The following is a 254376-nucleotide window of genomic DNA, read 5'->3' on the forward strand; positions in this document are numbered from 1 at the left end:
TAATGACATCCTCCCACTCCTTCCTCTTTAATGAAATTGTCCTCAACAACCAGCTCCATCTCTTCAAATTGGTTGGAGATGTAAGATTTCTCCTCCCTCACCCACTGAACCTGTCTTGGCGATAGGCTCAGCCTCATAGTCCTTGTAATGTTCTCTTATAGAATAGCAAAGTTTTCACCTGGCTTGCAACTCAACTGCCGAGCAACAGGCAGTTCAAACACACGCTGTGGAAAAGTGGCCATAGATCCACGTGCTGCTGAATGAACCTCCCAGATGGCCTTAGGGAACTGCAGATGCTTTCAGTCACCCAGCTCAGAAATGATGCAGCCAAGGTGCCACCTTCCCAGATCTAAAGACGACTTATTTATATATTATTTTATACTCTTTTAATTTCTTTTTGCAAATGAAACCACTGTATTCCTTCCTGTATGAGTCTATTTTCCTCATAGGGAACAGAAGTTAGCTAGAGTAACTGAGAGGTAAAGAGGAAAACAGCCTATGCCTATAAATAATTTTCCATTTGTTCCTTTGTTCCCCAAAGGCCATAGTCTGACTGTGGGTTAGGAAGAAATACAGCAATTTGGGATTATGCATGGATAAAACAGAGTTATCCTCATGAGCTGATGATATGTCATCATATATTACAATCCTGTGGCTGTGAATTTGGATTGGGATTTTGGAGGCAAAGTTCAGAGTATATGGCAAATAATTTACAGTGTAAAACGATCGCCTTTATTGAAGAATGTCACCACGTAGACAGGGGAATTAGGGCAAATAAACCTTGGTGATTTATAGGTTACCACAGCAGGAAGCTTGGAAGGAGGAGTGAGTGTACTGGGTTTTATCTGCTTCCCAGATACTGGGATATTTCATTGCATGGTATGATTTACAGGATTATTTTTAATGTGCTGGTACTGCTTTCCTTCTAAGTGACCCCACCCTGGTGTAATTAACTGGATGGTTAGCAACGTTGTCTGTACACAAGGATGTCTTGGCTGTGCTGAGCTGCCAGGGGCATGCTTTGTGGTGGCTGGCTGTAATGCATCCACTGGCAAGGGCTGCTGCCATCGCAGGAGAGCAGCACACCTTCAATAAACCATCTCATGGGGAACCACCGGCACTGCAGGCACAAAAAGCACAGCTGGGATTGCCTCCCTGCTGCCTTTGCCATGCATGGTGTACTTCACCACAACACAAACTTTAGGTTTTAGGTAAGAGCTTTGGGTAAGAGCTCTTCATCTTGCTTTGCAACTCTCTGCTCTTTTAAGAAAGAAGAAACTGCCCGGGCTGCTGGAAAGCAGGGGCTGATCAGTGCTATGTTATGTTAGTGTATGCTGCACCGCAGGGAAACTTTTTGTTTTCCTAGAGAAACAAACTGTCCTTGGGCTCCATGGATTTACGAAACCAAAATAAGCTACAGACATGATGCTCCATAAATTACTTTTAAAAATCTTTTTAATGAAGAAATAATTCCATTCCAAAATATAGACACACAATTAAATAGTTTAATCACTTCAAAATATAACATGTCCCCAGTAGGTTCCAACACACACACACAAAACAATACTTAACAGCAATACAAAAAACCCATACAATAGCAGTTCTGTTACAATACCAATGAATATTGTGACATCTTTAGTGTCTCTGTATCTGTCTCAAGTGGTGTCAAGTACAGTAGTTTTAAAAATGTCTTATAGTTAGTAGCCTCAAGATGTAACTCTTCATACATTTTTTTTTTTTTGGTTCAAAGGTAAAAATGCCCTTTGCCTTCAGGACACAGTGGAGTGCTCGTTGTTCACAGCTCCGTCTGCTGAATTGAACCAATGTGATTACAGCAACCTGAGGTTGCAATATTTACAAAGTCTATCTACAGTAATTGCCAAGAACCAATAAAGATGGGAGAAGATGACTGAAAGTAAAGGCAGACACACGTGATAAATTATGATGCAACAATTTGGCTCATGCATATAAGAAAATACATATTATATCACAACAAAGGCCACACACCTTTTTATGCAGTTTAGTTAACATTACTACTTACAGACAACCCATTCTCCACCTTTGCTTTGGACATTCGAGGACCATATACATCTTCACATCCCTGTCTCCTGAATCCAAACCACTGGTTTCCCTCCAGTGACAGTAAAACCACCCAGAGATTTGACTGCTGTGGTGGGCCATTGGTAGTTAAGAAAAGGCCCATGCCAAGGACCTCTTCTGTAACTCTGTTTGTTTTAATGACCGCAAACCACAATCAAAATAATATTCAACAAGCAGACAAAGACCAGCTGGGTGAAAATGTAGCCAGCTTGACAGTTGGAAAATGCTTAAAATAGATATTTGGAGAGCCGAATAAGAGGTGCTTCATCTCAGAGCTCCAGGGCATGAGGGACCTACAGCCCTGCTGGGGACCACCTTGCTGAGAGAAAGGTGCTTGATGCATCGACTTTCTTCATTACCCCTAGTCCGGAAGCCCTTGCAATGGATTTATTCTATTGCATCTATTTTAAGCGTAGTGATAATGGTCACACAGACATGAGGGTGATGGGAGGGAGCTATTACTCTGGGTACAGTTAAACATGACATGGGTTGAATTAGTCAGCCATTGCACATAGCTGCGTTCTAGCTTGTTTTATCACTGTTCAGGAAATGCTTGACTGGAATCCTGAGCTGACAGCAACATCTCCAGCTTCATTGGATTAGCTTTAAATGTGGAGTGCTAGGCACTAGTGGAGGCTCACCCATTCCTGAGAGGAGGTTGGAGGAGGGGGCATCAGAGGATATGGTGCCTGCCTTGCCAGGTCGGCGCATATCCCAGGAGCAAAGACCAGTGACTGCAGAAATGAAAAGCTTACATGAAGATGTCTGGATGCCTTAGTATCCATTTGGATGTCTGAGACCAAGCCCAGATATGCAAGGAGATGTGGACAAGAGTTCTGCATAAGCAATAATACGATATGAAAGTGAAAAATGGCAGCAGCTCTTTCATACAGATACTCATTCCCTAACACATAGTGCCCAGGGAAACAGCCACGAGCCTAGAGAGTGCGTGCAAGCAGCAAGTGAACTTACTGGGCTGAGCTACACAGCAATCTCACATAAATACAGCAGCACACATCCACATAATCATGAAAGAGAGGACAGACAAACCATGTTAACCTGCTTCAGATCGGTATCTGATCACTTGCTGTAGGCAAACTGTGCTGGTGTGAAATATCTGTATGAAACGTTACTGTTTTCAGGGCTGCTAGGCAATGTCACTTCAGGTCAGCCAGGTACTGGAAGCAGCGATGTTGCATTAGTGCAGTACAATGATGTTAGCCCAGAGGCTGTCCCAGGCTAACACGCTGAGCTTCTCTGCTGGGTTATATGGCCAGCACGTAGTGTTGCACTGATGTTCCTGCCCTGCTTCTGGTCTGGCTGGTCCTGGACTGGCTCCAAGTTCTCCGTGTGGGCTATTATTGGCTATGTATTATGCCATACATGCATAATTTTTATTTCCAAGCAATACACTGCATGGGGGATATTCCAGCTATTTTGTGTCTGTCCCTACTCAGAACTGCCTATAGGCTTGTAGTAACAGCTGAGCAAACACGTTTTAGCTAGCAGTTTCGCTTCCTAATCCCAAATGGCCAGATAGGTCCCCTTTCTCCTGAAATGCCTTTATTCTTGAGAGCTAGGAAAATGGACAAAACTCCAATCCTGTAACCGTATGCCCATCCTTTCAAAAAAATCCTCTGCTTTTCTTGTGCTTTTCACTGATAGCTAATTCTCCATCCAGCTCTGAAAGAGTCTCACTACACATTTCCAAGAGTGCATGCAGAACATCTGGTGGCTGGCTAAGGCAATACACATTCGGAAATAAAAAGAAAACAGTTGCAAGCGCACTTTAAGCCTGTACATTTAAAGCTGAAGGCCTCAAAAATAACGTCATGGAGTGGGTGAGTTGGAGGGGCAGAGAAATGGAAAGAGACGATTTGTTGAACACATGCTTACTAAAGCTAAAACATCAATGAAACGATACCATGGAAGATTATACATAACATCAGTCAGTTCAGGGATCTTATGGCACCTGTGGTTTATAAACAGCTTTAGCAACGAGTATTTCAAAACATAGTTCACAGTTTTAAGAAGATCTGTGCTGATTTAAAAACTAGATTCTATATCATTTGAATGTCACCTTTTGTATATGATAGCTATTTGGAAAAAAAATATTTACACTAACTTCTATGGCTGATTTGTTAGATTATTTTGAAAGAAACATTCCTAAGTTACACATTAGCCCTAGATTAGAGATTTTTTAGTTATTATTAATAATTATATTATTATTTTAGTACATTTTGTATAAGTCAATTTAAAGACTTGCAAACAAATTGCAAATGTAGTCTGGTACTTCAATTTTTGGGCTACTAGATATATACACTCAGGAGTATAATCATTCAGTGTTAAATGCATAATTGCAGCTTTTTATTTCTTCCGTGGAAAAAATGTACAGTGTATAGTAAACTGATCTACTAAAATCTCAAAGTATTCAGAAATCAAATTTCTATCTATAAACAGTATTGTCATTGTAAACTGAACAGGTTCAATATCATGTGCAAAGGGTTTATGTGAGTTATTAATACTGCCATCCTTTGTAACAGCAGTACGTACTTCAGTCTGTATTCTTCACTGGTAATGAGCCATGTTACAGAAGATGTAGCTAATATAAGTTAGCTTTAAACAAAAGTCTTTTTGTCAAAACACACATCTACAAACTACAACTCTTAGAACAAAAGTACTGTGCTACAGTCCTCAGAACTTAGTTATGTGAATTTTTTGTCAAGATACGCTGCACCTCTTGGTTCCACTCTTCTGTGAAGTTTGCAGCTAAGCTTTCCTCATCGTCTGTCCGAAAGCAGCTCTCCTCATCATCTGTTCTTACATAGCTCTCGTTGTCTGTCTGACTGCAGCTTGCCTGTTGAGAAATGTTTTGGGAAACTTTTATTTATAAAGTGCCAGTTGAAGATGCTGCATGTGTGTGCACATACCCACACAGGCACACCCACGAGCATAGCAAGAGCATGATGCTTTACAGAGAGAAAAAAAGGAGGACCTGGCCAATTCCTGTGCCTATACCTGAAAAAAAAATCCCCCCAAAAGTGAAAAACCCTTTCTACATAGATGAGCCATAGGTAGCTGAGCTATAAACAAAAACTTACAGGGCACTTGCTAAGGAGAAAACTTCTTACCATGCTGTTCTTACCAGACTGTTTTCTGCTCTTCATGTAAGACACTGGAATAACTGGGTCTGCATTAGCACAGATTTGCAGGTTTTTCCATTTTTCTTCCATTTTATGCTTACAGGTTGCTGTCTAAATAGATTATTGGTAGCCAAACCATGGATTATTGCCCTTGTGCACAGCCACCCAGTTAACAGTCACTCGCCATCTCCTGTTGTGAGTTGCCCCTCACGTGAAAATGTCTTACCCTTCATTTACAGGCTTGGATATGTTTTGTTATGTCTATGAAGAAATGCAGTTACTTAAAAGGATGACTCAGAATGCTCATAAACAGCCTAGTTTGCTGGTGTACTTTTGTACTTTTTTTTTTTTTTTTTTTTTGGTGTTTGTGTGTGTGTGTGTGTAGCTTGAAGAATTAATATCTTAATATTGGAGGCATCAAAGTTTTAGCTGGTAATGGAAAATGCTTAATAGATGACCTCTGCTCTCTCAGAACTCTGTCAGGACCTGTGAACTTTTTCTTTTGGTGTATTTATCCTAAAGGCACTGTTTTTTCATACTGTTTACAGCCTTTCAAAGATGAGGAGCCCATCCTTTTTCTTTTCAACTACCTCAGACAGAGATCTGATAGTAACAGCATGAAAGACCAAACCCTATCAACATGAATTCTTTCCTACTCATTTCATTTCTCATCTACAAGATGAGAGAGGAAATGCAAATGGCTTTAGCAAAGAAGAATTAAATGAAATCTGATGAATCAAGAAAGGTCAGGTAGATTATCTTGCTTCTTCTCCTTCCTGACACCATTTGATTGTATTAATTATTCAAGCACAAATGCTTCCATCTGATTCCTTAATACCTAAGCATGTCAACTGGTAAGATGATCTTAATTTAGTATCTCCTTGTGTCAGGCAGTTACAAAAGACCTAACATTAACATTTTGTTGATGAATGAAAAGGAAACCTGCATTACAGGTATAATGAGAGGTTTGCAAAAAATTCCCAAAGTGAATTTTAAGGAAGTATTTTTTAAAAAATCAGGCATGCATTTATGCCACTTAAGCGTGCAACCTAATTTGGTAATTTTATAAAGGAACATTTTGTTCTTCACAGTTGAGCCAAAAAAAGAAAATTAAAGGCACGGCACAGGTCAGTTCTCAGCTGTGTGAGACTAATTTTTATTGAATCAGTTTAAGGGTAAATACAGGTACATCTCATATTTCTTGATGGCATCATTATAAACCACAAGAGCAAAGCCAGAGTGGCTTGTGAAATGCCAGATGCATTAGGATGCATCGACAGTACTGATAAGTATTTGGTTTTGTTTCTAATTTTCTGGATAAATTACTTATCTTTGGTTGAGTGGGGAGATGGCTATTCTAAATTCTCTCAAGGCTTCTCTGTTTCATGTCCAGCATTGGGACAGAGGTTTCCATACAAGTAAGGAACACTAATGAACCTCAGGACTCTACATTCATTGAGGCATTTTAGAAATGCCAGAACTAATTCCAAGTTAAGCCTCATGGCTTGTCATATAATGAAACTGCTTCTCAGCCTTTGTTGTAACTTAATCCAAAAATTCTTTTCTGATACTTATCATTCAGTGATTTTCAAAAAGTACCCTTATCACTCGTGTGATTTTAAATTATTATTTTTTTTATAAAAAAAGGAAGCTGCTTCTTCACAGTTAACTTGGTCACAGTTCTCTTACAGCTTTTTTACACCTACGTGCTCAGAAGAGAAAGGCTTAAGGAGAAAAATAAAGAGGAAAAACAAAAAATAGCTTACAAAGTAGCACACATTTTTAAAAATTGCTGTGCTGCCAGCCTTCTGCTATATTCAGTTGGAATGGTCCACATAATGCTGTTTTTTATGTTCAGAATGAAAAAAAAATGAATTAGATGAGACCAACTACAATGATGCTGTGGCAGCACTAAGAAAGCATTGCTTTAGAAAAATCTAGGGAATTGTAAAGCTTGTGGGCGCATGTCCACTGCTCAAGCTGACAACTCTTAATTGAAAGTGACAACTTCTTAACTGCTTTCAGAGGTGGAGGCTTTCTGTTCCCACTGGCCATCCTTGGCAAGAAATGCAAGTGCTATCAGGGGGATAAAGGCAAAATAATGTTGAAGTTGTGTGTTCACGTGTTCAAATAATTTTGAGATCTGCCTAGTGCTTGCTGAAAACAACCTCAAATTCACTCTGTTACTTTATTAAGAATAAATCAAGTGGTATAGAGGTACGTTTAACATGTAAACTCAAAACATGATTAAATTATATTATATGTATTACTTGAACCACTTGGTCTCTTGGGAACTTGTTATACCAGATGTTGTTTCAAATCAATTCTAGAGAATTGAACATAGCACTTTAAAACAAGCAAATTCAAATAGAATACAGAAAACCTTAATCAAATGACATCAACATTGGTTATCCATGACTGATAAATGAGGAAGTGAACAAAACTCTGTGGCTGGCCATCAGTACATATCAGTCATATGACGCTATAATAAATTGATATGATTCAAAAACAGCCAGGAGATGAGATAGTAACTCAGTATCAGATCTCTGCTAATTTGAGCCAGGGTACATATTTTCAAGAAAGCTGAATGTACAGAAGTATGTATTTTCCTACATCTCTGTATTAGTATTGCTTTTTCACAAAAACTGAAACCTTAAAAAGGATTGCCTGGGCTTTCAATGAATAGGATTTTCTTTATTTATTGCATTTTATTGTATTTTGTTTTTTTTGGCTTAATACTGCAAATGATTTGCCTGAATGTTGCTGTCCTTTAAAATCAGTTACTCATAGTTGCAATTAAAAACAGCTAGACATAGTAGTACCACTATATACATCATTACATACATTATTATCTTCCTTTTCATGTGACCTGATCTGCAACTGTCAAGCGCAATAAAATTAAAGATGAAAATTTGCTTTTCTGGCTGTCTATGTTTAGGAAACTCTACATAGCTCATGTTTTTAACAGGGCTACTGATAAAATGGCTGTAACCTGAGGGGCAACGTTAGGAGAATTTTTACGAGCAGCTATTTGGTGTTTATAGTACTCTGGGTATTGCTGTTTGCTTTTCACATCCATTTATTCTTCTTTAGCAGGCACTGAGACAGATGCTTCAGAAATACCTAAACAGATTTTAACACTCAAGACGGGCAGCTCCTTTCCCAAGGCCCACACTTTAACACTCAAATCCTTGTATCATCAGAACTTGTAAAATTTTTCAATTAGGGTTGAATTTTGCTCTCAAAACTGCCATATAAATTAGGAGGGTTTCAGCCTTTCCCAAAATGCTGGCACCTCTAGCATGAAGTGCAGCATACAAAACCTAGCAGCATGAATCCCTGCTACAGTTGGCACAGCTTGACCCACTGGTTTTGCTTGTCTGAGCGTGACCCTGCTCCCAGCTCTGAGCGCCCATTGATAGTGGGCCTTCAGTTGCCTTTATTTCTGGCTTTGAGGAATAGACTCAGTTTGCAGACTGGAGTCAGACCCCTCCTTTGATTTCTCCCCCCTTCCTGGCCCTGTTAGCCCAGGGTTCAGTGTCACGGTAGGATGGATGGCATCCTCTCACTGCCGGCTCCACAGCAGGGCACCACGCTCTCCTCACAAGTCAGAAATGCGAAGTCCACAGCAAGAAGGAAGCCTGTGGTTTCCCATTCCCTGGGCAAATGTTTGGAATAACAGGCTACTTTGTAAAAATAGCTTTTGCCTGCATTTCTGAATAAAAATACAACTGTTGAACTTGGCATTAAACTCAGTGCTGCAACTGTGCGGTTGGCACACGTAAAGAATGTGACCTGAACACGGATCAGCAGGGAATTTACAGACTTTCTTGCTTTATCTCTGAATTGCCAGACCCTAGGTGTTAAGCAATTGGGTACCTTTCACTTTGGATTGGGGCATTTTAAACTTCTGCAACACACTGGAGGACAGCTCTACAATTAAGCAGCTGGCAGATTGCTTTCTTTTGAAGTTTTGGTCCCACCAGAAATGATTTATTTCAGTTATCCTAGGAAGACCCAACCATTCCATGGAACTGAACTCAGGTCTGCTGAAGTGTAATCCGTTTTCTTATCTACTGAATATGCTTCCTCTGTACTGGCTAATATACTTGTCATCATCCTCAGGGGCAGAAGTCCCACATTCTCACCCTCATGGGTAACAAATGAAGAAGATGAAAAGGGTGGTGGCTTAACAGGAATCCTAAGGGCCAGGACCACTTTTCAAATGGGTTATTAGCAATTATTTAGGCATATGCATTCCTAGGCATACTGATACAAGTTAAAAGAAGAAAGAAACAGCATCATCACATACACTCAGACAGTAGTACATGGTGCATTACAACCGAAACACACATTTTGAGGATTCACCCTAAATACTCTTCTAAATTATAGTGGTACTTACTTGAGAGGAGAGAGAGAAGGATATTGCACTCAACTTTGCAAACTGACCTGTAGATAAACAGAGGATAGAAAACAAGAACATGACAAATTAAGCCAGTGAGCAGCCAGTGTATTATTCTGAAGAAAGCCATGCACAAGCCTAGAAATAAAGACAGCAATTAAAAACCCAGAAAATAAACCCAGTGAAAAGTGTCTTACACAACACATCCAGCAAAAGGCTGTAACAAGAACACAACTGATAGGAGATGTGGGAGGAGAAGCACTGTTAGCATTTACACTTGTGTACCAAATGTGGTTGTTTATTTATTTATTTTTTTCTGGTACGAATACTTGTTATTTACAACATGCTTCATAAAAAGAGAGAGAAATAAGTCTCCTTTGAGGTTTCCTGCCCCAGATTCCCTTGTGCATCCTGAGTGTTTTGCTCATACTTTACTAATTTAGAGTTTTGCTTGAAAGTCTTGCTTGGAGACAAGGTGACACAAAATAACAAGAGTGGGTTTTGACCAACAGTCTTCCATGCTACACTACATCTACACATTTTTAAAAATGTGCTGCTTTTACACAAAGTGAGATATTAAATAACATAAAAACGGTTACCATATTGTTACTGAGGGTACCATTCTGTAACCCCAGTAGGAGTTCTTCCTCGCAGATTATTTCAGCTGCAAATAGCATTACGACAGCTATGGTCACCATTTTTATTTTTTATTTTTGATATCTGTATGAATGCAGTGTACACATGGGTACAAATAGAAAAACAGCCTGTAATAAATTCCAATGGTTGGATGCAAAGTGAGAATATTTCACCTGGCTACTGTTCAATAGGATACCCAAAATAGTAATTTCCCAGTTTTCTATCATTTTTGCAAGTGGAAAGCAAGCCATGACTTTATCTTTAGAAACTATCAGTGACATTAGTAGAAAAAGGCATGGAATAACAAAAATCACAAATTAACTGCAAAGTGGAGAGAACGAGCCAAAGCTGAAGCATGTGTGTCTTAAAAGCAATATATAATACTATCCGATCAAATACTAATCATCCTAGTGGTGCCTTCTAGCTTAGTTCCTAGCTCTGCTTGCTTTAAACCTGTTCCCTAAAAAAAAGGATATCAGCCAAACTAGGAAGGACTTCTCATACATGTTGCATTCTTTGGGTCTGAGGTTATCAACAAAAAGTAGCTTCTACTTTTAGGTCACTGCTATCAAATTATTGCCTGATAGGAGCTGACAATCTGATGGACAGTGAAGTACATCATGAAATCTCTTTTGGAAAAATTGTACTAAATGGAAATTGTACAGAACGAGGAGTTTCGACTGCCTCAGTGAACACATTTTTGTTCACCTGAGTGTAGTCTTGGCTGACCTAAATTTAACAGGAGTTTTATTCTGACACCAACAAGAGATATTTCCTCCCCTTCTCCTGTTGGAATGCTGTTGGAAGACAGTGGAAAAGCTCTATTTTTGACCCAAACGAGAGTAACACCCAGTTCTGTTTAACAACATTTGCAATTTCGACTACACAAGGAGTACCCTTATTTTGCAGTGCGCACGTGTACTCAGGTATGTGCACGTACAAAACCCTTTTGTGACTTGTGAAACTCATGTAACACTGTTACTGTATATTGCATTTCCATCCTGAAATCAAAGTACAATCAAATTGGCCTATCATTCCTTCCAGAAAAAATGAAATTTCTACCAGCAATAATAACATTTATTATTTGATGCACGATAGCTGTCACTGTTGAGGTACTCCTTAGCAAATGACAGTTATTTTCTATTACATCAGCAGTGGCAGCTTATCTTATTCATAGTTTAAAGGCTGTCATTTTTGTCATTTCCTAGCTTGGATTAAAAAAAAAAAAAGTGACAAAAAAAACATATCACCCACTGTTGCTTTAGTATATATTACACAACAGTGCTGCTGCTGCTGTCATCGTGTCCAGTTCATACAATGAAATGAGGTCTGGCAGGCTACCCATGAGCCTGTAGCAGACTTAGATAAACAGAACCAAAGAAAAGATTCTTCAAAACTACCTGCAATTTTGATGAGTTTCAATGAACTTTTCCAAGACTAATCCGTCCTAGCAGCTTTACAGAAGATAGTCACAAGAGCTGCCATTTTTTATTAGATCAAGTGCCTGTCAGTCCCAGAATCTTGTCTCCAAAGTGACCAGCAATGGATACTACAGAAAAACTACCATCAACATTCCTGCTCACAAGGTGCTTTCAATCTGATTTCTGTATACCTGATCTCTCAGTGTCTACTGAATCCTTTTTTTAGCTTATTTATACCTTTGGTCTCTGTTACACTCGGTGTTGGTGAGATTCAAATTTTAATTGATCACCACATGGGAAAATACTTATTTTTGCTTGCTTTAAGCCTGTTCCCTAGTAACTGAATTGGGTATGCCCTACTACTGACACTGCTACCAACATTATAGGAAGATATGAATTTTATATTAGGATGTTCCCAGTCAGAATAACTTAAAAACTGGTGATAGTTCATTACACCAGGCAGAAGCAGAGACTGCTGTGCAGACAGGACAGGATATCTACAGAATTCCAACCCCTTCTGGCAAATTAGCTTTTCTTGGACTCTCAAACAAATGCCCTTTGAAAACTTCCTCAGGGGGTGCTTAATGACAAATCCCCAGGCTCCACTATACTAGATGCTTGTTGAATACTCACTCCTCTAGGATATAATTCTTTCCAGACCCTCTCCTCCCCTTACAGATTCTGACAATGACAATGACACACAGACTCTATTTGAGCTTCAGTTCACAGTGATGAACCATTATGAATGTTTTCCATTACTGGAGGAAAACAAAATCTAAATATAGCAAGCTCTCAGCTTAACATCATGAACAAGCCTACGTGGTATGGAGCGCTGAGGTCTAAGTGACCTGGTGGGAGCTGGCAGAGAACAAGCTCAGGGGCAATTCTGGCCCACCTGATGGCCCTGGTAATGTTAAGGACTACTGTCATGTGCCTCAGGCAGTGTGGTCTTCCTGGACATGCACAAAAGCCAGATGCATGCATGGCTGTGGAAGAAAACAGAAACAGTTTTTGGAATGTGTCTGCTTTAGTAATCAAGAAGAGATCACACCCCAGAGCCCAGGAGGGATAAGAAGGGCTCTGGACAGCTCCAGCACCTAACTGTTTCACATTTATGGATATGTATGGGCAGCTCCTTTTCCCACCTGGTATGCCTCATCCTGCAGCTTCTGCTTCAGGTACTCCTCCATCTTCAGTTCATTCTCCAGTTGGCGGACAGAATCATTCTCATAATTTTCATCATCTGCTCTGACAAAGGGGTCTCCATCTTCTGTAACCCTAAAGACAATTATTCATAAATAGCCTCCTGAGATGAATGACATTCAGAATGAATAAAAATTCCTCTTATTGCAAGGTCTGAGGAGAGCAAGATACTTTTACTCCAGCCACATGCATCACCAGTTAATAATTTCCTGGCAGTGGAAAACACTTCTGCTGTTTCCCTTCTCCAGTGGTCTAGTATTGATGAAGTAGACCAAAGGGCATGTCCTGCTGAAGGCATTTTTGGTGTACAACATTATGGAAATGAGTAACGAAAGTCCTCAATAACTGCTTTGAGAGTAAAACAAAGAGTAAGAGGTTGAACCAAAAATAACTGGAAAGATGTCTATTGTCTTAGATAAGATTCAGATTCTAAAAATACACTGGTTTGTTGATCAGTTGAGTTGGTCAACAAAAAGCATTCCGTCTTTGCCAAAAACAACTGCACTTTTTTCAGTGTGTTCCAATAGGCCCCTCACTCTGGATAAGCAGGGATTGGGACTGCAGAATACATTAAGGAGCACAGCTGTCCCATAAAGTCTGCACACCAGGTTGGGTGTGAGACAGCTGAGTCCTGAAGGCATCCTAAGTTCTGTCCTTTTGAGTTTACAGCGCTCACAGCTATCTCATGTTCATAAAGCTCTCCTCACTTGAATTTAGACTTTGAGTGTGGTATTCGAATAGGAGAGAAAATATTGCAGGCTGCTTGTTGCCCTCAGCAGAAATACAAGCGAGATTAGGAAGGCGAGCCGAGCAGTTACCCACATGTCACTGCGCATGGATCCCGTGGCAGCAGCACTGTGGATGTAGCCTGGCTTGCGGGCATGGATCTGAGCGAGGAAAGCCTTCTCGGACGTTGGGGACGGAACGAGGTCATCAAAATGGGTCCGTCCAAATTCAGAATCCACGTTGCTTTCTGTCTCGCTGCCCACCTCTGTGAAGCAAAAGGTGACAGGCGTTTGCATTTAACTTCCACAAGAATAAATATACTCGTCTGTTTCTTTAAGCCTTTCTCTGTCTTCCCTGCTTATGATGATCACCTCCTCACAGCGAGTGCAGTACAATATAGTAAAATGTATTTCTACATAGACCTACAGACCTAATGGTCTCCTTCTCGGGGAGGGACAGAATACTGAAGCTGTTGCTTATTTGGCTTATTAGGTAGGATATTTTTATGAGTACACTACACATTGCATTTTACAACAGATCCTATATATTCCATGTTGAATAAAATTTGTGAAGACAGAAATCTCTCCTCCCTGCCATTTCAACCATCTCTTTAAATGGGAGCTTCTTTTTATGGAACAGGGTGCGATTAGGGTGCTTTGACAGCAACCAACCAACCTCTCTCTCAGGTACCACCATTCCCTGGAAAGGCCATTTCCATATGAAAACAGGAACAAACTTCTCAAGGAGTTTTCATTGTATACAACTGCATGCTTACATCCATGGCTTTCAAATCTCCTCTATTCTGAAGCCATTATTTGGGAATTTTGTTTCTACAAGCATAAAAAAGCTTTGAAACTACATTACACTGCTTTCCTTGTTGGTCTATATACTCCTAACTCCCGTTTTTCTAAACATCTATGAAATGTCCATGTGTTGACCATCCACCTTCAGCCTCACTCACCAGAATTTAGTTCTTTTACCAAAGAAGACATGGTGTTGGTGATTGAATCTGCTGCCACCAGCAAATCATTTCTCAAGTTCCGTCTTGCACCTGAAGCAAGAGACAGACAAAACAGTGTCAGCACTCTTCACAAGACATATGCTTTCCTGTTCAAAGCAGTTTTAACCCTGCTGAAAGCTGCCATTGTGATGATTCAGGGTATCAAAGTCCTTACGAGGGACACGTGCGGAAGAGTTCTCTGCAGAATGTCCTCATTTACTTATGCTCTATGCAAGAGCAGAAGCCTGCCCTCATGCTTCATTTAATCACAATGCCAGATATGTGCAGATTATTCATTGCCATCAAGCTTGCATTTGTGTAGTGACACCAGCAGACCAGGCCTGGAAGATTAAATCCAGCATGAACTCATTTAAAATGTCTGTGGGGGAGGAGGGAAGAAATGAAGTGTTTTCTCTAAATTCTCACTGTTCTGTTTAATGACACCATTATTGCTACATATTTGCCAGCTAATTATGGCAAATGTTGGAGAAACATACTTGACCTCATCAAGACTGATAAGGATTTTCTTCTCTACTCCCTCTCAGCCTCTCCTATAGCTGAAGGATTTTCTTGTATATTTCATAATTTACCCTTTTTTCTTTTTTTAATAAAGGGAGCACTATTGCCTTTCTTAACAGCCCCAGGCTCCTGTTAAACTCTTTCTAATAATGGATCCAGAAGTGCCTCCCTGCTGAACCTGGCAATATTCCCTTAACCATCAATCATGAAAGATTCTTGTGAGCTGCATGAAATACTCCTTCCCTAGGAGGCTGTGGGTAATGCATGCTTCACTCCCTCAGATCCCAAACATAGCTCCTATTGTGGCTGAATAATCAATATATCCCACAGAATCTCTAATCTTCCAGACTGGATTATTCACAAGAACTGGCAGGATTCAAATGCTGTAGATCCTTTAACACAGGCTGAATGCAAAACAATGCATTAAAAAAATTTCCCAAACACTACAGTGTGTTTTTAAATTTTTAATATACCACTTTTAGCAAACGATTCCTGGAATGCAAATCAAAGTAGTTAATCTCTTTCTTACACACACACAGACACTCAGACAGCCACTCCCTCTATAAAGTCTTCTCAGATTTTTATCTCTGAACTATTGCAAACTCTATGGAGGAAAAAAAAAAAAACCACACACAAACACAAGAGAAACAGTGCTTTAACCATGGCTTGTCTGCCTTATGTATACAGAGACAGGTCTCTGCTGGTGCAGTGCAGAACGGAGCATCATACGTCAAGATGTGACAGAATGGCTGGTTTCAAGTTCTTTGGTTCTGACCTCCCCATATCTAGGGAATATGGTAAATAATGACATAAAGCTAGATATTCATCAAATTCTGCAGTTTTGAAATGTGATCACTTACCTTTTTATATTGCTTTTTCTCTTGAACAAAACACATTTATATATTTAAAAGCATTTGCCTGAGGCAGCCTTAGTATTATTTATGGAAATTTTATTGTAGCCACTGTCTTATTTCTCTCAGTCTTAGCTCTGGAAGAAACTGTTCTACAGTATCACAGAGGTTAGTGGTCCACATTTTTTGCCTCTCATTTTTTTCACAGCAGAAAGAAGCAAATTATTTCTTGACTGTTTCTTTTCTCACAGAAAATGAGGTGTCCAGCAGCCTGGTATGTTGGGATTAGGAATTACACCCTAGTAAAACATGCTCAGTACATGAATTGACTAGCACTTTTGTAGAAAGTTCTTGATTGCATTATAGATTCGACCTTGTTGTAAGATAGAGACACACAGTGCCCAGGGAAGTGTAGGGGCAGGCTGCATGAGAGGGCTGAACTGGGTTCTTAGGAACAAATACACATCCACTCTAGCAGGGGTACTTCAGAGCTCCACTTAAATTTGATTTTGTACTACTGAAACAGGACAAAAAATATCCAAGTAAAAGATCTGCAGTGAGGTATGTATTTTAGAAGAAATCAGATTAGAAAAAGAAGGAATATTTCATTCGGGTCACATGGGCTATCTGTTTTCTTTAGCATTCAACATAATAATTTAACCTGTGGCCTTAGAAGTTCAAAACTGTTCAAAATCTATTGCTACTTGACAAGACAGTGGAAAGAGAAATGAGAAACGTGGTGCAGCCTACATCAGCTTTCTAAAAAAGCAAAGGGCTCACTTAGACTTGCAGAACTCAATTCTTGCCTAGTCTAGCCTAGTCTAGATGGTTCTTAGAGACCCAAAGGAAAACAACAAGGGACAACAGCCACAAGCTGCATCAAGAGACATTCAGATGTAAGGACAAAAAAATCACATAACAGCCACGGTCAAACACTGGAGCAGAGTCTGTGGAAGATGCACACTGGGAGCCATCCACAACTCAGGTGGCTGAAGTCCTGAATGATCGAATCTCACTTTGAAGCTGGCTTTCTTGGGGCAGGAGGACATGGTAGCTTACAGAGCTCTTCCTACCTGAACTAATTCTGTGGTTTTATCATCTAGTCTTCATTAAAAAACAAATGCAGTGACAATGCTTTCCTGAGGTCAATAAAAACTCTTCTTATTCTGGTTAACAGGGTACTGATAATGGGCTGACCATCTTCGTTAAAATTCCCTCTAACTGCAAAATCCACTAGTTGGCATCACTGTCCAGGTTGTGCTTACCTGCCTGTCCTGAGAGCAATGTCTGGCAGCTGACAAAGCTGATGTACCATAGTGAGACACGGCTACTCTGGATTTTTTTCTTTTGTTTCATTGCATGCAACTCAGAAACTCAAGCTCATTTAGTCATTAACCACATGAAAAAACAATTCTTAAAATAGTTTCCGAGTACCTCACACAAGCTAATAATGAGACTTACTTTGTGCAAAGGCTTCCTGCACATCTCCTCCCACCCCGGTCAGAGAGTCCTGAGGTGTGTGGGTTGGGGTGGAGCAGGCGGAGGCAGACCTGATGGGCATCGGGATCGGTCGACTGATGGTGTGGCTGGGTGAGGAACGAGGGGACCCTGCCCCTTGGGTCTACAAAACAATCAAACAGTTAAACAGGTCTTTGCGAGAGCCCTCACCCTCAGCTTACAGGCATCATGCTGTTTGTAGATCAGTTGTGCAATGCCAATTCTGCTAAAAGGAATGTACTGAAGTCAGTTGTTTGTTAGCAGACAGCAATGCTCCAGTATAGAAAAATAGTAAGTAGGAAAGCACGAGTCAAAATCTGGCTTCCTCGAAGCATGGGAAAATGTCAGGCAGCTAAATTAGAAAAAAACAATCCAAGTTAATAAACACCAAAGTATAGGCTTGCTCTCTGCCCTCTTCCCTCTCTCACTCCCCAGTTCGCATGCATGTTTGGTAAAACACAACTCATTCGGACTGTGAGAAGGGGAAAGATGCTGGCACTAAAACATCTTCCAGCCTGGGCAAGGACCTGAAGCAGTGCCATTAAGCAAAACTCTGCCGTGCCAGTAGGTCACATCTGTGCCCTCCACCTCCTCGCAGGGGACGTGCATGGCACATGCAACCTCGCGGTCACATCAAGGCTGACACACTCAGTAAGCAATACAGCTTTGTGCGTTTTATTAGGATCTAGAGGACCGTTTTAAGCCACTACTAAACCATACGCTATTAAATTGTTTGCACTACAGGACATACTCAGGCACTCCCAAACCACTGTGGGGACAGGGCAACTTTAAATCTTGTGATGGGTTCAGCTGCTGGAAACTGAAATATTTTAACACCAGTCATATAAAATGTCATGCTGTTAGCACCTCACGGTTAGTGTCATTTAGTTGAAATCCAAGCAGGCTTTACAAACTAATGATAAGTTTTACAAATGCAGCTGGGTGAGCAATACCGAGAGATTCACTTGTGCACGTTTCCCTGACTGCTCCAAAGCCTCCAGGGATGCAGGTCCACGTAAGGAAAAACAAATGCCCAAGCCCACGCCAAGCTACAGACGACTTTTCGTGACTGAAAACCCATCCTCAGTGGAGGACAAGGATGGAGGTGGCTCGAGTGCTTTTAAGCAGCAGCTACAGCATGTGCGCCTGTTTGTTCACAGTGAAAAAGTAACATAAGGGCTGTGTTTCCCTCAGCCCATATCTATTTTGAGAATTTAGAAGGATTTCTTAACTCTTTGATGCCATTTCTTTTGACTTCTGCAGTGGCTGCCACTGCAGCCCAGATAGGGTTTGGCAAATGTATTCTAAAAAAGCCAACAGCAGCCCATAATGGAAGGACTGCAGCACTGCCCTTGAGATTTTTATAAATTCCTGCCCCTATCCATAAATAATGTATCAGAATACTAAGCTATTTGTTCATTTCTACCACCCCTTTCTAAGAGACATTATCACCAGAGAGACATCAAGGGCAAATTAGTTTTATGAGGAATAAGCACATTACTGGTGGGAGAATGGGGGATTTAATACTTAAAATTTCTCTAATGACCAGCTTTAGAACATTTAAATGATGGATAAAAGGGAAGTTGAATATATAAGGGCCAGATGCTCCCCTGTTTCTGGAATCGTCTGTACCCACAGCAGCAGAAATGCAGATCCCTGGTCCACCAGAGGCTGAGCACAAAGCAACCTCGAGATCCTCCACGGTCCTTAGAGGTCGCACTCCCGGCACATCAGGCAGGGGATCTGGGAGCTACAACTTTTTCCTTTCCTTTCATGCCTCAATGCTTCTATGAAACAGATATGCTAAAGAATTTCTTGTTCCCAGCTCCCTCCTTCACTTGCCCTTTTTCCTCAGCTCCCCTTTGCCTTTGATCAGTTCTGGGGAACGCCAACAACAGTGGGAACATTCAGAGAATACGAGAAAAAAGGGACAAATTTTGTTTCCTATAACCAAGTCACATTTCAGGAATGAACTTTATAATAGGCATTTTATTTACTAAAAATAACAGATGCTTGCCAGCACTACTTCACTGGAATTTTCCCACAAGAGAAATGTAAAAGCTGCACACCAGTACTTGGTGTTGTGTTTGCTTTACAGCTAGGGCTGATATCTTATGTGTTTATGACAAACACATTGAGTGTTTACGATAAACAGCACTCTCTTATCTGTAGCACTCAGTTTTTGAACAACTTATTTGGGAAACACTGAGAAATGAAGCACTTTGATTTCCCTGTCCAGCTAAAAACGCCTAACTTTTTGTATTACTTGGGCAACACTGGGCAGAACTGAGGAAGTTGAAATATGAGGATATTAGGGAATTCCTGATTTAAAATAAGCGAATGCTTTAATTATATTTTGCTTAGTTCCAGCTCAGCCCAAGTTTGTGGGATGGGTGTGTTACTAGGACCGGATTTCTGCTTCATGGCTACCAGGAGAAACATGTTTTCCACTGGTGCTAAGTGCCTGCAGCCCGCGGATACGATTAGCAGTGACTTGGTTATCTCAGCAGAGAAATGCAGCACCAAATTGCACCCAAACAAGTCAGCCCCACCAGCTGGAGGGCTAGGGCTTGCTGAGAAAGAAGCTAGCTAGAGCAGCTAGCACCAAAATGTGGATGACTTCAGGTTTTATGCTGCAATTGGTTGCAGCTGTCAGTGCTCTGGTGCTTTCTAGGAAAACCTGTATTTTATTTAATTCGCCATTCCTAGTTAACATACTAAGGATTTTAACATTAACCCTTGCTAGACAGGAGGTTTCCCGTTATTAAGCATCATGCCTGCTTAGGAGAAAAGGCTTGGAGTGCAAACGGGAGCTTTAGTGCATTGCTCCCTCTGCCGGGGCTGAGGAGGGATCACAAACCCGAAAGCTTGTCCCACAGCCTCTTCAGATAGAGAGGAAGCTACGCAGACGTGAAGAACTCATTATCCTTTCTCAAGGAAGGGCAGTAGACAAATAGAAAGTTCATAAGCATTAGGTGATTTGCCAGATGGTTTATTCCAATTGAATTCCTCCAGAAACTAATTGAATCCTGTTTCTCTCAACAGATCATGAAATGGCAGAGTGTAATGGGGATCACTGCATGGAAACTGTGAGTAATTCCAGGGCGTCATCACCTGGTATTCAGCAAGGCTATCACTCTGTGAAGAAAAAATCGTATCTCGTAATAGCCTGAAAATGAGCTCTCCTTCTGCTGTCCGGTGAACATTTCACATGATAGGGAAACTGTTCACGTCGGGAAGTTCTCTTTTCTGAATGGAAGATCTTAGATCTTTTTATACTGATACATGGAATGAAAAAAGATGGCTCTTACACGGAAATGCTATTTGGTCAGATTTTATTTTTTATTTTTGGTGCAACAGACTGATGCTCTACAAAAATCAGCCAAAATGCTAGCTTTATGAAGTTAAGCATTACCTACAAACACTGCATGTTCTTCCATAGACAGAATACTTCAGACTTCTAACAGTATTTCTGCTGATGAGACCAGGAAGAAATGTGTTTTGTTAAAATGCAACATTTTTATTGGAATCAGAAATCAGCTTACTGTCTGAAGAGGCCTTTTTTTTTCCTTTTCTTTTTTTTTTTTTTTTTTTTTTTAGCCTAATATATTTCCAAGATCCATTTCAGCAATAAAAAGCTCCAAACCAACTAAATCTTCTAAAATTTAACATTAATAATACAAATACTTGCTCTTTTTAAATTTAAGTTACAGGAGTCATTTAGCAACTACAATACTGTCCTGAAAACTGGCAGGACTGTTACTATCAGTGGTGGCCATAAAAGATGTGCACACAATGCCCCGACTTTTTTGGATAAAGTGGGATTTAAAAATCAATGTCCTGCTCTAATTTTAAGTCAGTCATATATTTCTTAGAGATCCAAAATTTTCATTACATTTTTAAAATGTTAATTATAGTGGAAGTGTTCTTTAATTCACATTCTAGGTTGGTTTCATTACATATGCTTTGATTTTGTATCTTAAATGTCTGTATATAGAAGGGTGAGAAAAAGATCATGACCCCTTGTAGCCATGGTTCCATGTCTAAGGGGATAAGATGGTTAATTATGAAAGTTACTCCAAGATACTTGAAAATAATGTGTGAAAGAAGTGCAAGATATTAATTTTATTCAAAAGAATATGCACACATTTCAAGCAAAGGAAGTAAAATAAATCACAGGAACATAACCATGTTTAGGAGTTAGTGAGGCCTTCAATAAGTAGGCAACTTATACCTGTTTCAATTCTTCTTCCTAAAGAAAGAGAGGATCAGCAGATTAGATTAGACAGGATGTAAGCAAAGAATAGAAGAAGAAATCTGGAGTAAAGGGTTAAAGCTAAAACTGAGATAGTTGAAAATACGTGTCCAGGTTATGGTCCCGTTTCTGATGACTTTGAAACACCAGAAGAGTGCCAAGTGTGCAGAACACTACTATAACCTCCTGTCTTAAATTCTCTTTGCCCAGGCTGTGCAATGACAGCAAGCTGCCCAGACTGTTAGCTGTAGCTGTGCAGTATTTCATGGATAGAGGGAAAAGTATCTTGTCTACTCTTAGCTCCTAGCAGAGTCGGTTGTTTCTGCTGCTCAGGTGCCACCAAGTCCTGCCCTGTGGCTGCGGAAGACTGTGTCTGAGGAGATGCAAATGACTTAAGGGGTCCAAAATCATTTGATGCAAATACATGTTGCTTGATGGATTTCTGCTAAATTCCCTCTGCTTTTGTCAGTCATGTTTGACCCAAGCTGCATTGAATTTCCATGCACTCACTTTATCTGGCATGGCTGAAAAGAAAACAGGTTCTCATGCCGTTCAGAGTTCCTTCTTCCAATGTGAATTTCTTTCATTGTCTATCCTGAGGCACATCAGGTAAGATGGAGCTGGACTCTAATAAAGAGACATTTTCCATATTACCCTAGCCTTTCCTAAAAGTGCATGTGTGTTTCGATATCTCAGTTTTTAAGTGAGGCCCTTTCTTGAGGCATGATTCATCTTTTTAGCATGGGCTTATTTCTGTGTTTATGAAAATGATCAGGTGTTTTTGGGGAAGCATCTCTAAAATCAAATAATTAATTGTGGTTGTCAAACAGCATGTCTGACTGAACTAGCCATGGAATGGGCAAATTAAAGGAACCTGTAAAAACAATTCCCTACTGTCAGCTGCAGTAAGTAGTAGTGTACAGTGCTGAGCTGTTTTTCTCATGGATATTAGTTATCTCATTTTATATGTCATTATGTTTCTTTTCTGGTTCATTTCTTTCTATGTTTGATGTCCTCAACAGAGAAAATGGTGAAGACACCTGAAACCAGGCCACAAAATATTTTGTGTTCAGACATTACTGAATGGCCAATGCAGACTGATAGCCTAAAGTCCAGAGATGCTGTCAAATCCTTCTGCAAATGAGCAAAACAGGACTGCATTTCATCATGCTGCAATATTATGCAAAGGACTGTATTATTTACTCCACAGTACGGAGTCTGTCTCGACTGTTCCATCCACTTAGCAGTAGATGACAATGACAATGTGGTGTTATTGCAAGAACAACATCATCTAAACATCATTTGAAAGCCCTGAATTTAAAGACCAAAGAAAAAAAATATAGATAGGGAAGATCACAAGGCCAAGTTTTATGGGTGGAAATAGTCAAATTCTGCAGAATTCTGCACTCATCTCTCCTCCCTCTCCTCTCTTGCTTTGCTCTGCCCTTCCTCCTTGGTAGTACCAAGTGTAGCTCCTTACCTTCAGCAGTTTCATGAGGCCTTCTAACTGAGCCATCAGCTCCCTTCGGCTTTCCTGGAGAGCAGACATCCTTTGTTCCAGCTCGTCTTTCCGCTGTCTGAGAAACAAGCAGATACGATCAGAGCTTATCCTTCAGCCTCAGCAGCTTTTAACTGCCTCATTTCCCCAGCACGACCATGAGATATAAGTCTGTCTATGGACTGCAGGAAAGCAAACATGCTGTAAGAGTTCAGTGCCTAGAAAGCAGGGCTACGTGGAAGCTATGGAGTTCCCTTATACTGAGAGTATTCATGGGACTGAGTACAGTGATTAGGAAACAGACAGACACTGACACAGACCCTTCTCCAAAGAGCAAATGAGGTTCACATTTGTATATATTTTCCCTTGTGGGAATGCCTGGCAGTGATTTCATCTTTTGTCCTTGAATCTCTCTAGTCAATAACCTCACTAACTGTCAGGAGAAATTAAAGCCATGCCCTGAAGGACAGGAAATTGCAGCAGGGGCACTGCATAGGGTAAGATACAAGAGAATCTAAGAGAGTTCAGAAATTCATCTAGAAAACACAGTGAACTGTGTTTATTTCTGTTTTTTTTCCCCACAAAGCAAGCATAAAACTATCACATAATGAAGCTATAATTGCTTGAAAATAGCTCTTTAGTCTTTAAGTCCAGTGCTAGTCCCTTGACAGTGTGAACACTGAGCCACCCCCTGTGTGACAGCCAGCCTGTGTCCTCTTCACTGGCAACAGCTTTGATTCTGCACAGCCCCAGTGCACCAGAGGGATGTGCAGCTCTTGCACATGTTCCAACATTTCCACATTGTGTGAGAGGTCCCCAAATGAATACAGAATGGAATTGTTGCTCCCTGGAAGCCGTGCTGGAATTAAAAATACCACATTTTTATGAAAAAATGTATATTGGGTGTGTTTTATGCCCTACTGTGTTGCAAATAAAATAAACCACTATGTCATTAACCTTGTACTACCTGTGAAACGTGTTCTTTTTCTGAAAGGCCTCACCTTGAATATTCTGTGCTGTTCTGCTCTCCACAATATAAAAAGGATGTTAAGGTCCTTGAAAGTGTCCAGATGAGGGCAACAAAGCTGGTTAAAAGAGCTGGGACATGTCCTGTGAGGAGAGGCTGAGGGTGCTTGGATTGTCCAGTTTGGAGAAGAGGAGGCTGAGAGGTGACCCCACTGCTCTCCGCAGCTCCCTGCTCTGCTCTGCTCTGCTCTACTCTACTCTACACGAAAGAGGACCAGAATCCACAACACTAAATATGTTTACTATATTTAAGGAAATATGAAACCCGGATTTTGAGCCTTCTATGCACATTGTGTGAGCAGTTGCTGATATAAACACTACAGATACATACCGCTCATGTGCGCTATCGCTCACCTATATATTAGGATCAGATAGTAACACTGCTAGGCTGTATTACTCTTCTGGAGGATTATTTTCTGCTACAAATTGTCTGTCTTGGACCTTCTTTTCCAAGCATGCAATGGTTGGAAATGCTGTGAATTGTACAAAAGCAACTGAGTTTAAGAAACTGCTAATCAAAATAAAATACTGATGTAATTCAAGGTGGCATGTCCTAACACATACCTTTGTTGGGTTTAGATTCATTCTATATGGAGAGAGGACCTAAGCAGTGTACAATGTACAGGCCACTCCTCTGACAGCAAGTATTGATTCAAGCCCCCAGATCTGTGGGTTAACAGATGTAGATCAATGCTGCTCTTCTGAGTCCTGCTGTTTTACATATGAGCAGCCTTATCCCATGTTAAGTGTATAGGAATTTGAGTTTTTGCCAAAATTCAACTGAACATCAAAAGCCAATCATTTACCTTTCAACTGGTGAACGTGTTGGAAGATACGCAAAGAAGCACAGACCCATTAAAAGTTATTTGCTGACTCTGACACCGCATATTAAATCAGAAATGATACCATAATTGGGGAACTCAGCATCACTGCCCTAGGGACATCCCATGTCAGGAAATTTAAATAAGGTTATTATGGTTTTAATATGTGTAGCAAAATTGAAAAGATGTAAAATTAAGCAATCTGCTAACACTGCACAATCATTTGATGTTTCTTTTTTTAAGTATAATGAATTTTATTTGTCAACTACATAGAAAGTTGATCTTCTAAACCTGCTTAAAATAGACTTCAAGCTTGATGCACAGAAGGAACTACATTATTAGTATATTTTGTGCAGTGCATGCATCTTCATCACATTCAGTTTTCTATCTTAAACTCTCACAGAGTGTCACTTACCTGTAGATATCTAGGAGCAATTATTTACATACTAAAATCACACATAGAAATTAAGAAACCAATTTGGTTTTAGATTGGAAAGCAAATGTAATTATTTGTGAAACAGAAAAATATTTTAGCGTGGAAAACAGTAATAAAACTATACAGTATTTCTAAATAAAGAATTTGGCATAATTTCTTACAGTTACTTTCTTCGGTTATGAATTAGGCCACAAAAATATCACTAGCATGAGGAGGAAGAAACTAAGTGGCCAGAAATTTTCTCTAGTCTTCTCATAAGAGAACTGCTGTTTGGGAAGGAGGGGATAAAATTTATCTAGTATTGTGCCACTGGAAAGAAATTATTTACACTCTGTTCTCCATATACATGAAGTGATCTGAATAGCTCTTACTTGACTCTCAGCCTGGCTCTCACAACATGAATCAGGACTTAGAGGCAGCCTACAGATCTGTGCCAATGACAACTGTTCTTCAATGTGATATATATGGCAATCAGAATACCCATGTAGAGAATCCCAATTAACATGCAGATACATCTGTATCAATGTTTTTAGCTTGGTGGGGTAATGGGAGGAATGGTTCTCTAAATCTTCAGCTGCTGCAGATGATGTTATTCCTCCCTCCTCACATGGCACAGACCATAATGCTGCAGCCTGGTTGTGTACCGTGAAGAGAACTGACCTCTCCTTTGAGTTCAATGCATGGGGGAATTTTCCAAAAATTAACGTCTAATTCTGGCTGTATTCTCATGTAACTCTGTATTTACTTCAGCATAAATGAGAAGTCTTTGTAGAAGCATTTGTTCTGACAGAAGAACATTTTTCCCCATATGATTAATGGCATTTGGACAAGGCTGTGGGGACCTATTCCAAACGACCTAAGGGCCTAACTCTGCAAACACTAATGCACAGGCTTAATTTAATGTAGATGAGTAATATGTGAGATTCCTCATGCATGCTGCTTAAAGCATAAGCTTAATTACTTTTAGGACTACAGCCTGCACTGAAATGGGAGAAAAAACACACAATGTGCTATTTACTTAAGAAAGCTCCCAGAAGTGTAAGCAAGGTTTATCTCGTATTTCTTCCCTTTTTGTTGTAAGCCTGGCCTCAGGAATGGCCTCAGGAACTGCTGTGCACTTACCTCAGGAGCCGGAGCTCTGCCAGGAGAGTAGGATTTTGTTGTGCCTTCTCCGGTGTGGGCTGAGATGCTTGCTCGTGCTCAAGTCGCAGCCTCTGGATCTCCTGTAGGATTTCTCTTGGGGATGGGAACAAGGAGAATACTGCAAGTCAGTCACTGACCACAAGACCTGCTCACTACACATCACTAGAGGAGAAAAAGTATGACTGTATGTACCTCTTCACCAACACGGATTCAGTGACTGAGCTCTAACCAACAGAAGAAGCCCTCAGCACTGGGATATTTTTTCAATAAACTTTTAGGGTTTCACCACAAAAGGGAAGTATTTCTTCCAGACCCCCAAACCTAGAGGTAGATATGAAATAGCTATATGCTTAATTAAATTGCTCCCTTCTATTTCTTCCCAGGAACATCTCAAGCATCCCATGAACTTAGTAAAAACTAAATTAATATCCGTCAAAATATTTCACACTTAAAAAATACTTGTGAAGTAAGTACAGATCTGAGAGCGGTCATCAGTGCACGGAGAAGCACTTTAATAGGACTTGTTACTACTGGCACACCAGCCCTGGAAGACTGTCAAAATGATAACACAAAGCTTCACAGCAGAAGGTTGAAACCTTTGTGATTTTTTTCTCTCCTTCGCAGCGTGCTGGGTACCAGACGGTCAGGAGGCGGACTCAAACTATGAAAGACAAATCAAGGCTGGAGCCGGTGGCTCATTACACTGTGACAGAAGGCAGTGCAGGGTTTGCAATAGGAAACCATCTGGTTTGGGCTGTCCTCTCTTTTACAGTCCAGCAGTAAAAGCAGAGCTGTGCTGTCATACATTTCATGACATCAGGCAGCCTGATACCTCGGGCCAGATCCTCTGCTGATAACACAGGGGTGTCACTCCTTTTTTTGGGGCTGCTAGACCATTTCTCCTGGGGACTCTCCCTCAGTCTCAGTTACATCTGTAGCGAGTGACCTATTCCATCAGCACCCTCACGTGCTGCTAACCTTTCTGCAGACCTTTCTCAGGCAGTCTGTGTTCTGGGGAGCTTTAATCATCTTCTTCACAAATAAAAGCAGGGGAGCATATCATTACCAGGATGACTGATCCTTTTATCATTTCATGTTATAGTTCTACAGAGGATCCAACTCAAAATTAATCTGGTTTAGAAAAAGGACAGGCTTTTTTTATTAAAAAAAAAAAAAACACTCTTCTAAACAACAGCTGCAAACAATAAAGTATCAATGATTACATCATGTCATTTAACACTACATTCATGAAAACTCAGGGTGGCTGGGGATCTCAAAGCCTTTGTCGTGTTCTGTGGAGCTTTCTGTGCCCTGTGCTTTTTTGGGGGGGATGTGTGTGTGTGTTTAAGTACATTGCACAGAATTAGGTGATAATAAATGGCAGGGAGCAAACAGACATACACGATATATGGGACTGAACAAAACCAGGCACTTTGTGGATGCTTACCGGTTTTTATTCTCCAGCTCGGCAATCAGCTGCCTCTGCTGCTTGTTCGCATCAATGGTGAAGGAGATGTCTGCTGCCCCTCTCTGCTGCCCCTGCTGCTGCTGCTGAAAAAGAGAGGCTGTGCTGAGGAGGGAATGGCCAGCACGCACCCACACGCCCAGTGCAGGGCCAGGCTGTGAGACCTGCTCACAGGACATGCAGCACCAGCCTTACCTATGTGGCAAGGAGAGCAGCCACGTTTTGGCTCACACCAGCGCGGCTCTAATCCTAGTAAAAGCAGCGTAAGCACTACCATAAATAAGACTCGGTGTTTACCATCCTGTCATTCATCACATCTTCTAGGAGCTTTCTTTGAGACAGTTGTAAAAATGCTTAATCCCACCCATCTGAAAACCGAGGGAAGAGCACTGGTGCAGGCACTGCCATTAACACAGCTCTTCTCTTTGATACTGCAGACTAGAGGAGGGCACTGAAGGAAAATCACCTTCCTTCTCCAGAAAAAAGAGGTTATGTTTTCCATTTCAGTGATGCTTCCTTCCCTCAGAAGCAGGGTTTTTCTTTCTATTTGAAAGATTTATACCCTGGTTTCAGTCTGGCTATTTGGCCCATTTGGCCAAGTCTTCCCATATGTTCTGGTGATACTTCCAAAAAGCTCATCCTCCAGTTCTGCAGATACAACAGAACCTTTTCTATTTTTTTCCCTAATAAAATTAAGTGGGAATCAAATTATTTCTTGCCAAACTAGGCAGTGCTCACTCTGGCTTTATTGCACTATGCTCTTTTTTCAATATTTTCAGCAATAGCCAAATACTGGTTTCTTTGCTCACACCAGTTTTTCAGCATTGGATCAATGACAACGAAGAGCAAGAATTAACAAAGCCATATAAAGTTTTGTAACTTTCAAAGATGTCCAGTTATTTCTGACTCTGATGTGAAAGACTCAGACACTGAAGATTACTCTGCTGAGCTACTGCTGCCATCTGAGTGTTTCCTGCTGTAACAGGCCTGTGCGGTGGAAGTCCAGAGCCCAACTCTATGTGATGCCAGGCACCTCCTGCAGCAATGGACCCTCAAAAAGGGTGAGGAAACACCTCAGTACTAACCTTTGTTAGCACTACCTGTGGGGAAACAATGCGTGGCTGTAACTGCTTAGCATTTTTTCTTCTGTGCATACATTTTCCCATTAATGTTCCAACCACCAAGGGGGGCAGTGCATAAAGAACTGATATGTGCTGATGGATGTGAGAAATCGTGCGTGACAGACGGCTGCACGGGGCCATGGGTTCAGCTTCGCTGCCTTCACTTGGGCTGGCTGGGACTCAGCGCTTTCACGTGACGAGTGCTGCCTGATTTCACCCTTTCAATTGACCCTGCAGTGTAAATCTCGGTGTGAAAGTATGCTTCCTGACATCTTGGACCGGCTGCCTTTCACTTAACTATCATTTATGGTTCCTTGTTCTACCAAATGTGCTGAGATGGAAAAAAGTAACTAAGGCTGACCTTATTTATGCCATTTAAGATTTTATATACTTCGATTGGGTTCCTGCTTTCCTCTCTCTTATTCCTGAACATGGTTAGCGAGGTTTTAGCCTGTCATCACCTTCTGTCTTGAGATACATAGAGCAGAATAATCATTGCTCTGAAATGAAAATGGGAGCTGGGGCTAATGCAGTGGGTCATTACAGTCATCCTGCTGAAGATCACTCTTAAAAATCCTCAGCACTTAGGGCCCCAGTGGCTGTGATATTTGAACTAAAGAGCAAAATGGATTCATCACCCTGTTTTTCCACTGCAGTAAATCATTAACCTTTAGCCCAGGCTTGTCCAGACAGTATTTTCCAGTCTTGCTTGAGTTCAAGATGTCAGATTCTCTTTGCTGTAGTTGTTTAAATACCGGTACATTATTATATAGATTATACACATTAGTACGTGGATTCTTTGGTTTAAATGGCCTGCATAAAAGTGTTATTCCAGAAGTGTAACAACATGCGATGCAAAGGATAGGGAAAAATAATCCATTAATCACTGAGATTGTCAGATGTAATTTCCCTGATCTTGCCAAGCCCCAGGAACATGACATAAGGAAAGCACCTTCCTTTAATTAAAACACTTACTGATGAAGAAGTTTCTGCTGCCAGCCTTGCTGCATACCTGGCGATCAGCTTATGCTCTTCATCCAGGCGACTTGCGCTGTCGAGCACGCTGCTCGGGGTGTGGAGGGGAGGGAGGGAACACACGTTAATGCACACTACACAAGGCAATCTCTCTGTCACGCTGTCCACTCACACACCCTCGTTACAGAATTTAGAAACAAAGCATCACCAACATGTTTAAAACAGCAGGTGTTAATTGAGCCAGGGGGGGAAGTGGGAGGGTAAATGCCCTGGGGGGTCAGCTCTAGGGGCCAGGCAGCACCTTCCTTTTGGGAGAAACAGCATGGTCTGCATGGCCAGGGCCAAGGGCCATGCAAGGTATATCTCCCAGACTACTGTGCCCACAGAGGGGTGGAAGGTGGTCCAAAACACCAGTCAGTGTCTGGTTTTACTTCTCAGCAATGTCTCACCTAGAAGAGGGATTGCTTTTTGGAGAACAGATTAGTGGGAACCTCAGTGTTTCCTGTGGACAACTTCAGAAGCTTTGCCAAGTTGACAACAGAAAACACTACCTAGAGCAGTTTTGCATGGCACTTACCAAGGTCTCACAGACCACTTTAGAATCCAGGAACTTATAATCTGACTCTTTTATTCTCATATTCTTGATATTTAGGAGTAAGACCTCAGAGAATCACATAAGGGTGCACTGCAGATCCCTTAAATGTGGATGACTTAAATGCAGAAGCCTACTCATGCTGCCGAGATGCAAGAGTTTACCAGCACACACTGCAAAGACACTGCTTTGGTCACACGTAGAATCACCATAAAATTGCTAATGAAGTCTAAGAACTTACAGCAAGTATGCTGAATTCCTTTAAAATATTGCATCTTACTACAATTTGTTTTCTAACAATATCAAAGGCAAGTACCCCTCACAGGTTAATCCCTTGCCAGCTGTCCTTAATTTAAATGGAGTTTATTATTAAGTCAGAAGAGCAGGAAAAAGATAATGCAGTGAGAACCTTTGCCATTTCTAAATATTTAGAAGTTTGCAGAGAACCACCAAAATGAATAAAAAGGACAAAAACAAAAGCATGAGGAGGGCTTAGCTGCTCCCAGACAATCCTGGGATTTAGAATCCTACATTGCATGATGCCTACTATATACATGTACAAGAGAAAAAACGAAGCCCACAACAAAGCCCAAACGAAGGGGAAAAGAATGTTTTTGCTGTGTGGAATATGTGACAGCCCAGCAGATGATCCCAGACAGAGGCAAGCCTGCCCTCTCTTCTTATGGCTTGGAAATTTTGTGATGTTTCAGTTGAAGGGAGACAGGCACATGCCTCCCCACCCATGTGCCAATTAGGGCATGCAGCTGGTTGCTTGAGAACAAGCTTCACATCTCAAAGGAGTGCACAAAACAAGGGTTAGTTTGGGTATGTTCCTCTTCTTCTTCTATTTATTTTTTTTATCTAAATGTTATACTTTGAACCTGAAAAGCCTGACAGATGAAAATAGCACAGAGATATTTTTCAGCAAAAAGTTCTGCTTCTGAAGAATCAGCATCTATAAAAGAAAAAGGAAGTATTTCTCCAAAAATACTCAGTGAGTTCATATCCCCAGCTACCTCAGAGGAATACAGCGTGCATCTTTCGGTTGGCTTGATTAAGTCCACTGGGATTTAGAAGTTATGTTTGAAAGATGAGTAGTGGTTGATATTCATTGATCATTAAACTAAAGCTGGGAGTTGTGTGGATTTGTTATGATTTGCTGAGGTAAGGGGAAAGAGACAAACATCATTCTTCTCTTATTCTGACAATAACCTGTGAGACTACAAACATGAAGCTTCAAAAAACAGTAAAGCTATGAAAAGTCAGATACAGAGATGTTCTGTGTAACCAAAGCTGGTGCAACAGACTGCACAGAAGACTTTTGGTGATAGACAAACACAGCCTTTTTGGCTGTTTAACTTATTTTATTACATAAATAGCTTAATTCTATTCTTACTCAAAGTCTTGTAGGATGACAATGTACAACTGATTTACTTTCTGAAAAGACCCAAGCTAAAGATGTTTTTCTAAACTTTCTAAATCTATCACAGCCATGCTTCTTACATACTCATGCCTGCTGTAGTGATCTGTCATCCAGGGAAAGACAGGGGGAAGCAGCTCTTACAGACACACAAAATCATGCAAACCAGGTAATTAGGATTAATTTCATCACAATACAATTCATTTTTAATTTTTCCATAATGATGAGAGCTGTCCTAACAGATGGCTGTGAAAACAGCAAGCACTGAGCATCAATTCTTTTTACAGCTATGTGCAACTGTATTACCCACCCTGGAAAAATAATGGATTATGGTTCCTCTTGCTGGCGTAACATAATCTACAACGTAGTCCTGGGATGTGAGCTAACCCCTGAAACAATGACTTTACTGAAAGAATCAAGCCTCTGCAGCTCTTTTATTTTTACTTGCTATTATGTCTTTGATATACATTTATGTGTAGGTGGATGTCATAAAATAGATGTAGCAGTGCATAAAATTTGGTTTATGAATGCCAGAAATCACTGGCCCCAAAGCTTTGTAAATTAAATCTCTATGTCTGAGATAAATTTAATTCTGAAATGTACCTATTCTGTGTGATCATTAAGCAGAGAGGTATGTACAGCAGCATTAGCCTCAGATGCCAAGCCTTTTATGTCTCTGATTTCTGGTTTGCCATAATTCACTTTTGTTTTACTTCAGCAACTTCATGGACAATGATACAGTGAAATACACACAAGCTTTAAAATATGAATACGTGTGTAGAATTTGGGATGCTGCAGAGAACCTTTCAGGCATACTTTTGAAATAAATTAATCTTTTTACACAAAAATAATCTGCCAATGATCTTTCTTTTCTAAAAAAAAAAGTTAAACAATGTTTTAACACTGCTTCTCCATTAGTTACCATTTCTTTAAAGACCTTATAATTATTAGCAATATTGGTCTGGTGGAATTATTAGCATTCAAATGTTGGATATCCAATATTTGCTTTACAATAGGTGTTCTTTTTTAGGCTTTTGTTGATTTGTATAATATATTACAGCCTAAAGGAGGTCCATGAAAAAGGATCTTAAAACTCCAAGTAAAGGATCAATAAAATGATAGTGTGTGAAAAGAGGAGTGACACCCAAGGACCTTAGCTATTTCTCATGCTTCAGATGCGTCATATTAGCCAGTTCTGCAGTACAAGCCCAGCACTAGGTGATATGGATGGTCTCTGGCAAAATATGTCATCACTGGTTTGAGAAGTCTCAGAAATGCCACTCTCTCATTAAAGTTTTGCAGTAGGGCAATCAGCATGGGCTGCATGGTGTGCTCTTATTCTACTGAATTTAAACTTTCACTGAGTAAATAAATAAACGAATAATTCGTTATGAAAAGTACTGCAAAAATAAAGGGTAGGTTTCTAAACATCTGGGCTACAAGAACAATGTCATAATAACAACCCAGTAAATGTATTTACCTGTGACGTGTCCAAAATTGTTCTGCTTTTAAGGCATTTTAAGCTGCGACATATCATCTGAGCTCTCTACTATTGTTAAATTGCAATTTCCTTTAGAACCACCTAGATTTTACCATTGAAATGTTGGTATCACTCAGGTATGCAGATATAACCAGAGAAATTAATTCCACTCAAGAGAGCCCACTGTCTATACATTTCCTCTGTAATCAGCATCTCTGATTTTTTTCCTCTTTCAATGGAAGACTTAGTATAAATCCAGCTCAAGTATTTTGAAGCACACGAAGCTCTGAGCTGCCCCGTAGATTTGCTTTACGTCCTCCACAGCTATCTCAAAGAGAGAGACCTGCCTTCCTAGCTAGCTAGCTGTTTTGCACACTCGTGTAAAAAACGTCTTTGAAAACAACATGGAATACCACGGCGCTTTTATAGTACAGAAGTATGACTCACCATACTACTACAGAGTATAACAAAAAAGTATTTTATCTTTATCTGCAACTGAAAAGAAAGACTGAAATACGTGAAATTAATATTCAAGACTAAGTAGAATCTCTTACTTGTGTGAACAAAAAGGAAAACAATTTGCAGTTAAAAGATTTTCCCCTCCTCCCCCCAAAATTAGTCCCTAAAAATGAACTAAATTAAATATCAGGTATTGGTTTTGCACTTTAAGATTAAAACAAGCAAAACATCTGCTTAAGGGGTGCTATTTTTACCTATACAGTTACTATAAATACTAAGTTAGTCCTTCTCTTGCTTCTTAATTTGCCCTGGAGTACCGGATTCTAAAAAACCCTGATGAAGCTTATTAGCCTGTGAAGGATGGAAAGGAAAACTTGTACTTCTAATTCCAGTATTAACTAACTGCAGATGAAAGACAAAGATAAGCACTGAAAATTAATTTAAAAGATCAAATATGAATACTAGATACACTTTAAAAAAAGGCACACGCACACAACAATAATACTAACTGGGGTATAGTGGATTGAGCATTAGCCTGACTCAGTATCTAAAAAACCAATTTGTTCTGTTTTGAAATATGACTTTATAATTGTCAGGATACTTGTGTTCTTTATGCTCACAAAGTGTATTTGTATTTTGCTTGAAGATGGAGGCCCATCTACAGTCATTCCTCTTTTCATCTTCAGATGCCAGTAGCACTTGAAAATATACCATGGCATGTATGGGTTTGTACACATGGTATTTTGCAGGGAGACACAAAAGCTGAGCTTGCTAGCTGCTGCGTCCCCTGAAATCAGGAGCTACCCAGTTATGGTCAGCTACATGCTTTACTCTAGTGATCATATCTTGAGCTGCAGGGCAAATGAGCTTGAACTCAGCACTGTCCTAACACAGCTGTGTGTGTTTTGAGCAAACTGCATCCCGCCATGTCAGGGCATGGGCAGGAGGAATGCACGTTTTCCCAAAGATGCTGCCCCAGTTGACAAGATGCAGCAGCTGAGACCTCACCTACCCCTCCTGGAAACCAGCTTCACAAAGTTGCTCCAGAATGACAACATTTTGTTTCTTCTTCCTGTCCTTACCAAAACATAACCATTCCTTTTACTAGTCTCACTGCAGCTGAGCAGAAAGTGACAATGCAATATGGTTTGATGCACGACTAAGACTGCTGTCCATCTCAGTTATGCTTCTGTCAACATCTAATTGGTATCTCATATAAATGATTGAGATTGTTTCTAGTTGAGGAAGCTGTGGCTGCAGTGATTTAAAGTCAGTAATCAGATGTTATGTACCATACTTTGCGTCAGTTATTTAAACAATTAAGGCCATTATCAATCACTCTCCATTCATCCCTCAAAAACATGACACTTGAAGGATGTTACGGCACATAAGTTTTATGTACAGATTTGAATACAAACGTCCTGTGACTTGGTGAGGTTGGCCCAACTGCTTGAAGGAACATGGAATATATTGGATAAAATTCAGAGGACGGAGATGGTAAAGATGAGTCTTAGCATTCACAAAGGGGTCTAACTGGTGGTCCTCACTGAGGCTAAACCAGTCACAGCTATAGCATTAGTAGCCCACCACCAAAAATGACTAAACCAGGTCCAGTCTACGCTGGCCTCATGAATGCCCATATTGAGTAGGTCACTCATGGTTGGCAGGGCCACATTTTATTCTTCCTGTCAACTAGGCCTAATGGTACTGTCCTCCTGTCCTCTTCAATCATGACTGGGCAAGGCCTGGTCTAAACACATGCCCCCAGTAGCTTGTTTTCACAGGCACTCTGTAAATATCATTAAAGCCTGCTTTCCAGAAGCACTGCTCCAAAAATGAAATTCCCCTTCAAAATGCTTTTGTTTTGGAGAAGTGGTTTTAGCTTTTCTCTTTAAGAACCAGTTTGCCTTTTCCCCCCACTGGCAAATTCCAGTGGGCTGCAGAGTAGAGAAGCAGATCGAGAACAACAAAAGCAGAATCTTTTCTCCACTGCGCATTGCTACATGGCAAATTACCATCATTTCCAACTGCAGCTACACACAGAAGTGAGTTTTGTAAGACTGCAGAGAACCACTGCATTCACCCTCCCTAAAGACACTGTCTTGTTGCCTTCTCTACGTATAAGAGTATATGCAGAGTTTCTCCTAATCCGGGAAATACTCTGCAGTAGCAGTAGGAGAAACTGAAGGGCTCATTATGAGTAAAAAAACCCTGCATGAGCATAGTTTCATCAGAAACATCCTGCATTTTTCTCTTCAGTGCCATATCTTCTGCACTGCTCACCATCTCTCTGGTACAGGGATGCCAGGACTAGAGTTTTCTTGCACTCGGAGAGGCAAGCCAGCACATCCTCCATGGATGGCCTGCTGTGATACCGTCTTCCACCAGTGTCAGGACAGCACATAGGTTTAGTAGACAAAGCTCCATTCTCCCTCCAGCAGAAATAATGAACTATGCTCAAATATGCTTAAAACCTGTCATACCTGAATTTGAATGAAAGATAAGGGCAAATACGTATACAAGATGTAAGCAATGCAGAAGTCAGGTAGATGTAAAAACAGTGCCTGACATAAGTAAAAACTGAAATGAACTCCTTCCTTCACTAGGCTAGTAAGCAAATTCCTATTATTATCATTATTTACATATTATTATCATTTCTTACTTTCAAGGTACGACGAAGCTACAAATCATATACCACCTCAGCAATTATTTCCTTGAAAATACAGACTTGTCAGTCATCACTGCGTGAACATCTCCGTGCTGCTGACAAGACCTGCGCTGACTGGTGTGTGGCATCCCAAACCAATTTGTATAGCCACTCTTTAACTAAGTGCTTCTTTGCAATACCTTGCTATTTAGCATCACTAGAGGGAATAAGAGCGATTGCCAGCTCTGGGAAGACATACCCCACATGCATACTCATTCCCTTTAGGTTAGTGCTTATAGAAAGCTGCGTGATGTGCAGCCATGAGGAAGCAAGGAGAGCTCTTGGCCGACCAACATCCCTTTCCTGGGTTCCCCAAAGGTGCCAAACCTGCACTAACCGTGCGGGGTTGCTCTGCAGCATGTTGACATACAACCCGATGAGTACATGTTCATCGGCCAGCCTGTCTGCAACATCGAGGCTGTACTGTAACCTGGAACGGGGTCGGGGGGAGAGAGGGTGCGGTCCGGACAGACAGAGGGAAATAAACAGAGAAAGCAGGAGCAAGTGAGATTATGAAATGGGAATTTAGGAATGAATAATTAAATGCTCTTAGAAAAAAAAAAAGTGCAGAAATTATTTTGTTATTGTTGTCACATATTAAGGATTTAATGGCTTAGGATGGTTGAATACAACTCAGTTACAGAGCCAGCCACGGAAACCAGTGAGCTGCCAGATCAGGCCAGGGACTGGGGCTATACAGTACCATTTATTTTAAAATAAAGCAGATTGTGAGGTCAGCTCTAATTGCTATATACTATGTATAGTTCATATACATAAAATATATCTATGTTACACACAATTAACATAGTGAAATCACAAGCTGGATTGCTTGGAAGTATCTGATCAAGACCTCACATCCAGGTGTACATGAATATATTTAAACATGCCCTACTTAGCTCACAGGGTTAATTGGTTATTAGAATTTTCTGAGGAAAGATATTTAAGTAATACATTAAAAGCAGAGGAAATAGAGGAAAAGTTTTGTTTTAGCTGTGTTAGTGCAAGCTATGAACATACTCTCTATTTAACTTACCCTTTGCCTTTCAAGAAAGCTGGAGCAGCCCTAGCCAGCAGTTTGCTCTGCTCTACTTCAGTATTCTTGTAAGGAGAGCTAGTTAATAAGACAGGAAAACTAAGAAGAGGGTAAACACTTATGTCTGAAATTCATTACAGAACAGAGTTTGGAGAAACTCATTAATGAGGTCTGGGCTTAAAAACCATTCATAATAGAACCTTTACAGAAATGTTAGAAAACTTTGGAAATGTGATGCCAAGAATTAGTTTTCCCTCCTGTTCTCCAAAATAAAATTATAAAGCCTTCACTATAGAAAAGACAAATAAAATGAGCTTCTCTCACAAATGGAGAGCTGAAGGCTTGTATCACTTCCAGGCAAAGTCTGATGCAAACATCACCTGAAATGCAGCCTTCAACTTCCCCATAACAGCTAAATTGCTTTTCTCTGAATCTACCATAAAGTAGTTTCAAAAAATTAGGTAAGTCTTCTTATTTACATTCAGTGATAGGCTACATCAATTTTGTTTTCTGAAGTACTGTTCTTCTGTTGATTTAAAAAAATTGTAGTTCATCAAATCCCATTTGTCCAATTGCATAATGCCACTTTTTTTTTTCCTAACTACAGTATTTAGTGGATTGCAGTAACTGCATCTTTCCCAATAGAAAAACGTCCATGTTGATAATTTCTTAAGATAATACTGGCTAAAGACAGAGAAATTTAAATGTTAGCATTTCTTTCTTGGTGAAGAGTTTCTGGTAAAAAAAAAAAAAAAAAAACAACAAAGCAAAACAGAAATACATTTAACTTTCTTGCTTTTTAAAATTATTTATTTTTTAGTTTGGCTACTGATACTGTAAATACCTTTGATGAAAAGACCTGTGTGTGAGCATGCATGCACCTGTGCATCCAGATGTGTGTGTGTGTAGGCAGATGATGCTGTATAAATGTGATGCATGATAAATCTGAGCAGATGTTGCTCTGATGGACTGAAGAGCAAAACCTTTTATATTAAGACACCCAAAGAATTCACTATGATTGGGTGTGTGCCATTCTCTCCCTGCTTTGGGAGGTTCAATAAGGTTTGAGGGTTCAATAAGGTTATCAGCCTTATTGAGGGTTCAATAAGGTTGAGGCTATCAACCTTGTTGAGATTGTCAACCTTACTGAGGGTTCTGAAAAGGATGGCACCAAAAGGTGTTCAAAGAACCCAAGCCCTATTGCTTTATAATAAATCTGAAAGAAAGCTCAATGAAATGCAATACAACACAGAAAAAAAAAAAAAAAGCTTGCTTCACATTTCTATGTTCATCAGCATGCTATTTACATGTGCCGTGCTTCTACAGAAGCAACATCCATGCAGATAAGCATGCCCCAAGCCATCTAGAAGGATATGTCTCTCACTATGTTTTCTTCCCAGTTACAGAAAGAAAATGCACTAAAGGGATACAAGATGTGCCATGTGCCGTACCAGCCAAAAAAAAAAAAATGCAGCATTCCGTTCTTAAGTAAAGATAAATTAGTTTCCATAATTGGAGACTGAGGACCACATGGTAGATTTCATGTTTTGCTTTCTAACAGTGCAGTGCAGTGTCCCCACCAGGTGTAAGCTCCCCTTACCAGGTATAAGCTCCCCTTACCAGGTATAAGCTCTCCTATGCTCCAGAAGCAACATAATAGGGTGGAGGGACCCTCAAGCAAACTTCACAATTGGTATTGTTTCTCACCTCCGTTTCCTTCTTAGTAGATTAAACATACTAGCATCTTTCAACCTTTTCTTTTGAGTCATGTTTTCTTAGATTTTTTGAAATTTAAGTGTCTCTTCTAGACTCTGCCAAGCTGACTAGCATATTTGTTCCAATACCATGCCCTACACTGGGTGTAAACCTCCAGGCAGATGCCTTCTCCTCTGGGTAATGAGTTTTAATGGATTTCCACATGGTGTCCCAGAGTCAGACGCACTCTAACAGTCATATTGCTGACTCCAATTAGTTTGTGGTTCACTGCAACTGCTTGGTCCTCTGTTAAAATATTTCTGTCCATCCAATTATGCTCCATCTTTTATTTGATTATTTGCTTCCTTGCTATAGCACTTATAATTAGTGTGTTTCCTCTAACTGATTTCAGATCATTTGGACATCAATTACTACCATTGCAATTGAGCTCATTTTTTAATTTAGAAACTGCTCTCCAAGCACTCCTTCCCATAACTGTTTCACCTTTGTGCCATCTACAAATTGCATACACTCACTCTACTGCTCCGACGAGGTCATTACAAGAAATAATGCTTATTGTCTGACTTAGGATAGACTTCAAGAATCCCAGCTGATATGTCCTTCTAGAATGACAGCAAACTTTTGAAAATTTAATTACTGATTTTCAACCGCTTGTGCATTGACCTTATACTAATTTTCTCTAGCCCTTATTTCCTTCGGGTACTTCTGTGTCATCTGGGACTATGTCAAAAGCCTTTTTAAGGTCAAGCTGTATATCTATCGCATCTTTTCTACCCACCGGACCAGTTATCCATCAAAGAAGTAGATTAGTTTGGTTTGACATAATTTGTTCTTGACAAATCCATGACGGCTATTTCTCATCTGTTTATTATCCTCCAGGTGCCTACCAATTCTTTCATAATTTTAGTATCTTTGGATACCAAGTTTAAACTGTCACTTGCATAATTCCTGCAATCTTTGTCCCTGTTTCCACCTTCAATGTTACTTCCTTTGTAAGATCCAATATTAGTCTCCATAATTTGTTGTCCATAAATTCCCCAAAATACGGAGATTGTTCTTGCCACAGTGAACTTCTCTGGATCCTACAAACTGGAACGTATCTTTTTAACTCACATTCCTGTTAAAGTGAGCTGCTGAAGAGTGCTTTCCCTAAGAGTTAAAACCTCCACCTTGGAGCAGATGTCTACAAAGATGCAGATCCAACAGCTTTGGTGCAAATGTTACACCCTCTTTTGGAGCCTACCTGACTACTAAAACAATGAGACATTAACTCTTCCTTTTACAAGCAGAATACTGGTCAGTAAAATCCAAGGAGGATTCTAATCTTTTTGTGAAAACAACATGCAAAGACAACACACAGTTCAATTCTACAGCACTCCTTAGCTGAAGAAACATGGACAGCAGCAGCAACCAGAACATTTTCCTCCAAAGTTAGTTATTGTCCAGAAATTTGGCCTAATTGCTCAGCGCTGTATGCCCAGGCAGAATATCCAAATCTTTTTAGGTTTTATTTGGAATTCAAAGAAGGCACCATCTACTCTGACTCATCGTTAAGACTCGATTTCTCATTGGTTATGGGCATTTGATAACATCATGTATTTTTTATACCTACTACAGAATTACCGAGTTATTTCGGGTTCATCAGAATGTGCTGTATCACTCCACTTATTCTAGTTGATTACACCTTTAGAAGAACTAAACATTCTGCTGTGAGGGGGCACTGAAAAAATGCAAGAAAAGCCATTCTGTTTCATCTTATCCCACCTTAAAACCTGTAATTCAATAGTTTAAAGGAGACAGTTATTAAGAGAGAGAAAGAGATTGTATCCTTTACTGCGGTAGTGATAGACTGTAGCTGGGGAACAAAAGAATCCAAATAAGGAAGAAAATGTTAATTTAGCTGGGTGTAGAGTTATTCTTCTCGACTAGACAGAAGTTTCTATAATGCTAAATTAACTTGTTTTGGCATAACACATCCAGTTCATTGGGTTTACAAGGGCAATGCCTACTCTACAGCAATGTTCCCTTGTTCTGCTGCCCTCTAGGTAATCAGGGATCAGAAAAATAAATGTGAGATTAAAAACTGAATATTAGCTCCAGTAAAAACAAATCAGGACTTGTGGTTTTAATTGCATATTAGCTGCCATCACAACAAATTACTGTGATTTGGTATTTGGGAGAAGAACAGTGATTTTTTGTTTCTTCTTTTCTAATATGAGTACTTTTAATTTATTCTTGAGCTGTACAGAGAGGAATAAAGGAGCCAGCTGAGCACAGTATATTGTTGATATCAATTTGCACACTATGTATATTTAAAAGAAAGGTATTTGTAATTGTTATGCCAAACCTTTCATTAAAGCTTATTTATGGACATGATGGCTCAAACTAGGTAAGCATTAATTTTAAAGGGATTGTGATTCTGAAGTGGCCTGAGGAAACTAAGAAGCATCTTGAGGAAAGCCTAAATCTGACTTCCTTCGAGCTTTGTAATAATTGCATATCCACCCAAAATTGGTGCTTCAGACTCAATTAAACTGCAAACGACATATCATGTTCAATCTCCTTTCAGCTGTTCCCCACAACTCATTATATTTACTAGTTATCAGAGATCTTTTTCTTAATAAGATTCTTCCTCTTCCTAGTTCATTTCCCTGTTTCACCCATGAATCCAGAAATGAAGACAGTGTGTTGCTGTACTTATGACACCATGTTCATTTCCAGCAGCAGGATGACTTGATGTGCTGAATTCAGCATTTCCTGATACAGGAAGAAACTGGTTGTGAATGGTAAGGCCCCTATGTGAACAAAATAAGTACCATGGGAACGCTACAAATGACAGTCTGTGCCAATTCTCTTCTGCATAAACATTCTAATTACATAAAAACTTTCTGTAAAATTATCTGAAACCTCTGAACTAGATTGCAACACACATTAAAGTAACCTTTAATAAGTTGTCTGCAGTGAAAACACAGCCAGCAGAGCTTTTACTCTTGATTACATTCAGCTAGAAATTTTACCCTGAGTTTATACGATTCTCAGCATAATATGAATCACCGAGCATTTAATATAAAACCAGCAGAATTGCAAACAAGGCTGTCAAAGTCTGTTTCTCTGATGTATGAGAGGATAGGCTTCCCCTAATGAGGCCTGATTTTCCCATGGCAATAATAATAGTAAAACCTACAAAAATGAATGAAGATATTGTTATTAGTCTAACACAGATTGAAGAACTTGGCATTTAGGAGAAAAGTACCTTGGTCTCAGTACTTTCTTACTGAATTATAGCTAATGCTCACAGACTAATCAAAGAAGAAAAAAAGAAAGGTCATTACACTCCACGGTAAAAAAAAAAAAAAAGAAAAGAAAAAGGAGAAAAAAGTGGAACTGCTCTTATCCAGCAGTGTATATTTTATGCAGAATGAGTTTGCCTCCTCCTGCAGGTCACTAAGATGAAAGAGAGTGCTGGGAGAAGAGTGCATCAGCCGGAGGCACTGGTCACATCTGGAGCTCTCTAAGTAAATGCTAGGTCTTCGCTAGCTACGGGAGGGCTTAGATCTGCCTTTTCTGTGGCCATTTTGAGAAGCAAAGCAAAGTGGTTTCGGGAAGGTTATTGGCAAGTGACGCTAACTGCAGACTGGCAACCACCAGCAGCAAGAGCTGTGGAAAAGGGAGGGCAGGCTGGCCGTGAGACTGGGAATCGTTTCCAGACTCTTGTGCGAGCCTCTTTCATGCCTCTGTCAAGAACGCAACCGGGAAGCCATGCGCTGAAGATGACAACATAGAGATGCCATTTTTTGGTTTTCAAAAACAATGTTTCCAACTTCCTCCAGATGCATAATATTAATCCTGTGTGAAAAGGTAAAATGGAAGATTTGTGCTGTGCACAAGCAAGAGAAGTTGGCAAAGCCCACAGCCAGCAGGAAGTCTAATCAAAAGACTAATTAGAGCCACAGAAATCCTCTAGCCCGCCAGAGCTTTCCTTAAAGAGTATCTTTAGTAATTTAGCAGAATTGCTAATGATTTAGTGCTTGAGCTACAGAACTACGGCAATTAGTGGGTTAGTGCTCTCATACTGACCGTGAGTTGTTGTGAAGCTGATTTACATACAGCTTTATAAGAGAATGCTCATCAGCCACAGGACTGGCTACATTTATACCCCCAAGTAACCTGAATGATTCAAACAACGAAACCTTGTTAATACCCCAAAAAGTATGCACAGAGAGTATCATGTTCATTGTGGATTCATTACAATAAATGCGATTTACAACCACTTAGAAAGAACAGTGACTTTTTGGCTTATAGGTTGAGTTTTTTTGTTGTTGTTGTTTTGTTTTTAATAACAAGATGCAATTTAAATTTATAAGAATTGAAAATAAACATGAAAATAAGCTGTAAAGCTCTTAAAATCCTGTTAATGCCATGAAACAAAAGTTACAATAGCTTTTATTATACAGAATTGTTTTATATGTTGGGGTACTGTTAGCTCTAAAAGAGCCAGAACTAACCACTGCATCACGGAAACTTTTGTTGTATATGAAAAATTCATAGTATGCACTTAATCTGTGTACCTATGGTTGTGGAGTTATGTCTCCTGCTTTCAGAGGATTCGCCATCAGTCAGTTTGCCCTCTAGGAGGACAGGAATTCTAATGTCCCAGGAATTATCTACATTTAATCCTCACATTTAGACAGCTGAATTACCACAGAGGACAGAAGTAAAATTATCAGGAATTATTCATACTCCAAAAAAATACAAGTAGCACAGTAAATAGGGCTGCAATCATTCCTGCAGGTCCCTAACCTACGTGGCAAAGCACACTGTTGTTGAATGAGCACAGGGACTCCTTAGGCACAATGGGAAGCAACAGCTATACTCTAAAAGATCATTGTTCTTAAAGACCTGTCTTGGAGAGGCCACAAATAGATTGTTACTCCTTGTCCCAGCACATAAAATCCCAAATACTCCAACTGTAGATATTTTATATCTCAGATATTTTATATAACTGTAGAATTTGCGTTTGCAGTTTCACTGTCTGTACAGGCAGCAGATCTTGTCTTGGGGGCTGCCCTGGGGCTGGCTCTCAGAAAACATTTCAGACATACCCAGCAGCACTTGCACTAAGATAACAATGGGAGTTTACAGTTTATAGCTCCCCGTACCAAAGTTCATAAATCAAAGCAGTAGCAGAACATCTTTACTCTGACATTTCAGTGTTGTACATTGAGGATTTGTTTTCAGTGTTAAAAAAGGTAGCCATGCATACCCAGAGATTGTGTTTGGTTATTGGGGAACACTGAAGCACTGACAAATACAGCAAGGACCAAGCAATAAAATGCATCCGAGGAAGCCATGTCACTCTTCCCCAGTATAGCAAGAAGTTATTTTCCTGCCGCCTTCTCATCTATGTACATTGGTGGGCTTACATAGATCAGGTGAAACAGCCAGAAAGTGTTACACACATATTTTGGCCATGTGAGCCAAAATACTGAGCCAAAATGTACATGCTCAACTGCAAGCACCTTTTCTTTGGTATTAATGCTTCTGACCACTCTTTTCTGTTTTGTTTGTTGAAGGGTCACCATATTCCAAGACTTGTAACCTTCAAAGAAAATCTGAATGGCTTAACAGTAGGAAGGATGCCTTGCTACTTTGTGAGTATGAACACATTTTCCCTTTGTTCATATTACACCTTGCAATACGAAGCAGGCATTCCCTACTGGCAATGGCATGTCCCAGTTTCTATTCCCACAGTGCTGCAACATCAACAAAATGTTTATATAGCTCATTTTCAGCCCCTATCAGTGGATGCCTAGGTAGCATGTGAGCACAGTTAGTGGACTTAGGAGTACAAATAAGAACTGAAGCTCTGTGCTCTGTTTTGAAGAGTTTGGGGTGCCCTTAATCAACTTTCCATCTGGATAGCAGGGTATCAGTCCAAAGTAATCAAGGCATTTCTTTTATTTTTTTTCTGGGAGGGGGAGTTAAGATCTCTAAAAATCTCTACCGCCCTCATACAGTCATTTAGCATAAATTAGGATAACAACTCACCTTCTGTTTGCAAAAGGACTTCCTGAGGGAACAGAGTGGGAGAAGAGTGTGTCATTCATGCTGGTTACAGGTCGGGGGGGCCTAGAAGAAGGCAAAATATCCAGCTGTATTAATGTGGTACAAAAAACAAAACAAAGCAAAATAAAAACAGCAACAAAACAGGAAAACAAACAAAACAAAAAACAATACACCACCCATCAGTAACAGTATTTGCAGAGAATTAGGTAATTTTTTTGTTTAAATTGACATTACTGCTGGCATCTTCAGCTTTAAGTAGCAATGGCTCCAAATGAAACATGCTGTGTTTTTAATCAGAAATTGATAAAAATATACTGTTGCCTAGTTCTGAAAGGAAATAATGCTTATGTGTGCTCTGAGGTGAATTTTAAGGAACTCACTTGATTTTTTTCCTGCTTTTGCAAAATAATTACTCTGCAATTTTTTTTTCTTTCCAGAGGCAAGTAGTCTGTGGTACAGTTGCTGTGTTCAACCCACTAGGTTGAGCACTGGTAGCAGGTTAGCTGTGGCAGCACGGAGATCTACATTGCCAATAAACTGCACAACTTTTCACAAATTTATCCCTGGTGCTGAGCTCCATGCTACCATATCCAAGCAGTGACCACAGTGTCCCCATGCCCCTCAGTGTCCTATAAAATTCATGCAGTACAAAACTGCTTTAACTGCAAAGCTTTTCAATTGGGATATCGCCCCCCAAATCAAAATTTAAAGTAAGTATCTAGTTTAAAAGGACCCATTAATGATGATGGTTTTATTATTACATTTTTTATTTCCTGCTCTGGCTAAAAATGAAATGAGAAGGAATATATCCTCTCATTTCTTTTATTGTCTAGTCTTAAAAAACATTTTGTGCATAATATTTGCTTCCGTATCCATCAAAGTGAAAGTTTCCCTTCTTAATGGTCTTCTTATGCAACATTGGGCAAAAGATATGGACACTTCAGAAAAAAATGAAACATATGATACTAAAATCACAGGGTTTTTAGATCTGAGCAGAACCTGAAGCCACATATAATACAGACTGCAAACTCCCTAGATATCAAGGTGTTTAAAGTCCCCTTTAAGCTCTGTGGAAGATCTGTCTTGTCTTCTCAATTTTGCAAATGTGCAAATCAAAATATAGTAGCCATCTGCAAAAAATTCACTGTGCTGTCATTGTGCAAGACAATTGGTCACTCAAACTCTTTGTAAGAAATGTGGAAAGCCAGTTCAGCACAGAAGTGACTGATTAGTATATGTTTTCTTTCTTATTCTGTTACTGTTAGAAAACAAGCATAAATGCCTTCTTTGGCAAGTTCAAGTGGATTTCTCAGCATGAAACCACCACACTGATTGTAAAGAAGTTAAAATCAGGGTATAGAAAGATGCAGGATTTTCCATATTTATATGAAAACACACTTTTAGACTGTGTCTGCAGACCCACATGAAAAACTGCAGATCTGGTCAGTCATGAATTTAAGAAACATCCCTTTGTGCTCTATTTACTTATTGCTGGATGGAAAAGTGCTTAATATTATTTTTCATGGACTGCTTCATCAAAGCTAGAAAGAGCTGGGATGAGGCCATAATTGGAGCCAAACCAGTTTTACGATAATGGAAAGGTCATTGCAGTATGGGTCTTGAAATAGAGATTTGAAAATAAACTTTGAGAGAATACTTGGAAGCTAATCTTATTTAATGAGTAAGCAATCGGTGATTTGTTGGCTGGTAATTATTTAGGAGCAACAGCTCATACCAACCACATGTGACTACTGATGTGCTGCTTTTTTCTCTTCACAGTGCAACCACTGTCCAGTGAACACCTTCTAACACTACCTGGGCAGAGGCCAGGATTTCTGAAGATGAGTCCAACCCTAGGCTATGCAGTCCTAGACACCAAAGGAGAAGGGAGGAGAGCTGGTTCCTGAAGTTCTCCCAAGGAAGGAGACAGGGAGAGTGTCCTCTTGGTAGAGCTTGGGCTCTGCTTTGCCCAGTGGGTATGCTGCACCTATGAATTTCAGCAAATCACCACTTATGTACTTCAGGTTCATGTCTTTTCTAAGTTCAATATGAAAAGCTGAGTGGAAGGGAAAGTTTCTAACACCCCCAAAGAGCTCTTTCCTTTTAGTATGTCTCTGCATACACATTATTGGTTTGGCTGCTGATAAAAAGTTAGGGATTGGTAGTGATGAGATTATAGACATTTTTCAAACTATTTTCCTCCAACAAGTGTACTAAAGAAGAAAAATACTCACCAAGTATCTCTTTTGCAGCCAAAATGAAATGGAAAAGACATAATTAATTAAATTGTCAGTTTACAACGTATGTGGTCTGAATACAGCATTGGACAAACTCTACTCTTATGACCCTGATTCTGCAAAAATTGTGAGTCTCTACACATAATAGAGAGTCTCTACACATAAGTCACTGATGCTGTTTACATATGCAGAGTTACTCTTGTGTACAAATGCCTACAAACTTCAATGGTTTGCTAAAGCTTTGTGATTAGCATTTTTTTGTCAATTCTTGTATTAAGAAAACTACAATTTAAACTAATCTGAACTTTCCCAAGCAAGTTTTGTTGTTGTTGTTGTTGTTGTTGTTTGTGTTTTTTAAGGTTGCTGCCCACTGTCTGCCCACTGTCACATTCCTCAGGTTCAACCTGAATATTAAATGGATGTTCAAATGCACCTATACAGTTGTATGATATGATAAAACAAGAAAAGCAGACTTTATGGTAAAGCAAAGCAAACTCTCATCTATTGACTATAAACGTCTATCTTTCAGAGGTTATTTCTAAACTTCTGAAAGTGAGTCATTAAGCTTTATGATAAACATGAACTGCTGATACCCAATCAACTGTCCTCAAGGAGGAAGAAAACCCTTAAAACCTAATATGCTGTGTAATAAATGCATGCTATAGCATAACACATACCCACGGTAATAAATCAAATTAAATAACAGGAATTTTCTGAAGTGTTCCATGCTGGCCTAAAATCTTCATGCCAGTATCAAAAAGCAATGCTCCCACTGATGTAGATGGAAATGAAGTCAGGCCAGAGCAGAACGCCTTTGAAAATCCCTCTCTGATGTGCTGGCCATGCCATGTCTCTGCAGCCTGGTGTGTCTTTGTTGTTGCCAGTCTTATGCACAGAAAGGCAAAATGACCCCTCAGAAGTTCCTCTGTGTAATTAACTACACATTGATGACTACTTCTCTAGATAAGCCTTAAATGTGTTTTTAATTTAATTGAAGATTTTGTGTGGCACCGGTAAAAGAAAAATCCTCCAATCTTTCTGTCTGGTACCACTCAAAAGTGTAAGAACAATGAAAAGCAAAGGCAGTATAGTAATGCAGAGAGTATTTGTCCTCATTTAAGGAAGAAACTACTAAAAAAAGGATATGGTTTTGTTGCCAGAATTCTTCCATTAAATGCATGTATAAAAAACTTTTTGCCTGGATTCTCGCCCAGAGCTGTTTCTCTCAACTTCCATTATGTTTAAAAATAAAAGTCACATTGGCAAGAAGATAGAAGGTACAACGAGGCACTGTGGCATCTCTCTCCCCTCGGTTAATTTATGTGAATTATTCCGTAGATCATGCTGCCTCCACATCTTACAGGTTTTTCACTCACGTCCCATTATGGCCAATATAGTTATATTGCCAATCTACGGATAAAGAGAAACCCTATCATAAAACAAAATGGATGGTGGCTCATTCTCAGATCCAATCACTCTAAATTATGCCTATAGAGCTAGGAAGAAGGAAGGCGTTAATTTCACAGCAAAGATTTGGAATGGATCCTACTCAGTTACGGTACCTTCTCTTTTTCCTGCCTTGCCTAAATGCATTCAGTCCCCTCACGGTAGCCCAACTTTTACCTCCTGCTCACTTCTGACATAGCCCGAGGCCTCGGAGGACCTCCAGCCACCAGGGAGCAGAGGCTTCTGTTTCAGTTCCACGTCCCTGTCCTTCCATTTCCCTTAAGCGTGGCCAAAATCCACCCTGTGAAATTACCACTGACTCACCAGCGGAGCTGTTTTACACCACGCAGGGCAGCGTGGTAGCAAATCAGCAAATCCACCACCCCTGGCTGATGCACTCCCAAGAACAAGCTCCTCTGCAAGGAGGTGCACAGGTTTTAAGCGACAGCTGAATGCAACAGCAGCTTGGCACAACATATCCGCCAGGGGAGCCTCCAGTCTGGAAAGCAGAGTGTGCTTTTACGCCTTGGAAAACTGCTATAACCACTCGAGGAAGGCCATCAGCATGATTTATCCTCCGAATGTCAGGTAGGTTAGATGAACTTTCAGCGTGCCACACAGCCCACAGCGGCCAGCACGCGCTTACCCTTACAGATCCTACATAAAAAGCGGTCGGTAGTGACTAATGTAAATGCATGTAATAATTACAGATTGGAATGGTTTCAGTAGCCATCAACACAGATATGCAGCGTGCAAATACGCTCATAAGGGCTGCTGCCTGAAGTGCTTCACTCGGGGCTGCTAGGAAGGTGGTTAAGAGAGGTCTTTTCTTAAGAAATACAGCAGAACATTCTCAAGAGAAACATCTTAAAGAATTTTTGGAATAATTTTTCCAAGTTAATTCCTTGTGGCTTTCTTAGCTTTCTTCTAATCAATGTCTTGATTTCCTGAATTATTATTTTTTTTAGGACCCAAGAAGCAAAGGTAAAACAAAGTCATGAATGAGAAAATCTGAGCAATGGCCAATATGGACAGTGGAAACCTTTGAGAAAAAAAAGTCCAAAGTAATGACTTCCCACCCTGCACAAATAAATTTTCTCTCTGCTTTGAGTTTCTTGATTCCTGAGGAGAAAAAGTAATGACACAAACTACTATAACAAAAATACTTTCTCAATGTACAAAAAGGTAAAGATAATAGGTCCCTTTCAAGTGACTGGGCAATTAAAGAAACAATTTATGCAGACTCATACAGCTACCCTTTGGGATCAGGTGAAGTCACAGCTCCCCTGAGGTCAGTGACAAGTCTGACACTGATTTCAAAATTGGTCAGACTCTACTTTTCTCTAGTGCCTCATGTCAATACCTGTGACACGCTGATGTCTGGTGTCTGTAGATGACAAAACTAATGTTCTAAGCATAAACACATCCCAAAGTGCTGAAACTATATGAAATTGCACGTAATCCTACCTCCCTACTTGTGCAGTCACACCAGAAGCACATTTTTATACTAAATATCTCTATCAGCAGATGCACTGGTGATGCACTGAATTTGGTAATGCCACAGCTGCCTCCTGTTTTGTTCAGAGCTATAGCATCTACGCTAGGTGTATGCAACTCCCACAACAAAGCTTACTTTCTCTACAGCACACAGATACTTACACAATATGAGCCAGGTTTAGAGGTTTTTCAGGCTGGTCAGGGAACATTGGGTGCAAAGGTTCACGGCTGGAAGCACAGCTTAAAGACTTGCTAAGTGCATTAGTTAGCTTCTTAGCAGGTGATTTCTGGGAGGAACAAGGAAGGTAGAGGTAATGTGGACGAGTAAGGTGCATACTGTTTCTGCTGTAGGATGCACAAAACAACAGGAAGCTCTACTGCTTACATTGGTATGGCTGACATCCCCCCCATCCCTTCCCACCCCGAGAGTATGGCAAGCCAGAGACCGTTCAGATCGGAGGAAAGATTGCTCTTACCTTCAGCTGCCTTTAGAGTAGGCTTTTTGGGGGTATATCTATACAGACAGGTGCAACCACCACGGGTTCCTGCAGTGCTGTGCTCAGGTAATGCTGAAGGTAGGACAATACAAAGGAGGGTGCCCCTGGCTGGAGCTGGCTTGTGCCTCACCAGCTGGGGGTGCGAGCAGGACAAATCTGTTTATGCCCGTCCATATAGATATACTCTACAAGACACCGTTCACCTCCTAGCTGGGGGCCAGATGCAGAGCTGCTTGGTTCTTTCTCTAGGGCCTGGGAAATTTCAGACACAGACTTGGCCAGAATTGCACCCCCACGGCAACACCGTGTGAGAAGCAGCTGACGTACTGTCGCTGTCACTGAAACACCGAGGGGCTTTACAGGAAAAGCATGCTTTTCTGCCCCAAATCCCACCAGTCTTCAAACAGCACAAGTCTAAAGAACTCATCTTCTGCTTTCCAGTTTTGCTTGGGCACTCTGTGCAGTTGAACACTTTTCTAAGGATGGGCTTGGAGGTCTAAAATCTGTTTTAGGCTTGGTGAGAGATTCTCAGGGAATCCAGTTTGCATGCCTGTGCTTTAGCTTCTCTGCCATCCAGACCAGGGGCTGATGACCCTTGCACTGTCTCCTCCCCCCAAAATACAGCTCTGTATGCCGAAATTTAAAAATGCTTTTAGAACTTAGCAGGAGAGGTATTGTACGTGTTCACACACATCCCACATAAAGTTATTACTGTAATCAAGATAATAATGATATATTTGAATTACAGAATTCCCACCTAAATAGGTAAAGTTCAGGCTTTTTCTCTTGTATTATAAACGCAATTTCACACTAAATTCAGATCATTTGAACTCCACTGTGTATAGGAACACCTTTAATCTGCATGTGGAGCTCAGTATAGATGCATTATGGATAATGCTAACCTGTTTTGAATGAATGCTAATGAACGCTATAGAAAGGCAATTTCAAACTTGAAGGAAAACATTTGTTTCTGACAACGAGACATTGGAAGCCACAAGGCACGTAGTCATGTTTTGTCTTCAGCTGAGCAGAAATCTTAAGTTTTAAAATGATTTCCTGCCTATAATTACAGCTCCCTTGCTACAGCCAAGAATGATTTTATAGCACAGATTGCTATTAGTGGAGTCAGAGCTAGGTAGCAGGCACTCTCCTATTCAGAGACTAAGCTCAAGTCATTGTGTCTATGCAACAAGCAGCAATGAGGTCCCACAAAACATTTACAGACCCAGATCTGCTCTGAGGGAGTGCAGGGCCATGTGACTGGCATACAGAGCAAATCACATCAGTTTAACCCTTGCCTGCTCCACCAGCAGAAAGACTGAACAGAAAGATTTTAAAAGTGTCAAGTTTCAGAGCTTTGTTAAAAAAAACATACAGGAAGCACTGTATGTATGTGAGTTGCTGCTGCTACAAAAATATTTTTCTTTTTTATAACAATTATAACAAGACCTTTTTTTTTTTTTATTTTTAATTTGAGATCAGTTAGGATTTCTCTGCTGGTCTCTGGATTTGTACCCTGAAGGATGCTCAGTGACCAAGGGCTTCTCTTAAGACTTTGCTCCAGCCATGGAGAGCACAGCCCCTGGACCTGATACCCTTTTGAGAACATTAATGTAGTTGCTGATACTTCTATGCCAGCTTAGTAAAAGTGCAGAATTATTTTGTTTAGCAATGAAAAGGTTGAAGTGTGTTTTTCTCCACAGTAAGCAAGCACTACCAAGGATCTAAGTCTGCGACCACACTCAAATCTTCTGTGCCAGGACCATCCCAAATGCTACGCATATGCTGCAGCCACTTGACTGAAAATATTGATGAATGCGCGTTAAGTACTCATCACTTACAGGCAGCCAACAGCATGTCAAACAGAAACAGCCAAGGACGAGTCCCTTGGGGAGGGGGAGACTTACTGTGCGGCTGGTGCTCTGCTCCGAGCCCTCTGGCGCTGCGCTGCCCCACAGCACGGACCGTCACGGGCACCCCAAATCCACGCTCCGAAAAGACCATTCCCACCTCCGCGCTCTCCCACCAGCTCCCAAGGGTGCAGCTTCCCAGACAGGGTGGCTGATCCCCGCCGGCAGCCCGGCTGGTGGCCACCCCTTGCCGGGAGCTCCCACCGGAGGGGCAAAGCTGCCCGCGGCGAGGCGCGAGCCTCCCCTTACCCATGACGTGTACTCTTTCATTTGGTGCTGGTTGCTGTGGGAACCGCTGGCATGGCCTCTCCAGAAGCAGTCCTGACAGAGCTGGTAATTGTGACACTGCTGGCAGCGGTAGCGAAACCCCATCATGCTCTCGCTGTGGCAGTAGGAACACTCGACGGGGTGGAAGACTGCGCAGGAGAGAGATGCCGAGCTTTAACCCGAAGCAGAGGAACCCCAAGGAAAAGCTGATGGACAGAGCCCTGAACAGAAGGGCAAATCCTCTCTTTGTTTGCAGCTACCTGCAGTGTAAGATGCTGTCTGTAGCTCTGACCCATGGAGAGCTACCCACAGAAACTTGTGTAGCCCTCCACGAATCTGTCCTGAGCCACAGACAACACCTGACAAATCAAGCCCCAAACCCATGATCACTTCTGGACAGATGCATGCACCTCCTGCTCACAGCAGCAGAAAATGCATTCAAATGACATCTAAGAGAATAAATACTCCATAGAGGAAATGTGAGAAAATGAGAAAATCCCCTGCATCCTTAAGCTGTATTGCTGGGGGAAGCCAATAGTTTTGCTGCGCTGTTAGGAGCTAAAGCAACGTGCCCCAGAGAAAAAGTCAGGCTTGCTGACTGGTTACACAAAGCACAAAAACGTCCTTGGGCATAGAGCTGTCCTTAACTACCTCTGTCTCATCTGTACAGCTGATGACTTTTAGGTACCTACATAGGGAGTTATAAATTTGGCATGGGATGCCCTGGTTTGGAAATCTGGCCATTGAAGGGACCAGCTGGGTCCCTTTCCCTGTTCTCTGTTCCTCTCAGAAGCAGGCAGCGATGAGGATTCAAGTCACTGAACACGCTAAGGCACCAGCCATGACATTTCGAACCTCCTTCCTCGCACTGCTGCTATCTCTGCTCCTCTCCCCTTACTGTACCATGTGTCGCATTTACCACAGGGTACTGCACATCGCCTTCTTCCCAGACACCTTCTGCTCTTCTCTCGTTAGGTTCAGTCTGGGAGGATTTGGATCAGTCTGAGTGCGTCGGGATTTTTATTCCTTGCCAGAATTTCACAGCCGCGAGGCTTTGTGCTCTAGGCTGGGAAACAGTGCAAATCTGGTGAGGATCAGGGATGGATGGCAAGGGCTTGTGGAAAACGGTGGTGACAAAAGCTGGAGGAAGGTGGGGTGGACAGCTGGCTCTGTAGCCAAGGAGGACTTGGGGATGTCATATCACCCCCCCTTGTGCCTTTAAGTGGAATGGGGATTTAGTATAAAACACATACAACATCCTTTTTCTCCTGTTAACATAAAAAATGGCTAGACACCCCCACTTCCTCCAGACTCATCTACATGTAGGAAATATGTTATAAATATGTGAGTATATATGACATGTTCTGCCTCCTGCGCCCCACTTCTTTTTCCCTGCATTGTGCCAAAGCTTCAGTTATGTTGGAATAAACCTTCAAAGAAGCAACAACACAGGAATATTCAACAAGCCCCGTACACAGCAGCCCCAGAGGCAAAATACTGGGCTGGAAAATTATTTTTAAAAATCTATTTATAGTCAAAAATCAATATTTTATTTTATTTTATTTTACTTTATTTTTTCATTTCATTTCATTTTGTATAACCTTCCTCTGCTTCTAAATCTTCCTTGTTTTAGATTTACAGTACTGGAATAATGCTTGTCAGCATCATTGCCTCCTGATGATCATGATCAAGAAATGTCACATTAAGAACAAGTACAACTAAGCAAGACAGGCATTTCTTGTCTTGACTTTTTTTTTGGTTTGTTTCTAATTAATATTGGCAGTGTTGGTCTTTCTGAACAGCAGAAGCAGGCTGTTCTGAAGCTGAGACACTCTCCAGAAGTACATGAGATCTGTACAGAGTTTGTGGGGTGCAATTTGCTCACACACTGAAATGAGATGTACAGGTTTTCTAGTTCTGCCCTTGTACTTTCAGTGTGACAACATTCTGTGTCCTACATAACTCATATGTATGAAGGGTTTGGTTGGAGGACTTCATAACTGTGAGTCTGTGAACTTTTCCCAAGGTGGTCGAGGAGTTGCAAGTCTGAAAAATGTTACTATCCAGAGACATACTAAGTGCACCAGACAATAATCAAATTAGTTGATCTTCATGGTCCCTTCCTGTTTTAATGTCTGCAACCTACTCATTTTGGAGAAAGAAAACCCTTGAGAAGAGATACCTCATAGTTAAATCCTCACACTCCACACAAGCAAAAGCTAAGTATGAATTTGGATCATCCTCGCTCCTTTTCAGAGTATATTGTCCAACTGTGTAGGCTCGGGAGGAGCTCCTTCAACCCTTTGGTTGGTGTTTTCTACTGCACTGGCCTTCTCCTGCCAAGAATATTGCATGAACGGAAACTGCCAAGCTGTTCCTTTGCTACTGCCATATGTTGTAGCTATTAAAAGCCATGGTCTTGGAGTATGTGAATGGATCAAGTCCTGTCACTCTTTGCTTATCCAGAGCACAGGAGGAGCGGACATGATCAAGATAATTTCCCAAGCATAGCAAAAATTATGCCACGTTCCTGGCTGAAAGACCATCAGGATTCTTTAAATATTTTACCAGTGACTGTAAAAATAGCACATGGAATCGATGAACCCAGTGCAGTAGCTCCTACAAAACCACCCATAGAGTAAGAGAATCATCACACACAAGGTTACTCCTGTAACATTTTTTTTTTTTTGGTGGCAACACCTCTTACTTACCATTTTCAACATTTGCCAGCCGATGAAGAAGTGGTAACCACACTAGACACTGTGGCGGGGGATCAGACATGAGAGTATCCAAGAAAGTGTTTAATGTGACTTTTTTCTGCTCAAATAAGAAAACAAACATGCACAAAGAATCAGTAATCAGAGATATCAAAATGAATTTTATCTTGTACTTACAGAAACACTTGGGGACAGGCTTCAAACACTGTTTACTTGTAGCCTTGGTTTACTAAAAAGAGCATTTGATACTAGCAAAGAACTTATGGGCTATTTCTAGAGGTTACAATATATATACCGTATATAATTATAGTATTGATTACTAGCTGTCCCTTTCATGAGGCTGGGTTCCTGGTCACTTGCAAACTTTCTTCTAAAGTCATTACCTGAAGATCCTTTGTGAATAAAGTTCACATTTTTGTCCTCGTGTTTTGAGTACCCCCGAACAGGTACCAGTGCATGTAGCATATCAGTGTGCATTACTAATATTCAACTGAAAACCAACTGCAAAGAACGACTGATGATGAAATCAATGAAAATGGAGTATAACTTCAAAAAACCCTTGCTCTTTCCTATGTAGTATACTGGCTACATAATGTGCGCTAAAGAATACAGCTACTAGTTAGTCAAGGACAGAGAGTCCTTAAGAAATCAGAAAATGAGACTTCCTTCAAAGTAAAATTAAGACACGAAAATATTAAGCCTGGTTGAGAATGTGTGTAGGTATAATTTAGACATACATATTTAAGTGGCATCCCCATATCCAAAGAGATTGGTAAGTTTTCGTATCTGATTGCATAAGGTGCTGCTTTAGCTTGCTGAAGAACTGTGTTTACCCCATGAGAAAGGGAAACAGCAGCTATGCAGTGACATGTATCATCTCCATGTGTTGTGGAGTGCTTCTCAGAGCTGAGATTTCCAGATGGAATGTCTGAGCCGCATTTATATACAATTGCTGCCAGATGTAAAGAAAATCAATATTTCTCTTATACACTGAGTGATCAGTGGGAAACATCTCACTCTGTAACAGTTTTAGGGTTGATATATTACAAGATATTGGGAAATGTATAAAGGCTTCTGTTCCTGAGACAAGAGAATGTACTTCAGGCTGTTTGTGAAAACGAGCTTGATTCTTTAAAGGCCATAAATAGCTGGAATATGAGCTTTAAATCTCATTGAAAAACTGACTTTTCCCACAATACCTGCAGTATGAAAGTCCTAACATACAGTCTTGTAAGAGTAATCAAAGCTGTGCCAGTCCTGCAGATCAGCTTGTGTCCGTGTGCTATCAGAAGAGCTACCACCTGCTTGTTGTATGGATGACCTTCCCACCTGTGCAGAGTGGATAACCAAACCTAGGGGAAAAAGGGTCCTCCAGTGCCCCAGCTTCAGAGCCAAGTAGCCCTAAGTCTCCTCTCTGCTCTTGAAGGGAGGTATGTTGGCAGTGCACCCACAAGTGGTCTAAACAAGCAAATATATGGGGAGACAAGACCAGCTCTTCCACAATGGAATAAGCTCCTAAAAGCAGCTGTAATTCAAAATGGGACTTGCACCAAATAAAGCAACTTAGCTTCACTGACAGCTTTATGGCTGAACTCCTCTGGTGGTCACTGATTTTATGGATTAGAGAGAATGATGTCGCTTAAAAAGGCACCAGCAGAGCAATTTCCATACATTTTAAAAGACATATTTTCCTTTTGCAGTTTCTATCAGTTGCTGGGAAAGTTGAAACTGAAAGCTGTTTTCTAAATATATGCTACATGCAGATGGAGTCTGGGTTTGTGGAATAACACTTAGCCAAGTGATAAGAAAATGAAGTTAGTATCTATGTATTTTTTTTTTTATTATTTTGGGATAAAAACGTGAAATAAAAAGTGTGCATTTTTAAGCATAATAGCACTTTTTAATATGAATACAATATCATATCACATTAATTCTACCCATGGGGGAAAGTGGCAGCTATAAAATTCCTTTTTGAGCCACAGATCTATATTCTGAAACTTTAAATCACTTGCGCTGTCTGGCATTTCTGTTCCATAAATTTGCTTATGAGGAAATGTTGCTTCTATTTTGAACAGCCATTTCCTCTAGCAGTGGTTCACAGACAGAGGAGAATACATGGTTTAATCAAATGAATGAGTGCATCAGGGAAGAATCAAACATTTCTGCAATAGGAAAATTCCTTTTACTTGCAAACTGAAGCAGATTTGGTGCCATGAGCAGAAGATCATTCCCAGAATTTTTTCTTCCCATGAAACTGCGAAATCTGTATATTGTGGGGCTGAGCACTTTTGGTAAGCAAAAGTGATCCCCACCAAGAGCAAAAAGGGCATAAATGAGCAACCCAGTCACTTCCCTTAGCACTCCAGGGTGGGTACTGGCTAGATCTAAACAGACACAAAATGCATTTGAAGTACTGAGGAAAAAAGATGACTCATGTGCATGTGTGAGGGGGCTCTTCTACAGCGCAATACGTGCACTGAGCCAGAAACAAGCCTGAATGTTCTGTCCCAGGGAAGGCAAGGTCTAGGCTGAGAAGCAGATGTGTGTTTCCATAGAAAAGCACAGTACCGATTATTTTTCACACAAAAGAGCTCAAAGGTGGCCATAATGCTACCAAAGTAATTTCCTAGCTGTGGATAAAAAGTATGCATCCATATTGCTCAGAATCTGACATCTCAGCTTTTTAGACAGTAGGACATGATGGAGGACTGATTTTTTTTTTTTTTGGTCTTCTAGGTAGTGCAATGAAAAACTTCCAAACTTTTTTGGAAAGCACTTAAAAATAGGAGTGTTGTTACTCCAATAACACACTAGCAATTTTATTTCAAATTGATCAACCTATTCATGTTTTTTAGATACTGTGCTACAGCGAAATGATCGTGTTTGTCCAGGAAAGTGATATTTTGAGACATACAACTCTGAGGAAATGCAAAAAAATAAATAGAACAAAAATGTATTAGAATATCAGGATGAACATGTTAATACTTAGATCTTTTTGGATGTACAGCCTAATGGGAACTGAAACAACCCTCCTGCCCCCCGCTGGAAACTTTAAAAACAGGACTGCAGAAATAATATGGTACTAATATGTAAAAACTCCTGTGCTCAGAAATACATGGTAATTGTTTCTACTTTATATAACCAATTAACTCCAGTGGAAGAAATATTTGAAGTTCATGAATGCTTAAAACAACAGGGTGAGTGCCAAACTTATCCCAAGGTATACTAAGTGCAATATGAGCGAGTGAAAGAATGCCCTTTGGGGTGACTAGGACTGTGGGTATCATGTATCAGAACGTCATGCATCAGATTGTCAATAAACTGTTTAGAGTCTCATATCTAGACTCTGGTTCATTCCTAATGAGTATTTAATGAGAATTACATAAGTAAATTTAAGTGAATTATTAGACCAGATTTACAGGAACACTTGGCTGCCCACAAATGCAAACCAGCAGCTTTGTAAATTCACTGTGTACCTACATAAGTCGGAGACCTAACTCTCAGTAGCTTTAAACAGAGATACAGAATTAAATCATCTAATGGCTGTTTGGAGACTGTTTCTTTCTTAAGGTAGCTTAACATATCTGGTCCACTCTTGGATGCGGTGTCAATGAAAGCACCATTTCTGATGACTGCTTAGATAGAAAACGAGTCCTGAACAACATTAAAAAAAAAAAAAAGAAAGAAAAAAAAGAAATTGCATTTTGATTTTGACAGTATCATGTCCAATGTTCAAAGCCTGAATGCTCTGTTGCCATGCAGGAGGACTTTTTATTATCTCAACACAAAATTACCAAAAGTCACTTCACTATGTAAATTCTTCAACATAATATGAAATGCTATTTTAAATCCCCCACTGTGAAACAAGACTATTTTCACACATGCAAGCATCACCATTTAAAATCACTTGGGAGATGATTTAACAAATGAATTTCAACAATGCCTTTCAGTTGACTGGAGTGACTGTTGATTAGTGATGAAACTGAAGGAAAATAAGAAATAAGACTATTTTGCATGAAAATGACGCTATTCCTGCTCCATTTGTTCAACACCATTCAGTTATATTTTGGTAATGAATGTAAGGCTAAAGAGAAGGAAAATATCACTTTATTTCTAACATTTTCCCAGTTTCAGCATCTTCCCTTGTATTTATGCAGTGTGCTGCATGGCAAGAGCCAGAGGATCTCTTTCCTTCCACTGCATTGGACAAGTGGATAATCAGACCCAATTATGGGACCTTAAGGAGTGCTAGATCTTAGCTGCAGCCAAACTGCCATAATCAGTGTGCTTACACAGCCTGGTGAATTGTGGAAAATCTAGTTTTTTCTTCCCAGTAATTTCATTGTTTTCCTGACTCTGTCTCATTGACAGTATCTGTATGGGACTAGGGATTTTTTAATACCTACTGACTCCCATTTTCAATAAAGGTTTAAGACATAATTTTCTACTCACTTGTAAACTTCTCATGTGTGTACAGCATCACTTGAAAAAACGTGTAGTTTGATTTTTTGGTGAGAGTTGGGCTTTGTATGGTGAAGTTAAAGTCTCCTATGTGCTTGCAGCAACAACAAACTGCAGTGGACTGCATGTCTTGGGGCATTTACATAACCTAAAAGTAAACATCTAACTTCAGTGTTTAAATTAGGAAGTTATTCTCCCCAGGCTCCCTGATTTAGAAACATGTAAGTTAGGATCCTGCTCTGAATCACTTTTTGTCTAAGACTCTCCCTCTTCTTCTCCCTAAGATTCTCCCTCTTCTGTCTAAGACTCTCCTTCTTCTATAGGGGACCTATAGAGACTAGCTCCTTACCATAGGTACCTAAACTGCATGCCAGAAGTTAGCAAAGTGAACCTGCACCCAGCCACGTGTTCCCTGGGTGAATATGCACATATGTGTAAGAAAGTAAAGGAAGTCTCTGAGGTGTACTCTGAGGTGTGGTTGAAAACCCGTGTCTTCATTTACCTGTTGAGAGAAACAGGATTTTGCTGATTGCTCAGTATAACCAAATGAAGGCCCTTCAAAAACAGCCGTGGGCAGCTTGAGAACCTCCCGCAGAAACATGTCATATCTGCCATAAACCATCACTCCACTGGAGTCTGAAATCATTGAGAAAATATCTGAAGGGAGAAAAGACAAGAAAAAGACACAGTAACTTCAGTGAGCTACAGATTTGCTCTTAATTCAGTATCATCTGATCTGAACCAGAAGTGCTAAACAACATGTTCTGCTTATGGAAACAGCCACTATTACTGCATTTTAATTATAACCATACTCAATAAAATACACAGGGAATGATTTACATATAAAAAGGAGCTGATTTTGATATGAAAATATTCCTGCTTTTTTCATTCTGTGGGGTCATTTTTTAAGTGAAGTCTGATGCATGACACGAGGCAGCAATTTAATCAGATAAGAAGAATTTAATTTGACAAGATACACAACATCAGCTTTTTGCCTACTGCCAGCTTACCCTGTCAAATCTAAATCTTCACAATGAGCTCATTAAGTTTGTTATTACTGTTTTGGACACACAAAGCACTGAAGCTCTTTCAAGTACATTACTTTTTATCCTTCTCCCTGTTTGTTTGTGTTTTTTTTTTCTTTTTTTTTCTTTTTTTTTTTTTTTTCCATGTACAATAATATCACAAAGTTTTATAACTCCTGGATGTTTCTCCTTTGTCAGTCTATACTTTTCCCCCTGTCTAAAAGGATCCTAAGCTTATCAGGGGGTCACAGACTAAGAAACATGCATCATTTTTCAGGCTGTGATGTCAACTGCTTCGTTTCTAGGAAGCTGGAGTAGAAATTCTATTGACAGGAAGTATTCCGGGGACTGCTATGGGAAAATTCAGCATCATTCTCCAGCCTTCCACTGGATGGACCCTGTTCCTTATTCTTAAAGTAGCTTAGGGAGCAGTGTTCCCTAATTTACAGTCAGTGTTCCCAATTTACAGTCAGTTTGTATTTGTATCTCTACATAGAAATAATGTATTAAAAAAATGGCACCGAATCTGGAAGACTAAATTCACATCTGTGATGTCTACTTGCCTATTCTAATCAACAAAAATTTGTAAATTTAATTTTCTATGGCTGTGGTAGAAGGCTTAGGGGAAACCGAAGGTTGATATTAATCCTTTGGTCAAAAAGTCTGGAAAATGGTGTTCTGGACCTGGGCTTCAAAAATCATAGCACTCAGTAGGAAGTCTTTCATTGCTGCTGCAAGTAAACTATGCCTTAGCTGTTTGGGAACTGGGAATAAATCCTGTGAAATGAGAAGCCATTCTGCAAAATAGATGGCATTAATATGTGCCCTATGGGAAGAAATATAAATAGTTCATAAATATATCGTACTTCTAAGTGGGAAATGAGAGGGATGTTATTAAAAAAAAGCCCAAGAAATTGCTAAATGATGCCTCATGATGTTGAATGTTTGAAGCACTCACCAACCAGAGGCTGAATACATGCAATTTATCTTCAAAAAAAAGAATTTTGATGTGACATTCCATCAACCTTTTAGTGGGTTTTACTTGCAGATGTACACAGTGCAAATCCTATACCCAGGCATGAAACTATAGCTTATCGTAATTCCATCTTCTCTTACCTGTACTTTTGCATCTCCAAGTACAACAATGATTAACAGACAAAGAATATCATCCCAAATACTTACATCTTAATTTGTCCATGATCTTTCCTCCACAAAGAGTCGCCAAGGCCATTTTGACTGCAAAAACTGAAATTTTGCCATGTCCTTCCCTGTTCAAAAGTAGAAAGTAGACATATTTTGTAATATGGACCTTTCAATTTCATATATTTATCATTGAGATGACACATTGTAATGCACACTATTATGTGGATTCATGTAAAAAGAAGACAGACCTTTAAAATCAAAAGTTTGTTTTGCAGGAGCACACATCTATACATTGTTCTGTAAAGATCTCAGAAGTGATTTATTACGTATATGAACATGTATATGCATCTCAATATTAAAGTGTTTATCTCATTATGCATTAAGATAATGATTCTTACTGCTGTTTGTGCCACAGCAGCACCGAAGGACATCTATCACACTCGAGGTCTCCCTACCTGAAGTGCCCTGTGTGTTTTCTATCACCAAACGACTGCAAATGAATGCAAAAATTAACACTCTGGGAGCAAAAGTGAAAAAAATGAGAAAAGGATCACAGGATTACAAAAGCTGGGTATTGTACCCATTAATGCACCCTAGAAACCTAAAAATTTAAATGATACACCTGATCCCCATGAACTTATAAGGACTTTGCTGAAAAATGTTGAAAGAACATGCATCCAGAATGGGCAAAGGACATTTGCGGTGGTATGTAGAAGACTCTTGTCTCTGATTAGTTCAGGTTGAGGCTACACCTGGCTCTCTACTTTCACCTTAAAATGAATAATACTATTAAAGTCCAAATATGCATAAGAATGTGCCATATAGGCAAAGAGACATTTTTTTCCTGTAAATTTAGTTGAGTTCAGGTAGGAAAAAAAAGATTCCTTTTCCTTCTTTGAACATATACAGTACTCTCAAGATGTTTACCTTTCACACATTGCTACCTCTTCATTTAACTGTCCTCAAGCATTCAATGGCTTAACTTCATTGCTCCTCTTGCTATATTCTCTTATTCTCCCCCCATAGTCCTGATGGCACCCAATGGTTATCTACCATTATAGAAACCTTGGTATATTCCAGTTGTCCGAGTAATATATTAGTTGACACACTGCAAGGCACTCAGCTCCTAAAAGTACTATCCCTTAAGTTTAGGCAAAACTAAATGTTCACAGGAACTGCAGAAAAAAAATGTTATAATGCTCAGTCCCTGAGATGAGAATAATCAGACTCTTTTAAGCTCATCTGCTTTTTAAAATTCATTTTTTTTTTCCTCTTTGCCATTCAAATGTTGAAATGTGAGTTTTTTCCTTGAATCCTCGGAGTCTTATTATAAGGCAGCCCAAGTCCACATCTCACTGGCACATTTATCTATTATCCAAACTCCTCAGCATTACTTAGTAGCTTTGCATATATCTTTTTAATAACATCAGCAAAAAGACATTGCCATCATGTTAAAAAAAAAAAAAAGAAAAAAAAAGAGACATTCTCAGCCACTATCTGTGAGCTTAACAAAATGACACCTATGTTCCCTTCCAAACTCTACTGATAGGGCTAATGACGGGGAGAGATAATACAGTTAGTTTTGTGTCATTTTGAAGTGGAGGTTCTGTAATATTCAGTGTTTACCAGGGAGCATTATGTTTATAAGGTATTTCCCGTTAATATATATATTTATCTCTTAAATAAGATTAACTGCACTGGCAATAGCAATACATTGAAATTTAGCTCTCCATCAATGTTTATGAAATTACTCCGTTGATTGTCGCTCATAATTTTAATGAATAAACTTATGTCTGATCAGAGATAAAATATTAACTGATTCTGGAGAGACAAAGGGACTGTGATGGTGTATCCCTCTGCTAACCCCAAAGCAGACTAATACAGTAATATACGCATATGTTGCAGACATGCATGGCATGCTCATTTTAGTACATTAAAGCATGCTACATGCTTCATGGCTATCTTCATTCTTAAGTCACTCTGACTTTACAAAATGAGCCAGTTTCCTAAGCTTGGCTAGCTAATCTGTAGGGTTCAGTGAATTAGGTTTGGGTTTAGTACAATGTAATACATAATTTTAAATATTAATTCTAAATATTCTTTACACATTTACAACTCTGCTTTTTGTCAGAAAATCACCTAGAGATGCAGACAAAATGAAATAAATTCACCACTTCAGTATTTAAGATATAAATCTTTACTACATTCTATAAAGCTGGCTTTGGTGCACATTTACTTTTTCATTACATTGTGTTCTCTTTGACTGGCTTCATAAGATTAAAATCCCAGTACAGGAATTTAAGAATTTATTCCAGCCTTCTGCATTTCCTTCCTTTGTTGGTCAGGCTCTAATCTGTGCAAACAAATTGTAAGCATGGCTAAGAATTTGGTCATTTGGCATTCTTTTGGGGCATGTTACCCTTTAGACCTCTGGGAGTCTTTCTGCACTGTTTTATCATGAGGTTTTTACCTGACTTTAAAAGAAATGTTACACTAAAGAAAAATAAATGCTAAGCGGAAGCAATAGCATTATTAAGAAGCAGTGGAAGAACTTGAGGAAAAAATAAATCCCATGTGGAAGTGCTTCAGATTTAGATATCTTTCCCAGTAGGTTTAGTTACATTTACTAACAGGATTATATTCTTGAGTGGCAGGCTCATCAACTCGCCTTCAGCTTTCCACCCCAGAGCCACTGGCATTTCCTGTACTCAAACAGTTATGGAACAGAGGAAAAGGAAAAAAAAAAGATTTCATTTATCTCTTCAATCTCTCAGTTTGAGTTGATTAGTTTTGACATTGTATTTTGTATCGGTCATTTGTATTCATAAAAGCATCACTAGAGCCTGTACAAATTCAATTTGCCCTCCAAATATGTATGTGTGTGTGCATACATACACAAATATGCATGCATAAATATATGCGACTGATGAACAGACAAGATAATAGGGCCTAGGACTTTCCAGTATTGCTTGGATCTAGGAGTGCCCTAAGCTGTTGCTGAGCACTAGATGCCCTTGACTGGCAGCAGTGGGGCATCGCACTGTTTGTGGCACAAAAACAAATGCCAAAGAAGCGGCTCACAGCAGCATGAAGTCCTCTACTCAAGTCGGCACTCCCTGAATGAAGCTTTAGGCTGGCTAATGCAAAGAGAGATAAATTCTACTAGTGGAAATTGGAGAGGACAGAAAATATTTTGATTTATAAAGCACCCCTCTTCCAGCAGTTACTCGTCAGTTCCCTACAGAAAAGCACTAGAAGTGTTAATGATGGCCCAGGCAACTGTTGGAGCTGATGTGCACTTAGCTGCAGCACAGGATAGAGTACTTAGAGAAGGGAATGATGGCCAGGGCACAAAGGTTACCTCCTGCTGCTTGGGGGAAAAAGGGCAAAAAATAATACATGCTTTTAGACACCAGAGCAGAGCAGAAGGTTTCTTCTCTAAATGTGTGACTGCAGAGAGAGATGGATTCTCTCCAGAGCAAGGAACCCCCCCCCCAGACTGCTTGATAAACTTTCCCCTGGTGCTCTCCATCACCTCTTTGTGTTACCTTTTCCAAAAGTTGGAAAATTTCTTCAGTTATATGTGGACCTCCTTGTACCCACATTAATTAGGGCAATGACAGCTGTAATGTCAGAGGCTGTAATTACAAATTCCCATTTTCACAAATAGGTTTCAGGGATGAAATTATTGGAATCAAGCTAAATTCTTTCATTTTGGAAAGCAAAATTTGTAACAGCCAAATCTCTTAAATACACTGTTTTGCAGGACTTCATTCCTAAAAACCAGCCAGACTGTATCACTTCCAAAGATTAGCAAAGGTGGAGAAGACAGGCAATTAAACACTTCACAGCTCCAAATGGATGGCCAAGCAAGACGTTATATTTCCAAAACAGATTCTGAACATCTTTACGTGTTGAACTCAGCATGGCTCTAATGTACATTTGATTAAAAAGGGCATATATTTCCTCTTTTCTCTGCAGAAGCCTAGCCCCTACAACTAGATTTAGTTTGTTTCATTGCCCAGAGCTCACAGCTCCAATCATTAGACAAACGTGTCAAGGAACAGAAAAATCTGCTATGATCTTGTCAGTCAAACTTTGCAGCAAGAACAGCTGTATTGCAATACTGAGTAAGTGCTGAAGATGACCTAGCACAGAATATCTTACAGTCTGTATAATAAGAGTCTTTTTAGGAACTGCTTTATTGAATGAGGCTGACAATCCACCTAGCTGGCTGTCCAGGCTTTGACATGTCTTGGGATGATTTTTTCTGAGAGGTTTGAACTTGTCATCCTGTTACATAGTACTTTTGTGCCAGTAAAGGAAGTATGCTATTACTACATACAGCCAGTTTATCACCTGAGGCCTCAAAGCAAAAGCTATTGCCCAATTTTCATGTGCAGTTAAAACTGCAGATCAGGCACATTTTTGTCCAGAATCTTTAAAGTCAGACGTGTTCACTGTTTTTTGTCTATCAGGGTCCTCTATGACATGATAATGAATTTCATACACTGGGGCAAACTAATTGGAATGGCACTTGTGTCTATGAACTTTGATTTTGTTGACTTGCAGTTTTATGAGGTTGCATTTTGATTTTGGCTTAGCATGATGGAGCACTACTGTCAGTGTAACATGAAATCTCACACACTGTAATTTTTCCTCACTTTTTCCTTCCTTTGGGATCAAGCAGTACAGAGATATAATTATCTGCAGGCCTAAGGAATCCCCAGAGACATGAAAAAATCTGTGTTTCATAGAATTGGGATGAATTCTCAGTACTGGCAGTAGGCAAGCTTGCCAACATGCCATGGCATTGCACAACAGTTCCTCTGAGGCTTGCTGGCCAGACTCTAGCTCCTGAGAAGAAAACAGTATTGCAGACCTAGAAAAATGCCCCCTGCCAGAGGGCAGAGAAACCTGCCAGGTTTTCAGTGGGCTATAAATGAAGGAAGAAGCTCTGTTTAAAGCTCAGAGGATCTTCAGCCTGTTGCTGAAAGATTCCCAGCCTAGTACACATGGGGCAGCACACATTGACTAGAGCAGAATAAATGAGAGAGTGGTTAGGCATGTTGGATTTCAAATCACATATTCACTTGTCCCTTGTTGTCCTTTCATACATGCTAAGTGACAGACTACACTTCTCCACTCCCTTTCTTTGCATTTCACATGGGACACGAGGAACCGAACAATCTCTTCTGGAACTGCCCAGAGCACAGCAGGAACAGCTTTTGCTCTGCATAGCCACAGACACCAAAAAAGTCTGTGATAGCTTTGAACAGCATTCACATTTATACTGAAGAACTATTATGCTGTTTTGGTCTTAGAAAGCTGTTCTGCTTTTTCTATGGTTTGTTTTTTGTTGTTGTTGCTGTTGTCTGTGTTCATAAAATCAAATGTGATCTTATTAACATTCATTAAAGAGAAGGAATAATTCCTCACAATCTGGAATTTTGGATGGCATTTGAGAAAGGCCGCCCATTTCCTGAAAACACAAGGCTAAAAAACTAAGGAGTAAACCCAGGTCAAAGCCAACAGGACTATTTCAGGGGTGACTACTGGGATTTCAGCATGACTCATGCACCTAATAAAACCCTTGTTCCCATCCAAGAAGGCTCTAGGGTAATTTAGTTTAACTGCCTGGTTTCTTTAGATGAGGGAAGGACATGGAGAGAAAGAACCCAGCCTCACAGCCCCACGCCTGTTTCTTCCTATATCCAACGTATGGCTTCTGTGTGAGCATGGGACCACCAGAAAAGGCCTTGCTCCTCCTTCTCCTAACTACTAAGTCAGATGAACCAAACAACAGATATTTGGAGCATTTCAACCAAGGTCATATGCAGCCAGTACCCTTCCTGGACCCCAAAGCAGAGTGTGTTTTCCTCAGGGCCCTCCAGCTGTCGCTGCCCTCCTGGGAAATGCATCCTGTGCGCCCTGCCTGGAGGCAGCTGCGTGAGGAGGACTGCCTCAGGGTTACAGCCTCCTCACCTGCAGGTCCTGATGGGAGCCCCAAACAGGTCACAACACACAGAATGTGTGATGTTGTGCTCAGGGAAAGCAAAACCGTGCCCTTCAGATTTTCTGTTTCCCTACAGAGGAGTAAAACCCTTCCCTCCATTTTGCTGCGAGCAGCCTTGACATCGAGCTGACATCTTTACCCCCGCTGCAGAGAGCTACAGAACAAGCACGTTACCGCAGCTCTTGCTTCCACGGCCCTGGGCCTTGTGTTTATCAGCCGGGAAGCATTTTGCTTGCAGCATGCACCGATGCACGTGTCCGGCCATTTCCATTGTCCTTTAGTGCTCTTGTCACAGCTGCAACGGCATAAATTAAAGTGCCTGCTCCCTGTTTTACTGCCCTTGAGAGGGGAAAAATATTCCTGAAGGCTCCGGTTTCACAACTGATTGACTTCTTGTTTTTCCCTCGGAGCGGCCGGAGGGGAGGCTGGGTGCAGCCCTGTCATGTGGAACAAGTACTTTTTCTCCCCGTTGCCATGGCGACTGAGCCGCCCGGCTGATCTGGCTCCAAAAGGTGCAAGCCAGCACCAGGCCGTCAAGCCAGAGGATGGAAAGGGGAGGGGAGGGGAAGAGAGGGGCAGCATCTTTATTTTAGGGTGTCACGACAGCATTTTCAGCTGGTGAATTTTCAAAATATAAGCCATAAAGAGATAAATTGCAGATATAACCACTGTTCTCCAATAATTTGTTTCTGAGGATTTTGAACACGGCAATGTGGGTTGATGTCTACATATCCACTAACTATAATATGTATACATGGTACACTTGTTAAGGTAAGTGGCTCGCTCTATCTTGAACTTTTCCTTTCTGTAATACAGGTCCCATGCAGTAATAAACAACATGAATTTCAATTTCACCTCCTGGTCTTTATCCTATTTCTGTCATGGTCTCAAAATCATGCTGCACTGGCATGAGCCAGAAAAAAAAAAAAATTGCTTACAGCTGCAAGAACTTGCAGGAAAATGAGCTCTTTCCAAATAATGAGCTATTAACCCCTGTCACTGCTGCAGAGTCATTGCAGTGGTGTCAGCCACTGCTATGTCAATAAATAACTACGCAAATTAGAAGTGGATGTAAATTCGTTTCTGTAGATAATTCCTCTTTGATATAAACTGGAACAAATCTGAGTAACTGGATGAAAACACAGTTGTGCTGAATTTGGCTCAGCAGAAAGGAAAGTAGAGGTCCTTAATTTTAGGTTCTCTCCCTAGTTAGCACTATTCACATGCTCATTATTTGGGTCAGAATATAGCTCATTGAATTGTTTTCCAGAGATATTTCCGGAGCTAGCAAAATCCTTTTGCCAGTCAGGAAAGGAGGGAAGCCCGTGTGGGTACTGAAGGCAGACTTACGGATCAAAGGCCGCCAGCAAGAAGTTCAGCAGTAAGCTGATGGATTGCTCCACATTGATCTGGTGGGTCGTCGGCATCCGTTTGTTAAGCTGGTAGAAAATCGTCGAAATCACAGCTTCGAGGCGAGCCACGTTCAGTTCGATGTTGGGGTCCAGGTTGTTGAGGGCATTTTCTCGCAGTGCTTCTATCACGTTCCAGATGTCCACCAGGTGCACTAGGGGACAGCACACAGACAGTCAGGGGGACACACTCCTGAGCACACCACACCGTGGGGATAACACCATCATGCAGGACATGATCTTTGAATAATGAAATGAATGAATGCGTTTTCCATCATTGAGAATTAAACTTGGCAAAGGGAAGAGCAAATAAAAATCAAATCCGTTAATATGCAAACAATATATTGATATAATTAGCTGCAATAAGTACAACTTCAGCTCAGGAAATCACTTCTCATTGTATAAAGTGTTCAAGTAAAAATCTATATTTTACTGAAATCACTGGAAGGTAAACATATGCTAATTGTTTTTCTGAACCATGCCTCTATGAATACCCATTCAGAAATTACTCTTAGATATTAATTTGCATAGCAGATGGGCTTTTCGGAAGATCCTACGAATACTAAGTGCTTAACACACACTGACATTTTGAAAATTCTTTTCAGCAATTTGTACTGAAGGCAAAATATTTTACAGAAACAGAATTGCAATTGAGTCAGGGTAGACAAGCCACATTTAAATAAACTACACATAAGGAGCGATCCCAAAGTCATATTTTGGTCTTCTAAATATATTTGCCAAATGATTTGTTAAATCTCTCTCTTTGATAAAGTCCTGGTCTAAGCTGAATTTCACGGGGGCTGGTTTTGCCTGCAAGGACAGCTTAAAGGACAATCTCTGCTCAACCCTCACATTGTATCTGAACAAAAATCTTGTTTGCGTAGCACTGTTATTGTGACAGTATGATCAGCTTGCTGCAAATTGGCATTTCTTGAAATGGTGGACCATGCCAAAAATTAAAAAAACCCACACTCATTTGAAATCTGGATTTAGTTCAAACTCGAACTCAAAGAACCATCTCTCTCTTTCTCTCTCTCTCTCTCAGTCTTAAGTATTACCTTCTTTCCTACTAAATTTTCAATGGAAAACAAACCATGAGGCTCAGGGTGCAAATTCTCTCTTTTTACTAGATAAAGTACTGCACAGTTCCTATTACTTAGCATGGTGATATGTCTTCATTTCAAGAGCCACCCATATCTGGAATCCACCATTTTATTGTGGATAGAGAAATTTAATTCTAATCCTCATCATTATATTTTTACTTGCGTGGTTTGAAGGCAGTGTCTCAGACTGCAATGTGACATGATAGTCTGGTGGCAGAGAAATGTAAACTGTCACTAGCTAGATAAATGAAATCAGATATACTGTCTTTTTACTTAGTCTAGATTTTTTCCCAGTGATTGGGTTTCTTTCCTTCTACCTTAGGGGGAAAAAAAAATCTGCTACTGCCGTGTAAGCTGCAACACCCAAGGAGGAAAACAGAGCACACAGGTGAGTGACAATAGCAGCAGCAACTACTTCAGGCATTATACAAAGCACTTTTCCACTTGATTGGGAAAAACTGCAAGATGTTACACTTAATTGTTTATTCGGCCTTTGTACTAGAAACTTCTACGGCTGACCTTGTATGCTGTCAGGAGATTGTCTTCAGAGACACATCCTGAATTAAGCCAGGCAGGGGATCACACTTCTCTTTGGATCCTTTTAATACAGCCATGCCCATTCCCATTCAACCAGTTTTTACTGTCAAGTTGCCACTAAAATAATCCGGGTAAATGGGAGATGAACAATCCCAAGGAAGACAGCTGGCACGTATTACCTGCCCCTTTTTGGGAAGCTTCTCCACATGGCTCAGGGGATGGAAGAAGTCACCAGAAAGCAGGCCATTGTATGGTACAGAAGAGTTTTGTATGGAGAGAAGAGTTAATGAGAGTTTCCTACTCTGGGCCACCAGTATAAGGCAGCCAAGGAAGAAATACAGAGCGATATGCTGAAAGATTAGCTAATAGCCAAACCATGGGCCTGTATTTTGTGGCCTTATTAAGAAAGGAAAGGTAAGCAGAAAGCAGAAGGCTAAGTGTGATATTTCTCCCAAGGTCTATCTGCCGCTGTCTATGAGGATGGTCCCTGGTAGTTCAGATGAGTAGATGAAGGAGAAGGTCCTTACACCAGCAGTGTCACCAGGAGGGTTTCTGGGTGCTGGGGTATGCATGCAACCTGTCAAACCTGGGTTGTAGCTACACTGGAAAGGTGGCAATGAGAGAAATTACAAGTCATAAGAAACAGCAGAAAGGGAGACATACATATGCAGATGGCTAACCTTAACTTGAGGCTCCACTAACAAGAGAGCAACTCCAGAAAGAGCATAAACAGGGTTACTAGATGAGCAGCACTGCTGACAGAGGCAGAAATTACTAGGGCAACCCTATCATAAATACTGAGTAAGGATGTAAAATCAGCACCATTGTGGCCAGTGGGAAAGGAATAAACAGGGACAGGCTGTTTATTTGGGAGTGGATGAGAATGGTAAATGAAAAAAAAAAGAAAAAAAAAAAAGAAAGAAAGAAAATAAAACATGGCAGTGGAAAAAGAGAACATAAAGGGTAATAAATCATGTCATCAGGGCTGCTTGAGTGTACATCTCAAGCAGCCTCAAACCTGATCATTGCAAATGAACAAACACAGAGATAAGCCCCTTGTCCTGGCCATTTACATACCTGGTTTACTTCTGCAGTTGTGGGGAACTGCAATGGTTTTCCTAGCATTGATAAAAGGCCATCCAGGCAGGATGAACCAGACTTCCAGGCTCCCTAACAGTGAGAACTGAACACAGCATTTTACCTTTAATTGCCGGATCCTATTAGCAGAAAACACTTGAATAAGAGAGCATGGAGGAAAACACCTGGCATAAGGAATGAAGTGGAAATGGGGAATGGTGTCTTTATTCTTCATGTGATCCAGTACTGATATTATGTGGCTGTCTAATTTTCATGAGTTTCTTCTTTTCCCACTGATACTATATTTTCCCACTGATACTATATCATACCCAGAGTTAGTTTTGGTGATGGTCCTCAGAATGGAAATATCCAGAGGCTAGCAGAGGTGGGACTAATAATATCAATACACTAACACATTTGAGAGAAAAATATTGTTTTTAGCACTAACTTTAACTTGAAAGACTCACAGGCTATCCTGGTATTCATTGGTATGCCACAAAGGTAGGGCATGCGTCTAAGAAAGTGATTTAGTGGAAATTACATAGCAGTAACTGTCCCCCACCCACCATAAAGTATTAGTCTCAAGGAACTGCTGTGCGTTTGCACCATAAATAATTTCACTTAGGCTTTTTTTCCAGAAACACTTTGGTTCCACTTGAAGCCAAATAAACAACAATCCTACTGCACCATTTTATTTTTCATTTTACTCATGAATTTCTAATCTCTTTACAGAGGCTAGAAAGCAACGCTTCCTGGAGGAGGAAATGAAAGATGGACAAGATCCAGACTTTTTAACAAGATCTGCTAATTTTAAAAATATATGTTTAAATGCCTAGCAGAAAACCACAAGGAGATATTGTTAGATTGCTGTATGGAGGACTGAAGACCCTTGCCTTTACTCAAGTCAGTTGTTATGGGCAGGATTTTGCCCACCTGAATTTAAATGTCAGAAAACAGATGTCAAGTGTCAGCTGGTGATCAAGGCTCCCTCTACGACTGGTGAAAGGAACAGGCATCCAAAACGGCTGTTTGGAGACAAGTGGGATGAGCACTGCTTTGAAGGTGCCTCTGTTTCTTCATTGACTACAAAGCGTGCGGGAGCTGTGACCTCAGGGCTGGCAAGGTTAACGGAGACGAATCCCACACCTTGTTCTTTAAACGTCAAGAAAAGATGTCTTTTCTGTTCTGACTACCACATGGCCTAGAATAATTAGTTTTTACAGAAAATATGAATAATAAATATTGTGATCTGTATAAATAGCTACCAGATCCTGTCATAGCCACAGCCTCTGCATCCCTTGACCTAGCACAGATTGCATCTGGGTCTAGTACCCTGCTGAATACTATTTTTAAAAAAATTTACTCACGTAGTAAGCAGGCTTAAGTATTATACCATGTTGCCAAGTCAACCTATCAATGCTGGGAAAAAGCAGACAAAAACACAGGCCTCTGTAAGCTCCTCTTTATCCATTTGTACTATTAGAAACTTATGACAGAATCAATCTACAGCTAATAAGGTATCTGTAGGGTCACACCCTTTTTAATATAAGAACAGAATGTCAATCCTGCAAACTTTGCATAAGCTTACTTTCCTCTCATTTTAATTTTCATCCTCTCTGCTGCCCATTTCCTACAGCATCTGTTATGCCATGTATTTATTCATCCATCCCAGAGATTGTCTTAACCTCACTGAAGAAGGCATTTCTCCTTCTTTGTACATATTACACATAGTGCAATAAAACCTGAATCTGATTTCTAAGTACTGTGGTGATAGGAAGTTTGCTGCAAAACTAGTTTATGGAAGCAAGAGAGCATTCTTTCCCCTATAATCTGACCTAATGCCTTCAACAAACTCAAACCTTGCAAGTTAATTCTTTTTTTTTCTTCACAGCTACTGTTGCTGCTTTTGCTGCCTTGCCCACATTTCCCCCTAAGAAGGGGATTACCCCTCAGCATGAGGAAGATGCCCTTTCTGAAACGGATCTCCTAAGCTGCAGAAATCTGGCAGTTGTTTTTACAGTGCCACCAAGCTATCATTAGACATTAGGAGAAAAAGCAGCTTGTGTATAGCAACTATGTAGAATAAAGCAACTCAAAACCATACAGCCCAGCCAAACTCCAAGGACTCTTCAGGAAGGCTGCCCACTCTGTACACTGCAGAGCTACCCAGGTATAGTAAATCTTCCTCATCTGCCTGTTGTCTGTAAAAAATGTAGTCGATTTCCACAAGCAAATGCTCAACTAGCATTTCCCCTCCGATTTTTTGTTGTGATTTCTAAAGTCATGGCTATGCTAAACATCTGCATTATTAGATCTTTTATAGCAAACACTGTCTGCTAATTTAACGTTTATATGAGATTAAATAATATTTAAAGACTGCCGAAGCTGTTTCCGTATTTGAGCACATTCAGCAACAGACAGTGATTAGTGAATGTAAATAAAATTCAGTATCCGTTCAGACAGAAGTGGGACGAGGCAGATGAACAGCACTGCAGATGGCTGCCCTTCACTTCTCCACAGCAATTGTTAGCAACAAATGCACACTTTGAGGAGACATAGCTCAAATTGCAGAGAATTAAGTTTAATGCATGAAAATACACTCCAAATAACAAATGTTATTTCCTTCAGTGAACTCCTTCACCTGTTAAAACAATACTTGGAGAGTGACTGCTACCAGCACATTGTAAATTAATTAGTCTGCCTCTTTTGCAGCATCTAAGTGTGGATGGAAGACGTCTGACTCACTTTGAAGGAGTTTTGCATTTTCCTCTAACTGAAAAGCTTTTAGAGATACCCCTGAAGTTTTATATCCTGCCCTTCTGCCTTTACTCGTGTTCAGAACATCTTTTCCTATCACCTTTTACTACTTCATTACAATGAAAAACAGTAATTAGAAGCCACAGTGCAGAATTCCACCATCCTACGACTCTGTCAGCAGGTTGATTTGTGGAGGAGGTGTACTCAATACACTGGGAGAGAGGAGAATTTTGGACAAAACGATGTTGTTTACTACAAATATACACGGTACTTTTACTGATTTTGAACTTCATTCTTTAGCTTCTTCATTCGGAGAAAATCAATGTATTTTTAATTTAATGGCTATTTACAAGTAGTAGTTTTCTGTTTGGTAGATAAAGATGTATCAATAGCCAAAATGTGAGAGAAGAGGTGGATTACTCCAATTTTTTTTAGCTTAAAGCAAAGAAATTAAAGTTTATTTGTAAGGTGAAAAATGAAGTCTTGTTTCCATCATTTGGTTTATTTAGAATCACTGTGATATACAGAGGCTGTGAGATATAGATAATCTTGGATATATCACTAATCTCAAAGGCAGAAGATTACTTCAAACATCAGTTGTCAAGAAATGATGTTGCTCTAAGCAATCATATAAAAGAAAACTAGTGGAAGTTTATCTTCTACTAAATAAATAAATAAAATAAAATAAAATAAAATAAAATAAAATAAAATAAAATAAAATAAAACAAAACAAAACCAGTCTGTGTGCTTAAGCTTTCTTAGCATTAAGCTGATCTACTTGTGCAAAAATCCTCATCTCTTCTACCGTATTTTTGGTATTCCACCTGAACCATGAACTCTACAATGCTATCTTTCCTTTTATTATTAAATGAACGTGGAAGAGAAGATTACATTTAATCAAACAAGGGAAGTGACTAAATTAGGGCTTTAATAATCAATTCAAATTTACTTAACATACAGTAGGTCTAACTAAATCTAAGTTAAACATGCCAACAGAATAGCTACAACAGAATTCTGCCTTGACAGATTTTTGTTTGTTGGTAAATAGACGAAAAACTTTTTAAAAAGCATTTATCTAAATTATTTCTAAAATCTAAGGTGACATTTCATTAAAAAATTTAGTTCAGCAATGGTCTTACAGACTTGCCTGAGCTTAAACATACTAGCACCGTCACTTGAAATCGGTGGCAATTGTATGCCAGGTATTTCACACAGATTTCATTAAAAGTGACAGATTTATGCTTCCTTGTCCTAACAATACCCAAAATATTATAAAATATGTTAGATGATTCTTCTTTTTCAGACTAGAATCCGTGAATGCATCGCAAATCAGGGTGTTGGAGCCGTTTGTCATCATTGTTGTTATGAAGCCCTGGAAAGTTGCTCACTCTTCCTGCTCCTCTCCTCTTTCCTGCTGCCAGGGGGGTAGCAGAGCACTGAGCAAGGTGTGTTTTCCCACTAAATGACACCTCTTTGTGGCCAAGCTGCCCCTCAAATCCAGCAGCCACATCATGCTAGTGAAAGCTTTATCTACGTGTCCTACCACTACACAGACGAATGTGCCAGCTAGAGTGGTTTGCAATGTTTCACGTTTTCTGGTGCCAAATTACATGAAAAAGAAAATATACCAGGGTGTTGCTGCTGTTCAGGGCGATAAATGGGGTATGCAGCTCTTTGGCTGGGTATGTCTGGTGACAGATGCCACCCTACATGGCCTGGCACACCCAGGCTATGCTCATTGTCCAAATATCTGAGCCTGCACTCTGCCTACACTTGGAAACATCCTCTATGCTCCTATTTCTGCTCCCACATCTCTTGAGCTCCTCCTCTACCTCTCTTATCTACCTCTCTGCTGCCAGACAGTTTATACAGCACAGGGATTTCTAGCACAGCTGGGCACCCATTAGGCAGCTAACCCAACAAGCTTGGTGTGCCCTGGGCTACTTCTGACTGCTCTGAAAGCTGTTAACATCTCTTGGGCCTTTGCTTTCCAAAAAGTGAGAGTAGTGGACATCTAGGTTGTCAGCGCATATATGAATTTGTCATTATCAAAATGTGTTTCATTGCATCTTCCTGCCACTTCAAGGGATTTCTAGGTTTTGTAGATGTAGTGATTGAAGAGAAAACACTATAAGCTTTAAAAAGTAATTAAAAAAATGTTCAGAATGCTTACTGCCATGCTATTCCGATCCCCAAATGCTTTAATTTCTACGGAAAATTCAGGGTACTACACAAAAAGAAATCTAAAGAGTTTAGATATCTGTGTTGTAGCTCTATATAATAGTTTGAAATAGGATGATTCACTGATAAATTGATAACCCAGAGTAACCAGAGCCAATATTTACTTCTTTCTTTGTAAAATTGAAGTCTTGTCAGAGACAACCCATCTGGAGCTGAGTTTGGCAGGGGATGTAAAGGGTAACAAGAAAGGCTTCTACAAGTACAGCAGCAGCGTAAGAAAGATTTGGGAAAATGTAGGCCACTGCCCTAATACTGGGGCTGAAGCTGTTGAACACCTTCATTAATGGCCTGGATGATGAGACAGCGTGCACTCACAGCAAGTTTGCAGCTGATGAAAAACAAGGAAAAGGTGGCTAGTATACCTGATGGTCGTTCTGCCATTCAGAGGGGTCTGGACAGGCTGAGTTCAGCCTGGAGGAGAGAATGTCAAGGAGATCTTATCAGTGTGTATAAATATTTGATGCAAGGGAGTAAAGACGATGGAGCTAGACTCTTCTCAGGGAAAGGATAGTGAAAGGATGGAAAGCAATGGGGCACTAAAAATTCAACAAAGTCCACTTAAATGTATGGGACAAAATGTCATTGTTAAGGCCACCAAACACTGTGATAGGTTGTCCAGAAAAGCTGTGGAGTCTCCACCCTCAGAGATAACCCAGCTGGACATAGACCTGAGCAACCTGCTCTAGGGTGACCCTGCCACCTGTTGAGCCACCAATTTTCTATAAAGACATTGATCAAGTAAGCTGAGCTCTAAGTCCCTTTTCTGATACATGCAGGCAAACTCAAAACAAAACAAAACAAAACAAAAACCAACCAACCAACCAAAAAACAAACAAAAAAAAACAACTACCAGAGCCTGCCTTGAGGCACCTTGAACACCTGAGAAAGAGTCCTCTGCATCCTCAAGATGTTTTATGTCAGGCATACAGAGGGCAGGTGTGTGGTGTACACTAGCTCAGCAGAAAGCTGGAGTGAGGCAATCTACTTCTGCCTACCCACCCCACTGACAGATACCCACAGCAAGGAGTAGTGTGCGGATAAGTAACTAAACACTCAGACCAGCCAATGGAAACATCCTTCTTCCAAACTACCGTGCATATGGAGCAATTCAGACGTTCTTGGTCTCCCTGAATTCATGCAGCTCACCTGCCCACATGGCACACGTCCCAGAGGACAATCTGGACTTTGTGCAACATGGAGCTTTGAGTCAGTCTGCCTGAGCAATGTACTGCCCGGCAAGACTGGGGTTGTTTGTGCACGTGCAAGCTAACTACATGCACAGGAGATATTTCTGAATGGCTGCTAAAGCTGGCTGCTGGATACCTGGAAATCTGTAGAACAAGATGCATAGAGCTGAGGCACTGACTTTTTCTGGAGGAAAGTTTTAAATCTTCTCCTGTCCACATATCCAGGCTTGCATCCTTGTATCCTTGCCTATTGTTTTGCCCAGAATGAAAAATGAGTTATTGCCAAGCCTTTTGAGACTCTGATCACTACAGCACATTAAACAAATGTATTCTGTTGGAAGTGTCTGTCAACTTGGCCAAGAGCTATTAATGAGATAGAACTGCTAGGATAACTACACACTGAAATGTGGTCTTTTCATCTTTAATATGGCACCTGAAAAAGCCACTAAGATTATTTGAAGATCTCCGGTAAAATTCTCCTCTTCTACATTAATTTCACTTACAATAAAAGCCCCTTCTCCCCCTGCTGTCATTTCCTGCCTATTTTGTCTCACCTAAATTAACTGAAGACCGAAGGGGTCTGTGTGGGTGGCAGAAGAGGCCATCAGTCTCCCCGGTGAGCACGGCTAATGACAGTCGATCCTGCAAAGGGGAGCGGTGGGTGAGGCACCCTGCAGTGCTGGGATGGGGAAATGCTTGTCGTGTGCTTGTCACCCAGCTGCTGGGAAAGAGCGGTTCTTTTTTTTTTTTTTTTTTTTTTTTAAACACACTTGGAAATAATTTATTCAAAATGCTGAATGAAGTACGGCATATATAAAATTAAATAATAAAAAATGTAACTCTAAGCCCCTTAATATTTTTATGAGAAACGGGAGAGAACACAGTTAAAATGCTGCACCATTGCTAAGGATTCACAAAGCTTAGATCCTTTGATTACATATCATTTACCTGTTTCAAAAGGTGAACACATTTATGAGTCAAAGACGAAGTCTCAGTATCAGATGTGTTGATACCTATATCCCATACTCAGAAAGTTTGTAAATTTAACCCAAAACAGACGGCGGTATTCCTATATTATAAATCTCTATTATGTTTCTATCCCACCCTAACAGTATTCCAATAAGAAATGCTTCATTTGAGGCACTGTGCAATCAGGCCTCAACCTGACTGAACAGTTCCTTCAAATGGGTTTTGCAAGTGCCAGCCTTAAAATAGCCAAAGAATTCACAGGGACATGAGGTAACAAATTTTGGTCAGTAAATACAGATGGTACACAACAGATTACTCATTTCTCTTAAAATAAAGGGTGATTTGCCTTACATCTGAGTTCATAATTCGATTAGTAAAATTATACCATTGCAAATTTTTGATTAGATATAATGCTCCCGTACTATACTGCAGCAAAAATATGTATTAGGAGAAAGATTCTGCACTCCCAAAAGGAGGCAAAAATGTCTCCAGGGTGGGGTGATACTGTATCTGCAGCTGATTTTCAAAGTGCCATCTCTGCTATACGTATCTGGTGACAGAAACTGGATTATGGAGATTTTCAAAAAAATGTTTCCGGAAAAAAAAAAAAAAATGGTTCTGCATTCCTGTTTATGAGATTAAACTAGAAGTTCAGAAATGACTGATTTGAGTGGCAAACCATAATTTTACAGCCTGGCACAACTCAGATTCTGTGTAACAATCCAAGGCAAAATAGCTTTTAGGGAACAGGCAGGAGGTTGTTCATATGCCTTCTGCTCACCGTGGTGCTGACCACAGGATGGCACTACTGGGCGCATTTTAGGAAATGCGGCACACATTGGCTATTAAATTTTAACTCTCTATTGGCACAACGTCAAGCAAACTAACACAAATCAAAGGCTGTGTATTCCCACCGCTGCCTCCAGAAAACTGCCTTGTCCGTGCATTTAGCTGAATAAAGACTATGTGCTTGGAGATTTGGCTGTGTGAATAGCCCATAAAGGCTATCACATCTGATAGGCAAATAATGCCAAACCTCGGAGGTGGAAAGGGCAGAATAATCTTCATGTTGAATGTCCTTATTATGGTGATAAAACCTCCTCCAGAAGTGCGTTTCTTCATGTGCCAAGTCTGACTAATACCACATCTTTCTCTCTGAAATAACTTTTTCTTTTTTTTTCTTTTTTTTTTTTTTTTTTTTTTTTTTCCCTTTGATGCAACTGCTCCCAGCTGCCCTCTAACCCACAAAACCTCTCCATACCACAGGAGGCCTTCAGCTTGCTCTGGCACTGCTACTTGCAAAAAGCAATTGTAAAGCGAATGCAAATGTTGAAAAAATGAGTTACTACTCATACTGTTCGTTAATTTTGAAGTAGTACGTGTTGCCAGTTCTAAAGATGCAAGGTATTATCCCCAATCTCACATGAACTGCTGTTTTCTCTAAAATCCCTGACACTGAAAGCTCGTGATGACACGAGAATATTCAGTTTAACAGTTCCTCATAACAATTTCTTCCCTCATGGCCATAGAAAAAATGTTGAGATTACATTCTCAACCTTTAATATTCAGTCATATCACAAAGGTCAGTGAAATAGAATGAGCACTTATTATACATTCAAAACTGCTCGAAGACAAAACCTTTCCTTGGCCCATCTCCTGTTTTTCAGAGTTTGACTCATGGTAATATTTTCTTTTTTATTTTTTTTAATCATTTAGGGTTGGCAAGACTGTAAACAGCAACACAAGGTACAGAATACTAATGAATTAGCAGCTGTGTATTTCCTTGAATATGAAAGATGTAGTATTTTAAATACAAACATATAGTTAAACTGACATTTTAATATTAATTTAAATAATTTCTTACATGATCTGGACTGAATTTGGCCCACAACATTTTCATCAATTAAAAATAGAGAACTACTGAGACTGTACTTAATGCCTGAGTAAGCTTCCTGATATCAGAATTGTATTTTTCATCCTCAGAACAGAAGAGACACACAAAAGAGAGATGGCATACACTTCTCTCTTCTTTTCTGAAGCGTTTGGGTCAATCCAGAGGGTTTCTGGGAGTGGCTGATTTATTTTAGGACAAAATCTCCAAATCTACCTCAGCTGTCAAGAGCGAGAGACTCGATATAAAGTAGGACGTTCATGTGGCACATTGGACTTAGGCAGAAAACCATCTTATGTCTGAAGTCATAGGGACAGTTCAGACTTCAATCTCATTTAACCTTTTGTTGAGACTGGTAATGGAGGTGCTACTTACTGCCACCGATTCAGGCTTTCGTATTTAAACACCTATTACATTTGAAAGTGAGGATTTATTTGCCTAAAAGTCTTTGGGGATCTGAGTTATAATTGGCCTTGAGAGAAGGAGAGAAGTATCCCGGAATCCTGAAGATCCATTTTTTTTTTTTTCATATTAAATTTGTTTGAATAGACAATGCCTCATTCAGGCAAACTGTAGAGAACATTTGACTAAAATCTGTCCTTGTGTTCACATAATCTTTCTGCATTTGCTCCCCAGCCATTACTCATATTCCAAGCGGTGTCTTCTCCAAGAACCACTGCTCCAGGCCCTGGATGAATCATTCAGCAAAGAGAACCCCAGAACCAGGAGGCAATTGCGGCGACTCCCATTTCAGCAAGTTGTGCTATCACGTACCAAAACATCACATTTCTCAAGGAAACAGGCATGAGGAATAGGCCAAGAAAAGGAGAAAAGCTCCCGTTGACACAAACATAACTCAACAATCAGCAACAATAAGAAAGGAAACAAAAATGCAGAATGCAAAATGACAGAGAAATGGGATTTAAGTGAAGTAGCACACATCTATATCCTTTCTCCTCTGTGTTTAATGGTGTTGTCAGGGCCCCTAGATGGAGTAAGAGTCTCAATGTGCACAGCCACTTATTTGTCATCCTTTATTTTACGCATGCAATTCTTAAAGATATCCTACAAATCTGAGACAATAAAAAGAGTTTCAAGACAAAATGTAGATGAAAGAAATGTGGAAAATTAAACCTGGGGAAGGTCAGCACCTTTACACGAGATGCATTGCTATACCAGTGTTGACTTCATTTGTTAGAAATGTTCAACCTCCTCAAGCTATATATACTGAGAGACTGACTCACTTCTTTCCTCATGTCGTAGTAATGTCAGCGAGTTCAACAGACTTACTTTCAATTTACTTTCTGTTGGGACAGAAGACACCTACAGGAACTGAAGTAAGGGCTGAGCATACACGGAACTTCCACCAGGATTTGCCACACTTTGCACAGAGATGTACCAGGGACCACTGGCAGCTCCACTGCTACAAGCCTTCTGCAGCCAACAACAATATCACAGAGATATTTCAGTTTGAATTTGGCCTAGAAATGGCTTAATCCAGCACAAGGAAAACTGTCTCTGTAAAGCCACTGTGCATCATAAACGAGTCAGTGCTGGGAAGCTGAATGTTCATTGTGTGGAGTCCCAGCACCATACTGAGAACAACACACACTGAGGACATTATGCTGTGCAGTCTCTTCACACTTACAAAACTGGGAAATTATTTTTATGGCCAACATCTTCTGTTCTCACAATTTGTCCTAACATACCAGATATATGCTGTAAGAAATCCTCCACGAAGGCTTAGAGAAAATGATCCTAGGTACAGCTGGTGGGTAAAAATAAGAGATAACCGTTAAGCTAAAGCCTGCCTTTGAATTTTCTGAGGGTTACGAAGCTGACCTACAGCATTAGAGATACACAGACTGACTTTTGATGTGACTCTGGAAACAAATTAACATGGTTTTAGAAGGAAAAAAACACTCTTTGGGAATTACAGAAGAAGTGATTTATAGTGAAAATTATGTCAGGCTCTACACTTTGAGTTTTCTTCTTTGGACTATTTGCTCTGTTCACCCTAAAGAAGCCTGTAATTGCTGAGAACATTCACCGCAGACAGACAGCATGTCTGCTGGCTCCACAGCAGCTTTATTTGTAAAAGTTGCTGGAGACAGAGGCTGAAAGGGAATGAAGCAGGGAACGAGGAAGGGCAGAAGATAGATCAGACCTTCTGCAGAGGAGGTAACTGTTTAGGCAAGAAGATGGTGCAGATGGTTCAGTTAAGGTGGAGGAAAGCTGCATAGTGCCTAGCCATTCTCCAGAGCTATGTGATAGCACCCAAACTAGAATAAAGAAAAAAGAGAGAAAAAAGAAAAAATAAAAAAAGGAAAGGAAAGGAAAGGAAAGGAAAGGAAAGGAAAGGAAAGGAAAGGAAAGGAAAGGAAAGGAAAGGAAAGGAAAGGAAAGGAAAGGAAAGGAAAGGAAAGGAAAGGAAAGGAAAGGAAAGGAAAGGAAAGGAAAGGAAAGGAAAGGAAAGGAAAGGAAAGGAAAGGAAAAGGACAGGAACCACAAACCAAACTAAACAACAACAAAAACCACCTCAACAAAATTCTCAACTCAGCAGACGATATGGAGAAGTACACTTTGAATGCAATGCTACTGCACGTGGATGAGGCAAAATGTTGCAGCTTATCTTCTCAGGGAAAACATTTTTTTTGCATGGGCATCAAAACTGTCCTCTACTCTTCGCAGAAAGTAGGTATGGACAGAGCTCTTGTATGACTCCTCAAAGAGTTTTCTGCTTTGAGTCCAGAACAGAGGCAGGGCTAGCTTGAGATGATGGACTGAAGGTTCCTAGGAACAAAGGACTACGATCACCAAACTCACTCCAAAGCTGCTCCAAGGAAAACTTAGATATTTTTTCCCCTTTCTCTGTTATTAGTTTCTTTCCTTTGTTTCTCACTTCCCTAGCTTGTTAGTAACAGGCAATAAATCTTAGTATCACCATACTCTGAATCTGTTTTGCTCATCATGAGAATTGTTGAGTGATCTCTCTGTCCTTATCTCAACCCTTGAGCCCTTTGCATCGTATTTTCTCCCCCCTTCCCTTTGAGGAGGGGGAGTGAGAGAGCAGCTGTAGTAGAGCTCGGCTGCCCATCCGAGTAAAACTACCACAGGTTGTGAAAACACAGGAATGAAACAAAGGCTCAAGTGTAAGAGACAGTCCGCCTGAAGAAAGTGTTCTTGCAGCCATGAGGGTAACATGAAGGAGAGAGCAACCAAGAGACCAAGGGCTGAAGAGAAGTCAGAGATAAAACATGCCACAGGTAATAAGATGAAGCCGAAGAAGAGGGAGTGAAATGATGAAGGGGGAGGCTTAGAAATACAGCCTCAGGTTGAAAGGAAAAAAAAAGAAGAGGGTCACAGAAGAAAAAGCTCTCACATGACGAAGCTGCAGCTCTCAGAAGATACAGTGATTGTGTTATCATCAGCAAGATATCCATTTGTTTTTATGAGATTGTATGTCTGCATGTATCTTACAATTTTTAGAATGTCTAGAAGAATACTAAGCTAATAACTGTTTTGTTTCTTTTTTTTGTTTGTTTGTTTGTTTGCCTGTTTGTTTTTTAAGTCATTAAGGCCATTGGTCTCCCTAATGAAATAAAGAAATAAGATGCACAAGCTTTCTGGTTTTGGGTGACTAACCCAAAGCATGCCAGGTCACAGGTGACTAATCCCTGGTGCCTGGAGCAAATGTTCAGTCATCAGCCAGTGAATTGAGCAGACTGCCCAACCTTAAGCCTGCGTCAGAAATAGCACAGTGAATGGCAGTGTTAGCAGAGTTCAGGAAGTCAGTCAGACAAGGTTTTCAGCTAGGATCCAATTGCAAAGCTGTCGGCATCAAGCCTGGGCTGAGACACCTGTGTAGCGGAGGGCAGTCTATCTGTGTACCTGGGACGTGGCCTAGTCTATGTGTCTGTCAACTACTGGCTCAAAGGATGCCAGTTCAGTCATTTTCCTCTGTAAAGGACAAAATAATATTATCTAACAATTTTCTGCAGCTCAGTTCTTAACAGGAGCTGCTTGGAATAATGGTATGGTTGAAAAATCAGTCTCTAAGCACATGAGGAGGTAGGAGTTTAGGATACACAGCCTTGTTTTTTTTTTTTTTTTTTTTTTTTTTTTTTTTGTTTGACATTGAAATGAATTCCAAATGTCCACTGATAGGTCTTGTATTAATCCTGTACAAGACAGAATTGCGGTGGTAGCCTTTAAGAGCAAATAATCAGGGACATCTGAGAGACCACAAACCTGGTCCACTTTGTGCCACTGCTGAAATAAGGCTGAATTTGTAATCTTGGTCCCTCTGTGAACGTGCCAAATACACAGGTTATATGCCCGCTCTCTAACAGATATTAGGATCTGTAAAGCATATTAATAGACTTCTACAGTTAAAAGGAGAAGAAAAGAAAATCTGAACCCATTTTCGGGATATTGTTCTGTGAGTGAACACTTACAGACTAAAATCCTTATGAAGGATTTGTCTGCAGGGAATATGCTAAATCAAGCCCTTTTGAACTTTTGATTAAATAATTGATGCATAATGCAGAATGTATAATATATGCATCCTTTTCCCATAGTTGCCTGGAAACCCATATGGAATAGTACTAGCAGTTCCAGGAGCATTTAGTCTCTAAGTCGCTGGTAAAGACAAAGGAACAAAAAAGTTTTTAAAATCATTAGCTCATCTTTCTTTCCATTATTCAAGTACAGCAGGATACCAGAATTAGTAACTTACACAATGGTATTGTGGGTCTTGTAATAGAGTGATTTTTTTTTAAAGCTATATCATTTGGAGTCGTATGAATGACTATATGTCTCAGATTCTGATTAAAAAAAAATATATTAAATTAATGGTAATAAGCAGATGATAGAATATCCAAGAGGATCAACAGAGAATAAAGATAAGAAATCTATTTTTTAAAAACAGTTATAGAACTTCTAAGCCAATCTCCCAGAAGACTACCACTGAGGGTCTAGAAGGATAAGAAGATACCATGATCAAAAATTCTGGAGGCAGATTGTTTTCACAGGAAATAATGTTTCAAATTGCAGGCAAGCAGACCTTTTACACTTCTTAAATATGCAACTTTGCTTGTCATTCAATCTGATTGCTCTGTGACCCAGCCCGAATCTATCTTGTGCTTTACTGCTTCCAGGATGAAATGAAAAACATGATAAAAACCAACAATGAGAAAAGAGCACTAACCATAGAACCCTACAATGATGGAGGATTAAGTTATTTAACTTAAACAACTCTATAAATATGATAATTTGGTGCCTCCATTTCTTATGGTCATGCTAAGAAAAAAAAAAAAGAGAATGAGGGACAAACAGAAATTGCACAGCCCATACAGTCCTTGAAAACTAAAAGGTAGGATACTGGGAATGATGGCCTCTTGCCACAGCAAGGATCTTCATGGGATTCTTGCACACACCATCAAGCATTTCTTGTGGACTCCGGACTCTGTTTCACTTTAGAGAAAGTTGGTACTGAGTCAAAGAAAGAATGGCTGTATGGTATGGTAGTGAGTCGTTTCATTTAAGTAAAAAGAAACTGTTGTGAATGCCTGAATCAATGAACTTTCATATCAAAATATGAAAGATTTGGTGGGATAAGTACTAACAGACCAGTCCTGAACACTTCTAAATATCTTCTAGGTTTGTTCAAAAAGGTCCCAAACAGGCAACTTTTTAGATATGGAGCATATTTTCTCATGAAGAAGAGCAAATTGAAACTGTATCTATTATCGACTTCCTAAGCCACTGGACAAGAAGAAGGTCACAGCACCGTTTCCAGCATGGAATCAAGACTTTCATATCCTTTCCTTTTACTCAAAGTAGCAGATAATGTGACTTTTCATTTTGTGGTGAATGGCAGATTGAATGGGATGTGTTAAGACAGTATTTTAAGCATCAGCCCAGTAAAGAAAACAAAACAGACCAAAACCTACCAGTAATTCTATTTCAGTTTAATAAAATCATGTTTTTAAAAGTGATTGCCATCCTGAGCAGGGCCAGTAGCTCACACAGGTTGATCTCATCATTTTATACTAAAATTGCCAGTTTCTAGGACAAACCAGTTTCAGCAGCTTGCTGTAGCGTTACAGGAGGTATAAGAGCACAGAAGGAAAAAAGCTCTAAGTATCTAAAAATAGTGTGTTTACAATAACTGTCATTCATTTTCAGTGGGAAATTATTATATTTCAGGAGGGTGAGAAATTATTCTAACTTAAAACAAATGTAAAAAGGCAGATCAGATCAGAGAGGCACCCAAGAGCAAGTATGGAGATTAAGCTGACATGCCTACATGCCTGGCTGTGACTACATAAGCCCAGGGGAGGCAGGAGGAAGGGCAGGGTGGAGGTGGAGGAGGCTGCCCTGGACATTCACAAGGTCTCCATCACAACAGTGGCAGCTCCGCTTCCAATGTGCAAACAGCTGTATTATGACTTGGATAAGACAAAACAAAACAAAAAATCATTCATGCAGAAGACTATTGAAGGGAGAAACAAAGACAGTGAAACCCTAAGGTGTTGGGATTAAACTAGCAGAGAAAAAAGCTTCCTTTTTGTCTGCATTAATTAAGCCCCATATTACCATCATCATCATGGCTTTAGAGTCAAGCTTTCAACTGCCAATGATTTATTCTGATCTAGGGAAATCAGCAAAATCTGCTTTTTGCAGCCAGAGTCATAGAATAATCTCACAACATGTTCAGAAAAGTTCATTAAGGACAGCAGTAGTTTTCCAGCTGCACAGCTCCGTATTAGTGAGTGATGTTTAATTGTATACTGGCTTTGATTATGATATGTTGTTATGTTCTACTCCTGCCGCCACCACATCCCGGAGGGAATTTGCACGCGAACATGGTATTTCATCTCAGATTGTTTTTCTATATAAACAAATGGGTTTTAATAAATTCACTGGAAATCAAATATTAAAATAAACCAACAGAACAATGATGACTGGGGAGTACTACAAATCATACTTTTTGGTGTTTCCTGAATACGAGACTGTTGAAAAATACATGCAGCTGCTGCCATTGGTCACTTGTACCTTATTTTAGGAAAGCCTTATTACTCTTCTGTGTCTGAATGCTATGGATAGAGAGCTGTAAGTCAAGATGGCATCTTCCTTGCATGGTGAGAATGTACATTGGATGTTTCAAAACCTATTTCAACACACAGGAGGTCAAGCAAAGTACAGCACCCTAATGTTTGACTTTGAGCAACGCTGGGTTTGTAGGATTTAAGTTCCGTGACTGTTGCAGACCTCATAGTGCTCATCTGTAGTTTTTCCATCTCCCCCCTTGACAGTGGGCACTATTTAGGGCCTCCTTTAAAGCACACTAGGAAATCTAGGTGATGAAGAAGTCAGCTAGCTGCATTTTGTACATTTTGCACAGTACAGACTGCAATAAACATGTAGCACTTTTGATCAGGTTTCTGCACCTGCTTCCTGTCTGTTTTGATTATCCCAGATAATGAAATTTAACCTCAGATGATGAGGGTGCTGTTATTTCTGAGAGTACATTCAACAGAAAGACCCACTAGAGTAGCCATGGTCAGCTCACATGCTCCTGCTTTACATTCTTAGATCTAAGGATGATGCAACCATCAGTAGAGTTTTCTTTCAGGTCCATCTCCCCAAGACTATTGGAATTCATCTGAAATTATTCATGTCCCAGTCTGAAGACCTTCTCAAGATTTTTCTTTTTCTTCTCCTCAAGATTTTTCTTTTTTAGCATCAAATTTTCTTTGAATTTTGAGTTTTGAGTTTTTTGTTTTTTGTTTTTTTTTCAGAAGAGGTACATACATCTTCTGCTAGTCCTTATGATTAAGAGAAGACTACTGTTATTGCAATAACTCTATTTCTACAGGAGTTGTGCAAACTAGGAACCAAGTAGCATGTAATCGTCTCTTTCAGTACCCCACAAATCCTCAAATGTACCTACACTACCGACAGAGTTTGTCTGTTCATTACTCCTCTGCTTGGAAATTGTAATCAGAAATAGGGAAGCATATAGTGAGTTTATATTCATGCTGCACTAGTAAAGCTTCCCAGGTTTTGGAATTCCTGCATGCAGAATTTGATTGATCTTCTACTTCTGGGATGTCATAGATTGCATTCCACGTTTGGGCACTAGCAGAGTCAGAGGTGTGCCACCAATAATTTGTAAATGTTATTGTTATTCATTGGTAGCATCAACATAGGAAAAGGAGTATGCTTAAATCTGAAGGAAGCTTTCTTTAAAAGATAGCTTTGCTTTTTTTTTTTTTTTTTTTTCTTCAAATTTATGTACATATTTTCTGAGTCCTTATGAAGAATTTCTTGCTCCTCTGAAGAATTAAGCTGGACTGATTTCAATTCCGTCCTGTTTGACAAATAACTGCAATGACTGATATTGATTTTTCTCACTCTGCTGATTTTATTTAAACTGGCTGTTGGTTTAAATGCTCACAGAGATTTTTATAAAAGAAACACTTCTCACATGCACGGTAGTTTTCCTAAAGTTTTACAGAATTATCACAAAGACATATATTTGCAGTTTTGAAGAATGTTTGCTATGTATCTTTAGTTATCTTCCTATTGTGAAAATGAAATAATTCAGTCGTGCAATTAAGCTGATCAACAAGTGTTAGTATCCAGAGTACAACACATGTAGGGGTATTCTGGTAAAGGGTGGTAAATTGTCACCTCCTCTATAATTTTTGGCCACATAGTCTAACTAGCTCAAGGAGAGATACTGCAAGAGAGAACAGCCCTTAGACTGCCAGTGCATCTTCGCCCATTATACAGTGCTTACTTCACCAGTAAACCCCATTCTTCTGATGAAGGTTGCAGCAAAACACTCTTGTAGTGAGAGAATTCACAAAGGGAGGCAAGGAGATGAGGCTGTGCCTGCATTAAAGACAGCAGAAACAAACATTGCATTGTTTGCGGTAAGTGGAGCTGCCTGATATCCCAGGACTGTCACACACTGTTCTATGCTAATGTGCACCTTTGGGTAAAAAAGCTGGTGTTAATAAAACCTCTGCTCTACTTTTCTTGGAAGAGCCACTTCTGGCACTCAAAGCAGCTCTTTGCTTCCATCCTCATACACCTCCAGCCTGCAGCCAAGAGCAGCTCCTGCAATTTATTAAATTAGTTCTTTTAAAGAACCCCTTAAATACATTTTTTCCGAGCAATTTTTTTCCCAGTGAGCCTGGGCTGGTATGAGTGAGTGAAAAGCTGGTCGAGGCAGGGCAGGAGAGCACAGCTGAAAGCATGGCTTGAGTGACAGGAGGTGCTATCCACAGGGAGTGGAGTGGGACTGCCTTTGAGCTTTTTCTTTTTATATCCTCCCCTAAATGAAACATCTCGCATGCAGCAGAAGGGCTTTTTTTTTTTTTTTTTCCCTATGTCACTTTTTTTTTTCTCTTGAACATATTACTGGGTACTGCTTAATGGCAATTTCTGCAGGAAATAAAAAAGAGTCACTGACATGAGCAGGAGGTCTGATATTAACCATTTCAGGGCAGCTCTTGGGTCAGCAGCTCTCTGTTTAGAAGCATTGCTTGAAATCTCATCAGGTAAATGAATAATTTATGACTTCTCTTCCTACTAGTAATGAATGACTTCTCTTCCTACTAGTAAGAGTAACCCATCTGGGAGAACAGCAGTTGGACAGAAGCAATGAGAAGAAACCTGTACTTCATGGTGAAAAGATGTGTGCAACTCATCCCATTCCAGAGCAATGGAAATTATTTCTTAAGTTGCACAGAACCTAATTCTTAGGACAATATTTTCATGTCCCTCTCTCTCTCTCTTTTTTTTTTTTTTTTGGAAGAGGTTGTTACAACATAACTCTTGATATAAGACCCGAAAATTGCTTCTCCTAGCTTATCAGTGGTAACCAGAAGGCCAGAAGGCAAGCAGTGTCCATGAGGGACTTGGCGCAACCTGGCAAACTGAAGGGCATTTGCTTTGGTTCACTATATGATGAACAGAAAGAAAAGGTCCATAAAAGCAGATCCAACTTGATAAACATGAGGAACAAAGTAAAGATTAACAACCAGTATTTTTAATTAGCCAGCCACTCCCAACAATGAGGCTACTGCACCTTTATGTCTTCGTTTTCGTTTTTGTTTTTCATTTGCTTCATACACAGTTACCAAAGCAATTAGTGCTACAAGTTTGCTCTCAGCATCAACTTCATTAGATATCTCTGTCACTTCAGGTTATTGAACTATAACCATGAAAACGAAGTGGAAATTTCATCCACTTAAGCATAAAATATAAAAAACATAAAATTAACAACTGAACACAGCTTAAATGTATCTTTTGATACATTTCCTTCTGAGTGGCAGAAGACAGCTGCTGGACAGGTACTAAAACCCTCCTAAATTTTGTGTCTGGCAACCTGCTTATAATGTGATATGAATCTTCAGCTAAACACAAATTAAAAATATTAGGAATGTGCTGGAGATGTGACTGAAAGGCCAACTCTGTAGCTAACAATCTGATAAATACTCTCCAAAGTCTTCCGCCACAGCTTGGCCACTCTAGTATGTTTGGACAGCATAAATTAAATATTTCTGTAATACAGACAGATGTAGCCTCAGAACTAGGACTTCTGTCCCAGGCGGGTAATCCCTATCTACACTGAGCTTTTCTTAATGTATTTACCACTGCACACAGCACAAAGCATAGCCAAGCTATCACTCTGGTTTAAATGTGATAACTAAAAAACTTGTTTTCTCTGCATTAGTCCTCTCCCTCCTAGTACTAATGACAAGAGTTCCCATGGGTAAGATTTTTTTTTTAATTAAAATTAGTGTGAAAAGGTCCAGTAAAGCACATAAACCAAAACCCACCATTCTACATAATTGCACAATATTTCAGACAGAGAACAAATGATACAATCCATTACAGATTTTATATGCATTTTTCCATTAAAGTTTATAGCTTTTCTCATGAATGTGTTCACAGAAGTTGAAACTGTAGAGAAAGACAGACATAATCTCAGAAGAAATGCTAAAAAGATCACTAATTAAGTGGGAATCTTCTCAGGAATGAAGCCTAGAAGGCGGAAGAAAGGCATGCAGAGATTACAAGCAGGTTCCTCCACTCGAAAGAGATCTTTCCAGCTGACCTTCTGGAAAAAAGGTGCCGACTAATGTTGCACACACTTTGCTGCAAACCAAATAGACTAGAATCACCATTTCTCCTTCGCAGAGTTGCTATAAAAACACTTAATTTGCAGGATTGCTGGAACTCCCAAATATGATTTACAAGAAAATTGGACAATGTAGTCAGCATACATGTTAATTAAAGCTGTGGCCTGCATGAAGACCCACACTTCTGTGACAGTCACAGGCATATGTGAGACAAGATCCTTACATAAACAAATCAGTATTTAAAATCTGCCCAGGTACTCTGGTTAGTGTGTTGTGTTGTTTTTTTTTTGCCATGCAAGATCCAATAGTTCTTTTTTTTGTGTGTGATGGCTCTGAGGCACAGACCATGGAGTGCAATGGACAGCTAATTGCAATAGTATATGAAAAAAGGGCTGACATACTTACAGTTGCATTTCTTCTGAACAAATCTGAGCTTACAGGCTGTTCGGTAGGTGGACAAACGAATGCGATCCAGATCTTGAGCCCCTAGTGGAAGAGAATAGCAGAGACATTTGTATGGAATATAACCTATGTGTATCTTTGGTAACAGGGATGCCAGAGAACAAAGGGGACACAGAAGCTGACTCTGTTTAATTATTTTCAAGGTTATCTCCTTTGCAGGGAGAGCGATGAGGGGAGGGCAGAAAGATGGAGAAAGGTGGGAGCTACAGCGTTAAAAAACTTTTACGAAGGAAGGCAAGGAATAGTCAGCCCACTGTGTCTGTCACTTTGAAGAACAATCTGGTCAAGCTGCAGGCTAAAAGACACACTGGCCAGGCTCCAACAGAAGGGAAAACCTCCATCTAATTTTAATATTTAACAACAAAGCTCATAACAAATATCTTTGGCAGACGCGCCAGATGAGAACGAGGTATTGCCAGCAAACCAAATTGGTAACAATATCACGCCGTAACTAAAAGGCTGATAGCGATCTGCAGAAGGGGGCAAAAATGCTGCAAGGAGCATGGGGCATCCTCCGTTTCGCAGAGGTATGTTCTCTGCAATGGAGATCACTGAGCCGGCTCCCTGGCTCACACACAGCTTGGCCCTGGCCTCTCCAGCTTAAAGATCCGGCAGCGTTTCCAGAGCAGCTGTCCAGGAGATAGGGGTAGGAGTTGACTGGTAGCTACTCCACGTGAAAGAGCAGCAGAAAAGGACCGGGATGGGGGGCAGAATCTGGCACGGTGTCTTCAGGCATACTGCTGGTGTGTATCATCTGCTACACTTTCCAAAAGTCTCAAAAAGTTGATGAGTAGGTTGTTATTTAAATGTTTCTCCTTCTTGGCTGGTATGCCTTACACAAGGAGTGTTGCTGCATAGCTACAATATGGCCTATGAGATGCGAGACTGCTTATTAATTGTGCCACGCATTTCATGGAATGATGTACAACTGAGCCCTTGCATATTTGTTTTCTCACTGTGGTTGGCCCTAGAATAAAAGAGTGAAAACCGTTCTGTTCAGTTGAGCAGCCTCCTCTCTAGGAACGGTACCAACCTACAAGAGCAGGGCTTCTCCAGGAACTGTCCAAATGAAACATATCAATACAAGTGAAATATGGCCCTATTCTGCTTTTACCCATTTCCCAAAGGCTTTCCTTGAAATTCCTCTTCATGTTATTCGACTAGCCGCTCGGCTTCACTGCTGCACGTATGGCCATGTCAGCATCGTTCACATACACTTTCTTAAACAATCTGGCACCCTTTGGACCCGAGTATTGCAAATGTGCTCCACCCTGTGAGATGAAAATGAGAACGATACTCTCCCCTCTCCCCAGACTCTGCTCTTTTCCTGACCGCATTGTCCCACACCATCTTCCCGGGGCTCTCAGCTACTCCCTTCTGCCAGCTGGTTGTCTTAACACCATCTGTTCCTGGAAGAAGCTATCTTTAACTACTTCACATCAGGTCTGGAAAGTCTTGTGTTTTTTTCACCATAGGCTTATTGCTAAATTACTGTTTTTCTCTTCTGTATTAGTACCCCATTGACAGCTTTTGGAAAACTCCTTTACTGTTGAAGGAGAGGGTAACGCTTACAACAACAAGTCTTTCCTTTTTTAGTAGGACCAATGAGTAATACAAACTTCACTTTTTTCCCTTTTAACCTTAGTGCAAGACACTAATAAAAGCTTCCAAAGCTCCTTCATGAAACTTCAGCATTCTAATAAGATGAACAGGTTCAAAGCAAAGTGAGACTGGCTCGTACTTTCTAGGTTGTAGTATTAATTCCAAATAAACAAAACTGTAGGCAGTAATGATGCTTTTTTTCCCCCTACTAATTGCACACACTGACTTGTATTACTTTGGGAGGAGGTGTTTTTGTTGATAAATCCATGGAACATACGACTTAATTCTACCATGATTCACATTTTACCACGGTCTGAGATCCATTTGTCAAATAACTTCTGTAAAAACATGACTTCATTTACATGGAGAGTGCTGAAAAATATGTAGAAAGATGTGTGGGACTGAGCACGGGAAATGAGAATGGGAATTTACAACTTGCCTACAGGATTGCCAGTGGCCTCTCATTCTCTTTGCCCACTGGCAGTGTTTCACGGTTTCTTTTAAATATTCTCATCCAGGTAATACTGTTGGCAGTTCTCAAAAATAATAAAAGGATACACTGCAACCCTTGGCTGCTGTTTTCATGCTGGATAATATGTGCTGGCAGCACTACCATAACGTACATTTTGATTTTTTTTTCATCAGAGCAGTCTGGATATATGAGCATGTCAGGTAAGACTAAGGGTAGCCTACTGATGTGACATCCAGTGGTGCACCTTGAGAGATAAGATTCAGCCTAAACTTTAACTCTACAGAATATGATATTGTTTATGATACTAATTCACAAAGGTTTGTAATTTGGCACTAGAAAGATGCCTCTCCTGAAGAAAGGGAAACAAAGAAGTCAAAGTAAACATCTCTAATTACAGGGAAAATCATACACTGCCCCAAATCTGAAGTGAGAGTCAAATTCATCTACTCTTTCTTCAGAACAAGCTTCCTACAAAGGCATGAACAATTGGATTTTTTTGCTGTCTGGAACATGATCCACTTCTAAAAACATAGCAGGGTTTTAATTACAGACTTGCAGATATCACCACAAGAACCTAAAACACTGGCAAACTCCTCTACATCATCTATTTTTTCCTCTAACACCGGCAGGTTGAGGAGTTCAACTTTCTACCAGCAACTTATGCTTTTTTACAATGCTAGGAAACTTTGCACGACCCAGGGTATGTAGGGCATGTTAAGTGCATGATTTTTGTTCAGCATGGACTGTGTGGGCTTGCACCCATCTGAGGGGACCTGAATGCAATGACAGCAGGATGAGTTTCTGTTTCAGTGCAGCATACCCTTTATACCCACAGGATCTCAACATGCAAAATTGAGCGTTTTATGAATGTGAATGCTTCTTTGCCTAAAACATATTTAGTTTGTCACACACAAAAGAAATGCATTTTCCCCTCTATCTTTTTACCTGGTTGGAACCTGGTTCTCTGTGTGCATATGCAGCAATAGCAGGAACAAAGGCAGGCAGATAGGAAAGGCAGGAACACATGAGATAAACCAGACATAAGTAAATATGTCAAAATACTAAAATGTGAAAGAAAAATAACTATTTGTGTAGACTATGGGAAAATAATCCCTCCTCATTCTCCAACTATTCATTGTCAATTTTCCCAATTTTCCCAGCACTGCCTTACTTCCCTCAAAACAACCCAGAACAACAAAGCAGCCTTCAGCCCTGTGGGAGCAAACCATAAACACCCACTGCAAATTCTTAAGGAATTATCTCCTGGTTTGGGAGTTCAGAAGCATTTCAAACAGACTGAAGTTAATGGAATTTTTGCCATTGACTTGAGCTGAGACAAGCTCAAGTCCTCCGTATAATTGTAATTAAAAGTATACTATGTTATGGATGTTATGGTAATGGAGAAATGCATCATCATCATCCTTTTTTTTTTTTTTTTTTTTTCCTTCTACCTAAAAAACATGCTTTCCTTCCACTGGCCTGGGATGTTGTACCAAAGGGACAAGAGGAATATCCATCTGAGTTACAACAGAAACCCTTGTGTGGTATTGAAAGAAGTACAGAGCACAACAGAGCTCGTGGACACCACGGAACGGGCCAAGACCATTCTCAATAGGCCAGCTGAATGAAAAGTCCTTATTTTGGAGAGTTTGTGATCACAGATGCAGGCCTTTTGGTGCCCTTGGGAACCGAAGAGCCCTCACTATATTGATTCACCAGCATAGACCTGGCCTTTCAGCGTGCACAGTTGCTCTGGTCCCATTAATGCCGCGATCCATTACGGCCTTGTTACTTTTGAGTTCAGAGGCCTAAAGTCTTGATAAACAGAGCAGAAAGGGCAACCAGCTCCTAGTGATAACCAGATGAAATATTTTGAACAATAAGTATTCCTAAAAATCAAAGTATCACTGTTCTATCATTTTTACTATATTGTGAGGGACATCGTACTTATTACCGACAAAACTTTGGTAAATCTAGTAAAAGGGCGACAGTCTCAAACTTCATACATAATGCAGCTTCCCTGAGAAATGGTGGTTTGTTTGCAAGGGAAATAAGAGATGAGTTCCAAGAGAATAGTAGGAGCACTGTTAGTATAGCACACCCATGACACATGGGTCCGTGGGGACCACAAAGCTTCACTAGAAAATATAAAACGTGCACTGAAGTGAGATATGTTCTACATGAGACCCTTCACTGGGCCTGGCTGGGATGGAGCTATCTTTCTTCATAGCAGCCTGCACGGTGCTATCTTTTTGATTTGTGGCTAAAACAGTGTTGATAATACACCAATGTTTTACCTATCACTGAGCAGTGCTTGCAGACTGTCAAGGTTCTCTCTTTTTCCCACTCTGCCCCAACAGTGAGCAGGCTTGGGGTGGGCAAGGGGCTGAGAGAAGACACACCAAGGACAGCTGACCTGAACAAGGCAAAGGGGTAGTAGTCCATATGATATAGGGTCATGCACAGCAATAAAAGCCAGAGGTAGAAGAAGGGAATGGGAAGTTTTGCCTTCCAATGTATATACTGCTTGAAGACTGCCTGACTATTGGTTTGGTTTTGGGAGATGGTGAGTGACTGCCTTTGCATCGCTTTTTTTTTTTCTCTTTTTTTTTTTTTTTTTTTCTCTTTCCTCCACTTATTTAACTGTCTTCATCTAAACCCACAAGGTTTTTTGCTTTTGCTCTTCCTGTTCAGGGATGTGAGGGGAGTGAGCAAGTGTCTGGGTGCACACTTAACAGCTGGTTGAGCTCAACCCACAACAGAAATCCCCCAAATACAGTCTTTTGGAGACCTATTTTCCTTCTTCCTTGCTACCTGTGTATTTCAACATATTTGTCTCAAGGAGCCATTGATTAAAATAATTCTTTATGATGTAGAAAAATATGTACGCTGGTGTAGAAAATCCCTCTCCCCTGCTATTTGGTCAAATCAGCCCATTTTCCTGTAGTTTTGGTCTCACAATATTAAACTTTCAGTGAAACAAATGTATCAGTTACTTGAGACGGAAAGCTTACATAAATTTTACTGACATTGCATTGCAACTGGCATGGTCTACCACAGTGACATTTCTAGGAAGTACTTACGCATTTCTGCAAACAGCTGCCTTCTTTCTGCCATGGTATTTCCTCTTTTCCCGCAATCTTCAATCATTCTGGAAGACAAAATCGTGTGAAAATATTGAGTATTATTCCCAGGCTGAACATACATATTTAAGCATCCAGAACTGATCCCGGAGAACCTCTGAGGTTGACTGGTGCTCCAAATGCACCCAGTGCCTTTTCCCAGCCTCTCTGTGGTGTCGTTTGGGGGGAAGCTGGTCCCAAAATTGTCTTCCATTCCCTAGACTCAGCTTTCAAGCATTTGTTTTCCCTCTCTCTCTCTCCCAAAGGCAATGTTTCGTTTTTCCGCTTGATGTAACTGACTGACTTACATAACACAAGCTCTGAAATTCAATTTAGGTTTTGTTAAATAAGGAATCTTCAGTTTAAGTTATATAAGAGTGAGGAAATCATAAAAGATTCAGATATTATTTTATAGTTTAGAAAATGCCTTTCTTGCCAGTTCTGGGTGGAAGAAACAGAAACAAAAAATAACACAACAGCAACTAAATCCATATAACACCTCCATTTACTCAAGCAAATACACTCCAAATATTCATTCAAATTCAAGACAGTATGGTTCTGATTAAACGGGTCCCAGTAAAAGGCTCAGAAGTAAGGATATTTTTTTCCTTCAGTGCTCAGATATCCAAATCTTCAGAATATTACTAAGAGCGCTACTGCTAGATAGAGAATAAACAAAGGCTTACTTCACAGCCAGCATTCACACTGGGAAAGACTAAAGCCTCCAGAATAAAGACAAACATCTTTAGCAGCACTCAAAAAATGAAACCAGTGTCAGCTTCACCACTTCCTACGGATAATTACTCTAGCAAACCAAAATCTTTCCCTCCCTGCCAAGCCTGGTTAGGGCTTCTGACCTGCATTTTAATCTACACCCGTATTTCAACTAGATTTTGTGAGATAACACTGGGCCACCTGGGATTAAAAAAGAGATATTCTGCAGAGAAACACAATCCAAAACATTCTGCTGTCTTCAGTAGCAAACCCACATATGAATTTAATAGGAAGGATGAAAGTATTGGATGCTGAAGGCTACCATCTGCCCACCAAAGGACTCAGGATGGAAGACCAGTTTCCTTTCACTTCTTGGAGAAAGGAAGGCAATCACATAAGAGTTTTTTGATTTTTTTTCTTCCATAATGCACTGTTCAAATGAAGTGTGGCGACATTATAGCTGTCTTTTCCAAATAGTCTATTCATCTCTCAGAGTACTGATAAAGGCTCCACTAAAGTGCTATTTACAGTGGACGTTTTGTGATGTGAGCAGCAGCCCCACTAGGAGGAGGACAAAGGGTATGGCTGCATCGTGTTTGCAGGTATATTCAAGTTCGCTCATGCTCTAATTTGGCTGGGAGTGATACGGATGTGTGTAGCATGGCATTAAGCTGGAGCTAATATATCTTGCCCTTCTGCAGAGATAACAGCTTTCAGTACAGAGCTTTGCTGAAGTGGCCACACAGCCTCTGATCTGAAGCTCGTTCACGTCTTGCTTGTTGAGAAGTGTCAGGGAAGGCTCACATCTATCTGCAAAATGAGATATGCCTTAAGACCCCCAGCCTGCATCCTAAATAGGAATGTTGTTTGTCCCTGCATCAGCCTTAAATCTCTGCCCATAGAAGATGAGAAAGTATGTGACCCCACTAACCCCATCTCAAATCTCCCACCCCTTTCTCCTTCTAACTGAACTTACAGCCGTAGACAAATTTGCTATGGAAAACGACCAGGTCTCCTACGACAGGTGGGTTAATAAAGCCATTTGAAAAGATAGCATCTTTTACCAGGCAGGACAGTTGAGTGAATACTTCACAGCAAATACAAGTTTAGATTAACTTTTATTATTTGTAGGTTTGTTCAAAATGGCCTCCCTATGGAAGCCTGAGTTATGTGCATATAAATACAAATAACTTTGAAAGACTCTCACTGCAGTAGATATTTTGCAGATTTTAAAACCTTCATCCCAAATGACAATCCTAAAGTTCTCTGCAACAGCATACATGCCATTAAGCTAATGAGAACATCAGTGGTGGCAGTATTTTCAGAAGTACCTTCTATCCCTTCTTTGCATTTTTCCAGATGAAAAAAAAAAGAAAAGATAGACAATGTTGCTCAATAATTATTATTTTTGAGTCCCCATTGACAGGGATTCATTCATCTTTACCTTCCAGGCTTTTCTTACACATTTTTAACTCTAGAATGCACCTGAGTCAAGGCTCAACTAATGACAATGGTCATGGGTTTTGTGCATCTCCCTGTTTGAGCTTGTTCGCCTTAGAATGACAGAATCATAGAACCATGTAGGTTGGAAAAGACCTCTAAGATCATCTGGTCCAACCACTAATCTGGCACTGCCGAGTCTACCACTAACCCATTACCTACCCAAAGAACCACATCTATGCATCTCTTGAATACCTCCTTGTTCCAGCTCGCAGATATGCAGCTCTGCTCTTAAACACGGATTACAAAGACTTGTACTTTGAGGTGGCAATGCTCTCAATTCAGTCCTTGGGGCTGGCCATGAGCATAATTGACTATAGTCATGTTCCAGCATTTCTCATTTGGCTTACAACAGATGTCAATTCACAGAAAAAAGTACTTTTTGTTCTACCGGGAAAAAAAGGAAAGCACAAAGTGAACTTTATTATACTTTACAAAACAGAATAAATTATCAGAGACATAATTTTTAAAAATATTAATTCATGTATACTCTTCCCAGAGTAGAAAAGATGTATTTATCTTCTCTTGATCCCTTCCACTATCTGTTTCCCTTCACTTTTCTCTCAGGAAATAACTCCTCCACTGCAGGTAGGGAGAACACCTACTGTGCATCTAATTAAAATTCTTGTCATGGGCTAATTAGTAATGTACTGATTAGCAAGGTATTAAGGCTTCAATATATTACAGACATTCTAGAGCAGAAATCATTCCAAACATAAGGTTTCCAGCCTCTGAAAAAGATACTGCGAGTGTTTCACATCCACTGGTGCTTTGAGCTGAATTCTTTTATAACATCAGCAGAGCTTGAGGGAAAGCAATCAATAAACAAAGAGCTTAGTCTGATTTGAGCTGTTTCACGTGCAATTCCATCTTCATGCTTGTCATGTATCAGAAGCATAGCTGGTTCATTTTTTAGTATACTTTATTTGCTTATAAAGTCTGGGAAGGAATAATTTATACACATAAGGTGAGAATTACACGCCTTCTTTTTCTTTCCTTTGTGCTGCTTTGATTTATGAATAATATAATAACATTTTCTCACATAAGAGTTTCTCTTGCTTTAGTATATCTAGGGTAAATAGTTTATTTTATTAACTGTTGTTTTAAGTCATCCCTCTTGTAATTAGTGCATTTCTAGTTCTTGAGCTATTGCCTGTGCTTGGTAAAAGCAATGCCTGTTACTACTAAATCATTAGCTCCAAAAACCAAAAAGAGGTAACTGCCTGTTTACCTGGAGAAGGAGCTCCCTACTCAAGACTCCTGTAAACTTAATAGGAAACTGTCAAAAATTACTGATGTGACACATGCATATGTGCTCAGTTTGATGACTCTGAGAAAAGCCACCCCATTAACACTTCGACAAATCCCCATCTTGTTTGTCTGTGACAGATGAAGTGCCACAGGGAGTCAGGAAGTGTGCCAGCGAGGAAAATCATATGCTGAAATTGATTAATTGTGGCATGGAAAATTTATAAAGTCCCACGTGATAGCTGTGACGCAGCCGCACATTTTTATATCTTTGACACAAGAGGCTCCGGATCCTGACCAGTGACATCCCTGACCATCTTGCTGACCAGATAAAAGTTGCTCGTCCCATTGCAGCTGGCACAGAGGAAAAAGAAAAACACTTCTGTCTGCCTGAGCCTTGTCCAAATGTGCTCACTGCGGCTCTGAAGCACCTGGGAATGTTCTGGGATGCGACTTCTAGATGGAAGTTTTGCTCCAGGAGATTGGTAAAATCAACAGTGAGTACCCCAAGATCACTTCTGGAAAGAATAACTTCATTTGGTAGACAACATCAATAAGGCTCGAACATCCTTTACCTAAGCAGCCTGTATTTCCCCTGCTGTGGAAATCTTCAATCTAAACAACTATTTCTTTTTCTACCGTGAAATTTCAGAAGACTTCAATTTAGGTATTTGTTTAGGTATCTCTGGGAGTTGGAGGTGTTAGGATGCAGAGAAATGTGCAGGTTTCTCAGTGGCTATTCTTCATGCTGCTGACAAATCAGATGCTATTTCCTATGCAGCTGGTTGAAGTTTAAAGCCAGGTTTGACCAGGCGATAGAAGCATTTTTCAGTGGCACAGGCTTCTTGTCTGCCATTGCTTGGGACAGTTTTATCAGAGCGCTGCTATTCCTTTTCAGGCACTATCAGCTCCAGAAATTTTGATGCCTGGAAATGAAAAAGCCAGCTAAGGTCTAGTTTTCAGTGATTTGATGAGGAACTTAAAAGCTCTAGTCGATAGCTGGGTTTGAAGCACTTTTTTTTCAGAAGTCACAGTAATATGAAAGAGAAGATTTCAAACCCATAGTTTTTCCCTCTTCTCCATCTTCTCCAAATTCAGCCCTGGTAGGTGGGTGCTGCTCAGCTAACTGTAGCAGGGTTAGAGCTGCTTATTTCAAAGTGAATTTGGACCAGAGCGTAGAGGGTTAAAAGGGACTGTGACTGCTAGCTAAAACCGTATTTGCCAAGTCTCCAACCTCAGCAATCTTTGAAGTTAATAACTAGAATCATGGAAGGCCATTTCTGAGTTCTCTTCCCCTTAATGGATTTATTGGTGCCTTATGAATGTCTTGTTTCACATCTTTTAATGAAGCAGGTCCATAATAGGCCTCTCTCAGCTTTACATTCCAGGACTCATCTTTGGCACTCTAATAAAATTGTTCAGAGCTCTTTCCTGAGGCTAGGTATAATTGCATTGCACTTACAGTACTTGTTTGTATTTTATCTAGATGAGCTTTTTACAGTGAGGAAGGCAAATAAAAGCTGTTGCTAAGCTTATCATCAACACGACTCTCCACAAATCTGCCTCTTCTTAATTGTGTCATATTTTTGCAATTTTAATGTTGCCCCCCCAAAATATCTCTCTCGATTTATTCTTTCAGCAAAATGTGTCTTTCATTTTAAAGAAAAGATAAATCCAAAAATTGTTCACCAGTTCCCTTTTTGGAGCTCTATATCCTTGATAGGAAACTGTCAAAAATGCCCCATAAGGCACCCAGTGCAACTCATTTTTGTAACACCCCATATTCAAGGAAGTTTGAGGGTTATGCAAATCTTATTCGGGAGGTCTGAAAAACTAATTGTGAAAAAGTCTGATGGTAAAAAAAAAAAAACACAACAAAGAACAATTTGGAGATAGAAAACATGAGAGTCAAAGCATACTAATTTCATATTTAATACCATACAGACTGAGAATCTTAACAGTGGATTTAATGACTGACTATGCATTTCAGGGAACAAGTGAACCACCAGTCATTCATTTCCCATGCACACCAGGCATTGTCAAGTTTAAGAATTCAAATAGTTATTAATTAGGTCAAAATATATCCTAAAATCATTGTTTTTTGTTTTTTTTTTTTTTTTTTTTTTTTTCTGTTATCCATGTGTGCTTGTATAGCTTTCAGCTTTTCTCTGCAAAACTAAGGAGGGGGACTTCTTTCATGTAACAGAGAATCTTACTACTCCAGACGTGAAAGACACTTAAGAAAAACAATGCTTGAGACTTATAACAAATACATGAAACTTTATAAAACTGCCTTGCACAAGTTGTTCAGGAGAGTTTTTCCAACCATGTGCTTTTAGAGTCAGCCTCCCTGGCACTATAAGAAACTGCTCCATTGCAGCACCTGAAGGAAAACCAGCGTTCAATGCTTCAAATATGTTTTGACCCTCTGAGAGTATAAAATGATCCAATAAAATAATTTTAGTCAGCTCCAAATTTTTTTTTTCCAGGACTTCATTGACATCACTTCTGATAAAATAGTTCTGATAAAGAGACACGATTGATTTTAGCTAAATGGTGTAGAGTTAAATACAGCTCTTCAAAGTCCCATTGAAATGCTATCTTTAAATCATATTTAGTCTGAGTTTCATGAAATATTTTAGAACAAATAAAGCAGGTATTGATTTTCTTTATACTCCACGATGTTTCAGAGCCTTTGTACAGCTGAGGACTTGTTAGAAATAACTTCCGCTACCAGTCATCTCTTTTCTTGTTACACTAAAAACGTTCCAGAAAAAGAACAAACCCCCCAACACTCAGGCTCAAAAGTCAACAATAGTCAATGCCAAATCTGCTCATCTGATGTGTTAATCTGCTATGGGAGCTTCGCCATGCCCTCATCAGGGACCTGGATTTCACCCAAAACGTAGTTTTTCCTTCAACATCTGTTTTTATACTATTTTGCTAAAAACAACAACAACAACAACAAAACAAAACAGGATCAATAAAGTATTGATTACCTCTAACCACTCAAATTTGCAATTCTACTTCTTTCATTTACTTAGGCAAAGAATAATTTGGAGGGAAAACCTTAATGAAACTTGAGGCATAAAAAGTTAGGACTTTATCACAGGAAGCGTGTAATTGATATCTGACACTTCGGTACTCTGGTCTTCTCTCAGGTCTTTCATTTGCCATTGTAGAGGCACAAAGGAGGTTGCAGGATTTCACATATAATTAAACTCCTACTTAGTCAAAGGTTTCTTTCAGTTCTTCTTGTGCTGGCATAATTAAACCCAAATTCATTTGAGTAAGCTGTCAGTGATACAATTGTGTTGGGAAGCATTTCCTGGCTTCTGCCAATTTTAATAATACAAGTTGTCAGTTTTTGTAAATAGGGATTTGATGATTATTTGCTGTAGGACAGTGGGTACTTTCATCTCCTTTGAATTACAAAAACATCTAAATAAACCAAATGGTAGCTGTGGGAGAAGACACATTCCCATGCAGTTGAAATTATTGAGCTCCTTTGCGTGCACTAGGAAAATCTTTCACTGAAAGTATTGTTGAGTAGTCAGACAAATTAGTTAATAAGGGAGCTGCTGGCTTTTGTCACCTTATCTGATCAATACTTTCAGCATCCAAACTATTAATTGAATAGCCATAGATTTAGAGAAGATGAAACAACCTTATCAGCTAAGAAGAGTTTTCCATTATTCAACTGAGATCCAAGAAGAATTTAAACTTTTTCATCTTTATGCATGAAATAGGCCCCTTTGGACTTTTCCTACTTTTTAGCTTTCTGAAACATTGTAACAAATTGGTTCATGAAAACATATTCTGAATTTTATCTAAAAAGCTAAGAATTATAGCTAAGAAAAAAGATTCTTGAAAACCATTCCCACGGAAATCCAAGTCCCTTGAGATCTAATTTGGGGAAAGGTGGAAAACAAATTACGAATGAAAGAATGATGAGGCACTGATGAAAATGTTCACATATATTCCTTCACATTGGTAGCTGTTAATTTGCCTTAAGTTCAGTGATAGCAGGCACTAGAAGAGAAGAATGGCACTAGGATGGCAATTATTGAACTTATGAGCATACTTCGGATAAGTATACCTTCTGAGATAAGAAAAAAAAAAAAAAAAGCTTTGATTTCTGAGTCTTTATGACCCTCATGCAGCGAAAAAACAGATCTTTAATGCAAGTAACAGCAACATACAGGCATATCCGATAGCAATTAGCTATTGTCAAGGAATAAGGAAACAGGAGATTTTCTCCTTTTTACTCGTCCATATCCCTTCTGTGAGAATCCTGATGACTTGGGTGAAAGTACAACTCCATCATTTTGGTAGCTGTATTCAGCTGAAGACTTTAAAGCAGACACCAACTTTTAAATTCTGTTTTCAGCTTTTAATTCTGCTTTTAATTCTGTCCTCAACTACCAGATCACAATTAAGGACACCTGTTTAAGTCTTCTTATAAGTTTGTGGTGGGAAAATAAGTGCCATATGTATTGTTTGGATGATTTTATTTGGCAGCCTTAGCTACAACAGTTCAGCCCTCAAGATACTCAGTTAAGATACTAACTGTCCAAAGTCATAATGATTGATACCAGTGTCTGTATATTCTCATTCTGCATCTGCCTGCACACCCATGAAGGATCACACCAGCAGCAGAGCAACAAAATTGCTATATCCAATAGAGACATAACAGCCAGGTTGGCAGTACCACGTGATAAGAGAAGAAATAGCAGGGAAAAAATCCAAGCAATGAGGCATCTAAATTTGTAAAAATGAAAGTGACCAGAAATTACAGCCAAATACAAACATTTGTGAGTCTTCTAACAATGAACACAAAGGAAAGGCACACTCAGATAGGCTCCAGTTCAACAAAAGCTGCCTTTAATACGTCCTTATTCAGCAAACCCTTTATACACGCGTTAGACTTAAAGGATATGCTTGAACTCCATTGTGCTGACCGAGTATTAGCTGAAGAGGAACGGACTGCTGAACTGGCTCAAAGATTTTTCTATTTTGTCCTTAGTAAACACCTTACAGAGAACAACAGAACACAAACAATGAATAGAAAAGGGAATGCACTTGGAAGTGGCCCTTGGAGGAGGCAGAATTCCTTCCGATACGAGATGGGCTTTAGTCACACCGAGATGTATGTGAACTCTCACACATCCTCCGCATAACAAAAAACGTATGTCCACGTATATGTAGAAGTTTAGAGTATTGAGGTCACTTAGAAAACACAAGGAATTGAAAAATTTAAGAGATTTAAGAGGGTAAAAACCACAAGAATCTTTCCCTCTTTCATCCTCTCCCCTTCATTATTCGGCTGTAAGTTGAGACGCTGTTCAGGACACTCCTATAAAAGTGAGGGGCAGAGGAGACCTAGATTTTCTGTCAGTTCATACACCACTGGGTATTCCTCAAGTATCCCACCACAGAAGGCTAGCATAAGCTCTTATGCTACAAAACCGCCTTTGATGCAAATGTCTTTGCTTCCTAGCAAGTCTAGGCCTGCAGCTGCTGAACTACTCACATGCAGGATTACCACACGTCCTCACATTAGCCTGGTTAACTCGTTTCAGTGATTAATAATGTGCAGCTATTTATTAGGAGTGGGAACTTTTGCAAAACTATGCATTTAATAAATGGTAAATCAGGCAGCTTGCATCCTCACTGCAAAATAAAACTGCTAGATGTGAGGTGCTGAGGGGCCGTAATAACTTCATTAACAAAAAAAGCTAACCACACACCAACCCTTATTTCAACAGGTAAAGGATGACAGGAAATGAAAGCCAATGCAAACTAAAAAAATGGCTATTTTGATATGCACTACTGGCTAGTTTATTTTCTCAAATAAAAAACCTAATACACCAAATTACTTTTAACCTAATTAAAATCTGACATTATTTTATTAGGCAATATCATTATTACAATAGTGTACAGAAGAAAATGAAATACAATATAATTACGTAGCAAATAGTCTTATACAGTAAGCCAGGACACAAATCTAACGTTTGAAATATTGAAGGCAAGGCTAATGGCTGGTGAAGCCTGTAAGCGGACACAGCAGAAATACCTTGCTTTGTATGTATGATTACTGACCCTGCTCTTTCCTCTCAGCTACACACATCGACACTGCTTGGACCCTGCTAGATTCAAGTTACTGTTGTATATACAAAATATGCTCATAGAGAAATATTTTTAACAAAACATTATTAATTACATTGCGAAGGAACGTTTAGGTTATAAAAATCCTTCCAGTGCAGCATAAACATTGCAGCTGGTAGAAATATGCTGGTGAGCAGACATTCAGCTGGAGAAATTTCGGTGTCCTGAATTTACCTCTCAGATGGTGAGGAGGGAATGTGAAGACAGCAAAGGGGAGAACAACAACCGCAGAGGAAGAACAGCTCATCAGGCTGGCAGCTATGTTTGCATGGATTCCTGGTGTGCTTTGAAATCCCACATGGCTTGTTAAAGAGATTTTTGTTCATGTAAATGAAGTAGTTTCTAGTTTCTTAGAAACACCAATCTAAGGGCAGTCAGGACAAAACACATGCTCCTACGCAAGCATGGCTCTAGGATGCTCAGAATGCATTAGCTTTTGTGGAAAAAGATACTTTTGCAACACTAACTGCAGGTTACAAGAGGTGTCAAAACAGTCAAGATACAGTCACAGAGCACTTTAGGTCTGTGCGTGGTTCTGTCATGTTGCACAACAGACCAGACTTCCTCAGGCTAATATTCCAGCACCTCCTTCATTTACAAGGATCTCCTTCCTTCTGTTTCTGCTCAGGTCTATTATTCTACCTAGGTTTAGTACAAAAACAAGTTCGCATTTAAATGCACACCTAAAGGTGTGAAGGAAATTAAATGTTTTCCATGCTGTAAGTCTCCCATTGCCAGGAGGAATTAACTCACACTGCCACCGGTGCAGGATAGCCCTAGGAGAAGTACTGAGGACTTCAGCGAGGCTATTCAATACAAATAGATGACGAAGAAGATCCAAACTCAGCTCTAGGAAACCAGTTACTTTTGCAAGTTAATATTGGAGGCTACAGCTGGCTACTTCTTGTTTTGTGAAGTAAGCAGATACAAGGTAAGCAATACAACAACTCTTCCACAGCACCTCATGGACAGGATGGGGCACTTCTGCTCCAGAGAACAGACAGCAGGCAAAACTTTCTTTCCTCCTCTAGAAAACCAAGAGGGCACAGAAAGCCTGCTGCAAACACACAAACACCTGTGCAGACACACAGTCAATGCTGCAAAGCGCAAACCTGAGAGCGCAGCTGGAGCGGTGACCAAAACCCAACAGGAAAACGAAACACGGCTGTGTCCCACCACAGCTGGTGCTGATCTTTGTGCCTGGAGACTGTGAAAATCTGGCATACGTCACCCTTTCCCTTCTCACAAGCTGCTATCAGCTGTGAGGGTTTTAATTAGGCTGGCTGTGACAGATGGTACGTAACAATCCAAGACCACCAATCTCTAAGTTTTGGGGGATACTCTGCAAGACTGAACCAGTAAGACTGCAAGTCACTATGCAGCCATATCGGACTTCCCTGTCCCTGTCTTTATGTCACGATCACATTCAGCAGCACTTTTTGAAAAACCAAACAACTCACTATTTTTAGGTGAATGGTCTCAAGTAACACCCAGCAGAGCAATCCCAACCACTGAACTTCTAGCTGTCACGGTGTGATTTCTGAGATCCAGCACATTTATGTAGGTATTTTGCAAAGGCTGGTAACCAAAAATGGGTGGCCATCAACTATCAGATAGGTTCACAGCTGATGGAAGAAGGAGAAAGGATGGTTGTTGCAAAACCAAGACAGCTTGCAGCACTGCCGGGGCCTCCAGCAACCTGCAAGGCATGATATATTTTGGAGAGAGAGGTACCAATGCAAACTGTTGCACGTAATTTTTTATGTGAAATGCTTTGATTCTGAGCAGGCAAGCCAGTACATGTATTTTCAGTAATAGGCACTGACGACCTCAGTGGGACCTGCTGGGGTATTTGTCCACAAGGGGACTACAAACTGGGCACCAAGAGCGAGAGTATTACACAGACCTCTGGGAGAGCAGTAACCTCTCCAGGCTTGAATGCTGATCCAAAAACATACCTGAACCGACTATGACAGGTGAGAAGCACGCTTCTCTGGGTAGTTAGGACCAGCAGGTAGCACAGAGCTCTTTCACTCTCAGAAGCACTGTTCATTGCCCTCTGCTGAGCCAGCAGCCAGCTCCTCGCTGTGATGCTCTGACCACGCGCTGCTTTCAAAGCAGCAACCAGTTTACTTCAGAAAACAACAGAAACTGAGACTGAGGAGAACTCTGTGTTAGTCAGAAGTGTCACGTAGCTGCCTTGACAAAACCACGTCCAAACTGAACCCTGCTGGGAGATGCAGCAGATACTTACATTGGTGCGCAGGCATCTAACTTGAAGTAGTTTAAGCGGATTTAAACTAAGCTGCTTAATGATATTTGCAAACAAGAATAAGTGCATTTGCACCTTGAGTGCCATTTGCTTAATTCTCAGACCATGTCTAATATTCTTCCGAGTATTCTGGCAAAAAAGGAGCAGCAGTGTGTGTTATCAAATGCATCACATCCGAGCAGGAAGCAAGAGACTTTCTCCCTTTGTTTGGCTCTGGTTCAACCACACTCCAATATTACATTCTGGTTTAGGCACCACGTTGTCTGAAAGCTATTGACAGAGTGGAACGAGCAAGGAGGAGACATGGGAAAGTAATCAAAGGGCGGACATGGGAGGGTCTGATTTCTGGGAAGAGAATAACATCAAACTTACACAGTTTTGTTAAATGGTGGTGAACTGGCGAATGAAACAGCTGTATGCTGCTGATGTTGAGGAGATGAATTATGAGGTGTGACACAGGGTCTGATTAGGAATAAAAGGAGTGATATTTAAACACAGAAAATGTCGGATCTCAACAGGGAAGTTCTGAAGTGAAAGATGTATTATGCTGTGGACAGGCTCTCAAGAGATGTGCTGAATGCCCTATAGTCTGTGGTTTTTAAAACTATCCCAATAAATCTTTCACATATATGTTGTAGGCCAAACCCTGCATTTCCAATGAGGTGCAATGGAGGCTCTGTAAGTGTTTCTGGGCCAGATCATCAGATGGTATAAAATGGCATGTAGTGGAGTTTCATTAGCAGAGGATCATCATCCATCCCCCAGGTGTATATACATTTTTTCTTCTTACATATTTCATATTTTAGTTTCTTAGACACACAGCCTTTAATATAAGTCACATCATATTCCCTCATTGCTTTTTCTGCTTTCACTGTTACCATTCTTTTGTCACACCTCTCTCAAACCATTCACTGATTTCTGCCTCTCAGACCTCCTCTGTGTTGTGTCATCAAGTTGTGATGTCCTACAGCAGGCTGCCCAGCAGCAGCCAAACACTTCATTCTTGCCTCAGCCAGCAGTGTAAATGGAGAGGAAAGGAGGCGAGTGAATGGCATAGCTGGATTTTGGATGCTGGGCTCATCTTTTCCTTGTACTGAACCAACTCCAAAGGCTGAAACATTAAAAGGACTGAAGAATCACCAAACTTTCCTTTTAACCTATGAGAAAGAAGACAATAATGCAACAAACTACACATCAGTAAAGTGCATTAAAGTCACACAAGGTGACTAAGAGTACAGACGAGTGTTGTTAGGAAGCTGCTCCTTCCTGAAGAAAAGGGAAAAGCAAACCTGTCTGTTGGGTCTCTACCCCACTGCTTATCTAAGCAATGGTGAGCCTTGCTCTGCCATCACAAAGCATCATCAAGAGATAATGTCCTGTTGCAGGACTGAGGGCCTTGAAGAGGCTGTCTGAGCTGACCAGGGCCTTTCATTGTCCCCTGACCAAGACACTTCGAAGAAGACGGTGTCCTTCATGCCCAGCTGTGTAGGCTATCCCTGTGTGCCGCTGCTGATTTCCCACTGAAGTGGGAAATTTTCCTCCTCACCTCTCCCACTGCTGCAGGGGTTGTGGCACCTCCTCACGGGCATTGCTTTCTCCCCAGACAACCAGCTTGGGAAGGGCTGGAGGGGACCTGGGAGCCACAGGGAGCCCCACAACATTCAGCTCAAAATATCCTTCAAGCACCATCTGAAGGACCTGAAACACCCAAGCCCAGCTCAGCTTTTCACCTCAAAAAGTTCCATTTCCAAACCCTGGAGAAACAAAGGATGGTGCTGTCTTCTCTACCCCTTACCTATTTACTCAGGTTATCAGTTATCTCAACTCTATTTCAGCTCTTCTAATACCCGCTTTTCACTACATATGCCCAGAGGCAAAGGGTACTTAGGAATTAGAGGTGTGAATTCATTTCCAGAGGCACTGAAACAGATTTAACAAAATCTATTGGGTAAATATTTAGCTGCAGGCCTGGTTCTAAGCAAGCCCGTGGAAGCGTGGTTTTACAACACAAATGAGATAGAAAGGGAAATTTAAAAAGACAGAGAGACTTTTTCTCCAGTTCCTTATAATTTTATCTTACTTTCAAAATTATTTACAATTTTACCACTCAGTTATATTCATATAGCAGGCAGAGAAGGCAAATATCTTTGTCTGGAACAGACTTAGACACTGTAAAGTGTTGAAGTATTTGTTTAAAGAAAAAAAAGGCTTTTTGATGGTGTTCATTGTGTACACCTCATTTCTCTTCAGCTGAGATGTACTGAGAAGATTTCCACTGGCAATCCCCAATGCCAGGACCATTCGTTTGTGTCAAGTGCCACTCATTCTTCACTGCAACAGGCTATTTAAAGTATTACCATCAACTGCATTTTTTTCTGCACAACATCCCAGAGATTTAGGTGGGGTAGAAGAGAACTACAGAGCAACATTTTTGGAGGTAAGCACTGCCAGTTGTATGAGATGCCTACATGAGGAGGTCTTCTCAGGGCAGAAGTCCCGAAGGGTCCACAAGAGAGCAGGGTGGAGCAGATCCTCCTCCAAAGTAGCAGTGACCCTGGAAGCCTTAGAAACATGAAGTTTTTGATAGAGTCAGTCTGCCTGCAAAGGTTTTGAACATAGCAGCCACAGGGCTATAAACAACCCCTGGCATTAATAAGGTCAAAATAACGAAGGCACACACACACACAAAATGGGATCTCTTCAAATGTTTTTTTTTCATCTAAGATCTGATATAAGGAAGAAAAGCAATACATCTTTCGAAAATCTTGTTAGCTAGATAAGAAAAATACTCAAGGTTGAGACAAAAACAGCTAAATTTTCTTCTGAAAGACCTGCTGAAATTTTACTGACTGATAATCTGTCATTGTCTTAGAGGGAAAGACTGGAAATCACTAAAAATGTTGCAAGATTATTAATTTGTAAAACCTTTAAAATGATGAACTAATGCACTTAAAAAAAGACTTGGAGAGTCAACAATTTTACACACCTGGAGGTTGCTGCAGCTGCCAGCAATAGTTAATGACACCAATCGAACACTTCAACACTGCCGAAAACTCAGATGCTGGAACAGTTTTATGTGAGCTGCTCCGAGGAGGAAGAATGCTGAGCACCAAATCTAACACTCGCTATGTTCATATGCTTTCCCTTCACCTTTAATATACAAACATGTTTTAAAAAGCAGCTCATCAGGCTTGAATAATATGTTTGCTAGGATCAAAAATATTCATCCTACAATCTTTGTCTTGCCTATTCAGTTGTTGAAAGGGTTAGGCAAAAACAAATGCAGTACTCTCAAGTGTCCAAAAAAAGAATTTGCCTCCCTCTTACAGTTTTTGTAGGCAGAGAAAAACCACTCACACCTGGATTAAAGCTGATACTTCCCTCTAACAACATTGTTTCAGAGAACAAATACTATCATGCTGCCTGCCCAGCTTCTTACTTTGACAAAAGGACAAACCACACCAAACAGCTCTCTCAGATAAGCAGCAACCCTCTCCATCCTGCCACTCACTTTTTATCAAAAAAAAAAAAAAAATAATGTATCACACAAAGTCCGTACTTCTTCTGTACAAACAACTTTTTCTGTACCAAAAAAAAAAAAAAAAAGAGAGAAAGCAACTCTTTATTTGCTCCTTTCCCTGGTTCTCATTCTCCTTATGCATACTGAGCAAACAGAGATCACATCTGCACACATTTGATTATATCAGGATAAAAGCCAGCTTGTTTTATATTTGTTTCCCTAGTACTGCGAACACTGACTGCAAAACAGGCAACACCTGAATGTATACAGGATGGAAAACCTTTTAAAATTAAGCCTCTTAGGCTTCCTGCGGGCCACAGCTACTCAGAATAATCTTTGCTGCTATATCCCTATCTATGAAAAAGATTTCTATCCAGATCTCCCGTCCTTCCAGGGAAGACACAGTATCTGGACTGCCTCTGTCCAGGTACAAAGCTTTTTCACTTGTTCTTGAAGTCCTGGATGTATTCGCAACAACTCTGAACTTCACTATATGCATCTGTTTATGCTGATACTTCTGGAGAAAAAATACTGATCTGGAAAGAGAGGAACTGTAATTGACACTTCGCATCCTTTTCAGAGGGTGGCTTTAAAAAAGAAAATCGTCCTTTATTTCTTTTTTTTTTTCTCAGTAAACTGTGTGTGTTCTGGGTAGGTAATTGCATGGGTAATTGCTCTTTAAAATCAAGTTTTTTTGTTTTTTTGTTTTTTTTTTCAGGGGCTGGGCCAAAGTTTGCCCTAGAACAACAAAGAGCACACAGTTGGGGAGACTTGTGCTTGAGGACTCCTGGCCAGGGTTTCCATGAGCACGTGAGCAAAATATTGTGGCAAATTTATCTTGGCTGGAACAAACCCTGCAAATTTTATTTTGAATACGTGGCACCTTGGTACAACCCCTGCTTCTTACTTAAGGACGTCCATCGTAAAATGTGTGACTGTTTGGTTGCTTGCAGGCCCACAGGCAATCCTTCTCGGGTTAAACACCTGGAACAAGCCAGACCTGGCAAAGCTCTCTGCTCTTCGGATTTCTGCCACATGGGGAAAGGGTGGAGCTGACATCTGTCTGTGCAAACAGACATGTTCAAAAGTGAATAGCCTTTTGTAATCAACATTGCTGTGGCTTAGCTCGCTGCAGAGTGGGTATCCAATACATTGTTTCAAGCTGCTCTAACAATATATTTTTGCAAATGTAGCCTGCATAACATTTTATGGAAAATGTCTTGCACTGAATGAGAAAGCTTCAGGAAATATGATTGAAACTTCTCCAATTAAACATGGCAGGTGAAGCCTGTTGAAATCTATGTGGAGTTGTGTGGTTTTTTTTTTTGCTGCAGGTGAAATGCCCTGTCTTTTTGGAACAAAAAGCACTGGCTGATGCATATGTCCATGATTGTCCTTCACTTCTTAATGCTTCTCTGCTATTGGCATGACATCTTTCGTAAAGGTTGTGAACTTTAAGTGGCTCTTTCCCAGCACAGTACGTTTATAGCAGAAAAAGGAACAGAAAGTGCACATGTATCTGTGTGTGAAAAAAACAAAGAGCTCTTCATCCTTCTTCATCTTCTGTATAAATACAGGATTTAATCCCAGTCCCACTTAAACCAATAGAATGGTTTTCATTGACTTCAATGACAATGAATTCAGTTTTGTCAGGATTTTACCCATGTTTAATTTTAGCTATAATGGCTTACGTTTACAAAAGTAACCTGTGATTTAGGACATCTCTATTACTGGAAATATTTAAAGATGTCCATTAGGTGTCTGCCTTTCACAAAAGGAAGAGTGCTTGTTCTCCCCCCAGAACCAAGCTGGGCAATGAAAATAAACATCATCTTCTGAAATCAGAGTCTAGCATGTTTGTATTTTTTGTAGTGTTGTGGTGTTAAAATTAGAATGCTGCAAGGTTAAATTGTAGCACGAACAGATCACAATCAAGAGAGAGTCAAGACAACAGAACAGCAACAACAAAAATAACAACTGATAAACAATGAGTTACTGCAGTGCGTGGATTGGCAGTCCCTTCTGTTCTTTAATTATTGTAAGATTCTCCATGAAAAAGGTGGTATTTGTTATAAACGACAAAATCTTGTTCCTCCTTAAGTGGCAGATGTGAAATACCCACTGCTGGGAGATATTATGCATCATCATAACCAGATCATTTCTCCACACCTTTATCCACTTCAGATAATTCTGGATTTAGAATTATACGTTGTTTTACAAAGATAGGAAATTAACCGAGTGACCTTGATGTAATAATTTCAGTCACTGATTCCAATGAAAATAATCTATCCCTTAGCTCTCCAGAATTTTGATAGGAAAAGTGTATCTACTAAACAGTGAATATATAAAAGAGAGGATGCAAAGGTATAGAGATAGACTGGGATACTCCCAGAAGGGAGACAGGCTTAAAATACTGGCTATTTTTATGCAACAAATCACGGGGTGGGGAGGAGAAGTTATTTTAAAATGCAGGCACAACCACTTAAAATGTTCTTCTTGGCCTGCAGGTATTCTCACACACCAATTTTTCATCTGACACAAAAAGAATTTAAAGGGCCAGGATTCTAATTAGCAACAGTTCACACAGTCCTGCCCTTTACGGCCAGCTTCGAAAGACAGATGGAAGATGCTCCAGGCAGCAGGGCCATGTGCTATTCTGTCTCCAGCACACCAGTGGGACCTCTCTGTCTGTGCCCGACCAGCCGTTGTAGACAGGAACATGGATCACTGTACTCACAGGTAGAATGCACTTACAGCCCTGGTGTCACTTTGCCAAAAGTCCTGACCACAGCTTCAGAAGTGGGATTTCAAGTTTTTTTTCTCCTTCCAGTAGATACAACTGCACAATATTTATGTCTGGGCTTGAGAGTTAACTCAAGATGAGAAATATTATGAAGATATAGAGTCACCGAATCATTACGGTAGAAAAAGACTTTCAAGATCATCTGGTCCAACCGTCCCCCTACCACCAATGTCACCCACTAAACCATGTCCCCAAGCACCACGTCCAACCTCTCCTTGAACACCCCAGGGACAGTGACACCACCACCTCCCTGGGCAACCCGTCCCAGTGCCTGGCTGCTCTTTCTCAGAAGAAATGTCTCCTCATTTCCAGCCTGAACCTCCCCTGGTGCAACTTGAGGCCACTCCCTCTAGTCCTGTCACTGGTTACCTGTGAGAAGAGGCTGACCCCCAGCTCCCCACACCTTCCTTTCAGGTAGCTGCAGAGAGCAGTAAGGTCACCCCTGAGCCTCCTCTTCCCCAGACCAAACACCCCCAGCTCCCTCAGCCGCTCCTCACAGGACTTGTGCTCCAGGCCCTTCACCAGCTTCACAGCCCTTCTCTGGACACGCTCCAGGGCCTCGATGTCCTTCCTGTAGTGAGGGGCCCAAAGCTGAACACAGCACTCGAGGTGTGGCCTCACCAGAGCAGAGCACAGGGGGATGATCACCTGTATTCTCATGTGATAGTAATACTACTTGCACTGGTGCACTGATGATTAAACTCTGTATCTCCTCGGTTTTAGAGAAACAAAGGGGAACAGAATGGCCTGGCTAAATTCTGAACTGTCTTTCTTTGCCCCAGATTTAGGGGCCTAGGATATTCTGCAATACAAAACATATTTCCGACCTGCAAGACCTATTTCTGCACTTACCTGACACTTTCTCTGCCTTACAAAAAATAAGGCTCCTACAATGTCAAGAGTTTTAAATCACTTATGAGTAAATGGAGGTGAAAGGCTCCATTATAAATTGTTTCGTGACTGCTGGAAGACTGGCAGGAGGCAGTTGCACTTACCCAAGCCTGCAACGAGACGGCCCCAGAGCAAGTGTGAGCTGGTGGTGCTCTGGCTTGTGGGACTGTGCCTGACTGCTTTGCTCTGGTTCGAAGGCACAAGCTTTCCTATTGTAGCCAGCTCTACCTTAAAGCCAGCATAATTACACTCAGGCTCTTAAAAAATCAAAACCTGACCCCAAATGAATAATTATTTAATTCTGCTTTTAGTCTTTTAGCTTATTTATGTGATTTACAGACTTTTACTTTGCCAACTGGGAGAACTCCTTACTAATGGCTGGCTTAAAACACCCTCCTTCTGCAGCTTCTAATCAGGATTACACTATTTTCCCGCATTCAATATACCACTGCAATAAAATCACCCTGAAAAGGAGACACAGCAGTGAGGTGCAGAAAGAAGAAAAAAATGGCACGACAGAAGCTGGCTTCATCTCCTTCTGCCTGGTGCAGCTATGAAAGGTTTCTCCTGTTACAAGCAGGTAGTGCGTGTCTCTGTGATACCCCACCATCACCTTTGCTCACTTGCGCGTTGATTTTCCTTTCCAAAGATCAGTGTTCAGTGTTCACAGTGCAGAGACTGGATTTGTTTCCTCTCTCACATTACCTCACTCTGCTCCCTCCTTAGGAATGAGCTTCCTTGGAAGCACACAAAGATGCTGCAGAAATAAGTGACTTTGCAATTTAGATGTTTTTAGGGTATGCCTCTACCCTGTGGTATGCCCTTTGGCAGCCTTCCTGAGGCTGCTCTCTTGACAACCCAGACCTGGTGCCACAGCCCCTGGCACCTCCAGAGGTCACCTTCCAGACCCGGGTGGAAGGCCCCATGCTGCTGACAGCTCAAAACTTGCTTGTACCCCAGTGGGGACGCCTGGAGAAGGCGATACCCTGAAGTAACCCAGTGGTGCACACAGGGCAACCAGGTGAACTAGAGGCAGAGGCAGGTGGGTTAAGGAACACGCTTTGCTCACAGCTTCTTCTGAAAGCAGCTGCTCTTCAGGAGTGACATGGGCTTCATTATGGAAAAGGTCTACAGAGGAAAAGCTTTCTTTCAGCACTTTTCCTCTAAGTGACTACAGGTAACTGCTAGGCTCTGGCAATGCCTTGCTTCACTAAGACACGTAGGACATTGAGTAGGTTGCTTTATCGGACAAAAAGCAAAGATATGAGGCAGTGTGGGTGAAGTCCAATTAATACCGCTGAATAACATCAGCGATGGACCCTCCACAGAGTGTAAAAATAATTGCAGCTAGAATGTCGAAAACAATCAGCATTCATTCATCATGCATGTAACCCGTGCTCCACGAGCACAGGAAAACGTGCCATCAAGGAAGACATGACAAGAAGACACGACATATGGAAATCATTAAAGGGAATGAAAAGGAGCAGGGATGATTATTAGGAGAAGAGATTCCTTGCATAGATGTTAAAGGACAGATGTGAAGGAAGAGCATCTGGCTATTAGAAAATGTGAGTCTGCTGCAAGGAATAGAGCAACAGAGGCAAAAAATTGCGTACATGTAATGAGGAAGGGGGAAGGGGTGAAGAAGGAGGAATGGGACCGATGGGTGAGAGAAAAGAGCAGCAAGGCAGACACGGCAGGACAGTAAACATACATGAGGTGTACGAAAAGCAATGAACATACAGCATGGACCTTAAGGGTTCCTCTTGATGCCCTTCACACTGAGGTGTTGGAAGTTTCTTCAAAGCCCGCTGAAGTCACTGAATTTTACCTTTGCACACAGTTTTCAGGTTCAAAGTTATATTTCCAACATGTGATAAACACACCAGACTCATGGATAAAGCCTGAATAGCAGGTATTTGAGGTCAGCCTACTCGTAAACCACATCAGTTTGAAGCAGTGCACCAGGGAAGCATTTGGGTACCTATTCTCTGCTGGGTGACAGCTGATGTGAGAGCCATGCGTGCCCTGCATAAAGGAAACAAAGAAAGGCTTACAAAAGAGGATCAATATCATCTCTAGTCACACTTCAAGCAAAACAGGAGGCATCCGAACCTTTCTCTCCATCTGCCTCCTGTCTCCTCTCTTGCAGTGCAGCCAGCAGGATGAATAAGCTCACAAAATCATTTGGGGTTAAAAGCCCCCTTCCTACTTATCACAGGCTGGTGGTTTTGGTATGATACTGTTCCTGAATACCCATAAGTGAGGCAGATGTTATAGTGGGCAAAATACCCAGTAAAATCTGAACAGAGCTTTAAATGCTATAAAGCCAATGAGGTCTAACCCATTGGTTACTTGCTAAAGATTAATAATTACCACAGTGCTGTTAAATGAGGCACCCTAGAAAAGCCAACTAGCATGAAAACTGGTTCCTTCCAGGAAAGCAGGAATGAATTGGTTTCCTTTTCCTTCCACCTGTACAGCCTGACCACTCTTGAATCAGAAAAAAAAAAAAAAAAGAGAAAGCCAGCATGCTTCTCCAATAACTCTTTCTTATGAGGATCTTTGCTGTCCAGTCTCAGAAAAGACCTCAAAGGCAACAAAAGAATCACAGAGCTGGTTGTTTTCTGCCAGGCAGAAGACCTTATGAATATTTGCTGAACCAACCATATGTTCAACACATTTTGTATTTTGTAAGCTCTTTATCTCGACACCTTTGAAAACTTCAGTGTCCTCAGTGGCGACTGACAGGAAACCATAAAAAATTTGGCTTTGGGGTTCAGAAAAAACTTTCCTTGTTTTGGTGATATCCTCTCATTGACTATTGTTTTTAAGGAATATTAATGGCTATTTATCTTCAGAATACAGGTACATTAATTCTTTTGTGTGTGGAAACACATGCACAACTTTTTTTTTGTGTGTCTTGGTTCTGTAAATATTCAATTAAGCTAATAAACATTTTAACTGAAACAAATCAGCTGTGCCAGCACAGTATTTCAGTTTCAATTAACCTTTTAATTTAATGTTCATCTGCTTGCTTTCAATACAATTTAAAGCTGGTAAAAATCCAAGAGATCTTCAATATACGTGAAAGATGGCCTGACTGGAATGAAAATAGATTCGTAGGTGAGATGTCAGCAGTGATTTCCCGAGCAAATTGACAATAAGGAAGTGTGATGCATTTATGAAGCCTAGGGGTTATGAAAAGGAAAAAAACCTTCTTTTTCTGCTTTGCTCTGCTAACTTCAGCAGAATTAACAATCAAGATGTTCCTATTTTTCCAGTATTAGCATTCCTCAGTGCACCCACAGCTTCACTGTGGTTGTCAAAGGGTGCTTGAAAGTCTAATCTGCCACTTTAAATTCTAAGCAGCATTCCACACAAAAATATCCATAGCTAAAGAGAGCGAACAGGCTTCTAGTTTTCACCTCATGATATAAATGTATAAGAAATACATACTTAATTACAGTTAGTAGGTAGGTGGCACTGTGCCTCTCAGCCCTGTAAATCCCGTTACTTTCAACCCGGCGTTAGGTTGCAACTCACAAGATTGGGATGTTCAGCCTCAGAGGCAGGAGAATCTCTTAATCATCTCAGATCAACACATAATTTGACACAATTAGTAGGCTACCAGTGCACTAAGAGGAAGGGGAGACTTAGAGTTTGGTCCTGTTTCACTCACCCTGACCTAATGTGATACTCTGTCACTTGTCTTTAATAAAATAGCTTGCGGCATTTAATATTTTCTTCAGTCTTTTTTTGTTTGCTTGTTTTTGTAAGCCATGAAAACCAAAGGAATTCATCCCAGATCCAGTAATTTGTGTCCAGTGACATACGACAATACATGATTTATTTTATGTGTCTGTGTGTACATGTACACACAAAAGCATGCATATGAGGGTTGGATTACACGGGACGGGAAGGAAGGAAGGAGTCTTGATGTAAATTAACTACTAACTTATAATAGCCTGAAGCTGACGGAGGAGGTAGTAGAACCACAGAGAGGAGCTTTTCCTTAGCACAGTGTTTGACATTCTCTGTCAGGAGAAGTTCGCATCTCTGACTCTAACAGCATTTGGCATTTTTTCTGTAGAGACCATGCGGCTGGAATCAGGGGGCTAACCATCTCTTTCTGCTCCACAGTGTAGTCCTCCAAGGTTCATGGTTGCAGAAAAGAACATGAAACAGGTCAGAAAGACTCAGGCAAAGAGAAGGTTTGAAATCTCATGACTGGCCTGTTGCATTGACTCATGATCTATGAGCAGTGGGACTTCAGCAGTACTGAAGTCAAGTGCCTGGGAGGAAGAATTATAGGCAGCTTGATGGCCAGCTGGTGGCTTTACACCTCTCCCTGAGCCATTTGTATACAACACTGCCTCACTCACTCACTCAGTGGCACAGCAGTCAGAAAGACTCGTTTTCTGCAAGTTGTTGGGTGTGTTTGTTTTGCTCTGTTCCAGCATACCCTTAAAACTGAAATGGGTATTGGAGCTAGCTGTGCTGACATCCAAGATAAATATCCCGATGCCACAAGCGCTTGTGCTCCATGAAGAACTGAATCAATGGCTCCTGTGATGATTTCACAGCGAATTTCTTTCCAGGGAATAGATTTCTTTAATTCTCCGTATCGAACGCTTTAAAGTAGCTGTACCTTCTGGAAATAACTGGTCCCAAAAGCACAAGTCCTGCATGTAAAGAAGATACCTCGGACTGCTGTCAGTCCACCCACTCCTGATCTGAGATGTGGCTCAGGAGATATTTGCCCTCCTTTTGGAAATGCTTTTGCCCATTTTGATTTGAGCCAGATGAACATTTGGATGTGGAGCTCGAGCTCTTAAAGTAAGCATCTGTTGCTGTAATCCTCCTTGTACATATTTATCCCTAGAAAAATATCTCAGCCATCTGACAGTTGAGTGAGGGACTGGCCTGCTCCTCCTGGTACACATATTCCTGCATCAATTAGTCACTGCGACTTGTTCTTTATTAGAATTTGGCCTGCATTATTATTTGCATACAACACATACACACATCATAGTAACTAGCCTTAAAATTTTGTGTCTGTTTTGATTCTGGGAAATCAAGACTCCAGATTTCTTCTCAGAGGCTGATGCAGTTGTGTCAATCCAATGGATTAATTTTTTTCTTTCCAGTGGAGTCAGTTTGACTTTTCCACTGTTTTCCACGAATCCAAGACTAGTAAAAAGTTGACTACATTAGCAAATCATGTAATTTTAATCAATAGGATCAGGCAGATGAGATCTCTCTAGTAACCTTGTTGATATTATTAGTGAGTTTTGAGTTTTCTATGGGTAAAATCCAAATAACAAAACCATGTAATGAAATTATTCTGATGGTAGGTTCAGGAGGACATTTAAGCAGTCTCTGGAGTCTTTCTCAATCAGTCCATGTATAAGAGGCACCTGTATGTTATAAAGAATTGTTATTGGTTTTACTGCATCTTTCAGAGGTTCCAGTTAGCACTGGATGTTAATACCTTGTATGGGCTGTAGACAAATAAGACAGCGTCCCTCCAGAAAGCTTTATACAAGAATAAGTAGGATTAATGAGACAGTAGAGAGTAACTGGAACAAAAGGCAAGGGGGAAGGCTGGTATGTAAATACAGTTCCTAAAAATGGACAAAAAGGGACTTGAAAATAGTCTTCTTCACCAAATCATGACCACTTTTCAAAACAATGATGGCCATTTTTAGGAACAACTGCAGTCAAGTATTGTCCAAGAAAAAGGAACTAGTATTGTCCCCACAAAGGAACACCTGATTTGGCCTAGGAAGCTTTTTCTGACAGTGCTCATGCTCCTTCTGTTTACATCCATACCCATATTTATGAAATCTTTCACCTTTTTGCTGCTCTAGAAAAGAAGACTGCACACACACAAACTTTTTTACCTTGTTTGCTGTTGTTTAATAACGACGTCCCTAACTAAGACTCTTGCTTCCTTTTCACCCTCCCCCGTGATAAGCTATCACAACAAAAGCTCAAAGATAAATGAAATGGAAAGGCAACTACTTATTAGAGGGTGCTTTATCTCCTCTCATCTAAATTCCTTAATTTTTGAATCCCCTGGACAAAATCACATCTAGTGCATCTCTGTGACAGTCAGTCGGATGAGTGTGTTAGTGATACTATGCGATGAAGCAGCTGCTCCCCTGATGCTTTATGCTTTGGGCCACAAAGGATGTGCTGTATTAGTGATAATCAGCTCCTGGGTGTTTCAATTAGATTCCTCATTCACCAAATTGAACAAGGTCCCTAAATCTAGAGAGATTAAGCTTCTTTGACTGCTTGGATAATTAGATCAGAATTTTCCTTGCTCTGCTTGAACTGGTGGAATCAGAGCTAAACCACAGTCCTACTTTGCTTGACTTTTTCCCCACACGGTTAATCTTCCCCTTCAAAGATTTCCACCCCTATCAAATGCTCATTTTCGAGAATCCCGATTCAACTCCTTGTAAACCTGTTTCCTTCTGGGCTTATAAACAGACTGCTCAGTTTTGCACTTTCCCAAATTCTCTCCCGTAAGCTGACGGGCAGGGTTGGCTGCTTCTTTCTCCACCCCCGATAAAATCAGCTAATTACATAAACTCTGGGCTCTGACCACTTACTCCCTACAGCATAAAGCACACGTTGCCTTTGCTTGTGGCAAAGCTGCCTGCCACTCAGACTCGTTTTAGTTACACCATAACTCAGGTTGCTGCTGCTTGCCACTGGCAGGGGCGAGCAGGAGGGGCAGGCTGACCTTCACCGGCTTCCACAGGAATGCTTCCAGTTTGCCCACAGTGAGAACGAGGGCTTTAAGCACCGGGCTGCCAGGGAGGTGAGGACATCTGGAGGAACAGGAAGGTTGTGTGAAAGCTTGTTCTCAGAGCCATGGAGAAACACTGCACGTTTGCACTCCCTTGTTATGCCTTGTGTGAAAGTGGAGAGCCAGGCCACCCTTTCCTTGCATTTTATATCCCTCTACCATGAAATACTTTGAGCCTTTGACGTGGAGCAGCTTCACGCACATGTGTGCAGCCTGTGCTTTCTGACAGAACCCAGGAGTCAATGACTCTTAAGCCTCACCACTGCCCCTAAAAAAGCACTAAAGCTACCTAGATTAGGGCAGTGTGCCTCAGACTCTTTTATTATCTGTACAAGCAGAACCATTGAAGGAGCAAAGGCTGAGGCTCTTCACCACCCCTGAGTCTGTCAGGAGAGAAAAGCAAAGAGGTGAAGCAAAGAGGAGCCCAATGGTCAGAACGAAACAGTTTCTAAGTAACAGAAAGCATTCAAAATGTTGGAAACCCCTAATGGGAAGCAGGAAAAGTACTGAACTGTCTAACTTGAACTTCAGACAGTTTGTCCACTCTCCTTAGTATCCCTCTTTTGTCCCTCAGTTATTCCCTTTCCACAGTATAGCCGTTTTCCTTCACCTAATGGGTGCTACCTGAAAGCCTGTCCCATTTAACCTGGTTATGTGAAAAATAAAAAATAAAAATAAGAAAAAGGAATAGATTGAATAGAGAACATGGGAGGATAAATCTTGTTTGAGTTTGATATGGGTCTGAACAAACAGATAAATCCAGTGCTGAAGGTAATTATTTCTATTTACCTGTATGCAAATGAACGGTTAACAGGGTGAAAACCAGAATACACTGTGGCACAGTTTCCACTTTCACACCCTTACAAGTGCACTGAAGTTTGGTTAATGGCACTACAAGAGCTACAGACTTAAGGAGGCAGCATAAAGTCTGAACGAGGAAATTGCACAGCAATTCGTTTCCAAAGACCCGGAGGCACTGATGTCACTGATCGGGAAGGAAGAAATGTTAATAATTACTAAAGATAGCAGAATCTTAAAAAGTATTGATAAAAAAAATGCCTAAGTAGATAAAGGTATTGTTACAAAATGCCTGACTGATGAGAGGTGTTCTGAACCATTGTGCAGATAATAACAAACCCAACATTTGTCCAATACCTCAAAGCAAAGCTGACAGAAGAGCAGAAATCTCCAAACACTTCTGCATTGATTTGAAGGCACCCGCCTCCTGAACTCTAAGATTTGCTTCTCTGCAGTGAGAGAATCTCTCAGGCAGTCTAAACACCTGTCAGCATACTCGCATTGCCACACGAGCAAAGTAACTTCCCGCAACTCGGAAAAACTAAGAGAAAACTCTCTGGGAAGTTCTGCTGCCGCAGGGAGCAAGGTGAGACTGCGGGTTAATCGATGCTTACCTGCTTCTGCCGCCCTCGCTCCTTTCTCTGAGCACAACATGTGCCGGAGACCCGAGCCCTTGACCTTGCCCAGCTCTGCAGCAGCAGCTCCAGAGCCACCTGTGCCTTCAGCAGGGCGCTGTGCTCTCTCATTTCCCCCTCGTGCTCCGCCGAGCAACCTACTGCACCTCATCATGTGGTGTGTCGCCTTGGCAGCGATGAATCCAGCTGCTGCGACAGAAAAGACTGACAAAAAGTTTTGGGGAGGCGCTGTAGGGTGGTTTTTTTCTTCTATCCACCCACCCGGAGATAGTTAGGGTTGTGCAGCAAACCCCATCCAGACAGACTCATGCTGCCTCTGAGAGCTAAGCAGTGAAGACGACTAAAAAGAAAGACACGATTAAACTCTGCATTTTACTTCAGGGGATTTGGGTTTCGTTTTTAAGAGAACAAATGAGTTAATAGGTATGAAATCATCACTGATCTCCTAAACAGCCGATTGTTATTTTTCTGCTCCTGCCATTGACTGGCTCCAAAATTTAGGTCACTACTGCCATAGGAAATGCAAGCACAGGATCGTGCTCGGCGGGCAGAAATGCAGTGGTACAGCTGCATGATCAGTACAGGTGGTGACACACCCCGGGTTCAGAAAGAAAGCAGGCATGCACTTCCACCTCCTTGGCCTGGAAAAGTTTTACAAAACTGTGTGCTTGAGGAACAGGATTGTATGTATCTGGAAAATGCTAAACTATCATTATTAGCGCTGCCCTACTGCATTAAACATGAGCACTAACCACAGCAGAGTTTCTGGAGTTAAACATCGATGCTCTCCAGCTTCAAATGAATTCCTGCACTGCTGAGAGGGTATAATATTATCACTCAAAGCCTGCCTTGGGAAGTGTACTGGAATACATGAATTATCACCTTGCAACTGCACCTTTGAGAACAAAGTCTTGCTGCGGAGAGCAGGGTAGGCTTCCCCCAGCAGTTTCAGCAGGCAGACAAGGATTGAAGGGCAGAGGAGCCAGGCCTCTCCCCTGCAGGAAGCTTCTTCAGGAGCAGTGGCTGAGCTGACAGCGACCTGATCCATGTCACAGCAACTGTGCCGGTACTTTCAGAAGTGCTTCTCCTGGGGTTTTCCCAGCAATGAGCCTTCCCCCCAAACCTGCTGGGCATTTTGAGTTGAAATAACTTCATAATGTCTCCAAGATAAAAAGGTTAGTCAAGGTGTGACAGATATCATTGCTCCAAAAATGTCCTAAGTAAAAATGTATTTCTGCAACCAAATCATCAAAACTTCAGATTTCCACTCGTCTGAATAGGACAAAAGATGCAGAGAAACCAGCTACTGCTGTCATGTTAACTACCCTGTTAAGAGTCCAAAATAAAGATAAAAATAAAACTCTACCTAGTAATTAATTCTCTTGCTGCGTTATGATTATAGTCAAACTCTGTCCAGGTTATTTCATGATATTTTTATCCTATTTTCATAAAAGCCAGTGAAGGCTGGCTTCAGAGTTTACAGATCCCCAGTTTTGAAGATGTTCAGAGCCACAGCTGTCCTATGAGACTTCTGAAGATGGAAAACAGCAACGCAGGCTCTGGAGTCTTATTTTGCCTTGAAGTAGGTATTTATTTATTCATTTGTGAAATTCTGTCTGGCATTCTGGATTGAGGGACAAAACATGTGGCGCAAGAGGATTCTCCTCAGAACAATTTCTACAATTACCCAACTCGTATCTCCATAATTGTTAGCACACAATGAATTTTCTTCCCCCGAATTCTCGCTATCAGGAGAACGGGCCATAAAACGCTTCCTAAAGCTGCGTAACGTGATCCGGTCTCGGTTGTTACATAGCTGTTTGCAAACCCCGTGATAAGCGCTTTATGCACAAAAAAATGGGAAAACAAAAACAAAAACTGAAAGCCAAGAGGCAGGGAAACCTTCTGTGCACGTCTCCTAAAGGTACTGTTTTCCCTGTATGCTTTTAATGACTTGGCTCTACTTGTGTGTAGACCAAAATACACCGATATAAATATACACAAAGAAAAGGAAGGGGAAAAAGTCTACCAGGGGCGCCTAATGGACTGCTGGAGGAAGTTCTAAGAGCAATGAATGAGGAGCTGAAGCTGCACATGGGAAGCCCAGCTCAGCTTCCTTCCCCCTTACCTGAGCAGAGGGCTTTCCTACTCGGCAGGACAGCCCCTGCTAGCTGCTTGTCACAGGGCTGACAGCACAAAGATTACCAGAGCCATCATTTCAATAATTCATGCCTGCTCGGCTGCCCCAAGGCAAAAAGCCGACTCCTGTGGCGCTCACGGTTTAATGCCTGAACAGAGTTTATCCCTTCTGCTGTGCTGCCCCCCAAGCCCAGCTCTCCTTCACCCTTGGGGGTTTGCAGCAAGCTTCGGAGCACCTGCAGGAAAAGCAAGCCAGTTGCACAAATTGTGCTTGTTGGTACTGGGGAACGGCGCTGAACCCTTTTGTGTTTGAACAGAGGTGAGACCCAGAACGTGCTCCTCAGGAAGGTGGGAACCAGCCTGCAGGTGAGGCTTACCTTTGTATGGGAAGGGCCGGCGGGGCTTGCGGGTGGTGTGCTTACTGTCCTGGAACAGTCAGTTAATGGGAAATAGCTCCCACTCCCTGGGAAACGCAGGGTGAGACCGAATCCATGCCAAACGTACTCACAGGAAGGTGACCCTGCCTTTCGTTACATGCCCTCTGGCCAGGGACTGCCTTACGGGGACCTCATCCAGATCATTTGGGCTTCTGAGATGAATGGCCACTTTGCCATCAAAGCACTGGCTCATCAGAAATGGTGCCGATCCATTTCAAGCTTTCTGGAGGGCTCTCTCCCTTCTACAATGCCCCAGCCATGAAAAACGAATGCAAAGCCTGGCTCCTACAGGAGCCCTGCAAGCTGGAGCAGGAGTAAGGGGGCAGAGACATCCTGATAGATGGCTTTGTAGAGCCTAGCCTTGGACTGGCATGGACCAGAGCTGACCCTGGTGCCCTTTGCAAATAAGTCCAGAGCCCTTTGTAAGTCAATAAAGCCCTGGTGCTCTTTGCAAATTAATAAAGCTTGAGGCCAGCACTGTGGAAATGCAATGCAGAAACATCTCCATGGAGCACAAGGCCAGCGAGAGCCCTGTGAACCTGCACTGCAGCAAGCACTTGCCCCCCTGGACCATGACTACACGGCACAGGGGCACTTCAAGTGCTTCCTAAGCCAGGGCATGAATGTGCAACATGCTTTTAGCAATGTTTCTCAAAGGGACGCATTTAAAAAACATCTACAAATAAAATAGCAATTAGGTTCCCTTCCACTACAGTCCCTTCTATGCTCCAGCAGAGTGTTTTATTCAAAACCCATTGATTTGTTCAGCTTTTAGCACGTTCCCACAAAGGACACAGCTTAAACTGCCTCAAAACCCCTCTGGGCTAAGCCAGCCCAGCCACCTGAAAGCCCCGTGGATGTTTCTGGCCCTGCACAGGCCAGAAGCTTCCTTCAGCATGGAGGTGATAAATCGCCTTCAAGACACAGATAGATGTAAGCAGTGGACTAGGTGAAGCTAGCAGACGATTTGAATTTGCCTACCTGCTATTTTAGGAATCTGACACGAACGACCTGAATTGCCCACGTAGGGACATCTGCCTCTCTGCGGTGAAGTTGCGGGGAATTTCTGCTCCCAGCGCTGTCCTCTGAACCGCATCCAAGTTGGGTGCACAAAGCAGATGGTATCAGTGCATCTCCTAAGGCTCTGCTTCGTGCAGGCAAACTCTACCCTCTAGAAACCTTAGGTTAGAAACCTTAAAAGCTCAGTTACAGGAGCACGGAGCACAATTCATGCAAGCTGGAGACTGGAGAGACCCTCAGCAGAACCCCTTATTCCAGAGTGGTCCAAAGAGCCCAGCGATGAGGGCTCCCCTCAGAAGCTCTAGCATCACTTCACCCATTTATTTCCCCTCAGGAAAATGCCATAGATCAAAGAGGGCAAAATCAGGATAGAAAAAACACTCCAGGGGGGAAATCGAGGCCAGCCAAGGAGGAGGTTGGGGACTGGGATGTGGCGTCTTGCCCTCTGCCGCCCTGCTGGTGCTGGTTCTGGGGCTGATGGTGAGCGCCAGCCGATGCTCTGGGGACTCGTAGGCAATAAGCCAAACAATACTTCTGACTGCCCATCCTAAGGGATCACGAAGTTCTTCCTCACAACGTCCTGACCCGGCCAGATTATGCTATCAGTCAGTAATTCCCATCGCTCCAATTTCCCCTGCAGCTGCAGCCTGACACAGCAGCCTTCCTCGCCTCCGACCCTTGATGCAGGTCCCTCTGATAGGAACGGGTATTAAGATTCCTGTAAATACACAGCTTTATGCAATCTTCTGCAGTGCTTAATCCCTGCGATTATTAGGGATAGATTTACGTATCATCGTTATCAAATCTTGCAGGGGTTTCTTATTTATTTTTTTAAGGCTACAGCTGCCACAAAATATATAAAATTATGCCTTGTAGAAGATCTAAGGATTTTCTGTCCTTAGCTTAGCATGAACTATACATGGTGATGTTTTTCTCTGTAGATATGGATAGGAATCCTGTTAGCATTTATATATGCCTCCCTAGATACTTATTCCACGCTTTAATTAACCCTAGGATTTGAGCCTTTCATGAGAAAATTAACAAGTAGGGGCACTGTAGTGTGACTTAACCAGTCAGCCAGAGGGGGACAAGGATATTTTAGTCTCAAAATACGAAAGGTACACCAACAACCTTTTAACGACAGCAGTTTGCTGGTGGTAATGCCACTGGAACAGAGCTAAAGTCACTGAAAATAGTACCATGATGTTACTAGCTGAAAAGCTAAAACTGATATGCGTAAGTCTGTCACTTGTCATTGAAGTTTGATTAAGGACATCAGGGGAAGCGTGCCCTAAACATCAGACAGAGGAAAGCGGCAGTGGCAGCATCCTCCTCGCAGCACCCACTTGTGCAGGGCTCTTGGAGGCAGAGCCTGGCCTTGAGAAGGTGGGTGTTTGGCTCCCTGGAGCACGGCTGAACAGCTAACACATGCTTCATGTCTGGGGATTTTCCTGAATGTCATAAAACTAAATAAATAAATCAGTAAACGTTTTCTCCACAGGCTACTGGGGCCACACCACTTATCTTCGGCTGAACCTGGCTGCAGGTTAGGGCTGCAGGTTTCCAGAAGAAACACAAAGAATCAGACGCGGCCGATAAGTGAAGTAAACAGGGTCCGAACGCCATGGCAACGAGAGCAAATTCCTACCTACCTGCTCTTATATATGTCCTCTCAAGCTTGCTGCAGCATTACCCTGCTGCTCGACAGCGTGTGCTTTCTGCTGTGGGGTGCAACAGCATGCCTCTGCGAGCGCTATCAAAGTTATTTTGCCCTCGAGCAACAGTAATCTGCACGGGGCTCTGTTTGACTGCGCTCCTTACTATAAAGAACTGCAGTACTTCTATGAACAGCCCTTAAAAGATATAATCAACCTTTCTTTTTTTAAAAAAGAACGCTTCTGTGACTTTCAAATGTGCTATAATTATGTGATACTTAAAATGATTTCAAATAAAACAATTCTATAAATAAATAATTCCTGATTTTCTGTTGTTGTTTTCTATATGGTTTGAGCAGCACTTTGCACTTCTGTTTGTGTCGCTTTTCAATGCAATAGCAGAAGAAAGGGAAACTTGGAATAGAATAAAAGTAATATTGAAATAAAAATATGGACAAGAGATTAAGGGAACAGCAGTAACTGAAACTATTTTTAACTTTAATATTTGATTACACTTCACGGCCCATCTACATTTTTGAAGGGAGAAAATGAGGGAGCTTTTGCTGCAATTTCATATATTGCTTTATTACCTTACCTCGAACACTTTCACTTACAGTGCTTTGCCAATAGGCTTCCGTGTTTTTTAGCACCTTGCCTTAATATGTTTGGAAGACCAGTTGGAGGCAATAAGGTATCTGAGATACTTCAGTCTCTTCATTACTTGCATGGAGCCAGCCATTTCCCTGTGTGTTTAGCATAGCATCACAAAATGGTTTGGGTTGGAAGGGACCTTAAAGACCATCCAGTCCAACACCCCTGCCATGGGCAGGGACACCTCCCACCAGACCAGGCTGCCCAAAGCCCCATCCAGCCTGGCCTTGAACACCTCCAGGGATGGGGCATCCACAGCTTCTCTGGGCAGCCTGTGCCAGTGCCTCACCACCCTCACACAGAAGAAATTCCTCCAGGGAGAAGAGCTAAGCTCGCAGGATCTCATCCCTTCCAGCATTATTGAATGGATCCAAACCCACACTCAGGCATGGACCTTAGAGAAACCCTGGAGCACAGATTGTCACCTGCCCCCCCACCATGTTGTTAGTGCTGGCCAAGGCAGTCTGGCCTCTGCATGGATTGTGGTCAAGCCGGGTGCATCTACATCCCTCTGTACCAGCCCTAAGCTTCTGTCATTTAGCCCTCATATTGTGCACAGGTATCATCTGGTTGACTTCAAGTGGGCACACTGCATACACTCTGTCTTCAAAGCGTCCTGCATCACCTCTAGGAAAGAAGGTATCCCTGAACAGACACATTGCCTGATGTCACGGTGCCCCCATGCAGGGGAATCCGGAGCTGGTGATGTGAAGGCTTAGAGGAACCAGCTCCTGTGCCCCTGCTCCTCACAGCACAAGGAACACCACTTTTGAATCCAGTGAGCCCAATTAAGCATATTCACAAGCCTTGGGAGGACTGGAAACCAATAAATCTTGCACTGACAGAGATGCAACTATCAAAAAAAAAAAAACCCACCCACAAACAAACAAACAAAAAAACCTCTTGATTTTCATTTATAGGCCTATTTGCATTTTTTTAAATTAATGCACTGGGATGTAGTGGTTTCCCTCTCTCTCTGTCTCTTTGAAAACATGTTAATGTGTCTTTTTTAAAATTTAACAAAAGTAAAAACAGATGGATTCAGCAAATCTAATGGTACTCAGAAAGAAGTGATGTTAAATAGGGCAGCATCAGCACCAATTATAATAATGTGTTAGTATTACTGTGTTTGCTATTAGGACGAACAATAAGTATGAGGAATAATACTGCGATAAGTGTAAAAGCCTTTCTAGAGAAACCTTTAAAGAAAATGTGATTAAAATGAAGTGGGCAAATGGACATCAAAACCCCTCCAACTGGCTGTGCAATTAATTACATTGCATACCAATGTCCAAAGAGCTTCAGGTTTGCACATTGGGGCCTCATCCATAATATCCATGACTTCTCTCACTTAGACGGCTTTATGTATGGAGTTGCATGAGACATAGCAGTGCTTTCTGGCTAGGATTTGCTTGTGTGGTCCAACGGGGGCTCCCAGCCTCCTCAGGGAAAGTCTGTAGCAAGCTTCAGACATGAAGCCTGAAAGGGACTTCAGAATTACTGCAACAACCCAATTTCCACATCTAAAATGGACAAATGGCTTCACAGCTGTCTGTTCAGCTCACCTGGAGGACCCTTTCCTGTGCCTACCCTCTCCCCTGCATGGTTGCTAGAGGCAGCAGCAGCACAGAATCATAGGATCATTCAGGTTGGAAAGGATCCCTAAAATCACCTGGGCCAACCTCTAACTTAGCACTGCCAAGTCTGCCTTTAAGCCATGTCACTAAGCACCACATCTACATGTTTCTTGAAGACCTCTAGGTGACTAGGTGGTGGCTCGACCACCTTCCTGGCCAAACTGTTTCAATGCCTGACTGCTCTTTCTGAGAAGAAATGTCTCCTCATTTCCAACCTAAACCTCCCCTGACACAACTTGAGGTCATTCCCTCTGGTCCTATCACCAGTTATCTGTGAGAAGAAGTCGACCCTCATCTCCCCGCACCTTCCTTGCAGGTAGTTGCAGAGAGCAGTAAGGTCTCCCCTGAGCCTCCTCTTCTCCAGACTAAACAACCTCAGCTCCCTCAGCCGCTCCTCACAGGACTTGTGCTCCAGGCCCTTCACCAGCTTCGTAGCCCTTCTCTGGACACACTCCAGGGCCTCTATGTCCTTGTACTGAGGGGCCCAAAGCTGAACACAGCACTCGAGGTGCGGCCTCACCAGAGCAGAGTACAGAGGGATGATCACCTCTCTGTCCCTGCTGGCTGCACCATTCCTGATACAAGCCAGGATGCCGTTGGCCTTCTTGGCCACCTGGGCCCACTGCTGGCTCATGTTCAGCCAAATATTGACGGAGACCCTCAGGTCCCTTTCCACTGGGCAGCTTTCCAGCCACTCTTCCCCCAGCCTGTAGGGTTGCATGGGGTTGTACCCCAAGTGCAGGCCCCAACACTTGGCAGCCTCCCCCACTGCCAGCGCACAGAAGGACTGTCAGCCCCAGCTAACAGGAGCTGGAAAATGGGGGCGAGAGGTTGAGAGAGTAGGATATGAAGCGTGAAGAAGTATCACCGCTGAACTGGGTCACTGGGTAATTCACCTGGGTGTGCAGGTGGAGCCAAAGTTGAGGGGAGTACAGCAAGGCTGAAGCCAGCCATCTGGTCTGTCATCTCCTGACATTTATCCATCCCATTGTTTCCCCTAAAAACATCCCACAATGAGTTTTGGCATAAGGGGCTCTGCCAGGAAGCGCTGTAAGAGTTAACACATTCCGTTCCCAGCTCTGGCAGATTGGATTCATTTCCTACTCGTATCGCAAATGAAAACAAATTCAATCATCTCCCAGTGCTTTCCCACAAAAAAACAAGTCCCCACTCCATTTGAGAAGATAAGCAGCCTTTTGCTCTGGAGAGGCCCACGCAGAAAGCAAAAAAGTGATGGTGATTACAGGAGAGGCAGAACGGTCCCTGCCTTCCTGAGGAAAGCTGCACAAGTCTTACAAGAACCACAGCACGGCTGCACGGCGCTTCAAATACAAGACGTGACTCTCAGGTGACAACCCTTTGGATTAGGGTCCTGATCACTCAGAAATGCAGCATCACCCCAGACCACATTCATACAAGTGGAACAGTAGTTTTAACTAATTTTCACTGAACAAAGACATTTCTTCACTACATTTTAAACGACGTGCTCAAATGATTTTTAGCAATTGCACTGCAGTTAATTTAAATTCTACTTTTAATGTCAGCTGGAAAATTGAAAGGTATTCTCTTAAAAACAGTTTATAATCTTTGATTTGGCAATGTTTTATAATCTTTTCTTTTTTAATCTAAAATTAACTGCAGCTGCTTTTCTTTCAAGAGCACCATTTGGTATTTACACCAAACAATCACTATAGCAAGGAGGTACCTTTAACTATGAACCCAAGAGAATTGTTATCAAAATAGTTCTAATAACAATGTTAGACAATTTATAAAATCCCACATATGGCAATACTTAGGTCCCCATTTTCCCCTGAAAACAAAAAGAGCTGAAAACTAATTTCTGGCTTAAGTGACAGATGAGGTTTAAAACCATATCAATCAATCCCTCTCTCCCCTTCCTCCAAAACTCCCTGGCCAAGCTAAAACACAGTGTTTGGTGCTCTCCCAGCCTCCATATTTTGAGCTGAGAACCACATGAAGGACTGCTATCTATAGCAAAAACAAAATGTCTCACCTACAGTTGTCTGTGGACATACCACTGAACTCATGGATGTTGCTATCTTCTTGCACTGACGGTCAATCTCCTGGTATATGAGCTATGCCTAATCATGTCTCAGTTCATGTACATCCTCCAATTTCCCTAATTCCACCAAAAGATGCATTCCAGTGGGAAGCTGTTGAAAAGACAAGAACTCTGCAATACTACATGCAGTACAAAAACCCATGCAACTTCTCTCCTGTCTCTTCCCTTAGAAATCTTTTATTTCACATGTACGTTGCCAGTGGGAAGAGAGGCTGGCACCCTGATACTCATTGCCTCACACTCAAGAGACAGAGACCGAAATCCTGACTTTGACTGAGAGCTGGGGGACATGCTGACCTATGCCCTGACCTACTCCCTCCCAGATCCAGCCTTTTCTGAAGACAGAAGAGGATCTTGTCCCCAGGCTAGTGCTCTGAAACCCAGCAGTTTGACTCCTGCATACCTGACACATGAATTTAAAAGGTGTTGTGGAATCTTTGCCACTGGGCATTGCTACATGCTGGAATGCCTCCCCCTGTTCATGCAAGAACCCCTAATCTCTACTTTCTTCTAGATGCAAACTAACAAAACATCAAGCATGACAGGAGGATTTCTCTCTACTACTATTCACTGTAATGAAAGTCTTAAAGTACCCCTATAATACCCTCAAATCCCGTACTTATCTGAGCTTCTTGGGATCTGTTTCTCCTTAGCCAGCTTTGAACATCTTAAAAGCAGCATCTGTCCTCATCCCACTGTCAAGCTGCACCTCATTCATTGTCCCAAAGCACCTCTTCAGCGATTCTGGACAAAGGAAATCCTACTCCAACATCACTGGATGTTTGTACAGGGGAGAGGATGGTTATGATGCACAAGAATCCCTGTGGTATTTCAAATTGCAAGCAGGAAGGATGGAGCCTTTCTGGTCACCAACAACTCCCTGGTCTCAGGAATGATTCTCCAGGATGGGCGCAGCAGGACAAAACCCCGGTGACCTGATGAGATAAATGCATCGTGGCCAGGGGAGGTGGTTCTGCCCTCTTGGGATTCAAACGCATTAGAAATGACTGACGAATTACAGCGTTGACCTCCAAACAGAAGCACTTGTGTAAATATGGATAAAATGGATATTGTACTTATCTATCTTTACAGATATCATTAATACATCTACAGATAAATGTTGGGCGAAGATAGATGGGAAATGGTATTCAAAGTAATCAAGTTAAAGACAGCTGCAGCTGATTAAAAGAGTTTTAATTTAACTAGCACTGAGAGAGTCAGCCAGCACTCAGGAGTAAGAATGCAAATGAAGTGTTTGCTCGTCTGTCTGACAGGCAGCCGGGACTCCTGGCCACCCTGCACAGCCGAGGCATCAGGCGTTGCAGAAACCGCAGCACTCCCAAAATACAGGCAGGTCATGACGCTAGCATTGGTACGACAGATCATTCAACTGTGGTAAAAAAATGCATAATGAAACAGAGCAGGATTACAGTTTTTTGAAATGAAAGCTTTCTGGGGTGGGGGAAGCAATGCCCAAAATGCAGACCACATAGGGCAATACATGTACCTCTTACACTGTGTTGGAAGAGGGGCAAATATGAAGGGTATCAAGTTGCTCTTATCCACAGCGTAAGGAATGTCATCCTACATCCATTGTGATTGTCCTCAGGTGGCATCAGCCCAACCAGTTTACTTTGCCTATGATAAAATCTTATAATGACAAAGTATGACAAAATTTTCAGAGATATCACAATCTAAATCTAGTTTTTGAAGAACCTGTGTCAGAAGAGTTCATGTTTACTTTGAAAATGCTGTATTCACCTAATTTATTTAGTTTTAAAAACAGAGTTAGTAAAGCTGTGTGGTGCAGTTAACACGCTGGAGGGCAGGGATGCCATCCAGAAGGACTTGGACAGGCTGGAGAGGTGGGCCTGTGCAAACCTCATGAGGTTCAACAAGGCCAACTGCAAGATCCTGCAGCAGGGCTGGGGCAATCCCAAGCACAAATACAGGCTGGGTGGAGAATATATTGAGACCAGCGCTGAGGAGAAGGACCTGGGGTTGCTGGTTATGAGAAGCTCAACATAAGCCAGCAATGTGTGCTTGCAGCCCATAAACCCAACTGTATCCTGGGCTGCATCAAAAGCAACAAGGCCAGCAGGGTGAGGGAGGGGATTGTGCCCCTCTGGTCTGCTCTTCTGAGCCCCCACCTGGAGCCCTGTGTTCAGCTCTGGGGCCCCCAGCATAAGGAAGGCCTGGAGCTGTTGGAGCAAGTCCAGAGAAGGGCCACAAAGATGGTCAAGGGGCTGGAGCACCTCTCCTATGAAGACAGGCTGAGAGAGCTGAGGGTGTTCAGCCTGGAGAAGAGAAGGCCTTGAAGAGACCTCACTGCGGCCTTCCAGTACCTAAAGGGGGCCTACAGAAAAGCTGGGGAGGGACTCTGTGTCAGGGGGTGGAGTGATAGGACAAGAGGGAATGGCTTTAAACTGAAAGAGAATAGGTTTAGATTAGATATTTGGGAGAAATTCTTCACTCTTAGGGTGGTGAGGCACTGGAAAAGGTTGCCCAAAGAAGCTGTGGATGCCCCATCCCTGGAGGTGCTCAAGGCCAGGCTGGATGGGGCTTTGAGCAACCTGATCGAGTGGGTGGCATCCCTGCCCATGGCAGCGGGGCTGGAACTGGGGGATCTTTGAGGTCCTTTCCAACCCAGCCGATTCTGTCATGCCATGTTTGAGAAAAGCTGTAAACTTCTCTTTTTTACGTTCTCTTTTGAACAGTCTGATCCCGAACTTGCCCCCTACCAAAACCACTGTCCATCTTTAGTTCAGCAGCAATGAGGTTGGTCTCAGTATGGAAATTATTTTAATAGTAAAACATACTTTGCATAAATACTTCAGAATGAAATGTGACTTTTACATTAAAACCAATTATTATTTGTATTTTAATATCACTGACAGCATTTATTTTAAAAACTGCTCCAGAGAGGGATGAGAGGCAAGCTGTAAAGTCTGAAGGAATACGGAAAGAGCAACATAATTCATCATAGGGTACATTACTTTTGGTTTACAGAAGGAAATTGGTTTCAGAAAAAACACCTGTCACTACACAGACACATAGTAAGGGCAAGTTTCAGAGAATATGCTAGGCATTTGGGGACCTTATGTAGCCTAGAGATTAAATGTTCACGAAGAGTGCATCAGAAAGCCCATGTAGGTCTGATTTTCCATATGGGGGACTCTATTTGGAGTTCTTCTGTTCAGACCATGTTTCTTGCTTAACATAGTTGGGAGGAAGGAGAATGAATCAAATGAGAGAAGGGGAATCAGAATTATTCTCCACTCTGCAGTCAGCCCACTCCTGGCACTATTTGGAGTACTGCTGCCTCTATGTCCCTTGAGAGCATCCGAAAATCTTTGTTTACCCCATGATTTATTCTCCTGGGAGGTTGGAGTTGGACCTGTATTCTCCCCAGCAGTGATTAAATTCACTTACTTTTGCTACAGCTAAATCCAGTACAGATATCTTAAGTAAATGTTGTCTTTTTTTTTTTTTTTTTTAAATGACATTGAGCTGAAAACAAATAGAAAGCAATCAAGTGAAAGGTAATTGAAATCAGCTTATCTGCCTAGACACTCAGCAAGCATGGCTAACAGGGTTCAAAACTTGCACACGAAAGATGAGAACATTTCTCACAGTGTGAAAAGCCGAGCTGGCTGGGACCTTTTCCAACACGAATTTGTAATAAGAAAATGCTGATTTATCGAACACAACACCCATCACCTGCATACCCTATTTTTATAGCAGGTTTGTTGGAAAGGTTTCTCAGGTCTACAGTAGAATTTCTATTCGAAGACTAGGAGAGGTCCATGCACCCCCAGTAGCCAGGACATCCAGTGATGACTGAGAAGACAGATGTTGGGTCCCTTGTTCTATCGCCATAGCTTAGGAGTCTTGGAACTGGAACGCCACCCGGAGAAGCAATTGTCCTAACTTCTGGGCTCTTATGATGTATGTTTGTAGGAATCCATCTCAATGTGGTATTTTGCATTAAGAGTTATTTACTCTTAGCTTTCAACCAGTGATAGATGGAAAAAAATCACAGTATTAATACCAACATATTTGCATACCAAGAGGACAAGGCTAACATCTCTAACAACAGGGTTGTTCTGTAATTCCTTAACTCCTTCCTCCTCTTATAGTCATCCTCTCTAAACTTGAACAGCCTTATAACTACTGGTTCACTCCACCTTTAACAATCTTCTGCAATCATGCTTAAAAAAAACACTATCCAAGCCAACTGAAACAAAGAGAATATTCATAAAGAAGGCATTATCATACACATTTGTAATTTGGGAGACTCTGGCTAAATTCCCTCTTCGTTCTGATCTCAGCCCCCTGCCTAAGAAATGGGATTAACAGCACATGCTATCTGACTGATTTTTTTCTGGAGACACAAACATTTATGATCCTGATGCAATAAGGCAATCACACAGGCAAGGAGCTTGGAAATATCCAAGACAGACATTTGTCAGACCACTCCTGCCACCACTCTTTGAACTAAAATCAAACCGCACTAGCCTGATATTTAAGGGAAGGACTACCCATTCCCCAGAGCCCCACGCCTCCTGGGAGCAGAGCAAGCCAAGCCAAAGCAAATGGCAGTGGCCAGGAGACTCCCTGGGAGGGTGTGGGAAGTCAGAAGAGACCAGGTAGGAGGAAAAGAAAGAAGAGGGCAGAGTAGCAGGTAAAGAAATGATGACAGATAGGGTCAGAGCAGAAGAGATGGGCAACACTGGAGCAAATGATGGTGAAAATAGATTAAAGGAATGAGCTGCTACAAAAGAAACTTTTTTGCTCAAGGCACGTGTGCCTCACCTGTGAATCATAGCAGTGTTGACTGACATTAACTGATGTTCTTATGAACCTACCAGGCATTTCTGGAGCTGCTTAGGAAACCCAGCTGGAGTCAGCTCAGGCTTTAATGCATGTTTTCTCCAAAGTTTCAGTTCATGTAGTCCTTGTGTCACATAACAACATCTGCAGCGTCTGCTCCCAGCAGCCTGAGACTTTACATTTCTCACTCCGTGCAAACCCACAAAACGACAATTAACTTATCTCTTGTAACACACGAAATATGTCTCCCCACAGGGTCGCTCCATGCTGTCAAATACCATTCCTTCTCAACCAGAGCCATCACTGCCCCCACCAGCATTACCATTAAATATCAGCTGTGAGGAGCATGAGAAGCCCACTTATCAGTTGACTTTCCCCCATCACTCACACGATACACCAGAAAGACGTGAACACCCAGCCCTTGATCCTTCATCAGCTGCATGCCTGTTAGCTTCTCCAAAACGCCACATAAACGGGGGGGCAAGAAAAGAGCAACCAGTATTACAACATGCCTTGGAGTTCACTGCTCATTGTGCAAGCCCAAATAACCGGACATAAAGGCCGAGCTGGAGACGAGGGCACTTTCTTCCTCTCCCTAACTCACTCGTACGGTATGAAAGCTTTCAAACCTTGCTTTCCCAGACATGAAAAGGAAAAAGCAGCTGCTAACACAGGCTGTTATTCTGGAGGCTGTTAATAGAAATCAGGAAGAAATGTATAGGTCTCGCTGCTTCTCATGCACAATTGTTGGGATGCAGTCGAATAACTGAGCAATAAATCAAGTGAGCCAAAAGTCTAAACATCCTTCCGGCTCCCTAAGGCAACCGCGCCGGCTTTCATCCTTGTGGTTAATAGTGCTTAACCCTCGCCCAAATGACATGAAGGCATAATCTCCTGGTGGAAGGCAAGGGTTTTCCAGGCAACTCACCCAGGTGCGTGCTACGACCACTAGTTACATATACAATGGGGCAGGGGGTGAGGGGACTCTTTCTTGTTTATTTTGTCAGCTTGAAAAAAATATTTACTGGAACAATAAACAAGGCTCTGCAATTGTTGTTTTGGACCTTTAAACTATGGGGTTTTGTAGTAATTTCCAGTGTCTCATTGTGACTTCCAATCCACCCACCTCAACAGCAATATGGTAAGACGTGAACCAACAGCCCGAGCCGTCTCACCCATCACAGCCCTTTGGATTGTGCTTCTAAACTAAGCAGCTGCAAAGCCTGTGGGAAAATCTTTGTTTACCTACAACATTTGTATTTGTTTCTTCTCAGATGCTCTATGTTGCTTTGGCTTCCGACTACCTCAGTACCTCAAACTCACAGCAAGCAGCACTTGCCGATGTTTTTCAAGACCAGGCTTCCCCTTGTCCCAGCCCCCCGGGCTCTGCAGAAATACCCCTCAGAGATGTGTTACCATGTTCTTGCTGCTTCCACCAAGCCTGCAGAGTTATACTGATCTTTATCCACTTTACAATCTAACTAAAACTGATTCTTCTCCCCAAACACCTTTGGCTGCAGTGCTTACTGAGTCCATGCACACCGAGAGACGAGCAGACCCCGTTCTTTACCCACGCCAGTCTAAATGCAGTCATTTTACTGACTTGGCTGCTGGGTGTTTCTGTACAGCAGGACCAAGCTAACTGGCTGCTGATTTCCAAAGGCAGGTTTTTCTAAAGAAAACATAAGTCAGACTAAACCCACCTGTGCTTATTAGTGACAACTTTCTTAGGGTAAACCTCTTATAAATGAAGGATGCGGAGAGAAAAACAGACCACTTATACGCTGCAGATTTGTGCAGCACAAGGACAGCAGTGCTGAGACACACTGACTTCTGTGTAATGCTGAAGATTAGACTCATAGAATAACGTAGAATCACGGAAGGATTAGGCACGTAAGCATTAGCATGCTTTTATTACGGCCAAAAGTCTTAAAATTATATGGGAGGTCACATGTTTCATTGCTGGTTTTACGACCCAGGAAAAAATGAATGGAAAGCCTTCCTTTTTTTTTTTTTTTTTTTTAATCCTTTTGATAATTCTGGCTTGCAGACCTTCCTCCTGTGATGCTGAAGGACTTCTGAAGGGATCCCACCAGCTGTCTGTGCTGAGCTGCTGTGGAAGCTGGTGGGAAGGCCCCACTCGTCGCACTGTCACCCGGGCTCCTGGTTCTTCTCTCCCCTGCCCTCACCTCTCCCAGGCAGGTGCAGGAAATCTTTCTTCAAAACACGTGGCTTCGAGCAACTCCCGGTCTCGACAACCAGGTGGACTGCGGAAACTTCCAACCCACACAAGGGTTTTTATTGTAAATTAAATACTTCCTCTCCCACAAAATTAAGATGAGGCCCCATCCAACTCAGCTTGTTTGTTCTAGGCAATAGTTTAGGCATTGGAAACTTGTTCAGTTCCTTTTTATTTTGCAGGGGGAGAACATGGAGAGAAAAGGGGCACTCACAGCCCAGACAGGTCTGGCTCAGGGGACAAAGCCTGGGGGGGCGTTTGCAGCACCCTCTGACCACGTACCAACGCTGTTACATGTGGAGACCTCACCACTGCCTCAGGGAAGTCCTCAAGCCATGGATGCCTGTGCTGGAATACATCTTGACCGAGCGTCAGCATATTTCACCTACCTACCTTTTGTACTTGTTGGATCCACGTGCAGCACCCCAGAGCTTTTTGCAAGCCCTTATGCTCACGAAGGGTGCACCCCCTCTGGCAGTAGGTCTGGCGCAGGAGCTTCCTGGCAGCCAGACACGTCAACGAGCCAGCCCGGGCAGCTGCGAGGACAGCAACCCCTGGCACGAGCTAGGGAACGGGGCCGGTGCCGAGAAGGGATGTGCCGCGGCACAGGGCAGCTTTTCTCCCCGCTTTTCACACTGACATCTGTCTCGGGACGCTCCCTCGGCTGCTGGCGACCGTCACACGCCCCGAGCAGACGCTGCAGGCTGTTCAGCCTGACAGATTTCCCCGCGGACTAGAAAAACAAATCCCTTCTTTCCCCTTGCCAAGTGACTTCTTATTTTCTTTGTTTTAAAGCAAGAAGGAATTCCTGTTCTTCCACTGAATAAGATACCTGGTATTCGGCAGCGACGTGCTTGTTGTGGGGGAAGCAGCAAGGAAGGGCTCGGTGTGGGCTTACTGTGCTCAGCACAAATCAAATTACGAAGGATGCCTCTGCAGAAGCTGTGCACAGTGCAGCCAACGCTTTTACATATTACCGTGTGTTTTCCAGGGAGGTTGTGTCTATTGTGGCTGCTAGGAGGTCCATCAGCTAAGGTATGAAATCAGGATTATTTTTAGAAAAACACCGGCTGCTGGAGGAGGCAGCATGCGATCAGAAATGCAAAAGCCATTCTTGGCTACGGATCTGGTCTCCTCGGGGCTTAAAGGATATGGCTGTAACAAGGCCTTTTTGTGCACAAAAACAGGAAGAAATCTGGCTCAGCCTACAGACTTATTTTCCATGGCACTCTCCTCTTCTCCTTCTATGGTCCAGTGTGATACTCCGTTCAGCGAGCAGCTAATGCACTGCTCCCTTTGTTTCAGAAGCCAAGACTCAAGCCATGTTCATTTTTAAAACCAATTTGCAATTTTTAGGCACCACTTGGTGGACATCCTAGCAGTTCTGCCTTGCGGTCTCAAAGCAGCTTTTTTCACAAGGAAAAATTTCTCATAATCCTTTGATAGAGAAATCCTCCTCACCTAATTACTAAGAGTTGCATCCTGAGAGGGTCTCTGCTGTGTGATCCCGCCCACACAAACAGGAAAAAAAATAGAGTGAGCTAGTGAGCCTGGCAATTACACACTGCCAGTAAAAGCCTACGGTCCCTCAACCACTTCTGAATGCCCCGGGGAAGTAGTTCCCAAAAGCCCTTCTTGCTGCCCACCCAGGAGACAGTGGGCTAACATTTAACTTGAAAACAATGCACCAAGACCTGGTCCCTGCTCCTAGAAAAAGGCTGAATGGATTATAAACTGTGTGGCTTGTGAACTAATTTCAGACACCAAAAGACTGAATTTTCTGTCACAAAAACTTCCTATTTCCGTCATACAGAGAAGTGAGCTTTCAGGGGTACCTCAGAAGGCTAATTTGCACCAGATTTCTTTTATAAGGCTGGTTTGGGCAAACATTTTAGACAGCCCACCCAACTGGCTCCTAAACCTTCCCAAATCTGAACCTGTATGGTGGCCACGTGTAAAAAGATTTGGTCACTGCCTGCCCACCAGAGCTTGGAGTCCATTCCAATTTCCATCCCTTGCTCTGCTACTGGTTAAGCCATCAAAGACTCCTCTTTTTCTGGCACAAATGCTCCTTTCAAAGCTAAACTTGGACACCCTATCTCGACTACACAGGCCTGGCAGCTTCAAGGGGGACTGCTATCCCTCTTAGCAGTCTGGGATGCCACACCGTTCAGATGTCCTGAACAGCCACAGACTCAGCCTTCCTCACCACAAAGCGACTTCAGGTTTGGAAATATGTCCCATGGCAACTTTTTTATCTTCACTTTGAAAATCCTGTTTTCAGGCTCTTTCTCTTTGCTGGTCTGGCTCAACAATTCAATTGCAACACGTGGAGAAAGGCAAACCCTAAGGAAAATGCAGCCCAAGCACTAAATTTGTAAGTTACAAGCCAGTACCAAATTGCAAAAGGAAGCAAACTGGAAAACAGTGCAGAATCAAATATAATGTGCTTGCTGTTTCTCTCAAATACTTTTTTTTTTCTGCATTAGCTGAAGTTTTAGTGGCCATATATATAAAGGCAGAGTAATTCACTACTATGTGTTAGACAAATCCTGTTTAAGCTTAAAGCTCCTCCAAGTGTCAGGACGTGCTGAAGTCAGACAGCCTTTAGGAGGCTTTTTCAGTAGGTAAGTTAGAAAGTGGGTAAACAATACCATTTTTTATGCAAGTCTTTACAGTTCACACTGAGATGTCCCCACGGATGTCTCTAATGCCAAAGGTATGAAATATTACCTGCAGCCAACTTGACAAGCGTTTTTCTTCCAGAACTTTGCCTTCAAGCCCACAATTCTCAGCAACAGCCAGGAGCATGACTCTTTAAAAATGGGATGTGGATGGGACCTGCCGCTTTTAATTCTCTTTTAATCTTTCCTGAGCTGCTATGGTTACTTAATTCCCCTCCTCAGCATTATCAATTGATTATAATAATAATAATAATAATAATAATAATAATAATAATAATAATAATAATAATAACAACAATAACAATAATAATAACAACAATAATAATAATATATATTAATAATATATATTAATATATTAATATATATTAATATATATTAATATAATATATTATATTATATATAATATATAATATATATAATATATTATAATAAATATAAATATATTAAATATATAAATATAAATATATATTTTATATATATAATATAAATATATATAATATAAATATATATTTTATTATATAAATATAATAAAATATATTATATGTATAATATATAATATATATAATATATTATAATAAATATATAATAATAATATATATTAATAATATATTAATATATTAATATATATTTATTATTATTATTATTATTATTATTATTATTATTATTATTATTATTATGTGATTATTTCTTCTTGTCTGAACGGTGGAAGGTGACAGCCATGTCGCAGTGCTACAGTAGCCCTGATGATGCAGTGGCCGTGTCTCAGGGAGCAGAACACTGGTGGTGGCCCATGTCACAACGGGGTGGGCGGCATGGTTGGCCCGGGAGGGGTGTCTCCTGGCCATCAGGGACACATGAAACAGACAGACCCAGAGACCAGGACCTCCATCGCTTAACCAGAGTGGTGCAGCTTTCTGCAAATACATTGCTGGGCTGCACATGTGCCATTCGTGCTATTCTGTGAGCTGCTTATGCAGCTTTTTGCAGTTAGCTTTATTTTTTACTAATGTAAACAGTATTATGAACAAATGGTATAATGATAACTTTTACTTCTATCTGCAGAAGTGGAACTTGAGGTATATTCACCTGATTTCAACAAATCTTGAAGACTGCACTTTAAGAAGGATCCAGGGGAAATATTTTGGTATAAATTATGTGTTCTCCTTCCTGACAACACCTGAAAATAGATCTCTGAGGGGGAGTGAAAACTGGGGTGTCTCAAAAAGATGTAGCCTCCAGACTTTTGTTAGTTCCGTCTTTCATTCTGGTTTTAACCTACACAGTCCTAGGTTTACCCTAACTACATTTCCCAATCCCTTATCTAAAATTAAAACTGCTGTTACCTAACCATATGTACAGCTTCTGTGTGCAGCTTGGCAGTTTTTAAAGAAAGCCTGTCACACATCCACTATAGTCTCTGATTCCACAAAAACCTTCTGGGAAATGTCATTTGGGACACCAATAATTGCTATAATTATTTTAGTAAGGGTAGCAAGAAGAAAAAAGTCATTAGCAGCATTTCCCTACCTCTGGTCCCCACGATCAAACCAGAAGCAAGTGTGGGGTGAGTCCTGTGTCTGTTTTGTTCGCTTCCTTTGCGAGCTGGGTCCTGGAGAACACAGTGGGCAAGCAGAGGGCACGTGAAGCTTGGCGGGCAGTGGGCCCCTGGGCAGCAGGAGTATCAAGTGCTCAGGTAATGACCCACAACTTGGTAGTGCCTCAACGTGTCAGGTCATCCAGTACAGAGCAGCCCAAACCTAGGGCTGAGAATAGGATTGCTGTGTTCAGGTACTGACAACACCCTTACCCCATCTGTTAAGCCTCATCTCTACCATTTCCCCATGACAAATGCCTAGATGGAAAATTCCAATAAGTTAGTTTAGATGGTGATTTTGTTTTTGCCTGCTTGAAGAAGACATACAAGAGCATGCAGCAAGCATTAAATCAAGAGGTTTCCTTGCTTTTAGACCTTGTGTGTTCTCTGCACCGTCTGTAGAGCTGTGTTCACTCGTCCTTGCTTTGCTCGTGACTTTTAAAAACAATTTGGTTTACAACAGAACGACGCAAAGAGCTGATAAGTTGCCACTTTACCATTAACTTCTGATTTTGTGAAGGTTACTTTTGATTCCCATCGCTCCTGTACACAGAGATCCTCTCGCATTATCTGAAGTACTGCATGCTCCCTGAGTGCCCCTTTGCTTTGCCCTTTGGCAGGCGAGATGCCCTAAAATAATCCGATGGACGGAAACACAATTGCTTTTACAAGCACAATACTTCATTATGTATTTGTTTTGAAAACAGTTTCCAGAGCCTACGGTATGTCAGCAAAAGCCAAAGAAAGAATGTTGATGGTGCTGCAAGGTCAGCCGCTCAGCGCCTGCAGGCAGCAGTGCTGGCACGCCGTCAAGTTATCGCCATGGCAAACATGGCAGCTGGCGGGCAATGATTCAGCTCTCTGACAATACCCCGGCTCCGGCTGAATGTGAAGATGAGTTACTCATACTCCCTCACACACGCACGCACGCTGCCTTGGGAGTTTCTTAATGTCTGCTTGTGTTGTTCCAAACGGGCACAGGGTGCAAGAAGGGATAAAAGCAGCACGCTTAGGGCTGACGAACCAGAGCAAGCTCCTTCTCCTCAAATGCATATGCTGTGCACATACACCCACATGCCTATACAGACACGCACATGCAAATGCACACCTCCTGCAGACTGTATTACAAACAAGCCTGTCCTTAAGCAGTAGAAATTGTGAAACCTGATTCTCAAAAGACTTCCTTCCTTTGCATATAATTCCCAGCTCTCTGTAATTGCTTTTAATGCCCCTTGCAAATATCCCTGTACTGCTTACAGGCCATGCATAAAGTGCAAGTCCTCCATCTGGCAGGGTTTTGGGAAGGCTGCAGAGCTGCTCTGTAATGTACAAATTTCACTTGAGGTTTTTTTTTTTTTATTGGGATGTTTCATTATGAATTCATGACTTTTGTTTAATTTTGAAGGTCTACGAGGACGATTTAAAATAAAAAGGAATGAAAAGATGGCTTGAGATAAACTACCTCCAACAAACACTTGAGGGTTGTTAGGAGACAATGCCTGCAGCTAGCTCTGAAAAGTCTTTTTCCAAGCTAAAGCAAGCTATAAACTTTGCTTTGCTATACAAGGTGCTTTGTTCCCAGTTTTGATATATAAAAAAAAGAGCTTTTGTATCTGGGTGTGCAGTGCAGCCATGCCCTCACTCCATGTTAGGGCAAGAACTGCGTGCACATCAGCTCCCTCGTCTGCCTGCCTTGGCCTGCACCCAGCAGCCTGCAGCTTTTCCAGAGGAAGGGAAACCAGGCGTGGGGAGCTCCTGTGCATCCTAACCTGGCCCCTGTAGCACCCTGTGGGGAAGGGAAACTCCAGCCCTGATTTACATCCTCCTCCAGGGGAAATAAACCAGCATTTCTGCATGAGTAGGTTCTTCCCTACAAAAGCTACGTGGGGTGGCTGCTCACCTGTAGGGTGGTGCATGAAGAAGGGCCAGGACCAGGACTTGCAGTGTGGTGGGCAAGCCCACGCCAGCAAGGCACACAGGCCGCAGAGGAGGCTGTGCTGCTTTCTTGTCCACAGAAATTTTCCCAAGTAAGGATTTTTTCCTTTGAAGCAGAACTGTGAACTGACCAGGCAGTCCCTGGGGAGTGTAGGTCCACCCCCCCTCTCAAGCTCTGCAGTGGGTACACAGCCTGAAGGATACAGAAGCCTGGCTGCTTAGAAAACAGCAGCACTAATAGGCGTTTCCTAGAAGTCTCTAATGGGTAGTGCAGGAAGTCTACTCATTTTCTGAAGGATTCAAAACATCAAAAAATACAGTAAGTCTTTTGAAACACAAGGTTTTCTTTCTGGAAAGACCTGGGTCTTTGGATGCTTCAGAGCTCTCGAGAGACTGGATGAAATCACAGTCTGATGATGACAAGCATCTACAAGTATCTATTCAACTGACCAGATATGGAAAGCTGAAATTTGGCACTTCTGCACCAACAGTTTTGTGTGGCTCCCTGTACATCCTTGGCAATCAGAGGTCACTCAGCCGTGCCTTGGCCGCCTTACTCATTCTTTACCCTTCGGTGGTTTTGGTGCTTGGGAAAGGAACAGGCTGGAGATGAGCACTTGGCAGCCAGGCCCAGGGCCTGCCTCACCACGCCATGCCTTCATCCCATCCTCCATCCCATCCACCTCCCCAGCCAGGCCTGCACCTCCCCGTGCTGGTCCCACAGCAGCAGGCGCAGGAAGGTCTGGGGGTTTTGGATGGCCACACGAGGAGAGGTGGGAAGCCAAGCCCGCTTCCACGTTGGGCTGTTTTTCCTGAGGAGAGCTTATTGCTGAAAAAAGTAACTCAAAAAGACACTCGTCCAGAGAGTATTAGTGGGAAATGAAAGACAGGAGCCGTGTTCCAGCGTGTGTGATCACGCATGATTACAGAGAGGAAAGATAAAGTTACTTTCACCGAGCACAAGGGCCGCTGTCAGAGCTGGAGGAAATGGGGACTCATTAGCCCATTAGGGGACTACATAAAAGGCACGAGAGAAGTAAGGCCGGCAGTGTTTTCGAAATGAGAACGCACATATGGATGCAGGAGTCTAATTTTAATCTTCCACGTATGAAATCCTTGGCCCGGCTCCCAATCTCTTCCGAGCAGAGCACTCGTGCAGGATTCCCTTTCTTGGCAGGTGCGCGGCCTGCTCCCGCTCCTCCTCTGCGGGGCCCGAGCAAACCCTCCAGCTCCTTCTCCAGGGCACAGCAGATGCCCGGAGCAGGGGCTCGCCGTGCACCAGAGTAGCCCTGGTCCCCCTCTGGCAGAGAAAATGGGCCTCGACCAGCTGCCTCTGCTTGAACCTCCACGGATTTGCCTCCTGGTGCCACCCCTGCTCCTCAGGCCGAGGGGAAGCCGCCTTCATGAAGGTTCTCCTGTTGTCCTCAAAACAAACACAGCCCCTGCCATACCCAGGGGAAAAGATATTACAGATGACGAGGAATTACACTGCCCAGATGCAGAGTTTCTCCTTCTGTTAGCACTAGGAATCATCCCGAAGATGGGTAGAAATGTATTTTCAAAAAATTAATAATCGCTGACTTCCTGCTTTATTTTTACCACGCGCTTAGCAGGTCGTCCTACCCACTCAGCAAGATCACAGCTCTCGTTTCATTGCTGCTGGCACTGTGCTGCTACTTTACAGGAGAGCAAAGTGAGGAAAATAAAAGCAGTCTCGCAGGAAGGTTAAAGATGCCTCAGAAGCGCTCGTTGACCCACGAGTGTGACTATTGACCAGCAACATCTTGCAAGCCCATTCATTACCCAGCTGCTGGAAAATGGAGTGTAATAAATAATTCACTGATTTTCGGTAACCTAAAGAACGAGCGATGGTATCAAACTTCAGAGAAGAAGGAAGAGAGAAGAAGGAAGACTTTTTCAGCACTAACTACGAATTAATAGTTTATCCCATCTCTGCTTAGAGATCTAATGTCCAGTCACAGCAATACTATTAAGATCCTGGACAAAAATATTCCTTTAGAAAAATTTAAGTAAACAAACTATATATAACTTAACGGGAGCCAAAATCAAAGCAAATGGCACCACAAGCAACTCTGCAATAAAAATTTGAAAATGCTTATGACTTCCTGAGAGCAAAATGCAGCCGGCCATAGCCTGTGAATCACAAATCGCTGCCAGCAGCAGAAAGTATTTTAACACTCTGCTGCTTTTGGAGTTTGGAATCAGTTCTACTTAAGATTTTACAGCAAAAAAACAATTTCAATAATATCTCTTTGTGAAAATAAATTTTCAGAGGCAGGCGAGACTTGGGTTAACTAGCTCCAAGACTGCAGATCCTGCCTTAGTGAGAACATTTTCAGAGATGAGACATAAAGGAACATTAAATAACTCTTCCCTTGCAAGCTAAAAATAAAACACGTGAATGCCTGCTTCCTTTCAAGATGCTAAAACAAGCCTTCCAACAGTTACTTGAGACAGGGTTTCACTGGTTCATGCTACAACACATCATTCCCTCTCATTTATTTTCTGTCCTTGGCAACTGTTACAGAAAATGCAAAAAAAGACTGGCCTAGGTACTGGGCCCCTGTAGAAAAACATGATACCTTCGGGCACTGGGACAGGCTCCCCAGGGCAGTGCTCACAGCACCGAGCCTGTTGGAGTTCAAGAAGCGTTTGGACAGTGCTCTCAGACACAGGGTCTGGTTTTGGGGTGGTCCTGTGTGGAGCCAGGAGCTGGACTCAATGATCCTTGTGGGTTCCCTCCAGCTCAGGATATTCTCTGGTTCCATGATTCTCTGACTCCTAACTCTACAAATAACTCGCCACGCTGTCGCTCTGCCCTGCAAGCTCCATGGGGCTCTGGGGGCGCTGACAGGGCAGGCAGCAGCTCCAGAGAAGCGGTGAGAAGCCTTCTGTGGTTGGATGCCAGTCAGAGACTACTTTGGTAAGATTGCCTATTTTTCTTTTAACAGTATTCTATCAACAGAAAAGGCTAAATTAAAACAAAACAAAACAAAACAAACAAACAAACAAAAAAACCTCTTAGCTGTATTTTTCAAAAATGTCACATTTTTCAAGTTAACCAGTTAATTCCAGTTTTCACTCTGAATATGCAGCTAACCTGGCCCATTGCGCCCCAAAGACCGAGTATGTAAGTGTATATAAAGCTGTTCCAGAAACCTAAATCCAACAGCCTTTGTGCTAGCCTGTAATCCTTTAAAACTGATGCGGGAAACTAATAAATATCTTCTACTTTGAGGAATTTGAGGAAGAAATAATATTTCCAGCAAATGCATCTTTTGTAGGCAGAGTTAATTACCTGGACAGAGTAAAGCATGTACCTAAGTGTTTACAAGACCATTGTGGAGAGCAAGAGAAAAATGAAATAACTTACAGTGCTATGGGTACCCATAATGTTACAGGTACAGAGACAAACAAATTGCACTACTTTAAAAACTAAAAATTTCCCCTGGTAGTTTTCAGGATAGTCCCATGACCTTCACGGGAAACTAGATTTCCCTCCAAATCATATAACTGCTAGTCATTAGTACACCCACTGGTGTCCTGTCTGGGGCTAAATGTACACTGGAAATGGAAATAAATGATGAAGAAGTCTAAGAATCAATTGAGCTTCACCAAAACCCTAAATGCAGTTCATGGCCCCAAATCATTTACTCTTCAAGGGTTAATTAACTACTTTCTTAGAGAATATGAAGTTCTTTATAAAAAAAGACATTCCCAGACCTCCAAAACAATTAACTTGTACAATTCTGTTGGGGATAGAAGCTGAAATAACATCTCCTATCACAGTGAAGATCTCAATGAGAAGAATATCTACACGTTCTTCCAGTTTCAGCTCTTATTCTTTGGGGGGAAGGGTCCCCACACATTTGTCCTTAAAACAATTAGGCATATTAGCTAATGATCACAGTGCTGTTACAAATGAAACACTAAAGATACCAACAAGGTAGGTGCTCAAAAATTTCATGACATGAGAAAAGCAAAAAGCAACTACATCAGTTGAACATGTTAGTAATGATGGTCAGCCAGATGAAGTTGTGGAAGAGTTTGTTAATGTCTAGCAAAACCTGGCAATCAGATGTAGGTAATTCAGCCTTCCAGAACAAAAGCAGCCCCTGTAATTCTCCAGTGACTCTCAGGTTCAATACACAAGCAGAACAGGTGTGACCTGGTGAGTTGGTTACTAGCTGTGGTCATCAGAGACAAAACTTAGCAAGATAATCCCTATTGAAGGGCATCAGGTACAGCAGGAAAACCAGACTCTTCCCTCTAGACCTTCTACTTAAAACAAACAAACAAGGGCCAGAAATAACATTCCAGAGGAAATGTCTTTTTTTCTAAGCTATTTCTTAAAGAAAGCAGAAGGTGCTGCTTCGTTTCCTAGGATCCAAAAGGATTTTTCCTACAGTGAATATGACTTGTTAAAACCACCCTCTGGGCTGCTGGGTGATGTCCAGGTCTCCCACTACCAGGTAACCCACATGGCCACACATTGTGGTCTGGGAACGCAGATCCAAGGTTTCCTATGGAGACAACTCTGCCATGTATGTCTGGAGTGGGACTGAAGAGGGATATTGATTTTTAATCAACCTTCATGGCACGTATATACAATGCAAAAACAGTCATCCAACCTTGGTAGTTAGTGTTCAAGTGGCATCTATTGGGGGAACTGGAGCAGTCTCATGAAGGCAGCAACTGAATCGCAGAGGGGCTTCAGGCTGGAAGGGACCTCCGGAGGCCCTCTGCTCTCACTCCCTGCTCAAGCAGGGCCACCTAGAGCTGCTTGCCCAGACCATGGGTGTCCTAACCAGGAACTGCTCAGCTCTTTCTAGCACGATAGTTAATACTACATCTAAAGATTGATTTCGTTGCAAACTTTAAAAGCAGGGAATTTGTAAATGCTGATAAATAAAGAAAAAGAAGAGCAGAACTGAACTCCAGAGTTTAGATTTTAGTAAAACTGTTTGACAGTGCTATATAGTTCTGCTATGTGGATATGCATGAATGCAACAAAAATCTGAAACATGAACACTGTTTAAAAAAATATGTTGTTATTGAAGTTAAAAAAAAAACAGTTGAACCACAAAGAACCCAGGAACCAGGGCAGTCTATTTAGAGCGTTAACCACATTTTGTTTACTGCTTAGGATGAATTCATCATGCAAACGGTCCAAAGTGCGATGCTGGCAGGCTGCGAACGTCCTCTGAAACGCGGAGGCCAGATACATTCTACATCCATATTAGGCTGTGGATCAAGTCCCGAGCTGGTTTCAGCCCTTCTGCTTTGCCTGAGACTTGAAAAATCCAGCGATGGCATTTGACGTGCAGCATCACCACTATCAAAACATCTCAGAAGGCATTCGATCACACTATACTAGTACCAGCTATAGGAGCATGAAACTACGAATGATAAACTGGAAGCAAAAGGTCCCATGTTAAAAGACCCGAGGAGGACATGGGGAGGGACTCTTGTCTCTAAGGAAAATGAAAATGTCTGCAAATTAAACAAGAAACATTAGCCCAAAGCATAAGTCTAATATATATGTCAAATCAAATTTTTGATTTATACTACGGAAACTACAGGACTAGCCTGCTTACTCAGCACAGAATATATTTCTAAGAAAAGAAATAAATCCACCTCCCTAAAAATGTCACCATGTTTACTGTTATTACTAGACTGCAGAGTGTTCATCAGTTTCAGCTGGCCTACGCAGAAGTGTTTTGGTTTTTTCCCTATGCCTCTAGATAGTGTGAATAACCTTAGTGAATCAGGTAGAAAGAGCAAGATGGGTGGTTCTACCACATTTAGGCTTTCCCATGATGGTATTGTTATGATTATATTTAAAAGCAGCTACATTAGCAAGTTGGGCAATTAGCAAACACTTAGATCTTCATGTACCAGGTAGAAGTGGAGAGATATGAACTTTGTGCATTTTAAGAGTTTGTGTGGAATGAATTATCTGCCAAGTTTTGTGACCATGAACAAAGTTTTCTTTAAAGCCATGACTTGGGAAAACCTTCTTCTGTGAAGGAATCAGAGCTGTGTAATACCAGTCCTGCAGTTGACCTCCTGACTTTGATTGCTCTCATACCTACATACAAAAGCATCCCAATACAATTTGAATCAATTTGGAGTGAAGCTGACACTCCCTGGAAGCTCGGTATAATTATGAAATCAAATTTCCCCATCTAAATTGATTATCTATTTGCACATGTGCACTGTCTTACAACACAGTAACATCATCATGTAAGGTGCACTGAGGTTATCAATGCAAATACTTCTTTATCCACAACAGAAAATAAAATCCCAGATATAGATGAATTAGGAAAAAAATAACACCAGAAATTGGTGCATGGTTTACTCCTCTTTCCAACGGGGTCTTCATCTGACAGAGCAGATATTAGGAAGTAAACACCTTTTAAAGTGGGTCTCACCATGATGTAACATCTTTACATGCAAAAGCAAAGAATAAGTATCAGCAGCAATACACATGTTGGGTTTTAACTAAGAAATAATGCCCTGAGAACAGCATGCACAGGGCTGTCTGAAAAATGTTTCAGGCAGGCTAAAAACAAGCAGGGCATCAGTGATGCACGGCAGCACACTGATTACAGCGCGCGAGGCCCAGCAGACAAACTTTTCTGTATCCAACGTTGAGATTTCCCCACAAATATTTTCATTGGTTTTCAAAGCAAATGTGTGGTGTCTCTTGAACAACCCTGCTGCTAGCAAGATCCTGCCCAACAAAAGACAACCAGCCGAGCTGGGCTCTGGCACTTCCCAGGGAAGACTTGGTCCAACTGAACTCGGGAGCTGCTAGGGAGGCAGCTTGCCCAGAGTTATTGAATAATCTGTTACAGCCTGCAACAGGGTTCATAACAGATGTCGTCAAACACGCTGGCGAGTGGCAGGAACCAAATCCCTGCTTTTTCTTTATTTGGTTCTACCTCCCTGATAAGACCATGCCTGTGAAACTGGGTTGCCTACACCACTGAAGCATTACAGCAGCCTCTGGAGTGTTTGTAGGTCCTAAACAACTGTCTTTCTTCCAGAGAGCTGCTGGGCACAGTTTGGGAGTTTGCACAGGCCAGAGACATCGCCAACAGGCTGCCTGCTTGTGGGCACCCACACGTGCCAGAGGAGTCTCTGTGGCATGTGCCCTAGAACAGACATAGCCTCAGGGGCCCGGTTGGTGAGCTATTAAAAACAGCGAGCTCTTTACCTCTTCGGCTAGATGTGTTAATCTGGATGCCAGAGCTCTTTCCAAAGTGATGCAAAACTAACACGCTGCAGAGAAAAGGTCATGTTTCAAAATCAGCCTTTTCTCTTCCAAGTGATAATAATAACAGTAATAATAATAAATTCTGGACCAGCTGATTTATCTGAAAGATTTGCCACTTCCCTTGCACTCTGGAATGCATGCCCTCCATAACCAGCAGTGAGACGCCTGACAGAGGTTGCCTAGACCTAAAATTACTTTGATGAGGATCATATCCTTTAAACTCGCTGTTTCCGTGCTAATTCTTTAAAAATGAAATGCACTCTAAGATGCTCTCAGCGGCCAGAAACTGACCCCATCAGGGCAAACTGACCAACTTGTCTAGCAGTGACCATATGCTGGGAGCAAGAAATAAAGAGCATCCCTGCCCAAGGAATTGTCATCCTTCGGGATATGCACAAAAAAAACCCAAAACTCTTTGGCAAGAATAGACAATGGGTAAACAGAACACCTAAAAAGTTGTTGTGCCTCACAAAAGGTGCTTCAGTTTTAAAAGTTTCCCTAAGAACCCGTATTTTAAGTTCAAGTATTCTAAAATCCAGATCAAGGTTATTAAATGAACACAGGTGATACTGAGGCAGGAAAAATCCAGACAGAGTATGAGAACACAGATGCTCTCCAAACAACTTGCTTGTGTTCCCAAGTGTAGGACTGACAGTGCCAAACCCTTCTCGCTAGAAAGGAAAACCTCAGACAAGATCATATTTTTCAAAGCAGTACTTTCAGTATATGCTGTGCTGCCTATTAGGTGACGACATGCTCAATGGCACTTTTACTGAATGAGACTACCTATTTCCCTGTTCGGTGCCTACAACAGAACCGTTTTTCTGTTCTGCTATGCAAGGCGTGAGTTCACGGGACCAGAGGCGTATCTCATGGTACCACGTGTCCTGTGAACCACCAACTTCGTCTGAGCGCAGGAGTTTCAATTCCCTGAGCACCCAGCCAGAGGCAAAGTTTCATCTCCACAGCTTTGCTTAATGTTAGCAGTGAGACCACTTGAGCTGACATCCTAAACCCATTTCCCAGCTGATCCATCTAAATGACTTTGATGTTTAAGTCAGAGCGCAACTGCCACAGATGTTACTAGCGACTACACAGCCAAGATTTTAAACTTCTTTGGGATGCAGGCTTTTTTTTTTTTTTTTTTTTTCCATTTATCCTTTCTTTCCACACCATTTGCACACAGAACCCTGAATTTTGCTGGCAAAACAGCATTCAAGTGCCTTTTCAGGCCTCTCTGGCTTCCTACGCGCTGCTGGGGCCCTGGGCAGAGCACCTGGGCCGCGGCGTGGGGCTGGCAGGGCCAGCCTGCCCCTGGCAGCTGTGGGGCCTTCCACAACCTTCGTCCCTGTGTCAGCTGCCGACACACGGGGTTGTGTAGGCTTGTGCCCATGGCTACATCAGTTTTGGGGTGAGCCCCGGCCCCACAGAGCAGAGCAGAGGGCTGGCACACAGCTGGGCCTGCAGAGCAGTGACTGCCTCACACACGGCAGCAGCACGAGCCCACATGGCTCCTCTCTGCACATCAGGGTATGAGAGCCCAGAGAATATTTAACAATGACTGAGTTCAGCACAACTTTCTGTACACCTCACTGTGTCGCTATACCAACACCTGTGGTTTAATGCACAAATTACAGGGTACATAAATACATTTACTGCTCCTCTGAAGGAGTCAGGAAGGCAACCTTTGCCTGGAGTAAATTGTTGCTATGTGAGATTTCTTCTTTTTACTTGTTTCCAAATATGTATTTGCCCACACTGGGAAAATATGCTTTGCAATAACAAAAGGCCATGCCTTTAATAAACCACCTAACTATGGATTTTTGTTGAGTTCTTCTTTTGATGAACTATTTTATAAATTTGAAACTACTGGTGGAAGTAGTGTCACTGGGACATATCCATCCCTCTCCATGCTCTTTATTCCTGGGCCAGAAAATTTCTCACTGAGCAGTCAAGAGGCATGAAGTCCAGTGAGGGGAAAGGTAGGAGAGGAAAGCACTAAAAATCTCGTGAAAGAGATCACAAAAAAATCCCCAAGCCATTTTATTTCAGTGACCGGGGGATGGGATGTTGATTTGTGTCATGCATCTCTTCAAGACACCACCACTGAAGAGATGAAGTTTGTTTGTCCTTTCAACAGATACAGGTTGGCTTTGTAAAAAACACTGCTTCTTGCAAACTCTGCCTTTTACCTATCCTTACACCACTGGAGCAGTAGCAGTGAGTCTGAAAGCAAGGAAGGACTACATGAATAAGATCTTTTCAGTGGAAAATGATCTCACAGTGTTATAAACTGCAAAGTTATTTTTCACAATAAAGAGTTTATTTAGGCAGACATAAGAGGATTGGGGGATCAATAGAAGAACGTATCCCAGAGTATTACGTAGCCCAGAAAAAAAAATATTAACTCTTTGCTCCTCCCATCATGCAACTTTCACATTGTTCTCAAGCAAACCTATTCACGTGGATAAAATACAGTAAGCACGGGGCATTTAATAAACGAAATAACATTCATCTGACCACAGTGAGCAAAACAGAAATTCAATCAAAGGCCTTTTCTGCACAGAGATTGCTAAAAGAGTACAAAAAATAAATACAGAGCAGATATGTACTCCTAACAACGCACACAATGATGACAGGAGGATTATTTTCTACTCAATACCGGCCAATATTCCGTAACCAAGGTTTCAAATTGCTCATGTATTTATTTTTGTTGTGTTTTGCCTTTTTCCCCTTTGAGATCTATTTAACCAGTGCTTGGCGGTATGGTAGAAACCCAAACGTTTGAAAAGCACTTCTTTATAAACCAACACAGCTCTGAACATCAGCCACTTTCCCACTCTGAGACTGTGCTGGCAGAGCACAGGAACGACCCCTCGCCCTGCTCTGCCTGCTGTGCCCTATCCTGCCCAACAGCTGCTCCCTGCTAGCTTTTGTGGTCCTTGTGCGTGTGACACCTGCCTCCCAGGGCAACACGTGAAGCCGGAAAGCACTTTGAGATCCTGGATTAAAATGTGTTTTGAATGCAGAGTAGTGTAGCTTCAACAGAGTGCCTTTCTGCCACCTTCATTCAACTAAATGAGGAGTAACGCCGCATTGTATACAGAATTAGTCCAGAGGAATTAGGTAACAAGAACATTACATGCTTGGTTCAGCAGTCTCAGCATTTAAGAGATGGGAGGTGCCAAAAGTCAGGTTGTCTGTTGCACTGCAGCATCACCCTCTGTGTGTAAGACATATAGATGCAGTCTTCAGCTCCTCAGTACATGCTTGTTTTCACAACCACCTCCTCATTCAGCGCACCGCTCTGCTGTCAACCAGATAACGCAGGTTGAGATATCTTCAACCAGACATCTTCTGGTTGAGAAGCTCCGTGTCTGCCTAAGCTGTGTGAAGACAAATGCAGCACAAAGCCTGCCAGGTGCTCAAAGACTCACAAATGATTCGGGTGCCAGAAGAAGGCACGGAGGCTCTCCAGCACATGCAGAGGAGAAAAGTTCTTCACCTGGAGCCAATTCTTGCCACGTGTGAGCTGCTCTGGAAATTTTTCCCCTTGAGTGCTAATAATAAAGGCTAAACACACGCAAATTTGCACAGGGACAAACAACAGAAACGCTCCTCATGCAAAGGTCATGGGGTCTACTGAAGTTTATATCCCTGCTACAAGGTACGAGAATACTAAGGCATACCAATGACATTATCTGAAGTTCTCTTTTAACATGAAAAAAAAAATAAAACCACAAACAAACAAACAAACAAAAAAAAAACAACCAACCAAACAAAAAAAACAACAAAAACCAAACCCAACTTATTTTTATGCTAGCCTTGTTCTCAATCTTACTGAATCACTTGAGCTGAAATATTCCAAAAATACTCAGGCTGAGGAAAACAGCTGCCCTGAAAATTTTCATCTCAAATGTTAAAAGTTTCAAAAATACCCTGAAAAACAGGGTACTATAATGGGAGCTGCTGGGCAACCTTCCTAATTGGCAGTGCCACCAACCTATTACATCGTTAGGACTTTATGTGTTTTGCTTATCACAGGCTATATTATCAACTACTCTCCAGTGAACTGATAAGAAGCAGAAAAATAAAGAGAGAAGGGAATCTAAAAGGCAGCAGAGCTGCCAGCTGAACTTGCGTGAGTCCAGAAAAATTGTTTTGTGGCCAGTCTGGGCAGTGACAGACAGGGAAGGAGAGTTTCTCTATCTGCCATGTCCTTTCAAAGTTATACAAAACACGTGCACACGCACATCATCCTGATACAGAGGGTTTTTGCAACGTGAATAGACTTTACCTCTCCCAAGGTCATGTGCCTGATGCCCACAGCTAGCCAGATTGCCGCCTAGACGTGAGTGGAGCCATACAGGCTGCTGAGATAAAATTATCACAGTCATATTTCTGCAGATGAAAAAGAAATCTGAGATGTGGGCCCGTATTAGATACAAGAAAGAGGATACCCAGACAAGTAGCACATAATTCTATTTGTGTGCCAAACGGAAATCTGGAGCAGGCTTTAAACAAAATGACCTTCAGAGAAAAAAGAGGAAAACAAAACCCTCTTCCAAGGCAGCAGAGGAGCATTTCCAGAGTCACACAATGACTCCATGGTCAGCACCGTGCCTCAGGTCTATCTGTGGGACCACCAGGAATGATCAGCACCGAGGTCTCCTCTTCTAATTCACCAGGTGAATTTAAAATGTTTATGCAGCGACAGCCGTAGGGCACAAAAGATCACACCTAGAAGTCAAATTCTGAGCCTATCCTTTGCAGTTCTCACAATGACACAAAGTAAAGACTGGCGGAGGTGTAACAGTCTGACCTTTAAAATTGCCGCTAACTCTAAAATTAAAAATTACAAACAGCTTGAAATGTGTTATACATGTAGACTGGCTCAACGTGATTGTGTGTGTATGTGAACTACAAAAAAAAGTTTTAGAATTTTTAAGTGTCCGTTGTATAATAAATAGTGGGTATTACAGATTTTTTTTTGTATCTTCAGTCCAGGCATGGAAAGACTGGATTTAGAAGTGCAGTAATGTATTTAACTTCATGGGGTCATAAAGTTAGGCCATAAAGTTTTCCTGTCAGGTCAGGAGAACTCCTGGAACACCACAAATTCTTTACTTCGTGATGAATTGCTGACAGATAGAGCTGTCATGTGGAAGATGATAATGTGAATGTCTTACTCAATAATCATTCTCATATAGGATGTTGCTTTTAAACCTGTAAGTGGGACTTTACACCTCTTACCTTTAATAATGTGCGATCCCATCTTCGGACTGCCTGTCACACTAACGTGAAGTGACACTTCTTTACCAAGGGTTCAAAGTTTATTTGACCTTCCATGCTGCTCTGGACAGGTGAATGAATAGGACTGTCAATTTTGTAATAACTAGTTGAGTTTTCCTTGTAATAAGATTTCCAGTGGAGATTACTTTCCAAGCAATTCTACCTGTCAATTTTCTACAGGGTCAGAAAAACTACTGCTGTTCTGGATCACAAATTGTATATGACAGCACAAAACAATGATAAATTACAAGTACAATATTTGATAAGTAAAAGACAAAAGATAAGGAGTCTACTTATATAGTAGATAACCAGGTTGCTAGTAGCAGAGTCTGGCACTGAAAGCAAACCAGTACAGACTTGGTAAAGAGAGTTACGCTGTTAACAGTGTGATTTCCATGTAGGCTTCCCATGGACTTCATTCAGAGTTACAGCTGCTCAGCATCTCCAAAAATCTGACAAAAACAGTAATACTGCATTCACAGCTCTGGAACGTGTACGTGTGCAATGCACCCCCTACCACTACTGCATTTCTGGAGCATGAAAAGGGGTTACTTAACGAGTGAAAAATGAATGAATTTATGAATGAATGGGCATCCTTTCCCAAAAAGCCATCAGGACAGAGGGCAGCTGAGTGGCAGAAAGGTGTTTTCTTTTTTCCTCAACCCCTCAGACAGTCTGATCTCCTCTGGGGTTTAACTCATGAGGCAGAATAAAGCACAGAGCAATCCTGGGGTGCCTTCACTTTGCTCTCCACCAAAGGCCACCTCCTCTCCCTGTCCCACCAGCACACACTGGCAATTTATTCAGGAGTGCTGCTGGCCCGGTGAAAAGGGGGTATGCAATTCCTCTCCTGTCACTCCTTGATCAGAGAAGCTGTGAAGGGCATGCACTTGCAGTGCCTTGCTCTCTGGAGGGGTGAGAAAAAAGGGAGAAACAGAGGAGTCACTCCAGATCTATCTGGAAGCACGGAGCACAAACCATCTGGGTTTCTCGCCACAGAATGAGGCCCAGGACGACTATGAGAGCCAAAGAAAACTTGGCTTAAACTGTAAAGCTCTCATGGCATCGTATTCGCTAGTGGGAGGATGGTTTTAGCTAAGTTTCACTAGACAAATCCCAATAGTAAAACTCAGATTTAAACATGCCTGTCATTCTAAATCCTGCTACAGGAACCACAACTGCTCTGTTTTCCTGTAGGAAGAGAGGAAGGGATTTAGTTTAGAACCAACTATTCATTACACAGACTCTTCTTCCAAAGAGAACTGCAATATCTTTTACCCAAACTTTAGCACTCTAAATAAAAGATTTCCAAGTGTTAAATCTGCTCTCTCCTGCTGCTTTTGCCACTTGCTGAAGTATTTGGAAAACCCCAGTCTTTATTTAAAAGCCAAACTATCAGGAGTGGCTATCAACACCCCAAACCACCTCTCTTTTCCTATTTTTTGCCTAAACCAATAAAGGACTTTAAAGTGACCCAGGCTGTAACCTCCATTCTACTAATGCAGAGCTTCAGCATAACCGCAGCCCTGCAGCAGGTCCTTTCCCTTGCCCCGTCGCCACCCCAAACCCATGGAGCTGAGGGTGACAAGCCCAGGGAAGCAGGGCGGTGCCCTGCACCACTGCCCAGTGGTGAGAGGTTTCTTAGCAATAAAAATAAACCCCAATTTCTCCGCTTCCTCCCTGAGCTGCCCAGATACAAGGCAGCTCGAACTTGCTTTCAGCCCCACCAGTTGCCCAAATGCTGTGCATCATCACAGGGCACTGTGCAGGGCTGAGCTCTGTGGCTCATGGCTGGCCGTGGAGCACGTCCCACCAGCACGGGGAAGGGACAGAGGAAGGAACTGAAGAACAATTCAAAACAAGGCTGCTTGAAGCTTTCTACATTCCTTCCTTTTTCTTTTATCAGTGACATTTAGAAATATGTCAGCCTGAAGCCAACCGAGGGGTAACGCCTTGCTGAGGAATGATAGCTCACTCGGCTTATCAGAGCTGAGTTCATCCAAGAAATCTCCTTACAGTGACCACAGATCCTGCACTGGCAGTGTGTCTAAGCAAGCAACCCCCTTACCCATGAGTAAAAAGGTTCCCTTAAAGAGAGAAGCTTGTAGGTATGGGACCAAAATACACCATCCATATGCGTACGGAGACTAAAACATGGATTTATCACACATACATCAATACTCACGCTCCAGGTAACTTCACCTGGAGTCACCCGAACTTGTCTATTTCCTTTTCAAACCTGTGACAAGAGCGTGATGATGGAAAGTTATGAAAGTTAAAGAAAAAAGAGAGGTTCAAAAGCCCACAAGCATCTTCACTGAAAAGGCTTTTCACATCTTTGTACTCAATGTACTGTATTAAAAAAAATAAATCAGTTTAATAGCTGACTCCTTATACATGATTAATGTATTGTATTGCACGTAAGTGCTCTCCTGTTTCTAGGAACATCCAGTTGGGTAATATTCTCATTTGTGACTCACATGCATGTTCTCTTATAATTACAGTCAAATAACAGTTTGTGGGGAAGTGGTTTTTAAAGGTATGTCGGGCGCTACAGGAGAAGATCAAAGCAAAATAAAACTTACATGGAAGCAAAAATCATGCATGAGTAGCAACAGCATGAGCTTCAACAATGGCCTGAATAAACAGATGTAATTCCAAACAGGGTGGACTGAATTTTTCATCATAGTAATTAATCGCGGAAGTCTACATTCAAATGAAAAGGCTGAGAAGATCATCCCGCACGTACCACCACAATCACTGCTTCAAAAATACATACATATACGTGCCTGGGTTCCCACAGGCAGGGAGATGCTCACCACAAGAAGTGAGCACAGATCTTTACCCGTTGTGTTTGGGATCTCACAGATACAGTAGCCACACAAGTGAAAACAGCCTCAGCGAGCAGAGGAGTGACCGGAGCAGCTGGAATGACCTCAAGCCCATGTCCCCGCATCCCCAAGAAGCAGAAAACAACTGCAAAATGGGCTGGATATGGCACATCAGGATCTAGCCACCTGTTGCTTTGCTTGAGTGAGGGAGGACATTGAGGCAGCGGTTGGGGACGGTGTTTTGCCTGGCTGCCTGAAACGAACAGAGATACTCTGTAGGCGTGCGGCAGGCAGAGCTCAGACCAGCCTCGCAGCAGGTCACCCACAGGGTCCCTGCTCCTGCTGCCCCTGCAGCCTGCTGGGCATTCCAGGTTGCACCCAACAGCGCTGCAAACCACAAAGCAAATGGGTTTCCAGCTTGGCCATCTGCATTTTGAACCTCTGTGTTCAGCAGCAGGGCTTTGGCATTTATCTTGGTGAAAGCAAATCTCAAGTGCAGCGATCGACCAGTGAGCAGCAGTCTTTGTGGCATTACTCAGTCACCCGGAGTCCTCACACATCTCACAGGTTAGCTCATTGCTTCTCAAATACCAGACAGAAATAAAAACTGAACAGCCCAAGTCTGACTTAAACAACTGAGGCAATGAGCACAGAACAAAGCATGCCAGAAGGAAGTTCAGAACAAAAGAGATGCAGCGAATAACATATTGTACCTGTACAAAATTTATTTTTCAGTAACTGTATTGACATGCAATGCTTTGAAGGCGATATCCTAATATCACAGTGCTCCTTTAGTGTAGAGCTACAAGGATCCTGTTTTGCTGATATAAACTACAGGAAAGAAAAATTATTGGGACTCAAACTGCTCTGAGAATTCTGTATATCCCCTTTTTTTCAGGAATACTAACATGCAGTGCAATGTGAGAGAAGAAACAAAAATAGCCAACAAAGGAGAATGTCTTTCTTCATTCCCAGGTGAACAGATAACTCCATGACTTGTCTTCAAATATTTCAGAAGTGTCAGTGCAAGGGAGTGACAGGTGTTAAAGACACTTCCTACCTTCCTCAATAGCATCAACTCTCCGACTGAAGAAAGAAAACCTTTATTTTCTTCCTGGTATTTATTTTCCTTCCACTTAATGGTCTTCTGTGGGATGTAGTGACACTTTAAAGGGAAGCATTCAACAGGCTGGAAGCTCTGGACAGCTGAAGGAGCAGGACTGCTGGCAGCACTTGCAAGAAGTACCTGCTGTGGTGGTCACAGGCAGGCTGGGGGATGCCCACGCCACTATGGGATGGCAGGTAGGGCATGGCAGGGCACGGTGTCTCTGCCTGCACCCCAGAAGTCTGGTCTCACCCATCCCCAGTGTGGTCAGCAGGATCTCTCCACATGCTATGTGACTCCAGGGCTGCCAGGGCTTTCATGCTTTACTGTTACACAGTAAAAACAGTGAAACTTTACTGCTGAGACAACAGCTAGTGCAAAGCACTACCAGGAAAACCCCAAGGAACAGCCACCTCCAACAACAACAGAGAATTCAGGGTGCACAAAACACGTCTGCACTGTTAACAACCTTGTGTGAATGACTTTAGAGCTCTTATCTGCCTCTACCCTCTGTGTAGTACTAGCAAAAGGTTTGAGAAGCACTCCAAACATCCGCGTCTGACCTTAAGAAGCTAAAAACCTTAACAGAAATTGCACAAAGAATTTTGTTTCTTTCATAAGCTTCAGAAACACATTCTTTGAAATCCCCAGTGCTCTTCTGTCAAACAATGTAAAGGTGAATAAATGAAGCAAAGAGCAAAAGTATTACGGGGGCAGATCCTTCTCGGCCTTTCCTTGCATTGTACAGCCCTTCACATCTATAGCATAAGTTCAAAGCTTGAATAAAAACTCTGTCACTGTCTGAAAAAGACTTTGCACTCACATTGTATCAAAAAGCACCCATTCACATTTTCAATATTTTTTTTTCCTCTCCAAGAAAGTTCTCAAATGTAAATCATGTGTCTCAAAGCCACTGCCAGTACCTGACAGCTTCCCACAGAAGACAGTTAGCTGCGCCCTACCCGTGGACATGATGCTCCTCCGACTGCTTGCTCTGTTCCCTGCTTCCTCCGCCTCAGGGCCCTCAGATCAGATCCTGCCCCAGAGAAAAAGCAGAGTCAAAAGCTTGGGATACTCGGGGTCTAGTCCTGGAGCCAGGCTGTGGGAGGATCAAGGAGTACTGGGCTGAAGCAGCGAGGAAGGGAGACGTATCAAAACGCGCCATCACTCAGCCATCACGCACAGGTAACTGAGAGCATCTCAATTTGAAACCACTGGTCACCATCTGGTGATGAAACTAGGAAACACCAAGGGAGTTACAGCAAGCTTGTGCATTTCAGGTATTTTACTTATGAAACCCATCGTCATCTGACTTCATGCTGCGGTGTCTTGCCCAGTTTAGCTGTTTAGAACAATTTATATTAGCTTTCTTTCTCCTCCTTTTCAATTGCAAGCTGATTTTGCCTTTCTAAGAGACAATCACACGTGCTTGCACACGTAATCCTCTAATTCAGAATATTTCTAACATGAAAGGAAGTTATGTGCAGAAGAGAGCAGCTGAGACCTACCAAGTTGTGTCACTCCTAATAACAGACATTGAAGACAGACATTGGATGTTAAACATGACTAATAAAGAGTTAAAAAAAAAAAAAAAGCAGGATCTGCTCTCTGCCTGCTTCACAGCTCTGGTGTGTGTATTTATGAATCCTGGGACAGCAGCAAAATTAGGCCTGGCTGGCCATTATGAATGAATAATTTCCTAACGTGGCAAGATATTTTTCATATGTAACGGCTTTAAACAGCCGAAATGCTCTGCTTCTAATTATTTTTGCTACACATGAAATATTTGAGGAAAATGTCTAAGATACCTTTAATTTGTTTAATTACCAGCTGGCTCCTGCTGCGACTTACTAAGCCACTACGGCAGTGACTAATGCTTCTGACAATACCAAATTAGCAAAAGCACCTTGTGGAGGAATGTGACCTGAGTGGCCTGAAAAGGGCTAGCTGCAGGTGTTTATTTTCAAATAAAGATGGTTTATCAAGACAACAAACTCTAGATATCACGAGCTGGAAGCTGTGGGGTAAGAGGGAAGCTGAGGGGCGCAGCCAGCACAGAGCCCTGTGCCGGGCCTGGCCTGGGGCTGTGTCCCCACTGCTCCTTGTGACATCTGTCCCCAGCTCTGTGGGCCGCCCAGGCACCCATCTGGAGAAGCAGGAGCACTTGGGATCTCCCTCAGGTGTCTCTTTGTGCCCCATGGGCGCTCCTGGGCCTACATCTGGCCTGCAGGGACGGAGGGGCTCGGAGACGGAGGGCCTTTGCATCTGGGAACCAGGAGAATGAAGGTGATGGAAATGTGCTTGCCAGTAAAAGGCTCCTCTGCATAGTTCCAGGCACAACACTTTTCCCCTCACCTCCGAGTATAGGCCCTTTTTTTCCCCCAAATCCAAGCACCTCCTGCTGAATTGACAGGGTTAATCGTATAGCTCGGACAGGAACTTATACTTCTTAGCACTAAGTGTGTGAAATAATGTTACGTGCCTTGCCAAATCCTCCTGGAGTGGTTAGAAAAGACAGTCCTCTCCTGTGCTGCTGCACTCTAAAATTGCTGAACAAACCTATTCTGCTGTAATGGGAAGGGACACGTTTTCTTTCCCTGCTGTAAGTAGGTCAATGAAAACATGATGTTGTGAGGGTGAAACTGTTTTCCTCTGTCCTTTTCCCCCTAATGATAGTTTCAGATCATTCTGATTTAATTACGTTTCCAGTGTTAGCTGTAATAACACTGGAAGGTTATTATCAGCTGATATATTGGTGGTGCTAAGGTCTGGGTTTTGTGCTTCCTTGCCTCGGGGACATGCATGCAATTCACACGCAGGGTGCAATATCACACAGCTGAAAAAAGCCTGCAAAGAAACGTGGATGTGGAAATGCAACAATACATTACCATGCGGGAAATTTTAACTCCCAGCCCTGAGATTAGCACTGAGCTTTTACATCAGTCCGATCTCTATTTGAGGATGAACTTCTCGCTATCTACGCTAAATCTGAAGCACCCACAGTGTGAACAATGAACTTGCTCTGAATTAGTACTGGCATAAACCAAGCCAGAGTGTTTTCAGTGGAACAATTCCAGTTCACAACAACTGGGGACTTCTCTGCACATATCTCAACAGAAGGGATTAACCAGTAGCTAGCAAAACATTTAACTTGCAGTGATACCTATCTGAATATTAAATGCAAATTAAAGAGCATTGGAAATAAGAAATATATGTTGGGTGAGAACCCCCTAAGACAGAAAAAGAGAAAAAAAAAAGTTACACTGAAGAGAATACAGAATGCCTGTAGTCTCAGCAAACAAAATTTTAAAAACCAAAAGGGTGCTGTCATTTTACTGAGCGTCTCTCTCTCTTTTGGGCCAGATGGTGTAAATTAGTTTTGTTGACATTAACAGAAAAAAAAAAAAAAAAAAAAGAAAGAGTAATTAATTCCCCTGACGTAATGCCTGTTGTAATCTCTCCCTCACCCACCAAGGCCCCCTTCTGCAAGCAAATGTTTGCCCCAGCAGAGTTTACATGCTCTTACACCCCACTCCAAGCAGCCCTGTCTCGCACGCAGCCAGCCTGCCGAGGACAGCAAAGCCCAGTGCATGCAAGTGGACGCCACTCGGGCCTCAGCATGAAATCTGCACCCTATAAAAACCCATGACTTCAAAGGGGACTCACATTTCATCCTACGAATCCAATTACGTGTTTCAAATTTAGGATGGCTTGTCAAGTGCCAGCTGACAGAGTGATGTCCCCAAGTATTTCAGGACGATGATATTTGAGCTGAAATGCAAAGCCAGCTGTTTATGCCTTAACTACTTACCTAAGGAACATTTCAAAAGGCGGAAACTATACGATGATTAAGTACCTTTGCACCTCAGCAAAAACCATCCTGCTCTGCACAGAGACCTTTCCAACCGGAATTTAGAAAGCCCATGTTGCAGTAAGGAAATAATTCTGGGTGCAGGATTATCACCAGTATCAGCAAATCACAAGACTGGTAGAAAAGATAAGTAATCCACCGCCCGCAGTGAGATAAAGCCAGCTACAATTTGCTCATGTTTATTGAAGCTATTCCTAACACCACAGCCTCCACCAACAGTGCATTTCAGGGATAGCATTTTCCTAGGGCTCACCTCATCTTCTTCACTTCACTTCAGAGCCATTTCTATTTGCCTGTGGGCATGGAAAAGAGATGATGGCCTCCTTTTTGCAACAGCCTGTTCTGTGCTTGAACTCTCTGCTTTCTACCTGCTCCTGCTCTACTTGTCAGGGGCAGGGTGGGAAAAAAAGTGAAGACTTCTTCTTCCAAGGATGAGATACCAACTTCTATTTCTTTGCTCAATCCAGAGTCTGTCTGTACAGGTAGCCTTGCCAAAAACAAGACAAAGCACTCCTCTACAACAGCATGAAGCAGAAAAGGGATGGCCCCAGTGCCCTGTGACACAGGTACAGCCAGAGCTGGCAACTCCAAGGTTGGCCTCTGGCAAAGGCTGGCTTCTCCTGGGCAGAATATGCTTTGTACACAGGGAATTTATTTCCACTTTAGGGAAAGGTGAATGGCCTGAGAAATTATCAGCCTATCTACTTTATGCCTTTTTTCAGAGAGAATACACTGCATCAGTGTGGCCACACATTAAGTAACTCAAAGCTTAGGTCCATTCACTCCAAGTTACCACTGAGTTCTCATATGTGACTGTGGCTCTCAGCAGACACGTATCTGCCTTACAACATAAATGCACTGGCTTGCCAAGAGCTCACCTAAGCCTGAAAACAATTCAAAAATTCCCTGGTTTAGACTAGTTAGAGCTAGTTAAAACTCCAGCTCTATAAATGCTGTTTGGGCATACATCACCAGATTTGATGTGGATGGAGAGCTCATATTTGCGTGGATACTTTTTAATCATCAGCTACCTAATTATTCATTGAGCTGTATGATTACTGAAATTGCATTTACTACATCCTAGATTCCCATAACAGCTTCTTGCCATCATTATTTTAGCAAGTTTCCTCTGCTTACACCCACTTTCTACTACTTTCTACTTTTTTTTTTTTTTTTTTTTTTTCCCCAGTTGCTCTGCTAAACTCTAAGCTTGACCTGAAATTCTGCACACTGGATACTGCAGTCAAGCAGAATATATTATATATATGCATTCAGCAAGTTTCAAAGCTAAAGTTCAGGAAAAGATAGTTCCACCCGTGCTAAAAAAAATCCGTTATAATTCTTATGCTGAGAAGCATTTGCTCCGCCATGCCTTCAAATAAAACTACGCTCTTGTTAAATGGTGTATTTAAAAAATGTGTTGGGAAAGGGTAAGATTAATTCTATCTGCAGCTCTTGTTTGGTAATGAGTACTCAAGGACAATGTTGCTCTGAGCATACTTTTCTGTGCTTTAGCTGTGCTTACTTTAATTGTGCTTGAAAGAACTAGTCACTGGTTGTCAATAAATTGTTTTTAATGCCTCTTTGCTCACAGACTTCTGTGTGTCTGATTCATTTTTCTCTCTCTCTTTTTTTTTTTTCCTTGGGATCTGTTGAGTGCAAATGTTCTTTGAAATTTACAGGGAGGTATTTCACAGGATAGCCTCATCCTTACAACAGATACAAAAGAAGGTAGGAGTGTAGCACTTAGGTACCACTTTCCACCCCTTGACCTGAGAGCACTTGACAAAACAGGGCAAATGTTTCTGTCCCCACCTTTAGATGAGATGATGCCAAGACTGGCACAGCAGCTGCCACACTGTCTTCTGTCCCCTCCCTTGCCCCAAGGAAGGTTAGGCTCAGCTGATTGTGTCACACCAACAAATAAATTCAAAAGCAGGGATTCACCATCCCCAGCACTTTCCCATCTCCTATAACTCATCATACACTTCCCTAGTTCTGGTTTTAAAGCCAAACGTAGTGAGAGGCCACACAATTGGTTCAGACCCAGGAAAGACACCCCAAAACTTGGCCTCACGCCACATCCCTCTGGAAGGGAGGGTAGTTTTCTCCAGGCTATTAGGTATTAGGCATTCTCTCAACTACCACAGCTGCAATTAGATGCATTTTTAAGCATCCTATTAGTGGGAAATCTCGCTGTATTTCCAGGTAGAGTCTCTTCATACAGTACTAATTAGCTCAGGAAGTGCTTTGTTGCTTGATGCACAGGGAGCCAGGATCAATAGCGAGTGCAGTACCTGCACAGGTTCCCAGTGAACGCAGCTGTGAGGGCTCCTGGCCTCCGAGGTTATAGGTGGCTAGAGAGGACACGGTGATTTCATTATGTTTGGTTGGGTTTGTGTGTTTTCTTCCGTTATACCAGAGTTACAAAATTACAGAATCGGGGCTTTCTGTAGCGTGGTGCCTTGTGTTAGGCATCGCCTGTCATATTCCGCCAAAACAAATTAGCCGCTGGCGCTAGGAGTAGATTCATCAGGGCCCAAAGGAAATTATTTCACTGAGAGCTGCTCCTAGGTACTTGTGAGCTCAGAAACATGCCAGCATCTTCTCAGGGACCCTTGGGGAAACGGCCCTTACGCTCTTAACCAAGCAGTTCCTGACAACACTCCTCTTTCCCGATTTTTGGCAGAGTGATCACTGAGAAAAGCTTGAAGATGAGGCTAGAAATAAAGATTTACAATGGAAGAAGTGGTGATGACAGAAAAGAAAAGGGGCCCATGCAGAATAACTGTAGAGTCCAGCAAGGAAGGATTTTAACACCCATCTGTGTATCCCCGCCACGGGTTTTACCGCAGTTTGCAATGAAAGACTCACGGGATGTATTAAAGGAAGAAATGCTGCAAACCCATTCGCACCTTGGGAAGCACGTTTCTTCTCAACTCCTGCAGCAAAGTCACTTGCAACTTAATGGTAACAGACGAGGGGGGACTTGCTCCGAGAGCAAACCTGTTACCAGCTGTGATAAAGCAGGGATTGCCCCCAGGTGACACCAGTCATCTCGGGGCATGGCACGTGGCAGCGATGGACAACACGCTGGCATCTGGGGAGCACCCCAATAGCAAAGGCGACTCCCCAAATCCGGAGGCAGCCCTGCTGCAGCTGTCAGCCTGCATGGTGCTCGCTGTGTTCGGTCTGCTCGCTGCCTTCATCAGCTGCCTGCTGAGGGGGGCCCCCACGACACCGACACGCTGCCCGGCACAGACGGCACCACGTCCCCTAACAGCACACCGGGGCCGGCCAGGCATTCTCCATTTTGGGAAAAAACACCACAACACTCTAATAGTATATAGACTGTATCAAATACACCAACATTTTCTACAGGAAAATACCAGTTTATTGAAGATTTTCCATTTCCATCAGACTGAAAGATGCTATTTCAGGTGGGCTTGGTACACCAGAACATATTCTTTAAAGCCAACCCAACATCGCAATGCAGCCCCTTATTCTGGGAATGCCCGCTCCTGGGTGAGATGCCCACTCCTTTCCAGGAACTATTTTTTTCTTCTTTTTTATTTATTTTTTTCTGGTGGCTTCTCTTCCCACAATACAAAGCAGGTTTCCCTCTGACAAAGCTCTCTGGTGCCTCCTGGACATTTAATTATGGGAGAAGGGTCTCAGATAATGAAATGGGAACATCATGCTCCTGAACCAACGCTTCTGAAAAAGCAATAAACTGCGGTAGGGAAATGCAATTTAATTTTGAACTGACTCAGGAATTTCCCATGGAACATTAATTCTATTTTCTGCTCACCTCTGAATGTCAGCCTATTTTTCTTTTTTGGTTTAGGAAGCTTATAAAAGGTGTTGTGAAACCGCTTCCAAATCTGTGAATTCCTCCCGCCCCCTCCTCCTGCTGTAGCCCTGGGGAGGGGGATGCCGTCTGAAAACAGACGCCTGTTGTACTGTGCAGAGGCGATGCCTGTCCCGAGGACCTGCTATCCACATCCGTAACACAGAGGAGTAAGGAAGGTGTTCCCACCCCCTTCCGTTCGGCAGGGGCTCAGAAAACTCAGCTTGCCCGAAGCTGCACAGGAATCCAGTGCACGAGCCAGAAACAACCACAGCTCTGCTAAGCCCCGCTGTGATTTTTAACTCATCCTCACATATTTTGTCTCAAACTTCTTCCGCTTCGATACCAAAACAAATAATTACAGTGATACCTTAATTTAGGAACCAGTTGGCCGGGAAATTTAGCACGGGACAGAAGTGTTTAGCTAGCCTGAACTAGTTAAGAGAACACCCAACTGTTATCAGCTATCGGAGAAGTGGCTTAAATGGCTTAAATGCTCCTGCAATTGCTCTTCACATTGATGTTAAAAGTTCTGCATCTGCCTCTCCTTCATCCCCTAGATTCAACCACTCAGGAAACAACTCACGGCAGATCTGCTCACCCAAATGAACCCAGATTTTTTACAAAACTCCGGAGAGCTGACCAACAAGCATGGACTCGATCAAATGGAATAAAGCCCATAAAACGTACCAGATCCAGCATCTTTCCTTCAAACCAAGGAAACGTTTCTATTTCAGCTCATTCCGTTGCTCATATTTAGCAAGGCATGGATGGACATCAGACGAGTCTCTTTGCCACCCATATCTATAGCCAAAAATGTTCGGTGTTCCAGCAACCCGCTGGCAGCGCCCGCTTCCCAGGGCTGCCACGGGCAGCAGTAACACGTCAGGAATTCGGGGCATGTTTGGGCGAACGGCCACCGAGGCCACCGGCACCAGGGCTCGGAGCTCCTCTGCTACGAGCGTGCAACACGTGTGCCCAAAATGTGCGATAAAAGTGATGCTGCCATTTCGGCAATCCTCACATCGCGGGTTTAGAGGCAACTCTCACAGTATCAGTTCCTGCTATGCAACAAATTTTACAGTCGGCTTCCCACCGAGTTGCTGATATTTAATAAACCCTTTTGGTCAAAGGAACACCACAACTTCACCAGAAATGTTTGGGAAATACCCTGAAAATACTGTTGATCAATGCGGCGATGAATCTGCTAGATACTGAAATTACTTTTGGTAAGTTTAGAAAGAATATGACAGCTTAAATCTTCTTGCTCATAAACTCACATCTCCAGTTATTACTACCAGGGGAACACGCACATTTTTTAATTACCACTGGAAATACTTTGTTGAGAGAAAACATAAAGGCCAAAATGGAAAAAATATAAAAAGTTTGAAAGCCCAGTAAAAGCACTCTTTGGGAACAAACAAACAGAAAAGTTACATTTAATTAGCCCTGTGTTGTGATCAAACTCACACGTAAGGAAATAGCAAATGAGTGAAACCATGGTGAAAAAAGCAAACAAATACTGATTATATCCTCTGTAATGCTGAAAGCAACCTGCTTCTCAGCTTTGTGATAATGAGCAGCATTTCACGCATATCTCACTCACGAAGAGCAAAGGGTTGTGATAAAATTGAGCTGACAGGCAAAGAGCACCCAGAACTGTAACGGGAAGGTTATTAAAGCCCAAGACTCCCTCGGCACGCCAAGACAAGAAACCTTGCGAGTTAACACTTCGCTGAGGAATAAAGTTCAAATAATCCACAACGGGAAAAGAGGGGAAAATAAATCACAGGGGAAAGCATTACTTAAAAATCTACCTTAAAGGAAGTGCTGAGAGCTCTGAGAACACGAGGCAAGCACAGAGACCCCGCGGCAGCAAATGGCAAAAAGGCAAGCTTCCTACTTACCCTATGGTATGCACCATGATCTCTTTGGCCACCTCAGTAATTCCAAGGAATCCAGAATTATGTGATTTTTACGGGAGTATTTAAGTCTTGAGAGGAGGCAGAGGGAAGCTGACAACCAGAGCTTTGCGAGGAGCCAGGCGGAGAGGGATGAATTTAAACCCTGGCTCAGGATGCTGTGTTTTCTGCGTCTATCTTTAACTTGTAAATGATTTGGTTTCGCATTCCTCTGAAGTCCTGCTGGCAGATGCCTTTGCGGAGCTTGTACCAATCACAGGCACCCAGACCCCCTCCCTCCCTCTGCCTCCCTGCTTGCTCCCTCCCTTCCCGTCCTTCCCTCCCTCCCTCCCTCTCCCCAAGCCTGACAGTCATCCCCACCTCACCCCCAAACACAACACATACCCCCCGAAATACAGCACAGCACAGCACAGCACACACTTCACTCCAACAAAATCCCCCCTCCTCCCTCTCAGCAAGCAGCTCACACGCACTGCCACCAAACTGGCGCTTCCACCACGTTCCCTGCTCCGTTTCGGAGGCTCACGTAGCCTGCGTGAAGACGCTGAAACAATCCAGTCCTTCCTGCAAAGCCGTTTCAAAACATGCTATCGCAGCACGTTGGGATAAAAGTGGTAAGTGGCACTGTCTGCTTATGTTCGGAACAGAGGGGCCTGAAATTATTGCTCGTGCCAAATCTGGTATGAAGTCTCTGGGTTTGAAACCTGCAGTCGCTGATTAAATCACAGTAAGAAATAGGAGCACAGCAAGGCATTTCCCAGAGATGACCACAAATGCCACCAGCTTGAGGGGAGCGAGGGCTGGGGAGAGGAAGGCACAGAGCAGCATTTCACCCTCTGCCATAGCAGCTGCTGCAGAGATTCATCTTTGGATGCTTACAGCACCTCTGCCTGTACAGAGATCTCTACTGAAGAACTGAGCAGAAAAATAAGAAAGATTGTACCTGATCTCAAACAAATTTTCACTCGTGGTTAATTTGTGTCTCTTTACAATAACAATGCATTGCAATTTTGTTCAGCAGTCAGACTCTGAAATAACCAGACTAACTATTGGCAGCACTTAGGAGACTTAAGTGAGCAAAAAAGTCCTTCCACATAACCCAGTACTACTAGCAGTGACTTCAGGAGTCACTAGGGTTGACACTAACCCCTGGCACTTAATATCAGCCTTTTGAAGCTCCTAGTTTTTAATCTGTAAACGTGCATTCAGCCAAATACTGCTTGCCAGATAAGGTTTTCCTTATCTTAAAGACTGGTGCGAACAGAACGAGCCACAAGACTGTATGTAAAACATCTGAATTATTGAACACTTCTGGCTGAAACTGGAAAATATCAATTTACAGTCTCACCAGTTCAAACAGAAGACATGGTAAAAGGCTTTGTTTTACAGTATTGCAAGGCCAGGCTGGCTTAGTAATAAAAGTCATCATACATTTAATCCAGGCTAACAAAAAAAAAAAAAAAGTCAAACTTGGAAAGGCTGAAAGAGCAGTAAAAGAATAATCCTGAGGGCTGTACATTAGTGTAAAAGAAGTAAGCCTGCACTTCATCTCTGGCGAGCTACTGTTCATGCTGCTGCTGTAGGAGACAACACTGGATAAAAACAGCCACCGTCATGGTCAGTCCCACAGGCCCAAAGGCAATCTCCTCTTTACTTGGAGTCAGCTAAAGTTCACACACCTGGAGAAGTTGCCAGAAACATATAAATATTAAAGAATAAACCAGCTGACAAGATGACTCCTGAAAAGCTGAAAGATTTATTTGGAGTCGCTAACCTTTGTTGCTATTAGCAAATACAGACCTCAGTATGTTTAATGCCTGCCTCACAGAGAGCTTTAAAAACTCCAGCAAGTGAAAAACATGCCAGGGACATCCTGCCAGACACTAAGGCAGTCGCTCAACTTCTCCTCTGCCTCGGGTCCTGAAACCGTGGGTTGCTGATACCATGATTCAGGGAATGTGCCCATTATTCGTTTTTAGGAGTTGCAGTGAATTGCAGGAAGGCTGCCTAGCCCTGCTTTCCGATAGAGCCACGTCTACCACTGCGGCTTACAAATCTCTCACACCAGAGAAAGTCCCAGACCCCAGGGTCTCCCATTCAAATGGAGCAACTCCGAGCAGTGTAATGGCATCACACCTCACACACGCGTTTTTCTATTGTTTTGTAAGGGTGTCAGGCTAGAAGGGCAGATAACCATCAGAAGCAGAGTTAACATTAGGTCTTAAGGAGCACAGGGCTTTAGATGCTCAGAGAGACAAAAGAGAAGGAACAAAGAGAAGTCGTGCTTTTGTGGCTGAGCAGCTTTTCATTACCCAGATGAGCAAAGAGGAAAGCAGCTCCCCACGGAAGAAAGCGTGATGGACCAATGTGATGGATCAGAAGTGAGGTGAAGGATTAACTCTGAGCTGTTTTCAGACTCCAGCCTACCCCCAGAGAGTGCTTAAGGATGGGGAAGAACAATGGCAAGGAAATCCTCAAAAGCATGCCCACAGTTTTATCTGAGCTTTTGTATTTCCTTTACTATGTAAAAGTTTCCTTTACTAGGGTAAAAAGAGGTTGGATTTTGGATCCTCTAAAAGAACACTACGCGTTTCTTTTCCCACGTCTCTTAAGAAGTTAATTATACACTTAAGAGTATGTGGGGGTGACACTTTGAAAATGGGGTGCTTGAAATTACAGGGAAGACTTGGATGTCAATATGGACACCAAGATCCTATTTCCATGAATGGGACAGAGAGGTCGCACGTCCCCAAACTGTGTCACGTAAGCTAGAGGAGAAGATGGGTGTCCAGTTTCCTCAGACGAAGAAGAACAGCAGTGCCTAACACAGTGGAGCTGAAGACAGCAACCAGTCGAGCCCAGTAGAGCATACAGCTGGGAGAGAGGTCCCAAGGTTGGGAGAGAGACTGCTGCTCCTTCCCTCTCAGCAGGGCCTGTTGCTTAAAAACATCACCAAACACAACGGGGCAGAGAGCACTGTGGTATTGGATCTGAGATGTAGGAATGCAAACTAACCACAAGCTCCTGTGGAGGTGTGGGGGCTGTGTGTGGAGCAGGGCGCAGAGCAGGGAGGGATGTGGTGCCAGCGACGAGTGCAGGTGGGTGACATGTCTGGAGCCGTGTGACTTCCTGCCATCCCCGATTTAGCCCCGCGCCTGGGAGGCATGCTCTGTCCCTTCACATTCAGCTATTTTTAACATGCACAGAATTTGCTCTCGGTCTTCACTAGTCTGTCAGCGTCTTGGATTCATTTCTCATGACAGCCGTGAGATTTGGACTTACTGGGACAAGCAACGTTTTTCACCCGACAGGCCCGGTCCTTCTAAGCCTTACTCAGAGTAGCTCCTGCTCGTAGGATCATCTCATTAACCCCTGCTGCTGATTTTCAGGGTTTGCCCAAGAGTAAGAGCTCGGCGTAGAGGACTACCATTACGTGACAGGAATGCAGGCCCTGTGTGTCACGGTGCCTCGAACACGCTGACTTTTTCAGCATTATTCATCGACTCCACCACCCCAGGCTGCCTCCAGCCCTGGTTACTCCACGGCTTGGCTGCCCCAGGAGCCCTCTCCACTGGGCTCCAACAGGCAGCGTTTGGCCACGAGCTGCCCCACGAGTTGCTCAGTTTTGCAGCAACAGAGGATTCCCTGTGCTGGCTTTTCTGTTTTTAACGTCTGCACTTCTGTGACTGAAGCTACGTTGAAGAAGGAGAATGTCCACGGTTCTACGTCTAAGCTCCAGGAACAAATCATATTTTCAATTAATCCATTTTACTGAATAAAGAAAAAAAATCTGTGATTTACTTTTGAACGCTTCTCCCCTTTTTGCTATGTCTGGTATTGACAGTTCGTGGGCGTTTTTTGGACAAGCTTGTGCTTTAAACTAGTGTTTATCACCATACATGAGCATCTCCCAAGAGTTGGGACATAAAGGCTTTGACTTTACTTATTTACACAAGAACAAATTATGAACATTAACTGAGAAGAATTAGGCAACTTCTGACAAACCCTGTGCAGTTGCCTTGTCTCTGCAAAATAAAACCATTACTTACCAGATGCACTGACATTCAGTTTACTTGAAAAATACCAAAGAGGACAACCAGAATAATGCGGCTTCCATTTATCTTCAGTCCAAACACTAAATACAGTAAAAAGACTACTCTTCTTGGTAGATGTCCAATCTGATAGTAAAACAAGGATCTCCCAGCTTCGTAAAAAAACAAAGATCTCTGAGATTTAATAAAATCAAAAGAACCTAAAAAGGCTGTAAAATATTGTAGGTAAAGTGATTGATTTTACTACACTGAAAGGAAAAATATTTATCTTTAAAAAAAAAATTAAAAAAGACAGGTAAAGCTACTCCCACACAGCACTGACCCTTGGAAAAGTCCTTCGTGGCCTGACGGTGCTCCTGGATAAATAAAAAGGCTGTATCATCCATTATTGGTTCCATGCCTGAAAACGCTGAACTTGAAACTTGGTTTGAAGTGACAGCTGTATTTCATTAAAGTTGCTTGGTGAGCAGTGCAGCTAATGAGGATCGTTTTCCCAAGGATTTATGATCCTTTGTTATTTACTGTTCCCAATGACAGCAGTCCCCATTTCCTGTAAACTCCCACAACCACTCCCACCCCTCAGGTCTTGAGCGCTGCCCATGTCTCCCTTCAGCTTCTTCACATGAGCCACACAACCAACCTGTGCCACCATCTCCACAAGGATCCTTTGAATGTCCCCAGGCCTCCATAGCTCCTTCTTTCAGCTGCTGCCCTAACCTGCAGTCCCGTTCACTTTCATACTCCTTTACATAGGATGGTTTGAGCCAGAAGGGACCTTAAATATCGTCTAGCTCCTTAAAGATCATCTACTTCTGACCATACTTTCTCGCTGTCTGGGGAAAAAGCAGCAGACAGGTGATAAGAGTAAAGGAGAATCAGGAGAGTTGAGACTTCTTCCCGTATGCTAAATTCAGGAGAAGGTATCTAATGAGTTCAAAACCACTGACTGCGACCTGAAGCGTGAGAGACACAAATATCATGACTGTTTCCTTGCAAAGTCAAACTAAGAAGTGAAATAAAACAACCAAAAAACCTGTATGCCAGTTACAAAGATTCACTCCAGTGTACGGGCCTCATTGGCTCCTCATTGGTAAGAACCTGCTACGGCTTTGAAGGCTTCGTGTCTGCTCTGACCCAGTATGCAGAAGGCAGTGATGACTGCTCAGTAAGAGAGCTCACGGCACCCAGTGCCTGAAACACTTGTGAAAGTAAAGATCACAACACTGAAATTCGCCTTGGCACAACCTTCTCCTGCAACGCGTGTCCTTATTCCTGAAATTATCAAATGAATGGAACATTGTCATTAAGGAAATGGCTCCGTTATCCTCTCTCATCCCAGCACCTTGGTTTCATTGCAGTGCTATGTTCTGCACTGAAAGAAGACTTCCACTACGTTCTTCATAAAGATGCCACAAACATTAGGTATTCCTACTTGCCTGGACAGACAACCACAGGCCTTTCGAGAAATTTGGCCAATGTCTGAAGGGTGTGTGCAGGCAGACACACATGTGGATGAAGTGACATACACTTTTCTCAGGACTGGGAGAGGATAATCTATGAAACACCTTCTCTGTTCAGTTTAGCCCACCACAGGAACAACCCTCTTTCACCCACCCCACATATTCTGCCAAAAATCCCTCCTGCTCTAAAATGAAACCGTGAGGCTCACTATATTCAACCCTTCAGACAAAAACCTTGGGAAACAGGGGAAACAGATATTTTTTTTGGTAGAAAAAACAACAGCATAGCAGGAACATGGAAGGAAGGCTAAAAGTCTCAGAACTGGTAATGACTATTGGAGCATTAATATATAGGGCAATGGCAGAAATCTCATCAGATCAGTTACATAAAAGCACTAGTTACACAAAATTACACAAAAAGCCTTGCCCTGTGAAGTGCATCAGGGCTCTGCAGGGGCTGTGGTGGGTGTCTCAGCCACGCAGCCATCTCCTGCTGCCTGCCTCCGGACCCGGCGGCATCCCCGCGCCCCTCGGACTGGGTCTCGGTCCTGCTGGGAGTAGGGACAGAAGAGGATGCTGCTGAGCATCCCCGGGGGCCCCAGCTGGGAGGGAGCAGGCAGGGTGAGACAGCCTGGAAGAAGCTTGTCCTACTGCTCCCTCTGCTGTACCCATCCTGTGGAGAAATCCCAAATGTCAGCCAGAGAGGCTGGGATGAGGGATGGCAGCTTTCGGCGAGCAATCTGCTCGCAGCACAGACCCAGGCAGACCTGAGGAAGGGGCAAAGCCGCGGCTGACGAGGAAGAAATGACCACCACGCTCGGGAGACGGCGTGACGTGGATCTTTTTTTAGCGCATCCAATCTTTTTTTTTTTTTGCCCTGTACCTGCTGGGAGAGGTGCTATCCTTCCGCTTCCAGAAGAGCGCGGGGAGCACGGGAAAGCAACGCCTCTCCTCCAGCACGGTCTTCCCGCTTTGTAACCCAGATTTAGACTATGAGCTCATCTTACGAGAGGGATGGGTGTCACGATCAGCTGCGCGGCTCAGCCTGCAGAGAAAGGCGCATGAAACTCCCCGGGCACGGTTGGGTTGCTCACGGCAGCCAAACGAGGAGTTATGCAATGCCGGCAGTAAATGCCTCGCATACCCTGGCTGCTCGCAGACATCAAACGGGGGGGGAAAAAAAACCAAAAAACACCCGATTTGTGAGTCATGTTAATGCCACACTGAATTTAACAAGATGAAGCATAAGCAAAAGAGGGGAAAGAGGGAATACGGCTTATAGAAATGCAGTCAATTAATCAGTTGGGAATTAGCAATGTGATTGTCGGAGAAAGAACTTTTTTAACCCACGACCAGCTGAACATCACTTCGGTCAATAATCTCCCTGTGCACGCTATTCCTGAGGGTTGGAAAACTGGCAGCACTGGCTACCACCCACAAGAGACATTTGCAGCTGCCATGAAAGCCCTTCTCTGAATACAGTGAAAACTGGTACCCCAAGAAAAATACGTATTTCCAAACGCTCAGACATTACAGCGTGCTTTTCCCGATCTTCAGAGCAATATTTCATTTACTGCAAACTTCCCTTCTAGCTCTGATTTATGGAAATCCAAACCAGAGTAGAGACTATCTCAGAGGAAGAAATCACTCTCAAGCACTTTTCTCTGAGAAGGTGCAAACTCATCAGAACAGGAAGGGATGATTAGAGGAATCAGCACCTTCAGGAAAAGCATACACTTTCCATATGAAAGGAGACGATTAAAGGCTGAAAGGCTGGAATGCAGCATTTAGGATTTGGCGACTTTGAAAGTCCAATCAGATACTCATCTGAAACCTTCTGGAGAATTTCAGGAACTTTACACAACGATTACTAAAAATAAAACCCCAAACCTTCCTAACACGAGTATGAGATTAAAAAAAAATAATAATTAGTGAATTGTAGAAAGGCAGTGTTAACAGAGTAACTGCATTCCCTTTTTCTCCAAGCCCGAAGAATGATTTCCTTTTGTATTACAGAACATCTTCCAGCTAATGAAAACACCAGAAACTGGATTTTACGATATAACATGGTGATAAAGTGAATTACATTTAAATGTCAATGGGATCTATGGAACAGAGCAAACTTGAAAAAAACTCATTCAGTAATTTTAAAGTTGTGAATAATTAGCATGGCATTTTCAAACGCACTTGGTCATGACCTAATTCTTCTTCAAATGCTTCAATTTTAGTTTTTGCAAAGCTGTGCAAGCCCAGCAATACTACCATAGCAGTTGAACCAAAGCTATAACAATAAAGTCCTACTGGAAAATCCCACCTTTAAGTGAGTGGCCCTAGCAAAGGAAGGGGAAATGACAATTTGGGGTAGAATCCATTCTTTTCAGTTGCACTACTCCAAATTTACATAATGCAAACAAACACAGCTTGGTCTCAAGAGGGACACAATGATGTGCCTAATTCACACTTGCTCAGTTCACATCAAAGAGGAACTACTCTCTACATTTACAGCTGGAATGGAGCTGAAAGCATAAACTAAACTAACAACTTCCACAGGAAAAGTGATAAGATTGAAAAAATATTTTGTCTGTAATAATCCAAGAATACATACAAATTATTTTAACATGGCCCTGTGATGCATCATGACAAACAGCCCACACATAAATATACATTGTGTACGCGTAGAAACTAAGCACAGGTCTGGACATAATCTATTTGCTGTCAGATACCACAAAGCTGCTTTGAATAAACATCCTCATTTTTACAGCTCTTTCTCCCCTCTCTGAATTCATTTTGTTTATCCCCAAATAAAAGATATTTTTCATTTTGCTTTGTTTGGAATAGCACATGCTTTATCTAAGAACCTCAGACATTACAGCGTAAATTATTTGTACTGCTTGTTACAGAAAGTCTTGCTCCGGGACTTTGCGACTCAACACTGAATACCTGAGGGAAATCAAATTAACAGCAGCTGAGACAGGACTATTAAAGACATGTTTTCCCCTATGTACAGTAGTTTGCTAATGGCATCAAGACGGTGAGGATAAAGCAAGGACGTTTCTCTGAACCTTCACTATATTTCACATTGCTGTCTATTTCTGTGAAGGAGCTGTGGACACAGCGATGTTGATAGGTGCCACGCATAATATGAAGATGCTAACTTCCCAAACAAACCAAGTAAGCTTTTTGCTCAGGAATTGCAAGGCCGCTTCTGGCTTTAAGTGCAGCAGTGCAAGGAAGGAGAGCACCGAAGCCCATCTCCCCTGCCCCCTCTCACCCTGCTGGGAGCTCGTGCCCTCAGGAGGTAGTGTCTGGTCCCAAAGAGAAGAGGAAGGCTTTGGGATGGCACCTGGCAGCCTTCTGCACACCCTGCCAGGGCAAGGTGCTCACCCAGGCAAGGGCATGCCATCTCCACCACCCACCTGCAGTGCTGTGGGCCTCAGAGGATGGTGAAAAACAGACCAGTTCAGAAGGCAGTGCATTTTGTCCAGGTCACTAAATCTAAGTTTAAGTCCCACCCATCGCAGCTAAAGGTTACAAATTGGGCCTAAAAATAAAAAGGACCCCTGAGCTACACTCAGACGCTTTTAGTTTCCAGTTTAGCCCACAGTTTCTGGTTTTCTCTTATTGCCCTCATGGATGTTTGTGGTGCTTGGAAAGAGTTTCCTTGCCCTCTCCCTAAGTCAGTTGGTTCCTCTGACTTCTCATAAAGGTTAAGGCTGGAAGGGACCTCTGGAGGCCATCTGATCCACCCCCCTGCTCAGTCATGGCCACCCACAGCAAAGTGCCCAGGCCCATGTCCAGGCGGCTTTTGAAGGTCTCCAAGGAGGAGATCCACAGCCTCACTGGGCAACCTGTGCCATTGCTCCATCACCCACACATAAAGCAGTGTTGCCTGGTGTTCAGAGGGGGCCTCCTGTGGGCCAGTTTGTGCCCATGGCCTCTTGTCCTGGCACTGGGTACCACTGAACAGAGCCTGGCTCCGACCTCTCTGCTCCATCCCTTCAGGTATTTACAGATCCCCCCTGAGCCTCCTCTTCTCCAGGCTGAGCAGTCCCACCTCGCCCAGCCTCTCCTCACAAGGAAAGGTGCTGCAGGCCCTTCATCATCTTGTTGATCACCCACTGTATTAACTCTCCCTGCGCAATGAGTGAGAGGACATCTCCACTGCTTTCAGAAGAGGGCAAAGGCATGATATCAAAATGTTTAGGCTGATGAGGACTGCTTTTGCAACTGGGAACACCACTCTGAAATGTGGGTGGCCTCTGGGTGCCCACCTCCCAGAAATGACCACGCACACGCGGCCCGTGCTGCTCAGGCAGCACCTGAGGGACGAACACGGCATGGCCGGCGTGGGCCAAGCACCGGGGAGCTGCAGTGGGAGGCCTGCAGCAGTTCTTGGCTCTGTGAATTTGGGAAGCTTTCCCTGGCCTCCATGCTGAGAACTGTGGTCATCACTTGCCTGCACCTTACCTGTTTGGTCTATTTAGTCTCTTCATGGTGGGTGCCACATTACTGGGTGCTTCGAGCAACTAAGATGTTGAGCCAGGACCTCCCAGCACTACTGCAACTAAATTAATGAAAATTGCTTATGGAGTATTTTTATTCCATTTAGTAAACGGAAAAATTAACTAGGTAAAACAAGAAAAAGCACAGCTTCCTTCAAAAGCCTCTTTAATCAGCCCTAGAATCTGAATCAATGCTGAGCACAAAGACTTAAATTTGGCTTAATGAAAACTGAATAGACCAAAAAACAACAAAAGAAGTCTCTTTACAAAAGGTATGGATTCTACCTCGCCAGTAAATAATTAAAGCTCCTCTCTGTTCCCTTCCACTTTCTATTTTAAGGCTTTTCATTACATGGGATCAAAGTCAGCTCGAGTTGGAGAGAGTTAGACAAATCCATCACGGAGACAGGACAGCTGTGTGATCTCAGCCTGGTGACAGCAGCCTGGAGATGCCACCTCGTCGCTCCTGAAGACATGGCAATGTCAGGCATAGGGCTCAAAACTCAAGGCAAGGTGCAGAAACCCTCTTCGACCAGGGAAACAAAAGGAAACAAGCGTAAAGCTGGCATCAAGGCTGCAACCGCCAGTGCCAGCCACAGGGCTGAGGAAAAGCTGCCACAGAAAGGGGCCGGGTGCAGGGGTCAGCAAGGACCAGGAGTCTTCGAAAATCAGCTCTGTGGGGAAAGAGTGATTTTTGTTTGAGAGGCGGTAAATGAGGAGAGGCAGGATAGATGTAGGATAGCCGCATAAAAATTATAAATAGCACAAAGAAGGAAAACGAACCATTCCTATTTGCTTCCTCATAATAGAAGAAAAAGAATAGACTGAAGCCCAGAGACAAACTAATTACTGAGATAGAGAGGAAAAGTTAAACAGGAAGGTTAAAACTGAAAGGCAAATTTAAAAGAGAGTAATGAAAAGTCTGTTCTACCTTTTTAAACCTAAAGTACAGTTTACCCTGTGGAGCTGTCTGCCGTATAATATAATTGGGACCAAAAAGAACTATTAAGAATATTCATTAGATTGTTAATGAATTCTTGCACGTTCCCATTAGAAACTCATTTGTTTTAAAAAGAAAGAATATAATCCTTAATGAACCTTGCTTTCTTTAAGCAACAGAAGACAAACATTTATACTTCCTGACACAAGCAATGATTAAATGCCAGGGATTAAGAAGCAAATACCCCCTTTGTCACATTATCTCATAGCTAGCCACTGGCCAGTTCCTGCACACTGCCAGGGACAATGTACTGGGTCAGATCCAACACAGCAATGTTTGGTTAACACTAAAGTTCAATCAAGAGATTTCTGTATAAAACTTCCGTTTAAGAAAAAAAAGATTACTGCCTTGGGACTGCACCATAAACCTTTGCTTTCTAATACATTTTTTTGCTCTGACTGCCAGTAGCTAGCAGCACTTGAAGATGAAGGCAGCAAGCATACATCAACTCTACTTCCTTTGGTGTGTAAAAACACTTTGCCCTAGATTTGGGCCAAGATGCATTATTTCACTTCTCTGAGCTGCTTGACATGCCGCACAAACTTGACTCGTGGTCTGCAGCGAAGATCATTTGCAGTTCCAGGAGTTGCAGGGGCTGCCCTTTGATGAAGCTTGCCACTACACTGTGACACGGAAGAAATCTGTGGAATTGTTACAGAAGAACATAAAAAAACCCTCACTGCTGTGAAATGCATGCAGGCCATTTCTCAGAGCGCACCGAGATGAAAACAAAGAAACAGTTCAGCACATCACTGGCTGTAAGAGCTACCTCAAACCCTGCTCTAGATTATGACTGTGGAGCGGGACCTTCTCCCGGTGAGGAAATGTGCCCCGGGGAGGTGCAGAGGCCCCGACCAGCAATGTTCTCCTGTGTGACCTCATTAGCAGCTGCTGGGTGGGAACATCTCCTTTAAATGCGCGATTCTCCCCTTTACTTGGAGACGGTTCTTTAATCAAATTCATGAAATTACTTTCACTCGGTACCAGACAGATAAATAAACCCACATTATTCAGGCCCAACAGTTCTTCAAGTGAAGAAAAAAAAAAAAAAAAAACGCAATAAAAATTTAGATTGGAAAGGTTTTGATGCTTTATGTGGGAGTTAGCTGCATGCAGAATTGAACTGTATTTCTTGGTTCCAATGAACTAAGCCGTACTGACAAGAGCATGCTGAATTAGATCCGGTTGTAACCCGAGGTGAACCTGCAGGATAAACCTTACGTCATTCTCTTGCTGCAGTTCTTTCTTTCTTTTTTTTTTTTTTTTTTCTTTCCATGAGCAAATGTGGCTCACTTCCCTCAGTCTCTGAAATGCCACATCGGCAATGCTGTCCATGGGGTATAAGCCGAAATAGAGCATGTTTGGATTTATTCATTTCAGGCCTCTGGGAATGGAATCGAGCTACTGAAAGAGACTGAAGTAAGAACACAGAGGCATGAAGGAGGCAGACACGAAGACTTTTTAAAGATACCGGGGGTATAAAAGCCTGCCTTGTGCTGAAAGACGTACACCCACCCCTCTGGTTTGGACTGGACTGATGATTGATGAAACCAGCCCCGTGCTCCCTCCCCCACGTGCCTGCAGGGACATCTTGCCTTGCATCGTGGAGGAACTGAAACTACCTGGTGATGATGCCAAGCCCTTCCCGGCTGCAAAGTGTTAAAAATACTTCATTTCCACAGCACCCTACACACAGCCTTGGAGAATAAGATACAAATCTCCAACATACTGAGAACTGCTTGTCTCAGCTTACCAGTTGCACAAAGGACAACGAGGACACAGGGTGCTTGGCACAACCACCCTCTCTGCCAAATTTCTAAACCACATCGTTGCTTCAGAGACATAACTGTGCAAGAAATACTGCTGCTACATTCGACCTCGTGGCCAGACCGACAAAACGTGCTCTGTGTTCCTCCTGAGACATATTTCTGAGCACAGATCTACTTTTGGAGTCGGCTCGGTGAATGAAGACATGACCCTGGATCATCTCTGTACCTGAAGGCTCCATTCTGTTAGGATTATCATTGACGTCCTGGGGCATGGCTGACCATACAGGAGCCCTCCCTGGATTAACCTTTGTACCCACGAGAAAAGCAACTCTATTTGTAGTTGGGCGAGCTGGGTAATAGATGGACCTCTGCTCCATCACACAAGCTCTTTGCCTGCAGAGGCCTGGAAGGAATCCTCTCCCTGCTCGGTGGGACTGGTAGGACACCGTAAAATTGATTCAGTACATCGGTCTGGAAGGAAAGACAATTATTCAGTGCACACCACTGCTGACTGCAAAACCCCAGACTGCAATCCATCGGCTGATACACTTTCTGCCTTCATCATAAAACAAGTCAGCTGGAGAACGGGGCTGGTGCAGCAAGGACAGGGCACGCAGCTGGGCCAGGCCAGCCTGCAGCCACCACGCACGTTTACAAGTAGCGACCACCCTGCAGAACGAGGATTTCTCTTGCTCCAAATTCTTGAGGAAGATACCCTGGCCGTTTTCTTTATTTTAAAAATATTTTTCCTTTCCCTTCGCACTGGCAGCAGACAACATGCAGTCTGCTTTGATGACCTTCCACACTGTCAGGAGTTACTTTTCTCTCTCCTAAGAGCTATGTGTGCTAGATGTTATTTTCCAACCCTGTATAACCATTTCTTCAAAGGAAATTCAGGTAGATAACCTTGATAATGATTTTCTCATGTATATTCAAGCTCATATGCAATGGAAATGCTCTGGAGATACCACAATTTTGCTTAATAAAAATATAAATCTCTATACAATTTCATCACTTAAGGCCTTGAATAACTGGAAATCTTCCTCCTACATAATTTGTCATGATTTCCTCTGTATGAGTCTAATGTAAGACGTGTATAGCTAAATTATGCAGAACTATAAACTTGCTTAACTGTTTGTAGGAAAGGAGAACATGAAAAATAAAGCCTCTGTAATAGTCAGGAATATAGAAAAGCCTAACAGAAAGCTGAAGAAAAGACAATTTTTGATTTATTCTTTCAGTGGACAGGTTTACTAGTATTTAATTAAGTAAAAATAGAAGTGAATCTGAGAATATACTGTCATTCCTTAAGACATATGGAAACCAAGAGCTGGCAGAACTAATTACTGAGCAGCTATATGAACAAACATAAACATAATATGCAGAAAGGTCAAATTACATTGAGAGACCACGTATCTCTTGCCTTAGTTTCCCCTCTTGGAACCGCAGTGGCTGCACCCATGTGGCTCAATGATATCATTTGCACAGAATCTGGAGCATCAGACATCCACAGCAAACTTATAATTTCATTCATTGCCTGGCAGGAGGTTCATCAATAGTCCACCCTTCATGCCTTTTCTTGATTTGAATTACCTTTTTTCTCTTGGAGTAGTCTATTCTTACACAATAGGAGACTTCTCCTATTCTCAGTGCAAATAGGGAAATAAAATCCATCAGTCCTCTACTTGCCTTATTACTTCTCTCTCACACTGCTCATCTCTCTCTGATCTCTCAGCTCACTACTGACAGGACTCTTAAAGCCTTTAGCTTTCTATCTGGATGCTGGGGACAGATCCCCACCTCAGTTTGACCAATCCCTGATCTCTGATAAGGATCTTTGCTTTCACTTTTGGTCTCTCCTACTTCTGCTGACACAGCAAAACACCCTTTACAAGGTCACATATATACATTTAATTGGATGTTCTTTGACTTAAGATGAAAACCATGGGAAAGCACAAATGAACCTAAGGTCCATGATGTGAGGTTCTGTTGTTACGAGTTATAAGTAGATATGGCCAGAAACTGGGATGAAAGTGGGTTCATTAACAAACATCAGCTTTTCAGCGTACTTCAAATATGTGTATTTGGAAACTCTTATTGATGCACCCCGTACTAATGACAATTTGCAACTCCCTTGCATTGGATTGGATTGGAATGGAATGGAATGGAATGGAATGGAATGGAATGGAATAGAATAGAATGGAATGGAATGGAATGGAATGGAATGGAATGGAATGGAATGGAATGGAATGGAATGGAATGGAATAGGAATAGAATAGAATAGAATAGAATAGAATAGAATAGAATAGAATAGAATAGAATAGAATAGAATAGAATAGAATAGAATAGAATAGAATAGAATAGAATAGAATAGAATAGAATAGAATAGAATAGAATAGAAAAGAAAGAAAATAGTCCTGTTGGAGAAGACTTTCAATCACAGAATCATAAAATCACTGAATGGTTTGGGTTGGAAGGGACCTTAAAGATCCCCATGTCCCACCCCCCTGCCATGGGCAGGGACACCTCCCACCAGCCCAGGTTGCCCAAAGCCCCATCCAGCCTGGCCTTGAACACCTCCAGGGATGGGGCATCCACAGCTTCTCTGGGCAGCCTGTGCCAGTGCCTCACCGCCCTTCAAAGATCATCTAGTCCAGCTGCCTGACACAGTCAGGGCTAAACAAAAGGTAAAGCATATTAACGAGGGCGTTGTCCAAATGCCTCTTGAACACTGACAGGCACGGGGCATCAAACACCTTGCTAGGAAGCCTGTTCCGGTGTTTGACCACCCTCATGGTAAAGTCATTTTTCCTCATGCCATCTGACCCTCCCCTGGCGCAGCTCTGTGCCGTTCCCTAGCATCCCGTCAGCATCCCAGGAAGCAGAGGCCGGCACCTCCCTCTGCTTCCCCTCCTCAGGGAGCTGCGGAGAGCAGTGGGGTCACCTCTCGGCCTCCTCTTCTCCAAACTGGACAATCCAAGCACCCTCAGCCTCTCCTCACAGGACGTCTTCCAGCCCTTTTACCGGCTTTGTTGCCCTTTCCTGGATGCTTTCAGGACCTTAACAACCTTTTTGTACTGCAGAGCCCAGAACTGCACGCAATATTTGAGGTGAGGCCACACCAACACTACACAGAGTGGGAGAATCTCCACTTTTCACCAGCTGGTTTTGATGTGTTGACTATGCCCGCTAACAGCTTTGTTCTATAAATGCCTTGCCGTAGCACCCAGGATAATCTTCTCCATAACTCTTCCAGGGACTGAGGTTAGACCAACAGCCCTGTAGGTTCCTGGGTCTACTCTCACGCCCTTCCTGTAGGCTGGTGCAACACCGGCTGGCTTCCAGTCAGCTGGGGCCTCCCCAGACCTCCATGACTTTTGATAAAATGTTAAGAGGGGTCCAGCTGCAACATCCACTACCTCCTTCAGTAAGCATGCTGGGGTGAATCCTGTGAGGCCCCAGGGACCTGTGAATGTTGAGCTGATTTTTAGATTAGTTTTTAGATTTAGTTTTTAGATTAGTTTTTAGATCTCTGACACAACATGGCCAGTGTTAAGTCGGGCTTTAGCTTTTCTCATTTTCTCCCTTGCAGATGCATCTCTGTACGCTCCCCATGAAGCCAGACCTTGCTTCTGGAGGTCACAGATTTTCTTTTTCCACCCTAGTTCTAGCCAGAGTTCCCAGCTGGGCTGCTCTTCCGCCCCATTTGCTTGCCTTGCAGCACAGTGGGATTGCCTGCTCCTGGGCTTTTAAAAGGCATCTTTTGAAAAGCGACCATCTCTCAAGGACCCCTAAAACCTCTACATCTGATTCCCAGGTGATACTGCTAACTAGCTCCCTGAGAAGTCTGCCCTCTTGAAGTCCAGGGTGGCAACCCTGCTGACCTTTTTTCTCCTTACACCAAAAGTTTTGAGCTCAACCAACTCGTGATCACTGTGGCCAAGACAGCCACCTACCATCACCTCTCCCACAGCAAACACCAGGTCCAGGAGGGCTCCCTTCCGAGTCAGCTCGCTCAGTACTTGGGGCAGGAAGTTATCTTCGATATGCTTCAGGAATTTCCCAGCCTTACTTCTTGTGGCAGTACGATATTACCAGTTTATGCCTGGGAAGTTGAAGTCTTCCAGAAGGATGAGTATGACCAGTCTCAAGATTTCCGCTCACTGCCTAAAGAACAGCTCATCCACACCGTTGTCCTGGGTAGGAGGTTGATGGCAGACACCCACAACATCTCCTTTGCTATCCATCCCCTAAATCTTCATTCAGAGGCTCTCTACCACATCCCCCTAGCACATCACCACCATCTCACTGGCCCTGCCTACCCCCCTGACCATCTGATAACCCTTCATTGCAGCACTCCGGCCCTGGGACTCATCTCTCCACCACCTCTCACCAATACCAATGACACCACAGCTCTGGGAAAGGACCAAAGCTTCCAGTTCGTCCCGCTTGTTCCTCACACTGTGCACTGGTATGCAGGCATTTCAGACGTGCTCCTGTGCCCGCAGGAGCGGTATAGATGCTCCCATCAGCCTCGCCACCCTCAGGTAGTGCCGCACCATCCCCTGGCACAACCTCAGTTCTCCCATTAGGTGTGTGAATGAAGCATGGAAACAATTTGTTTTATCACCTCCATTCTCACAAAAGAATTAGATTTAAAATAGCAATAAGCCATCACAATTTAATGGGGCAGTATGACAGAACTGTAATAACCTCAAGCTCACTTCTTCTCTCCCATAGCATGTCCTGCAGTGGGAGGGAGGCTGTAGCTCTGCTTGGGATCCTTCTACCAGATTCTGCCCTGGGAAAAGGATTATTGAGAGGGAAGCCACTGTGCGATAAGTGCCTGAAGCCACACCTGTCCTCTCAGTCCTCAGGCCATATGGTTGGTTGGGCTGATGATCTGCTTTGCTGTTCTGTGTCGCTGGCAGCCCTTTTCCATAGTGATGCTCTGCTAGAGACACCTGCCAGCCACGTTTTGTGGAAGGCCATTTTCTTTAGAAGGCTCCTCAATGTACAGGAGCTTTACTGTGAACCTAATGCAGGTTGTTATTTTTTAATTTTGACTGTCCCATGGGTGGATATTGGTACCCATATCCACAATTTCCCCCTCTCCTTCCCTACCATGCAAGGCATTGTGAGGCCTTCACCTCAGGAAACTGAGGGATGAGCAAGATAGGACACAGCATCTTCTACTGATGACATCCACTCGACACAACTAAAGCTTTTAAAAAAGAATGGGCCTGAATAGGTCCCTCCAAAACTGCAATTAATCTGATCTTAAAAAAAAGAAACAACAAGGACTAAAGATGTCATACTGACATTTCTGTGCAGTGATTCCTTTTAAGCAAATTTTTCAATAATATCAGCAGAAGGGAAAAATTTGTCTGTGGTATGCAGGCAGTACTCAGCTAATAAGACTCCTCAGTTGACTTCCAAGATGTACGAAACTGTGCTCACTGCTGTATTTCCAAAATGCACAAAAATATACTTACCTGCAGATCTTAAAGTAGTGCCAGAGCTAAGGAACAGGCAACTTCAAGTCTTTATACTTAAGAATATATTTGCCTGCTGGAAATTCAAGGGATTTCTCTGTAGACCACTCATGTAACAGTGGCAGTAAATCCTACAGTAAATGTATGTGTGCCATTTCCATCAACCCCAGCAGATTTATAGGTGAAGTGAGATTCACCTTGATTCACAAATCTGGCACAAGGGCCCTTTGCTTCACTGAAGACCATGAATTGCAAAGGAAGATCAAGGACAGTGGCGCTAAACTACCCAGGGGGGTTTGTCTGCAGTCTTTCATGCACTGCTCGGAGATCTTTGCCAGCTGCAAAGAGGCTGTCAGACAGAAAGATGTAGGAGCAGGTAAAGGAAAGGATCATGGGACCTGGCAGTTCACAAGTCCTCAGCACAGGGCACTCACGACAGACAGCAGCTGACTCCAACTGTGAACTGTTCAGTCTCTTCTAGCCATCGGTCAGTGATCTGCTCCGTTTTACTATGCACACATTTGTCACGCAGCAGTGGTGACCCTCCCTGAAAATTTCATGCTAAGGGTTGGAAAAACAGTTCTTTAAACTTCCTAGAGTTTTACTCACAAAGGCCTGGAGCTTCTCCATCTAAAGCATACATAAATTAAACTGCAGCAACCATGAATGTTGTCAGTGGAAAAACCACGAAACAATGCAAGTTTTCCTGATGCCTCTGCTGTGCAGAGTAAGCACTGCTGCGGAAGCTGTGCGCTCAGGATGTGTTAATTGCAGGGCCCCAGGGGCACTCCCTTTAGCCCGTTCCACATCTTCCTCTATGGCAGCCTTTGCTACAGTGCGATGAGAGTCACTGACCTGTATTTTGAAGGTAGATTATTGCAGTTTACATTTATAAGATAATCATTAAGCATAAGGTCATCACTTAATAAAATTCAGCTGGGGTTTACTATGATTCTGCACCCCTAATAAATATTTACTTGCCCTTAAATTACTCTGGCAAATATTTTATATACGATTAAACTCAGCTGCTGTTCACCAGAACACAAGAACTTCTCACTCAAAAGATAATGAAGACAGCAATTAGAGTTGTATGTGTATCTTATATCCTAAAACCTTCTTAAGCTGCCATTCGTAAGAATATATATTTTCAACAAGCCAAAGAACACTGCAAGTCCAGCTCTCCAGTGCTCTGCTTTACAGCTCTGCTGGGCCAGTGGCATCAGGACAAGAAAGCCATTAACCTCTTTTGTTGAGGGTCACTGCATTTGTGACATGACAGAAGCACCAGCAGAAGGAGTCACATACACTTAATTGCATAGGCTATTTGCACGTAAGATAACCAAATGGCCACATGAAGACAGCTTGCCAAGCTCGGTATCTCTGGTCTATCTACTGCAACACAACTATCAAGACCTTGCCTATTACCTCATCTGCAAGAGTTTGGAAAACTATTCTGAACTCATAGAAGCTTAGAAAGACGAGTAGATAACAACATTGTTTCTTCTGTCTAACGATGTGACATTTCATTAGTATGTGACAGAATTAATTTCTCCCTTTGCTAAAAAAGGCTCCTTTTTCTGAATACACTCAGGTTTGCAATCGGTGTTACCGTTCCACTGTGCTGTTCTGCAATATCATAAGAATTTTCCTGGAGCAAACAACAAGAGCAAATTATAATCAATTTTCCCTTGAACTATTTTGTACTTATGATTGTCAATAAATATACCTTCACAACTGCTTTTCTTGACTTGAACATTTCCCCTATGCATCCAGTACTGTCACCGTCCTATGTCTTCATTTCTTACTGCTGTGAGGTCACCAGGCTTCACCACAGGACCTGCCTGAGGATCAAGAGATGACATCAGAACGTGACAGCTACATGCCATAAGCTGGAAACCTCAGCCCTGAACACTGTTACAGACATATTTCTTCTGCCTTTATTGACTTTTTGATGTTCTTTTTTTTCTGAGCTATTAAATCGGATCCCCCAAAAATCTTTCATCTGCCAACATAAATGTAGAATTAATCACATCCATCTGCAAGGTCACTGTTTTCAGAGCAGACATTCAAAGACAAATTCATACAAAACTTTTGTATACCTAAATAAACCCACATAACAAAATACACAACACTCCAAAAGGGTGAAAGTATGTGGTAGGATGTGTTAAGTAGGCATCAGTCCAGCCTACTCTCTGCTAGGTTATTTTTTTTTTTCCTGCTAGACTCCCATTTTGATTTGCAAAGCCAATTCCTGATTCCTACCTCAGCTGATACAATTCCAAAAGTGAGGTTCAATTCAGCAAATGTATCTATTATAATGCCTCAGAAAACATACTTGCTTTGCACTAATCTTTGCTTTCCATGCCTAGCAGCTGCTTCATATCTGTTATTTTCAAAGGTACTTAACCTGGACCTATTCCTTGGCAAGTCTACAGATGAGTGAGACAATACTGAGGTAGAACTAAAAACTCCCCAAACACCCAAGGAGTATTTTGAACTCCTCAGCATAGATCCTGTTAAGTCTCTTAAATATCTGGAATTTCAGTATGTTCTGCTCACTCACATTTCAATGAGAATAAAGGGGACAAAAGACCCATTTGTTAGCGTTTAATTTACTGCATGAATTTTATGCATGGTCAGTTATACTATATAAAATAAGGCCAAAGCTGTTCCACGCATTTTGCACAGTCAGCTTTGTCAGATAAAGTCTGAAGATTCAATTAATATTTTAAAAGAACAATTACCTTTTAAAAACCAGCCCTACTTAACAAAAGGGACGGTATGATCATCTACTGACAATATGATCATATTCTAGGCAAAGACAGCCTGAGCAGCTAAGCCATGGAAAAGACTGTTCAAACACTGAGCATTTGATTGTAGTTTTTGTAATATATTCACAGTCACCTTAGCAATGCCAATTAGAGCAAATATTGGGACAAAACCCAAAGGCTGATTCAGTTTTGACTTTCATTTTATTCCCCTGTACAGAATAAAATGGCACACCGGCTCTTGAAAAGGAGCTAAGAAAGTGCATTAAGATTTGTTATCTCAGAAGACAGTGTCTGCCCTTTATATCCAACTTTCTGAATAACCTAGTGAAGACTGAATTAGTTAGGGTGCCCAGTTTTTCTTAACTGTAAGGTCTGTATGATATTCTTGTGTCTTACTTCTCTTGCACGACTTGCTTGGATATTCAGGAAAACTGAATACACAGAAACAACAGGAGATGTCATTTGGAGTCTTCTCATTGACTTCAAAGGACTGCTAATCTGTCCAGGTAAGATGCAAATATTTCAAGAAAAAGCAAGAGATATTGTTAAGTAAAGGGCACAGTCATGTTTGCTACCTTGTTCTCTGCATTGCAGGTATTCATTTCGTCCTCTGTAAAGTAGACGCCTATGCAACCTATTCTGTGAAATCAAGTTCTGTTTATCTTCTTGCCCACAGGTAGCCTCAGTTAAATAAAAACAAACTTATCCTTTTCAAAATTACCGAGTTCTGTGGCAAAGGTTTTCTAGGGAAATGCTGTCATATAAAACACAGTAACATTCTGGGAAACGAATAAAGATCCAGATCCAGAATAAACCTGACAAACTCTAAAGCCTTTAAGACAGTGCTTACTTCCAGGGCTAAGATACCATGGCTGAATCTTTGTCTGAAGCAGAAAAGGGACCCCTGCAAACTGGAACTATATAGGAAATTCAGCAGAAAGAGGGCTGACAGCTAGGACAAAGCCAGGGCAAAACAGATTTGTCCAAGACCAGGAAAGAAGAAAAACAGATGGATGCTAGAAGCGTGCAAGCCACCTGGAAGTTGTTCACATGATCTAAGGTTTGAAAAGACCACATAATTCATAATGGCAAATTTCAAAGTAGGAGTGCAATGAGCCTTGCTCAGCATGCTGTGGAGGAAAGCCATTTAAGTACACATGTATCTACAACAAGATGTTGTACACAGCTTAAATCAGATTATATACCTGCACACAGAACCTAACTAAGGCAAAACTGATGGGAGATATTTTCACATAAGAACGTTGGCTTTGTTCTTTTTTTTCACTTAACTGATACCAATTGAAAATAGGCTTAAAGTCCAGGCAAGTCAGTGAATATCCCATGAATTTTGACAGATCTTGTGCTAAGCTACTGTGCTTTACCTGAACTACTGAAGTCCACCTGAATGCAAGGCAGAAGTCTTATCTTAAACCATCCCCTTGTGACGAGCAATGAATGTTCTTCATCCACTGTGGGGCAGAAATAACAGGGCAGCACAAGCCAACACTTTGGTTTAAAGTAGAGGTTGCACTGAAATGGACTGGGGGAGCTCACATGTGAGTGTACCTCACTTGGGAAACTACTTTCTTCAACTATCCAAAGTATCCTAAAATGCTCTAGACTAACCAGAAAACTCAAGGCGCTATCAACATCTACCTAACATTTTACCCTACTTTAACTCTGCATGCCTCCTTCCAGCCCATGCAGCCATCCTTTGTAAAACGTGGCCTAGGAGATTAACTTTCAGCTCACATTAAATTTTTAGCTGCTGTTTGTAATTACTTCTGGAGCCGTTGCAAAGATGCGTTGCTTCAAAATGAACTGATCAATTTTAGGACTTTCATTGGCTTACTCCTGCAAAACACAAGCCCAATTTACAAGCCTGTAGAGGTTAATTTGTACCCCTTTAAATGCACATGTAGGAGCTGAAAATAAACAGATTATTTGCAGGGTGCAAAACTCACGCTTCAAAGTGAGATCACGGGAAACTGCAGAAAAGACAGAAGTTGGTGCAATGAAATGAAGTTAATAAAGGAAAAATGAATATCACAAAATTAGTATATTTTTGACAGCAGATCTATTATGCTTTGGAACATTTTCCCCAGGGAAGCAGCAGGAGCCCCATTTCTTCAATAATTTAAAACTAGACTGGCAAAAAAAGTAGTAAATGTACAGCACAATATAGAATAACTCTATATAGGAAGGGCAATGAAGTAGATGACTAATAAGTCTTTCTTTCTAACAGCTATGATTCATACAAGCGCTTCTGTGGGGCTTGACATTGGAGTTTCTGTGCATGGATGGCAATGCAAACAGACAAGGTCTCACATGGCACTGCCTGTAATGGTTGGAGAAACCAGCTTTTCATACGCAATAAAACACAAATACACGTGATTAAAATGTTTGCCTAAGCTCTACAGAGACTTGATGTAATGATGCTTTACTTCGAATCCCCTCTCCCCCAAACAATAATAGCAATGCCTATTTCATTACGGTACGTACACTCATTTTGTTGGGACAGGATGTCCTTAGCTGAGAGAATATATTGCAACTAATTTATAAGCAAAGTGTTTTATGTGTAACCAGAGATAAGAGTTTCTGGTCACAGGTTACACTGTGTTTTACTTGAGTTTAATTCATACTCTATTCAAAGGCATATTTAAGACAAACGCTTAATCTTTTGAGTACGAGTTCAATATTTTCAGAGAGAAGTTGAGGGAAAGAGAGAAACACAGACTTTTCATCTGATTCTTTTCTTTTCCAGTATTGTCTATACTGCTGTAGATAGGTAAGTGTTATTCAAGTTGTTTGACCCAAGCACTTTGTTGCCATTATTTGACATTCGGCCATTAGAAGAGTTGTGCCTTAGCAGCCACACTCAGAGCACAGACCAGGGGTTAATCATTGATCTCCACAGCAGCAATTTGCAAATCAAAAGAGGGAAGCAACAAGGTTCAAAATATCCACAGGATGGAGAGTATTTTGGATAAATCTGAACATGATCTAATTTAATTTTGTTGAAAGGAAAGATTGGCCAAAACTGCTATTATGAAGAATTTTTTGTCAAGGACCGTAGAAAGTGAAACTTACTGTGGTGCATGTTGGGCTCTTATAATTAAAAACAAACAAACAAACAAGTACCTCCAACTACAAATTTGCAAACAACATATCAAAGAACAAATATAATTTTCTTCAAACTGTGTAGGAATGCGGGAGAGTGGGACAAGATGTTCAAATACTTATAAGCTTTGCATTTCACCATTTTTGGAGAGAAGTATGCTTATGGAAAGAAAACTTTCAAGTTTCTTCAAAGATGCTATAATTGGAGCAGGCTGAGAAGGCTACATCAACCCCGATGTTCTGACATCACTTAAAACTCAGGAGAAGAGGAGCAACGATTGCTGGAACACTTTGGAAACAACCCATTTCCTTTGCAGGCAGGCCATTTTGTTTTTCAGGTCTCTTCCCTAGGAGTCCAAGCTCTTGGATGTCATTTTTCAGCCACCTTGACTGGCTTTGTTTGGGTGTGACTTTTCAAATGATTCAATGATCAGAAAAGTGATACATTCAAGTCTGGTACTGAATTCAGCTAGACAGTGATGCACAGAAGCATCACTGTGGAAGCAGCATAGGATAAACCATAAATACTTAGCCATCCCCACACACTATTTCTCTGGCCTGCAAAATGCACTGCTCTGGTGGCTGTCCCATCCCTGCAGCCTCCGGCTCACCTCTGCACGGTGTGCTTTTGTGGTACTGATTCCAGGATCACTAGAACTTGCTTCTTTTTATCAGCATGAGCAATCCCATGACATGCAATGCAGCTACTTACATTAATAAGGACATGCAACTCTTAAGTGATTGTAAGATCAGGTCATTTAGGTTGTGAATAGCCTTTTTTTTTTTCCATTGACAGGTCACTGATGTACTGCAGTTTCCTTCACTTTTGACAGAGGGCTACTCAGGTAGACGTGTATCACCGTCATTTTCCTGTTACAACTTTTTAAAATGAGGAATCAGGTTTAAAAGGCAATCAATAGCAATTCAGTTGCAAGCATCTCTAATGAAGTGCAACAGAAACAATTTGGTATTAGATTTTCAGCTGAAGAGTCTCAGAAAAAAGCATTTTTCAGAGCCACTTTATCTGCCCCAAAAGAAGAGCAAGGTGTTTATGCCAGGCTCTGAGCCAGGGAGGATTGCATGCATTCAATGAACCTCATGCACAGCAAGAAATTCCACTGGGTTCCACAGCACAGCTCTTTGCAGAAAGTTATAGCTGCCGTAGAGTTTTTGTCCTGCTCCCATCTATTCTTCAAGTGCATATTTCTACTGTTCTGATTATTATCGTTAAGTATAGATGAAAGGACCATGATAACTATACATTCTTTAAAAATGTTTTCAAGGAAAAAAGTGTTTCAGAGGGAATTTAAAAAGTGTTTTGAAAAAGCGAGGATGTCTGCCAGGATACCCTTTCAATATATCTGTTGCATTTTTATTGCTAAGGATTTTACTAGCCAAGGCCTGCACACAGGATAGAACTCAGTCATCAAATCTCTTTTACCCCCCTTCTTTACAAGTCCCACGCACATTTCCGCTCTGCTGCTGTATTCATGAAGCGAGCTCATCCCAGAGGAGCGCAGGTGAATGATGCCCTCGCGGCTGGTTCTGAAAGGTGAAACCGTCTCTGCCAAGAATGAAACAGACTTGGAGGGAAGGGGGAAAATAAGAAATAATCAATCCCTTTACTAAGCCTCTTCATTGCGCTAGCCTTCAACATTTCCTGGAGCACCACTGGGCAGGCAGACAGCAGCGTGATGCCTCTTATGTTTGTGAAGAATGACAAATTGGTAGCACTGATATGGGTCAAGTTTAGTGCAAACTCTTCCACACTGCTCTGCCCATGCACTGCAGCTCTCTCTGTCCCCTGACTCCTCATCCAGCCTCAGCAAAGTATGGAAGTCACAGTAGCTTCACTTTTTGTCAAATACTGAGGAATGTCATCAATTAGAAATACTTTTCCTCCTGGTGCGGGAGCTAAAGATAAAGGCAGAACGAAACCCAGTGCATCAGTTGGCTAAGCCTGTTTTCAGCTTTTCTTCCTTAATTTTTCCATACACACTTCTGTGATAATTCTCAGCGATGCAAACTACCCTGTATTCACAGTATAACACACAAGGAAGAGTTAACAAGTGATTCCTTCTAAAATATGATTACCACTTTTTGGTTTTATACGCTCAGTAAATATCCAATGATCCTTGAAAACCGAAGTGATTCCCATTTTCAGATAAACATTCTAGAAGAAGAGGAAGGATTAAATTTATGCTATAATTTCTTCAACAAAAGTATGAAAATATCAATAAGCACATACTGATGTGAATTGTCGCTATCTCCTACATCCCAACTGAAAATCCATTGTCTTTGCTCACACAGTAGATTCATGCACTTGACTTTCACTTCCCAGAATCAATTAATTCAGATTAAGGCACACTGCTACATATGCAGCTCTAATCCAAACTTCTGTTCCTAAGCGCTAAAAATTACTTTATTAAGCCCTAGACTTCAAATAGGTCTGCAGTACAGCAATACTAAAATGCTCTGGATGAGCTACTTGTTTGGTGCTCAAACTAATTCCTGTTAAAAAATGTGTTTGATGCTGACTTTGTTTTCAAAAGAAAATGGAGAAGAGTAGCACAAATCACCCTGAAATCATAGGGCTGACTCAAAATTAGTTTTTCAATTTTTATATTTGACATATTTTATTTCCAAGCTTTTCTGCACAACCATAACAGACAACATTGGTTTAGCTGAAAGCCTTCTACCACCTGGAAGTTGTATGTTGAAAATAAGTGCAGTATCCCGAGGGTCAATAGTACTGCACAGGGCCCTGAGAACTCTACCTTCCTTGAGAAGCCAGCATGAGACTAAAAGATGCAGTTTCTGAATTCATACCAATAATTCAGCACTTAATCTTTTTCAGCAACTGTTCACTCACACGGCAGTGAAGGTCTGTTTTACCCCACCTTGTTTTCCCAGATCCTGAAAAACCTCTTGGTCTCCCCAAACCGTATCTCAGCAGGCTGGGAACCATTACCATCGATCCCCTTTCCTTGACTTAAGGTCAAAGGTTTTGTACACGGTCACACAGGAGAATGGAGTCTTCAGCAGCAACTCTGCAGCCTTTGGCTCCAGGAGTATCAAGTGAAGCCTGTGGTTGCTTTTTCCTTCTGAACTACTCTGAGGCAATAGCTTAGCGCGGATAACCTGGGAACCGCCTTCTTTAAAGTGCATGAAGCTCTATGTTTTCTCACAGCTGACACCAAGAACGAAAAGGGGAACAAATCCACGCTTAAAAGTGGTCTGCATGTTTGGTGTCGCTTGCATCGGAATCAGGAGCACCGCTCTTCTTACAATGTACAGCGGGCAACAGCACCTGACTTCACGGAAACTTCAACATGGCAGCAAGGGCTGTGAGAAAGCCTGCTAAAGCCCCTGGACACAACAAATGAGTTCTGTCAAAAAACAAACACGTTCTCTAGATACTTAGTAACAGACTGAGCAACTCTGAGAAGCATCTTGCAGGTCAAGCACCCACAAGAAGAACCACAGAGAAGCAACTCTCAGCAAGGGTCACTCACGTAGCTCCAGCTCAGCAGGATGAGTATCTTGCAGCAGTGGGAGAGTGGGAGTGATGAAATGGCGAACCCTTACCCTGGCTGCACTGCAAGACAGCACAGGGCTTAAAAAGGCAGCAGTACTCATGAATAGGTTTGCAAATGGGAAGTGCCAGGATTTTTATGAAAATGACTTATTCCTAATGTGTGTGTGGGCTTCCACTGGCCCAGAAGAAAACAGCAACAGCAGCAAAACAGAAAAACGAAATACAAAGGAGAAAACAGAATGACAGACCTCGATGCAAAAAGAAAAATCCATGACTTAATCTAGATTTAATGAAAACAACACGAGAACTCACGTTCATAGGTCAAATCCTTCACATTTATTTGGCTGATCACAGTCAGAAGCAAAAGAAATGCCATTCCCTAAAACGTTCCTTAGAATGCAAACAAAAACTCAGTCATAGTAAACTGACAGCTAAAAGCAAAAGCCAAAATGAAACGAGATGCCCTTCTATGTATTTTCCAGCTATCAAAAGCTTCCAATATATTTATCAGACTTTTCTTCTTTGGCTGGAATTTCACATTCCTGTCTTCTTTAATCCTAGCTTTCTACGTGCCCTTTTTTGGATCTTAATTCCACTTTTAACTCAGATTTTGTGTTGCCCTCGCAGAAATGCTGCTTGTTTAACAAGAGCTGCAAAATGATTTTTAGCCCATTCCAGAAACAACACTGCACTATTTCTACCCTTTTTTTCGTGAATTGCCTTTACAAAGGTCATTAAAAAAAATATATGCTGCCCTACGCCAAAGGAAAGCTATTCCATCAAAGAAAATGCTAATAGGCACATAGCCACATTATTAAGATTGCAGAAATTACCCCATTCTGTGTGCTTTACATTTATTTGCATGCATTCACTCATGTAGTGTGATCCCCTGCCGCAGCTTCATGACTTAGAGGTGAAATCAGCAGTACGATGATTACCGGGGGCTGTGGGATCTCATGGCACAGGAGCTGAGGCCAGGGAAAAGACGTGGGTGCGTCCCGTCACGCATGGGGCAGGGAACAGATTTTTTCGAGTCCCCACACAGGCTCCTCAGCTAGAAGGTGGGGGCCAGGTTTGAAAGCCTGTCAGAGATCATCAGCTGCAGGGAGTATTGATGAGATGTTCTTGGCATCTGGGGGAGGTCTGCGGCTGATTCTGCCTTGCAGGAAGGTTCAGCAGCTGTGGTGTGGGTAGGGTCATTAGTAATGCTGCATTCATGACTCATCCTGTGGGTTATTCCCTTAGCTACACACACAGAGGCAGGGATTTTTGTTTCTCTGGGCTTCAAGTTGGTCAGGACCTGCAACATAAATGTGTGTATCAGTCTGCGAGAAAATTTATTACCTCGTTGTGACGCCTTTCTTCCTCTTTGAGAAGCAGCACTGCTTCCTTCATTCCCTACTTGTAAGAAGAGGGAGCACATCTCAGAAGAAGAGAATCCTTCGCAACAAAAGCATTTCCCAAGTAAAACATGCAAATGGGAATACAAGAACCTCAGAAGAGAGCTGGTCAGCAGAACCAAACAGAACAGCTGGAGGTTTTCCAAGGAAGCACTTTACCTTGCGCTGAAAACTGGAATCTTCCATCAGCAACCTCTCCCTGAAGTACTTCATTAAAAGGCACGCTTAATTCACACAGGAAAATACATCACTTTCAGGGCACACTGAACATTTTGTTTGGGGATAAGCTGCGTCTCTCTGGGCTTTGGAGTACCTCCCTGGACTTTGGTCCTGATTTAGACCTGATTTTGGTGCCTTGTCAACTGGACTCAGCAGCAAGAGCAGAGCTCCTCCCGGGCACAGAGGCTGCGCGCTCCTGACACATCCAGACAGACACAACCCCAGGCTGAGCAGCCTGGCCTATTGGGAGACATGGGGGAGAGGAACAATAGCTTTCTTTTTCGGGACAAAAAAATCTAAAATTCAGACAAATGAAAGAAAAAAAAAAAAAGAATTTGGAGATGTCAAAGGTTTATCTCAATCATGAATTCCTCAATGAAATGTTACAGAATTCCTCAATGGGAAGTTTCAGTTTCAGCTACAGTTTTTTTGTTGGTCAGTTGTTTCCACAGAAAATAAGTATTTTTTGAAAAACATTACACATCACTGAAAGTCTTCATATCCAGTGATACAACAAGAGTAAACTTTGGACTGGTCAGTTCTGATGCTTCTTACCCTTAAAAAGCAGTGGGTTTATTTCAGTATCATAATGACGACTAAAATCCATTAGCACTTGAATATAAAAGACTTTCATTGTTATCACAGGAAAAAATTCCCTATTTGTTCTCTGTGAAACTCACAAAAGTAAGAAATGTCAGTCAGGACCAAATCCAAATACATATGTTCTTAAGACTCACAAGTGTTTCGGTTAATTGTCTAAAATATGTATGAGTAGTGCCTCAAAAATATAACTCTATTTCTGAGCTTTTTCAAGGATAAGACAGGGCAAATTGTTGTTTTTTTCCTACCCTAACAATGTGGGGTTGGCTCTTTAAAGCTCTGTGTTTTGTATGTGGAGTTTTTCTTCCTCTCTTTTCATAACAGCTGCCTTTTTCTTTGCGTTGCTTTTGAGAACAGGCTATGCAATTTTTAGAAAATAAGCACTGCAAATGAATCATCAAATGATAGTAGTTAAGCTCCAGCCATTGTGGATGCTCCTACCGAGGGGGAACACAAGGGTTTACTTAGGCGCTCGTACCCTACGGGCGGGTGACCTCCGGTACAGGCTGTACTGGCCCACGACTGCTTCTTCTGCCACCACTGTGGCTTTGTAGCAGGGGCTCAATGAGGGCGTAGTGCAAAGCACACGCTGCTCACTGACTTTGGACCTGTTTGGTCACTGCAAGGTCCAGCAGAGAGATCAACACCAAGCAACCCGAAGGGAAAGCAGAGGGCTGCCTGGGAGAGGCACGACCAAGATACTGCCTGGTCCTCGGGAGCCACGTGCGAGTGTGAGCAGGAAGGTCACCGTCATGTTAGCTGGGATTGCATGAAAACACTACATAACAGTCCCCTGGCTTTCCAGCCAGCCCGTATCTTCTTAAAAAAAAGGAACTGAAGAGACTTTCTAGGGCCACAAACCTCTCCTTGCATATTCTGTAACAAAATCCCCTATCTGGATTTAGCTCGAAGTAAGCTAATATAATCTTAAAGTCCTGGTGCATGCAGCAGAGCAAAAAATCTTATTATGGCAGTGAAATCATGGCTGAGGTAAATAGATTCAGCATTTCCACTTTCAGACACTTGTAACCTACTAACAAATGCTGTCCTTTGGTCCAAGGATTTCATGTCTTGTCAGTTCAAAAGAATACTTATAAAACAAACAAGCAAAAAAGGGTTGCCAGCTATTTTTGATCGTCTCAAGTACTCAGCACAAGAAAAGAGGAAAAAAGTGGATGAAACATGGGTCTAAATATGCAAGGTCACAAATTGTTATTGTTATTATTCAGCCTAGAGAAGCCTTTCTTCTACAACCAGGGGCTAACCTGGCATTTGGCTCATGCTGATCCAGCTGGGACTGTATGCAGAGATTGTCAGTGGAAGTGAGCTCTAACACCAGCTACCGAAGTTTTAACAATGTCTTTTTTTTTTTTTGACCTTATGTTGAAAAAGTTATAAAGAAGGGGTATTGATTGACAGAAACAGAAGCATTTATTATTTGAGGTTGTTATTAAATAGGTCTAAATCTGACAAAAACAAATCGTTACTTGCAGCAGTGGGCGATGTGATGAAGGATGCAGTAGTTAAATACCAAAGGAGAGAGTTCACTTGGCTGGTAAATACAACAATGATGAACTTGCACCTGTGTAGGACTTGAAGCCTGGCATTGAGAAACAAGCTGACTTAATATTACTTAAATTATAAATGGGAAAGGTACTCATCCTCAGTCAGATTGCTGAGAAAAACAGAATAATTCCTGACATTCAAAATATTCCCTTTTCCTGAAACAAGGACTAATATAAACATGGATTCCACCCCATTTGAAAGGGCCTCTCATCATCTCAGTGTGCGGTCTTACGACTTCGACCTTCTACTTGTTATTTTTTGTGATACACAGCAATTTCAAAAAGCTTCCTGAATATTGATTCCTGACTTTTTTTTATTTTTTCGAATGATCATTGTCTCCTTCCACCCCACCCTCTAAAACGCTAAGAAATTCAGTCTCCCTACCTTTGTAGCCATACGTATGTGTATATTCAGGCATGTATTTCCCTTCTCTGATGCACGTGTGGTTCGATCCCGCCCCAGCTGCATGTGCTGGGCGCTGCATGATGAATAGCTTCACAAGGAACATGCTCAGAGTCAGGGCCGATCCTCTTAGAAGCGACTTCAGTGGAGCTACATGAATTCATGGAGCTAAGCCTCTGCTGTCTAGATTGTGTGTTACACAGCTCTTTTGCTTGAGGAGACATAGATTAGCTGCACTGCTTTGTATTCTGCTGTAAATTCTTCTGGACTGTGGTAGCTCTCTGCAGCACTTCTTGATAACTGTTCCATGCATTTTCTTTTTAAAAGGGAGATTTTAAAATAGAACGTGAATATAGAATACACACAGAACAAACCACCAGTAACAGCACAGTTACCAGTTACAAATGTGGCATTTTTAGAAGCAACTGCTGTACATGCTTCTGCTGAGAATTTGTCAAGTAGAAAAACACAATAGTTAAGAAACCCGGTTAATACAGATGCACAGACTATATGGAGCAGAGCCTGATATATCGAGATCCACTTAAAACACTTGAGTATCTAATGACACTGATGATTCATGCTTAGTATGCAAGCGGGTGCTACCACTTCCCCGAACAAAGTCACATCAAACACTCGGCTCCTTCAAGGTAAGGGAGGATTGTCTCATTAAACAAACAAACCAAGAAAACCCCACAGGAATAAACTGTGAAATGTAAGCTGTGAAAAACAGGGAAGATCCTCTGAAAGGTCCGAGCTTCCGATCTATCTGTTCACGTAACATACACCAACAAATGCTTGTGTACTCAAGGGCTGCGTAAGGGCGTAAGCTGAAGCTTCCATTTAAATGACACTTAATGGCATTTCACAAAATTATTTCACAAATTTGGTTCCAGCCACTGGAAAACAACTACATCAAGGTCTACCCAAACAGAGGTAGAAGTATGAGGTAAAGCATATAGAGCAAAAACACTCTTAATGGATTTTTGACTCCTGGTTAACAAAAGATTCGTTAGACTTAGCCAAGCAGATAGGAAGAGAGCCGGGAAGTTTCACTCTCTTTTTTGTTTGAGGCTTTGTGAACAAAGCAATACATCCTTTTTGATTACTGCATTTCAAGACTACTACAAAAACGTAGGTTGGCCCAGTATCTTGTAGTCCTTAGATGAAAACAGACACACAAAGAGCTAACTACAACAACATGCAACCTTTGCTGTCATTTCAGTGGAAAGAAGCAGATAAAAAGCAAATAAAGGAACACCATGACAAACAAATACCCTTTTCCCCACCTCCCAAAGTCCTGTGGGAATCATCCAAAAAGATGCTGGCAGTTTTGGATAAGTGGGTCTGGAAAAAAAACAAACAAACCAAGTTTATAGGTCTGTAGCTTAGCAAAAATAAGTGTGTTGATATCGGCTAATTGGGATGTAAATCCTAACACCAGTTACAGGACCAGCACTGTTTTTCTCTCTTAGGCAGGACCACAGAAAGTCCTTTGGGGGAAGAAAAAAAAAAAAAAAGTATCAAAATCAATTGCCCGGGACTTGTTTTCAGAATAGCTAACTCTGGAGTGCTAAAATCAGGGGCTACATCCCCCCTCTCCCTCCTTGCATTTTGAGAGGGGCAGCGTGCCACAGGACCCACCACAGCAGTGCAGACCTCTCCCTTTCAAGTACGGTTCCCCGAGAAAAAGTGCACCATCTGGGGCAACTGAAACACGACAAAAGTGACACCCCCGCGTGCTGCTCTCTGGGGTAAATCTACATTTCCTCACCTGGCCAAGGGGGCAGCAAGGTGCCGGGGGCCCAGGCAGCAGCTCTGCTGCCTTCAGCCTGCAGCACGGCAGTGCCTGAAATTGCAGCTCCTGGTCAGCTCCAGCCGCCCAGGACCAGCTGGTAGATTTGGCAGCAGCTTTCAGCTCTCCCGCTATTGCGTAATTTCAAGGTCTTGCTAAACACACGTCAGTGATGTATGGGAAATTTGGGTTTCAAGGACAAATTCGCTCGGCAGCTGAGTAGTAAGATGAGATTGACTCATAGGCATGAAGTCTGCCATGAAAGACAACTTGGGTTTTAAATATTTTTGCTCGGTTTTGAGCAGCAAAGAGTGTATGGGAAATTAGACTACTAAGGTTTCCAGTAGTGTTATTTGACTTCTGCTCTCCCCCCACCCCCCGACTCTCATATTTTCCAAAGCTATGTCCTTAATTGGATGTTCAGACTGATGTGAGAGATGTATTAAAAATACATAAACAGTAGGATCATCAAACAGAGGATATGCAAAATGGTAGACCTTAGAAATACTCGCTGCTAAAATTTCAACTGTTAAATGTGTTTTGGTAGGCAAGAAAGGCTCTGCAGCTTTTTTAAACATGAGGAAATCCAAAGGATTACATCAAATCATGTTACAGACGCTGGCAGATACAGGCTTTCAAGCAAAACAGCTGTCACTAAAGCTCCCGCGACTGCTTATAATACATTGCTACAGCCTCCTGAAACCAAAACCGTGGGGAAAAGGGGAGTGCCTTTAATCTACGCTTCAGCTTCCGAACAGAGACGGGGCTCCATGCTTCTCCCTTCCCCTACCAATACAGGAAAGCTTTGTGAACCATTTCCATGCCTATTGTAATGAAAAAAGGCCTGAACACCACGACATGGCCTCCAATAATCGTACCTGCCTTAGCAGCCACCGCAGCCTCCCACATCCGTGCCTAGCACACACTTACTGCTACGTGTCCATACACACCTTATTTAATGCTAGGGCATTCCCTACGTGATTTCCTAGTGGCCAAGCATTCACACTACTGGAAGCAAGGACCACGAGCACTGCTTAGCTGCCCAAAACAACTCCTGGGATCAATACGGCCACTCACTACAGTGCCTCCATGTCCTTCCCTTCCTTGGGCAACCACGAAAGCTGTCCCAGCACATCTCCTACGGCAACAGCCACCGAGGTTTGCATTGCTCTGTGTGACAACGAGTGTGAATGAGTTACGGAGATAATGTGCATGCATGGTCAATGTGCAGCAGGGGCTGAGATAAGAAAGAGCTGCTTAAATCCAAGCCCCACAGGCAGAAGGGGAAAGCTTGGGCATACAGGAGAGCAGCTCTGTGCTGGGGAATAAGGGAATTACTGGGCTGCCTGGTCGACGGTGTGTTGCTCTGGGAGGGCAAGGGATGGCAAGAAAAGGAAGCAGCCACATCCAGGACACATATAGAGATGACAGAAAGAAGCATCACCTCTAAACCAGCCTTTTTGCTGAACTTTTGATTACCCTCATGGCCTGAGGGCGAGGATCTTTGATCTGACATTCACGTTATTATATGGCACACGGAGGAGATCATACCTGCTCATTTTTGAGACTTAGATTCACAAACTCTCACTTCTCAAAAGTATCAGTTCAGACCTGGCGCAATCTCCCCTTCCATTAGAATAGCAGAGTTGCTGACTTGTATAGCTCCCAATTTTATTTCCGGCCTAATACTTCTGCAGTAATACTGATAAATACATATTAATGCCTTTAAAAGGCATTTTCAGGGGAAATGCAAGACAGATCTAGCCGTACGCGTCTTAAACCTTTCCTGTTCACATCCTGCCCAGAGAACCAGCATCACTTATCAGCAAATGCATGCCTTCTCTCTCTGACCCTCCAAGATCAGTGTTCTCAGTCTTCCTCCCAGTCCTTCCATCAGGGTACATGGTGAACCCCAGAGGCATTTACACCGATGGCACAGGACTCAGCACAAGATCTGCCATGTATGGTTAAGCCGCTGCTGGGCTAAGCTCCCCACCCCCCCTTTTTTTTTTTTTATCCCGAGTGGTATTTTCTCTTTGAACTTTAGGAATTTATACGGCGTTTTATCCTTTCAAGTATCTCTACAAATTCTTCATAGGATCTACAGCACAGGCAGGCCCTTTTTATGACAGAAAGGCACAGTAGGTTTCCGTGCTTCGCAGGCGCTCTAATACAGCCCATTGCTTCACTAAGGCCACTAACACTACATTAATTATTTGGAATAGAGCTGATGGCTAAGAAGCCATTGTCGTTTGTTCTGACAATCAAGCACACCATCAAAAATCTGACTGCCCACAACAAATCACAGGTTTTATTATGCCGTACCACATGCTTTCATGCTTTGGAAGAAAAAAAAAAAAAAGGTACAAATTGCACAGGAATAATTATCTTTAAAAAAGAAGATAGGCAACATTTTAGTGTAAACGTCAACAGCAACATCCCATGGGACTCCCCGAACATAAGAAACACAGCGTTCCCTGTGGAAATGTGGAAGAGCACTACAAGGAGACAACTGTAACATAACTTTCATCAAAATGTGTTTTCTACATAAGGAGGAGGACCCGGCTAGTCCATGGTGCAAAGAAATACACAAAGTAGCTGCATTTCTGTTACTAACCTTGAACAACAGTTACTGTTTATCTTTTCCTGTGCAAACAACTTCCATGCAGCTGTCCATAATAATGCCAGACTCACCGTGACTGGATTAAATGGGTTAGGAAGCAAAAATTAGCAAAGTGCTTTTTAGGGTAGACTGATGAGATGTTCACGAACGCTGACTGGTTTCAGATCTTCTGTATCTGCCTAGAGAAAAGGGAACTGCAAAAATAATACCTCTGATATTAAGGTACTTGACAGCGTGCATCACCTTTCTCTGCAGAAGGTTATACAGAACAGGGTGTGATACAGCTCAGCTTTCAGTGTGCCTGTCTGCAGCCTTAAAACATAGAGCAACTCTTCTCAGTGCCAGCATGTAACTGAGGACAAATGTATTCCTACCTCAGCAGACTCAGTAATGAAAAGGAAATCGGCGTCCTATCTGTTGGCATAAACAGATGCACCTTGAACCTGCTGCTCTTTAACATTGCCCTTTGCCCTGCAAAGGTCTTCTCAAGTGACCTTCCCATCTAAGTAGTCCCGTGAGGTCAAATGAGACCTTTTTCCCCCAAGAAGCTGTTGCAAGGTGAGCCCTGCTCCATCACATCAAGAGAAAAAGAACTGAGTGTTAGCACGTATTTATATTCATTAACACAGTGCAGTACTTCTCATCTGATGAACTGTTGTGTTTTTTTTTTTCCCTCCTCTCCCTCTTTCCTGATTGTTGGTTTCATTTTTTTTCCTTTCTTTCCTTCTACCTTTCCCTTTTGCCTTGTTTTCCTTCTCCTCTCACATCTCACATTTCTCCACCCCACCTTCCCCTTTTCACAGCCCTCCTCCACCATCCTGTTTTTCTTTGCCTTTCCCTTTCCCAGTCCTTTGCAGGACTGCACCTGTGTTTTTGTGGAAGTCCCACCAGCAGCAGCTGAATGCAGGTGATAAGACAACTGATAAAAATCACCGGAGACTTAAGAGCAATGTTCACCCCAGCCTGTACAAAAAGGGAATGGTAGATGTAGGCTAAGGAGACGGGATTAAATGAGCAGAAACTTGCAGAGTTCCCATGCAGCACATTTAAAGTTCTGTAGTTCCCATTAAGCAGTGCAGGCCACCATTAAACTGCTTGCTCCGGACTAGTGTTTATGCATGGTTACTCCTTAAGGAGAGAAAAAATGAGCAGGGTCACATGGTAAACACATCTGAAATAAAAGAATAAGAAGTTAAGGCCCCCCACCAGGCAGGCCAGCCCCACCGAAAGCCTGATGCCCTCCTCCAGGCCAAAACTCCCTGGCAGCCCATCTCGACTGCAGGCTGAGCACCAGCTTCCCGGGCACCTCCTCCACACACTGCTCTGCTGGATCTGGGAGTCACGCAAACAGCTGTCGTGTGCCTCCAGGTGAAACTGAAAGGGATTTCTTACCCCCATAATTTCTGCTAATCTGTCTAATTTACAGGTCCTTGAAACATACAGCTGAATCTCTGCTTTTATACTGAGAGTGGAAAAAAAAAAAAAAAAAAAAAAAAAAAAAAAAAAAAAACAACCAACAAATCTCTAACCATCAGGGTGGTGAAGACAGCTCTGAGGAAGCAAATTGCTTCCAGAGCTCATTATGGATTTTGCCAAGAATCATAGATCCTTGGTTTGCCCTGTAAAGCTCCAGAAAAACTGTGTCCACAGACCCTTCAAAGTTTTAAGAGGAGCCTGAGGCAGTTTCCAACTGGGGCTGTGATGCTATTCATTGTGCAATCCACTGGTGCTCTCTCCTTATGTGGAGACCTGGAGTTTCAAGCAAGAAACTGTGCGACCTGAGACAGCAAGGCTTGGCAATTCTCCAGCATCGCACCGATAAAATTAGGCAGAGGCCTCCAGGGACACAGGCTTCGGAAATCCAATCCCTCTGCAGACAGGTTCAAGTCATTTTGCTTTTTCTGTGTCCCTTCTGTAGAGACACAACTAACATTTAGCTCTTTGAAGGACCTGTAAGTGTTTAATTACCAATGGTTATGTGGCCTCCACAGGGGAGGGGGCAGCTGACAGCCATCCATGGAAGGGGCCCAGCATTTACTCACTGGCTGACCGTGCCCAGATTTGGAAGCATTAGGGCTGGTACCTACATGCAAAGCTTTGTTACATTCTCTACTCATTACTGGTAACTGATTTCTATGTAACTCCTGTTCAGTGAAATACTTCATACCGTAATTAACTCCAAAAGAAAAGCATGGCACGCACAGATTTTCACTGAACTCACTGTAGTAGTGAGCATCCTGGTAGGCTCCGAGCTTCGAACAGGTTTGCGAAAGGATTCACTGCAGTAAAGCGTTGTTTTCCACATTCTCGGTTATAGTAACAAGAGTGCCTGGATTCAAAGACTAAACAGCCTCCTTTGTTTATTATATAACCTGCAAAACAGCAAGCAGAGAGCAACAAGGGAAGTACGGATCCCCCCTCCGAGCACCCTAACGCATCCCCTCGCCGCAAGAAGTCTCTTTTCGGGCTCTTTGTTCGAGAGCTCAGTCTTTCATTTGGACAACCCTTCCCAAACTGAAAAGATCCCCATTTATTGCACCCGTACATACAGTCTCTGCGTCTACACGTATGTAGCCGCTTTGCTGGCTGCCCACATTCAGGCCCATCTGCTGGGCTGGCGCTCTGCCCGCCGAGAAGTTGGTCGGTCCGTTTCATTAAAGCGTAGCTGTCAAGCCGTGATGGGCTTTGGTGGGCAGCCAAGAGCCCTGCTTCTTTCTTCGGGGCGGCAAGCCTCGCAGCGCAGCTCCCGTTTGTGCGGCACAACCACCCGGGCAGGCTCATTGACAGGCGTGCCAAAGCAAAGAGCGCTTCAAAGAGGGAAGAACAGAGGAGAGCTGCCTGCTCCTTCAGGCTGCCGTCAAGACCTACTTTGTGATTCCTGGGGACAATGACTGCGCGGCGGAGCACAGCCCAACCAGCATTTAACTTTAACTCTGGTTCCAATCGAGTACAACAGAGCAGCTGAGAGAAAGCTCAATAGATGCAAACAGCCGCCACACGGGGCAATTCTGTGAGGCAGAAGGGCATAAACAAACGGGCAACAAGACAGCTCCTGTGTGTACAGACCTGGTGAGGGACTACAGCTGCCCAGGAGCCGGGGTCAAGATCAGAGCAACACGCATCAGATCTCAGTCAGCTCAAATCTTTCCAGAAAGATCATACTACCAGCTAGCTCCCTCTGCTCCCCCTTCAGTTTCTGATGGAAGCTGATCTTTTCTTTCCTTCCCTGTATGTGGTTTCATCTTTATTACTTGAAGACAGGTGGGTTATGCTTTCCTTTGGGTTTTAATCTTTTAATAGCAATAATTGCATTCCAGAAAAAAAGTTGCATTATCTTCTGCCTTTCCTTTTCTCCAGTAGCCCATGGACTTCACAACCGAGATGCCCGGAACTGCTGGACGCAGCTCTTCCTTCTGGAGGCTGCTCACCCACCCTGCAGGCACCAAGGGCAGGGTGCAAAAACAATTCCACCCTTCAGCACCACCCAAGCTGCACAGCTCAGCGTGGTCTCGTTGCTTTCATTGCATCTAGTCGCCCTTAAGAATGACAAGCACACTTTGGCACAACACCAGGAGCTCCTCTGTTCCCCAGGAAGGCCCAAGGGCAAACTGGTATCGGGCTTTTGCTTAAACCAACACGGTCAGACCTCGCTATAGAGGAGTTCTGCCAGTTGGATGGGCCTCAACTCACACGCCATTGTTAGCAAGCAGGAGGAAGCTCCGGCTGAGCTGCTGAAAAGCCCTGGTAACGCTGAAAGATTTCCTTTCCCCTGTTAATTTTCATCATGTCAGAAAAAATCTTACGTTATGATTCTTACATCACAAAACAGTTCATAGAAGTCGCTGTCACATCACATTTTAATTGCTGTTACCTCTTTAGACAACAAAGCCAAGGCAGAGCTTGTCAGCGCCAAGAGAAAAGAAAATCAAGCATGCTTCTAAAGTTTGGATTTCATTTTAAATAAAATAAGCAGAGACATCCAGACCACTACGCGAGGAAATTCCACCTGAGTCTACTTTGTTTTTGTAGATCTCCACCCCTGGCTCTTCTGACATCTCTTCCAGCTAAGAAGTTTGCAAAAAATAGAAATAAAAATAATTTGAGATATCGCATTGCTTCTTGGCATCAGTCTGGTAGATGACTTAACTAAAAAGAGCCTTTATTTTCGTACCTTGTACATTATAGGGTGGAACTCTGTGGAGTTGTAATCTCATTTGAACAATTACAGAAGTCTCTGCATTTCTCTGTACAAGCTGCTCTGACTACACAGAGCACCCTTACAGAAACACAGCCGCTGTACAGCAAAAGAGGCAGGTGAGGATTTCTCTGCAGGTCCTTGTGGCATACTCGCCAGTACGCGGACTGTCTGCAGTACTTCTCACAGCATCAGCACACGCATAGCAGAGAGAGGAGGACACGATGACACTACAGAGTTAATGGTGAGGGTTTTGAATAGCACACTGGAGCACTACGCAGTAATTATGTTCTCTAGCAGGAGTTGTGGATATGCTGCAGATAGCTAGTAGAGTTGTCAGCTCTTTCTCTTCACTGCGAGGAAGAAAATGCACCGGGACTGGAATTACATCATCATAAATGAGAGAGGAATTTGGCCCCAAATATTTCAGTCCTGGTTATCCTAAGTAGTAGGAAAAACCCTGGCTCTACTGAAGTTAATAGCACAATGCTAATCTGTCACCTTGCAACTTTATGGTGTTCCAATTCTAAGGTAATTAAACCCAAACATGGTGTATTTAAAGGCTTTTCTTAGACCTCTATCTATACACTTGATATGTTTTCTCCTGGAAATCTCCAAAGCTTTGGCATCACTTTCCTCATCAGTGCAACTGGTCTTAGGTCTGTTGATCTCCACGCCTGGACACACAGACCACTGGCACCTCCAAGTTCTTGCAAGTGGCTTTGCATTTCATCTCAACTGCTGAGACTGCTGAACCCTCCCTGTGTTGATAGCAGGTTGTATTTCTCCACATGTAACATTTTAGAAATCTATACATCTAGAGAACACAAAGGTGTACCCGCTAACTTTAAAACAAATAAAGCATTTATACTTGATTGGAATTGATATGATTTAGATCTAAATTGCCACATCTTTCCAGCATGCTTTCCAATATGTCTTCATTGTAACAGTTTTCCAATTCAAGACAATGTGAGAAGACTTTATTTTTTTTCCCAATACCATCAACACCCCCTCCCAAACTAGTGCTAATGCCTGTTGTGATCACAAAATGGTGACTGGTGACATTCATGAGATTTAAAAATATACAGATCAATAATGTTCTGCTACAATTTTCAAGCAAAAGCCTCATATAATGTTTCCAACACACTCTCTCTGGTAGCTTTTGCCATGAAGCAGGAGAGCGAGCCTCTGCATTATACTCTTCCCGGCCATTCGGATTACTCCCCACACAATTGCCCCCCTGCCTGTGTGTCCATCCCCCACCCCCATCCTGATTTTCAGCAAAAGTGTTGTTCCTGTGCTGTTTGCGTAAGTGGACAGAATTTCAAGCATGCCGCTAAATGATTATAAATGAAGGAATTTTCATGCTCTGTTAGCTCGAGAAGATGGTGTTATTAACGATTACCATTCAAGGAAGTTCAGAATGAGCGCCTAACTGAGGACACCTCTGACATAAGGCTTTGTTTTGTTCCTGAAAATAGCTGCGTGAGCAGTCTTCACTCCCACTGTTTAACATATTTCTGAGGCTACTATCTCTAAGAAATTTCATTTTTCTTAATTTAGCAGTAACACCAGTTTCCTCTGGAATCTCTAGAATCAAAGTTGTCAGTCCACAGCAACACCCACCACAGAGAGATATCGGGACCTAGGAAGCTGGAACGCTGCTCTTGCTCCTCTACTCTTGATCCACTTTCAGAACTCCAAGAACGCTGATGTGAATCTACAATGCGTAACGTGAAAATGCGAGCATTAGGTCATCCTGCTGTTGGATTTGAGACAACGTAGGAAATGAACACGTTGCCTGGCAGACCTGATCTGCTCAGCAAGTTGATAAACCCTGACTTCCCCCATGATCCAAACCAACAGCTTTTTACTTCAATGGAAGGAGGATCAGCTCTGCAAAGAAAAGGCATCGCGGAGGCAGAGGATTGTCTGAGTGAGTTTTTCACTCGCTAGTTACTTGCCTAGGTACACAATGAACACAATGCACCCAGTCCCTGAATACCACACAATACCAAATTTAAAGATAAGAGGTCTGACTCATCACTCCATTGCACCAGCTTTGTGCCTGCGGGGCTCCATGTTCTTCCTCGGTGACTCAGGCCCAAGACCCCCCTCTCTCCAGGAAAAACACGACAAGCCACGCAGTGCATGTCAGACTTACCCGTCAACTACAATCCACGTTTGCACGGCAAAACTAATTGGAATGTAACATTGCACACCACTTACATTTGGCTGTTGTGCCTAGAGATAGGAACACATGTAATTAACGCAAAGAGCAACAGTTTAAAGCACAGTCATTAGAATTAACCCTGCGACACCTGGCGACAAACTTAAGGGGCCCTGTCTAAGAAAACAGTCCTTGGCCAACGCTAATAGCGTGTACATGGGCAAAATAAGATTAAGACCACGGAATTAAAGAGAAGGAGATTAGTCACTGGAACAAAAAGTTTCTGCAGAATAGTTCTCATTCCAAGACTGCTGCCTTCACTTTCCTAACCAAAAGCTGCTGAAACGGAAGAAAGAAACTTTTTGGGCAACTGTAAGGTGGGCATCGACTCTTTTTTCCCCAAAATGATTAGCTGTCATAAACGCAGTGTATTTTGACTTGCAGGTATACAAATATGAAACACCATGAGACCGATTTTCTTTTCGGTTTTGTGTCAGTGTATGTTCATTGATCTCAGTGCAATTATTTGCCTGGCATAGCAGTTAGATCAGTGCCGACCATTAAAGGCTATTCTGAATAGACTTACACTGAGTAAAATGGACAGGAGGAGATCATCTATCCTCCAGTCTGACAGCGTACGACTGCAGAAGTCAAGGAAATCATTAATGAAGGACTAAATCTTCCAAAGCCAAACAAAAAACAATAAATCCATCCGTCGCCTTTCTCTAAACCTCAATAGATTGCTGTCCAGCACCTTCCCTTGGTGTACTCTGTACTTTTTTCCAGATTTCCAGTTGTGGAATCAGTCGGTCACGCTGCCACACAGCGATGACAGCCACATGCTTGAGGTCACGATGGGGGCCTGAGGTGCTTCCAAGAGAGCGCTGAATCCACCATGGTTGAGCATGCAGAGTTCAGGCACGGGTGCACAGAAACAGTGGCACACCAAAACCTGCTGGTGGAAATAGTTACACACCACTGTGGAGCCACGCATCCCAAGCATTACATCTGTGAATTAGCCACTTGCCTCCGACCACAGCGTGCACACGTGCCTAGTTTTGTCTTTACTTCTACCGCTGCGAAACCGTAGCGCCTCGTTCCGACCGCAGCCACAGCGCGCCGAGGTTGGGTCAGGAGCTGATGTTTTACGTGTGACTTTTTTTTATAGCGAGGAGAGGTTTATTTTTAGGCATGCAGTTCTTCGGATCGCAACCCCGTCTCGTGACAAATAAAGAGAAGACCGGCGTAAAACACACACACACACACACACACAGAGACCTGGGGATGGGTTTGAAGAAACGCGGGAAGGGACCTGGCGGCGGGGTGACACCCCGAGATGCGCTGACGGGATCGAGCTCTTTTGAGGAACAGCGTGAGGACGCGGAGGTAAGATGGCACGATGGCACTATGGCTCTGCCTTTTACCTCACGCTCGCTCACAGGCAGCGGCCGGCACAGGTGAGCACCGAGCAGCAGCAGAGCCGCGGCCGGGCAGCCCCGCAGCCCTCACCCCCGCATCCCCACAGCGGCCACGGCAACTTGCAGAACTTCCACCGCTCGGCCACCTACCCTGAGGCACTCCCCCGAGGGGGGGGTCTCCCATCTCCGGGACCCCCTCCCGGCTCCTTGAGGCGCCCCCCATCCCCTCAGCCCCTCAGCCGTTAACCGCCAACCCCACGGCGCGGGGCGCAGCGGCCGTTGGGCTGGCGCGAGGCTCCCCAACGGCCGCCCGCGCGCTGCCCAACGGCCGCGCGGCAACAGGCGGCGGCGGCGGCCAACGCTCACCTGCGAGGCGCTGCCGGGCGGGAGGCAGGGACGCCGGCAGCCGCTCGGAGCCAGCGGAGGAGCTGCCGCTGCTGCTGCTGCTGCTGCTGCTGCTGCTGCTCCTCCACCACCGCCTCCTCCTCCTCCTGCACCGCCACCGCCGCCGCCGCCGGAGCGGGGCGGCCGCGCCGCGCAGAGGCAGAGGCGGCGGCTGCCGCTGCAGCTCCTGGCACATGCTGCAGGTGTCAGCGCAGGAGCTGCCCCGCCGCCCACCCCGGCGCCTGCGCCGCCGCCCCACCGCGCCGGCGCCGGGCCCCCCGCGCATGCGCGGCGCCGCTCGGTGAAGCCGCTGCCCGGCCGCTTGCCAGCCCCGGGGGGATGACGTCGTGGGCGTGGGGAAGGGGCGAGGCGGGAGGGAGGGAGTGGGGGGGGGGGGGAGAGCATGGGGGGTCCCCGCGCGGGCGGGCAGGGATGGAGGGGGACAAGATGGGGACAAGGGGGGGACAAGGGGGGTGCCCCCAACCCACGGGGTTCCGCGGGCGGCCGTTGGGGCGGCGGTTGGAACGGTTGGAACGGTTGGAGGGGGTGACGTCATCCCTGTGCTGGGGGAGGGCGGGGCGGCAGCCCCCTCCCTCAGCGCCCTCACCCCTCCCCGCCTTCCTCCTCCTCCTCCTCCTCCTCCTGCAGCCCCGGGGCTCCCCTCCCCAAATCCCCGTGTGCCCCCCCCCGGGTCCGGGGAAGGGGTCTCCTGTCATGGGGAGGGGGTGTCCCGCCGCCATGTCGCGCCTGAGGGGCTGTGAGGGGCATCCCGCAGCCCGTCCCCAGGGCAGCCACGTTAGAAAGAATCCACATTTAAAAATAAAAATAAATCAGTCAAATGCTCGCCCTGTGAGAGCCGCCTGCGAGTCCTGGCCTCCTCTGCCTGCGAAGGAGAGGTGAGGGCAGGGTGAGGATGTGGGGATGTGGCGCAGGTGGAGCAGGAGATGGCCGGAGAACAGCAGGAGGATGCAGGGGAAAGGCGGTGTCGCAGCGGGTGGGCCCGCAGCAAGGGGTGCTGCCAGTGGGGTGCTGAGGTGAGGGGATGTGACTGTAACGTGACTGCATCCAAGTGACAGGAACCTTCCTGAAAGGGACGAGCGGCACATCGAGGAGGTCGGAGCGCAGGAGAACCTGCCCTTACACGCCGATTCCAGCTCAGGAGATCACGCACCTGGCTGCTCAGTAGGGATCCGGTTAAGAGGTTAGCGGGGCTGAGGATGTTCATGGCTCTCTGGGCTGCTGACGGGGAGGGCTGCTGTAATTTATAGCTTCTGAGGCTCTGTCAGGGTGCGCTGCTCCATTTCTTGAAATTGCGGGCTAAATTCGTCGCCGTTTCAATAAAACGCTAACCTACTGGTGTTTCACTTGCAGGCGGTTTCACCACAATAAACCGTGATCTTTCAGTCTCCAGAACATGACCTCCAAGGCTAAGTGGCTAAAGGACTGCCTGCTCTATGGGTAGCAGACCCGGCTGTGACAGCTTTGCACAGAAAGCTTTCATAAGGGGATTGCGACTAGCGACAGCAGCAACAGTTCAACAGACTGTCATCAAGTAGCGGGCAGGATTCCCCTACAAAAGTGCTTTGGTTCCTGGCAGAGCACTGTAGGAACCGTACATCAGGGCTTGCATGCTGCTCTTGGTCCTGTTAGGAGTCACGGGATGGACAAGCCTGCCCACCTGGCTGAGTGGCTGCTTTTTTTTGGGTAAACTGAACATCAGCGTATTCCAAGGGGAGTTTTCCTCAAGCATCCTGCATTGCAGGGATACGCTGTGTCTGTTGGCTTTGCTTGAATTGGGTGAAAATAAAGTGATACCCAAATCAAAAGTCATTTTCACTTCTGCTAAGTGAAAACCCTGCCTTTCAGTCTGTCTTACTGAGATGCTGATTGTACAAATTAAAATGCAGAGTTACGGGGAAATTTGTGACTATAAGGAAAATATCTTGACTATAGGAAGTATCTGTGACTGTAAGATAACTTCAGGCACCTGTTCCTTGCAGGAGGGATGTTGGCTTGTGTCTGTCAGAGCCAGCATCTTTCTGCAATCAAGCACGTGAAAACTCTTGTCCTCTTGTTAATTCTCATACCTACAAAGGAGCACATTCTGTTTGCTGATCCTTTACACATGTCTTGGGGGGCAGTTCCTCAAGAAGCAGCTTCTTTACTTGGATGCGTTCGGAGCTTCTCACAAGATAGACAATACTCTGAAGTTTGTTAGCTTCACCTCGGCTTGTCATCAGCGCTAGTCAAGTGCAAGCATTAATCAAATTAAAGGTTTACTACAGCCGGGCATAAGGGCAAGCTCCTAATTACAAGGCTGGAAAACAAGAATGACCGGGAGTCATTTAAACTTGAAATGTAATTCTAGGGCAAACTTAACAGGTTTTTTCTTAGCTATTACCTCTCACCTTGAGTTTTTAGGATACGTCTCATCCATAAAAAAAAACCAGCAGTCTAATTTGTATGTGCGCTGTGTGGCTTGGCTCCTTCCCTTCCAGCATGAAGGAAGTGCCTCAGGTGTGGCGGGCTGGGGTTTTGCTGGAAGCACCAAGTGCTCCCTCCTGACCCTGCTTTCTGTTGTGCCTTCTGAGCAAGCTGCCCTAGTACACGTTGACCAGCTCCTCTTCCCCGGCAGCAATTCACGAAGCAGTTTACAAAGCATTTACTGGCTTTCCTACGTTTACTGTTTAACAGCATTACAAACTGTGAGCTCTCTAGCCGATCCCTCAGATTGTCCGTACGTAGCTGATCTGCTCTGGGGTGACATAAAAGGTGCTTTAGCAAGGAAGACAACGGGCTTGGTAAGCAGCCATCCCACCATTTGGTGTCAGCTTATGGGGTTCCTAATTTGACATCACCCCAATGCCGAAGAATGACAGGAGATCACACCTCCCACATCTAAGAGAGTGTGAGGAGAGAGGGAAGAGAGGGAATCACGCTAGGCTGTGCTGATCTTAATGTCACAGTTGACAAATCTAATCTTTCCCTAGTTCATCTACCACTGAGCCAGCTAGGCATCGTTTTGTATGATTAAGTGCCTGTGAAATAAAATAATGAACGGAATTTGTTCCATTTGGATACATTATCCAAACTGGACTTTGGGCACATCATCATCTCTACGATCTTTAGCTTGGAGATGCCACAGTGCAGATAACAGCAGTGGAAATACTGACACTGCATGTTGGTGGTTCGCTGGACTCATTACAGACAGTGAGGTGTGCCACTGGCAGAAATGTAGTGCTTAGCACTGAGATGTCACAGAAAGAAACAGAATGTGTGCCATATAGCAAGAAAAGATTTTAGTGGGTAATGTGCAAGCAGGGAACTATAAGCAAGTTGCACGCTGGATTTTTGTGATTTTTTTTTTTCATTAATAATTTATTTATTCTCTCCTTGGAAGAAGGAAATGGTGTCAGCTGCTTAGAACCAGATTGCATGTGTAAGTCTGGGCTTTCTTAATGATCTGCAAGTTAGAATTGTGATTAAGCGTGTTACTAAATTAGCAGCTTTGTGGTAGCTGCGTGAGCTTCATTCAGGACACGATGGCAGTCCCAGAGAGGTCACGCTGTACTAGAAATGCATTGCAGCAGACATTTGGTGGCTTGCAAAACGAGGGGGCTATTCGCATCCAACACTTGTAAATCCCCTTCTGGGAGTATCGCCCATCCTTTTCGGTGGTGGGCACTACTAGATGCTGCTCGCCACTGGGGAAGCTGCAGGACGCCTCCTTCCCCTGTGCTTCCCAAGCTCCTGTGGGCACAGGTCCAGCCTGGGTGTCAGGGCTCGTTGGGAATCTGAATGAAGCACCACTGAGAGTGGGTATGCACCACGGGGGCTGTGAGGGAGCCAAGGGACTTTCCAGCTGCCTACTTTCTTGTAAGCCATCAGATTTCAGCTCATCTGACAGGATGAAGCTGTAAAGGTTGTTGGTTACTGTAGTAGATTTCATTCCCTTTTAGTTTTTATCTGCAATAAACAATGCACACTAGCAGTGGCAGTCCTCTTGTGAAGGAGTGAAAACGTTGTGCTATACAATTACCATCAGCCTATACGTGCAGGTTTGTGACTTATTTGCATTAATGTAGTGCACAGAGAATTACTGTGCTGCTGTGCTCTGCGTCTTGTCAACACAAAGGCTCTAACTTTGCCTTCCAAACTCTTTTAACTTCCTAGCTCTTTTAACTTTCAAACTCTTTTCCAAAAAAAGTTTGGAAGTTGGGTATTGTAATGATACTTTGAAGCAACATGGGGCTTTACAGAAACTTCAGTTTCCTGAGGGCATCGCTGCTGTCTGCGCCAAATGGTTGAGTAGCATGCAGCAGCTTGAAATGGAAGGTGGAGTTAAATGTGTATCACAAAGTCCTTGATGGGTATGGAGAGAAGTCAGCAGTTCATCTGTGGAGATGATGCGAGGCTGTGGCAAGGATGCTGGGTCGGGATTCGGCAGCCTGGTTGCCCTTCTGAACGCAGCCTGTGCCGAGCATTGCCCTGGACATAGCCCTCACCTTTTTTTCTGCATCTTGGTTCCTCCACCTGCAAAAAGAAAGGACGGGTTCCCTTGTAAATGCTTTAAGATTTGTTAAGGTAAAATGGTAAATGTCCTTCCTGGGATTAGGTGTATCCATAGCCACCGTTTAAATTAAGTACGTGGGAATTTCTTTGTAGGAGCAGACAGCTGAAAGCGGCCCGCAGCTCAAACACAGACAGGTGCAGGATGTGAAGATGAAGCTGTGCTGCCTTGGGAAGGTAGCATGTCCGTGAGTTAATCTACTGCTGGCTCTAGAGAAGCTGCAGCTGCTTTGCCAGCGGTGTACATGTCAGGTTGTGTGACAAGGAGCTGCCCGGTGACTGCACTGCCTCCTTGCTGTCCTCGTGACTGCAATGAGCACCGCAGAAATGCCCTGCTGCATTTCCAGGTTCACCTTGCAAGGTAAATAACAGGAATCACACCAAATCAGCTGTACGGGAAGGGATAGAGGGACAAAGTGGGCCTGGATAGGAAGGACTCGGAAAAGCTAAGGCACAAAATGAGTCACAAGGGACAAATTGCAATGACAGCTTTGAAAGGATGTTAGAAACGGGGAGGCTGAAGGAAGGTCTGTGGCTTAGCGAGAGGAAAGGCAGATGACACCAAGACTGAGACATTCAATGGTTTTAAGTCACAAACAATGTGCTGGTACCCAGAAACTTACCGTGTTTCTTTTTCACAGGGCTATAGAAAAGTCAAAAATCAAGTAAAGAATACATTTTAAAATTTAAGAGATGTAGATACATTGAAATCAGCCCAGCCTGCTGAGCTTTATGCTGGCAAATTTAAAGTGCTAGAGCGTTTTCAGAAGCACTAACAATAATCTTTGACAGCTGCTAGAAAAAAAAGTCCCTGTGGATAAACATAATACCTGTCATTAAAAGTGAGAAAATGAAGAAAATAGAGACTTTGGGGGAGTCGGGCTGGGACTGTCACTGAGAAGCATTTTAAAACAAACTAATACAGTTTGTTCCTAAACATGCAGAATACAGTCAGGCAATAAAGGCTTTTGAAGAACATTGTGTTAAACAGATCTAATCATCTCTTCTTCAGGACGAGCAGCTCTGTGCTGTAGGCACCTAAACCTCTTGCTGCTGGGGACGTGACCTCTCTGGGGTTGCGCAGGAGATGCCTTGCTTTTCCCGTGTGTGATGGAAATGTTGTACCCACAAAACCCGTCATCTTTATGCCTCCAAAAGTCCATACTTTCTTGTGGGTTCTGGATTTATTGGGTAAGTGCCAAAAAAGTCCTGCTTATGGCTGAATCATGCAGGTGAACATAACCTGCTGTCTGCGTAGGTACTGCAGGCGCTTTGCAGTTGGCCGTGGGCTACACAAACGAACTTGGAGGATCCAGTCCATAAGCTGTGTACACCGGGCATCCCTGACCTGGCTGGTACATGGTAAGCTTCAAACATGAGCAAGGGTTTTTAAAACCTTTTGATGTGGTCCCAAAGGAGGTTTCTACGTGCTGAACAGAAAAAAAAAACAATGAGGCCAGGCCGAAATCACTGCAGCTGGGCAGGTGTACAAGTGGTTGAAATACCACTTGTCCAGAGTAATTATCAATGATTCACTGTCAAGCCAGGAGGATGTTGTAAGTGAGGTCCCGCAAGGGTATGGCTGGGGTCAGTGTGACTCAATGCTTTCATTAATGACTTGGATGAGAGTAATGGTTCGAACAGAGTAAAATTTGTGGATGACATCGAGATGGAAGGGTTTTTGAGCACTTCGGTGAACAAGATTAGAATTTAAAGTAATCTTGGCACGTTGGTGAAATGCTCTGAAATCAATAAGATCAAATTCAATAAAGAATGCAAAGAACTCCTCATGGGGGGAAGTCAAATGCACAGCTGCAAAGTGGAGAATAGCTGGCAAGGCAGCACTATGGCAGGCAAGGCTTTGGGTCCTCCAGTCAATGATGAACTGACTGTGAGTCAACAGTATGATGCTGCTGAAAAAACATTCCTCCCTCAATGATTTTACTGACCCATAAGCCAAACAAATGAAATTCTGGGGAATATAAATGTAATTTTCTGGTCTACTCAGCACTGATAACTAGGGTTGTGTGTCCACTTTGGGACATGATAAGAAAAGAAATAAACCAAGAAAACCATATGAGAGTAAAAGGAGAGATGAGATTAAATAAATCCAGGGGGTGGGGGGGAGATTTATTTAATCTAGAAAAAAGGAAACTGAATGATGACCCGATAGCATTCTTGACCTGTGTAAAAGACGTGCAAAAGGAATCAAGTCTTCTCCATGCCAACACAGAATAAGATGAGAAGTGACTTGCAGCAAGAGAGATATTTGTTAGACAACCCTTTCCTCAGCATTTGAAGAGGTTTCTTAAAGAATTCCCATCATCAAAGCTTTAGAAGAACAGGACAGACAAACTTCTTTCAGGAATATACGAGACAGACGTGATTTTTTCTCAAAGGAGATATGAGCCATATGTTTCTTCCAACCTTATGTGTCTGTGATTTTGTCTAACAGCTTAAATCACAGGGGATAACCTAATTCTTAACAATCCAATTCTGTAACTCAGTGTTGAAGCGTGTAGTCAATACCAGTCAATTAATTCAGAGCTCTGACAAGATAGTGGTGTACGGAACTGAAAAGCTAATATATCATAATATTGTGCTATGGTACAATTTCTTCTACTAGCGTCCAGTCTTAGAAATCCACACATACATTTTTCTAAAATTACATTACCTTTACGCAGGCAAAAATAATACTCAGATCTGTACAAAATGGAAGGACTGGGCTTTTTTTTTTTTATGTATTACTGGTGCTCAGAGTACAAAAATACTTGTCAACACAGTAGTATATGTCATTGGCTTGTTTTCACTGGTATTTGTGGATTGAGCCCATCTAAAACCAATTCTCAATCCAATTACATGTGTGAAAAGAAATACTCTAGGCACTCAATTTTGTGCTTGTTCAATTCGTGCCAGCCACTGCTGCACAACACCGTGTAGACGGCGTGCGAGACTGGCAGGCCAGCTCAGCGACTAGCTCCAGCCTCTATAGCTCTGCCAGCTTCTGGACTCCAGAAGGTTGCAGCAGTGAGGATCCAGCCTGCAGCATCTCTAGAGAACTGTTTTGCAACTTTAATAATAGCATCACGAAACGACACAACTTATTTTTGCCACGCACACACTGTTTGAGCATTTTCCTCCTTCCCAGAATCCATGAATTTACAATAGAACTGCTGGAAAGTTGAGCAAGCAGCAACAAGGTGATGCTTATTCATTTACTGCTTGTTTTCTCCTTTAGCAGCCATTTGTTTTTGGAGACCAGGTAACTGTACTGAGAGATTAGAAATGCACAGATTTGAGCTTTCCAGTTGGTTATGCAGAGTATTAGATGCGGGTTAGAGCTAGGGAAATGGGCCATGGAAGAGCATACGGTGGATCTTGAATAACACACAGATTTGGCATAATGGAAACACCCATGGGTGATGGTTCCCTTTAGCCTGGGTTGATTACCTAGTACCATACAAAAGAAGGTTAGGTTAGAATTCATCAAAAAAAATAAGTGGAATATTCAATCGTCCATAGGGATAGGACAAGTGGAGACAAAGATTTGTGCTATGTTTTAACCATACTTTTCTATACCATTCTTTCAAAAGGTTTAGGAAGACAGTTCTGGAAACAGTAAAAAGAAGGTTGAAAAGCTCCAGGTTACTGGTGAAACACACACAGAGAATGAAGTCTGAGACTAAAAGAGACAAATAGCTAAGAGACAACTTTTTTTAATTTCACTCCCAGTTTTGTCAACTGTTTCTCAAAGAAAGGAAGGATGAAAATTAATTACTTGGAGCAAGAACAATGGGAGAAGCAGATCCCAGCCTTCTGCTGAGGGGAAATTCCCTAGGTGAGGATTATGTCACTGTCCTCTGCTTTCCCTTGCAGAGCCTTTCCACCATTCTTCTCTGTCCTGAGCCTAGCCCTACCTTTTTGCAGCCCTTCGTTTCCTTCAGCAGCTGTTTGCTGGAGTGCCCAGCCCCTTCACCATCTTCCTGTCGTCCTCCAGACATTTCTGTAACCTCCTGTCACGGCATCCCTTCCGAGTGAACAGGAGTCCCTGTAGATAGCTTGAGGAGGGAAGGGTGACTCCCCCGTGCAAGGAAGGAGGCAGAACCCCATCATCTGACTGAACGTGGAATAAAAGATTGCTTCATCTCCCTGATTTATGGAAGAAATAAGAAGGCTCTGATTTATGAAAACAAAAGAAGTATTTCTTCAAAATAACGAACCACAGAACTTCACTCAGCCAAGCATTCCTCAAACTATAAAGAAGTAGGAAGAGACTATGAATCAAATTGATTATTTTTTGTATCTCTTTTGTGGCTGTGATCTATGCCTTCTACCTGCAAGACAATCTTTCCTGCTCAAATATTCAGTTAATGGAACAGAAACATTTGAAAAGCTGACTAAATTGAAGAACGGTAGATTTTTTTTATTATTTATTTATTTATTTATTTTTTGAAATAATAATTTGTTCTAAAGTATACAACACATTTGTTTTGTATGTCAGTGCAGTGGTGAATTATGTTGAATATAGCTCTTTTTCTATAGTTCTTTTTAGCTTATAGTTTCTTTCATTCTGTGGGGAAGAATTTTCTCCAAAGGCAGATTTTACTCAAATTATAAGCCAGGCCAGAAAGTTTGTAATATTCAACCGTCAATCCTTGACTGTTTTTCTGAGAACTGAGCAAAAATGGCCAAGTACAAGGTGAAGTCAAATAATAATTACACTTTAAGGAATTAGTGACAATAAATCAAGTAGGATATTTGATAGCAGGGGTGCAGGATTACAAGCAAATACACAAATGTCTTTTCCTTGATGGCAGCACTCTAACATTTTCATAGTTTCTGACATGCAGAAAGCAGATTTAAGACTGATATGGAAGAGAAGCTCCTGTTCAGTCTTCTCCCACTCCCTCCTTTATCCTTTTTACAAGTCTACATATCTACTTTCATCCCCATTTTTACTGTTCCTTTCAAATTCTTTTTTTTCTCTTCAGCAAAATCACACTTGAAATTTTGAGCTTTCACTCTTATACAGTGAAACCCTCTCAAAATGTTGCACCTTGTGTGTTTGAAGCTCTTCATTTACTGCCAGCGCTCAACTCTCCCTTGCCAGGTTATCCGATTTTCCAAGTTCTGTGTTCCAAGATCGCTCTGTTCGCTCTTTGCTGGTCTTGCGGAGTTCATTAGAGGGAACATAGGGATAATTATACAGATGACTGCATTGCTTTCAGAGACAGCTTCTTTCTCAAATGACTCTAGTCATGTTCATGTAGTGCTGGGGCCGAGCAAACAAACTTTGCTAGAATCTAGCAGTATCTCCTGTAGCTAGAGCATCAATAGCGGATTGGATTGATAAAGGTCTTACACCAAGGCATCTGTGCTGCTGAGATTATATCGTCTGTGTGTTTGTGCAGCAGTGAGCTTGCTCATAGCAAAATCTTCCCCGGACTTGTGCTAATGGTTGTCCTGGCCAATTAATGTTGTTAAACGCAGGCCCTGATTTGTACAGTCAGCAAATGTCAACAAAAACCCTTTGGGAAGTAGCAAGAGCAGAAGAAAAAAAAAACAAATATACATGAAAAATTATCCACCAACCTGTTCATATTTCTGAGATGATTAAAAAATACACTTAATTTCAGCCCTTGTGTGTTCACAGAACATTAAATGAGAACCATAATTATTCTGTGTGATGTTTACAGCAGAGACAAGCAAAAAGAGAACTCCATTTAGGGGTAAGGAAGCAAGTAGTTGTGAGTCAACTGCGTTGACAGCCTTTCAGCTGGATCAGGACTCATTTTCCTGAACAGTTTTGGGACAGTTTATATAAAATAGGTGAAGCTGTGCTCTACAGGGAATACTGCCTCTTGTGTGGAGAAGTCACTGTGGACACAACACTGTGCAACAGAAGAAAGAGTCAAATCTACACACATTGATATAATTATGTGTTCCCAACCTCCAGATACATTGGCTTCCCAAGCCATTGGTTCAAATGTGACTGACGAGTTTCTTTAGCAATGCCATGGTATCTGATGTGTCAGATAGAATACAATGCCACCAAAGACATACTCGCTGTTACCAGTCTCACCGTTGATATGAAAGCAGGACACGGTTTTCTAAACCTGTTTGCTAAAACTCATAAAACAACCCCAGAGATTTTTATATTTGGTCATTGTTTGGACCTAAGACCTCACAGAGACACACTGCTTGAGATGCCAGAGCTGTGGCACACGGTTCTGCCTCTACTGAGAGAGTGTTATCACAACCAGCAATGCCCCTGTGTTGCTGACCAAGCCCTGCTTATCTGTGCACTCCTGTGTTACTCACACAGCCGTGGCAGGCCCAGCGGCAGCAGGTCAGGGAGCACACACCTCGCATTTCACAGCAGAAGTGTGGGCAGCACTGGTGTTGGCCTGCCTCTGATGAGTCAGCTGAACTGCTCCGACAGCGAGAGGTTACACGCATCAGGGTAAGACTTTGCAGTTTGCCATTTTAATAACAAAGCAGATAGATTTAAAAGAATTCGGGATGGATTGTCTTAACTTGTGGTTCCAAGAGAAATCACACGAGGCTGTAGACAGCTAGCAGTGGGGAATTAGAGTGCCGCAGCTGGATGATGACAGGCACCGAGGTGGGACAACTCACTCCACTGCTTCAGGTTTGTTCTAGACATGCTGAAGGGATAACTTTGTTTGTGCAGACCACATGCCAGACAGGGCATTTACTGTTACAGCTCCGATATCGGATGAGGAATAACTCGGAGAGGCAGTGTAAAGCATTGTCAATGTGAATCGTGTTCTGGGTGCTCCAGCTAACTGGACAGAATGTAATTTGCTCCCTGATCCTGATCAGTTTTCTTCTCCCAAGTGCTGTAGTGGTCCAGTATTAATGACATGGAACCAGAGCTCTGAAGACAGCAAATAGATTGAGTAACATTAACAAAGGAGTATATAACAACCCACCGGAAATCACAACAGAATTTGGGCACAGCAGTATCAATACTCTGATGTGGTAAAATAAGGCTGCAACTGTTTGTGTCAGCTGATCAATTGACACAAATGATATAAATGATTTCTGCTTCATTTAGCCTTTTAGCAGTTACCACTTCTAGAACCCCAGGGATAATTGTATTTCAAGAAAACAAGAAAACCTTTCCAGTATTTGACAAAGGGAGATCTCCTTTGAAAAGACAGTCCTTTTCAGAAGTAATCACAGCTCCAAACATGAGGTGGTGGCTCATAACATTCTTACAAAAAGCCTTTTAAAATTGACTGGCAGATTCAGCCCCACCTCGTTCAATTACAAGGAGGCAAATGGGCTGCAAAGAAAACCTACTTAAAAAGTCACCCAGCAGGCATTTTGGTTACTACCCAGTGTGAGTTACAAATTGGGTAATAGGAAAAGCAAAGAAATAACAGGCTTTAGTAATGTTAGGCCTAAGCTAGTATTAGTCCACTTCTTATTAGAATCATATTAACTCAAAGACAAAACCTAAGCACTGCTTACTCAAATAAGTTGAGCTATGTGGGAACACAGACTTCAGAACATTAAGTCATGTTGGCCTGTGGTCTCTCTGTAAAAAATATAACTAATGGAGTCTTAAGGTAGCTAACAGAAGTAAGGTAGTTTTTAAATTATCAGAACTCAAAGAGACTAACAAAACTGATTTAAAGACTGACCTGCTTCAGTGTGAACGTTAATTCTTGGGTACAGGCATATTTCATTTAGTGCTCATACCAAGCATAACCTTCCTCACCCCTCTAGCGCTTTTTTAATTGAATAAATACTACGGAGTTAAATCATGAATAACCAAGAGCAACAGACTTGGCAGAAAAGGCAGACCTCACAAAAAAAGCTGTGAGAATATTCTTGCATACACAGTTTTTCAGGGATTTGTCCAGTTAGTGCATTAATGTAATTTTGGTCATGTTTGCTTGTTTCTAAATGCCTTTGTGCTTAAATGACAATCGTGCCTTACTGCTGCATCTTTCAGAGGCCACAGAATACGCAGGCAGGGCTGAGCCACAGATGGCTCTCTTCACTGAGACACTGCTGCTGCTGTGCTGGAGGTTTCCACCTGGCAGCAAAGCTAGCAAAGGGGTTTCTCAGATCCCTCAGCACAAAGGCACCTGCCTGCATCTGTTTTGGTGCTGGACAGTGCTAACCGTGGCGATTTTACACCAAAGTGGGTTTGAGAAGTGCTCCTGCATTTAATGCTAACTGGTGGCAAGCTGGACGGGCCCCTTGTGCCAGTGGGTGGTTGTATGGAGGGAGACAAAAGAAGCTCTTCAAGAGGCAAAGCTAAGGCCAGAATAGTGCATCTGCTGGTGCTCCCAGCCTATGGGTGGTGACACCATGCCTATGTGCTACTCTACTCTGCAAAGATATATTCTTCAAATAATCTTATATTTATTCTTATTCTTCATCTGTATTACTCTTCCTATCACCTTTAAATATCTGTAAGTGCAGCAAGCAACTGGCAAAAGGTTATTTGGGTTTGTACCACATTCATCAGATTAAATGCTTTAAAACCGTTTCACTTAACAGTAAAGCAGTAGCTTTTATATTGTCTTGTGGACCCAAGACAGCACAATTGAGCCCATGGGTAAACACAAGGTTTGAGTGCTTTCAGGTACAGACAGCAATAGTTGCTGGTTTGCTGAATCAGCATTATGGGCACGAATATACACAGCCCTGTCACCCGAAGGACATGAACACAACACTGTTGTAGTGGGTTTACGTGGCAAGGTTTTGGTAGCAGGGGGCAATAGGAGTGGTTTCTGTGAGAAGGATCTAGAAGCTGCCCCATGTTTGGTAAGGGCCCCATTGTTTTCCAGAGCTGAGCCAATAAGCGATGTTGTTTTGCGCCTCTGTGAGAGCATATTTAAGACAGGGAAAAAAACGCTGCGCCACACAGCAGCCGGGAGAGTCAAGGGAATGAGAAACAGCCTTGCAGGTGCCAAGGTCAGTGTAGAAGGAGGGGGAGAGGTGCTCCAGGCGCCGGAGCAGAAGTCCCCTGCGGCCTGTGGTGAGGACCATGGTGAAGCAGGATGTCCCCCTGCAGCCCATGGAGTACCACGGTGGAGCAGGGTTCCACGCTGCAGCCCGTGGAGGAGACCACGGTGGAGCAGGTGGCCCTGCACCGACGGAGGCTGCCGCCTGTGGAAGACCCCTGCCGGAGCAGATTCTGGGCCGGACCTGTAGCCTGTGGAGAGAAGACCACGCAGGAGCAGATGACCCGGCAGGAGCTGCTGCCCGTAGGGGAGCCAGGTTGGAGCAGTTTTCTCCTGAGGGATGGACCCCGTGGTACGGACCCATATCTGGAGCAGTTCTGGAAGAGCTGCTGCCTGTGGGAAGCCCACGCTGGATCAGTTCATCAAGGACTGCATCCCGTGGGTGGGACCCCACAGCACAGGGGACGAGAGTGACCAAGAAGGAGCGGCAGAGAAGAAGCGCTGTAGACTGACCATAACCCCCATTCCCCCGTTCCCCTGCGCCACTTGGGGGGAGGAGGTGGAAGAGGGTGGATGGGGGGGAAGGTGCTTTTGGTTTCTTTCCTTTGTTTCTCACTTCTCTAGCTTGTTAGTAATGAGCAATAAATCTTACTATCTTCTTATGCTGAGTCTGTTTTGCCCGTTACAATAATTATTGCGTGATTTTCTCGTCCTTATCTCAACCCTTGAGCCCTTTTCACATATTTTCTCCCCATTCCTCTTTGAGGAGGGGGAGTGAGAGGGCGGCTGTGGTGGAGCTCGGCTGCCCACTCGAGCGGAACCACGACAACTGTAAGGTAAGTAACTTCAGCCAAATACTTGGGTTTATAACAGCAATTCAGATTGTGTCATCGGAGAGGTGGATTACAGCCTGGATTTTACAAATTCTTCTTTTCTGTGTCCTGCTTTCCTATCCTGAAACAGCCTCCTTGAGCAATACTGGAGATGCTTTTGAATACTCTAGAGATGCTTTTGAATACTCTGGAGTGTTTAATCCCACCAAATGTTGACTGTCTGCCCCGTTCACCCAGCAAAGATTTTAGCAAAGGGGTGCCATTTTAATCAGGGACAAAATGTAATTATCAACCACAAGTTCCACTGAGATATGAGGAGAAATAGCAAGACCATCAACAACTTTATTCACACAGAAGAATATTTAGAAACATTTAGAAACTCTCCTGAAGTAGTTTGATGGCTATTTAGTAGCCTGTCTCCTTTTTTTTTTTTTTTTTTTTTTTTTTTTTCTGCAGTGTGATCTGTCTGGCTTTGAAGACTGGTCTAGATTTGCTATCCTGGATATAAATCTGCCTCATGACTTTCTAACATCCAAGTTCAGCACAGCAGAGACCTTGGTTTTGTCCACTTCTGGTACCTCTATGGGGGATGTTATTTCTAATGGGGATCTCTCGTTGACACTACGGTATTGCATTAATGGTGTAATGATAATAAAAGCAATTAGATGGCCTTAAGCTTCATGTGGAACTATCTGACAAAAGAAAATTTTGGAAAAAACACAGGTGCTTAATTTTGCACTCAAAACTTCTCTAAATTAGAGGATTTCCACTGAAATAAAATTATTCTATTTAACTGCTTCATGTTATCTGCTCCGGAATAGGCAGAAATAAAGAAGCAGCTGTCATTCATCATGCTGTATGTCACTGGTTCATTGTGGCAGTGATTTCTTTCAAAGTATTCCCTCAGTGCTGCACACCAAAATGTCCTGCTCCTGGGGCCTGACTGTGAACTTGTGACTCGGGGTGGAATAGTGATATGTCTGGATAAGTACAAGACATATTTCTGCTAGGTATCTCATTCCTGAGCAGTCATAAGCTGGCCACAACATCCCTCCATTACCGAATTTGAGGACTGGAAGGGACCTCAGACTTCACAGGCTCTCCCACTGCCCCCAGGGCCAACTGCCCTATTTCAGTCTTGACTCGAGCTTTTGAGAGACCTACACTGGGAAAAACTCCACAGGATGTCTAGGAAGTAGGATAAGAAGGGAAACGATAAAGAGATTTAAAAGTGTCACTTCTGAAAAACTTCACATTGGGTATGGCTCTGTCCAGGATCAGGAAATGCAACCACACAATCACTTCTGCAGTAGGTCAGGTTAAAGTCTGTTTAACTCAACACCATGTATCTAAAATGCTGAAATAAGGCACCTAATGTTGAAAATGGACTTATAGGGAAGTTTTCCTCTGATGAAGACTGTATCCAGATTATCTCACAAAAAAGCCTCGGTCTATTTTGCATTAACTTTATAATTCCTTTTAAAAACAGATTATACTTTTGACCTGCAAAATATCCTGTGCCATTAAGGTCCATCATTCAATTCTGGGCTATGTGGAAAAAAATGCTTCAGTTTGTTTATTTGAATTTAAAGCCTTGAGGTTCTTTGGCTGTGGTATTGTGAAAAATAATAAAAGACTGTTTGGAGGCTGAAGATTCCCACAGTGTATGGTCTGCCATCATATGGGAGCTACTGCATGCATTTGTTGTCACCTTTCTCTTTCTCCACTGTGCTTTTCATGAAACAGGGTGATCAGAAATGTCTGCTGCATTTGAGATGGGAATTCACGATCGATTTTTACAGTGGTATGATCATTTTTACTGTCACTTTTTTTCTGCTTCTTTTCTAGTAATACTTAAAATACACTTTGCTTTTTTGACCACCATTGAGAAACTAACTAGCTGATATTGTCAGAAAATTCTCCAGAACTGCTTCGAGTTCATTTTCCTGAGTAACAGTTAATTTGTGTCCCATCACTTTGCATATTTATTTTATAATACTTTTCCCATGTGTTATAGTATATGAATTGGCACTGAATTTTCTCTGCTATTTTGTCACCAATTAATAAAAGACAGCAAGAATCCTTTTGCAAGTCTTCATAGTCAGCTTAACTCTCTGAACAGCTGTGTCAGCTGCAAACATTGCAACTTCTTTCTTTACCTTTTTGCTACATAACTTGCAAACATCTGGTACAGCTCAAGCGCCATCATTTATCTCTGTGGTAATATCTGGTAACCAGCCCCAGCTACAAAATGTTGTCATTAATTCCTGTGCTTTATTTCCTACCTTTTGACTGAGGCTCAGTTTCTGAGGACACCTTCTCTCCTCTCAAGAAGCTTAGCTAATTTAAGAAGCTTGTTGAAACTTTGGCAGTCAAAGTATACTATATCAAATAAATCTCCTTTGTTCACATGCTTATTGATTTTTAAAAAGAACCCTAATAAACTGGTAACTCGTAAATTTGGCTTCCAAGAAGCACCTCAGCCTTTTCCCAGTGTGTCATACTTTGGCTTTATGCCTCTTAAATGTATTCATTATCTTAGTGTCTACTAGTTTGCCTTTTACTGACAGACATAGAGATTGGTTGGAGGGGATTTTTGCAGCAGAATTTGGATGACCACTAATGTCTGTGTGACTTGAGACTGACAAAAGTATATATTCCTGGAAATAAGCACTTGGGAAGCTCATATGCAAGTGGTCTTATTGCTTCTGATTATTTATGAGGAATTATTTTTTTTTTAATGAAAATTTTAATGATTTTTTTATTATTTATTACTTATGATTGATTCTGAATGAGCTACTACAACTGCATTGCATGCTGCCATGAAGAGGCAGCCAATCCTAAGGGTTGCCCACCCACAGAAAGTTAGACACAGCTCTGCAAAAATGGTATTCCCCATTTTCAGCACGCACCGTTTGGCTCCATACTCACCCACTGAGTTTAGAAATGAAAGGACTATTCCTCTGCTAAGTCTCATGGCCCGCTATGTTGATTAATAGTAATGAGAGTCTGCTTGGGAAAGACTGTGAGTGAATGTTCATAAATTGTTATCCGTTTTCCCCAGTGAAAACTTAAAAAAAATGAAGTCGTTTTCCAATGTGGTTAGCAGTATGAACATAAATGCAGTTAGTATTTCACTTCTTATCCTCCTACAGTCATGGTTAAGGAACCCTTTCATTGGACGAAAGAAAAATAACCCCGATGTCACCATTATTCAAGCATCGGCAGCGTGACAGTAGGCTTTCTCTTTAGGAGGTGGAACAGCAGGCACTGAACAGACAGCCCGAGATATCCAAGCTATATGTGCTTTGAATTATAATCGAATGCTATGCCCTGCATAATGACCAAAGGTTAGAGCTCAAGGTTGCTGGACAGAGGTTCAGAGACTTACAGGACAGGTTGATCAGCCCTCAGGATGCCCTCCTGAGCACCAGCTGCCAGCAGCGCATGATCAGAGATGGCTGGTGCACCTGCCCCGAAGAGGGAACATGTTGTTTTTGAAACACTACTTGGAATTTTTTAGTTGTGAAGCATTCGTTTTGTGTGCTCTGTGTGTCTGTATGAGTGGTAAAATGAAATAGTGCATGTCAGCCCTCACGGTGCGGGAGGGCTCTGTGTGATGGATCCCAGGGACCATTTTGCAGCCGGCGTGTGCTTTCATGAATGTTGATGGTTGTTTACCTGTAGCACGGAGTGGGTGATCTATGTGAGAGGCCCAGGAAGGTTCTCTGTACATTGCCTGGATTTTTTTCCCCCAGTAAGGTTTTACTCTTCTTTCAGAGTGTGTTCTCAGTGTGAATGCTTCGGTTTTCAGACTTAGCAGCTTCGTTATATGGATCTGTTGTGAATTTTAAAATCACCTGATGAGAAAAAAGAGCAGAAGATGCTCAATCAGTAAACAAGATGTGGCTTTACCAAGTAAATAAAATAAGTCTCTGTTGTACTTAAGGTGCACCAAAATAAATATCACCAGAAGTGCATACAGAAATAATTTTGAGACCTTTTTGAACTATACAAAGAGGGAGATGAAAAGAGATAGCAATATAGTTTTGTAGTTAAGGATGAGTTAATGTAATAAGAGCTTTTTGTGGGAAGGCTTAGAGACTCGGTGAATAATCTTTCTTTTGGGGGTTCACCCGTATGTTGAGGGTCTTCATCAGACTCATAGTAACTTTGGGAGCAGTTCAGTCTATGTCAGATGTAGCTATGTTGTGGCAGGGGAGCCAACTGCTGTCTGTCTTTTCCTGGTAGGACAGGTATTAGGGACTGGTAGTGTCTGGGCTGGCAAAGCTAGGTGACACTTTGCAGATATGTCTTTCTTCAGATTCTCTCTGAGGTTTCTTCACATGGATACTCTTGCCTGGCTTGAGGTTCATGTCGGTCTGTGATATGGGAACAGGGAAAAGGTGACCCTACTCTACAGCAAGGAACTTTTCAGCAGCACTTGCTCTGTGGTGTGCCGTGCTGGCTATTTTGTGCTTTGGAATCATCATAGGAGGTATGTGCTTTGTGCTTGCACAGAGTATTGCCTGCTTCTATTTTGGATGTGACCACCACACAATACCCTAAAAATTCAATTATGAAGGCCTGGCTACTGCAAAAACCACCAGCAACTATTTAAGATTCCTGCTAAGTCTAAGAAGGAAAAAATAATATTTTTGGCTGTTTTAAAATAAAAGATCAAAACATTTTTAAATAAAATCACAACTACTTTTAAATAAAAGACAACTACTAAAAATAATTTGGACCCTTTGTTATCTCTGAACTAAAGACTACAAAGGAAAGAAAATCATTGATGCTAAAATAGAAGACTATGATTTCTGTTTCCATAAAAACACCCCCAAAACATTACTTGAAATTGACATGATGATGTAAGAAGCCAGCACTAATTTTTGGTATCAGTACCCTCCTGACGGAATATATGTGCTCTAAGATAGAATAATAATCATACATGGGTTACTCCTGATAATTTCAGGTAAGAAACCTGGGAAGTAATTTGATATAATGAGCAATGGAGTAGGTGTCATGGGGGACTGAGATCCAGGACAGCCTCCTCTGTTGAAAAAGACTTGAAGCCAGTGATATATACACATGTGATGGGGATATGGATTTAAGGCGTGTTTGGTCAGGGAAATGGGAGCAAATGAGGGATTTTCTTGACTGTAATCAAGCATTTTGAAGACTCAAAGACTCATGCTGAAACATGGGGGTAGCAAGCAGCCAAGGAGGAATAAAACCCTCAACTGTGTTGCTGGTGACCTGAATGCTCGAGCAGCAGAGATGCAGGGCTGAGTACGCAGGCTGGTGTGGAAGGAAATTGGGTCACAGTTCTGGGAAACAGGGAATGCCTGCATAGCTGAATGAGCTCTCAGAAGACATCATGGTCTCTTTGATGTCCTAAACTCTTGCCATGTCACTGCCAGAGCACCATGTCAGGAATCTATCCTATCTTCTACACCACCTTTTCCCATAAGTCAAGGGGATTCTAGTAGGGAAGATGCATCCCATCAGAAATATGGTCAAGAGGTAGGTGGGCAAAATGCTCTGCTGGGCTGGCAAGGGAGTGATTTGAGGGCTTGGGAGTGCACACCTGGAAAAGAAATGAGCATAAATGGACAGAAACAACTAAATGCTGGCATGATAGAGAAGGATGAATAGAGAAGCCAGAAAGCAAGGAACACCAAAACATTGCAGCCACATTTTTTTTTTCTCATTGTTCATGGGCCTCAATGGCTGTCAAGATTTCTAAAATCAGTAATGTACAAAGCCATTCAAATAAATAGAAGGGTAAACTATAGGTAACCAGCTTGGTTAACTATACTGTAAACTCTGTGCTGAGGGAATGTGTGTCCAGGTGGCCAAGAAGGCCAACGGCATCCTGGCTTGTATCAGAAATGGTGTAGCCAGCAGGACCAGGGAGGTGATTGTCCCCCTATGCTCTGCTCTGGTGAGGCCGCACCTCGAGTGCTGTGTTCAGCTTTGGGCCCCTCAGTACAAGAAGGACATCGAGGCCCTGGAACATGTCCAGAGAAGGGCTGTGAAGCTGGTGAAGGGCCTGGAGCACAAGTCCTGTGAGGAGCGGCTGAGGGAACTGGGGGTGTTTAGTCTGGAGAAGAGGAGGCTCAGGGGAGACCTTATTGCTCTCTACAGCTACCTGAAAGGAAGGTGTGGGGAGATGGGGGTCAGCCTCTTCTCACAGGTAACCAGTGATAGGACTAGAGGGAATGGCCTCAAGTTGCACCAGGGGAGATTCAGGTTGGACATGAGGAGACATTTCTTCTCAGAAAGAGCAGTCAGGCATTGGGACGGGTTGCCCAGGGAGGTGGTGGAGTCACTGTCCCTGGGGGTGTTCAAGGAAAGGTTGGATGTGGTGCTTACAGACATGGTTTAGTGGGTGACATTGGTAGTAGGGTGATGGTTGGACCAGATGATCTTGGAGGTCTTTTCCAACCTTTATGATTCTATGATTCTATGAATTAATTCTCGATGCATGTGCCTATTCATTTTTACATTATTGAAATGAAAACCAATCCAGTTTTAAGCAACAAACCAAGCAAAGGATTTAGACAATGAGAGTCTTGAGATGATTGCTCGAAATCAGTAACAGTGGCTGAGCAGCAAAGAGCAGTCCCTCTGCTGTTGTAGACTGGCATATCTCCACTGAAACTCATGTTGTTTTGCTAACTATTAATTTTTGCATGACAAAAGAAAAAAAATTAACTGAAAACTCATGATTCACAATTCAATAATAGACTTCCTAGGGTTTGGTTTATTCGTGTGCTAACACAATTGGTATATATTTGAAGATTGCCTCATCCAGCAGGATGCATGTATTACCTTTAAAAATATGTTTAATATGCAGAATGGGGCTTTTGTAGGCAGCAGTTCACTAGATTAAGAGTCTGAATGTCCCAGCCAATGCACAGCAGCAATTGCTCATCTTGCTCTATGAAGTTGCAGGAAAGTCCCCTTTCTTCTGAACCAGGTATCACCAGGGATTACCAGACAGGTAAGGGTACAGTAGGTTATACCACAGAATTGGAGTTAGTATCACTCATTTGATATAGGAAATGGGAGTTTACAGTACAGATGACAAAGGGCTGAGGCACCCAGCACCAATATTAACCATCCTGACTTTTTCTGACAGCTCCTTTTCTTCATTTCCAGAAGAGCATTTTCAAGACACACAATTTGTATCTCACTGCTACATGCTTTCTACACACAGTGCTTAAGGGATAATCCCAAATGCACTGTAGTATATGAAGCAATAAATGGCTGCTGAGATTAATAGACTGAGCAAAGCTGAAGCATTTAATCAATCTCAAAAAAAAAAAAAAATACTCATCGCCAGAATATTACAGGCAAGAGAATTTCCTCTTCGTGTATAACAAACCCTAGCAGGGAACAGCAAAATTTCTATTCACCAGTGAGGATTTAAATTCATGAACTGTCCCCTTTCTTAAGACGACACCTCAGTACAGGTGGAGGTGAGGGCACAGAATGCAGTCATAACTGAGTGGGCAACGTGTATGGTCTTAGACCTGTCTGGATAAATATGCTGCAGGTAAGGGTTTCTGTGCTTTGTATGGAAAGGATAACGATGCCCTATTTCTCTGTGCTGTGATATCTTTGTTTAAGACAGAAGAATATTAACAAGTGTATTTCTTGGTGAAAGAAAGAGCAAAATACAAGGAGACCTTGGATCCTATTGATCCAGCCAAACTTAGATAAAAGTTACAGCAAGGGCCAAACTGCTGCAATTTGAGGCATTGGTTTAAAGTTCTTAACCTCGCATCAGCAGGGATTACTGAAATGAGGTTTGATTGGATAGGATTTCATGGACCACTTACAACATTGAGGAGGTAGAACTCTAACAAGAGTAAGGAGCTCCTGTCCAACAGGGAGCTCTCATTTGAACACACGGCCTACGTCCATCTTACCAGGACAGAAGTTAGTGGACAAGCCTTCTGGCTTCAAAAGTTGTCTGTAGGCTCTCAGTTCCCTGTAAAAACGCATAGAGTGACCTGCTTCAGAGGACATCACACTCCTCTTCCTGTTCTGAGCTACCAGAACAATCCACAAAGGGGTCAGCAAGCGTCTCTCAAAAGAAAGTCATATTTCCTGGTGATGGTTAAGGAAGCGATGTGAGTCCTGATGGGACAGGAAGAGGATAGGAATTCCTTCCCTTACACCTCCTCTCTTGAATCACACTTTTTCTCCTGTATGATACTTTTATTTGTACTTTACCAATATCTGATCAAATGAAAAGTTATGTTTTTCACCGTGAAATCATTTACTTGTTATTCAACCTTCTCACAGGGATGCTGGTACATGCACAGGATGCTCTGAGAAGTGCTGGTAGTGCACGCCATCTCACACGAGACTCTTACCTCTGCTTGCACCTCTTCCCTAGCTGCAAAACATTTTCCTTCCCCTTTCCTTCTCCAGGCTGTTGGTCTGGGTTGTTCCAGTTCTATGTGTCCCCTACCACAGTCTCTTCCAGCCCTTCTTTCTTTTGATTTTATAGTTTTCAGAGTCCATGCTAAACACTTTCTGAAAAATCATACATTTGGAAGCAAATAGATGATCAGTGGCCACTTCTGAAAATCTTGTCTCACGTGACCAGCTGAAGCTTCTTAGAGGTTGTGTAAGAATGCAGGTGAAGAAGCTTCCCTGCTTCAAGCTCAGGTGTTTGACAAAGCAGATTGATAGGCTGGATCAGACCTGAATCAGCTTTCTAATACTGATCTTCTATTTTTAACTTCGCAGAGAGGAGTAAACTACAAAAGCAGAACAAAGAAGATAATGGATGTTCATTTGCAAGGACTTTGAAAACAAACAAACAGACAAATAAACAAAACCAGATTTACCTTGCCATAAATCCAAGGTAATCTGCTTTTCTCTAGTATCTTTGTAATGAATTCTCATTAGCTTACAGATGGAGTAGTGGCACTTAAGTGGATAATGTAACATGCCATCTTTTATCTTTCTTCACTTATCTGATGGATGCCCACAGTGCCTCTAGGATGTTCTTACTTTTGAAGTCCAAACAATAAGAAAGTCTTTCATATAATTTTGTAAAGTCATGATGATTTTGAATGAGTGTAATTTAGAAATATGTTATTCAAACAATACACTAACTAATCTGAACTGAATGCTAATAGAGAATTTTCCTAGCAGTTTAGATGGGAGGAAGGACTTCCTGGCTTAGCTCCAGACTTCATTTAGACAGGGATTATGCTATCCTCCTGAATTGTATTTCCATTAGCATAAGTTTGGAGTAAGCGTAGTATCAGGTACTTTATGTTTCTATCCTCCTTTCCAGAATTTGCTCCTTTCCAGAGCAGAAGGAACCCTGGATGTAGTCATCATTCAGGAATGTAGCATGATAGGAATAGTTATGAATGTTTTGTATATTTTACACAAGAAACATCTGAAAGACTTTGGGAATTTTCTGGTGACAATTAAGTTCTTCAATCCTTACCACTTCCACTTCCAAGATTTTAAGGACAAGTTACAGCAATTTGCATCGCTAACTTCAAGACAATGGTCTAATGTTACACTTTTATTTTCTATTTCTGATAAACAGTTTAAGACTCAGATATGTATTTTACAGGGTTTCTAACAAATTCTGTCATCAGTGTTCATGTACATTCCCTTGAGAACTTAGGGAATGGAAAATGTCATGCTAATACAAACACAATTCAACTGTGACAATCCATAACTGGATTGTTAAAAAAATCTATAATTTGAAGGAATACCACCAATTAGTTTGAACTCAAAGCTTGACCAGTCTTAGAATTATTTTTCCCCAGCAAGATATCTTAAAATCACATTTTACTTTTTTTTTTTTCTTTAAAAAAAAAAAATCGACTACTTTTTCTCTGAGAAATAGAATAAGCTCTAATAGAGTAACCATTTAAATGCATGATATTTGAAGTGCTGTTGCAAAGAGAAGAGCTACCCAAGTGGAGAAAACAAATTAACAAACTGGAATTCCATCCAATTCTTTGTTCAGTTGATGAGTAAAGATATTTAGAAGAGACTGTATGTCCTATTTCCAGAGTACTGTTGACTTTACTGATTACATTGCAGATATTCATAAAAACAACAACAACAACCAAGCAACAAAGTAAATCTCATTATATGCTTTTGGCATATGATCCATATTGACTGCAGTGGGAAGAGGAATTAAGTACTTGAAAGAGCAGCTAGCGGTGTCAGAACTCAGGTCAGCCAGTCCTGTCCACCTTATTTAAGAGGATAGTCTTGCCTTCTCACAAAGATATTGTTATTCTGACTGACTTCTTTAAACTGTACTTGTATATCTACAGCAAGAGAAGCTGATTTGTCATTGCCATATGCAGAAATTTACAATGTAGTAACAAAAATGTGAAGCACACTGCACCCAGGATAATAGCATTTTACTCTGACTGTGTATTAGCATTTTATGCCTACTTTGCTAAAGATGCAATACATCAACTACAGGGCGATGCAGAAAACAGAGATATTTTCCAGTTAGTGGTCTTTACTAATTCAGTGAACCTAGAGCACGTCCCATTCTGTGCTACTGCAGCCTATTTTCAGTATGAGTTTGCTCTGACGTTGTTACTGTAATGGGAACTTTTATAAACTCAAAGCACATCTTTCCCAACTTTTTTTTAGGTATGTGTACAATCATCTAATTGTTCCACAGAGAACTTTTTGCAATCTAAGCTTTCCCATTTTTAGCTTGAGGCCCTTTGCCCTTGACCTGCTATTTTCTGAGACTAAATGATTGCTTTCTTTAATTTATAATGTTGGTTTGATAGTATTTATAAACTGCTTGTTTCTCCCTTGACATTTTTCTATGCTACACAATGCTAATTCTCCTCTTACATTCTACATGTACTACAACTTGCTTTCCAGGTCTAATATATTTTTTTCTAATGTAATTTTTGTTTTCCTGGATTATACAAACACATACACACACACAATACTTACATGGTATTATATTTATCATATATCATTTATCACATATGTGTCATATATCACATATCACATACAATATATGTTATATATTATATGTTATATATTATACATTATATATTATACCCTATATATTATGTATGTATGCGTGTGTGTATATATACATATACCTTTAATGGATGCTTAGATTTTTACAGTGTGTGATTTGCAAATATTCGTAATTCCAGGTGTGGCTGCTACCTGAGCCGTGCATAATCATCTTAACTCTAGATTTACATATATTCCTCCTTTGATATATAGCCATGGATACCTTTGAACTTTGTGGTAATGGAGCTGCATTGCAAATTTTATTTGGTTTCTTAATGTTCAGGAAAGTCCTAATCTAGCCCCAAAGAAGGCTTGGTATTAGAGCTACTTAGGAGGGAAACAGAACTGAATTGTGCTATACTTAAAATGGTGTAGAGGAGTCAAAAGAGAAGGGAAACAGAGTGCAGGGAAAATATGTAGAAGGAAAATGACAGGGCTATAAAGGGATTCCATCAGGTGTTACCATGTGAATGGGAGCCTTCCCTGCCAAGTGAACTCAGTTTCCCAGCAGTTCAGGCCTTGCCACCACAAGGCTGGGAGGCATGCCCCTGTCAGAGTAAAGGGGGATTATTGCATCTGGGATGCCATGTGTTGGGTAGGGACAAGGAGAGACAGCTTCTGGGTTCTTCCTCTCCCCTTTCGTTATTCCTCCAGCAGAAGCTGCTGCCTCAGGCACCCTTACACCTCCCACAGCAGCACCTACACTGGGCCCAAAGCTCGTGGTTTGCAGGTCTTTTGCCATTTCTAGTTTACTAGAGATGTGGCAGCTTTGCCTAGAGCTGGCCATGCTTCTTCATGCATTAGAGCTCAGAAGAGCAATACAGACGTGTTCATGTCTGACCATTCAAAGACATGCATACTGGGGAGATTTTCCAGGCTGCTCTTTGTTTCCCTTCAAGCTCCCATACCTGAGCTTGAAAAATTGGTTTGGGCAGAGCATACCCTATCAGCACAGCTCCAGCACCATGCCCTTTCTACACATCAGGTCAGATTTTTGTGGGTTTCTTTTTGTAGCTTAGGTAACCTTTATCAGAAAAGCAAGAGGAAAATAAAATCTAAGATAATAGGAAGTAAAGTTGTTTTAGTAATTTCTGTAAATCAGTGGAGTTTCATATGCAGAAAATACAGAGAGGGAGCAGGAGTACATGGCTGAGTCATGCTGTTATTGCATTCTGTAAAAACACAGTATGGAAAAAGATCTTCCTGACCTACATATGTGCAATATATACACTTTTTTCAAAGTGTATCTTCGGTATTTCCTGCAAATCTGGCACTGAAAATCAGCCCTCGCCCAGGCTGGAACACAGTGACTGTCTCTCCACTCACCCATTGGCAACCAGCAGCAGACCTCAATTGAGGACAAAACAGGCATTCTGGAATAAACTATTTCTAATGAGCATGAACTGGAAATCACACAAAACGTGTCCTAACATTTGCAAACTGCATTACAAATGATATAATTAAGTTAGCAATGGAAAAAAAAATATTTTAGTGGGCTTTTTAAAAGAGATGCACATTTTACACACACGCTACTGGGAGGTTTGTCCCCAGAAAATAACGAGAAAAATGCTCTAAGTGTTCTTAGGGAAAAATTCTTATGAACATGTTCTCTACACTGTAACCAAGGATATTGCTCTGAGTAATTATTTTTTAATAATTATTATAATTTATTTAGTAATTTTTTTTTTTTTTTTTGTCATGAGGCGTTATAGTTTCTTGCATGTTTTCAAACCATGGAAAAAAAAGAGCAACACAAGATCTTTCACCTCTCCTTCGTTGGGAGATTGGCCTGTTCCCCTCAGCCACCAAGCAATGTTTCTCTAACAGCCCTTACGTTCTTTACCTTTGCACTTCTTTCCATTTAACCCTTTTAGAAGTCTCCTTCAGAACCTGCTACTTGCAGGGCAGGTGATAGGATGCTTTCCAACCTCATCAGACATCCAGCTGTTGCCATTTAATGCCTTCAGGCCCTCAGGAGACAGGAATCTAGCTGTTTCAGAGCAGATTCCCCAAATTATCTCTCTTAATCTTATTATTGCTTGCCAAGGTCCGCTGATCTTCTACAGGTTAGGCAGAGATTCCTGCAGCATGTAGCAGTGCAGCTGAGTGCCTGCTGTGGGACAGAGGTATGGGGAACTGAAATAAATGCTAAATTTCTCATACTTCTTATCTGGTATTGTTTTCTACAAGGCTGCAACCCACCCCTTAATGGCCTGTGCTGGCCCAGCCCAAGCCTGCCACTTCTATATTTATTGGCACAACCCCACCAACCTGCCGGTTGAACCCACAAGGGCACAGGGGTGCATGTTAAGTCTGTCTCTACCCAGGGGTGATGTCAGTGCCTTACAGCCAACATTGCAGCCCCATTGGTGGCGATGTTAAAGGTTTTTCCCTCAACTGGTTAGAGGCAGAGCTGCAGTTACAAATAGCAGCTCCAGCAGTCAGCTCCAATTAAAGAGTAATTCAGGGAGAAATAAAACTCCAGGCATTACTGAGCTCCTATTCTGGTGGAAGAAAAAAAAAAAAAAGGCTTTCAAGTAAATCTGATCTACTTACATTATTTCATTATTATTATTAATTAGGATACTCAAGCAGAGCAGACCAAGCCTTTATTAGCTGAAGCAGCAGTTTGGTGGGGACTGGAGTTTTATGTCCCATTGATTAAGCAATAGATATGAGCCAAACCAAGAACCTCGTGTGAGGGCTATTGCAGCTGAATGCCTGGAAGATTTGTATGAAGTCTGGTGGCCACAGGACAGATAGAGCTATAGATGTTGTCCAGGGTGAAACTGCACAAATGACTGAGAGGAGAAGGCTGCTGTATCACATCACAGCAAACAGTTGTCAGTTCATCTTAATGTGAAATGTTTTTGCACCTCATGAAAAATAAGACCCTTTTGTGGGAGGGTTGATACAAGAATATCACCCTTCAGTGCACTGATGGGGCTAAGTGCCTTCCTTTGCATGGAAAGGATGGACAGTTCTTCAGTGGGCCTCAGAGAATAAAACTGATGTTTCTCTGCTGCTCCCACTCTGCCAGAAATACCGTGTGGTCCTCTGAGGAAACGTCCACAGGCTGCATGGCACCTGAAGAGGAGCAAATCCATTCCCGGTAGGTTTGGGCTCTGCCATCCTCAGTGCCTGGGACTAGCACTGCTGTGGAGGAGCTGAAAGACGAAAAGGCTTGTTCACGATCTGGTGGGGGCATTCTGGCTTAAATCTCTGATGAAAACGAACATAGAGTGATGGGTCTGCTCTGGCCTTGCAGCTGCTTGAAGTGCAAGTGTATGGCTTTTTTATTGCTGTCACTGCTGTGGGAAAGCTGATCTCGCAGATGCAGTCAGAGCATCCTAAGCCACCTCAGCTCGTCGCCTCAGGGAGCGTGAGCCAGGGTGCTCAGATTGCTCTGGTTTCTGTTAATTGCCTACTTTGCTCCAAAGAGCCCAGCGTGGCTATTTCACTTCAACTTACTTTTTCACTGACTTAAAAATAGAATAAAATATAGGTTATAGTGAGAGTTGCCTAAAAACTCATTAGATTTCATTTCCCCTCATTGTCATGTGATATGAAAATGAAATGATGGCAGATGGGGAACGACATGTATAAAAGAACCTCTCCTGAACATTGCTTTTGCCCAATATTCAGGCCTTAAATTTGACATGAATGTCGTGGTCTTCACAGAAAAGATCTGCCCAAAGGGCTCAAAGCCTGACTTGCATAAACATACCAATGAATTGTAACAAACACTTCATAAGCTAGAGAGCCTAAACTGCATCCTGCTTCATTTCCTAAAAAGCCAGGAATGCAAGTACCCACCTGGATGTAAAGAGGGTTTGAAATAGCTACAGGAGAAGTTTTCCAGGCAAACAAGGTCATACCATTTATACATGGCTTGTGAATTTTTGCCTCACATTTTGTGCCAGCTATAACTGGAAACAGTTTTTAAAATCTGTTTCATATTTCAGACAATGCATGATCTTGGGCTGCAACACATGGGACTTTCTTGTAGTGGATGCACATGAACTGTTGAGGCAGAAAGCAGGAGTTTTCTCAGTCTCTGATATCTGATTGTCACATGGTAGTCAGTGGATCCCATTTGCCTTACGATGGCCAAGTGAAATTCCCCTTGAGTGGAGTCTAATCTGTGCTTGGGTAACGTGTGCAAACACGGGCTAAATTTGGCACTACAAAAAAGAGCCTCCCATGTGCAGTTGTTGCAAACAAACACTGGAAGCAGTTTCTGAATGTCCGAAGATGCATCATGCAGACTTTAAAAGCCCTTCTTCACTAAAATGTAGCATAACCACTGACTATCGCAGTGCTGTGCAAAAATGCAGAACATTTCTCTGAAAAATTGCAGCTTCTGGTCTGAACAGAGACTCTCCAGTGCACTTGTTTCCCAGAGTTTTGGGGATTTTGCCTGGGAGCAGCACAGGGTCTGTTCTTCACTTCCTTCAGGCAGAGATTGAAACAATATAGGAGCAGACTGCCCTGGCCTGGAGGAAACTCGCAGTGTTGTTTTTAACACTGCCTGCCAAAGCCCGAGATGGTCCAACTTCACCCCAACAGGGAGACAGAGGAAGGAGAGGGAGATGTAATGGCAGATGGCAACCCACGAGGAGGTGAGAGAGACACGCAGCACTTTGGCAACTGGTGACAAGGACAACTTTACAGTAACCTAGTTTGCCTACAAAGGGATGAGGATTATTTGACACTTCTTTTTCTCCCCCCATCTTCAGTCAGATCATTGCTTAAAAAAAAATAAAAATTAAAAAATGAATTGACTTAGCTTTGGGAAGCTGTACTTCTAGATTCTAACAGAACATAAGAGAACTGATTTTGAAATAATTAAAATGGACATTGGTTATGTGTCCATAACCAATACAGCGCCACCCATGTAGATGAGCTGGGGGATGAGTTTTCCTTATCCTGCAAATCACCAATGGGTTGTTTGGTCTTCACTGTTACGTGGCCCGAGCGCCCCAGCTAAAGACCGAAATCTGCAGAAATTCAGCGGAGATTTTGTTGTGCTTTCTGTGTGTCTTTGCCTTCAAACAAGGATGCATTTTTTTTGAGGTGAGCAACAGACAAGGGGAAAGAAAACTTGATTTCTCAAAATTTTTCTTTTCTTTTTTTTTTTTTTTTTAAATAGTGCTCCTGTCTCTGCTTCTATCCATTAAAATTGTCTTGCTATCTTAATGGATCTTGTCTAAATTAATTGTGCTGTCTCTATGTAGTGTTTCCCCAAGGAACGTCTGTTCTTGGCTGATTGAGATATTAATTAATTATATGAAGAACCCTAGGAAAATAAAAGTAGGATTCTGTCTTAACTCAGGTGAATGTCAGGGTCCATGCCTCACACGCAGAGCTCACCAGTGGCCACTTTGCTGCGTGCCCTCCACTGCTCCCCTGCCAGAGCTGGGTCTCCTTGGTGGCGTTCACCTTCACCACAGCCTGCGTGGTCGGGGCAGTTGCAAAGAAGACGCCAAGTCCCATGGGGACGTGGTGGGAGGCACCGTGGGTGGCTGCCAGGCAGGATGGGCGCTGGTGCCCTCTCTGGTCCTCACCACCAGGTGACCCTGCCCCATTACATTCACATATGAAATCATAAATATTTTGTTGGAACAAGGAATGAGTACTTAGTGTCATTTAAGAATACTAAAATTGCAAACTTGGTAGCTGCAACTGCTGTTTTGTGTTGCACAGTGGTGAACACTTCACACTCCTGCAATGTGTCTATTGCCAGTGTGCCCATTAAAAAAATAAAAGAAGCATTTAAGGATTTGAAAAACAGAATTTTCTTTATAATCTAACTGTGACCACTAACATTTACATTTCAAAACTCAGACTTGACTTGAAAATAACCATATTTCAGGAGAGCAGGTGTTAAAATTGCTCCTATGCTTGTTCCAAAACTTTCTGTGTGCTTTACTAGACCAGAAGTCAGATGAGTACTCTTAGAAGAGTCCAGGTGCTTGCTTTCCCCGTGAGGAATTATTCAGAGGTGGATGGGGTTTATGAAGCCCCTGTGCTCCCCACGGCAGAGTTGGTGGAGCCCAGAACTCGCTGCAGGGAAACAGCACCACCTGTTACACCTGGAGGGACTGGAAACTGTTCCTGTTCCTCTGAATTAAGTGCAAAGTACCTCCTTGATTAGGATGCTTGTGCCTTGTATTTTCTATGACTGTCTGAGAAGACAACATGGTTTTCTTGTCACCTCGCTGGTTTGGTGCAATTGTTTTGCTCAAAATGATGAACGATGCCTGGGTAGTGTCAGTTCTCCAAGGGTCATAGCAGACGCTCTGCCAGTGGTATTGTAGCATCCAGGAAATATTTTTATTTCCATACCTAAGAAATCTAGAAAGCTTTAAGAACTTTGAAACTTGATTGCAAAGGAGTTTGCTTTAAGATCTTGCAATTTCCAGAAGACAGGTAGATAGCGCTGAAGGTTTCTCAAACAATTAATGATAAAATTGCAGAGCCTCGAGACAAAAAGGAAGGATATTCTCCTGTCTGTAGTCTCCTGCATACGGAAAAAACACATCTGATTCAGTATTAGCATACAATGTCCATTTTTCATATGCCACCTATTGATCGTGGCAGGGAGATCCTAACTTTGAGCCTGACGTGCACGTTCTGCAAGGAGCACTAATTCTTGTGAAGAGCAAAACCCAGTTCAGACCACTCTGTAACTCTACATGGCAGTGCTGTGATTAGAGTTTGTGTCTCTTTCCTCAGAGTTTCAAGTGTGCCTCAGCAAACCTGGAGGCTTGGAAATGAAACCAGCCTTCCCTTTGAGATGCTCTGCTAGTCGCACCCGAGATTTGTCAAAACAATCTAAACATCTCTGATTGGAAGCCGGAGACAAGAAGGAAAAATTTGGCCAAATTCCTATATCCAAATATTTTTACAGCATGAGAAATTGAGCTAATAATGCTTCTGTCTGGTTAACAGCTGTCAAAGGAAGAAAAATAAGCTACTGTGAATGCAGTCAATCACTCGCTCCTTTTAATGTGGTGTGAAATCCATAAAGGCATTTATACTGAATCTTAATGTGTTTTATGGAAAAATAACTGGTAGCTCTGTTGAAGAGATGCCAAATTTTAACAAGCAACGTCTGGTGCTCACGGAGACTTTCTACGCATGTGTGTTCTGCAGGAAAAGATGAGTTTGCATTCTGTCTGCGCCTGTGAATTCGTGTTTAGTAACATCTCCTCTGCTCCCCCCCTGCTTGAGGTGGGTCACCGTGACATCAGCTTTCATTCACAAAACCGTGCCTGAGCTCCTTCCGATCCCTCCCTCCCTGTGCCTGCAGCCTGGCACCTGCACAGAGCACCGTGCACGCTGCGGCACCACCAGCACAACAGCTCTCGGGGACAGGAACATGCTGGGTCCTGCTGGTTTTGTGACACCTCACACCATGCACAGCGTTGTGCCCTCCATCACGTGCTATATCCTTTAACCAGTGGGTAACGGTACCGCTTCTCTGCATGATACAACGCAATGTTAATGTGTGATGAGCTCGGCACAAAGCAGCCTATACACAGCTGGAGACGGCAGCTTCCGAAATCAGGACGGCAATTTTTGTGACCTGCAGCACTGGGAAGTGAAGGGCTCAGCAACAGCACACAGCAAGTGCAGAGCTCAGGTTGTGAAGGCTTTGTGTATCCCCATGGCCCTGCTGTCCAGTGGGGTTTGTCGGATGGATACAGCTGGATACATGGTCACAAAAAGCGGCATCTTCCTCATCCTGCCCCAGAGGACACATCCTGGATGAGGCGGTGTTAATGCATGGCCTCAGCCCCCTTTGGCCACCCTCCTCCTCCCCATGGCAAACCCACTGAATCTTTTATGTTAGCGACTGTGGGGAGACTGCAGGGAAGCACGTCCTGCCCAAAGCACTCATTCATGAGAAGAGCGCCAGTCCCAAGGTTTTTTGTCATTGCTTAAGGTGAAAGCAGCGAGGGAAACATAACTCATGGCATTCCTTCATACCTCCACCTGTTCGTGTGGCTATCAAAATCAGGCTAGCCACAGGGCTGTTCCTGACAGTAGTTTTCCACTATATAAATCTACAGTCCTAGGGAGCTGAGCAGGTGACAGCTCATTTCCCCTAAACTCAACACCACTTGAACCTCGCTCCCTGTTCTCATTACATAGGCTCACTGTGTGGCACGAAGCTGACGTTTTCAATAAATTTTATCAAAAAAAAAAACAACACAACAAAACAGGAACAGAAACAAGGCAGCACCCCAGCTATAAACTGGCTCATAAGATCCATGGATAAGAACGGTAGAAACCTAGAAAGATACTTAATAGAGACTTGCTGTTTTCCTTTCCATTGGTTAACTTTACCTAATGATCTACAGAGGTGAACAGTTGATATTCCTCAAATCAATCATTTACTTATATTCCATAATGTCTCTCTCACATGCAAGTCAAGGCAGTGATCCACGCCCTCTCACAGCTCCACAGAACAAATGAGACAAACCCACACAACCAAAACCCTCAGCAGCGGGATTACACTCCACATCTTACTGTTTTGTCACACTGAGTTCTCCTCTCCAGACTGGGAAGGGCCTGTGCACGGCCACACAGGTTGTTCCAAAATAGCAAGTGCCTCCGGATGACTGCAGGGCTAACTCTGGTTCGTGTCCAGCCTGATGCTATCAGTTTTGATGAAAGCTGTGGTTTCAGCTGAGCTGCTTGCAGATGTTAGTTCAGAGCACAAAAACCATCCCATGGAGGATATGACCAGGGCTGAACGAGCACAATGGTGAACCCCATTCAAGAAGAAGGCCACCTGTAAAGGTAATTCGCACTGCACAGCTGTCTGCAGCCTGCCGAGCCCATGAACCATCAGGGGTGTTGGGCTTCCAGTCCCCCAGCTCCCAGAACACAAATGTTTCTGAGTTGGTCTTGAATTTATGTAGTGCGTAACATGCAACTGCTGCTAAATGTGTCACACTAAACCATCATTTGTACTTTCTTTTCTCTGTGTATTCATTTTCCTCTTTTAATTTAGATCAGCTACCAGCCTCCAGAATTTCTCTCTTGCAGCAAGATTGTATATTAGTGATATAAAAAATTTGGAGGCTTTCCTAATATAACCCCTGTGTTCCAG

At 42.4% G+C, this 254376-nt stretch overlaps 1 protein-coding gene and 1 long non-coding RNA gene across 18 annotated transcripts; both read right to left on the reverse strand.

The window, feature by feature from the left end:
- Positions 1 to 1437: 1437 nt before the first annotated feature.
- DTNA (dystrobrevin alpha) lies at positions 1438 to 175561 on the reverse strand. 17 transcript variants are annotated; one of them, XM_084282371.1, is made up of 25 exons: positions 175357 to 175560; positions 119778 to 120062; positions 98880 to 98947; positions 93666 to 93746; positions 70278 to 70491; positions 62951 to 63036; positions 61246 to 61400; positions 56277 to 56382; positions 53548 to 53714; positions 51054 to 51178; positions 45694 to 45774; positions 43723 to 43812; positions 37930 to 38007; positions 37234 to 37326; positions 30239 to 30326; positions 28125 to 28228; positions 26657 to 26770; positions 23234 to 23330; positions 21733 to 21750; positions 17463 to 17622; positions 14593 to 14682; positions 13728 to 13896; positions 12848 to 12980; positions 9646 to 9692; positions 1438 to 4957 (listed from the first exon to the last, which is right to left on the reverse strand). In XM_084282371.1, the coding sequence occupies exons 2-24, from the start codon at positions 119780 to 119782 to the stop codon at positions 9675 to 9677; spliced, it is 2340 nt and encodes a 779-aa protein (XP_084138497.1). In that variant the 5' UTR covers positions 119783 to 120062; positions 175357 to 175560; the 3' UTR covers positions 1438 to 4957; positions 9646 to 9674. The 17 variants fall into 17 exon arrangements, with proteins under 17 accessions (XP_084138497.1, XP_084138498.1, XP_084138499.1 ...); XM_084282372.1 differs by lacking the exon at positions 119778 to 120062 and adding an exon at positions 166691 to 166764; XM_084282373.1 differs by lacking the exon at positions 119778 to 120062 and adding an exon at positions 166652 to 166764.
- Positions 175562 to 203391: 27830 nt separating this feature from the next.
- On the reverse strand, positions 203392 to 220069 carry LOC311206641. Its single transcript, XR_014618207.1, has 2 exons — positions 219830 to 220069; positions 203392 to 204378 (listed from the first exon to the last, which is right to left on the reverse strand). It is a non-coding gene; the product is annotated as an uncharacterized lncRNA (long non-coding RNA).
- Positions 220070 to 254376: the final 34307 nt, after the last annotated feature.

The sequence above is a fragment of the Netta rufina genome (assembly GCF_964035555.1).
Source record: "Netta rufina genome assembly, chromosome: 2".
NCBI lineage: Eukaryota > Metazoa > Chordata > Aves > Anseriformes > Anatidae > Netta > Netta rufina.

Excerpts from the sequence above, each read along its gene's own strand:
- DTNA (XM_084282369.1), bottom strand. Across the intron at positions 53,715-56,276 it reads GCTGGCAAATGTTGAAAATG|TCTTCCACCCCGTCGAGTGT; the intron begins GTAAGTAAGAGG and ends TCTCCTGCGCAG. Across the intron at positions 13,897-14,592 it reads GGTAAAAGAACTAAATTCTG|AGGTGGGCAGCGAGACAGAA; the intron begins GTGAGTGAGGCT and ends TTTGCTTCACAG.